Source organism: Halichoerus grypus, chromosome 5 (assembly GCF_964656455.1).
Source record: "Halichoerus grypus chromosome 5, mHalGry1.hap1.1, whole genome shotgun sequence".
Classification (NCBI taxonomy): domain Eukaryota; kingdom Metazoa; phylum Chordata; class Mammalia; order Carnivora; family Phocidae; genus Halichoerus; species Halichoerus grypus.
The window spans coordinates 14898476-15186833 of NC_135716.1; the positions used below are offsets into that span (position 1 = coordinate 14898476).

Consider the following 288358-nt stretch of genomic DNA (forward strand, 5'->3'; position numbering starts at 1 on the left):
TTATCATTTATCTTAGAACAGCTGTGGTGGGTTGATGAGTATCCCCCAGATGTTTGTGTTCACCCAGAACCTCACAGTATGACCTTCTTTGAAATAGGGTCTTTACATACTGATAGCTAACACACACATGAAAAGATGCTCAACATCACTCATCATCAGTGAACTATAAATCGAAACTACAATGAGATATCACCTTGCACCCATCAGAATGGCTAAAATTAACAACACAGGAAACAACAGATGTTGGCGAGGATGCTAAGAAAGGGGAACCCTCATGCGCTGTTGGTGGGCATGCAAACTGGTACAGCCACTCTAGAAAACAGTATGAAGGTTCCTCAAAAGTTAAAAATAGAACTACCCTACAGTCCAGCAATTACACTATTAGGTATTTACCCAAAGAATTGATTCAAAGGGATACATGCACCCCAATGTTTATAGCAGCATTATCAACAATAGCCAAGTTATGGAAAGAGCCAAAATGTCCATCGACTGATGAATGGTTAAAGAAAATGTGGTATGTATATACAACACAATATTACTCATGAAATGAGTAATGAATGAAATCTTGCCATTTGTAATGATGTGGATGGAGCTTGAGTTATTATGCTAAGTGAAATAAGTCAGTCAGAGAAAGACAAATACCATGATTTCACTCATATGTGGAATTTAGGAAATGAAACAGATGAACTTAGGGGAAAAGAGAGAGAGAGACAAGCCATAAAACAGACTCTTAACTATAAAGAACAAACTGAGGGTTGCTAGAGGGGATGTAGGTGGGGGGATGGGCTAACTGGGTGATGGGTATTAAAAGGGCACTTGTGGTGAGTACTGGATATTGTTAATTAACTGGAGTGTAAATAAAAACTTGAAACTAAGGCAAGCAAACAAAAGAAATAGAGTCTTTCCAGATGTAATTAATCTCAAAATTAAATCAGCCTGAGTTTAGAGTGGATCCTCAATCTAATGAGTGGTGTTCTTATAAGAAGAGGAGCCAAGAATGGCAGGCAACCAGAAATTAGGAGAAAGGCATGGAACTTACTCTCCTTCACCAGCCCCAGAAGGAACCGGTACTTTCAATGCCTTGATTTTAGACTTCTGGTCTCCTAAACTGTGAGGGAATACATTTCTGTTGTTTTATGCTATCTGGGCTGTGGTGCTTATTACAGCAGCCTTAGGAAACTAATATACCAGCTTTCCACATTCACACAGATTTCATAAGATCATTAAATTGTAATTTTTAGAGGGCAAGGATAAGATTATGTTGGTTCATGTGTCTTTTCTATTATGGAGGAATGAATTTCAGTAGTTTTTTTGATGGTATGGCTGGAAACCCAGAAAAGCCCGAATCCTGCTGCCTTATTTATCTCTCCTTTCTCCATCCCCTCTCCAGCCTCAAAAATCTCCACTCCGACCAAAACCAATTTCTTAGAGAGCTATATATAAGGAGCCATGGTCACATAGAAAACAAAGCACTACTTTATTTAGTGGCATAGCACCATGTAATTCCTAGAGCAAAGCTCTGGTAAAAATTAGACTAAAGTGTATATATCAAGTTTGAGGCTTAGGTGGGACCTTCTGGTTCCTTCCTTAGTTTAAGTCTTGGGATGGAAAGAAGGCAAACAAATTATAGACTCTGATTGAAGGAACACTTGGAGAGGAACTAGGAATTAAGTGGAAAGAGGTAGAAGCTTCCTATCATGGAAAAGAATACAACAGTGTTTTTTTTTCCCCTCTGTTCTCCAAATTGAACCAGTGTCTTGCATGTAGTGGGGAACTCAATAAGTGTCTATTGAAATGCCAAAATCAGCTCAAATGATGCAAATAAATTATATTACTGTTATCAATTTAACGGACCTGGTGTTGAGAAATCCCAACGTGTTTTTATGTCTGTTTATTCATTTAAGTACATATAAAGAGACTATTAAATTGTAGAGTTTTTTTATGGGCCCTGGATATCCAATGTAATTATCTAATTATCCAAGATTAATGTAAAAATAGTTTATGGAGGTCAAAATCCAATGGAAATTTGTATAGAAAAATAAGCAAAGAACTATGATACTTGTGATAGATGCTATCATATGGATATGTTCAGACTTCCACAAAAGCACAGGGGAGATATATCTAACTCTGAATGTCCAGGGAAAGAAGACTGGGAAAGGTGATATCTGAGATGAGTCTTGAATGATAAATACAAAGTTTGATCAGAAGAATAAAGGACAGAATGTAGAATATTTGAAGCACAGAGGAGAGTTTGCATAAAGTCTCGTGGAGATGAAACAGGGTTGGGTAGAGAGAGGAGCCACACACAAACAGTTTAGACTTTCTGTAGCACTGGGTGTGGGTAAACAGAGGAAATAGACAAAGTTAAAATGGCAATCAGGGGTCCTGCCGTGGAGAGTCAGGAGTGGCTGAACTGCATATCTAAAACAAAGATTCATGATATCCATGGTGATGATGGCATCTTCAAGCAAAGGCTAAATGAAATCATGTTTAGCATATTCTGATGGAAGAAGATTCGCTTAAAAAGTACAGTGTTACTCAGAAAGTTAATTTATAATAAATTTTTATTACAAATAAACTATACAGAAATAATTTATCTATTTTATTAATAAAATTTATATTAAAACTGATATGTATGACTAATGTTTGAAACACATTTAACAAAATATTATCTCTCATAAAACAGTAATTCTCCAAGGTAAGAACCATTATTGTCTCCATTTTTACAGATGGGGAAACTGAGGTATGGAGAGGTTACATATCTTGCTCAAAGTGACACACCTGGTCAGGCCAGAATTCTAAGTCAAGCTGTTAAATCAGGAGTGTGTTCATTTATACCAGTGCATTACCACTTAATGAATGACGGACCACCAAGACATGCATGATATGGGTGCCCCACAGATTTGGGGTTCAATTAGGGCTGAAACCCAGGATATAAAATCAGGGGTGGTTCTACCTGAGTGAGAGAAGTCCTAAGTGAAAGTCACACATGAAATAACTTGTTTTCTTCTGCCTCTACTTGTTTTGTTTTCTGCACAGCCTAATCCAAATACCCTGCTCTTGTCATATTCCTTGTCACTTGCAGAAAATTTTGTGGTAGGTATAAAAACCTCATCTTAGTAGTCACTAAATGAATGGTTCCTGGCTTTTTCAACCAGTTTACATTGCTTATGAATTGCCATATCATCTTGAACTGGAGTCTGAGTTCTCATACCTTTCATAAACAAACTACTCTAAGTGTGTGACTCACACAGGAACAGAGTCTAGCCGAGTTCTGATTGGCTGAAATCACTTGTGGCATGATAGATCTAAGCATATGGATATCACATGCTCTGTAGAGCATATAACAGCTTTTATGTGCTCTATGTGAATACCTGGCAATACATCTTTTAAGAGATTCTGCAGATGCCATACCCCATGTGCAATGTCTTCCCTTATAAATGGCCCAGGCAGTCACAGAGAAATTGAGGCTGAGGTCTTGTTAAAGGCTGCTCAGCTTCAAATTTTGGCTCCACTGTGTTGCTGTTAGCTCTGACAAGTCACTAATGTTCCTAAGCCTCAGTTGCCTCCTCTGAGGATAATTGTGCCTAGGGATTTTTTGAGGATCAAATCTAATAATACGTGCAAAATACTTACTGTAGTCCCTGGCTTATCTAAGCACTTCACCAACATTGGTTACTATCATCCTCATTATTATTATAAGTGGCTGAAATCCAAATACATTTATAGTATGTTGATTATTAGTCTGCACTTAGGGCTGAAGAAAGAACATAAAGTTTTGCAACGATGGAGTGTGAAAAATTTCCAAGTAAGCCAGTGGATGTTTATTATAGCCTGGTTTGCAAATCTGGACATGCAGCATTTGGCTCTCACATGGTGGCAAATCTTGTAGGTTAGTTTACTTAACATCTATTCCCGACTATACCCTCCTCCATCATAGAAGGTGAGGGGACTAATACTTTATTTTTTTAGCCCAGTGTTGAAATTGAAATAAGAGTCTTCTGGAAAGAACTTCCCTTCCTAAATGAAAAGACAAAGCCCACTTAGTGCCCCGATCTTGGTTTCTAATGCCATTCTCTAATAAAAGAGACCAGGGCTCCTGAGAGAAATGGCTTATTTTAGGATTGGAACAGGAAGAATACAACATAAGCATGAAGAATCTTGTACCAAAAAGTAAGGAAGTGCTCAAAACAACAACAATGAGGGCATATCAAAGGGACACAGGAGTGAACTGAAGGAACTCCCAATAGTCAAAGCTAAAACAATTTGATCAAAAAGAATATGTAAGGTAATATTGGATTATAACCCAAAGCATAGAATAAATGTCAATAAATGTATATGAACATAAATAAAGGACTGGTTATATAAATGAATGGGAGAGGAGAGACAAATCTTTTGTGTAGAATCTAAATAATGCCATTGTGCCTTCAACGATAGGCTTTCATTCCATAACTATTTATGCATTATTATTCATGACTATAATGGTGTGATGCTAAAATTGGTCCCTGTCTCAGCCCAGTTCTCATGTTGAATCAGCTCATACCCACCAAAGCACAGTTGCAGACATATTTCTTTCCATACATCTTCCATTCATCAATGACCAGGGCTCACCCTCTTTTGTGCATTTAGGAGAACTCAAGGACAGTGAGGGTGGTTGTTCCATAGGGTAAATCAGTCCAGGACCAACCAAAGGGTAAGGCAGACATGGGTATCTGTCCACAGGCAGTTCTGGCTGTGCTTTGGACATTAATGACAGCATCATGAGTGTAGCCCCTCAGATGGGACAAGGACGGTGCTCACTCAAGAGAAACCGAGCCTTCCTGAAATGCTGATTCTACTCCTCCTATACAGCCCTTCCTGTTCTGGTACCCTCATCAGGGGCCACACAGTTCCCTCCCCCTTTGCACATTGTCTTTGTCCCCTTCCTCTCAACAAAGCCTGGGGAAATTGTTTTCTCATGTCGTGGATGGAAGCCTTGCTCCTCTCTTCATATTTTCCAGTGTATGCCTTGAGTTATTTCTATTGATCATGTTTTAGGACTTTGAATCTCAAAACCATCTTTCTGCTGCTAACTCCTTTATTCAAGACACTCAATGAACAGCCTAGCTTAAAGAGAACCAAATGATGACAGAGCTGCAAAAACATTCCACTTCAATCTCTCTTTCCTCCTTCCCCACCTCAAGCCCTTGAAACATCCACATATTCTCATAAACATAATACCAGTTAGAAAGTCCCCAGAGCCTTATGGCAGGCACAGATGAAATGGGGATACAGATGAAGGAGAGAACACTGTCAGATAAACCTTGAAGGATGGGGAGTTGGACACACAGGACTTAGGAAAGGGCCCTCCAGGCAGGAAGCAGGGAAACGTCCATTCACAGCAACTATAGCTATGTATGGTCAATGTGTCTGGGCACAGGCCAGAAATTTGGACTTTGCTGGCAATGTGAGGACCTGCTGAAGGTATCAGAGCAGAGGAGGGGTGATAGAACGATGCTTTGTAAAAATGAACTACTAAGTATCTGAAGGACAGACAGGTGGATGAAAACTGAATACGGAAACAGCAAGACTGGTCCAAAAACTGTGTTATCACATGAGAGGTGACAAAGGGTCTAAGCCAGGGCTATGGCCATGGAAATGGAGAAGAGTGTGATCAACCTGAGGCTACCTAACAGCTGGACTTTCTTACCTATTCACTGTGTGCCAGACTCAAGCTTCGAGTCTTACCTGGACTATTTTGTTTAATCCTCATTACAAGCCAATCAGAGTTACATTATTATTACCCTATGTTACAGATAAGGAGACTGAGGTTGGATGACAAGCCTTAGAACAGTCCTGGGCTCTATCTCTTCTCCTAGTATAATTATTGAGATAGATTCTCTCTGAGAGGGCCACCCACTGTCATTCATTTCCTCCTGAATATAAGTGTCACTTTCCTACCAAGAGGTAGAGTCTATTCACCTAGCCCCTTAACTCCAGGCTGTGCCAGGACTCCTTTAGTCACAGAACATTGTGGATGTAGCATCCTGCTAGGCATCACCTTTGTGCAGACTGGCAGTTGCCACCTGTGTCTCTTAGGACAGTTGTTTGTGTGGATGCCCCTTCTCAGAACGCAGTCACTATACTATGAGAAACCCATGCCACGTGAAGAGGCCTGAGGTGCTCAGGTTGACAACCCAGTGGAGGTCCCAGTCATTAGCCAGCAACAACTGCCAGTCATATGAGGGGGTCATCTTGGCCATCCAGCCCAGTCAAGCCTTCAGATGACACCACCCCAGCCAAAAACCACAGGAAAGACTACAGGTGCGAACCACCCTGCCAAGCTTGGTCAACAGGAGAATCGTGGGAGATAGTAATAATTCCTGTTGTAAGCCACTAAGTTTTAGGGTAGTATGTTCCACAGCAATAGATAACAAAAGCAATTACTGTTGTCTCTCGGAAGTGCTCTGCTCTGTACAATATACTGCATGGTTAACCTGCATTAACTGGGAAACCAGACTCAAACCCAGGTCTGTTTGTGCTTTTAAGCATCAGTTCACTATGTAAGAGAGTAAATGGTGTGTGGGTTTAAACTCCCTGAGAAAATAAGATGTTTTATTAATCTCTTCACACATCAGATTACCAGGTGCTCTGTAAGTATGGAATTTTAAAATGTCTGTTAAGTGAATCATTAAATAAATGAATGGGTTAAAGAATGGATGAGAATCAGCAGCCCTTAGTTAGTTGATAAGACAGTTGGGAGAACATCATACACTTTTTTTGCAGAAAAATAAACCAGTGAATACATTTATCAGCTCACAACATGGTCCCACTGTCTGTTCTTCAGCCTAAGCTTTGACCATTGTGGGGAGGAAGGGGTGGGGGGAAAAAAATCTAGAATAAAACCTAATATGAAGTTTTAGTAAACTCTAGGGTAGACCTTTTTTAAAAGAGTGATCTGATTTTTTCTTTTTTTTTTTTTTTAAAGATTTTATTTATTTATTTGCGAGAGAGAGAATGAGAGACAGAGAGCACGAGAGGGAAGAGGGTCAGAGGGAGAAGCAGACTCCCTGCTGAGCAGGGAGCCTGATGTGGGACTCGATCCCGGGACTCCAGGATCATGACCTGAGCCGAAGGCAGTCGCTTAACCAACTGAGCCACCCAGGTGCCCCTGATTTTTTTTCTAAAACAGAAATTATGCCTTGCTTTTATAATGGCTCAGACCTTCCTCAAGCACTTTTCTCATAAATTTTAACATTAGCATCCTTCGTGCTGGTAACTGCAGGTAATGTGTTTTTTCAACCATATTCTTCTCCTAGAGCTCATTAAAAGCTCTCACTCCTCTAATGATTTCTGGGCTTCCAGTCAGACTTATTAGTGCAAAAGGAGCAATAGATGCCTAAATGTCAGGTCTATTTACCAGCTGAAAGGGCTGTTACTGGAGAGGCATTTGTCTTCTGTGGGACGTGCTGACTGTGGCTAGTTCATTCCAGTCTTCCTGATGGGAAACGGTCCTCCTGAATCCAAAACTATTTAGCCCAACCAGGCTCCCGCATGGAGAACTGCACTCCGCGTCATACAACTTCTCAGTGTGTCTTTAACTGAAGGGGTGATTACTGATGTTGCCTCAGAAACTGCCCAGCAGGCCAGGAATGGCTCCTGGGCAGGCACTAAACCTGCATTTAGCATTTATCCCCCAACATAAATATGCGTGGTGCTGAGTGTAGCACCAAGAACCAACATAGTTCCTTGTGCGACTGAGGTCATGCAGCAGATCCCATCGCCAAAACAAAAGCCGAATGAAATATTGTAGGAAAAAGTATAGTATAAAAGTATACAAAAATCTGTGCACTCAGCACCCAGCTTAAGACATAAATAACTACATATACCTAAAATAGATTTTTTTTAAAGGGTCGAAAGAGTCTATGCATTCAAAATGTTGCCTGGCTGTTAAAAATTTCATTAAAAATCACAACACAGGGCTTAACGCAATAAACGTCCACTCCTTTCTCTTCCCCTCCTTGCAAAATATGTAAACAAGCTCTCTGGCAGTGAGACTTCCAGGTGGAAAGATGTGTTTGTGGGTAGTTTGGGATGGTGAAATTGTTACAAGTGAATAAAGCAATTACTACTGTTGTACTTTCCAAATGAAATAATGTATTCTTACGGGAGACTTATTTCCCCTTTTATAAGTAAAGATTTTGTACTGAAAATGCTTTAGAAAGCTCCCAGGGATAATTCCGCTATTCAAATACAGTCTTACAGATTCTGAGGGCGGAGAATGAATGATAATTAATTCTGCTCATTGTGGAGGTTTTTTGTAACCTCGTGTTTTAGTTTAAGCATGGGGGGAAAGTATGTTCTTGGGAATCTATAGAGAAATTAGCCAAATGTGTAAAATCAACAAAATCAGGCAAGATAAATAAAAAGAGCATAAAAGGGCATAACAATAATAAGCTACTTTTACTGACCAACTCTCTGGTGAGAGTCATTGTGCTAAGAACTTTACAGATATCAATTTGTTTAGGTTTTGTAACAACTTGGGGTGTTAGGGATTGAGACCCATTTTTTTTTCAGCCAAAGAAATCAATCACAAGAGAGGTTGAGAAATGTCTGGGATCACGGAATTGGGGATTTCCTATAGCAGGGTTCAAATCCATGTTTTTAATCGCTGTGCCAAACCACACACCACTCAGAATATATTGCCAAAGACACTCATCTAGGGAACAGCTGCCTAAGAGATTGTCCCTCCACTCCAACCTTTTCATTTTACAGGTGAGCAAACTGAGGCTAAATGGGGCAGCACTTCTGCAAGATTACAGAGCTGAGGCAAGGATTCTGATCCTTGAATCTGACTCAGTTCAGGACGGTGTCATTTCTTCTTTTTCATATGTCTGAAATGGAATGGATCTTTTTTGCTTCTGACACCTATTTCCGGATCCCATGAGGTCCCAGTGTTCTCAACCCTGGCTGCCCTGGAGAGTCATCTGGAGAAGATTTAAAGCAAAACAGAACAGAAGTAAAACCAGAGTATCACCCAAGAGATTTTTATATAATCTATAGGCACACAGCGGCTCTCTTCATTTCTCTGTCCTCCACGTTGGATCCGAAACTTCTGCATCTCAGAAAATGGCACAGCCAAGTTGTTCAGGGTAGAAACCTAGAATCTACCCTTGATTCCTCTCTTTCTCTTTCACCTACAACCAAACCATCGGCTTGTGTCAGGCGTTGGGTAAATGTTAAATGAAGCAATCAGACCATTTATCATGTGGGTCTTCGTTTGGAAGGACAAAATGTTTAGAATTATATATGTCTGTGTAGGTGTGCACACACCTTTTCCGGACTGCCTATGCATCTCCTCTCTGAGAGGACCACAGAGGAGAGGCATGCGTCCTGTCAAGACAGACCCGGTCCTCTGAGTGACACCCTGACTCCATGGCTTGGGGCGCTCTTGAGCTCTGACATTTCTTAGTTTTATTCTTCTTACCCATCACTTCTGCCATTTTCATCACTGGCATATACACAGGTAATGTGTGTGGCCCTGGGAATTCTCTCCTCTGCAAAGAGCTGACAAAGGTTCTTTAAAGCAATAATCTCCACCATGTCTTAGTCAAGCAAGCAATAAAGAGTTGCCAAGATTGATTAAGCAGAGAAGTCGAGCAGAGGCCTCTCAACAGTCATGAGGGCTGTCTGTCTGGAAGATACTGCCACAAACAGTGATCACTTCCTACCCTAGACCTGCCCTCGCAGACCCGAGGCTCTGACCACGCACATTACGGAGAGTCGGTGACAGCTAACAATGTAAAAGTCGGAAAGCCAAAGAAGGATATTTTTCTCTTTTGGTGCTCATGAGAGCACCTTGCAACAACAGCGTTTCAAAGTTTGTGCCTGAGAAATAAATTACTAGGGCCGTACTGTCAAATAGAAGCAAATGTGAGCAACATATGGAATTTTAGTATTTTATTAAATATATTAAAATATTAAGAAATAATATTTAATAATAATAAAATATATTAAAATAGAAGATATACTTTATTCATCTTAATATATAAAAAATTATCATTTTCTCAGGTAATAAATATAAAGGATTATTAAGGAAATATTTTACAATATTTCTTTATAATAAGTCCTCTTTTCCACATGTCCAAAATGGAATGGATTTTTTTTTTTGCTTCTAAAATCTGTTTGCCCAGGGGCGCCTGGGTGGCTCAGTTGGTTAAGAGTCTGCCTTTGGTTCCGGTCATGATTTCAGGGTCCTGGGATCGAGCCCCACGTTGGGCTCTCTGCCCAGCAGGGAACCTGTTTCTCCCTCTCCCTCTGCCATGCCTCCCTGCTTGTGCTCTTTCTCTCCTCTCTCTCTCTGTCAAATAAATGAATAAAATCTTTTTTTTTAATTTAAAAAATAAATAAATAAAATAAAATCTGTGTGTCCAACCATATTCCAGATTCAGTGTGTATCTTATGGTTGTAGCACATCTCAGTTTGGATGCTAAATTTTCAAGACTCTAAGTGAAATAGAATCCTACTGAAGCAATAGTTATATTTAATGGAAAAATATTTTAACTTTTAAACAAAATTAATTAAAATTAAATAAAATTTGAAATTTAGTTCCTTGGTTACACTATCCACATTTTAAGTGCTTAAAACCACAGGTGGCTTATAGCCATTATATTAGACAACACATGTCTGGAGACTAGAATATGGTTTTTACTCTTTTATGGTATTCACAGGACCTTTTAAAGTATTCAGTCCTCTTTAAATGTTACTGACTGGTTATTAGCTAATAAAAATATAACAGATCACTAAAAGAAAGAGAGAGAAAATAAAAGAGAAAAAGAAAGAAAAAGGAAACAGAGATAAAACTCAGAATAAGAAAGAAGAGCAAGTTTATTTTATATCTCATAAATTCGATTTCCTCATCTGTGAAATGATAAGTGCCATGGCACCTTCCACAATTCATCTGTGGACAAATGATTCCGGAGCAAGCGAGTTTGGAAATGCCCCATAGTACATACTAATCCATTTTACGGGAGATTCACAAGGCAAATAACCATTATCGTTTTCATTCATGGATCAGATATATAAAGAACAATCCTTGTTTCATACTATGCTTATATCTCTGGTTTACAACTATCTATTTCCCTTTCTCTTTCTCTTTCTCTTAGCAATATAATAGGCATGTATGAGCCTACTACCCAATCACAAATCCAAAGCTTTCATACTAGCTTACCTCCCTCATCTAAGATAGTCATTATCCCAAACTCTATGCTCACTATTCCCTTGTTTTCACTTGATATAGTTTATATCACATAATATGTATGATTGGAAATGTTATATATAATTTACTACATATACATATAGTCATGGTATAGTGAGTTGCCATGCTATATAAAATCTTGACACTTGACTAACACTGAGTCAGATTTTAAAGTCTATAAGCTATCTCCTCCAATCTCTGTTCAAGCCCTTATCATCTCCAAATGGATGATTTCATTATTTTTCTAAATACATTTTGCCAAACTTCTGTCTTTTCTCTCTTCTGTCTATCTTCACACTGCCCTCAATCATCTTTCTAAAACACAAACTGATCATATAATTCCCTCCTATTAATACATTTCAGAGATGCCCCAAGCACTAAAGGATAAAGTCCAAAATCCCTGTAAGGACTGTGGCAGATTGTTTAATGTCCCTAACCCCTCCTCTCTCAGTAAACACTGTACTACAATATGACTTTGCCTTCTCCTTCATCTGGCTCTGGAGTCTGTTTCTCCAACCTCTCAAATCTAGGCTAGCCTATAACTTGCTTTGCCCAATGGAATATGGTGGAAATGACATAATGTAACTTTTGGGGTTAAGCTTTAAAAGGCCTTGTGTCTTCTATTTCTCTTCTCTCAGAAAACTTCCCTGAGACAGCTAGAGAAGGCAGCTGAACTAGCCTACAGGCAGATGAGAGGCCATGTAGAGAAAACTGAAGAATCTCAGCCAAAAGCCAGAACCAATGGCCAAACATGCGAGTGAGCTCATTTTGCACCTTCCAGTCCAGCTAAATCTCTAGCTGAAACAACACATATGCAAATCTGGGCAGAATCAGCATGGGAATCTCCAAACTAATTCACAAAATGATCAGACGTATTACAAATCATGATTGTTTTAATTCACTGGATGTTGGTATGGTTTGTCATATTGCAAAGGGTAACTGTAAAACCTTTATTAAGATCTCCTGAAATCCTGAAGGTTGTGCATAGTAGATGCTCTCAGGAAGATAAAAGGTCTGACCCTCTGCATCCTCTTAGGGAGTCAGAATTAGAAGATCTGACTCAAAAATAATTATGGATGCAGCTTTTGTATAGTAGAGTGAACCTCTCATCAACTCCATAAAAAACCCACAAAATTTTTTTAATTTTATTTTATTTAAACTCAATCAGTGAACATACAGTGTATCATTAGTTTCAGAGGCAGTTCAGTTATTCATCAGTTGCAGATAACACACAGTGCTCATTATATCACGTGCCCTCCTTAATGCCCATTACCCAGTTACTCCATCCCCTCACCCACCTCCCCTCCAGCAACCCTCAGTTGGTTTCCTAGAGTTAAGAGTCTCTTGTGGTTTGCTTCCTCTCCGATTTCATCTTATTTTATTTTCCCCTCCATTCTCCAATGATCCTCTCTTTTGTTTCTTAAATTTCACATATGAGTGAAATCATATGACAATTGTCTTTCTCTGATTGACTAATTTCACTCTGCATAATACCCTCTCATTCCATTCAAATCATGCAAATGGTAAGATTTCATTTTTGATGGCTGAGTAATATTCCATTATATATATATCTTCTTTATCCATTCGTCTGTCAGTGGACATTGGTCTCTTTCCATAGTTTGGCTATTGTGGACATTGCTGATATAAACATTGGGGTGTAGGTGCCCTTCGAATCATTACGTTTGTATTCTTTGAGTAAATACCTCGTAGTGCAATTGCTGGGTTGTAGGGTAGCTCTACTTTTAACTTTTTGAGGAACCTCCATACTGTTTTCCAGAGTGACTGTACTAGTTTGCATTCCCACCAACAGTGTAAACTCACAAAATTTTTGAGAGATTCATATTAGTGAAAATGCTGGCAATTTGAATTAAAAGGGATTTTTGTCAAAATGGGCTCCCAGCTTCCTATATTCAGGAAACAGGCTACAAAGAGCTAAACATCTGCAAACATGGGCCATTTGTCTTCTTTTGTTTTAACAGCTCTCTTGAGACATAATTCACATACCATAAAATTGACTCATTTAAAATGTACAATTATTTTTATTTACAAATTTGAAACCATCATTACAATTTTAGAATATTTTTATCACCTCAATTGAATAAAAACATGTGATTTAGCTATTACCTCCCATACCCTCCCCCCTACCATCCTTTCCAGCCCTAAGCAACCACTAACCTATTTTCTGTCTTTTAAGGTTTTATTATTATGAACATTTCATATAAATGGATAATACAATATGTGGTCTTTTGTCACTGGCACTTTTTACTTAGCATAATGTGCTGAAGGTTGGTCCATGTTGTAGCATATGTCAGTACTTCATTCTTTTTTATGGCCAAATAATATTCCATTGTATGGATAGGTCATATTTTGTTTATCCAAATATACAATTGATGGGCGCTGGGTTAATTCTACCTTTTGGCTATTATGAATATTGCTGAGTAACATTTGTGTTCAAGTTTTTGTGTAAACATATGTTTTCATTTCTGTTGGCTGTATCTCTAGGAGTGGAATATCTGGATCATATGGTAAATCTACATTTAATCATTTGAAGGAACTGTCAGATTGTTTTCCAAAGTAGTGATTTTGCTTTCCCACTAGCAGTCCACAAGGGTTCTTGTTTCTCCACATCTTTGCCAACACTTGTTATTGTCTTACATTTTGATTCTAACCTAGTGGGTATGAAGTAGTATCTCATTGTGGTTTTGATTTGCATTTACTTGATGACTAATGATCAGCAGCATATCTTCATATGCTTATCAGCCATTTGTATGTCTTCCTTGGAAAAAATGTCTATTCAGATCCTTTGCCCTTTTGAGTTAGATTGTCATTTTTATTACTAAGTTGTAAGAATTCTTTATATATTCTAGATACAATTTCCTTATCAGATACACAATTTTCAAGTAGATCTAGTCTTTGGGCTGTCTTGCTACCTTCTTGATAGTATACTTTGAAGCACAAAAAAAATTTTTTATTTAAATTCAATTAACCAACATATAGTACATCATTAGTTGCAGATGTAGAGTTGAGTTATTCATCAGTTGCATATAACACCCAGTGCTCATTACATCACATGCCCTCCTTAATGCCCATCACCCAGTTACCCCATCCCCCCACCCACCTCCCCTTCCACAACCCTCAGTTTGTTTCCTAGAGTCAAGAGCCTCTCATGGTTTGTATCCCTCTCTGATCTTTTCCCATTAGTTTTCTCTCCCTTCCCCTATGATCCTCTGCACTCTTTCTTATAATCCACCTATAAGTGAAACCATATTTGATAATTTTCTTTCTCTAATTGACTTATTTCACTTAGCGTAATACCGTCCAGTTCTAACCATGTTGATGTAAATGGTAGGTGTTCATCCTTTCTGATGGCCGAGTAATATTCCATTGTATATATAAACCACATCTTCTTTATCCATCCATCTGTTGAAGGACATCTTGGCTCCTTCCACAGTTTGGTTATTGTGGACATTGCTGCTATGAACACTGAGGTGCAGGTGCCCTTTCTTTTCACTACATCTGTATCTTTGAGGTAAAAGCCAGTAGTTCAATTGCTGAGTTATAGGGTAGCTCTATTTTCAACTTTTTGAGGAACCTCCATACTGTTTTCCAGAGTGGCTATACCAGCTTGCATTCCCACCAACAGTGTAAGAGGGTTCCCCTTTCTCCACCCTCTCGCCAACATTTGTTGTTCTCTGTCTTGTTAATTTTAGCCATTCTAACTGGTGTAAAGTGGTATCTCATTGTGGATTTAATTTGTATTTCCCTAATGACATTAGGAGCATTAGCAGTCCCTAATGATATTAGGAGCATTTTTTCATATGTCTGTTGACTATTTGTATGTCTTCTTTGGAGAAATATCTGTTCATGTCTTCTGCTGATTTCTTGACTGGATTATTTGTTTTTTGGGTGTTGAGTTTGATAAGTTCTTTATAGATCTCAGATGCCAGCCCTTTATCCGATATGTCATTTGCAAATATCTTCTCCAATTATGTAGGTTGCCTTTTAGTTTTGTTGACTGTTTCCTTTGTTGTGCAGAAGCTTTTTATCTTGACAAGGTCCCAATAGTTCATTTTTGCTTTTGTTTCCTTTGCTTTTATAGACATGTCTTGCAAGAAGTTGCCGCAGCCGAGGTTGAAGAGGTTGCTGCTTATGTTCTCCTCTAGGACTTTTATGGATTCCTGTCTCACATTTAGGTCTTTCATCCATTTTGAGTTTATCTTTGTGTATGGTTTAAGATAATGGTCCAGTTTCATTCTTCTGCATGTGGCTGTCCAATTTTCTCAGCACCATTTATTGGATATTGGATATTCTTTCCTGCTTTGTCAAAGATTAGTTGACCATAGAGTTGAGGGTCCATTTCTGGGCTCTGTATTCTGTTCCATTGATCTACGTGTCTGTTTTTGTGCCAGTACCATGCTGTCTTGATCATCACAGCTTTCTAATATAGTCAGGCATTGTGATGCCCCCAGCTTTGGTTTTCTTTTTTAACATTCCCCTGGCTATCTGGAGTCTTTTCTGGTTCCATACAAATTTTAGGATTGTTTGTTCCAGCTCTGTGAAAAACCTTGATGATATTTTGATAGGGATTGCATTGAATTTGTAGATTGCTCCGGGTAGTATAGACATTTTAACAAAATTTATTCTTCCAATTCATGAGCATAGAATGTTTTTCCATTTCCTTGTGTCTTCCTCAATTTCTTTCCTAAATGTTTTGTAGTTTTTAGAGTACATATCCTTTACTTCTTTGGTTAGGTTTATTCCTAGGTATCTTATGGTTTTTGGTGCAATTGTAAATGGGATTGAGTCCTTAATTTCTTTCTTCATTCACGTTGCTAGTGTATAGAAATGCAGCTGATTTCTGTGCATTGATTTTGTATCCTCCTACATTGCTGAATTTCTGTATGAGTTCTAGCAATTTTGGGGTGGAGTCTTATGGGCTTTCCACATAAAGTATCATGTCATCTGTGAAGAGTGGGAGTTTGACTTCTTCTTTGCCAATTTGAATGCCTTTTATTTCTTTATTTTGATGAAGCTCAATTTATCTGTTTTTCCTCTTGTTGCTTATGTTTTGGGGTCATATCTAAAAACCCATTGCCACTTCTGAAATCATGAAGATTTACCTCTGTTTTCTTCTAAGAATTCCATAGTTTTAGCTCTTACACTTAGATTTTTTATCCATTTTGAGTTAATTTTTATATAGTGTGAGATAAGGATCCAATTTCATTCTTCTGCATGTGACTATATCCAGTTGTCCCAGAGTCATTTGTTGAAAACACTATTCTTTTCCCATTGAATGGTCTTGGCATCTTTGTCAAAAACTAATTGTCCACAGACACCTAGACACACAACTCTTATTGGAGTCATGAGAAGGAATGGACTGGGAGTCTTATATAAATTGTATGGAGAAGAGTGATGCCTCTTTTCAGTAAGTCCTTTCCTGGAACACAAAAGATGGGGGGGATTTATTAACCATCACTGTTTTCCAGGAATACCAAGCTCAGGTAAAGTCCAACATTGTCAATCCCTCCTTTTGCTCAATATGAAGGAATATAATAGATTTCTGAACAACTAAAGCAGAAACCTCCTGAGTGAGACAAGGCAGGATCTCTCTAGGACTTTTGTTGGTGTTGTTCCTATAAAATAAGTTGAACCATCAGTTGAGAGGTTATAGCAAAGATCAATTGTTTTAGAATCTTAAAGTCCAGACATCTTAAACAGGGATACCTGAAATGAAAAAGAGAAAATATTAATATAAAATATTGAATTAAAGCAAATAACTAGGAGTCGACCTTGTGAGTCACAGGTTTAGTGGATTCCAAGAGGCTGGTGGAAGAAAATCTTTTGATTAAGCAGTACTGATGTGGAAATAAATGAAGGCCACCCAAATGAGAATGAGCAAAGACTATTTATTCAGAACTTGCTATCATATGGGAGTCAGCCACCATCACTTACACTTGGCAGAGACTCAAGGCAGGGAGATTAGTGGGCGAGCTGTATAGTAGACTAAAAGGGAAGAAGGACTTTAGGTATGCCCTGATAGGAAGCTGTTGGCATGAAGAAGTCAGAATGAGACTAACTAGAATTAGGGCGTGTTATGTAACTAATTAGGGGAGCATTTTTGGCTTTTTATAGTTGGTCTTAAATTGGAAGTGAGAGACAAAAATTTGGGAAGCAGGCAGTTATTAACCAAGATCTGACCATTGGGGCAGTTGCTGCAGAGATGGTGATTTGGCTTACCAGGTTAATTGCTACTGAGGCTGTGGAACTCTATTTTTATAGATAGTCTGGTCATTGCCTATTTGCATATTCAGTCACCTAGTTCCTCATTTCAACCATTAACTTACTTGCAATAAGTCGACCAATTCAGGGAAAGCTAGTGATCCAGATCTTCACTGCTCAGAGATTGTTAGTTGCCTCCATCGTCAACCATATGAAAGATCTTCCTGATCTTTCATCATTGGGATTATCCGATGAAAGAGCAGCTGTGTGAGAACATTCAAGGTTCTGGATGGAATGCAACAGATCAGCATAATGGCCAGATGACAAAAACAAGAACAATTAACAATCCCTATAAAATGCTTCAAAACAAATCCCAGTTGCCCAACCCAAGCCAAGAAAACAAATACCATCAGCCATGAGGACTGACTTTAGAAAGCCAAATAGCTTTCTCCCTAAAGCAATGTATAGCCTGTCCCACCCTGACTGCTTTGTTAATCCAGTACAGTAAGAACTATTAGCAATAGCACAAGTGCCACTATGACTAGCCAAAAAGAAATTTATAGCAATGCAATTGTCCATCACACCAATGAGTTGAAACTAATCTGTGTTCCATCTAAGCAAGAGATGGTATCATTAATAAGTTCTGCAAATTAGTGCTAAGTTTCTTACACCTTTTTCTATTTGTGTCATTCCCACTAACGGGAATATTATCATGAACAATGAATCAGTAATTCCTACAGCCATGTCCTGAATAATCAAAAGTGGCTTCATTTTGAAGCTTTTGTCTGAGTTGGAATTTCTAGCCACAGTGATTTATAGAATTAGGGTTTCTGCTTATAGACAAATATTGGACTACTATTCTTAAAGGCATTAGTCTGAAACAGAGTCAGGCTTCCTGGTCGTAAACAACGTAGCACCCAGTAGGGACACATGAGATCTAGGGAAAAAATGAGTTATACATGTCACAAGGTCAAAACAAAGGCCTTATATCATTTGGGTTACATATTTGGATCCCTGTTAATTTCATCCCTCTGGCAAGCATTTGGTCCATTGCCCTGAGAAGATTGTGGGAAATAAAGTTTAAAATTATGTAGGATCTGGTTAATACATTGTAATAGTTGGTACTTTTTCACACATAGACACTGATAAAGTCACAGGTTTATTTGTTTAAGGTCATTTTTCCATGTAGGTGCAAACAGAAACATCATTCCGTATAGTCTCATTAGACCATTCCTCATGGTCCCATTTGGTGAGACTGGAATTGCCCAGAGGTTTTATAATGGAATGCAGTGATAGATGGCATATCCAGCTGTCAATAAGACTGAGGCAGTGGCTACTGTTTGAGATAGTCTAATGATGGTATTAGAATGAATATGTTCTGACCTAACAATTACATAAGGAGAGGAAAAAAAGAAAGAAAAGGCCATTATGTGTGAGTGACAACCAAGGGTCTATAGGACATAAGGATAATGATTATTAGCAGACAGATAAAACAGGAATCAGACAGGTCTTGGTCCAACACTCTGGGCGGAAACTATTCATTGTCTGAAGCCACCTGCTTATTCCAAAGGTATTCTGTGAGCTGTATCCTTCCCAAGATCGCTTGGTCTACAAGATCTCTGAGTATCCTCAATTTGAAATCCCCAATTAGAGTAACCTTCCAATTGTGTGGAATTCTTAATTGCTTCTTTAACTGTTAAACATGAAACCAAGCATTGACTCCCTGGCATTTCACTGTTTTATTTGTGTTAATAGTATCTGATAAAGTTCCTTCCACTGAGATCAATGGCAGTGGTTTTCCTCTGATGTATCTTCCAATAGAAAAAATATCCTAGTTGAACATCATGAAGATTTAGAAAAATGTTTTGGGGTGGTAATCTTAACCATTGGTGATAGAACTGGGTATCATACAAGAGTCCTCGTGAATTTTTTGCCATTTCACCATGCAGTAGGGTGGAATCTAATATTGGAGGTAAAATTCTCAAATGTGTGGATCTTGTAGTTACCAATTCATATGGGTATAACTGATGTGTCCCTAAAGGAGTGAATTGTATAGCCATAAGAGCTGCTAGTGAGAGTACTTTTGGCCAAGACAGCTCAAGGATTTCTGAAAGTTTCATTAATTAAATTTAAGGATTTCCACCAGTCTTTTCAACCTTTTCAGAAGATTGTGGGTGATAAGAACAGTATAGTTTGGGGTTTTTTTTATTTTTTTAAATTTTTTATTATGTTAATCACCATACATTCCATCATTAGTTTTTGATGTAGTGTTCCATGATTCATTGTTTGCATGTAACACCCAGTGCTCCATTCAGTACGTACCCATCACCAGGCTAACCCTAGTTTTTAAGTAAGGGTAACATCTTACAGAATTTTCTCACAAGGTTGTCAGTTAAGTGTGCATCCTGATCACTTGATATAAAAGTTGAGATGCTCCAGGTTGAAAACACAAAAATTAAGCAGTTTTTTAGTAACCATAAGGCCTGTAGCTTTTCAGCAAAGAAATGCTGCAGCTCATCCTGAATATAGATATACTAAACCATATTCAAATCCCATATAGGTTGAAGCTAGTTAAAATTCATCTGAAGGTGTTCAAAGTGCCATTGAGGGTCCTGGCTGTGTCTCCCCTTTACCATTTTTACAGGATTGAGTTGTCGACAGGTGACTCATGACCTGAAAATAACCTCAGCTGTCTTTTTAAAGTTTTCTCACCAATGTTCAGATAATGATCAATTCATTTATTCCATGATGAGTAGTTTCATGAAGAAATTTAATTAATATCCATTTGAACTTATCTGATTTAACCAGGTGGCCATCTTGAGAGTGCCAGAGATTATCTGAGTGAAAGATGCAACCAGATCCTTCCTTTTCAAAATCAGACACTATATATTGATATTTTTAATGGCCTCTTGGAAACCCTCCAGAGATATATCCTTTGACAGTTTAGGTAGGATCATAACCTTGGTTAAGGCAGCATTTTTAGCATAATGATCTGCTAGAGCATTTTCTTTAGCTTCTGTTTTATCTCTTTTTTACATGAGCTTCAATCTTTGTAACAGCCATCCCTCTAGGAATCTAAAATTTCCTTAACTTGTTGTCCATTTTTAGGAGGATACCAGAGGAGCTGAGAACCCCCTTTGTTATGATTAAAGGATCCCAGAGTCGTGTGCTACTCCAAAAGCAGATCTGCTATCTGTATATACGTCTATTTTCTGATCATTAGCCAGATGAAAAGCGCTAGGAAGTGCAATAAGTTTTGCCATCTGGGCTGATTTTACTTGAGGTGAAGGACTATATTCTAAAGAACAATCTTCTTAAGTCACTGATAGCTTATCCTGCTTGATAACCTCGTCTCAGTTGAGGAATAGTCCCTCAGCAAATAATATTAGGTCAGATTTCTCAATGGGATCTCTAATACATTGCACATCGGCAAAGTACAAAAAGATCCCTAACTGAAGTAAGACAATCATCTTGTCACCATTCTTTTAGAAGCAGGAGAGTGGCAGGTTTCAGGTTGTTTCAGGGATGAAGAGTAATATGAGAGGAGAGAGTAACAGAATCTCTTAAGAAGTTAACCAGTTGGCTGAAAAGTGCTGCATGTTCTCAGTCAATAGTAATGTCTGTGTTGCATGAGGACCCATGAGGTTAAGTAGAAACCCTAGAACTAGTTCAGCAGAAGCATCGACAAGTTTTGCCATGACACTAATTACCTGAAGTCAAGGGGTAAAAGCCTTTACAACTGGGTCAAGGGTGAGTCAATAGTAAGAAACTGGTTTTTGATGATTCCTATGAAATTGAGATGAAACCCAAAGGGCTTGTTCAAATTGTTCGTGCACAATTTGATGAAATGGCTTTTGTAGTTAGGAGTGCCTAAGGAAGGAGGTTATTATAGGGCCTTCTTTAGGTTACAGAAGACCTGTTGTATCTGCTCCCAGATCAGAATCTCTTACTGAAGACTCAGACAATTTATAAAGAAGTGTTGCAATCACAGAAAAGTTTGGTACCCATTGCCTTCAATTTCCAGTTAAGCCTAGAAATCCTCCCAGTTGTCACCTTGAAAGAGGTCCAGAATAAGTTTGGTTAGTCTTTAATCTATCAGGAGAGTGTTTCCCTTCCTTAGCTAGGTCATTTCCAAATAAAGGACTGTATTGTGGAACATTTGTAATTTATCTTTTGAAGCATCATGTTCCTTTCCTGTTAAGGCTGACAATAAGCAAATGATCCTTTTTACAAGCTTCCTTGTTCCCTGAACAAAGTAAGAGATTTATATTAATTATATTATATTATATATGATATTATATCAGAACTGAATCACAAAGGAAATTTGGATCTTATAAATCCTGATTAATGACCTGAGAAAAATAGTAGATGGTTTCAGTGCACCCCTGAGGCATGACTGCCCAGGGATGTTGTTGTCCTCCTTGGTGGAAGGCAAAAAGCTGTTGACTCTCTTGGTCTAGAGACATGCTGAAAAAGGCAAAGCAAAGATCCACTACAGTGAAGCAAGTGACTGTAGGCATAATAGATGACAGTATGCTATCTGAATTACATACTACACAGAAACAAAAGATAAGAATTTTGTTGATGGTCTTGAAGTCTTGAACAATTTATATCTTCATCCATTTGGTTTCTTTTTTGGCAGGATAAGAGTGTTACAAGGGCTACTACAGACTATGAGAAGATCTTTGAATATATGGTTTTTAAATATAGGTTTGAGCTCTTCCTTTTTGTTTGGCCTTAAAGAATATTGGGAAAGTTTGGGTGATGGGTTGGTAAGATCTATTTCAATTTTAATATGTTCTCTTCCAATTCCATTCCAATTCCGATGTTGGAATTTTTATCCCATAAAGTGTCAGGTATGGTGTCAATATCCTTATCAGAGGAATGGATTAAATATTATGTAGAAGGTAAACGTATATCCAGAGCAAAAACAACTTGATTATGAATAGAGGAGTCCTCTCAAATCCCATGAAATAGTTCCTCTCATGTGCATTTGCAAAGCCCATTTGCAAAATATATATCTACTTATTAACTACTTATTAACTCTGCAAGGATGGCATCACAGAACAAAACAAGGAATGTTTTTCAGTCAAGGATATAAGGGTTACAGTTAAGGGCTGTGGATTATTTAAAATACCTTCTCCTGTGTGCTATGTTTTCTCTGAGGAAGAGTTTGAGTAATGGTGGTAGGATCTAACATAGAAAGAGTAGTACCCATTATCTACCAGGAATTAGTGAGGTTGACCATTTATATTTGTAATTCACTTTGTTTGCTTAAAAGCAATCCAGAATATTGAATGCATTTTCCTTCCTTATTGATCTAAATTGAAGGGGTTTTTTGTTTGTTTGTTTTGTTTTTTTCTTTTGTTAAGATGAGACGATTTTTTCCAGTGCCCCTTCTTTTTACAAAATCTACAAGTGTCCTTATCAATAGGTGGCTGGTTGGGAAGTGATCTACTTAGCTATTTGATCTTTAGGGCCACAAGTTTAAGTATTGTCTCATTTTTATCCTAAAGCCATTTCAAAATGTTATGTTGGGTATTTTAGTTCAGATAACAGGTACATTTCCTATTCTAATTTCTTTCTTTGAATTAGGTGCCCAGTTTCAGGTTCAGCTCCATTGACAAAGTAAGATGAAAGGGCTGCTGTTCAATCAGCATCTTCTTTCACACCCACATGTTTTTGGAAGATATGTGTTTTAGTCTATCCTAAAAAATATCCCATAGTTTCATCTTTACTTTTATTGCATGATTAAATGATGATCCAATCAATGTTTATTAAAAATGTTTCATGTATGGTGTTCAGGAGACTTTGCCCTACTTTTGGACCTCCTTTTTGACTCTCAAGCTTATTGTGGAAAGAGGGATCCTGTAGGTCCCATTCTGGGTAGGTCCAATCAGTTTTGCCATATAGGATTCAGCATCTGAGCTTCCAACCAACATGTGTACAAGTTAATATAGGTCAAGTAACTCTGGGTCATATGCGCCAAAAAGAATTCTAAATTCTTTTATGAGTATTTACTGGTCTTGTCTAGGTTTAGAGAAATCGTTATAGCTCTTAATTCAGCTTGAATCCAAGGTTTAGATTCCATAGTTCCCTGCATACCTAACATATGGGAAGGATGCATTTTTAGAGGCAACTGGCTTTGGTGGTTTTAGAAGAGTTGGAGAAAGGTAAAGGGTCTGGATGAGGGGAAGCAGATAGAGGGTTTGACAGAGCTGTGGAAGGAAAGAGATTTGAAGGATAAGAGGGAAGAGGGAGAAGAAGATACAGGGAAGTACCTAAAGGACAAGGAAGAAGAGAGCTTACTAGGGAAATTACTTTGTTGCTTAAATTTGTCAAATTCCTCATAGCTTTGGTCAAAGAATCTTTTAATGAAGTAATACTTTATTTAAACTTTCTTTGGAGCCCTCTGCATACCAACCAAAAAATGCTGCCCATGTGAACTGAGAAATTGTATTCCTTTCTTTTCTAAGGAACCTTTCAAAAGAACAATTTTGTGGAAGTCAAATGCCCCCCTCACCCCAAATGCCCACTTAAGGTTTAAATCATACTTGGGAAAATAATGTCATTTGGAAAGATAAGTACTAGAGTAAGCACTGTCATGAGAGTAGATACATGAAGCAACAGTTTCCCCAGGAGAAAACTGAGATTTAGATGATCCCATGAGAGCTGGCAGTGCTGGGAGAAATGAAATGTTTGTGCAGCTCACATCTCAAACCCCAAACTCATGATTGGTCACCTCCAAACACAGACTCAACAATCTGTGCCTCCTGGCACACGGAATACCACAGAGAATGCTGTCTCTGAATCAAAAAGGAAAAAAAAAAAAAAAGCCCTCAGGACCAAAACTTGATATGGAAAGAGAACCTCATCCAGTTTCACTGGTGACTTACAACAAAGTTTGTCCAAATGGGCAGTTGTGGTAAGAACAGTATACTCATTGGTCTGTGAGGCTGCCATGAACAATAGGCTTTGAAGGCATGTGCCTGTGTTCTATCATATGATTCTCCTTCTTATGACAGGTAGCACTTTTAGGCAGCACTCCACAGAGCAGTCACACAAATGCAAAAAAAAGGGATGAAAAGAATGGCTTGATTCCACCAATGATGCTAAACAAATGGGTGGGCACTGATAACAAAACCTGGGTACCAAACTCAGAAGAAATGACCAAAGAACTCAACAGGAAGAGAGTGGAGTTCAGGTCTGTGCTGACTTAACCACTCATTGTGGACTTGACAAGCAGCGAGCAATAAGGCACAATGGGTTCTGGGTACCTGGTTGAAAACCGGAGGCCATGGTGATGGTCAGTGCAAACTGTGTCTTGATGGAAACTCCGACAAAGCTGTGGTAATAAATGAAGATCACTGAAATGAAAACAAACAAATGTTATTTATTCAGAGCTTGCTATAGCAAGAGTTACCACCAGCACCTGAGATGAGCAGAAACTCAAATGCAGGTAAAGTAGTGGAAAGCTCTAGAGTGGGAAAAGGGAAGGCTTCAGGTGTGCCCTAATTGGAGGCTGTTGGCTTGCAGAAGCTAGAGGACTAACTAGAAGTGGGCCATCCTATAGGCTTGGTTAGGAGTACACATTTGGCTTTCTATCGTTCATCCTAAGTTAGAAGTATGGGCAAAAATTACAGAAGCTGGCAATTATTGACCAGGTCCTGATTTGGGACTGATGTTGAACAGGTTGTACTTGTCTTCTTAGACTAATTGCTATAGAGGCTGTGGGTCAGAGCTCTATTTTTGTATGTGGTCTGGCCATTGTTTGCTTGTATATTCAGTCTCTTACCACTCATTGAGTTTTTTGAAGCTGAGATGTCAATTGCATTGGTGGTGTTGTCCATAGCATTGGTTACTACCCCAATAAGGATGGATGACCTGAGAATTTCACCAGATGTGCTTGGTAGTCCAAACAGTGGCCTATCCGGGGAAAGACCTGGACCATGAATGGTCAGCTGGGATGATGAGTCCTTCTAGTCTTATAAAAAGTTCTTAGGCTTGAGCTTGCAATAACTCTTCAGATCTTGAAGGCAAAAACCAGTTACAAGGCAACTTTAGAGTCTCAATAAAAACTTGGCAATCAATTTGTAGTTCTCAGTAACTCCAAGTCAAGAAGGAGGCAGAAGAAATGGAAAGCTTGTTTAGAGGCTAAGATTAGTTTGTAGCCAAATATTGAAGGAAACTGGAAGAACTGAAAATCTGGTAAGGGTTGACAAGCTGTGCAAGGTGAGAAAATGCAATCAAATTTAGAAGTAAACACCAAAAGGGTTTTTCCACAGGAAATGAGAAAGCCCAGACAAGACAAAGTTTGCATATCGACCAGTTACCTGCAATTTACAGAGGTGCAAAAGAGCTCAAAGACAATGAATAGGGTCAGAATCTGATGATCCAGAAGAGCATGCTTAGTTTCCCATTGAAACACAAAATGCTCTTACAGTCCCTTTTCCCCTTTTGATCAAAGACAGTCTCAAAGAAAGATTATTCTTGATCACAAAACAAGGCTGGTCTCATTAGACATGACCTGTTTGTTTACACAGATGCAGCAAGAAGGACAAGTCAACACATGAGTCTTCTATTTGCTTTGCTGGACATTTTCATAAAGAACCTCAGATTGGACTTTTCAAAGCCTCTTGAAGATAGGAAGCCAGGCCGAAACTTCACCATCATTTTTCACCTGCATTACCTAGTGATTTGGTGGGAAGTCCTCTCTTCCTGAGGTCCCCAGAATATCCTAAGATTGCTGAGCCTGCCTTGCTCACCTATAAGGCTGGGAACCCTGTAAAGCCGGTTACCAGGCCAGCTTCCCTAAGAGGGACTTTGTAAGCATTGGCCCCATAAAGTCTACCTTAATTCCTAAAAAGTGCCTGGTCACATCTGATGAAACGAGCATCCTTCTCAACTATGACATTCTAGGCAATGCCAGCCTTGATTGCATAACCAGTGTTTCCAATTCTGTCCTATTAACAAGGTGGACAGACTCCTACTGAATCTATGCAAATAACTAGGGTGCCACGAAAACAGGAATCCTCAATAAGAGTTCCCCAAATTTCACAGGGTGAGTCAGAGCAGAAAAGAACAATGTTTCATTTCTGCTTTACAAGAGCACAGTCTAATAAATTGTTATGAGGGATACATAGCTTGAGAGAAAAGAGAGAGTGGTTCCTTACATCCAGAAAACAGAGCATTAAGGCATCAGCGCTGTTCCAAGCAAAGCCCATGTCCATCTAGTTTATTCAGTGCTTTGTAATTAATTCTTGTTCCACTTGATCTGGGGTTAGTAGTCTCATGAACACATCTGCTTCTTGACTAGAAGTCTGGGACTCCTGACTCAGTCCACTGGTATGATCTCATAATTATTGAAGCAATGCCATCAGCGGTCTGTACCCAAGAGGACCACTTCACCAGGCTCTTAGACAGGGATCTGATCTGAGAATATTTGTTGAAGATGGAACACTCTGCCTTATAACCAATTCCAGGTGATTTCATGGAAGCATCAGGAGTAAAACAAAACATACAAGCTCTCTGTAGATGACAAAAGACTGGAAATGTCTATTGTTTGCTCACTGTTGATATTTTTCAAAAGAGAATGATCCGAAGAGGGTTCAGTACAAGACTAATGCAATTGACAAGCATTTCTGATTGTTTCCGTGGCATGCAAAACAAAACAAAGTCAATCCAAAAAAGTTTTTGACAAAATATGTGTAAGCACAAAGATTTATGCCTATTTTCAAAGAAGAGTAGAGATTACATCTAATTTATGAAAATAGATAAACTTCACAAAGAAAATATACCCTATAAAAATCCTGAAACGTTAGATACCATATATACCTAGGCCAAAGTTAGAATATACCAAGAATATATCAAGATTATCAAGTAAATAGATTCAATACATCTAAAGTAGTTTCTAAACATCAATAGATTAATAAAATCGATAGATAAATGATGTGAATCCCCAGTATAACACTACTGCCTGAAGTACACTAGATTTGAGTTAAAAAGTAAGGTTGCAACCAAGTTAATGTTTTTTAAAAATAACTGAAATTATGAGTGCTAATACAATACTGCTTTTGTCTTATAGGCTAAGCAACATCAAGACTCTGATAAATAGAAACACCATGAACAGCAAAAACATTGACCATTGTCTAAAACCTTCCCATACAGAACACAATTGTTTATGTTAATATTTATTATTTATTATTAATTAATTATATTTATTAATTTATTAATATTTATTTATTTTTATATTATATATTAATATTTATTTATTTATTAATATTTATTATTAATAAAACAATATTTATGTTAATAACATTTTAACCATACAAATTTAACCTAGGGAAGTCTAGGCATTTCTTCTGATCTGAGAATATTTCCCATGTAACTCATCATCAGTAACATATCAAATAACTGTCATTATTCCTAACATTTCTCTTTTTACAAAAGAGATTTTTCGGAAACCCTTTGGGAAATCTCAAAAACAATTTTAGGTGCTGACAAAGCTAATCAAACTTTGAGCTTGACACAACTTTAAGATGGCAAGGCCCTCAAACCCATGTACATTTTCTGTACCTTAACTTGTTTGCTTGTCTCAAGTGCAGACCCCGCCCCATGTGCTTAACCACAAACCAATACTTCCTGCCTTGTCTTCCCTGTTAGTACAATATTTGATGAAGGTTAAGTTTCAAGAACCCCCTCCCACACCAGCTTTCATCTCCCCTCCTCCTACTCTCCATAGCCACCTATCCCAGGCATCTCTGCATTTAAAAACTTTGCCCACCCATCCCTCCCTTGAGACATTTCTGACTTAGTCTTCAAGCATCTTCCTATTATGATACTCTTCTCCTCCTATTGCAATAATCCCCTTAAAGAAATTCTTCATACTAATGTCCAGATTGCATTTTTTTTTCTTTGACAGTGATGATGCTGTAACTCTGCCCCCAGGACGTTGCTTTCTTCACCCAGGGGTCAATGCCATCTTAGCAGATGCTGGGTCCTTTCCTGGCTGGGAAGTCAGGATCCACAGCAGTGAGTCTAACTCCTGGTACAGTGTTCCAAACGTGTTTGTTGTAGCATGGTAAAGATTTGGCTTTATTCTTCATTTTTGTCTTTTTCTTTCCTTCTATTTCTCTGCCTTCTTCTGGCTTTCCTGGGTGTGAGTAAAGCCTCTGACTCTCTCCTGGGATATGACATCTTGGGTTAAGATCCTTAGAACCAACAGGTATTCCTTTCATTATCATGGGAAACTGTCAATCTAACCATCGTTCCACACACTTTTCCCTGTGGGGGATGTGCATTCACACCGATTTCACCCAATCTCTTCGAAATGACAAAATTTCCCTAGGAAAAAAAAAACTTAAAATTTCAATGGCTTCTTTGGGGAACTTAGGATCTTTGTGAATTGGCTTATTCTGAGCAAGGATCTTGAATCCCATGACTCCAATATTGCATCCAAACAGTGGACTGCTTTTATTGTTTGGCACAAAGAAACAGAACAATATCTGTTCCACAAAAACTTCCAGAGACCACTGCTTCCTTCAACGACCAGTTCCCTTCCTCAGTGTCTTCTAAGACCTATGCCTTCCCATCACCATCCCCTAACTTCCGCCTCCTTTTTTCCATCCTCAACTTTCCCTTCAGCTCCCTAGAATCCTTTGTTCTTCCCCCTTCAACACCTCTACCTCCTCCTCTCCACTATCCACCCCTGCCAGGCCTTCCCTTTCTCACTCAGGCTCCTCAACTCCCTGTAGACACCTGAGGCTTAAGTCCCCCCACACTGTTGGGGCCCTGAGGAGCTCAGTGACACCAAGAGCAAAAGCCTGTGGCTGAAAAAGCTAATTGGAAACAGGTTGCATGTTTACTCCACTCAGATGGACTTTGGAAACACCAGATGGCCACTTGGTTTCTCCTCCGTCCCTCTCCCAAAATGTAGTCCACAGCCTCCATAGAATTACACGTCAGGGCAAAGAACATCTTAAGGGTCTCCTCCACAAATACTGAGGAAACTCCTTCAGCTCTTGCATTGAGCAAGTTACTTCAATTTGCCCCATCTGCCAAAAATACAATCTTTGTAAAAATATAAAAGTGAGGCAAGGAGTAGAGTCAGCTCTTTTCTATGAACCAGTGAGTTTTAAGTTTTTGTGTTTATGCCTGAACAAGGGTTAAGATTTTTTAATTAAAAATTAAAGCTAGAAGCTCTTTGTGTCTATCTATATGTGTATATGTATGTATGTATGTTCTATTACACATGTGTAGTATTTTCCTACCTCCAAATATTATTACCACATTAAACTCTAAAATCCCTTAAAGGAGCTCTTTTTGGATTGGCTAAGAGGTAAATAAGAGTTTATATAATTTTAATATTCCTGAAATTCCCAGAAATTAAGACAATTAAATCTCTAATATATTCAATATGGGGGAAAAAGTATTCTTATAGAAACTTACCAAAATGTTTTTTAAAATTCAAGGTCACATGATTTAGGTACACCTTTGACAAATGAGACTATTTTAATGTTGTTGGTTTAATAAATACAGTTACACCTTTTGAGTTATCAGCCTTGCAAGAATACATTTTTATTTTACTCAAGTATATTCTTCCTAAACTCAATCAGGTTAAGTTTACTTTTTGCTTGGTAACAAGTATATTCTAACAATATGCTTGAAATGTTCATGGCATATCATGTCTCAGAGTTGTTATGTTGTATCTGATATTTTTTTTCTCTGTAAAGATTATGCTTATCCATTTCCACAAATTAGATATAATATCCAGTGTTCTTTGAAAATAGCATTCATCATTCTGTTTGGCATGTTTTGTCTAAAACTTTTTGAACTGACTTTTTTAAGTGTCACATGAACAATCATGTTTTCTTATCAATTGTACTATTTTAATAGTGAACTCTGATCAGATCTTTCACCTTTGAAAATTATAAAAAATACATTAACTGTGGCTATTTTAAATTTTCTGTCATTTACAGGTGGTTTTGTGTTTTACTCTGATGCTTCCCGAAGAGACTTTGCAAAAGCTGAGTGCTTTGTCTTTAACAAAAAAAGGACTATCCTAGAAACCCATGGAAGTGGACCATGCCAGGTCCTCTTGGGTACAGACTGCTGATGGCATTGCTTCAATAATTATGAGATCATACCAGCGGACTGAGTCAGGAGTCCCAGACTTCTAGTCAAGAAGCAGATGTGTTCATGAGACTACTAACCCCAGATCAAGTGGAACAAGAATTAATTACAAAGCACTGAATGAACTGAATAAACTAGATGGACATGGGCTTTGCTTGGAACAGCGCTGATGCCTTAATGCTCTGTTTTCTGGATGTAAGGAACCACTCTCTCTTTTCTCTCAAGCTATGTATCCCTCATAACAATTTATTAGACTGTGCTCTTGTAAAGCAGAAATGAAACATTGTTCTTTTCTGCCCTGACTCACCCTGTGAAATTTGGGGAACTCTTATTGAGGATTCCTGTTTTCGTGGCACCCTAGTTATTTGCATAGATTCAGTAGGAGTCTGTCCACCTTGTTAATAGGACAGAATTGGAAACACTGGTTATGCAATCAAGGCTGGCATTGCCTAGAATGTCATAGTTGAGAAGGATGCTCGTTTCATCAGATGTGACCAGGCACTTTTTAGGAATTAAGGTAGACTTTATGGGGCCAATGCTTACAAAGTCCCTCTTAGGGAAGCTGGCCTGGTAACCGGCTTTACAGGGTTCCCAGCCTTATAGGTGAGCAAGGCAGGCTCAGCAATCTTAGGATATTCTGGGGACCTCAGGAAGAGAGGACTTCCCACCAAATCACTAGGTAATGCAGGTGAAAAATGATGGTGAAGTTTCGGCCTGGCTTCCTATCTTCAAGAGGCTTTGAAAAGTCCAATCTGAGGTTCTTTATGAAAATGTCCAGCAAAGCAAATAGAAGACTCATGTGTTGACTTGTCCTTCTTGCTGCATCTGTGTAAACAAACAGGTCATGTCTAATGAGACCAGCCTTGTTTTGTGATCAAGAATAATCTTTCTTTGAGATTGTCTTTGATCAAAAGGGGAAAAGGGACTGTAAGAGCATTTTGTGTTTCAATGGGAAACTAAGCATGCTCTTCTGGATCATCAGATTCTGACCCTATTCATTGTCTTTGAGCTCTTTTGCACCTCTGTAAATTGCAGGTAACTGGTCGATATGCAAACTTTGTCTTGTCTGATAGACACTAATTAGCTTCCTTTCCCACTATGGATAAATTAGTGTTGATATCTACTTATAAATTGGATTTGGATCTGTTACAACTCAGGGAACTGTGCTGCACAATCAAACTATTTCATCCACTGATCTCCTAGATTTCACTGGGCTGGATAGTCTTAGGGTTCAACTTCTGGCTCTTTACTTTAATATATTCCTTTATATTAACATTTATCTTTTTCATTTTAGGCATCCCATTGAAGGACACTGAAACAACTGACCTTCACCTGCACACCAAACAGATGGTAAACTAGCCTTCTACTAGAGATATCACTGAGAAAATGCTGACCCTGTGGTCTGTTTCACTCAACCATCTCCTGTTTGAGTTATTCCTTATCTCTGAATTATTCATGGAGAGTCTCTCTGAGCCTGCCTTGAACAAGGAGAGGGACTGACAAGGCTGATGAAACTTTGTGCTTCACACGAGTTTAGGCTGCTTTGCTGAAGACCACTAGGTCTCAACTCTAGGTACACTTTAGCTTGTTTACTTCATCCGAGACCCAGAATCCCAAGCCCATGTGCCTGAGCACAAACCAACTTTTCTGCCTCAACTTTTCTATTAGTACAATATTTGATGCAGTTCATTAAGTTCCAAGGCCCCTCCCATGACATCGTTCTTGTGCTTTCCACAGACACCTATCCCAGGGTCTTTGCTTACAGAAGCTTTGCTCCCACTCCCCTTGCCTGAAACTGTTTTGGCTCGGGCTTTGAGATCTCTCTGTAATAGTCTTATTCAATAATGTCTTTCCTTACTTAGGTCCAGACTTAACTTTTTTTTTTTTCCTTGACAATTTCCTTGGCAAAAGATATTTAGGATTTGATTTCTGGAAGGTAAAATATAAAAAGCAGTCAAGTTTGAACACTTGATTAAATAGGATCATGGATTACTAAGAAATAAGAGTTGGTTATCTAGTTAACCAAAATGACAATATAAATTTTAAAGTAGACATAGGAGGTATGTGACTATAAAGATCTTAAGTTCTTTTTAAGTGAAAAGACTTTGTTTTCTCAAATAACTAAAGATATGACAAAATCAACAAGTATAGGAATTATTCTAATAAAACCCTGAATAGTTATTTTCTAGGCAGATTATTCTCAACGTAGAGAAAAGTATTTTATAAGCACTTATTAAGAGAATTCCAGTAATCTAAGAAAAAATTGTCATTTTAACAGAGAGAAAACCAAATGCTAGTTTTGAAACAGCATATTTGGTACTAACACTCTTACTAAAAATCTTATAAACAAACTCGTAAACCTCAGCCAGCTTTGACTACAAGAAGTAAAATTCCTGTTCCGTGAACCATCTGCAACTTTGTCTATCCAGACAAGTTTTATCATACACTTCTCTCTCTCTCTCTCATTTCGGTATGAGTTGTTTTACTTTGGAACAAAGCTTCTCTTGTTTTCCTTAACAAAATACCTCCTGCACACTTTGCATGCAAAGTTGTTCCTCTCTGCTGCTCTCACTCCTAATAGAGCCTCATTCACATATATTGATTCTAAGTTTTCACTACAGCCACTTCTATTGCATAGAGAACTAGGAGGTGGTGTAAGAGAAGAAGTATTTCCAGGGCATGTGTCAAAATGGCGAGGCAGATCTTATTAGAGCTACTGCAGTAGGGGAGAGAGGCTTCAGTGTAGCCCTGAGTCCCATTCTACACAACACAGACAACTGGAGATCGCAGCCAAGGAGCTGAGTGAGGGGGTGAGTGGATAGAAAATTATTGAGAGGAACTTGTTTAGATACCAAAGTAAGGAGATTCTTCCTAAACTAGCTTAACAAGATTCTTACCAAAAGCAGGCCAGGGACTTAGATATCCAGGGCAGGGGATGAGGAGCTTAATCAGATATCAAGGATGATCAGATATAAAGGGGAGCAGTTGTCAATTAACTAGCTTAGGATTCTTTGCTAAAATGGAGCTCAGTAGGCCAAGGTCAAGGCTCATCTAGAAGAAGACTCGTAGGAGTCTGACTAAAGTCTGGTCAAGGAAGGAGTGCCTGTTAGTAAATAACTGTAACCTGTCTTTCACATACCAGTATTTTCTAGCCGACTAGCAGAGCTTTTAAATATACATCTCATAATTTTTTATAGCCATGAACATCCCTCATAATATAGTGTCTCAATGTGGCAAAAATGAACATGTCCATTAACAGACCCAAATATATAGCCTTTCTGTATTATATAAAAATAAGAGGCAAAAAGTATATAAAAATGAAATTGTATTTAGCAATTAATGCTTCAGTATTTTATCCTACTTAGATCTGATCTAGGTATCTAATGATTCATGAATTAACTCAATTTAGCATCAGTCCAAGGTTTTAAGTTACCAAATGATTTTGGAAACTGTCTTCAAGCTGACATTCTACAAAACAAAATTATTTTTGAAATAAAGTTTGTCCAAATAATGACTTAATTTGACTAAATACAAATTTACATTTTTTATAATCTTAAAATATAGTAACTGAAATGACAGCATATTAAATCAGCACACCTTTACAAGTTGAGGAGAAACATGCCCAAGTAAAATAAAAATGTATGTTTGTATTACACTTAATGCTGACAACTCAGAAGATAAAGCTGTTCTTACTAAACCAACAAATTAAATTAGTCTCATTTGCCAAAGTAACCTCAATTATGTAAACTTGAATTTGAGTAACTGCCTATAAGAAAGTATTTTGAGTACATTGAAAGTATTCAAAATTTAATTTTTTCAATACTTGAGAATTTTTAGGAATAGTCCCATTTAAGATCTTAGTTAGCTCTGTGAATTAGAGTAGAGTTCTATTTAAAAATTTTGTAATCTAATTTAGTAATACCATCTGGAGGCAGGAAAATATTACATACCTATAGACACATAAACATACGTCTAGATCTAGAAAAGTTATAGCTTCAATTCCAAAATTTCAGTCCATACATTAGGGGCAAACCCAGAAATACAAAACTCACTTTCATATAAAAAGAGTTCTTTCCTTCCTAATGGGTACAAATTCTTAATGGATTTGAGTTCAAAATGGAGAAAAACGGATAAACAAATAGAAAAGAGTAATGAACTCAATTTTCCATCATCTTTCATTCAATAGAGACAAAATATCTATAAGCCATTTAATTCATTTACAGAGATAGCCAAATGGTCTAACAATAAACACACACACACACACACCCCAAAATTCCACCACTGGAAATCAACTAAAGAACTCAGAAAGAATCAAAATCAAATTCTTACCATGCTTCCAACAGACAAAAGTTTGGAACATATAGGACCAGGACCAGGACTCACCTTTAGATCCCTGGGTTTCCAGCCAGAAATGGAGCACAAAAGACTCCAAAGGGCCTTATTACCTGGCTGGGGTAAATGGGAATCTGAAGACAAGGTCTGATCCTGAGTCATGGCACCAAACTGTAAGACAAAAACCAGACAAATTAAGAAACAAATATGATGGAGACTATCGCAAGCAGTATCAACCCTAGTCTAAATATCTTTGGAGCAACTCAGCTTTTATACACGTTTGCAAATGAGGTGGTTTACACTGTGGTTTTGCAAGCTGCAGACATAAATTTTAGGCTTCAAAACGGGAAATGGCTGTTTTCCCCAAATATGGCAAACTTCTGAGAGCACAGAGTTTTAATCTCTGTTAATCAACCATGAGATAAAGAACAAGAAGCTGAAGTGTCTGTTTTGCCTTGTCAGCAGATTCAGACCAAAAGAGAGAGTTTGCTGAGCTTTGTCACACGTGATCAGATCTTGTAGAAAAGAGTTTCAAGCGTAAGAAACAACAAAAGGAATGAAATTTCTAGTCACCCCTGAAGCTAGGCTAAGTCATGTCTCCTTCCTCAGCCCAGCACCCCCTTCTGCATGAAGTGCACTTACTTTCCATGCGCCCCCCCCCACACACACACACGTCCTTACATGTAGCCTCTCTTCCCCTCTTAACACTTCTACCGACATCTCTCCATTTCCGCTGATGCCAGCCCAATCACTCTATCACCTGATCCTTCAAGGCCACTTACTACCTCCTAAATGATCTCCTGCCTTCCAGTCTTTTTCTCCCACAATTCAGTTTCCATGGAGCAGTCAAAGCAAACTAAAGTGAAAATCTGATTTTTTTACTAATCTGTTAAAGAAATTTCAATCTCTCCCAGTTACCCTTCCAAAACGGTCTATACTGTGGAGCAGAGCATTCAAGCTCTTCATGTTCTGACTCACTTCCTTTCTTTTGCCAGCCCTGAGCAGACTCTACACTCCAGCTCTATTGAACACTCCTAGTTCCCAAACACCCCATGCTCTCCTCCATGTCTAGATGCTTGCTTGTGTTTTCCCTTCAGCCTCCAGTGCCCTCTATCTAGCTAAGTCCTTAAAGCACATACACATGAGGTTTAGATGACACATACTCTGGGTTTGTCCCTGACCCCACTTGTTCTCTCAGCCTTCCCAAATCTGAATGAACTGGAATTCCTCCACCCCATACTCTCTTCTTTCTTAGCACTTACCATATCATTTTGAAAATTCCTCTTTCTTTGCCTGTTTCTGCAAATGAACCAGAAACTCCCTGTAAGTTGAGACCATGTGTTCTCTATTGCTTTTTCATGGCAAGGGGAGATGGGGGTTGTGGTAGTGAGTGGGCATCAGTGCCCAGAAGGCAGTGCCTGGGACACAAAAATCATGCAGTGAACACTTGTAACATTAATAAGTGGGTGAACTTCTGTGTCTTTATAGTTATACAATATAGTGGGATGATACTACACATCTCACAATTGTGTTGTGGAGACAAAACAAGCTTACGGAAAGCAATTAGAAAAAGCTAAAGACTATATGAGGTGGAATATGAAATAGAGTGATTTATTTTTTAAAAACTGTGTCGCATTTCACAAAACCTAATGAATGTTAGCGCCCACTAACCAGCCACCTCAGGGATCTGGATATGCACTTCTTTGGCAATTGCTTATCTTCACTCAAAAAAACAGGAAGGAATTCCTCCCTAGATCCTGATTCCATAGACAGTATCTGAGCAAGTTGTGTCCTTACAAATCTGTTTCATTCCTTTTTAGTTAACCAACATGAATATCCTCCTGGCTTTCATGACTATGGGATGCATTCTCGAAAATCAAATTTACAATTACAATGATCTTGGCACCACACAGTGCCCTGTGCATAAACAAGACTTGATAAATACTTGCTGAATCAGTGACTTGCAGAAGAGCTTCCCACCACTTCGGGAATGATTGTGATTTCCCTAATTTTCTTGATTTTCTTCTGCTAAAACATTCTGTTTGCAATACCACTCATGATTATTCAGACCAGAGTCAAAAGAAAAAAAAAAATTTTATCCTGACTAACCGTATTCATAAACATGAGTTACAGTGGTTGAAACATTTTCCAGAGGAGTGTGCTCTGAACCTGCCAAGCGGCACCACAGGTAAATAGCCTTTTACAGGAACTTCATCTCGGCGGAGAACATTCATGGGAATATGAAAGTCCTGAGGTTCAAACTGTCTGTCTTCATTTGGGTTCCCCCAGAAGCAGACCCTGACCCAAAGATTTATTGCAAAGAGACTTGGAATAAGATCCCAGGAAATATTTGTAGGGGGATGGAGAATGGGGACAGGCATGAAGCTGGAGCCAAGAGAACACCTTTGTGGGAGACTGGGTTTCAGCCTCCAGGGGGCAGTGTGGTACACATCTCAGAGATGACTGAAGAACTGAGAAATCTGGGCTGTTTCAAGCACTAATTCCCATTAGATGAGAACTGCTCTGAGGATATTAATTCCCCAGCATTTATAGCCTACCTGACATCAGTCCAAGCATGTGAGCTTGCCAGAGGAAGCTCTTAGAAAACCACAAGTTCTTGTAGCATGAAGTAGTTTCCTGAACCACCAAGTCCTCAGGGTGAGGAACATGGGTAGTATCTCTAACCTACACTTAGTATAGTCAAGTTCTGAACTGCAAGATGCATTCACGGAACTTAGACTCGGTCACATTTCAGCTGAGCCAAGGCAACTGCACTTGTAATAGGCTGTCTCAGCCGATACACCGCAAAAAAGAATTATGAATTTCTTGAGCTTCATTAAATGTCTGCAGTGCGCCCATACAACAGCGGGATTTCTGAACACTTCTCCAGATTCTCATTCACTCCTTTTGTACCTAAGTGAGACTAGTTCCCTCAAGCAAATGAAACATGCTTATCCTCTCCTCTGAGGAGTCCGGGCCCCCAGCTGCCATGTTTTATGAGGCCATAGCACAGGAGTACTAAGAGATGCCCCAGTGGGTTTCCTGAGTGCCAAATGTATCCCTGCCTGCTCCCATTATGCAGCAGCAACCCTTGCTTATGCCCCAGGAACTCACCTCTTTCACACCTCTCCTGACGCTATACTCCCACTGAGTTTCAGCCCAAGATCTCACCTCTTCCATGAAGCCTTCCAGATGCTTGCAGACCACAGAGCTTTCTTCTTCCCCTAACTCACAGAACTTCCTGCTTATGCCTCTCCTCAGGGCTGCATCACATTCTACACTGTGATTCCTCATTACGGGATTTTTATTGACTTTGGACAGTGTCATTGGGTTGACGTCTGAGTGTATGTCTTGTCTTTCCAGTGGGAACCTGACCAGTGGTTACTGGTACTTCCAGTGCCCCGTATAGACTGTATGCCACCCCAGGGCTTAGTGAACACAGGTTGGATCTGCGGCTGAACAGCTTAAAGAATGGCACCTCTGCACCCTAGAACTGGAGCATGATCTTCTCATCAGAAGCCTTGCTTCCCACGGTTCCCTAATTCCCTTGGCATTCAATGACACTCTCTATCACTTAGTTCACAATTATCTTTCAAACAAGAACAACAACACAAAAAAGATAGCTTTGATAAATTTAACTTTTTCACATTTTGAAACTGGCCCAAACTCTTAAAAGCATATATTTTTAGATAATTTATTACAAATGACTCGCAGATGAAGCCATAAATTTCCCCCACCCAGAGAAATGTTCTCTTTTTTTGGCACTGTTTCGACCTTGAAGTTGACAAACCTAGTTTGTTTGGGGATAGTGAGTATTTGTGAAGATGGCATAGAAGACATTTTCAATAATCACATAAAGTCAGTTTAACTTACAGTGAACACGTTTTTGGTGCCAAGAATTGCCCCAGGTATTTTATACAGACTGGTTGTCCAGAAATCTTTTTTTTTTTTCTCTTCTGCTTTCTGAAGCTCATATGTTGCAGTGTTTTGAAGTACGGCTTAGCCTCTTGTGGAAGCTTAAAGAGAAAGGGGAAAACCCCAGTCACTTCATTTTGCAATTAATTACTTCTTCTGGGAAGGCTTTGCCTTGTAATTGTAGTATTTCTCTCTCTATATGTATTATTTCTGATTGTTTCTGTCTTGTATACTCCACCCAGAAACAAAAAAATGTATACAAAAATAGAACTAATCTTGACTATGTGACTCCAAGTACGTAATCTGCTCTCCACAAGCAGTACTGGAATGAAATAAAATATTTATATGACTATTAATAAAAGGCAAGATATATAGAATGCTTGCTGTGAGCCAGGCATTCTGTAAAGCACTTTATACACGCTATCTCATTCAATACTCATAACAAGTTCCAGAAATAGGTACTGTTATTAGCTCTGTTTTACAGATACACCAACTCAGGCCCAGGTATTAAATCTCATATATGCATTAATATTACTTTCTCATTGATCTTTCTTAGGAGCAACATTGAAAGAAAAAACGCCTTCCTCTAATTTTCAAGTTTTATTGCCTTAAATGTGAAGAGTAACAAAGTTTGACCACTCCAAAATATGCCAGTTTGGCACATGGATTATTTCAGAATGAAGGCAATTAAGAACAAGCAGACACAAAAATGCTCTCTGCTCTCCTCCTATTTGCCTAAAAGCAAGACATAAATTTACCAAAGTGTCTCCTTCCCCCTCTCTACCAGAAAGGACAAAAGCTAATCACCAGAGACAATTTTAGTCCCTTATCCAGCCTGGAGGCACAGGAGAAATCTACATACCAAACTGAGGTAAGGGAGACTTGTTTCCCTCATAGTTGCTTTCACACAATTTGTTGCCGGTGGGGACCCAAAGTCCTTTTCCTTTATCTTGTCACTTCCCCAAAAATGTCTTTCCTTGCAAAGACCAGGCTGTAAATAAAACTTGGAGTCACTCATCCCCGAGTTTCTCCAATGCGTACATAAGATAAACATGTTAATAAACTTGTTTGTTTTTCTCTCGTTGATCTGCCTTTTGTTACAGAGCCCTGATGTGGGGCCGTGAGCTAGCTAAGGATCAAGAAAGAATTTTTGAGCAGTTTTCAGTGCAAAATGGTGCTTTTATTACAGCAGGGGGATGGAACCCATGGGCAGAAAGATCTGCACTGCGCTTGTGAGGAGTAACTGATTATATACTTTTTTAGTTAGTGGGGGTCAGGGATAGCGTTAAGTCTCTAAGGAATTTGGAAGCAAGGTTTCCAGGACCTTGAGGGGCTAGCTACTGTTAAGGTTATTTACTACTGTCTAGTAAAACATTAGTCATGAGACCCTTCTGATGTATATTAGCGGGCCATATGCTTGAAGGATGACTGCTAACATATATGGGACTGGAGGGATATTTACAGTTACCAGAACAAAGTAACGCTAACCAGAGCAAAGCTGGTAAAACATTAAAGGAAGTGCTTGGGGTAGCTGTAGGAGAATCCTGCCTGGGGACTATGAGCCACAGAAAAGTCTGGCCTTTGTTCCATTTTCTCCCATCAAGCCCTAGCTGAAAATCTAGAAGGGTAGAAAGAAAAATATTTTCTTCCTCCCCTAAAAATGCAAGGTCATAACCTTACACAGTTCCAGGAGGAATGTAAGTAATGTAAAAGATACAACAATATGAACAACTATAGATTTTGCCTCTTAGACTATGAGAAGTCCAGGGTTTAGATAAAAATCAACACAAATCTAAAATAAACAAAACATTCACCATGAGCATTAGGTCCCAGATATGCTAATTTTGGCCTAGCCGGACACAGAAGACATATAATACATCGGACTGAAAAAGATTGTTAACACCTTAAAAAGATAAGAGTAATAAATAGTTCAAGAATAAAACTAAGTGAGATATCATCTTAAAAAATAAGCACTCTTGGGGTGCCTGATTGGCTCAGTCGATTAAGCGTCTGCCTTTGGCTCAGGTCATGATCCCGGGGTCCTGGGATAGAGTCCCGCATCAGGCTCCCTGCTCAGTGGGGAGCCTGCTTCTCCCTCTGCCTCTTCCTCTTCCCTCTACCCATGCTTTCTCTTTCTCTCTCTTTCTCTCTCAAATAAATAAAATCTTTTTTAAAAAAAAAGCACTCTTAATTTTTTTTAAAGGAAGTGGTAAAGTATCTGAAGAAAACTAGTCAATTAGGCATTTCCTTGTGAAATCTTAAGGTATAACCAAAGAATATCCAATGACAATCAAAACAACCCCCGAAGATTTCTATCAAAAAACAAAGGATTCCAAACCTAAAATAGAAACAGATTCACTTTTTAAGGTAACTTTTATCATTTACTTAAAAAACTGCATTAGGAAATATGAAAAGGACATTCACAAGTCACCAAGTGACTACTTACCCACAAATTCTTAACACATTGTGGTTCACTGTTATGGGCATTATTACCAAAATCATATACACATACCTTCTACCCAGTTGTTTTGGGATCCGCTAGAAAGAGATGCTCTTGTGGCCACAAGCTAAACAAATTCAGAATGGAATGGAGTGGATACAAAGTAAAATGGAATAGAATAGAGTAGAGAAGAACAGAACATAAATCAAGCATACAGCTTGAAACTACAGGAGCAATAATATACAAGGTAAAAGATAGGTGATAGATAGATGATAGATAGATACATAGATACATAGATAGATACATAGATACATAGATAATAGATAGATACATAGATAGATACATAGATGATAGATAATAGAGAAAGAAAGAAGAAAGAAGAGGGAAGGAAGGAAGGAAAGGAAGGAAGGAAAGAAAGAAAAGAAAGAAAGAAAGAAAGAAAGAAAGAAAGAAAGAAAGAAAGAAAAGGAAAGAAAGAAAAGGAAAGAAAAGAAAGAAGGAAAGAAAGAGAGAAATGTGGAGAGATTTCAATAAATGTGTGTTTAAAAAGGTTAATCACAGTACTCTCTCAGGATGTTTAACTTTGGAAAGTGGTACTCCAAGGCTGTCCACACCCCAGAGCAAGTCAGCAAACCGTTTACCACCCATCTGTGACAAGCCGAGTACTGAAATTGAGATTAAGTCTGGCAGAGACATTTCATGCCTGTTGAATCTAATTATGCCTTTTAATTTTTCCAGTAATTCATTTTTATGATATTTTATAAAAGAATCAGGCTGTGATGGATTAGAAACTTAAAAAACAAAATTATCCCTTTTCCACAGGTAGTCTGAGAAGCAGGGAATAAAGCTACATTTGGTCAAGGGGACGCTATGGATTTCTTCCCTCTCCGTGGTTGTACAAACCCCCACTTTCACCTTTCCGCGAATTGTGAGTTGTCATTGTTCCCTCGCACCGTAGGAGAAATGAGAGGAGGTGGGTAAGCTGAGGGAAAGGGGAATGTGGCCGTCCTGTTGAGCAGCTATAAGCTAGAACTGTAATAAGCAAGGTGCACCCTCAGAATTCCGGGGGGCAGCACGAGGCCTGTAGTTCGTCCATTTACACCAACGGTGCTGATATTATTTTTCTTACCTCTCCACACAGTTCTTCAAAACGTCCTGGACTTCATTCAATCACTCACAGACACCACAAAATAACCTCTCCCTTTAACTTCGAGGCTAATGGGCAGTGAATATACAGGGACTCTTTCTGGCTTTGGGGAGTTAAAGTGGTTTCTATGATTTGCATTCTTATTTGGTGGCATTCATTCTAGGGAGGTGGTTTGCTGTCTCTGTAGGGCAGAGCTGACTCTCAGCCATGTATGGGTGTACTGGAGGTGCTCAGGAGTGTGAAGAGCTAAGGTCTTCCTGCAAAAACAGAGCCGTAAGTCTCAAGCTTATACCACCCTCCCCCCCAATATATCCTGCTTTGCTCCAAACCACAAAAAGTACAAAATGTACTTTCTCAGATGTATTGACTTTTATGTCAGATTTTCTGAGAAGGCACAAGGGTTAACTCTCCAAGTCACGTCTCAGAGAATTGATAACAGTTCACTGGCCTTAGAGAGCATGTGCCCCCCCTCCCCGCCCCCACAACACATAGCTCGGTCCACTTGTCTCAGGACCCATAGGACCTCGAACACATCAAGTCTCTGCTAATTGCCGAATGTCAGCTCCGTTTCACTTCTAGACTGACCCTCCTTCTAGTAGCAAAGAAAGCCTTTTCTTTTCTCACCTCTCTATCCTTCACTCCCGGGCAGTGTGTTCTGCAAAATTCCTTTATGTACACACTGTGAGCTGGAATGTTGAGTTCAATGCTGTGGAGGACACTGATGTTGAAAAGGACCTGGGGATAGAAGGGATGCTAGTGTGTCCTCCAAGTGGGAGGTAGAACAGTTGGAAGAGATTAAATGATCACTGGTTGAGCCCCACCTTCCAGTGATCCATAGCCCCTGGGTCTATGCGGATGGTTGGAAGGCCCCCAAGGGCACTTGCAGCCACTTTAGTTAAAATCAACAAGGTCTACTGACAGAGGTTTAGGCCAGAAGGCTGCCTCAGAGAGTGGAGAAGTGGTTTCTCAGAGAGTAGAGAAGTAGTATGCTAATTCAAAAACAGGGAAAAAAAAAAAAATAGGAGGGAAAATAGAGTTCTAAAAACTCGTGTTAGGGGCGCCTGGGTGGCTCAGTCGTTAAGCGTGTCTGCCTTCGGCTCAGGTCATGATCCCAGGGTTCTGGGATCGAGCCCCGCATCGGGCTCCCTGCTCGGCGGGAAGCCTGCTTCTCCCTCTCCCACTCCCCCTGCTTGTGTTCCCTCTCTCGCTGTGTCTCTCTCTGTCAAATAAATAAATAAAATCTTTTAAAAAAAAAAATAAATAAATAAAAACTCGTGTTAATATTTTAAAACGGAAGGAAAATGAGATGAGCTAGAGTTATCTTCCAAATGAGTTTAAAAGAAGAAGGAAGAGTTTAAAAGCATCAATTGCACATAATATGAATATGTGAAAAGAAAACTCTGGGAACAGGAACAGTAAACTTGTAGGATAAAAGAGAAAATCCAAAATGTGTCTGATAAATACCTTTTACTGTAAACATCCTTGTGGTTTCTGTTAAAAAGAGCCTCTTCTAAATTTTAAAATAAAACACAACTAATTGCAGCCTCTGTAGAGGAGGAAAAATCCGTCCTCTGTCCCTCAAGCTCTTCCAGCTGGACTAAAAATTAAATTGACATGAGACAGATTAACGGGAGGAAAAAAAAAAAAAACCAGTTTTATTATGTGCCCATGGAGATCCATTATTGAAACTGAGACCTAAAGAAATGATCAAGGCAGGCAGTTTTTATACTTTTTAGACAAATAGGCAATAAATCTATAAGGAATTGACAGGACAAAGAAAACTTAACTTTGGGAGCTTTAATTAGTGAGGAATTGTAAACAGAATTTGGGCTGGGGTAGTAAATTAATAAAAAGTAACAAAAGTTATGGGCGCCTGGGTGGCTCAGTTGGTTAAGCGACTGCCTTCGGCTCAGGTCATGATCCTGGAATCCCTGGATCGAGTCCCGCATCGGGCTCCCTGCTCAGCAGGGAGTCTGCTTCTCCCTCTGATCCTCCCCCCTCTCATGTGCTCTCTCTCATTCTCTCTCTGTCAAATAAATAAATAAAATCTTTAAAAAAAAAAAAAAAGTAACAAAAGTTTATTCAGCCCTCTCTGCTCTAAATTTCCCATCTCTGGTGATAAGGATGTCTCTTTACCTCCTGGTCCAGAGAGGACACCTTTTTCATGGGAGATTTATTTCCTGCTTTCAGGGGGACAAAGTGTAGGGCAGAGTGTCCTTCCTACACCAGCTGACTCTTAAGTAAGTTTAATGCAAAATAACCAATATAGCAAAGTGGCACATTTTGGGGTGGCCTGCCCTTGGCTCATAAACCTACAAAGATATGTTTAATAGTAACAAAATGAAGACATGCATTCAAAGTATAGTTAATAGCGCCAAAAGAGTAATTAACCAGCAAAAATGTAGTAAGTCATGTTACTACTACCACTAACATAAAAACTTACCCTCAAATATGTATTAAATAAGTAAATATTTAAAAGTCATAAAAAGGGGAAAGGAAGACAACAACACAAAATCATGAGTAATAAAAAAATTAAAAGTAAAAAAAAAAGAAACCATGAATAAAACAATGAAAAGATCAAATTTATATGATAAGATGATAGCAATATTAATAGTGCTTTGGAAAAAAATCATAGAGTTTATATATTTGAATTTAGCCATTGTATAAAAAACTGAAAAATGTAACAATAAAATTTGGAATAAGAAATGAGAATTCTAGTAATTCACTTGTACCTGTATAAGATCTATTATTTTACTGTATCTACAGTGATTTAATTCTGTGTCTGACTCCCCTACTGGATTGAGACCTTCATGGGGATGGGTGGTAGGTTATGGTCAGATTCTGGTTTCCCACATAATAAATGCTTGGTAAATGTTTTTAAATGAATAAAAATGGGAAGAAAAAGATTTTTAAGGCATAGGACAAAATCAAGAGATTTAAAACAACATAAAAGGTTTACAGCAACTTAAAAATAAAAGCACCTAAGTCTGACATAATTACTGGACAATGTTTCCACACATCTGAAAAACAGAGAGAAAAGGGATATAAGAATGAATGATTATTTTGGAGGAGATCAATGCGCCGGGCACCATGCTCAGACTTTACATTTTAAAAAGAGGAGTGAGAATCAAAACAGAAGTTTTGAAGTATCAGTGTTTGTGGGTGAGATAATTGCATAACTAGAACCCAACAGAAAAATAAATCCAAAGACAAACTAAGCTCTTTTTGCTGTAGCATAGAAGGAAACCCCAAGCATTGCAATTAAACTCTTAAGCACTAGTGATAGCTAGAATGTGAAAGAAAGGGAGCCCATTGCTGGCAGCAAAAACTGAATACATAGGAAGGAACACTTTAAGAAATAGATGTTCATCCGACATACACACACACACACACACACACCCTTCACACATATACCACACACACACACACACACACACCACCCTAAATGCATAAGAAACACACATCTATGAAGAGGGAAATTCTCCACAAGGTTGAAAAGACTTTTTAAAATACCTGTATTATTCTAAGTAGCAGTCCATTTCAGTGAAATTAGGTCTGAGTCCTATCATCCCCCAGCTACACCCCATCCTAACTTTCACCACCAGATCAATGACCCTAAAACAGAAATTTATGATGCATCCACTGGTCCAAAACTTCCTCATCCACCAGACCCCAACCCTGCCATAGCACAGAAAAAGGTCAGAACCCAAAATCATGAACACTGACCCCAATTTTTCTTGAGGTATTTCCACTTACTTTTTTCAATTCATAATTATTTTTTTAAAGATTTTATTTATTTATTTTAGAGAGAGAGCATGAACACATGAGCAGGGGCAGAGGCAGAAGGAGAGGGAGAGAATCTCAAGCAGACTCCGTCCTAAGTGCAGAGCCGGGCACGGGGTTCAATCCCACGACCCCAAGACCATGACCTGAGCCGAAGTCAAGAGTCAGAAGCTTAACTGAGCCACCCGGGCACCCTTTCTGATGTTTTTTAAGTTGTAGAACATTCAGAATGAAATTTACTCTTTTAACACATTTTTAGGTGTACAATACATTATTGTTAATGGTAGGCACAAGGCTGTACGGCACATGTTTAGAACTTAACTCATCTAGTGTAATGGAAACTCGATGCCCGTTAAATAGCAACTCCCTATTTCCTTTCCCCAGCCGCTGGTGGCCACCATTCTTCTACAAGTTTGACTATTTTAGGTTCTTTCTGAAAATGGAATCACACAGTATTTGTCCTTCTGTGACTGGCTTACTTCACTTAGAATAATGTCTTCCAGGTTCATCCATGGTGTCACCCTTAGTTTTTTATTCATTTTCTGACTTCTCCACAGTTGCCTATTAGCTGACCTCCAATGCCCATGCCACGTGCTTGCGTCTGAATTTTTCTATTCACGTGCCTTCATGAAGCTTTTCCAGATTTTTCCAACTTAGGCAACCTATCCCTTCATCATACAATATACGCCACCATTTACTGAAAACTTACAGTTCATTAGGACATTTTCTATGGGCTTTACTTGTGCTGCAATGTCCCAGTCTGTGTGTTTCTGTCTAGATTTCCAATTATGTTAAACATGTATCCTATCCAACATTTATATCCTTCATAGTATTTAGCAGAGTGTCTTACACATAGTAATTATGCAGTAAATATTGTTTAATCAATTAGATGGTTGTAAACTCCTTAAGGGAACATTTAGCTTACCTTAATATCCCCAAGTCTAAGACATACTTGACATACCATAAATGCTCAGTAACCATTGTGCTGTGTACAGGGAGAAGCAGAAAGTGAGATCATTTGCTGAGACCGCATTGCTGAACACAGAGGTCAATTCTCAGTTCTGCCCTTACTTGACATAGCAGCAGCATTGACCCAGCTGCCGGCTCCTTCCTACTGGAAACACCTCCTTCGCCAGACTTGAGGACATCCACTTCCTTGGTTTTCCTCCTATGTCACAGCCAGCTCCTTCTCAGCCTGATTATCTGTCCCTTTGTCTTGTCCCAGCCTCTTGACCTTGCAATGCCTCAGGGCTCAGTCTCTGGTCCCTTCCCTTCCTTTCCCTACACTCACTCCTTAGGTGATCTCATTAGTTCATGGCTTCAAAGCACCCATGTGCTGAGAACTCCTATATGTACAACTCCAGCCCTGACACCTTCACTAACTCCATACCTATAATGTCCTACGGCCTACTTGATATTTCCACGGGGACGTCCAGCCCGAGGTCCAGATGGAATATATGCCGAGCTGAGCTCTCAGTCTTCCTCCCTGTGCCCACTCCTCCAATAGCGTTCCTCATCTAAGAACAGGCACGTCGTTCTTCCAGTATTGCAGGCATTCTTGACACCTTCATTCTCTCACATCCCAGTCCATCAGGAAACACTTTTGTGCTCTACCTCCAAAATACACACAGATGCCAACAACTTCTCACCTCCCATCCCTCCTCCAATGATCTGAGCTGCCATCACTGTTTGCCTGGAATGTTACAACAGTGGTTGCGGTTGATTCCGCACACAGCAGCCGGGGAGATCCTTTCAGAATGTTACTCAGATCTTGTCACTGTGCTTTCACAACCGTGCACCAGCCCTCCACTTCTCTCGGAGCAAAACTCAGAAGTTTTTATGAGGCAATATCCAACTGGACTTCCCATGTACCTTTCTGACTTCATCTCCCTGTGGCCCACTCCCCTCTCTCTACAATGTCCTCCTTGCTATTCATCTCAGTCATCTATTGTCCCATAACAAACTACCCCCAAATTAAGTGGCTTAAGACCATTTGCTATCTCTTGGTTGCTCTGTAAGTTGATTGACTTCAGCTGGGCATTCTTGCTTAAGGTTTCCTGTGTGGTTGCAGATGACAGTCAGCCAGATCTGAAGTGATCTACTGGCTCAAAAAGCTGGGCACCCAAGATGACTCATTCTCATGACCCCCAGTTGATGCTCGGGTCTTAGCTGGGACTGCAAACCAGAGCACCTCCCTATTGCCTCTCTGTGTACCTCGGCCTTCTGACAGCGTGGCACCAGGGAAGTCCGTGTTCTGGGAGACACTGTCCCAAGACCAAGTGTGCCAGGAACCAGGAAGTAGATGTTTCCCGCCAGTTAAGAAAGGGCCACACCTAGAAACTGGCATGATGACGCTTCTGTTATATTCTGTTGGTGTCAGCAGTCACAGAACCTGGCAGGATTTAAGGACACCAAGAAATAAACTCTCCCTGTTCATGGGAATGTGGCAAGATTGCATTGCAAAAAAGCTTATGGGATTCGAGAAATGATGGAGGCAATCTTTGGAAAATATAATCCGTTGTGCTATTTTTCAAACACAACAGCTATACTCCTACCTCAGTGCCTTGTGCTACCCTTCCCTCCCCCAGAAATGGTCTTCTCTCAATATCAGCTATTGGTTCGCTCATTGCTCTGAAGTCTTTGCTTCTTCACGTACTTCAACTCTGACAATATGCCAAGGAGCCTACCCTTGACCACCTTAGTTGACATTATACGTAAATGCTCTTCCCTATGATCAAGTGCACACAATTGCCCGTGGCATACCCATTGAACTTTGCTTGACCAAACAAACTTGAGTTGGCCTCCTCTCCTCTACACAGGCCCCTAAACATTGGCTTGTCCTAAACATTGGCTTGCCTAAACATTTAGGCAAACATTAAACCACTACAGTGCAGAACATCTGCCCCTAAACAGCTCATTCTGAGAATCTGCTAACCATAAAAAAGAAAAAAATTTCACTGTGAAAATGCCCCAAAGACGCCACTTGCCCACCCCAACCAACCACTTGCCCTACTCCCCTACAGATTTCTTGCTAGTTCTGCCCACCCCACCCTATAAAAGAAAAACCTTTTATTTTTGTTTAATTTTGAGATACTTGCAGAGTTCTGGGGTCAGAACAGTCTGCCTGTTGGAATAGTCTTTTTAAATAAAGTCTCTCTTTATCTAAGTCCATATTTACTTTGATTTGACACTCAGCACTCCCAAGACTTTATACCCTGAACCGTTTTTTCATATCACTTATTCCCTTCAAACATACTATATATTTATCTATTTATTGCGTTTAGTGCCTTTCTTCCTCTATTAGAATATAAGCTGTATGACAGTGGGATGTTTTTCTATTTTGGCTACTAAATTTCCATCGCCCAGCACCAACCCGTTGCAGGTGCTCAAAAAGTATTTGTCAGTTTTGTGGATAAACTCTCACCTGTGATGTGATGAAAGCATATACATCTAATGCATAAAGGTACAGAATAAAGAAATATTTGCTACTGATCTTCTAGAATCTTGTTCTCCACACCCAGCTAATTGAATCTCTGATATGTTCCTTGAACCAGCTTCTCATTTCAACCATGTGGTTCCTGTAAAACGCTTATTAGTGCTGTCATATTTTTCTTAAGTCTCCCTGACTTCTTTCTCTGTTCTGGAACTTAGCTCAGAAACTGGAGCCTGGTTATATATGCGAGTCGTTTTCTCTGATGCCATTAGCCACTGGATTTTCCATCATTTTTTTGTGGCATACCCGTGCTAACTTATGTTAGCATGTTCCGTTACACGTTCTCCAATACTGGTCTGGATGGTCTTTCCTCTTGTCCAGCTGATCTGTCCACCCAAGCTCGCCCGGGCTTACTGGGCAGGTACACGGCTGTTTCTGACACCTCCTAGTCCACATCCTGCCTGAGTGATTTAAGTCCCTCATAGACATTTCCTGAGGCAAAAGAAAATGAAACATCTTTTCTTCGTGATCATGCATGAGGTAATATTTATGAAGTGAACTTTTGTCAAAAATCTCAGGGTACAATGATTTTATGTTCCAAGTGATTCCTCCACTCCTAGGTTCTAGACAGAAAGAGGAGGAAAAAAATGATCATATGATCATAATGAGTTTCAGTTCGTGATCACATAATTCATCTTGTTATTACACACCACTGCTCCTTTAAATAAAGTACCAGAGCCCGATTAAAATGGATAACAATGCCTCGGAACTTCATCCAAGCATTGCTAAGGAGTTGGTTCGTCTTATCTAATATATAAAATGTTTCATTAGGCTAAAATAGTAATTCTCAACTGTGGGCAATTTTGTCTCCCGGAGGATATTTACTAATGTCTTTGAAACAGTTTTGCTTGTTGCTACTGAGTTGCGGTGGGGGCAGGGCATCTAGGAGGGCAAAGCCTAAGGTGCTGCTAAACTTCCCACAGTGCACAGGACTTCCCTCCACAACAGAGAATTATCTGGCCCAATATGCCAGTAGTGCCAAGGTTAAGAAACTGAGCTAAGGCGTGCCTGGGTGTCTCAGTTGGTTAAGCGCCCGCCTCTTGATTTCAGCTCAGGTCATGATCTCAGGGTCCTGAGATTAAGCCCCACATCAGGCTCTGCCCTGGGCATGGAGCCTGTTTAAGATTCTCTTTCTCAGGGCTCCTGGGTGGCTCAGTCAGTTAAGCATCTGCCTGTAAGTTTCAGCTCTGGGGAGGCTGGCTTAGGCCTGAAGATAAGCAAGAGGCCTGATTAAACAGGATTTTGTCAAAGGAGCTTAAGTTTCACTTCTCCGTCCACACTTTCAAACAAGGATAAAGAGTGTTCCCAAAAAGATATGGATGCTGGAGCATTAAGTCCTAACTCCAGGGTTCAGCTTCCATCTAGAGAACACAGCCATCCAGAAATGCACCCATTTCTTCCCCTACTCATGATTTCATAATTACATTTTAGCCCTTTTGCCTGGTCTGTTTACCCCCTTGAAAACCATATGGGTTGGCTCACCTTGATTGATGAAAAAAAATCAATGGCTACAGTGTCATTTTCCAAAAGAAAGAGGGATGTACTATATATGAGAGCGTAAAAGGATACAATTAGAACGTGATACCTCCAGTTAAAGAGAAGGAAAACTTTTCTTTAATATGGCTGCAAGTCTTCCTCTGTGTTCGATGTTTCTTCTTTAACTGTTCCTGTGGGCATAGCTAGAGGGAAGATGCTCTGGTCTGGTCTCAAACCAGTAACATGCAGAGCTGTATCTGCAACTATTTTCTTCCAAGGGGCCACGTACGATCCAATGACAGTTTTGGGTGTGTTTGGAGATGCTCTTCCTAGTCCGTTGCTCCTCATTCACTTAGAGTCTGGGCAGAGAAGTCCATATTGGCCAATACCTTTGCTCAGAATCAGAATGGGGAGCCAGTCCCATTACTGCTTGCATCACAAGTGAGGAGGCAATAACAGAAATGGAGCGTTGAGGTACTAGAAAGCAGATGAGGTTCCTTACAGAGAAAAAGAGAGCAGAGAGCAGGGGTGGTGAGTTACGTGTTAAATAAGGAGACAGAGTATCGAACTGAACAGCACACCCTATTGCATTTCAAAGAACAAAGTGCTTTCCAAACCTTTGCGTATAAACACAATCATGGGGTTTAAGCACTGAAAATTTTTTTAGGCTACAGTAGGTGTATGCTCGCAGTGTTCCTGGAAAAGATTTGTCAGCCCATTCCAGGCCTCAAATTGTCCACATTGCCTACTCCAATCATCTGTTTTTCACAAAATTGCCTGTATGTTCTGCGTTTCAAAAATTTGGAATTGTCATTTAATTTTGCATGTAGCTGCACCTGGGTTTTCCACGTATGCCTTGAGCAACTTGAGGGCAGGGAGTTTGCTTCTCTTGTGTTCTCCAGAGTATAAAGCATCATTCTTTTCCCCCAAATCGTGGCATTTGTGATTTTAAACTATAACTGCTTAATGAAGCTACACAAATGAGTGGAAGATAGACTAATATCTCATCTACCCAGAATTCACTGCTCTACTGGTCTCATCTTTTTGAAGCATAAGAACCGTAAGAAACAGAAAAGCTGTTTCAAATATCCAAAATGGATGTTATTAAGTTCATTTGTACCATCCTAAATGAGCATAACATAACTAAAGGGAAAATCCCAAGATTGTTACAACTGGGAATTATTTTTAACAATGTGACACAGGAATAGGTATAGGATAAATAACGTTTGACCCAGTGAAACAGATTTGTTTTTCAGATAGAATGAAATTGGATTATTTTTTTTTTCTTTTCATCAGAAGCCAGCCAGCCTCTAGAACCCTCCCTTGCCGTACAGAGGAGACACTATTCCCAGATAACAAGGAGTTTTAGCACTGCGATTTTGCCGAATGTAATCTGGAGGGGAAAAGGAAACCCAAAACCTTATTTTTCAGCATTTTCATGGATATGTGCTGTAGGCAGTAGGAATAAGAATGGCTAAGAAATGCAATAAATGAAGATTCTGTTCATAATGGGTATATTGCAGGGAATTACAGACAAAACCTTTAAAAATTCTCTGGAGCTAGATTTTCTTTTTTTTTAATTTATTTATTTGAGAGAGCGAGAGAGAGAGAGCATGCACAAGCAGAGGGGAAGGTTAGAGGGAGTGGGAGAAGCAAGTTCCTCGCCAAGCAGGGAGCCCGATGCGGGACTCGATCCCAGGACCCTGAAATTATGACTTGAGCCGAAGGCAGACACTTAACTGACTGAGCCCCCCAGGTGCCCTGGAGCTAGATTTTCAATACAGGTATAAAGTCATGCTTTTATGAAACAGAATTATTTGGCATATCTGGCAGAGACAAGTATGAAACACAGAAGAGAGTCAGGAAAACAGGAAGAGTCGGACATGAATCAGTATGAACATCCAGGCAGGAGCAGGAGAGCAATATTACCTGCAATGTGTTACTAAAGGTCTTCTGTTGTGTTAAATTAGTCATTCTTAACTAGGTCTTTATGTTCTCTTTAAAAGGCATCAAGTAAAAAAGCCCTGTCAGGTATTGTTAGAAACAGGTTTTAGACAGCAGTCTAATTCAATTTAGTTGCTCAGAGTGACGGAAGTTCAGAAATCGAGAGAGAAAAACTGACTCAGTAATTTTCTCTTTGAAGTTCATAAACAGTAATTTTTCTCTTTGCTATTAGAAATGCAAACAGGGCCACCCCGGGTGGCTCAGTCGGTTAAGTGTCTGCCTTCAGCTCAGGTCATGATCCTGGGGTCCTGGGATCAAGATTGAGCCCCACATCGGGCTCCCTGCTCAACAGGGAGTCTGCTTCTCCCTCTCCCTCTGCCCCTCCCCTGCTCATGTTCTCTCTCTCTCTCTCAAATTAATAAATAAAATCTTTAAAAAAAAGAAATACAAACAAAAATTAAGTTAAAACTGCTGATAAAAATAAATACATTTTGTTAAATTTTAAAAACATGCATTTTAAAACCTAACTTTCCAAAAACCACTTTCTTCTGTTTACTGTTAGTAACCTAAATAGGAGTAAATTAAAAAGGAGTACCTTGGGTGTGGCCATGACAGAGCGTGGGTTCTAGACTGCTCCCTGTTCCCCCCTACTGTAAACAACTGTAAAAGTGGACAAAATAAGTGAAACATTTTTGAAGGGGAAATCGAGAGGAAGGGGGTGGAGTCGGTGCAGAACTGGGTGCTAGCCAAAAGCAGGCACCTGTGGTGAGCTCAATGTTTCCTCAACTTTCTGCCTTGTGGACCCTCAAGGTTCCCATATGTCACCAGGAAAAGAGCTCAAGGAGAGAATGGCACTCTTGCTAAGCTGAGGAGGCAGAGATCAGAGTCGAGGGCTCCTGAAACCACTGGAATTTGCAGGACGGTGTACTAAAGGGAAGGGCACTGTGCAGACAGGAGTTTCCAGAATGCCGCATGGGGAAATGGATTCCTGGCCCAGGGCTAGATTGTACATATGTAGGGAACATTTCTTCTAGAGCAGAAAGGAAACACCACTGTTCTTCTAGACTGTGTCTCTGAGTACAAAGGAAAAAAAAATGGCAATTCAATAACTAAAAAATAAAACAAAAATATACAAACATTTGGAGATTAAACAACACACTCCTAAATGCTACATGGGTCAAAAAAGAAGTCACAAAGGACATTGATATATTTCATATGATCATAATGAAAAGGCACCATGTCAATAATTTTAGGAAGCATCTAAAGCTGTGCTAGAGAAAAACTTACAACTTTACTTATGTGCAGACCAAGAAAAAAAAAAGAGCTAAAAATGAGTGACTTGTGTTTCCACTATAAAAGGTGGAACAGCAGCAAAATAAATCCAAAATAAATAGAAGGAAGGAACTGGTAAATATGAAATCTAAATCAATAAAGTAGCAGATACACACACACACACACACACACACAGGAAGTAAGAAAGCCAAAAGTTGGATCTTTAAAAAGAGCACCACATATTGACCTGGGTGAATGTTATGTGCCACACGTTATGCTATATGTTAATCAAGTTGAAAATAGAGCTACCCTACGATCCAGCAATTACACTACTGGGTATTTACCCCAAAGATACAAATGTAGGGATCCGAAGGGGCAGGTGCACCCCAATGTTTATAGCAGCAATGTCCACAATAGCCAAACTATGGAAAGAGCCAAGATGTCCATCAACAGATGAATGGATAAAGAAGATGTGGTATATCACTGATATGAGGAATTCTTAATCTCAGGAAACAAACTGAGGGTTGCTGGAGTGGTGGGGGTGGGAGGGATGGGGTGGCTGGGTGATAGACATTGGGGAGGGTATGTGCTATGTGAGAGCTGTGAATTGTGTAAGACTGATGAATCACAGACCTGTACCTCTGAAACAAATAATACATTATATGTTAAAAAAAAAAAAAAAAAAGAAAGAAAAAGATAGCATGAAGGGAAGAATGAAGGGGAGGAAATCGGAGGGGGAGATGAACCATGAGAGACGATGGACTCTGAGAAACAAACTGAGGGTTCTAGAGGGGAGGGGGGTGGGAGGATGGGTTAGCCTGGTGATGGGTATTAAGGAGGGCACGTTCTGCATGGAGCACTGGGTGTTATACGCAAACAATGAATCATGGAACACTACATCAAAAACTAATGATGTAATGTATGGTGATTAACATAACATAATAATTAAAAAAAAGAAGATCTGGTATATATATACAATGGAATATTATGCAGCCATCAAAAAAAAGAAATCTTGCCATTTGCAATGACATGGATGGAACTAGAGGGTATTATGCTGAGCAAAATAAGTCAATCAAAGAAAGACAAGTATCATATGACCTCACTGTTATGAGGAATTTGAGAAACAAGACAGAGGATCATAGGGGAAGGGAGGGAAAAATGAAACAAGACGAAACCAGAGAGGGAGACAAACCATAAGAGATCCTTAATCTCAGGAAACAAACTGAGGGTTGCTGGAGTGGAGGGGGGTGGGAGGGATGGGGTGGCTGGGTGATGGACATTGGGGAGGGTATGTGCTATGGTGAGTGCTGTGAATTGTATAAGACTGATGAATCACAGACCTGTACCCCTGAAACAAATAATACATTATATGTTAATCAAAAAATAAATAAATAACAAAACAACAAAAAATAAATAAATAATAAAATAAAATAAAATAAAAAATAAAACAAATTAATTATTTATTAATAAATAAATAATAAATAATAAAACAACATCATGCTCCTGCTCCCCAGTTCAGCATATACGAGGTTTTGCAGATGGCCTTCACAGACGGTTCAGATTTAAAACATCTACAAGCTCATCTAGTCCAGCAGTGTCTGAAACATAGCAGGATCTCAGTAAATATTTAGTGAATAGATGATTGAAGTGTTTCCTTTAACAGATGAGGAGGAGGAGAGGCAGGAAGGAACTCCCACAAGGCCACCAAAGCCATAAGTGTTGGAACCTGGGTGCAAGTCACATCTCTGGACTGTGGTTTTTGTCCTCCCCACAGCCAATGTTTTTGGCCTTAGCTAGATCAGACTTTAAAGTTTCAACCCTCTATAATTTTAGTGAACCTTAATAACTAATTATGTTTTTAAATTGCCCTGGCAGACCGTCTTACAAAGGCATTTCATGAACATTCTTTTTCTTTCCACATCAGCTTGCTAGCCAAGAGTCCGATAAGAGGTGAGAAAGGGGAGCGGTGATGCACACAAAAGCAAACACTGGAACTTAGGCAGCCCCACTTAGCTCAGTGGAACTGAACTGCATCCACCCACGCTGGCAAAAGCCATCTTTCTCAAGCTTGCTCACCTCCCAACACTGTTCCGTCCAGTTGATTAAATCCACTGAACCAAATTTTCTTGGGGCAGAACTGAGGTTTAGGTGGGACTACAGGTCCATTTTCTACCAGTGGAAAAATTTCAAAGAAAATCATATTGAGGGCCCCTGGGTGGCTCAGTCGGTTAAGCGTCTGCCTTCAGCTTGGGGCATGATCCCAGGGTCCTGGGATTGAGTCCCGCATCAGGCTCCACGATCAGCAGGGAGCCTGCTTCTCCCTCTCCCTCTGCCCCTCCCCAATGCTCATGCTCTCTCTCTCTATCGCTCTCACTCTCTCTCTCTCAAATAAATAAACAAAATCTTTTTTAAAAATCACATTGAGGGCACCTGGGTGGCTCAGTCGTTAAGCATCTGCCTTCGGCTCAGGTCATGATCCCAGGGTCCTGGGATCGAGCCCCGCATCGGGCTCCCTGCTCCGTGGGAAACCTGCTTCTCCCTCTCCCACTCCCCCTGCTTGTGTTCCCTCTCTTGCTGTGTCTCTCTCTGTCAAATAAAGTATTTTAAAAAAATCACATTGAAATTGAAATTGAATTTGACATTGAAATTTTAGTTTTGAAATTGAAATCAAAATTGGAAGGAAATTTTCTTTTTCAATTGAAATCACAGAGAAAAAAAAATTGTCATCATCAGCTAGGCTCAGGAAATGATCAGATTTTAGCAACTCAAGTCAGAAGGGAGGCAGAAGCAGGAAGGAAGTGGCTAGAAGGGCTAGCACCCAAGAAGGCATAACATGATCTACCTCTTAAACAAATAAAACAATAGCTAGCACTTAGATAGCATGTACCCTGTGTCAGGAGCTATTCTAAAAATGTCACAAAACAAGTATTAAAATACCCAGTCCTCACAACAACCCTACAACATAAGTACTATTATTAACCCATTTTACAGATGGCAAAACTGACTCAAAGGTGGGTTAAGTAACTCACTTAAATTCATGTAGCTAATAAGTGGTGGAGTCAGGCTTTAGATCCAGGCAGTCTGGTTCCAAAGTCTGTGCCCCCTGCCCCAACATTACACAAAGAATCGCTTTTACTGTGGACACCAGCTCCTGGTTGGATAAGCCCTCAAATTCTCCTCCAAAGGTTGAAACCCCACAACATATAACAGGTGCGCATTGCAGTGCAAGCCTTGCAAACAGTTGAGTGCATGGTAGGTCCCAATGACACCCAGTCCTTCCTTCTCCCATTCATTCCTTATTAGTCATTTGACCCATTAAGGAATATACAGGTAGGAACTGAATTCGTGTTCTGAAAGAATGGAAGACAGTGTTTTGAGAGTGAACCACAAATATTTATTTAACACCTACCATACACTAATTTCACAGATTGGAGACTGACTGGGATTTAAAGAGTATTCACATGGTAGGTGGTCTGTGGTCAGAAGGTCTGCACCAGCCATGTTAGACTGCCCCTGCTCTTCTGGAGCTTCCAGTGTAGAAGGAAAGACAAATATTAATCCGTGAATCCATCAGAGAATGGATAGCCGCAGAGCGAGTGAAGTGCTCTGAAGGAAAGGAAGACAGGGCTGTATTAGTGATGCACAAGGGACGCTGAGCTGGCCCCAGGGCAGCAGGATCACCTGCCTCGAGAAAAAGGTGCTTGGCTGAGAGCTGAAGGATGAAAAGATGACACAAGAGCCACAGAGCGAAGCAGCATCACTCGCAAAGGCCAGAGGGAGTGGACCCTGAAGCTGCCGGTGTGAAAGCCCGAGGGAGCAGGGTCTGGGGGAGGTGAGGCGGCAACAGGAAACAGAGGCAAGCCAAGCAGCATCGGAGAGTATCGTGATCTTTGTGCAAAGGACATCAACAAAGCAGTGGCATGAAATGAGGAGCACCCAATACACCTGATGAGTTGACTAAACAAATAATGAAACTCCGCTCCTTTGTCCTCTTCCTCCCAACCTGCAACCTCACTGGTGTTCACACCAGCCCACACAATTCGGCCAGCAGGGGTCCTCACCAGGCCACCAGATCATTGAACCTGGGGGTCAGCAGCTGAGTTAGACAGCATCTAGTGCCATCACCTGCGGGGCAAGCACTACCTTGACCCCTCTGCGACCCTCTCTAATCTCTGCAAAACGAGATATCTGGAACCCGCATAGGCTTAATAGCTGGGCAACCTCCAGCAAGTTAAATCATCTCTATGAGTGCCATTTCTTCAAATTCACAGAAGGCGACTGTGGTGTCCAATGATTCTGAAGATAACGTAGATAGAAATGTTTCCAGCACCATACTCAGCCTTTGGTATATGTCTAAAAGTGACCATTTAATGTGAATTCAGCCATTCGTTTGGAGCTACAGCTTTCTCCCATTTGATCCTCACAGCATGGGATGGCTAAGCCATTCTGCAGATGATGGAGCAACCAACGCCCAGACTAGTGAAGTAGCCCACCAGCTGCCAGCAAGCAGTGGAACTGGAACTCAAGCCCACTTCATTCTGCCTTGAGCCGAGTGACCAGCCGAACTCTGCTCTCACATTTCGTTGGAAGAGGCGCCAAGAAGCATGTGTGCCTGTTGGAGACTCACAGACCCTGGCAAGGCCTGGACAGGTAAGAGCAAATATTTCGTAAAAAGGAATGGCAAGCTGAAGGCCTGCCTTTCCCAGCAGGCACGGGCAGTAAGGGGCAAGGATGCATGCCTGAGCTAGTCCTCACATTAGCTGCTGGGCCCCCATGAGCTCATGCAGCCCTGAAACTGGCATCTGTAAGCGTACAGGTTGCTGATTACGCCAGTCAACCCCGCAGGGGCTTACTCTGGCAGAGACGGCCCCTTGAACATTCACAGCTTCTCAGGCTATAGGACATTTCAAGGCTGGAGTAAACATGCTCGTTTCCCTAAAGCTTCTCCATCTTTCCCTTCCTCTTGCAGTCTCCACCTCGGATTGGGGATGGTGGAACAGACTGAAGTTTTGGAGATGATTTTCTGCCTGTTTGTATTCCCTGGGCCACCATGGTGGCAGAATCCTTTTGCAGTATGGGAGCCCAGGACCAACACAAGCTGTCACCACCAACCTCTGAGCTCTGTTTACCTGCGTGTCCCTAGCGAGTACATCATAGATGTGCAATAAATAATTCCCAAAATAATAGGGAATTAATGAATGCAACTCAAAAAAAAATATGTTAGGTTTGATTACATGGAGTTCTATTTATAAGCAGTAAGACCTGACTCATAATCTTCTCAATGTGAAGCATGCTGTAATGGCCTTCTCTTCCTCTAAAATCCTGAGTGATGTAAGCACGTTGAAGAAACAGCCAAATTTCTGCTTGCTCTGAAACGTTTCTCGCTCTTGCTCTCTCTCTCTCTCACACACACACATAAACACAGAGTATCCTTCAATCTTTTCATAAGTTTCAGCAAGCAACTGAGTGTTGAATAGTTTAGCAAGCTATGCGTGACTTTTCGCTTGCTGTCAAAGTAGGCAGACACATGGTCCTAGGGAGTGTGCATGGGCTTTGGTGGCATATGATGGACCCTACACTCTCTTAGTATGTCACTGGGGCAGTTACTTAACTCAGAAACTCTACCTGCAGCAGTAAAGTGAAATGATAATAAGCATTGAGTGGCAGGGGAAAAGCATCATGATGCAGTCATAAGGGGAAAGACATGCTGAGTTCACACCCACTTCACTGCGGTGGATGCCGTAGTGTTCCACCCAGAGTCCTCCCTCCCAGGACTGAGAAACCCATTCCTTTTTTTTTTTTTTTTTTTAAAGATTTCATTTATTTATTTGACAGAAAGACACAGCAAGAGAGGGAACACAAGCAGGGGGAGTGGGAGAGGGAGAAGTAGGCTTCCCGCGGAGCAAGGAGCCCGATGCGGGGCTCGATCCCAGGACCCTGGGATCATGACCTGAGCCGAAGGCAGATGTTTAATGACTGAGCCACCCAGGTGCCCCGAGAAACCCATTCCTGCAGCTACTGGGTGAGTGGGGTGCTCACAGCTGAGTTCCTCCCCAGGAACTGCCCTGCCCTGGCCTTGCCCAAAGGGACAGCCCTCTCCTGGGGATGACCTACAAGGGTTCAAAAGCATAGCCCTCTTTCTCAATTCAGGGCAGCTCTGAGGCCTCCCCATTTCCCAGCCCCCACCAACAGCTCCAGAAATGCCCGGAGGAGCAGCTTCTGGTTTGCGGCAGCCGCCCTAACCCAGTCCTGCTTCTCTCCCTCTCTGGCAGGTGCCTTTACAGAGAAGCCTCCCCTGCCCATTAAGTTTCCACAGGAAAATCTCCATTTCAGAGCCCATTTCGTGGATAGTTCCTATGAATGTTACTGCTTATGGCAGACAGTTCTACAAAGGCCAAAGAGTCACATAGATAATTACACATGGTGGGGTTGGAATTCTTAGAAGAATCTTGAGATCTCAAGTCCAGACCTCCTCTTGGCCTCTGTCCTTCTGTCCCTACACATGAAATGGGGTGAAAAAAAAAAACAATACAACATACCCCTATGTTTCAGTTCATTAGTAGTCACCATATTCTGATCTTAGCGGTAATTTCTGTCAAGAGTTGGATACTTCATCATAATCAGGATTTCGTCCAGTTTTCCCACCACAGGGACAGACAGTCTAGGCCCCAGTCAGGTACACTAAACTTTCTAAGGAGTCTTCTTGAGATTCTCCTTTATTTTTTTAAAATCTTATTGAATACTAAATACAAGCTTGAGTGATCAGAATTTGGGGGAGGTAATTATACAAATGAATAATGGTCTCTGCCATCCATTCACTTATTTATACATTTTTTATCCACCCATCCCCCATCCCCCATCCATCCATCCAACCACTATGTACTGTATGCATTCTCTATGCCAGGAAACATTCTAAGCTTTCCATACATGCTCTCCACTCATCTTCCAACAATAATACGAAGCTTAGGAGGTGCTAGAACTTGTTCAAGATGACCCACATAGGAAGAAGCAGAGGGAGAAATATAATCCAGGTGCCCCCAAAGCCCATGCTTTCCTAACAGTTGTATCATATTGCCTTCCACCCCAGAACATAGCTAAAATAAAACAGATTATGAAAAATGATAGAAAGTTCTATTAGATACAAGAAAGAAGTTACATACAAATAGGTGAGCCATGAGAGCCTTCCTGGAGAAGGCACAAGTTGGCCTTTGGAGTGACCAAGGCTCACTTCCAGAATGAAAGCTCAGCAATTTTGCTTGAGAGAGAGAGCATGGAAGGGGCCCAGACTTCAGAGTCCTTCAGAGTCCTGTCTTCATCTGTTAATAGCTGTGTGACCCTGGAAACCTTTCTTAACCTCCCTGAGCCTTCATTTTGTCAACATGAGAGACCTCACTGACTTCTTGTAAAGCTTGAAGAAAGCATGAAACGCATCTAGCCCAATACCTGAAACCACAGTGGACATTAACAAATGATGCTTGATCTGAGCCAACTCAGATCTCTAGCTTATAGTAAGAAATGGAGAAAAGCTCATTAGTCAGTTTCTCTAGTTTATGCCTTAAAGAAGACTAAGCCAAAGGAGGACTTTGCTCTTGTCCTCGTATCTCATATCACACTCCTGGTCATGAAGACCATACATTCGCACATGCACACTGGTGAACACACACATGTGCATACACACGTGTGCACACACACATACACATGTGTGCATACACACGTGCACAGACACTCACACATGAGCCACAGGCCCAGGGGGAAGAGGTACTTACAGTGTTCTGGCACCGTAATAAACCTTCGCATGAAGTACAATGTGTATTGTTCTTAATTAAAATCTCTAAAGAACTCTTGTTGTTGGCAATATTGCCACCCAAAGCCATATTTACATTGTTAATTATTCAAGTTACAGTGAATAAGAAACAATGCCCAGGCTTCCCATAAAATTTCCAAAAATTAAACTAGGGAAATGGGCAATAAATGTCATTTGAAATGGTACTGATGCCAGTTAATCGCAAGACAACTGTAAAATAATGGGGCATGAGGTGCTTCAACAATGCCTAATTAGTAACTATATGGACATTTTCTTGGAAAAAATGGCAATTACACGGTGCAAACACTTAGCAGTCATCATCAAAGGCCCTTTACCAATATTAGCTAATTAATCTTCCCCACAATGCCCGGCAGGAGGCAGCACACGTCCTCACCCTCACGGAGGGAGGGCGAAAAAGGACAAGAGATGCAAATGGCTAATCCTCTTCCTGCTTTGCTTCTCTAAAGTACAATTCAACACACTCCACCTAAAAACACCCAAGAGGGATCCCCAGGCAAGGGGAGAAGGATTTCTTTCTCAAGGAGTGCCCTGCCCAGGTGCTGTGCATGGTTAGTGCAGTGAATTCTTGGCTTCCTCCTATTGGCCGGCATGCCTCCAGGCCTGGCTGTCCCTGGGAGCCCGCACACTCAGCAGCTGTCCCCGGCACATGCATGCTCTTCAGCATATCAGTCTTTGCCCCTTTTCTCAACAAGAGGGCTTTTGATCTCAAACATCCTATAACCCAAGGAAGGGGAGTGGGAGCTCTGTCTCTTTCTGTTAAAGTCACGCTGACTTTCTTAGAACGTGGTTTGCTGCTTTGGGGTTCAATCCAACTATAAGGTTTGGCATTATTTCTGGAGTATGGTTGATTTTGATTAGGTGAAAATATGAAAAAGGAATGAATGATATCTTGTATGCAGTAATAAATCCACATTAAAAATTTGTGAGCAACCTGGGCCGCCTGGGTGGCTCAGTCGGTTAAGCATCTGACTCTTGATTTCAGCTCAGGTCATGATCTCAGGGTCTTGAGATCCAGCCCCGTGTCGGGCTCTGTGTTCAGTGGGGAGTCAGCTTGAGATTCTCTCTCTCCCTCTCCCTCTGCCCCTCCTCCCACCACAAACGCTCTCTCGCTCTTGCTCTCTCTCAAGTAAATAAATCTTTTAAAAAATTTTATGAACAACAATGAGAAAATGAAAAAGAAAGGGGAGAATGGAAAGTAACAGAAAGAGGGAGAAGGGAAAGGAAAAGAAGGAAGATAAGATGACAAGGAAAGGGAAGGAAATTCGGTGCTTTAACTCTTTATAGCAGCACTATGAGGTGAGTATAGTTACCATTCCCATTTTATAGATGATGAAACTGAGGTTACATGGCCTGCAAGGTCCTATAGCCAGGAAATTGGTGAACCAGTCCCTAAACCCATCTCCATTTGATCCTAAATTCTTAGCTTTTTTTCCCACAATACTGGCTTTATGATGAGTTTCTTTGCCGCCTCCCATCCTTCCTCTAAACGCTTAGTTAAGCAATGGCCAGTGGGCAAGCAGAAAGCATTCTGGAATGTTACTATCCGAACAAAGTATTTGCAGAGCTGAGATCCAGTTCCAGGTCAAATCCAAGTACAATTTTCTTAGAGCAACGCATACGTTTTACAGAAGAAGATTCATTATTCACCTCTTCAGTTTCACAAAAGAGGGAAGAAGACCACATAACATCGGAAGGATGAGCTTTAGGATCCGATGAACCTGAAAACCCTGGATCCTGTGCCTTGTCTATAAAATGAGCACAGTAATAGTACCTACATTATGAAGCTGCAATGAGGATTATGAAGTGAGCAAATACTTCGTGTCTGGCATGTAGGAAGGCACTCAGTAACTGCTAGCTAGGTTTTGCACATATCCTGCCCTATTAATGATTGCTACTGGTCACTCCCTCACGCCCTGTAGAGTGCACTGATGAACTCTGCTGGCTTTGGAGTCACACAATCTAAATTTTGATCCTGCATCATCTAATTGCTCTCTGTGTAGCTGTGGGGGAGCTGTTTAGTCTCTGCGTGCCTCAGTTTCCTCATTAGTAAAAAGAGTGTGATAGTAATATCTGCTTGATCTTTTTCCTAGGGTTGTTTGTAGGGTTCGAATGAGACAATGTATGTAAGGCATTAAGCCCGGCATCTGGGCAAGAATAAGAGATTGATAAATGTTAGCCACTGCTTTTCATTCCAAGTAGGCGTATCTAGTCCGTGTATAATTCTAGATACAAAAAAGTTAATTTGAGACTCACTCAACAAACGTTTATTGCACACCTAACCAGTAATAGGCAGTGCCCTATGGGCTGGAGATTCAGACATAAATAAGCACATGGTTCCTGCTGTTAGCTGAGAGAACGGTCTTCCCATACAGACCACGGGGCGAGGATCTTTAGATAGGTGGGCAGACTGGGGAGACTCTTCTTTTTCAGAGCATCCAAGAGTATTGAATAAATGAAGTATGTTGCAGTTCATGAAGTCTCAGGAAAATACATTTTATCCAACTTCCTTCCCAAGTAAGAGTTCATTTAATCTAAAGTGTTACTTCAAGAAGGAACCACTGATGACTCCCTTTCTACCAAGTGACAGCCAGTCTTAAAACATTGCTACAAAACAGGATGCTTCGCAAAACAGCAGTTTCCACTGTCTGATAGCTTGGAAGTTCCTCTACCGAGTAGTTACACCAGCCCCCTTGAAATGTCCACCCTTGATCCCCATTGCTCCTCTGGAGCTGGGCAGAGTCAGGGGAACCCTTCTCCTCTCCATGGGCCTTCCCACATGTCCACCCCACATCCGAGGCTTTGGTCTTTGTTTCTTTAAGTTGAAATTGCCGACGGGCTGTGATGGAAGTCCAACAGATACGAGCATCTGGTGGCTTAACTTATGCTCCAATGTCAGCCTCTGCATAAAGGAACTGCTACCAAACCTGCCTTTGGGGCCTTCAAAAAAGTGACTAAGTTAGGAATTTCCATGCCCAATTCAGGGCTCCTCAAAGGATTCCCTGTCAGCTAAGACCAAAGCAGTCTGGTCGAAATCACGGTCCTCCTCCAATGGAGAATTGCTCAGTTCACGTATAAATCCCCAGGATGGCTCACCCTTTCTGTAGAGGGGGCTTGTGGGCTGGCATTGATCAATGACTGTCCTTGGTGTCCTTTCTCTCCTACCCAGAGAGCAAAAGTATAACAATGTCCTAACCACTCAGCTTTCCCTTCAAGGCCTCCCTGAGCTTGGTTCCTACTCATCTGCCCAGTCTTACTTCCCACCACATGCCCCCTACCAGCACCCCAAGCCCCAGCCGTAACCTTGTGAAAGCCACCTCACTATCATCTTTATGTTTAGATTCGTTTGGGGATCCCTTATGGCATTCAGTTATTCACTCCAAAATTTTGTAAGCTCTTATTATAAGGCAGGGTCTGCTAAGAGGACGGCAAGTATTACTTAATCTTCCCCCAAATCATATGAGGCAGGCGTAATAGTTCACAATCTTGTTTTTACAGATGAGGAAGCTAAGTCTTGGTGCCAAGATCACGTGGGTGGCGAATGGTAGAGTCATTTCTGTCTGCCTCCAGTGCCTGTGCAATCGGTCCCCGTGCTCTGCTCTTCACTGACGCTCCTGAAGTGCTGGAGACCCAGAAGCAGAAGCTTCTGAGGATGAGTTCCTGGAAGCCAAGCTCCTCGCACGGAGCAGAAGGAGAGAAGTGTTCCTGTCAGGGGGCGATGGAGAGAGGACAGGAGGCGATGGAGAGAGGACAGGAGGCTGCAGGCAAGGCAAGCGCAAGGTGGACCAGTGCTGAACTGACGCCCCCTGGTTAGATGGCTGGCACACAGGGGAGAGATGGCTGCCGTAAGCTAGGTCTGAAGGGCTCTCTGCATGGAAGGAGTGAGCACTTTGAAATGGAAAGATAGGGCTCACTTGCATGGACATGGATGGAGCTAGAGAGTATTACGCTAAGCGAAATAAGTCAGTCAGAGAAAGGCAAATACCATATGATTTCATTCATATGTGGAATTTAAGAAATAAAACAAATGATCATAGGGGAAAAAGAGAGAGAGGCAAACCAAGAAACAGACTCTTAACTACAGAGAACAAACTGGTGGTTACCAGAGGGGAGGTGGGTGAGGGGATGGGGGAACTAGTGAATGGAGATTAAGGAGAGCACTTGTTGTGATGAGCACCCGGTGTTGCATGTAAGGGTTGAATCACTATATTGTACACCTGAAACTAATATTACACTGTTTGGTAACTAACTGGAATTTAAATAAAATCTAAAAAAAAGAAAGGTTGGGCGCCTGGGTGGCTCAGTTGGTTAAGCGACTGCCTTCGGCTCAGGTCATGATCCTGGAGTCCCGGGATCGAGTCCCGCATTGGGCTCCCTGCTCAGCAGGGAGTCTGCTTCTCCCTCTGACCCTCCTCCCTCTCATGCTCTCTGTCTCTCATTCTCTCTCTCGCAAATAAATAAAATCTTAAAAAAAAAAAAAATTAAAAAAAAGAAAGGTAGGGCTCTGTGTGGAGGCAGTGAAAGGAGACAGGCATGGGCCTGAATATTGAAGGGCTCTCTTTTTTTTTTCAAAGATTTACTTATTTATTTGAGAGAAAAAGAGAGAGAGAGTGCAAGCAGGGGGAAGGGTAGAGAGAGAATCCTCAAGCAGACTCCCCAGTGAGTGGGGAGCTGGACTTGGGGCTTGATCCCAGGACCCCGACATCATAACCTGAGCCAAAACCAAGAGTTGAATACTTAACCAACTGAGCCATCCAGGAGCCCCGAAGCACTCTTTAAAAAGAAACAAGGAGGGGCCCTTGGGTGACTCAGTTGGTTAAGCACCCGACCCTTGGTTTTGGCTTAGGTGATGATCTCAGGGTCCTGGGATCGAGCCCCACATCCGACCCCATGCTGGGTGTGGAGTCTGCTTAAGATTCTCTCTCTCCCTCTCCCCCTACTCCTCCCCTGCATGCTCTCTCTCTCTAAAAAAGAAATTAAATAAAATAAATAAAAAGGACTTCAAAGGCCTTCCTGCCAGAGGATCCCTCAGGCCCTTGAAGGAAAGGGTTTTAGAGGCACCTACAGGGACACCAAGGGTGTATTGCCAGCCCATCCTCCAGGTAGGCAGAGGTCATGGTGTCTGCCGCCCCCCATCCTTCATTCAAAGATAATAATGCCCCAGGGAAATCGTCAGGCAGGTACACTGAGACTGGTTTGTGAAGGAGTTCTAGAGCTCCCCTCTGCCCTCCCAACCTTCTCCCAGCCAAACCCCCATTCACTTCTATAGCAAGGAGCTCTTTGTGAAGACCGATATCAAGCACTATGCATGGTATTGGGGATTTTTTTTTAAATCTAAAAATGACAACAATTCCCCTGATGATGACTGCAGCCTTGTATAAAAAGCAATTTCATGAACTATTTCAATACAACACAGAAAGTGTCATCAGTGAGGCATGCCCTAAATTGGGACTGGCAGGCAGGTTTCATCTGGATCATCCGCTCTGGTTCATTAGTAGTGGCTTCCTGGAATGCCTTTAAAAGGATTCTAAAGTTGAATCCAGGCTCAGCCAAGAAAGTGTGCCATCACTAATTAGTGATGTGTGCCAGGAATGTAAGGGGAGGGGAGTGAGATGCAGGAGGTACTCTGGGAGCAGACAAGGGGCAATGAACACATCCCTGGGGGTTAGGGACAACTTTCTATGGAAAGTGATATCTGAGATGACCCTGAAGGAAGACCAGCAGACAGGCAGGTGAGGTAGATAAAGGTGTTAGGGCAGGAATATAAGGGAATATTTCTCGGACATAGAATAGCTTAAGCAGAGGCATGAGGGTGTGATAAAGAGTTTGTTCAGTAGTTGAGTCTGACTCAAGTGTAAAGGGGGAGAGGTTAGGAGCAAGTGAGCTTGACGGATAGACTGGAATCAAGTTGTGTGGGACCGTTTGCCCCCTCTGGTACACAGGTGATTTGACATTGGAAATATGCTCATTTAACAGGGACTAGTGACATGTTCTATACACCTAGCGGTGTGGGTAATGGATTACCTGTCCACTGCACACTTGTGGCTGATTTTTAGCATCTCTCCAGTGTTTCCCTCACTTGACAGAGTGAAGCTCAATGACACAGACAGTGGGGGGATAAATATAATTAGAGACATGAGAACTAAACCTTCTTGAGGTGGATACCCAGAACTGTTGAATATTTCTAAGAAAGTTCATTAAAACCAACTGCTTACCCATTTGAGGAATTCCTACTTCCCAAAGTAGTATTCCTGAACATCTGTAAAAAAAAAGGGGGGGGGAGGGTTATGAAGCAACTCCTTTTATTGCTGAGTAATTCTAGTGTTCTTCTTCCACATCAGGGTAAGTTGATATTTGCCACCTTGTCACTACCACCCCTGGTCATTGTCCTTCTCTCTGGAGCCAGATGGAATGAACACAATCTCACTTCCACAAATAGATATTTGCATATTTGAACATTTCTCATGTTTCCATTCTCATTTCTGGATCTTTGCTTCCTCAACCTAAAATTTTACAGCTCCTCAGTTGCTGTTCTTTAGGAGGATGTTCAGGTTCCTCATCATATAAATGTCTCCTCCTGGATGTACTCCAATTTTTTAGTGTTTCTCTTAGGCTACTGCACCTAAATCTGGACAATCCTAATCATTTCAGATTGCCAAGCCTTTAAGGAAAGGATAGATAATTCCACAGTCCCCAGTGAAGTTTTCAGCAGCAAAGTCTTCTATGCAGAGACCTCTGGGAATCAATCACTTAGTGGAGTCTCTGCTATTATGTGGAAATAAAACAGTGGCCCAGGAATATCTACCTATATTGATTGACCCTGAAGGGTGTTAATATCACTTTGATTCTGCACATGAGGAGGATGTTCACCCACACTTCACTCCCTTAAGAGACAACTTTCCAAATCAGCCATAAGGTTAATTCTTAAAACATGTTCATCATCAACCATCTTATGTGCCAGTCCCAATCCAGATGGCATTTGGCTTAACACTTTATTAGCTGACAGAATGGAGATCTCTAAAAATGAGACTTGTCTGGCTTCTTCTTTATATACATTTGGACTAATTTTCAGTCGCCTAATTAAACCTTTCTATGATTGACAGAAGCTTATGACAAGCAGATCTCCTGATGGAACTAAGTATTTTCAGTTTTCTCTTCAAGACAATAGACATCCAGAACATTGGAGAAAAGAGAAATTTGGTGAAAGTAAGAAATCTTATACAAGGATATGAGCATCAGGATAGCATTAGAAGAGGCCTTTGACTGGATGGAGGAAGGATTTTGGGAAATGCGTGGACAGGAATGGTCTTCTGCTCACTCTCCCGAAAATCAAACTCCCAAGACAAATACACAAATACACCCTTGGGCAATTGCACTCACTCAGGCAATCAAAACCAACCACTCCTTCCTGAGCCCCACAGCATAGCATGGAATGAGTCAGCAAACACTGACCACGGAGTCTGTAGACATGGGTGTGAGGACTGACTCGCTTCTTCCTGGCAAGGCATGTTGGTCTCCTCTCTCAACCTCAGATAATGATAGCTGGCTGCATACATCTCAAGAATTATTGAGTAAGCTTCAAGTTATATAGGTTGGTGAACAATCTTTGTGTTACTGTGAAGTGTTATAGAAAGGTAAGACATTAATAATACCAAATTCTGCCTCATCTAATTATACCACCCACTGGAATACAAAAGCGAGACAGCAGGACTTGCCGTCATCTCAGCCTCCTCTGTATCTAGCATCATCCCTGTCATGCATAAGAGCTTGAAACATGTTGGCTGAATTGATGTCCATTGAATTGAATTACTAACCTGCATGGTCTTTGGAGGCAATTGCAGAATCTCGTTTAACATCAACACCATCACCTTGCTCTGAGCCGACATGAGGAAGTGTGCAATAAACGGTGAGTGAATGAGGGAATAAATTGTGAGGACCTGGAAAGATGGTTCTCAACTCTGAATGCACTTTAGAATCGCCTGGGGTGCTTTTAAAAATCAATCTCTGGGACCCTGCCCCAGAGATTGATTTAAAAGTTCCCCAGGATATTCTAATGTACCATCAAGGTTGAGAACCAATCACTTCAAACAATAGGAAAATATAAGGAAGAGTTGTACCCCCACACTTTTTTTTTCTAACCACTCTAGATGTTAGATTCTTGAAGGAAATAAAGCATTCTGAAAGCTACGGCACTCTAAAGTGGAAGAATGATATGGCTACTGCTTTTTAGAAAACACTGTCAAGAAGTGGTTTCCATCAGGGTTGGCTGATGGACCACTTGGCAGCTATCACCTTGGCAGACACTTGACCTGCATATGGCTGAGCTGTGAAGGCAAGACCAACCAGCATGGCCATTGCTCAGGACGTCCGCTAACCCAGATGTTCTAAGAGGCTGCCACCTTAAGACCACTCTGCGGAGAAAGCTATAGTAGCTTCCTTAAAAAGGTTTATCTCAGGCTTCTCTAGGTTTTTCTCTTTCTCAAATTACATGCAAAGCCTACTGGTATATATTCTGATACTTCTGGGAAATAAAATAAGGAATTGTTGATTCTGCACCATGGGTTCTTGGTTCTCCATGGTGAAAAGAATGCTTCAAATATTAACACCAGGCACTCTATAGCAGTTATATGAGCAGGTGATTCCTTTATCACCATTGAAGAGCAAGTGACAGAGGTCAAGAGAGGACAATGTACTCAAAAATAAACCAGGCTTCATTTCTAGGGGAAAAGTATTGGTTATGTCAAACCCATTTATAAATCTTTACTCCCATGAGAAAAAAGTAGAACAGTAACTTGGCCATCATTCTCATTTTACAGGTAGAAAGAATGAGGCACACACACTGCTTTTTTAAGTGGATTAAATGTGTGAAAAGTGGAGAGAGCTGTCCCTGGGTCCATAGAGACCTGGGTTTGTGTGTCAACTCCACCACAAGGAGCTACAAAATTCTGCGAACTTGCTTGACTCCTTGGGCATCAGTTTCTTCACTGACATGTAAGAATGGTAATGCCAACCTGCTAATAATTCTTATTGCTGTTAAATAAAAGAAATATCCCCAGACGAAGGTCCTCAGACAGGAAGCACCAAGTACTAAATGAATAGAGAATAGTTTCCTTCATGTACACTATGTTGATTTTCTTAGAATGTTGGTCTAGGTGATCACATTGCTGATCAGGGGGGTACAAAAGTGGGGTACTCCACCACTGTAGATGTCAAGGATGTTTTTAAGGCTGCAAGAAGCAAGCCATTCACATAATCGGAAAAATAACATGAAAAGGATGTTTCTGATAGCTAAGAGGAGACGGGGACATTGCTGAAGGATTAACACGGTCATCACAGTGGGTTAGATTGCACATTTGGGCACAATTTTGGGAAGTAATTTACTGGAACAATAGCTTTAGAAAGCAGCCTGTACTCAGCTACCAAGAAGGCAGTGGCTTTTGATTCTGCACCTGTGTGATGAGCCAGCTGGTGTCTAGAAAGTCAGATCTTGAAGGAACGGTCTGAGCTTCAGTAATCACAGGCCACGCACTCAGAAACCACTGTTGAAGGATGTGACTTCAGAAGCTTAGAGACAAGGACTTCCCAAAACAAAATCTCTAGGCCAGACACTAGATACTAGAGGGGGAAGAAGGGAATTTCTATTAAAACTAGGAAACCTTCGTGAGGGCTACCTCTGAAATACTTTGTCCTCTACCTTATAATACAAATGCCCATATTCATCTTGTGTCTTTTTTGTCTCCCTCTAGCACTAGTCGAATGAAGGAAGCATGGTGTTTGTGCAATGAATAAACACACAAAATTTTTAAAAAACTGGTGGTGACATGGGTAGTATCTATCCTTACACAACACATGGGGACGGAGGGACTAGAGCGAGATGAGCAAAGCCTTTAAAAATGAAATCATTGCCTGCTTTAAGAATGAAGTCAAGGCTCTGGGAGCAAGATGGCGGAGGAGTAGGAGACCTGGATTTCGTCTCCTCTCAGGAATTCAGCTGGATAGGGATCAAACCATTCTGAACACCTACAAACTCAACAGGAGATCGAAGAAAAGAATAGCAACAACTCTCTGAACAGAAAAGCGACCACTTTCTGGAAGGTAGGACGTGCGGAGAAGTGAATCCGAGGCGTTATTCGGAAGGATAGACGGTGGGGGAGGGGCCTCCGTCAGCCGCTTCTGGAAAGTGATAGAGCCACGGAGCACAAAATCGGAACTTTTAGAAGTCAGCTCCGCTGAGGGACGTCACTCTGGTGGCGAAGTGGGGGGTGGAACCCTCGCGGGACAGTGTGGTCTCAGGACCCTCGGGGTCACAGAAAGACCGGGGGTGCCTGAGTGCGGCAGAGCTCCCAGGTATCGGAGCAGGGAAGCCGGCTGCAGAGACGGAGCCCAGGCGCGGGCTCTCAGCTCGGGGTTGCTATAAACCGTGATCCGCGGCACAGTCGGGCCACTGCTCCTCCAGCAGGGACCCAACAAGCGGCAGATCCGGGGAGACTCACCTTCTTCCCCCGGGAGGAGAGGCGCGGGAGCGCACCGCGGGGATCTGCTGGGTTTGGAGACTCCACCCGGGGTCGGGTGCCGGATAGAAAGGCGCGGTCACAGGCCGGGTGAGCGCGGAGTGTGGCCGGAGGCCGGGGAGACGGGGGTGACTGACTGCTTTTCTCTGGGGGCTCGCTGAGGAGCGGGGCCCCGAGTTCTCGGCTCCTCCGGGGCGGAGACTGGGAGGCCGCCATTTTCACTCTCCGCCTCCAAAGCTGTACGGAAAGCTTGCAGGGAACAAAAGCTCCGGAGAGCAAACCCGAGCAGATTACTCAGCCCGGACCGGCAAGGGCGGGGCAATTTTGCCTCCGGCAAAGACATTTGGGAACCACGGCAACAGGCCCCTCCCCCAGAAGATCAGCGAGAACAGCCAGCCAAGACCAAGTTTACCGATCAATGAGAACGGCAGAACTCCAGCGCTAGGGGAATACTGCACATAGAATTCATGGCTTTTTTACCATGATTCTTTAGTCTTTCAAAGTTAATTATTTTTTTAACTGTCTTTTTTTCTTTTTTCTTTTTTTCTTTTTTTTTTGAATTTTTCTTTTTCCCTTTTTCAACCAACATCTTATCAATCCCTTTTTTAAAAAAAAAACATTTTTATTTTTCATTTTTAAAGTCATATTCTATCCCTTCATAGCAGTTACCTGTATTTTTGGCATATATATATAAGTTGTTCTCTCTTTAAAATCTTGAGATATTTTCTTCTAACAGATCAAAATATACTCTAAATCTCTAGTGTATGGTTTTTTTCTACTCCCCTGCCTGATCACATTCTCTCCCTTTTTTCTTTTTTTCTTTTTTTTTTAATCCTCTTCTTTCTTTTTTCAAACAACTTATCAAATCCTTTTTTAAAATTTTTTATAATTTCCATCTTTACAGTCATATTCCATCCCTTCATCATATCAACCCTTATTTTTGTACATATATAAGTTTTTCTTTCTTTAAAATTTTGGGAGGGACTTTCTTTTAACAGACCAAAATACACCCAAAATCTAGTGTGTGGCACTGATCTATAAACCAGCCTGATCATATTTGATCACATTCTGTTTTTGTTTTGTTTTGTTTTGTTCTGCTTTTGTTTGTTTTTATCTTTATCTTTTTCTTTTTTCTTTTTTTCTTTCCTTTTCTTTTTTCTCTCTTTCCCTTTCTTTTCCCACTGCTTCAGGTCTTTTCTGATTTGTTTAGAGTATATTTTCTGGGGACGTTGTTACCCTGCTAGCATTTTGTTCTCTCATTAATCTATTCTCCTCTGCACAAAATGACAAGACGGAAAAAATCACCTCAACAAAAAGAACAAGAGGTAGTACCGACTGCCAGGGACCTACTCAATACGGACATTAGTACGATGTCAGATCTAGAGTTCAGAATCATCACTTTAAAGATACTAGCTGGGCTTGAAAAAAACATGGAAGTTATTAGAGAAACCCTTTCTGGAGAAGTAAAAGAACTAAAATCTAACCAAGTAGAAATCAAAAAGGCTATCAATGAGGTGCAATCAAATATGGGGGCGCTAACTGCTAGGATAAATGAGGCAGAAGAAAGAATCAGTGAGATAGAAGACCAAATGATGGAAAATAAAGAAGCTGAGGAAAAGAGAGATAAACAACTACTGGATCACGAGGGCAGAATTCGAGAGATAAACAATACCATAAGACGAAACAACATTAGAATAATTGGGATCCCAGAAGAAGAAGAAAGAGAGAGAGGGGCAGAAGGTATAATGGAGCAAATTATAGCAGAGAACTTCCCTAATTTGGGGAAGGAAACAGGCATCAAAATCCAGGAAGCAGAGAGAACCCCTCTCAAAATCAATAAAAATAGGTCAACACCCTGACATCTAATAGTAAAACTTATGAGTCTCAGAGACAAAGAGAAAATCCTGAAAGCAGCTCGGGAGAAGAGATATGTAACCTACAATGGTAGAAACATTAGATTGGCAACAGACTTATCCACAGAGACCTGGCAGGCCAGAAAGGACTGGCAGGACATATTCAGAGCACTAAATGAGAAAAATATGCAGCCAAGAATACTATATCCAGCTAGGCTGTCATTGAAAATTGAAGGAGAGATAAAAAGCTCCCAGGACAAACAAAAACTAAAGGAATTTGCAAACACGAAACCAGCCCTACAAGAAATATTGAAAGGGGTCCTCTAAGCAAAGAGAGAGCCTAAAAGCAACATAGACCAGAAAGGAACACAAACAATATACAGTAACAGTCACTTTACAGGCAATACAATGGCACTGAATTCCTATCTTTCAGTAGTTACCCTGAATGTAAATGGGCTAAATGCCCCAATCAAAAGACACAGGCTATCAGATTGGATTAAAAAACAAGACCCATCGATATGCTGTCTGCAAGAGACTCATTTTAGACCCAAAGACACCCCGAGATTGAAAGTGAGAGGGTGGAAAACCATTTACCATGCTAATGGACACCAAAAGAAAGCTGGGGTGGCAATCCTTATATCAGACAAATTAGATTTTAAACCAAAGACTGTAATAAGAGATGAGGAAGGACACTATATCCTACTTAAAGGGTCTATCCAACAAGAAGATCTAACAATTGTAAATATCTATGCCCCTAACATGGGAGCAGCCAATTATATAAGGCAATTAATAACAAAAGCAAAGAAACACATCAACAACAATACAATAATAGTGGGGGACTTTAACACCCCCCTCACTGAAATGGACAGATCGTCTAAGCAAAAGATCAACAAGGAAATAAAGACTTTAAATGACACACTGGACCAAATGGACTTCACAGACATATTCAGAACATTCCATCCCAAAGCAACGGAATACACATTCTTCTCTAGTGCCCATGGAACATTCTCCAGAATAGATCACATCCTAGGTCATAAATCAAGTCTCAACCGGTACCAGAAGATTGGGATCATCCCCTGCCTATTTTCAGACCACAATGCTTTGAAACTAGAACTCAATCACAAGAGGAAAGTCGGAAAGAACTCAAATACATGGAGGCTAAAGAGCATCCTACTGAAGAATGAATGGGTCAACCAGGAAATTAAAGAAGAATTAAAAAAATTCATGGAAACCAAAGAAAATGAAAACACAACTATTCAAAATCTTTGGGATACAGCAAAGGCAGTCCTAAGAGGAAAGTATATAGCAATACAAGCCTTTCTCAAGAAACAAGAAAGGTCTCAAATACACAACCTAACCCTACACCTAAAGGAGCTGGAGAAAGAACAGCAAATAAAGCCTAAACCCAGCAGGAGAAGAGAAATCATAAAGATCAGAGCAGAAATCAATGAAATAGAAACCAAAAGAACAGTAGAACAGATCAACGAAACTAGGAGCTGGTTCTTTGAAAGAATTAACAAGATTGATAAGCCCCTGGCCAGACTTATCAAAAAGAAAAGAGAAATGACCCAAATCAACAAAATCATGAATGAAAGAGGAGAAATCACAACCAACACCAAAGAAATACAAACAATTATAAGAACATATTATGAGCAACTCTATGCCAGCAAATTAGATAACCTGGAAGTAATGGATGCATTCCTAGAGATGTATCAACTACCAAAACTGAACCAGGAAGAAATAGAAAACCTGAACAGACCTATAACCACTAAGGAAATTGAAGCAGTCATCAAAAGTCTCCCAAAACACAAAAGCCCAGGGCCAGATGGCTTCCCAGGGGAATTCTACCAAACATTTCAAGAAGAATTAATACCTATCCTTCTGAAACTGTTCCAAAAAATAGAAATGGAAGGAAAACTTCCAAACTCATTTTATGAGGCCAGCATTACCTTGATCCCAAAACCAGACAAAGACCCCATCAAAAAGGAGAATTACAGACCAATATCCCTGATGAACATGGATGCAAAAATTCTCACCAAAATACTAGCCAATAGGATCCAACAGTACATTAAAAGGATCATTCACCACGACCAAGTCGGATTTATCCCTGGGCTGCAAGGTTGGTTCAACATCTGCAAATCAATCAACGTGATACAATACATTAACAAAAGAAAGAACAAGAATCATATGATCCTCTCAATAGATGCAGAAAAAGCATTTGACAAAGTACAGCATCCTTTCTTGATCAAAACTCTTCAGAGTATAGGGATAGAGGGAACATACCTCAATATCATAAAAGCCATCTATGAAAAACCTACAGCAAATATCATTCTCAATGGGGAAAAACTGAGAGCTTTCCCCCTAAGGTCAGGAACGCGGCAGGGATGTCCACTATCACCACTGCTATTCAACATAGTATTGGAAGTCCTAGCCACAGCAATCAGACAACAAAGAGAAATCAAAGGCATCCAAACTGGCAAAGAAGAAGTCAAATTCTCACTCTTTGCAGATGATATGATACTTTATGTGGAAAATCCCAAAGACTCCACCCCAAAACTGCTAGAACTCATACAGGAATTCAGTCAAGTGGCAGGATATAAAATCAATGCACAGAAGTCAGTGGCATTCCTATACACCAACAACAAGTCAGAAGAAAGAGAACTTAAGGAGTCGATCCCATTTACAATTGCACCCAAAACCATAAGATACCTAGGAATAAATCTAACCAAAGAGGCAAAGGATCTGTACTCAGAAAACTATAAAATACTCATGAAAGAAATTGAGGAAGACACAAAGAAATGGAAAAACGTTCCATGCTCATGGATTGGAAGAACAAATATTGTGAAGATGTCAATCCTACCTAGAGCAATCTACACATTCAATGCAATCCCCATCAAAATACCATCCACTTTCTTCAAAGAAATGGAACAAATAATCCTAAAATTTGTATGGAACCAGAAAAGACCCCGCATAGCCAGAGGAATGTTGAAAAAGAAAGGCAAAGCTGGCGGCATCTAAATTCCGGACTTCCAGCTCTACTACAAAGCTGTCATCATCAAGACAGTATGGTACTGGCACAAAAACAGACACATAGATCCATGGAACAGAATAGAGAGCCCAGAAATGGACCCTCAACTATATGGTCAACTAATCTTTGACAAAGCAGGAAAGAATGTCCCATGGAAAAAAGACAGTCTCTTCAACAAATGGTGTTGGGAAAATTGGACAGCCACATGCAGAAGAATGAAACTGGACCATTTCCTTACACCACACACAAAAATAGACTCCAAATGGTTGAAAGACCTCAATGTGAGACAGGAGTCCATCAAAATCCTAAAGGAGAACACACGCAGCAACCTCTTCGACCTCAGCCGCAGCAACTTCTTCCTAGAAACATCGCCAAAGGCAAGGGAAGCAAGGGCAAAAATGAACTATTGGGACTTCATCAAGATAAAAAGCTTTTGCAAAGCAAAGGAAACAGTCAACAAAACCAAAAGACAACTGACAGAATGGGAGAAGATATTTGCAAATGACATATCAGATAAAGGGCTAGTATCCAAAATCTATAAAGAACTCATCAAACTCAACACCAAAAGAACAAAGAATCCAATCAAGAAATGGGCAGAAGACATGAACAGACATTTCTCCAAAGAAGACATCCAAATGGCCAACAGACACATGAAAAAGTGTTCAATATCGCTTGGCATCAGGGAAATCCAAATCAAAACCTCAATGAGATACCACCTCACACCAGTCAGAATGGCTAAAATTAACAAGTCAGGAAATGACAGATGTTGGCGGGGATGCGGAGAAAGGGGAACCCTCCTACACTGTTGGTGGGAATGCAAGCTGGTGCAGCCACTCTGGAAAACAGTATGGAGGTTCCTCAAAAAGTTGAAAATAGAGCTACCATATGATCCAGCAATTGCACTACTGGGTATTTACCCCAAAGATACAAAAGTAGGGACCCGAAAGGCTACGTGTACCCCGATGTTTATAGCAGCAATGTCCACAATAGCCAAACTGTGGAAAGAGCCAAGATGTCCATCAACAGATGAATGGATAAAGAAGAGGTGGTATATATATACAATGGAATATTATGCAGCCATCAAAAGGAATAAGATCTTGCCATTTGCAACGACGTGGATGGAACTGGAGGGTATTATGCTGAGCGAAATAAGTCAAACAGAGAAAGACATGTATCATATGACCTCACTGATATGAAGAATTCTTAATCTCAGGAAACAAACTGAGGGTTGCTGGAGTGGGGGGTGGGGTGGGAGGGATGGGGTGACTGGGTGATGGACACTGGGGAGGGTATGTGTTTTGGTAAGCGCTGTGAATTGTGCAAGACTGTTGAACTCAGATCTGTACCTCTGAAACAAATAATGCAATATATGTTATGAAAGAAAAAAAGAAGAAGAAGAATGTAGCAGGAGGGGAAGAATGAAGGGGGGGAAATCGGAGGGGGAGAAGAACCATGAGAGACGATGGACTCTGAAAAACAAACTGAGGGTTCTAGAGGGGAGGGTGTTGGGAGGATGGGTTAGCCTGGTGATGGGTATTGAGGAGGGCACGTTCTGCATGGAGCACTGGGTGTTATGCACGAACAATGAATCATGGAACACTATATCTAAAACTAATGATGTAATGTATGGGGATTAACATAACAATAAAAAATTAAAAAAAAAAAAAGAATGAAGTCAAGACTTAATGACTTAGACCACTAAAGCTATTGGCATTAAGATATACATCAGTTTATTCAAAGGGGATAAGACATGACTACAGCATATCGAGAAATGTCAATGCCACTAATATAGGAAATGCTCAACTGTGACTTGCGTTCTAAACTGGAAGAGGGATACTTACCTGTAAGGTGTGGTTTGAGGGGCATGGGATGATCACAGACCTCCTTAACTTCAAAGGATTTCCTTCTCAAGATTCTACAGAGCCTAATACTCTCATTTTTTTCCCAGTTTAGGACCATTCCCAAAAAGATTCCAATAAGAAGCAAAATATGTTTCCTTGGAAAAAGCCCCATTTGGCCGGGGTTACTTTATCATGTATAGAGGGAAAAACTTGAAGTAGAGAGACATGGAAAGCAGGAAGAAAGAGAGGAAAGAAAAGGAAGAGGTAGAGAGGTAGGCTCCTAATATTTATCCACCCAACTTCTAGACTTGAACTGTCCAATATGGTCGCTTCTACTCACATGTGAATATTTAAATTTAAATGAACCAAAATTAAGTAAACTAGAAAATTCAGCTCAGCCGTCACATTATTCCTATCTCAAGTGCTTAATCACCCCACGAGGCTAATGGCTACCATATTTGTCGGGTCAGACACAGAACATTCCCATCACTGCAGAGATTTCTATCGGAGAGTACTGCCCTAGTAAGTGAGTCCTACAGAAGAACCATGTCGTATTCCTGAGGAGTGATGGGTTTAAAAAAGAACTGAACAAGCACATTCTACTAGAGAAAAAAGTATAGTATCTTGTAGCCCTTCTTAGCTTTGATACATTAAGATAAAAAAACAAGAAGCAGATATTTTGTTGCAGACTAGCTTCCACAGGAAAAGGACAGGATGGGTAGCAGAAAAAAAAGATTCAGCCATGAGAAGCTAGCAGCCTCTTCCTTTGCAGTCCCAAATGAGAACAGTCCCCCTGTGGGCACTAAATGGAGACTGATTTTGAAATACCCATTTTTTCTGTAGAGCTAAAGGACTCTATGTGTTGTATACAACATGAAGTTCTCATGGCAGGGTGGGATCCTTTGTCATCTTTATAATTTCAAGGTTATAGAACACTTGCATATAATTTATAGATAGGGTGGCTGCTACCTAACCATAGGATTATATGGGAATCAAAATTATGGAGGTTCCTTTTTTTTTTAAGTAAGTAATCTGAATTTGAACCAAGGTATATATGACTCAGAAGTCCAAACTTCTGTTTTTTTAAGGTTTTATTTATTTATTTGTCAGAGAGAAAGAGAGAGAGAGCAAGAGCACAAGCAGGGGGAGCAGGTTGAGGGAAAAGCAGGCTCCCCCCTAAGCAGGGAGCCCGATGCGGGACTCGATCCCAGGACCCCGGGATCATGACCTGAGCCGAAGGCAGACGTTTAACTGCCTGAGCCACCCAGGCGTCCCAGAAGTCCAAACTTTTAAATCATACCATGCTGTCCCTATGAAAAGGGAAAAAAAAATATCATGAAAGGGTTATTTTAGCAAGAAATAAATTCAGGGAAGGCCACCACGGCAGGACCCTCTATATTGCATTGACAATGTTGGGGACCTATGGCTTCTCTGGATCTCAGTATCCTCCTCTGTAAAGTAAAAAGGTTGGACCAAAAGATCTTAAGCTCCTTTCAGTCCTACATAATTGTTTAATACCCCATATTTCTATAAAGCATTCAATGTGAAGCCTCTCAAGTGAGGATTACTTTATTATCTAGTAAAAATGGTTTTATTGGCACATATATTTTTAGTGCTAGGAATGGACATCAGTGCACATTAGCTAGCCACAAAATTGACAGATAACAAATTAATTCAGTAGCCAATTTCTCCACTGCATGTGAACCTTAAAAGTATACCTTAATTAAAAGAAATTATTTTTAAATAAAATAGGGCCGTTGTCAATGTTGGCCAGATTCAGTACCTGGAAAATGTTTGCATATATATGTCGTCTTCCTGTGCATGTGTGCTGGTGTCTGTCCCTTCCGTCCCCCCAAGCGACACATGTTTATGCTTGAAGCTGTTTTGTGAATCCCAAGAAAGCCTTTGAAGAAAATTAAAAATCTCTGCCAAAAACTATAACCATCACCAAGCTTGGTCATAAACTTTAATTGGAAAACTGATATTATGTATCTTTATTACATTTTGAAAGCATGAATAATATATGTAATCGTCCAAGGGCTGCGCTTCGAACGTTGCTTTATTATTCAAACATAAATAAAAGTGTACTGCATTATCAATTAGTGTCCAGCTTCTTTGGGAAAGTGAGAATAAAATCTGTTAAACCTCAGCTGGTGATTTACATTCTCAAACATCTTTATTCACAAGCCTAAAAAGCAGGCTGTTAACAGTCGCCAAAACAGTTGCCAAGACAACTTGTCTCTGGATTTAGTATTACTGCATCAGGAAGGACGCCTACGAGGAATTTAATTACCTAACGCCAAATCCTCTTTGGCCAAAAAGGGATGGATTTTCCTTTAACTCAAAGTCCCTAGAGAATGAGATTCAATGGAATGAGGGTAGACACAGACACACGAGACAGACATACACACACACACACACACACACACTCACAGATGCTGGGATTTAATTATAGCATAAGGCTAGTTTTCAGGTGGGGTTTACATAGAATCTGCCTCAGTAATTCATGCATGTTTATTGAATAATGGTAAATAAATATGTAGCTAGGATGCTATATATATATAATATAAATATATAAATATATATATAATATAAATATATATAATATGTGTAAATTATATATAAATATATTTCATATTATATATATTCATATATATTTATATACTTCTTTATATATCATTCATTCATTTATTCCTTAATTCGTGCACCCATTCATTCATTTACTTTCCTTCTTCCGACCCTCTTCCCAGAAAGAAATAGGCAGTTTATGGAAGTTAATTGAAAGAAAATTAGCATCAAATGTGAATCAGATATAAAATTGATAGGAATTTTAGAATTGTTAGAACTAAGCTTCATAATTGGTTCTGAGCTTCCAGGTAACCATGGCAATAATGGAAGTAGAACAAATTGTATGGTTTACATTATTGCTCACAAAGGGGAATGCTTTTACTCTCCTAAATTCTAGCACTATTTGGGGAGGGGTGTTTGAAAACCATGTATATTTCTGATTAGCATTATAAAATTCCTAATATAAGCACCATATTTTGCATGTCATGCTTCTTTCTCATTTAATCCTCACCACTCACCACTAAAGCCCAATATCTACTGAGCTAGTAGAAAGTGTTATAAGAAACTTGCTTAATAGTAAAATTAGTACATACCTGGATTATACATCCTTTTTTTCCACATGCTACTCATCTAAATTAGTGACCAATCCAAAGCTCAGGATGTGGGGTCAACAACCAAACTTTCACATGCTACAAGTGGTCCAGGCTGTGACTCTATCTCCCATCTTTTGGGCACTTTTTCCCCACAATAGGCAATAGTTGGGTAATTTTCCCCATCCCTTAGGAGCTCCAAATACACATTATGAAAGATCTGCATGCAAATGCTAGCAATTCTAGAGCTGCATAGTGTTTTGTCCTTTTAAAACATATTTGCATGTTTTCATCCTCACAATAAATAAGAGCAAGTAGGCAAATACTGCTTCTCCGTTTATATGCATTAAGAAATACAGGTTCTGTTAAATGCACAAGTTTTTGATCCCTACTTTAGTGCTCATACATCATATTTCCTTTCTTCCTGTAGATAATCTGGCAACTAAATCATAACTCATATACCTCCAGGATATTGTTTAGCTCCTCAAACTAGTCATTTGCTAAATAGGAAAGCAATGATTTAGTACAGCTTCAGGATATTCCTAGTTGTCTGCCTCAGGATATAATTTTGAGATAGCCAAGTCTATCATGTTGTGTTAGCCCTCTGACTTTGTTCTTTTCAAAGCGTTTTGGTTTTGTTTCTGCTATTCTAGATCCTTTGCATTTCCATATGAACTTTCAAATCAGCTTGCCAATTTCTACCCTCCCCCGCCCGGAATTTTGATTGAAATTGTGTTGAATCTTCAGATAAATTTGGAAATAACTGACATCTTAACAATATCGAATCTTCCAACCCATAGACAAAGTATATCTCTCCATTTACTTAGGTCTTCTTTAATTTCTCTCATCAATATTTTAAGGTTTTCAAAGGACAGGTTTTACCCATCTTTTTTTAGATTTATCCCTAAGTATTTCCTATTTGTATGCTATTATAAATGACATTTATTTTAATTTCCAGATATTTGTTGCTACTATATTTAAATACTATCGAGTTTTGTATATTTTTGTATCCTGCAACTGTGCTAAATTCATTTATTAGTTCAAATGTCTTTTTTTATATCCATCAAATTTTCTACATAGACAAAGCCACCTACAAGTAAAAACAAGTTTATTTCATCATTTCTGATCTGGATGCAATTATTTTATTTTTCTTGCCTGATTGCACTAGCCAGAACCTCCAGTACAATGTCGAATAGAAGTGATGCATTAAGGAGGGCACATGATGTGATGAGCACTGGGTGTTATATGCAACTAATCAATCATTGAACACTACAACAAAAACTAATGATGTACTATATGTTGGCTAATTGAATTTAAATTAAAAAAATAAAATAAAATAAGGGAAGCCCACTTTCAAATTAAAAAAAAAAGAAGTGATGAAAGCAGATGTCCCTCTCTTGGTTCTGATCTTCAAAGAGAAATAATTCTGCCTTTCATCACTAAATATAATATTAACTGTACGGTTTTTTCATAGATGATCTTTACCAGGTTAAGGTCTCTTTTTTTCCTAGTTTGCTGACAGTTTTTATCAGGAGTTGATGTTGCATGTTTCTTTCCCCTTATGTGGTTTTTTTACATACATATACTGATCAGAACTGAGCTGAGGAGCACCTGGGTGGCTCAGTCGTTAAGCATCTGCCTTCGGCTCAGGTCATGATCCCAGGGTCCTGGGATCGAGTCCCACATCGGGCTCCCTGCTCAGCGGGAAGCCTGCTTCTCCCTCTCCCACTCCCCCGCTTGTGTTCCTGCTCTCGCTATCTCTCTGTCAAATAAATAAATAAAATATTAAAAAAAAAAAAAAAAAGAACTGAGCTGAAGACTGGAGAGGGGAGCCTTTGCAGTTTTCCAGGGGTCTCTCTCTCTTTAGGACTCCACTCTGCAAACTCTAGCCACTTTGGCTTTCTTGGAGTCCCACATCCATTTCCCCAACACAGGGACACCACCAGACTCAGCCTCAGTCCCTCCCAACAGCAACACAACCTGGAAACTCTCTCAAGGCAGTAATCTGGGTTAACAGTAGAGCTCATCTCATTTGTTTCCTGTCTTTCAAGGATTATTGCCCTTTGTTGTGTGATATCCAATGTCCAAACAAAATTATTGTTTCATATGTTTTGTCCAGTTCTTTAGTTGTTTCTGCAGACAGTTAACACAGCCCCTGTTATTCCATCCTGGGTGGAAACAGCCATCTTTCCTGGGAAGTTTTTATGCACGCACATTCTTCGGCCTTATTCTGTACAGAAATCATGGGCTAGGTCTTGAGAATCTGTATATTTTTAAAACTCCACACTGAATTTATTGACAATCCTGGCTTGTAAAGTTCAGGTTTACCCTTCCTTTATATCTATTGAAACCTGAGTTCTATGGGTTAAGTCTCAAAGCATGACTAGGACTCTAGACCTGACTTCTCTGCCTCTTTAACCTTAGTTTCTTCTCTTCTTCCTTGAGTATACAACACTGTAATGTCTGCTACATTAGCACTAATCCTGGGAATGCTAATTTAATTTCATACATTTCAGTAAGGCTTAATATCTACATGTTCAGAAAACCAACTGTAATATAAATTGGGTTGCTGGACAGAAATTGGGTGTTTCTGGCCCTGTGGTAAATATTACATGCTTGTATCACATGAGGAAGAGACAACAATAGTTCTATTATATATATGAAATCATCTTCCTAAAGAGGGAGCCATCAAAGTTTGAATGCAGTGAACATTCACCAAGATTATGTGTGACTGGATACCTTCCCAAGATAATACCACCACAGTAACTGCATTGCCCAATGGTATTGGTTACACTTAGACATGTTTTAAAACATAGCTGGGTAGTCATGTCGTCATGATGTCTTCTCACAAAATTCTAGGGGGCTTTAATTGCTCCCACCCCAAATGCTTAATGTGCAGTGCACATAGCAGTATTTTAGCCTTCTTCAGAGTGTACTAAGAATATGTATTTGTGGGCGCCTGGGTGGCTCAGTCGTTAAGCATCTGCCTTCGGCTCAGGTAATGATCCCAGGGTCCTGGGATCGAGTCCCACATGGGGCTCCCTGCTCGGCAGGAAGCCTGCTTCTCCCTCTCCCACTCCCCCTGCTTGTGTTCCTGCTCTCGCTATCTCTCTCTCTGTCAAATAAATAAATAAAATCTTAAAAAAAAAAAAAAAGAATATGTATTTGTGCAATGACACCTGTACCTTCTCATATGAATTTTCCCGGGTAACTGATCTCATGGAAATTATTGATTTTCTCCTATTCAGTTATTCTAGAAATATTCAGAAATTTAGAATATATGACAATGTATTACGTGATGTGAACATATAATTATGAACACATTTACGATTATGTAATTTCAATATACATAAAATATTAATATAGATTTATTTCTTCTTTTCTGGTATTCTGCCTGGGAATATCTAAAAACAGATAACTGAGCTATATTAAGTTTAATTAATATTAAACAGCATTAAGTTGGAAAGTCCCCTGACTCCTGTGCCTCCACATTTCTGATCTCGTGGGTGTCTAAGCTGGTAACATAGGCTGAGTATGTGAGGAGTTCTTTCCATTCGGGATTCTTTGGTGATGAGCACACCCTGATAGTAATTCCTTAAGGCTCCCTATGCCCTCTGATATACTGCTGATTTTTAGGGAGTCAAGAAAAATCTCTTTGGCGGTGCCTAATCCCTTTACGTAAATGTTAACTTTATGAAATTTTATCCTTTTGTTCTTCAGATCATCCTTAATTATTCATAGCCTGACAAACAATGTGTAAGCAAAGGAATGAGATTTTGTTACAGCTCAACAAGTTGATTTCAAGCCCAAATGCTGTGTCAGCTGTGTGGTTTGACTGGCTGAGGATTTAAAAGGATAAGTGGGTTCTGTGTACACATGAAGCCAAAACTCAGACTGTCCCACTAACCTCAATAGGACCCTTGGTCATGGGCAAACCCAGTTGATGAGGAACTCAACTCTCTGTAACTGGGGTTCAAATATAGGATCTAGCCCAATCCATTGATCCCAGAAGAATCCTACCATAGAAAACAGTAATCATGGATGTATTTTATCTCTAAGAAGCATTAGAAATCATCTAATGTTACATTTCTCAGATTGGTTGAAGAGGGGGACAATAATCAGAATTACCTGGTGCAGTGAGGAAGAGAATGGAGGAGTGCTGAGCATATACAGTTTGTCAAAGCTCCAAAGAGATCCTGTTTAACTTCTCATAATTTACAAATCACTGATCTAAACAATGCTTTACAGCCCAGGCTATGATTCAAACCATCCAGGGAGCTTTCAAAAATCTTGCCATCCAGGTCATATCACAAGCCAAATTAAAATCTCTGGGTTGGACTGAGGTACCAATACTTTAAGGAATCACCTAGGAGAGGTTGGGAATCCATAGGCCCATTCATAGGGTGAAGCTTGCTAACACTGGACCCAGGAGAAGTACCCAGCTCATATTTGAGTAGCCACAAAGAGCCTCTCCCTTCCCTCTAGACACCACCACATTGGGATTGCCATTATTATTCGCTCTGCCACTGCACTCAGCTGAAAGTGGTCAAGCTCATCCTTGCCTGTCTCCATGAGATGAAGGGCAATTCATCTGCGTCCCTCCTATGTTCTCAATCACCCCAGGACTGATGTCCATCTTCCCATACTTCCCTCTTTGATCCCTAAGACAATAGTTACTATTCCTGTCCCCTTTGATGATTCACCATTTATTCAACATTCATTCAACAGACATTTATTGAGTACCTAGTATTAGCCAGGCACTATTCTAGAGCTTCATAGAGCTTATATTCTAGTCCCAAAGGTCTACTTTATTTCCTGCCCCAATTATTGGTAGTTCAAAGGATACTCACTCTGTCTCGCCCAATGGTCCCAAATGTAACCTCCTAAATAAAACATCATGACTTGGTGTATTTTCAAGGTCTAAACTGCTTAGTGTTATTTATTGTCACCATGTAAAATTTCAAGAGAAAAGAAGAAGTAGGTTTGACCCATCAGGAACAAAACTCCATACTGGAATTTAAGAGTTAAAGTAGGAAATAATGCTTCTGGGTAAAATGTGGAGAATGTTTCTTGAAGCAGCCGCAAACAAGCCTCTGTGGCTGGTAAAAAAGGCTGCATATAAACCAAAGGGTGACAAAACCCAAGCAGCAAGGCCATGGAACATGTCTCAGCAGGTATAATCTATGGGACAAAATTAAATGATAGAATCCATTGCTTTATTTTACTTTCCTCCATCCCATGGTAATTCCAAGAACCCCAGCTTGGCTCTCTAAGATACAAAATTAACGGAGTCTTGGATGAATGGATTCACCCAGCAATCCATTAAGTGCTGATGAAAAGGAAGCAGAGTTTTGGAAGCAGGAACCAAGTAGCCCCCACACAGAGAAGCTGCAACAGTTTTACAGCCAAGAGCCTAGAGGTTGCTGAAGCTAAGAGCTCAGAAGAAGAGAAGCAGGGTGATAAGAGGGATGGCCCAAGGGAAGTAGTGAGAGTGGAAATTGAAGGCAGATTCCAACTGTGAGTCAAGACCTAAATTGACATGAGTTCACGGGAGAACCTCCTCCCTCCTCATCCCACCAGGAGACATGCAGGGAACCAGAGAAAGAAGAGAATCAAACGAGTGACCTGGGTTCTGCAGTTAAGCAGGTCATGGTTGGAGCCTAAGCTGTCATTTTTAATTCACAGTGAGAAACCACAATCATCCTGTGATGTTTGCCTTGAAAATCTAGAAGCTTCTGCCCTGCCATTCTGAGAGTGATAAAAACTGACGGAATCATTAGCAGATGCCCCCGTATCATAGGTATCTCTATCACCCTCCTCACCAGATCACTCCACATTTTGTTCTACTTGGTGACTAGTGGGTGGGCTGTAACTGACAGAAGAATCTAAATTACCATCTTGTCAAGCACGAGTCTAAACTAGGTCTGCATGACTTCATGGGTTTAGGGCAAGGGTTAAGAAAGATCTAATTTTAGCAGATGGAAATTTGCAGAAGTGATGAAAGCCAAAAAAAAATATCTTTATTATTCAATAAGGGATCCTCCTGAGATATCCAAAACACCTCAAGTTTTTAACACCTTATAAAAATCACTTATCTTCAAGCTTGTGTACTGCCTGATCTTATTTATGGTCAGAAAAACCCAAGCTACCATGTCAACCTTGTCACCAGCTGTGTGACCTTGGTCTAATTATTCTTCTTTTTTGGATCTCAAATTTCTCAATGAAGGTAATAATAACTACCTTTCAAGGCTGATGTAAACATTAAATGAAATAACACAAGTGCGAGGGTTTAGTAGGCTACATTCTATCATAGCGTCTCAATATTTGCTTAATGATAAATGAGTGCATGAATAATTAATAAATGGGAAAACGTCTCTTTCCTTCTCTTATACATTCTCATTCCAGAGTCATCTAAGACATGAACATGAAAAATAAACTCTGTATTTATACTTTATTAAATGAGGCCTATTTATTTCATTAATCCTCATAAAAGCCCTTGAGAGACAATTTAGGCACGGGTTGTCATTTCCATCTTACAGAAAGAGATGCAAAAGGCAGTATTTTTCATTATCCAAATCCGTATAGTTAAAAGAAGGAAAGAGGGAAGGAAGGAAGGAAGGAAGGAAGGAAGGAAGGAAGGAAGGAAGGAAGGAACGAAAGAAAGAAAGAAAGAAAGAAAGAAAGAAAGAAAGAAAGAAAGAAAGAAAGAAAGAAAAAGAAAGAGAGAGAGAGAGGGAGGGAGGGAGGGAGGGAGAAAAGAAAGGAAAGACGGAGGGAGGAAAGGAAGAAAGGACTCAAGCTCACATCTTCCAACTTTAACTCCAAATTCTTTCCATTTTGAAAACCACCACTCCATATATCCTTGAAAACTGAAGCAACCCATCTGTCATCATTGGACCAGGTATTAACACAATCAAAATAGACATTTCCTTCCTGGCTAAAACTGATTGATGGCTTCATCTGTCTACAATACCATTCCTGGACAACAAAAGGAGACTTTTCATATAAGGCTGTCAGAAAAGATTCAAGCTCTGAAAAAGCAATCTTTTAATTATCTTCAGTTGTGCTAACTCCAAGATAGCTTCTAGAGGAATGAAGATTAGGACACCCAGTCATTTTAAATGTGTCATTCTCAGTGTTCTGACCTGCCAGTCAGTACCTAGAACAATTGTGGATGAAGCCATGGGTAGGTTTATGATGAAGGAGAGCTTTTAGATTAGACACCAAAGAGGTGGTAAGTCAGACATTCCAAGAACCCTTGGCTACCTAAATGGAATGATATCCTGAAATCAAGCAGAAAACTGGGTGGAGGGATGTATAAATATTTACTGAATGTCTACTACATGCTAAGCACTGAAGTGAAAACTCTAGATATAGTATCCCACTTAATCTCTTCATATGCATGAAAAGGAGATATTTTTAATCCTCACTGTACAAATAAGATCCTGTAGCTCACAGAATTTAGGTAACTTTTCTGAGTGGCTGAGCTTCAATTTAAATCCTGACTTGCCTGAACCCAAAGCCCATGTTTTATCACCTGACCAGGAATTTTTCAACTAGCAGTCCACAGATGAGAGGAGGACCGACAGAAAAGGAAAACTACAGTTATCCATGTCCCATTCAACACCAATATCCTGATTCAGTACATCTGAGAGGGAGCCCATACTTCTGTATCTTGAACAAATTTTCTGGGTTATTACAAGGGACAGCTGAGTATGAAAAGCTATACTATGCTGCCTATTCAGGAGACAAAGACATATTTCTTACAGTTGTGGTACTTGGTGTATTTAGCACTTAGCTGGTGTAATAGGCATAGATTGCTCTTTGACACCCAAGGTGCAAGAAAGATCTTATTTCTCTATATTTGCAGATCAAATTATGTCCTTTCAAACTCTCACTTACCTTCATTAATCGGTGATTTTTATGACCTTGTAACATGCTAGAAGCTTTCAGGATTACTCAAAAGTTAGGAAGGAGCCTTTTCTTCAGCCCACTCACAGTCTTGACCATTACCCAACTGGCCATATAATGTAGGTTCTTGCCATTCACACCGGCCCTACCCACAGACACTCCATGGCTGCCAGCCAGTGTCCTGAATTCCTATTCTCTTAAGACCTGACACTCCCTTTATGCTACTGAGGGTACTTCTCACTTATTTAAGGAAATTGAAAGTGCAATTATTCTCTCCAGTCTCAGGAAAGCTCCCTTAATCTCCTCATAACCCACCAAGCAGAGGAGCCCTTACTTTCAACACTAGGACAACTGTCCACTTGTCTTTCTTCACACTTTCTCCTTAATAGGGACATTATATGGTTAGCTAGGATCTATAAACTATTTTGGGTCTCAGAATTAAAGGTAGCATTTTTTGTCTTTTATGGGCATCAGATCAATGTAAAAATGCATGAGTTAGTCTTATATCCCCAAGGCTGAACAGCTACTTCTTCAAAGCAACGGGAAACAAAGCACAAGCTTGGGTCTTCCTATTCTGCTACATTAAATTCTCATTAACCCACCTTGCACACTGTTTACAGACTTGGAGGCAAAATGAGACAGCATTCAAATCAATGTGCTTGTGGTTGGCCATAACAGGTGCCTACTTTCGAGTGAGCAAAATACGGAAGACAAAGCAACTACGAAACACGGTCCCTTCCTCACAAAGCTTGTATAATCCTATTGTGAAATAGAGTATGTGTGAAATGACCCTGAACTTTCACACAGTGAGATTACTTTCTTTGTTCTATTATTCACTACCTCCTGCGCTCTTTGAATCTGGGTTTTCTACCCTGGCAAAAAAAAAAAAAAAAAAAAAAAATTAAAACACCAACATACAACAAAATAAGATGTGGCAAAGTCCTTTGAAAACTATAAAACTTTATACTAATGTACCAGAAATTCTAAAAAATAAGAAAAATGTAGAGAATTGTATCACTGTATTATTCAAAAACCTCACCTCTGGCTTCATCTTATCTTTTCCACCCTAGTTTTTTCTGTATCCCACTGTCGTTATCCACTTAGGCTTTAATTGGTTCTTACCTTATTGAATCAGTGTGGTTGAGGAAAATGCTATAAATCCTTTCTGTAATAAAATGAGATATTAAACAAACAAAAAAACATAGAGACCTTATTTACAGAAAATCTACACAGCTGTGCCAGTTCAAGTGCTGCATAGAGATGCAACCTTTAAAGGAGACAGAAGAGGTAGAGATTGAAGAGTAGATTAGGAAGGGCAGGATGGAAGGAAGGAGAAAAAATTAAAGAGGCTCTACAGGAAAGGGTAGGATTTGAACAAAATGTCACATATAATAGACAATGGGGTTGCCTGATCAGATCAGTGTTCATATTGGCAAGCTGTAAAAGACAAAACTGGAAAACACAGGTGGCTAATAGAATTCAAAAACTGTATGAGAAAAAAAGTATATGTGATGTCCAAGTGGGATTTATTCCAGGGATGCAATACTGATTCAATATGTGAAAACCAATCACTGCAATCAACTTAACTTTTGCAACCCATTAACTTCAGTTAATGCAATGTATCTGTATTCATTTATTCACTGTAACAAATGTACCATAATAATATAGGATGCTTATAATTGGGGGAATGGGTGAAGGATATGTAGAAACTCTGTGCTTCATAATTTTTCTGTAAATCTAAAACTAAAGTCAAAATTAAAAATTGAAATTATTTCTAAAATTAAAAGTCAATAAATAAGTAAATAAATGTTTTTTTTTTTCAAAAAAAGTAAATCAAGGAAATAGAAGCTATCACATGTCAAAGAAAATTACAAGTGCCCAGCCCAAGGTCATTCAAATGGCTATGACTGCGTTAGAATCAGATTTGAGATCTGCGTGATTCCTGGCCTAGTGAGGTAAAGCAAAAGAATCAAAACAGGAAGAGATAAGGAAATACAATGCTTAGAAGACCTTCTTCCAAATAAAAAGAGAGACTTCAGCCTACATACCCTTATGATTTTTAGAGAAAACAAAAGAAGCTCAGCCAAAGACAGTGTGTTAACCAATGATGATGCCAACAGGAAGAAAAGCGTCTGGAATATGTTTCTTTTCAAGTTAGGTAGATTTTCTTGGGTTGGCTTAAGGGACATTAAACATTCCACCCCCAAGCCCTAAAAGAAACAGTTATATTATAGGCAAGAAATCTCTGTTCTTTGTAATCATAGAAATATTTCAAGATTTACAAAGAGCATTGAGTTGGTCAGGAGATCATGGTTTCTGCTTCTGACATTGGGTCTAAAGCTAGCTCTCACCTGCTGGGCTCCTATCAGGGGCTGTGCACTCTGCCTATGTTAGTTCATTCAACTCTCACAAGAATGCTGTGAAGTCAAGACATCAGACATGATTTCAAGATTGAGCAAAACTGCCCTTCCAAGAGGTTAGATGACTTGCCCAAAGTCATACAAGGGAACTGGAACTCAGGTTACTTATTCAGAAAACTATGGTGCCTTTTCCACCTTGTGACCTTGGACAAATTATTATGTTTATTTTTTAAACACTCTATGGTGGTTATCACGTGCTTGTCACAATTCTATACACTTCACGAATAGGAATCTAGTTAATACTCATAAATATTTATTAGGTAGGTGTTATTAATATCCCCATTTTAGAAATAAAGAAACTGACTTAATCTTCTGAGCCTCTGACTCCTTTTCTAAAAGTGATTTCTAAGAGCCCCCGCAGCTCTAGCAGTCACTGATTCAATAATAGGCAGTATGTCTCCAAGGTCAACCTCTCCGGCCCTGTGCCTCAGACAAGGCCATTCTGAGGACTGAGCAAGATCCTTTGAAGTGGTGTCTGTAAAACTCAGGCCAAAACAATGAAACAAAACCTCATCAAATTTAATTTTCCTTCTGAAAGTTAAGGCAAACAGAGAGATGGCATCAGCTGACATTTGTGCAAGTTGCTATTTTAATACATATTCATTTGAAAGGGTGCCTGAGAATATAATAAAGAAGTGAAAAGATCCAAGAAGTTTCTGTCAAAAGGACTCAGTATTTCTTGCATCTTTTCATTTAACAAAAAGAAAAGAAAGAAGGGAGGACAAAGAAGAAGGGAAGGAAAGAAAGAAAAAAGAGAGAGAGAGTAGAAAGAAGAAAGGTGGGAGGAAGGGAGGAAGAGAAGAAGACAGGAAGGAAGAAAAGAAACAAGGGAGGGAGGAAGGAAGGAAGGGGGGGAGAGGAAGCAAAAAGAGAGAGAGTGGATAGAAGGAAGAAAGATGGTAGGAAGGGAAGGAGGAAGGAAGGGAAAGAGGGATAAAGAGAGTAAGACAGAAGGAAAGAAAGAAAATTAAGGAAAAGAATGAAATAATAATCCTTCTAGAATCTAATAAAAGACTATGAAATAAGCAACATACCAAGAAGTGTAATATAAGAGTGTCAGCTAAACCTGTTTATCTTTCTCCCATCCCTTAAGGACTATATGACCATTGACAAGTTACTTAACTGCTCTAAGTAACAGTTTCTTTACCTGAAAAAGTCAGAACGGTATCTTCTTTCTGGGATTTTTGTATGAGTAAATGAAATAACGTATCTGAAGAGTCTAGTAATGTGCCTTACACACAGCAGGTACTAACCAAAGGTTAACTCCACAGATGTCTCATCTGATGGTGAGCCCAGAGACATGACTGTCCCCACACTAATAAAGTGAGGTCTGAGAACATAATACAAATTCAAATGGAAAACCTCAGTTTGGATAACCACAACAAAAGTAGTATTTGGATGGCCATTCTCAAAACCAGATGGAATCAGGGGATCCCTAAAATCATAGAGAATCATTCCCGCACTGAGGGAAACATTGGGAACTCCAGCTGACCCATCCTAACTAGTTCAGATTCCTTAAAACAATGAGCAGAATAAAAGGAGGCCAAGACTGGTATATCTTAGATATTCTAAGCATTGTCAGCACATGAAAATAATAAGTATGTCTTAAGGGTTTCTTCAGTTTCATTGTTCAGTTCATGTAAAATGTCAACATCAAAGTCTGTAAACTGTATTCTTCTTTCCATTGTAAGGCAAGACCTGTCTCCTAAGTGCAAATGCTTGAGGCTCCTATCAGGTAGGCTTTCAATAATGAACCTATTTATTCAAGAAAATTCTTCTGTTTCCATCCTTCAGGCACCATTTCGTTTATGCTCACAAACAGACTTTGCTACTAAAGGTCTGGATTCAAATTCCAGCTTTTTAAGTTATTAACCTTGGGTACATTTTACAATCTCCTTGGGCCTCAGTTTTCTCATTTAAAATTTAAAGTTAAGAATATTGTCTTTATAGAGAATCGAACAATCTGATACAAACTGCCCATCAAAGTGTCTCTGCACACATTCATCACATGGCAGGTACTAACATATTTATTCACATTAATATTTATTGTCATCTCGGAGCTTTGTTCCTTATGAATGTCCCCAAACAACTCCATTCTGAACCTGTAGTGTTCCCATGCCTCAGACACCATATCTAAAATCCTGTCCTTCTGAGATGGTTTATAATTTCCTAATCTAGATGACTTCTGATAAGTCCTTCACCCAGAGCTTCTGAGGAAATTCTGTCGTTGTAAATTGTGCAAAAGAAAAAAGTCCCTAAATTTAAGTAGGATTAAGAGTTAGAAATAAATATATTCTCACTAACCTTGCAAAGGGAGACATGGCCATTCAACACATGGGTTAAAAATCAGGAAGAAGGTGCCAGTAGTTAAGAGGACTGATTTGCAGATTACCAAATGACTCAGGGTAATCAAGAGGAAGGATGACCACAGGGAGAACTAAGAACACCAAGACATTAAACAATGTGCAGAAACGAGTGCATAAGGTAACTCATATTGTCAAGAATAACATACACGACACGAGCATTCTGGATTTTGAAGAACTTATGATTCTGTTCATGCATTCTAATGGCATCCTTGAGATAATTAAAATGTCTCAAAAACTAGCGAGTGAGGTGTCAAAGCAGATACCTCAATAGGGATGTCAGCTTTCCGTATAACAGCCGTCAAAACAGTGACGAAGATTTAAGACTGGAATGATTTTCTCTTTCCTTGGCCAGTTGATGGGATGACAGTGACTTCTTTTTAGTAGTGTTTACTCAATAAAGTGTAGCCTTTGGAAATGATGAAGGGTCAGGAGGGAAAGGAAGCTAAGCTGCTTGGACAACCATATCCCAGTAAATTCGATCATGAACTATTGAAAACTCTTTTTTTCTTGTTTTAACTCTTTTTTCAATGCCAGAAATCACTTTCAAAAGCTACAAAAGTAATTCATGTTCTTCCCTGATAAAAATTCTTCAGAAAGGTCACATTTCTTGGCACGCATAATTTTCTGTGATCTACCTTTCAATCATCAGGTGTACAGCTTTTTGTGAGGTTTGCTGACAAAATTAATTGACCCCCTGTCTCCACCCTTTATCCGTATCTGTTCTGTGTATTTATCTGAGATATTGTTGAAAATTTTATGTCCTAGTTCAGGGTCCCCGTAGGCTCACTCTTACGTGCCAAACCATGTATGACGACGTAGCAGTTAACAGCATGGGCCTTGAAGCCAAATCACATGAATATGGATGCCAGTCTGCCAGTTACTAGCTGTGGAGCTTTTACCTAGTGAGTTAGCATTCTGTGCCTCAGACTCCTCATCAGTAAATCAGGTGTAATAACACTACCTAACTCTTAGGATTGTTATGAGCATTTAGTTGGTTAATACATGTGAAGTTGTTAGTAAAATAAGTGTTATGATTTAGGGTTTAATAAACACAGTCATCATGGAGTCCAGTCTTTGTGGTGGTTCTACGGAAAGAGCATAGGCCCTGGAGTCATGAAGACCAGAGTCTGAAGCATAGCTCCTCTGCTAATCATCTATTTGCCTCTTAAAAACACCCTTAGCACTCCTGCACCATTTCTTTTATGCACTGGAAATGAAAGTATCTACAATACAGAGTTTGGGGAGACAATAAGATCAAAATCACAATGTGCCAAAACCACAATGAAATATCACCTCATACCTATTTGGATGGCTTTTATCAAAAAACAAAACAAAACAAAACACACACAAACACAAAGATAAGGAATGTTGACCAGGAACCTTTATACAACTATTGGTGGAACTGTAAATTGGTACAGCCACTATGGGAAACAGTATGGAGTTTCCTCAAAAAATTAAAAACAGAACTACTATATGAAACCACAACCTCACTTCTGGGTATACAGCCAAAGGAATTAAAATCAGGATCTCAGACATATCTGCACACCCATGTTTACTACAGCATTATTTATAATAGCCAAGACATGGAAATAACCTAAATGTCCATCAGTAGGTATATGGCCAAAGAACTGTGGTACATACATACAATGTAATATTATTCAGCCTTAAAAGAAGAAGGAAATCCTGCCATTTGTGCCAACATAGATGAATCTTGAGGACTTTGTGCTAAGTGAAGAAAAAAAAACAGAACAAATACTAAATGATCCCACTTATATGAGACATCTAAAACAGTCAAACTCCTAGAAGCAGAGGGTAAAATGGTGGTTATCAAGGGATGGGGGAGGGAGGAGTGGGGAGATGTTGGTCAAAGGGTATGAAGTTTCAGGTATGCAGGTTGAATGAGTCCTAGAAACCAAGGTACAGCACAGTGCCTGTTGCTAAGAGTACTGTATCATATACTTTAAAATTGCTAGAAAGATATATCTTATGTTAAATGCTCTAATAATAATAGTAATAATAGTAATAATAATTCGGAAAGAAAGAGAGAGAGAGAGAAAGGAAGGAAGGAAGGAAAGAAGGAAGGAAGAAAGAAGAAAGAAAAGAAAGAAAGCAAGCAAGCAAGCAAGCAGGCAAGCAGAAGGAACTCTTGGAGGTGATGGATAGGCTAATGGCATTAGTTGTGGTGATGATTTCATGGTATATATTTATCTCCAAACTCAGTTGTATGCATTAAATATGCACAGGTTTTTGTATGCTTATTATCATGTCTCAATAAAGGGCTTTTTTAGAAAAAAAGTTCGGAAGTTATCACTTCTAGCCTTACAACAAGAAAAAGGCTAAACAAATGGAAAATCAATAACTTTTCTCATACCCATCAGAGAATTGAGGTCACAGGGCATCAGAAAGACAGCTGACTATAGAGAATCACATACTAGCCAAAGGAGATAAAACAAAATCATATAAAATACTGAATTAAAGCTAGAGAAGACAGAAACAGAGCAACACATGCAGCCATCTATTCAAATCCACAGGAAAATAAACATTATTGATGAAGTGCCAGCAGCCTGCTGGGAACTGGGCTAGGTTCCTTGTATATATTATCTCCATTCTCCCATCAGCCTCTGAAGTAGGCTATCTTCATCTCTGTTTTCCAGATCAGAAAACTAAGGCTTAGGCAGGAGAAACGTGCGTAATATCCCACAGCTAACATGTGCCAGAGCTGGGATTTGAATTCCAAAAGTGGTGTTCTTTTTACCAAACCAAACCAGTGGCTCCAAGGGCCACATTGACTCCAAAGAACAAATCTGTAAAAAAAAAAAAAAAAAACAATAATAATCTGGATTTGGATTAGTAGAAATGTGCCATCAGACTGAACACCCAACACATACAGTACAGAGCAAGACTTGTCTCCAGCTTCCGAACCCTGGCATCCATGCTTCTGCTGCTATGGCCTTGGTGGCCTGGGATGTCCTGGGGAGTGTTAACAGAAGGGCCCAAAGTCTCCTGAGCTGCTAAATTCTCATTTGTCTGCAAGAACACAGACTAGTTTAACATTCCATGTCAGTCACTGGCAATCAACATTCACAAAACTTAAACCTGGGCTTAATTATCAAGTGTTTATTATTCATTTCAGACACATGTATTGAGCACTTATTGAAATATAGGGCCCAATGCGAGTTTATGTGAAGGATAAAATGATGAATGACAATTAGGACAATATTAAATCCTTACATTTGTAAGGAGCTTTACTCTTAACAGAAGACTCTCACATATGTTATCACATGTAATCCTCACACACCAGTGAGAAGTTATTTATTATCCCAATTTTGCATATAAAGAAACATGTATGTCTATGATATTGTGATTTATAATAAGAAATATATATTTGGTCTACCTCCTCTTTTCTGGCACAGAGCACCTAAAACCCTTGGAACTTCCTAAGTGATGAGAATCATCAAGGTGTCTTTTGTTATGTTAATTAGATTACCTAGAAAGCACCAAAAAATGGCGGCTGGTTACCAGTGGATTTTTAGAGGTTTGGAACTTTCAGTCCCACTCTTAGCCTCCTGGGAGGGGAACAGGGCTGGAGGTTGAATCAGTTTACCAATGGCCAATGATTTAATCAGTTACACCTTTGTGATGAAGCCCCCATAAAACCCCAAGAGGATGGGGTTCTGAGAATGTTCAGGTAGGTGAACACTGGAGGTATAGGAAGAATGGTGTACCTGGAGAGGGCATGGAAGTTCCATGCCCCTTCCCACATACCTTGCTCTACATATCTTTTATCTGGCTGCTCCTGAGTTTATCCTTTCATAATAACCTGGCAATCTAGTGAGTAAAATGTTTCTCTGAGTTCTGTGACCTGCTCTAACATTTAATCAAACCCAAGGATGGGGTCATGAGAACCTCCAATCTGTAGCCACTCAGAAGAACAGGTGACAGGTGTCTGAACTTGTGACAGTTGTCTGAAGGGGATGGTGGCCTTGCAGGACTAACCTCTCCAACTGTGGAATCGGATGTGCTCTCCAGGTAAACAGTGTCCAAATGGAGTTAAATCATAAGTCACCCAGATGGTGTCAGAGAAGTACTTGGTGGTGTACACATCCTTGGAATTGGCTATCAGAACACAGAAGAATGTCCGAGGTCGTACAGCTAGTATTTGGCACAACTGAGATTTGAACTCACTGTTTCTCATGTCAGAAAAGTTAGCCATTTCCTGAGTTCTAAGGGTTTGTCATTCTGTGAGAGAAACAGAAAAATAACTTGAATGTGAGGCAGAAGTGTTGAAAAAAGAAAAAAAATCTTGTGGGACATAAGGAAAAGGAGAGGTGGACACTGCCATCTCTTCCCTCTCAAACTTTTTCCACTGGCTTGGCAGCCCAAGTGGGGGGACAAGACTTTCCCAGCAGAAGACACCACGTGCACTGATGCAGCTCAGGTATGCAAGAGATGCAGCCCACGGAAGCATGGAAGTACCATAAACAGATCGCAAATCAAAAGGACTCAGGCTGTAAAACTTGAAAGAAAGAGATTTTGAGTAAAAGGAAGAAGGTTTTTTTGCTCAAAACCTGACCCTGTCACAGACAAAGACCATGAGTAAATTAGCATTGGTGCATTAGTCTACTTGTGAGACAGGACTCTGAATAATTTATATTGAAGTCTTGGCAGGTGGGAGGCCGTGAACCAATACTGCCTGAACTCTGAGCACCCCTCTGGACAACCATCAGACGAACAGGGCGAGACTGTCTCCTTTCAAGGCTGATGGCTATATGTGAGGGGAAAAAAAGGAGACACAGTAAAAGAATTCCTCACTCAGCTGCTTCTCTGCAACTCTTTGCACTTTTGTGTCTGGGGGGACGGATTTCTGCATTTCCCAAAGAGACTGAGGCAAGTGTCAAGGGCCAAGGGTCCTTTGTCTTATGACACTAAGTATGCCAATTGATATCAATATTTTCTCTAATTGATTCTGATTTATCTATTTCTCATTCTGAGAGGCTATGCTGACTCAAGGACCTATCCAAGAATGTGTAAGAATTTGGTGGGTTTCCCTGGCACATTTCACACCTTACCCCGAGTTACTCACAGCCTGAGCAAGAGGATTGAGCTACTTGGGGGTGGGTGGCAGTGGAGTTCTTTTGATTAATAGTAACAAATGTCAGGAATAGGTGAGTAAGGTGAGCTTGGAAGACATGTAGGTAAGAACAATGACAGTGAGTAGTAAGGCACTCTATATCCAGCCTGGGGCATGCTGGAGAGAATAGAGAGGAAGCATCTCCAAAGCACAGGTCATTTCTGATTCACACCATTGCATTCTCAGCAATGTTTTGCTTAGGCAGTTTATATCTTTTCAAAACTGCCACTGCTTCCACGTACAAACGAGACGGTTTGTGCCATTTGGTCTTCTGGAGTCCTCAGCATATTCAGGCATAGTCATTCCACAAGTAAGAGATGCCCTCCATGTTTTCCCACTGGCTACCACTGGGCATGCTAGAGTTTCTAGGATATCCTTGGGAACTCCTTGGTGCACCAGGTTCTAGCAGCTCTAATAAGCACTATGGCTGTTTCTGTCATTGATTCCCAAGCACCGTCATGGCCAACTGTTGTTCTGAGCCTCAGATACAAAGATACAAAAGCTCCATGACGGACTATTCTTTCCATTAAAAGACAAGCCAAATACCTCTTATCTTCACAGGAGACAAACCTGAGTTCATGAACTGGGCTTGGAGACAAAGGCAGAATATAGACATCATGCTCTCTCATGTCCAAGTTTTTGTCACTCAGCCAACTTTATCTACTCGGTTCTTCCCTCCGTTTTCTTCCAGAGGCTCCCTACTGTCTAATGCAGCCCCAGCCTTGCTGTTTTCTAAGTTTGCTTTAATTCCAATGGTCAAACAGCTTACTCTAAAAATAAAACTCTCATTCTACTGTTTTTTTTAACAGATGGGATTATCAAATAAAAGTCATTTAGGGAGAACCTGAATAATACTTACAACAAGACAGAATTTACCACAGGAAAATTAGCTCTAAACACTGTTCAGGAGACTGCTTGTAGCTGAGCTGTTTTGTTACACAAGATATGGGTGACTATACATTTTTTAAAGTATTCTCTAAACATCTATGCATATAATGTATACATAGAGTTTAAAATTTTTTGAGGAAAGGTCTTAAATGCCTTCATTTTGGTAGATCTTTTGAGCAAGACCATCTAGAGTGATACCTCATTCTTATCTGTACAGGAAAAAACTTATTTAGTGATGGAGAAGGAGCGAAAAAGTATTCTCTGTCCCTGCAATTGCACACTCAGAAGAAATTTACGTTTATGAAGAAAAAGTCATGAAGCCAGCCAAGACTGTTAAACACCAAATTTCTTCCACTCTGATTCAGACACCGGAGACATTTAAGGCAATAATTTCGAAAGCCCCCCAGGTGTCCTAACATGCTGGCACTTACTCATAATGTTTGTCAAAACCATTGTCTGATAACTATTAGATCTGCCATGGCTTTTCCTGACAGCAGTATGGCCTCCTGGTGTAAGGATGGGGGAGCTTTATCAAGTGCATCTGAGGCATCAATGAGAGTGCAAAAAGTGACTTCCTGGTGACCTACCCATCTCGAGTTGACTCCACTGTCTGATATCACTGTGCTTTTGGTTGTCAAATGACACTTAACTTCCCTCTTCCACCTGCCCCTACTTGATGACCTCTACTGATAATGGTGTAATGGTGCCTCAAACTCTTTGCCAAAAGATAAGGAAAGGATTTCAAGTTCACTTTCCAAGTGAGCACATTGTAAAGGTAAAGGGAGAAGGATGAAAGAGTTTGTGTGATTTCCCTTTACCAATGATATGACGGTCTCCTTTCTTCCCCCATCTAGGTGGTACTATCCTGTGCCTTCCTCTCCCTGAGCATCCAAATTCTACCCATTAGTTGAGAATTAGCTTATAGCCTGCACCACTGGTGAAGGTTTGTCTGATCATTCTACCCCCATTAACTTCATCTATCCCTGGAAAAACTTCAGCAAGCTGGGCACAGCTGATTGCCTAACTTTAGAGTATATGCTACCTCTTTTCTGTGTCACTTTGTCTTTGTTTTTCCATCCATGTTGAATAAACTTGAGTCAGGAACTATGTGATACAGCAAAGTGGAAATAATATGGGATTTAGAGTCAAGGAGACTAGGTTTGAATCACAGCTCTACCTTTCGGCAGCAGTATTAGTTGGGAATTGATTTAAAAAAAATAAAGCAGAATAACCCGTACTAACATTGGCTTATACAAATAGATTAATTTTCTTCCCATAACATTGCCACAGAAGGCAACACAAGACTACTGTAGCTATTCACAGACATCATTAAGACCCTAGACTCCTTGCATCCTCATGCTTATGGACTCATGGTTACAAGATGCCTGCTGAACTTCCAGGAATTACCTCCAGGTCCTAAGAAAAACAGCAGGGAAAACACAATGGTGGTTTAAAACAAATAGAGTGTTCCAGTCGAGGTGGTCCATTTTTAATTAGGAAAGCAAAAGTTTTCCTGGAATCCCCACCAGCAGACTCACAGTTACATGCCATTGACCAGAACTGTGTTTAACGACCTCCATTAGCTAGAAGAGGGCTGAAAAGAAAGAAGCTCAGGAAAGTTAAATAATCTCTTTTAACCTCAGTTTCTAAATCTTAAAGATAGGAGAAACAATGCCTGCCTTGGGTTTTTCTGAGAGTGAGTGGCACATAGCAGGGGCAGGTGCTTCATAAATTAAGAATAATAAACAAATAATAAATAAATAAATAAATGTATAGTGTAATTATTGACCACCTTCAATGACCTAGTCACAAAAAAATAGATACCATTTACAGATTTTACTTTGAGCTAATAATAACTATGCAAAACCTTGTAGATAAAAAGATAATTAAAGCCTAATCTTTTCCCTCAAGGAAGCAAGAATCTAGCAGGAAAAACACTTACGTAGACATATAAGTTCAATGAAATGTACCAAGTTGCCGTGTGACTATATTTACAAAGGAAAATGGGAGCATGGAGAAGAAAGAAGCTAACAGTACCTATGGATTTAGAGAAGGCTTCATGGAGGAAGTGATGAACAACTGAAACATAAGGAAGGTGTAGGAATTATTGAGGTAAAGAAGAGAGAAGGGTACCCAAGAAGGGGAACCAGCATATACAAAGGTACACAGATATGCAAAAGCTGAGCAGTTTCATGGCAAGGCACAAAAAATGTCAGGCACAGGTTAAAGATGACTCACCTTCTCTTCATGAAAGTTACTGTGGTAGAATTTGAATATGTGCCAGGCCGTATTTCACACAGCTCACAAGCATCCCCACCTCCTAGAATTCACATCCTTGTGTAATCCCTGTCTCTTTCTGGGCTGGATCTAGTGGCTTACTTCTAACAAACAGAAGACAGCAAAAATGATGGAATGTCACTCCCATGATTAGGTTACAAAAAACTATGACTTTTCATCCTTCCATCTTGCTGGTATTCTTTCCCTTGCTGTGTGTTTTCTCTCCAGTGTTTGCTCCAATGGAGAGGTCATATGGCAAAGAACAGAGAGCAGCTTCTGGTCAACAGCCAGCGAGAAATAGAGACCTTCAACCCAACAGCCCATAAGGAGCTGAATCTTGTCAGCAATGACATGAGTGAGCTTGGAAGTGGATCTGTCCCATTTGAAGCTTGAGACAAGGGCAGGCCCAGCGGATAACTTGGTTGGAGCCTGTCAGAGCCCCTAAAGCAAAGGCCCCAGCTGAGCCATGCTGGGGTGCCTGATGACAGAAACTGAGCTAATAAACGGTGATTGTTTTCTGTGGGGAATTTTTGGGGTTTTTTGGGGGGGGTTAATTTAATTTTATTTTAATTCAATTAATTAACATATAGCATATCATTAGTTTCAGAGGTAGAGTTCAGTTATTCATCAGTTGCATATAACACCCAGTGCTCATTACATCACGTGCCCTCCTTAATGCCCATCACCCCATTACCCCATCTGCCCACCCACCTCCCCTCCAGCAACCCTCAGTTTGTTTCCTAGAGTTAAGAGTCTCTTATGGTTTGTCTCCCTCTCTGATTTCATCTTATCTTATTTTTCCCTCCCTTCCCCTATGATCCTCTGCTTTGTTTCTTAAATTCCACAATGAGTGAAATCATATGATAATTGTCTTTCTCTGATTGATTTATTTCGCTCAGCATAATTCCCTCTAGTTCTATCCACGTTGCAAATATAAGATTTCATTTTTTTGATGGCCGAGCAATATTCCATTGTATATATATATACCACATCTTCTTTATCCATTTGTCTGTTGATGGACATCTGGGCTTTTTACAATGTTTGGCTATTGTGGACATTGCTGCTATAAACATTGGGATGCAGGTGCCCCTTCAGATCACTATATTTGTATCCTTTGGGTAAATACCTAGTAGTGCAATTGCTGGGTCATGGGGTAACTCTATTTTTAACTTTTTTGTTTTAAGCCACAAGATGTTGGAGTTACTTGTTACACAGCAATAGATAACCAGTACAGTTGCAAGATTTTATTAAATACCTATATGGTACCTCACTATTGTCATACTTTCCATATAAGAAATTCTAATTGATCAAATTGATCCTATTATCTTCTGACTGTTCCTCCCACTGCCTTGGCCCTACTATTTCCCCACCTCCAAGCACTATTGCTGCATACTCACCAGAAGTACCCTCCCCGTCTCCTCTACACACCAAGTTTTAACTCCAACAAAGTCCACCTGGACTGTCACCACTTCTATCTTTCTAGATATTATTAGATTCTTCTGGACTCCTACATCTTTCGTTTGCAGCTCACTCTCTACCTCTCGAATCCTTCATGGACTTAAGGCACTTTTGTATCATAGATATTTTATCCAATGTATTATACTCTAATGTGTACAAAGTTTTTAAAAAAACATTTTGGCCAACTTTCTACTTTCTCTTGCATCTCTCTGAGGCAACAATATTGGTCTTCTAGAATTATTGGAACATACAAATAATGAGAGGATTTCTAATATGTATTCATTCAACTAATATTTACAACGTATCTATGCTACTGCTCCTGGCACCATATGTAGTAAAAGTTTTTTTAAAAAATGGCCCCTTCTCTTGAGCAACAAATAATCCAGCAGGAAAAATAAAAAAAAAAATTATTCGAATTGGCCTCACTACCAGGCTCATCGTACAGGTTTTTTGTGAGAAGCACAGGGCATACTGGTGTCATAGGCTACAGGTGTCATGGACGGGTTCCCTGAGAGGCCACAGAGGGAATTTGGTATACAGAATGCTTTTTAAGGACTACCTTTGTGATCCAGCCCGTGGAGAAGGAAGCAGGAGTGGACAGAGGGAGAAATCAAGATATAATACTGGCCGTGCAACAGCCTCAGTGAACACCATGGGAAGTTCAAGCTAGGATGGCCCTTCAAAGCAGTCCCACATTGGAATATCATGGCCAGGCCTATATACCATGCTTCAATCATTCAGTGAATGTGGACAAACCAAAAGGGATGTGAACTCAGGTGAGTCAGCTGTGTCCAGCTGAGCAGCCCTGAGGGGCAGGTGGCTGAAGGCTGTGTGCTAACAGCTCTTCCAGTAGCTGGGGAAGTATGCCCTTCCTTAAAAAGAGGATCTGGCCATTACAGAATCCATCAAACCTGGGGATGAAGAAATCGTGGGTGTAGACAATGCATTTGCAAATCTGATTGGGCAGGATGGAGAAAGGACAGTGACTACACATATACTTTAGGGAAGGAGTCTTTCTGGTAGTGCTGCTTTGTTTCATTTTTCTATTAGAAGACGGATGATGTCCGTATGGAGGGAGAAGGTGACAATATAGGAGAGGAGAAGGATATGATTAGCAGAATAAAGCAGACTTATTTATCTTTCACCATATAGAACTTTTTACACTTCAATTATAGCACTTATTCCATTATAATATACTTAGTCTTCCCCATTCTACTGTGATCTACACAAAACCAGGGACCCAAATAATTCTCAAATTGTATCCTTTGCATCTAGAACTGTATATGGTTCATAGTTAGCATGTAACTGTTAGGTCATTGAGTTGAACATTAAAAAATGAAGAAACCTAAACCATTGAATATTACTTGTTAATTAACTTAATAGCTGACAAGAAGAAATATCTAAACATTTTATGTTTTTTAAAGAACAATATCCCCTACCTACTGTGTAAATGCATCTTTCTGCTGGTGTGGAGCAGGGGAAAAGGCACAGATGTTTCTTGCTGTAATTATGTTAGATAATTAACAGACCTGGATTCTGGTGGCCCCAAGGACCTATCAGCTTGTCGACTTATTATATGAATAAGAGAATCTAAATTAATACATATGCAACTCAGGATTATATATATACATAATGAGATTTTGAGATATCTTAAACTGTCTTAAAGACTCTCTTCTTTATAATGTCTTTTTTCTCTTTTGAAGTATCAGCTGTGAAAGATGATTAACACACAGCTTATTGGACTGGAAACCAACTAAATCAATGTTGTATTCTTTAAGGCTAGAGCGCTCACAAGGAACAGTTTTTACAATATTTATTTATCTTTCATAATCTCCAATGGACAGATCTTTACAATTGATCTGTCAAGGGTCAGTGAAGAATGAGGGAAATTCTTCTTACAGTTAACCTCCATGGGACCTTTATTTCTTGTTGGTGTTTGTGTTGTCTGTTTCTCTGTGGCTGAAAGGAAAAGCAGCATTACAAGAACTATTTCATTCCTGGAGCACCGGAAGAATGTAAAAGAAGGTGGAATTAATGGAAGAGCATCCTTCCAGATTCTCGTAATTCTCCACAGATGCATCTAATCCAGTGTGGGATGTGAGAAAAGAATACTGATAAGCAAAATGGATCTCTAAAATGAGCCTGTGCGGCACTCACCGTTTGGGGAGTTCATGATTATGTAAATCTCTGACTCTATATCAAGGGGTTTGGATATGTGCTCAACAACAGCAAAATACCAAATAGACTGTTTCATTCCAAATATTAGGCCCTCAGTACTTATATCTCAAGAAGGAGAAACTGCCATAAATAACTGCACCATATTTGGGGAGGTTTTGGCTGCCAGTCCTGAATACACCTTAAAGGACCACTGAAACTTCTCCAAGATTGCTGCAAGATAGAAATAGAGAGCCAGAAAATTGAGCCATTTTTTAATCAACACATTAGAACTTAGACATGTTCTTGGCCAACTTAAAGTGGTCTCTTTGAGAAACTACAAACATTCCCACAAAGTTGCCATTACCCAGCACATTTTGGGTGTCCCTCTTCCAGAATTCTTTTCAGGTTGTTGTTCAAAACATGTGCTTTTAAATAGCTTCTGTGGCAGTAACGAGATCTGCATACTCAAAAGTGGATTTGTTTTTTGAAGTTTATTTTTCCATTTGAAACAGTCAAAAGCCACTCAGAGCTGAGCTTGAACAAAGAGCTAGATGACCAAGGTGGGTCACAATCCAGTTTGATTTTGCCTTTATGGACTGAATTACTTAGTAGTGCTCTCAGAACCTGTCCAAGAAGGTAACTACCCAAGGGGGATTGCAGAAATAGCCTGAGTAAGGGAAAACCAAAAAGAATAAATGTGCAGCCTTCCCAAGAGATGTTTGGAAGAAGAAAAAACTGCACTCATAAGTATGAGTCCAGACATGCCTGTTGAGAAGCCCTCTTGTTCATGTATTCACTAATTTAGCAGCGTGTTCAGGAAGTGTTACTGACTACCCACCAAGCCCTGGGCATAATCCTGGAAGCTGGAGACATTCAAACCAATAAGACCCCCTCTCTTCCCTGAATTATACACAGTCTAGTTGGTGAGGCAGACATTTAATGGAGTGTTATGGAAACTGAGAAATCCCTTTGATAGACACATGCATGGGCATCATAGAACCACATGAGACTGTGACCCAGAATAGGTCATAACACCCTTAGCCATAGTCTCATGTTTCTGGAGAAATTTATCTGAATAATATGTTTAATATTATAAAATAAGTTTATTAATTATAATATATAATATATAAATAATATTTTAATGCATAATATAAAATACACAGGATCACAAGGAAGGCAATTATATTGAAATGTAGTTATCAAAATATTTTAAGTGTATGTCTTCTTAGTTAACTTATTAAAATAAGATCAGTGGGCCTAATAACTACTATAGTTACCAGATAGTGAAGAATATAGTCAATATTTTGAGATATTTGCAATAACTATAATGTCTTAAAAAAATCTGTGCTTCCTTTGGTAACAAAATCTCAAATACTGCTAATACCAGTAAGATTTGTTAACAACGTTCATAATTAAAACAAGTGACCAATTTCAGTTAGAGGTTAATGAAAATAGAAATAATTTCCCCATGTTTGGACCTCCTGAGTTTCACCCATGGATCCTTTGGGGGAAGGTGAACCCTTGTTAAGAACCCCCATCTAATGGATAATCCCAAAGCTGAGTCCCAAATTAGTGGTGAGGTAGGGGATTCTGGGTAAACACATGAAGACCTCCCCAAGCACTAAGGGCTGTGTAAGCAAAGGCACACAGAAAAGAAACAACATGGCATCTTTGGGAGATATTCATGTCGTTTCATTACTAATAAATGGTATTTTGTAATATTATTTCTAGAGCTGATGACATATGATTTTGTTTCATTCTATTATTGTATGTTTGTGCAAGAGCCAATGGAATATTATCCACAAATAGTTCATTTTCTAGGAAGTGTCAGCTTTGGGACAACTGTCATCCTGTTTACTATGGTGTTTACAAGATTACTCAGACAAGTTGCACAGGAGGGGACCTGGATTCTAATCCTGGCTTCTGACTTTATTTACCCCACTGCAGGACAAAATATTAATTCCCTTATATATTTATTTCATCAATACTTCTTGAACACCTATTATGTGCCAAGCACTGTGTTAGGCTCTAAGGGTATCAGGATGACTAAGTCACAGATTCAACCTTCAGGGAGTGCACCATCTTGACACAACTTGAATGTAAATACCCACAATCACAGCTAACAATGAGATGATGCATGAAAACCACTTGGTCCAGTTCTTAGTGCCTACAAAGCATTCAAGAAATTGTAGTTGTTTTTACGTTCTATTGGGTTTTTGGAAGGAAAGCAACACACCTATCTGGAAGGCATCAGGGAAGGCTTCCCCGTAAAGGTGACTTTTTCTTTCTGAGCCTTACGTAAGATACAACAGGATTTAGACTAAACGTCTGGCGGCTTCAGTTGCCTTTCCCTGCCTCATCATTCCTCCACCCTATAGACTGATGGTATGGTTTAGGGTGGAAGGAGTGGTAGTGTCCAGTAAAGGGTGAAGTCACAGGCCTGGGTGGCCCAAACTCTGCACATTCCCAAGGGTCTTCAGGATTGGCCTTCAACTATCTCCTGCAAGATCACCTCTGAGCTCCTGGAATATCCTGCCTGATAAGAGTGTCTTTGGATACCTGAGGCTTTGGGCCACACCAGACAGTTTATGCTAACAGTGGGACTTAGGTTGAATGCCTCTTTTTGTATGCCTGGGACTTTGGGCTGCATTGTATCAATTTGACTTATAATGGGGCTGGAGTCTGGGTAACTGAAAACCTAAAAACTGTGAACTCCAAGCCTTGGATAATCTTACCTGACTGATAGTATTCCACACATGTTGTCCCACATCATTGCTGGGAGAATTGAGTGCTGTCCATCTGACTCCTTTGAGAGAAGACAACTGAAATCTTGTACCTCATCTTTCCTGGGCTCTGCCCTGTGTGCCTTTTTCCTTTGCTCATTTTAGCATGTATCCTTCCACTGTAACTCTACTAAAGGAGTTTAACAGTTTTTCTGGGTTCTGCGGGTCCTTCTAAGGAATCATCAAACCTGAGTGTGATTTTGGGGAACCCCAATACAGGTGAGTAGCTTTTTCTCTCAAAGCCTCTGCTGCTTCCTTCAGTCCCAGCTGTCCCAGCTATTCCCTGCTCCCAAGCTACTCTACACCTTACAGCCTCATCTGTAACACACATGTGAATTTAAACAGTTATTTAACTGTTTCATGACTGTGTACTTTGTTTATCAACCAGACTCTTCATTCTGCAAGGCCTTGCTTACATTTTACACGTCCATAGATTCCGCACAGCCAGGGCTGGGCACACGGTATACTCTCAATAACACGGTATACTCTTAACCCATTCTGACTGCCATAAAGTGAGTTGCCTGGCAGGAAAGAAAAAAAAAAAAGTGGAATTCTTGCAGCTAATCAACTAGACCTGTTAAGGAAGAATGAACCAGGACCTTTGCCTTGGTATGGAAGGCAAACAAACTGGGAAGTAAAGGGATCAAGGGAGATTAGTCAGGTATGAGAATGTCTGCCTAGAATGGAAACAGGGAAAACAAATAGAAAATCTGTAGTAAAGAGATTACAAAAAGATTATATTGGAAATTGCAGGATGAAAGGAGAGGTGAGAAGGACAAAGTAATATAACAAGGAGCCAGGTCCTGAGAGAGATGGTTGTGCACTGAGTGGGGGGCAAAAAAGGTCGTAGAGAGGAGACAGAGACCATGCAGGCAAGCATGATAAACGTGAACTGTCTTGGGGCCTTGGCTGGCTATGGTGCTCTTGGACATTTTAATGCTATCAATGAGATGGGCATTGATTCACCAGGGGTGGAAAGAGGAAAGAGCATGTCTGGTAGGTACACACCCTAGTGAGTTCAGGTCTGGAGAACCCTAACCAGAAGCAGCCCCAAGCACGGGCTGAGAGAGGATCTTCCTGGGCTTGCAAACATTGTTACTCCCACCAAGCTCGTGTGCGTGTGTGTTTGTGTGTGTGTACTTGCACGCACATGCTTGCACATGCACCAGCCTGACAACAGAGAAGGAAGTTGAGGGACTGAGGGGCGCAGCAGTTTTCACCCTAACCTAGCACTGATATCCTGTTTCTCTTCAGTCCAACAACAACCAACTGTGGATCAGGCAAAGTGGATTCAATTGTCAAAGCCATGGACAAATTCCTAGATCTTCCCTGGAGGGCATACCCAGACACTCCCTACACCATCACTGCCTAAGTGTGTTCCCCAGCAGGGGGTTTGCTTGGCCAGCTCATGGCACAGGCTGGAAGTACAGGGGAGTCATCTCTGAGGAGCCATGCTTAACCAATGAGGGGTTCCAGTTGGTAGACTCCAGCTTCACTGACCCTCAGTGGGACAAGTGTGAGATGAGTTCTACAGAGTTTATCAAAGAGTTTCTAGGGGAATTATATCCCTGTTGCCCATAGCAGCAACCTGCAGATTAGCATACCCTTTATTACTCTTCCTCTCTTCCCTGTTTCATTCTTCATGACTAACAGCGCTTTCTAGGATCACTTCCCCAATAAACTACTTGAATTCTAATCCTTGTTTTGGGGACTGCTTCTAGGTGAGACACAAGCTAAGACACCATATCAGGTATGAATGAGAATAGAAAGAAGACAATGTTTTTACATGCTTACTGTAGCTAAGGACTTCATAGGTATTATCCCCATTTAATCCTCAAAACAACTTGTCAGGGTAGGTATTGTTATTATCTTTATTTCATAAACGAGGAAACTAAGGTTAAGAGAAATTAAATAGCTTGGCTCAGGGCACTAGCTGGAAGTTCACAGAGCTGGAAGCAAAATGCAGGCCTAATTCCAAATCACAACCCTTCCCATTGCATCACACAACATTTCCGATCAGCAGTGACACTGCAAGACCTGTGGTTTTTCAGGGTGGTATTCAGAGGGGATTAGAGGGAAGGACATTGAAGGCTAGGGATTATTTCAGAGATTTCTGCAATCAGCCAGCTCAGAGACATGAGAACCTGACATGGGTCATGGAAGTGTTCAGGGAGAGATGAATGCAAGACTGGAGAGACAGGAGTGTCAGAGTCTGGTAATATACAGATGTGGAAAGGAAGAGAAAGAAACCAATAGGATGTCCCTAAAAGAGAAAGTTGGTGCACTATTCCCAAGTGGGGCACTATCTCCCTCCCACAACCCTAAGGAATCTCTGTGCACTACGGGGAAGAGGTTTTGCATTTGAACGTGGGGAACAGTGTTATCAAATGACTTGACTCTTTTCTACAGGACCTCTGAACTGCACTGTTGGAGTCTCTGCCTAAATTACATCCTCAATAAATCCCCCCCCTCAAAAAAGAGAGAGAGACAGAGACAGAGACAGAGGTCATTCCAGATTCAGATTACTTTCTTCTAGTATGGAAACTCTCCAGGGCTGGAGCTCCATCTGGACGCTGATTCCAAGAGCCCATCCATCTCCATCATGGACTGAGCAGAGACCTGGAATGTGCTAAACCTATTGCAAAATGACTCTGATAATATGACTCTGTCACTAGTTTTCCCATCAACCCTCATAAATCTTAAATTCTCAGTCTTGAGAATAGCCCAGCCTGTGACATCAGTGGATAGAACAAACAGAGATGGACTCAGGCTCATGTTAATATACAAATAAGATCCAAAAGAGCCAGTAGACATGAGGTATTGTCCTGGCTCCGCCATGAAGGAGCTATGCAGCCTCAAGCAGGCCCTTAACCACTTTTGGCTTCCACTTCACTTTTGAAATGTATTTGGATTAAATCATCTTATCTCAAAAGTCTGCCAAATACCAACCCCTATGGCGCTCCAGGGACTGGGCAAATAAAGGAGTCTCTCAGAGAGTGATTAATTGAAACAATAACAACAGGTTTAAAAGCAAAAACTGTGCTATTTATCGTGCAACCAAGGGACAACTGTATATCAGACACTGGAGAAGAAATTCATCTCTGCCACAGTGTCCCATATTTCACCTGAAAATTACAATTAAAGCTCTCCTGGTAAGACAGAGCCTACGCAGAAGGCAGCACACAGCAGCCTCGACACAGCACCGGCCCAGGAGACCTGCCTTGCTGGCCCCCGGAGGCGGGGAGTCAGGCACTACGGGGCATGGAGCTGTGAGAAATAAGGACTGGAGAAGACTTAGTGATGGGTAACAGTCACATCCATCTTCTGCTGAAATGGTTCAGACCCTAATGTGGATCTGTGAAGGCTTTCATTCTTTTGGAATTTTACCTGGCATTCAGTGTATAGCCCTCTACAAAATTCCAATGTGTCAATACTCCAAAAGCCTCTGAGTCAAGACTTGCTGGGATATTGGCAGCTTAAACCAGAACACAGGAGGGAGTGGGAATGTAGAGGAATCCCACAAAGGAACTGGCCAGTTGCTGTGCCATCTTGGTGGGGGCAGGGTGTCAGCTGGTCAACATATGTGTATAAATTACCTGAACATAGCTGCAAATCAAGTAGTTGTTGGAATATATGCTTCACAAAGAGCTGTCCAATGAGTGGAATCAGGTTACACACATCCACAGGGAATATTCGAGGTCAGGTGATGACTATTATGCCACATAGTACGTCTATATCAGAACAGGAGCCAGGTCAACAGTGGAGAAATAAGGACTCTGAGGAGGAGCCCTGAACAAACTTATGTAGGCAAGATGTCAAGAATTCTGCCAAGTATAGAAGATAAGGGTTCCAATCCCAATGTTGTAATTGGAGTGAAAGCCAAGACCCTAGGCTTAGCAAGGAGTGTAAATGGAGCAACACTTAGGTAAAGGATGACTCACAGCAGCAAAATGATTGTTGCTGATCTTCCTGATTATCCCACCAAGCTCAATGGTTTCAGTTACATGGACCTGAAAAAGAATAAAAGTTGAAAAATCTGGTAATCACCCAACCACCACTTTACTTCAAGTAGTGAAATCTCAGGCAGAGTGTCATGGCATTAATTCTCAAACCTGTAGTGTCCCTACCTCTATAAAGTGTGCGATACATCAGTGTGAGATGCCCTAAGAGATCTAGTCTTTCAGTAAAGTGGAAGCCCATTGAACTTCAGTATGTTCCCATATAAGACTGGAGAGTTCCATTAGCCCTTCATTATTATGTTATTCGTCTACCATATTATGTTAACATATTATAACATATTATGTTATTCTTGTCTACCATAAATTTTGCTAGGTACTTATCATGACCTTGAAGATGGAAAAAGCTTATATAAATAGTATCTGTCATATATTGCATGCAACTTATATGCTAGACTCTGTACTGAGTGTTTTTCCCTCTTCTTCAAGCCTCACAACAAAACTGTAAAATAACCCTCAGAGGGTGGTGGGGGGATGGGGTAGCCAGGTGATGGGTATTAAGGAGGGCACATGTTGTGATGAGCACTGGGTGTTATACACAACTAATGAATCATTGAACACTACATCAAATATTAATGATGTAGTATATGTTGGCTAACTGAACATAATAAAAAAAGAAAAAGAAAAAAACTGTAAAATAAAAAATCATTATTTCCATTCTACATATAAGAAAGCTGATATCTGGATTGTGTAAGTAATTTGCTTGATATCACAAAGATGATAAGCAACGGAGGGATAAGTAAACTCCTCCCTCCTTCACTTGACCACATGGTACTTTTTACCTCCCTACTTTGCCACCTTATAAAAATTATCATTCTGAAAATGGCTCAAATGCATGAAAAGTTCATCAAATATCTACACCTGTAATGCTTCTCAAAAAAAGAAATAAAATCTATGCATCAGACATTTGGGGATAACTGATTACTTTAGTATATCAACAGCCCATTGTGAATGAAGGAAGAAAGTTCTTGAGGAGGAATGCAAGGAGAATTTCTCAATCAAAATTCTAACCTGGGACTCTCATTGAAGAAAACCAATGTGAGTTCACTGAAATGGACATTAAGGAATATAAAACAGGGTTGGTATGGGATTTAAGTGGACAAGAAACAGTGCATTCTGAATTTATACTTAACTTCCAAGGACAAATTGTCAATCAGAGTCCAATTCCAAAAACACGTGAAAGAAAGCTGAAATGCCATCTCAAAAAATCTGCAGAAATGGACATGTCCTTTTGAGAACAATCATCACAGCACAAATACCAGAGCATATAAGAGCCTAGAAATGTAAATCTGAATGTCACAAGGACATTTATATTTTTCAAAAGTTATCTCTAAAAAACTGCCCCCAAAATGACAGTATGATACTTAGAAAAGTGAAGGTCAGACCTCCTCTCTCCATCCTGGATATTTGCAAGACCCAAGAGGTTAAAAGTAGAGCAGACCAGAAGAACTTCAAATAGGGGACTAGAGTGCTCTCCTGATCTACTTGTTCTAAATACCACACAGCTCAGGGTGTTCAGGGCCAAAAAAGGTACTCAGGAACTTACTCAAAGAGAGGCTTTGGGCCAAAAAGCTTCCTGGAGCAGTGTTCTCCAAAGACCACCATGTGGGAACCTTTGATATATAGAAACAAGGACAAGATTAGAAGACATGTGATTTAGGTCTGACCATGGCATCTACACTTCCATATCCATGTGATATTGGACTAATTAGTCATCTTCTCTGTGCTTGGGTTCCCTACTCTTAAAATGATCTGATAATGCCAAGGGCTGCCAAACACAAAATCTCCCTGAGAGCCAAATGAAATGAAGGATGTAAAGGTATGCTCTTAGATAATATGGTTCATATGTAAAGTGGTGTTAGCATCTCCCTTAATATTGAATTCTTTTCCAATTATTCTATTTTTAATTTTTAACTCATTTTAGTTAGAATTATAAAGATAACCATAAAAAAAAGTATGCATATAGTTGCTACAGGTTAAAAGCAGATCCTTCTGGAGAGGAGCCTGGGAGTGAGGGGGGATAGGCTGGGGATTTATGTATTTCATTATTGCTCTTCAGGACCTTTGATTCTTTGATAATTGCACATTTAACTCCAAGTAAACAATTTGCAGATAGTTAAGTATCAATTCACACCATCTCAATTTCTTTTTCCCAAAGCACTTATGTCACTATTTTTGTTTAGCTGTTGACTAACTTTAAAATTTAAACACTGTCTTTGATTCCTTTCTTTTATTCACCAAATATTGACATTATCTCTTAAGCAAATTTTAAGATGAATTGACTAGCAAACTTACCCTTCCCTTCACTTCATCTCCTTGCCCCCCACCCCACTTCCACTCATAAATTTTATAGTTTGGGTTTACATTGTCAAGGTTGATAATATTTACATTTTGTATCAACACTGTTCTAAGCATTAGCTACTGCAGGAATGACGTCCTTAAGACTTGACTCTTTTAGTGTGTTTGGGATTCCTAAGTATCTGTTAATGTCAGTAAGTATACAATTAAAAAATGAAAAAAAGTTGGGTGGGGGGAATATATTTGCCCTCCATGGAGTGTAAAATTTCTTGACCAAAAACCCTTGATCAACAGATGTAACATTTAGAGGAAAATTAAATGCTGAAAACATTTTTCCCCAAGAAGTTTAGGAGAAGGATGTGTGGGGTAGTGTCCATGAACAATAAAACTCTTCAGTTTTTTTCTAGTCCGGGTTGCCTGCAATGAACACAAGGAATGGTGTGGAAGAGTATTGAATCAGTCAGAAAGTATTTATGTGCTCACCCACACATTGCTGTGTGCACAGTAATGACAGATAAGTTGTATACATCAGTTAAACATCATGGAGGTTGGCTCTTTCCAATCACCACCCACTTAATCTTTTTGTAGAATTGGCACATCTGAAAACAGTCTCCCTGGACCCAGTGTCAAAACCAGCCGGGGTTCACTCATCAGCCATTGCTCAGGTTTTTCTAGAAACAGCACCAGTAGAGAGCCTTTTCATCAGCATTTACAAATTTGTGAAGGATTAAGGTGTTCATCAGATACGATCTTAGCAAATTTACACATGTAATTCTCACTGCTTCATGATCAACAGTAGCTTTGTCACCACAGATTTTCAAATATTTTACACCCTGACACTTTTTAAGTCTCTGCAGCCAACTTCTTGAATATTCACACTTACCTTCAGTGTTTATTTCTTCATGGGCTAGCCTGGCTGCTTTCATGATTAATAAACTGATCATTGGCATATAGTTACTTTGTTTTCAAATCTGATAAATCTAAAATCAAAATCTTCATTTTTTTGACTAATGCAATGTTACACTCACCTTCCTTTAGTTCTTGTTTGTTGTTGTTACCATAAAACATCAACAAATTGTCTTTATATTTCACTAAGTTATATATGGTTGTCGTTCCCATATTATATTCTTTGATAAGACACCTCACAGACACACTGTCCCATGTAACCTTTCTCCTTGCACTCTTTGATCTTAAGCTTCACTACTGAGTAAATCTTTAACCTAAGCATTGTGCTTGTTCCTTTATTTCTCAAATCCTCCTTCAAGAAAAATTTACCTTTTAGTGCAAAGAATGTAGTTAACTGACAGCCTTCAGCTATAGTATGTTCAGGATTTGTTTCAGCTTTTGAGCCAATTCCATGTTCTTCCTAGCCAGCCCCCAGCCAGTGACTAAGTACAGGGAACAACAGGGTCTGACCATCCCTCATTAATGAGCAGTCTTTGCTCCAGAGTGCCTGTTGATCTGAGACTTTGACTGGTCTGAGGTTCTTCCTGCCCAGTCCTGCTTCCATCCCCTCTTCATTTCTTAGAAGTCAGACCTGCATGGCAATCTGAAGACTTTCCCAGCCCATTCCTGTTTCCATTCCTTTTCATCTCCCATAGGCATTATGCTCCAATAAAGCTCTTGTATTCCTCACTCCATCTCACTGTCTGCTTCCAGGAAAACCCAACAGACACACTGGCAATCTTCTCTTCAAGATGAGCTGGTAGGTAGCTGGCTATCATATTAGTGGACTCAGACCATCCTGGATTACATGGATGGACTCTAAATCCAATGATGATTGGTTTTATAAGAGACAGAAGAGAAAACACAGATGCAGAGAAGACCACGTGAAGATAGAGGCAGACATTGGAGTGATGTAGCCACAAGCCGAGGAACACCAGAAGAGTAAGAAAACATAACCACTCAGTGATCAAATATTAAGTATCTACAATCTAACATATAGATAATCAAGAGAAAGCAGGATGATACCCAGGTCCAAATCTTACAAACTCACAAACACGCATGTGTATGTACATGCGTGTGTGCACACACACACCACTTACACATACTAGTAGCTCATTCTGAGCACCTCTGTGTGTCAGGTACTTTGTTAGTCCTCTTATACATTTTACTTATACAGAAATTTTAAATAGATCCCAGAATGTGAGGATTTTTCTAAGTTTTGACGTTTATTTATGTGAAGATATGTATGATGATGTATGAAGTAAAGAATGTGAAATGAGATCAATATGATGGGAGGACTTTGTGCTGTGAAATGAGGATAATAATGCTCTTTTCTTAAAGACAACAGACTAGTTTCAGGTGTACAATATAGCGATTCAACAGTTCTATACATTACTCAGTACTCATCACAATAAATGTACTGTTAATCCCCTTCACTATTTTGCCCATTCCCCCACCCACCTCCCCTCTGGTAACCACAAGTTTGTTCTCTGTATTTAAGAGTCTGAGGTTTTTGTTTGTTTGTTTGTCTCTTTTTTTCTTTATCTGTTTGTTTTGTTTCTTAAAGTCCACATACGAGTGAAATCATATGGTATATTTCTTTCTCAGACTATTTCCCTTAGCATTACATCCTCTAGATCCATCCATGTCACCTGTTAATATTTTATAAACTTTTTCTTTTTTGTGTGTGTGTGTGTACAAACTATATTTATTTATTGTCATCTTATTTATTACTTACATGAATTTTTTTCATTGTTTGATTGATAGATATTTTCTTTTTTTTCCTTTTTTTTTTAAATTTTATTATGTTATGTTAGTCACCATACAATACATCATTGGTTTTTGATGTGGTGATCCACGATCCATTGTTTTCGTATAACACCCAGTGCTCCATGCAGTATGTGCCCTCCTTAATACCCATCACCGGACTAACCAATCCCCCCTCCCCCCTCTCCTCTAAAACCCTGTTTGTTTCTCAGAGTCCATAGTCTCTCATGGTTCATCTCTCCCTCCAATTCCCCCCTCCCATTTTTCCCTTCCTTCTCCTAATGTCCTCCATGTTATTCCTTATGTTCCACAAATAAGTGAAACCATATGATAATTGACTTTCTCTGCTTGACTTATTTCACTTAGCATAATCTCCTCCAGTCCCATCCATGTTGATGTAAAAGTTGGGTATTCATCTTTTCTGATGGCTGAGTAATATTCCATTGTGTATATGGACCACATCTTCTTTATTTGGATATAAGCTTTTTCTTAACTTTGGAAGGATTGTTTGGGAAGGGAGCAATGGCATGTGATAAAGAAACATCTATCTGGGAAAAAAAAAAAAACAGACTAGACATTTGGGGCTTAGGAGAGGACACAGAGAATAATAGCAAAATATAGGCTCTCCATTGACCATCTACAAATAATGACCTAGAAAAACAAGGTCCATGGAAGCTATACTTTATTGGCAAAAATCCAATCAAATAAAGAATGATAATATCTCTTAATGAACTGCTGTGTGTCTGTGTCATTTCAAAATATTTTTAATAATATATATTTTTCCATGTAATAGATTAAGTTGACTTAGTGGATAGCCCTGCTTTGCCTTTTGTTATGGGACTGACCCTTATTTCTAGTTATATCCTTCTTCAGGCCTCTCATATGTCTCTTTCAAAGATCTCTCAAACATATGTTTTTATCTCTGCCCCCTCTAAGAACCCTACTTAAAACTGTAAATGGATGAAAACAACCAAGCAAAACAAATTATGGACATGTAAGGGAAAGAGAACATGGAATAAAACAACAACATTTGGAAGCTAAAAGGAGAAGGATGAGTAATAATATTTACAGCAGACTTGAAAAAGCTATATCCTTGACCAATAGCAGAGTAAAACCAAGAAGCTATCTTTTCCTTCCTTAGAACCTTCAGAGGGTTTAGGGATTAGTTATAGCAAGTACCTTTGAAAGTGAGTCCAAAAAGGGAAGATTAGTTCAAAGTCTATTTATAAAGTAGCTAAGTACTCAGACTCCCACCTTCACTTCTTATAGTTGGGTAAATGTTCCATTTCTACCCAACAGAACACAAAAGTCCTATTCTTTGGAAAGAATAAATCAGGGGGTTATCTTTATATACCAGACCTAGATATAAGGCTTGGATTTCATACTAAAAATAGGGATAACTTTCTCTGCTAGAGATAGATATCTGTAATGAGGAGACTATAGAATAATTGGAAGTAATTTTGCAGCAAATACACCAGAACACAAACAGCCAGATGAATATTTTTGCCTATGATGTATACACCTTGAGAAGCTACACACTTCTTACAACAAGCTCTAAATTTTTTGGAAAACTTGGAGGAAATTAACTATAAGCCATGTTTTTTGTTTTTCTTTATCCACCTTGATGGTAGACTTTATTATAAGAAACAACAATGGTTCTTCAACAAATAAAGTTAGCAATTGTAGTAGATAGTGATACTTTGGCTTATAAATATACAAATACAATGTAATTATTCTTCTTGTTTGGCTCATAAACAACTCAAAAGGCTTTCAAGTGAAATGTCCTAAAAATGTTCTGAGTTATGTATGAATATATATGCTGAGATTCTGACTCAAGATGATTGATTGAACCCACTGACTTGACAGCTCTCAACAGAATGACCATAAAGGAATAAAACAAGAGAATCCATAAGAACAACAACAACAAAATTAAGAATGGACTCATCACGGGACAAAAAAATGGGAACAGATTCATCACAGGGTAAGAGGTTTCAAAAACGTTCTGGAAGATGGAAACCAGATGGCATAGCGGTGGATGACAGGAAACTGAAGGAGCTACAGCCTGGAATGTGTATGGAAATTGCTCCCCTGAAATCTGGGAACAATATCCTGACAGAACATTACAGAAGTCCTAGACTTGGCAGCCAATGGTAGAATCAAAGGTAGTCCTGTGAACTGGGGCTAGAAAGAGGGGACTACATAAATATCCATTTGTGAAACAATTAACTGCACCCCTCATGATCTGTACTCAGAAGAACAAGCAGCCATACTTTTTACTCTTAGGCAAAACAGTAAGGTAAAATAGAGAGATCTTCAAGACTGGGAATGACAAGGACTTCTGGGAATTTTATGGGTGGGGCCACCTCTGGAGACGAATGGTACATCTGAAGAAGCAACATCATGGACACTAGGATCCCCAGCCTCAGAAAAGTGTCTGGTGTCCATGGAAACAGAGCTGAGTACTTCAAGGGACAATGTGGCTTGGAAAATGGGCATTAGAATGGTAATCTGTGTGGTCCAAAGAGTGGGGCAGGCTCCCCAGAAGTTTTCTCCCTTCTTAAGATCCCTAGGACCTCTATACAACCCTGGGGTTAAGGAAGGAAAGCTCCAATAATGACTGTGATTGAATTCACCACCACCCAACACAAGCAGAGGCTTGAATTTAGATTTAACAATTTCAAGAAAAATAAGTATTGACCAAGTATTTTTAAGGCTAAAACCAAAAATAACTATACAGAAATATACCCTAGTTAGTAGGTTTGTTTTTAATAAAAATATGAGCTAACCTGAATATGATTAAAAAGTAAAAGTAAGTATTGACTATGTAGTCTATGAATAAATACAAAAAGAACTGTACACAAATATTGTACTCTAGGTAGTAGTTTCATTTTTCACAAGGGTATGGTTGGTAATTTTGAAACTACTTATGTGTATTCTGGGATTGAGCAAATAAGTTAATATATCATAGATAATGGAAGCCAGGTTTACTGCTGGAGAAAGAAGTTACAAATAGGGAAAGGGGAGAGACTAGCATGACTCCTGTGGTGTTGGACTGAATTGGATATATCACTACAAACTCATGGTTTTTAAATAAGACACACAAATAGATGTAGATATAAGTCTGTCCACTGAGAGGATTAGAACAATGATACCCTATACCAGTGAGAGACTCTTGATTTCCAAATGTCATTCTCCAAGCCTTAGAGAAATGGTTGATTCAAGGGTCCAGAGCAGGCAAAGTACAAGATGAGGCTGGAATAGCTTGTGGGGTGAAAAAGTAAGAAAGTGTTCAAAAAAATGACAGTGACAATTAAAAAATGCACAGAAGCCAAATTGATGGAGCTCCATATGGACAAATCTGGGACATTTGGGGGATCAAATACACAATGATAGAATGGATTATAATCCCTAGAACAAAGTAAAAATCCATGAGTACCTAGTGATATAAATAAATAATGGCATAAATAAATAAAAGAGGGGAGGAAAATGTTTTCCTTACAGTAGCATTCCAACTAATAAATGTAGAAGAAATAAAGGAAATAGAAAATCAGCATGTAGCAAATACCACAGTAACAATTATTTTCAACCAGGATCATCTATAAATACTAAAAATAAATGTGTGAAAACATGACAAGAAATAGGATAGCAATATAGTCTTATATTATTTCCCAGCAAGATACTTATTAATTATAAAAAGAAAATATTTACTATATAGTGGAGAAACGTGGCAGTCACGACCTTAACAAAGTGATCAAAGTTAACATTCTGGAAACAAATTGACATCATTTGCCTCCTGATTCAATGCAATGAGAAAGCCATATTACCATTTGTGCACAATTCTTGGCAAAAAAATGCATAAGATGAATTTAATCATGAGGAAATACCAGACAAATCACTGACAAATCACATCTGCAAAAAGAACTGGACAGTACTCTTCAAAAGTGTCAGGTCATGAAAGAAAAAGAAAAACTCAGACAGTGTCACAGATTGGAGAGACTAAGGAGACATGACAACTAAATGCATTGTGTGATCCTAAATTCAACGTTGGACTAGGAAAATAGTCATGCATATCGGTGAGATTTGTACAAGGTCTGTATATTAGTATTACCTATAATATTGTATCTGATAATCCCCTAGTTTGGGTCATTGTACTTTGTTATGTAACATGATGACATTTGTGGAATTTTAGTGAATAGTTTATGGGACTTCTTGGTACTACTTTTGTAGTGTTCTGTTATTCTGATGTTGTTTCAAACTGAAAATAAAAATTAAAAATAAATCATCAATGGAAAAATAAACTGTAGTACATCCAGACAATTTAGTGTTATTCAGTGCTAAAAAGTAAAGAGTTATCAAGCCACAAAAAGACATGGGGGAACCTAAAATGCATATTACTAAGTAGAAGAAGCCAATCTGAAAAGGCTACATACTGTATGATTCTAACTATATGACATTCTGGAATAGGTGAAACTATGGAGACACTTAAAAGATCAGCAGTTGCCACGGCTTAGAGGAGGGATAAATCAATGGAGTACAGGGGATTTTTAGGACAATGAAACTATTCTGTATGATTCTATAATAGTGTATATGTGTCATTATACATTTGTCAAAACCCATAGAATGTACAATGCTAAGAGTGATCTCTAATGTAAACTATGGACTTTAGGTGTTTATGATGTGTTGATGTAGGCTTATCAGTTATAACTAATGTACCACTCTGGTGGGGGATGTTGATAATGGGGGAGTCTAGCATGTGTGGGGGAAAGGAATATATAGGAAATCTCTGTACTTCCCACTCAATTTTGCTGTAAACCTAAAACTGCTCTAAAAATTGTCTACCAAAAAATAAAATAAAATAAATATATAAATAAAATATTTTAAAAATTAACTGTCAATGGATGTTAACACTAGTGGGAGAGAGTTGATAATGAAGAGTGTATTTACAAAATTTCAAAGTATTTACCACAAGTTATTTATTAATTACAAGGAAAATACTGAATCTCTACAGTGTAGAAACCTGGTATATACCACTATAGCCCAGCAATCAGACATCGCAAATATTGAGAAATAACATTACGCAGCTTCTGATAGATGCACCAAAGACAGCAGCACCTCTCTGCTATTCTGGCCAGATACACATAACCTGAATCCAATCATAAAGAAACAACAGACATCCCCAAATTGATGGACAGTCTACAAAATTACTAGTCTGAACTCTTTTTATTTTCTTATTTTATTTTATTTAAATTCAATTAATTAACATATAGTGTATTATTATTACTTTCAAAGGTAGAGTTCAGTGATTTATTAAAAGTATCAATTCACTCCCAAGATGTAATCCAAGCTGCCGCTATTTCTGTCCTGAATGATGGCACTAACCTGTATGGTGGTTTTGTGCTGTTCCAAACTATCTAATGTGGTTCTCCACATTCCTTCTCTGCTTTGTTCTGGGTTCAGTCAGACCATGAGGGAAAAAAGCAAAATTTGGAAGGCAGAAGGAACTCAGCAGCCATTATGCCCTAACAGTTGGTGTAGGGAGATAGATGCTAGTGCAGCTTGGGTATCTTGCTATTCATCTGCTGGCTCATCTGGTTGATGCAGAGCAGCAGCCAGACCTGCAGATCCTCCACCTTCTTCCAGATCCTTCCCTTCATCATCTCCAGGTCCTGGGTGAGGGGTGTGTGCAGCTGCCTAAGGAAGGGCTCCAGCTTCCTTTGCAGGTCACCCAATGTCATGAGAGGTAGTGAAAAAAGGATACAGGTTCAAGTCTGTCCTCAGTTGCCAAGCTCTTCATCTGGGTTGCCAACCCTCCTGACCTGTATAGTGACTGTAGACCAAAACTGGATGGAGGCAACAAGCCACCCTTAGACATTTATACCAGCTCCCACAATTCTGTAAGATCTAATCCGTGTCTGATTGGACTATAACTGATTTACACCCAGAATAGGTCTCCCCCTTTTCCTGACCCTCTCCAATACACCATAGCAGAATGAATTTTATAAAATATAAAGCTGATCATGCCAACACTTCCCTTTCTAAAGCTTTCCAAGACTGCCCATTCTTCCTGGGATAAAAATAATTGCTCCTAACACCGTCTGCAAGTCGCCAGATCTGGTCGCTATGCATCTCCCCCATGTCACCTCTTCTTAGGCTCCCTCTTGTTCTCTTCTCAAGCCACATTCACCACCTTTGGTCCATAGTTCTCACCAAGCTTCCTTAAAGCATGAGGTCTTTACATATGCTATTCCCTGAACCCAGAACTCCCTTTGCTCCTCTCTTCATGTAATCAGTCTCTTCTCATCTCTCAGATCTCAGCTTATGCTGAGCAAATGCACCATCCTGAGTATTCATAGCATCAAACCAGTCTTCATGTTAGTTGCCATATAGTACAAAAAATCAACTTTACTTCTATTCATGTGATCTCTTGAACAATATCTATCCCCTCTACCAGACTGTATGTTGCATGAAGGCAGAGCCTGTGTGTGGTTTGGTTCATCATTATATCCCTAGAGCCTAACACAGATTCTGGAACATAGACAAATAACAAAGAATTGTTGAATGGATGGATACATGAATGAATGATATTGCTTCTGTGTCTTTATACTAAATATTCTTTTTTTGCTTTAGCAACTTTGAGTGGAATTCTGTGACCCTTAATCAAAATAGTCTTGAATGCAATAACCACCTCACCAAAAACCTACAGCATGTAGTTTTCATCTACAAAATAAAAGCAATAATTGTCACCTTGCCAATCTTGCTGAGCTATTGTTAGAGTCGAACTAATTGATCAAAATGAAAAAGACTTTATAAAGTTTGGTCATCCCTGTTCAGGCCTACTCTGCTCTGTCCCACCTGGATCTTCTAGATCCTGGCTGCACCTGCTGAGAAGCTGGTCCTCATTGGAGGATCTGCAACTGCATGTGTGGATGCCCAATCATTGTTATACAGCCCAAGATAATGGTATAAATTGGCACTGGTGGCTTACAGGGAATTTTATCCAGATCCCAGAGGAGAGATTCAAGTAATGCCTTGCTAAATGGCAGAGTGTACAACCATAGAAGGCAAAGTGCTTAAATTTCAGAGTGACATAGAAATGTAAGAAGCTGTTTGAGCCCCTATTGGACATGCAGAATATCATTTCCACCCATTAAGCATGTCACCAGTGAGAAATGGGGAGATTCAAGATGATAAAGCTCACCAAATATGTAGCAGCCTGATGACCTCTGGTAACATTTGCTGACAACATCCAGTGGCTCATGGCAGTGAAATGTAGCTTCTCTGAGAGCACAGTGTGTATGTGTACCAGAGGGTTCCTTTAAAGCAAGCTTCCAACTCCAACAGTGGCTCTGCTTCTAAAGTCACAGCTATATAAGATAGAATGGGCACCAAAGCTCTCTCTTCAGTTACTATGACCCCCAAGTATCCACAAGGTTAGCCCAGATAAATCCTAGAAAGGCCAGGCACAAGAAGTGGCCTTTAAATACACACACACACACACACACACACACACACACACACACACGGGGAGGGGGGTAGGTGGGGAGGGAGAGAGAGAGAGATTGAGAAGCAGACAGGTATCAAGGCACCTGACCACTTAACACATTTCAATGCCTTCCTATTGTTCTCATGAAAAGGGCCAAATCCTTAAGGAGTCCTTAAGGTCCCTGCTTACCTCTCTAGCCCCTTCATATTCCATGCCTGTGCCACCATACAGTACTTACTTCATCTTACACATGCCCATATTTACTTTCTCTTTCTCTCTCTTGTCTCTCTTTTTCTGTCTCTCCCCCTCTCTCCAGCCATATGGACTTCCTTTTGTTCCTCATTCTCTCCATGCTCTTTCTGTCCAGACATATGGCCTTTGCACATGATGCTCCCTTTCCTTGGAAATGCTCTTCCCTCTTTGTCCATTGGGTATTGCTTACCTTTCAGACCTCAGCTGAAGCATCTTTTTCAAAGAAGTCTTCTTTGACCTATCAACAAGGTTAATACCATGCCTATAAGGTCTCCCATTTGAATGTTCCTCTCCTGATTTTCAATTCATTTATGTGCCTATATGATTGATGTTTGACTTCTACCACTGGGGTGGCGCTAAGGGACTTGCCAACTTTTGTTCACCATTATGTGCCCAGTCATTAGCACAGTACCTGCCTCTAGTAAGTTTCAATAAGTATTTGTGGAGGAAATCACTGGATTTTTAGCCATGTTCAACACAAGATTTGATTAATGCCTCTATGACTATTGATGTGCTTATATTTTCCTTCTGTAGGATCAAGGGTAATATAAAAAGCCTAATTTAGCCTCTTCACAAGACCCATGTCTCTGGCTCACAAATGTGGCCACCTCTCTTATATTCTTCTCAAGAAAACAAGAGTCCTGACATGAGAATTGCACCATGAATCCATAAGCTGATAGCCAGTAACACTGAACTCAGGCATTTCCCACTTTTATTATTTGTTGGACAATGTATATTTTTATGAGGCTATCGAAATAAGGTACAGGAAAGCTGCCAATGTGTTTCTGAAGTGACTTTTGGCAATCTATTTCCATCAGCCTCATGCGGTTCTGCACCTATTAACACATCCCTTTGAGATTCGATTTTATTCCAAACTCCATCAGCTCTAAGCACACAAATCAAATTAAACACCAAGAAATTTCATCAGAATATTCCAATTAATTTTAACCCATTTCATTCAGTCTGGCAGTTCCAAACACTGAAATTTATGTCATTCTTGCTGAGTACACATGAACTGATTTTGCTTCCACTGGATCTTTTGCTTTTCACTCCTCTGCAAAGCATCTCTAAACATGTCTACTAACACCTTTAAAACTTCTAGAAAATCTTCTCATTTCCTAATAATTTGAAGGGATCCACGTGTTGCTATGAAGATTTCAATCCCCTCCTTCCTTCAGTAGCATGACCCATTTGACATCACAGAATAAAATGGAGAAGCCAGAGTGACCACAGGGGACTTTAAGGACTACATAATTGCCCTGACCAATAAGAACAAACATTATGGTGCTCAAGCCTGGCTCAGTGTAGAAGCTGCGTTCTCATATAGAACTAAGCTGAGAGTATATTTCTTTTCAGAGTTTGAAATGATGAGAATGAGCACTCTGACATGTAAATCTTATACTGGTTACCTTTTGCTATAGTAAGCTCAAAAGATTTTATTTTTTCCAGAAAGGGATATCAAAATACATCAGGACTGAGACATTTAGTGAATGTGGTTGCTAGATTTCCTCTAGTTTTCTGACAGGAGATGTGGTGAAAATGACATTCTGCCTGTCCATGATGAGGTCCATAAGCCATAGTGGTTTTATATACTCAATCATGTTACCCTGAAACTCCTGTATGATAATTGTATATATTGTTGGCAAGTTTTGGCACCAGAACTGGCATATGTTATGGGTGGAATTCCTCATTATGCCAACCAGAATCATCTTGCTGAACTGTTCAGAGGCTGCATAGGAATCCCTGTGTATTACACATGAGAAATCTGTGTAGCAACCATCTGAATGTGGACCCATGGAATCCTTTTTCTCCTACCGACCACAAGTCCATCTAGAGCCTTAACTACTTCTGTATGATTTTGCCATTTAACACTGTGTTAGTCTACCAATGAACAATGTAAGCTTTTCAGTATGCATCTAAAAGCTTCTGTTAGCTTCATTCCCACACTATGTATGTTCTATGCTATATAGTAGCTTATTAGCTGAGTGATCTTATCCATTCACCATCTTCTCTTGAACCTCAATTTCCTCATCTATGAAATGTGAATGGTAATATCTACCTTATAGAAATAATATCTACTCTTGTGACACTAATAGAAAAACCAGAAATAAGCAATGAAATAGCTTAAGCCATCTCAAGTGGGTAAAACTTGACTAAAACATAAAAGGGCGTCATCCAGATCATCTTGAGCTTTGCCTTGTCATGAGGTTATCACAATACACTACTAGTATCAGTCTCCCCTTGAAAAAGCTGTGATCCCTGGAATTGCCATGTTAACATAATGAAGATAGGCATCAGTCATACTTGTGGTGGTGAGATTTTTAATTTTTACCCCTCCCGTGAAGTTAACAGTCATATCAGTAACACGCAGTAACATGTCTCAAGTCCATACAAATGTGTCCATTTTGGTCAAGGCTGTATAATTTTCCAAGAGTACCTTAAGAGTTTCTTCATGGTATCTAGCAAGGGATCTGGCACACATCAGGTTAGCAATTAGTGTAGAATGAATGGGAGGAAAGGAGAGATTAAGGGAAAGTCAACCTCTATAAATTAGAGGCTGAACAGTATTTATGATTCATCATTGGGAAGTGAAATACCAGCTCAATTTGCAGCAAAAAAGTAAGAAACTACCAATATGCTTCCTTCATTTGAGCAGGTCCAATTCTACAGTTTAGGGATTCAGTCACTCCAGCTGTGAGGAGGTCCCTAATCACAGAGCTGGTAGTGTCTGGAAGCTTCTATTCCAGGGACTTTAACCTGAGAATTTCATTTCACGTTTCCAATGGGCAAACTTTGTTCACACTATGTTCCCAGTTTAATTACGTTTTCTTGTCTCTTTTGTCTTTTAAAAATGTGAAAATCCTTCAAAATATATCCAACACTTTATTCTATACCCAAAATGTTACTTAATAGCATGATGATCTTAAACTCAGGATTTCCTGACTATATAGTCTTGAGCGAGTTACTAGTGAATCTGAATTTTCTCCTCTTAGAGATGAGGAATGTAATACCAAGTACATATGGTTATCATGAATATTAAATAAGTTATATTAATATAAAACATTTAGTAAAGTGCCTGATATACTTAACACTCAAAAATTATTGGTTACTTTTATTACTACTCTTGTTAGTATTTTAGCTCATCATTATATGTGTATATGTATATGTGTGGGGGAAGAAAGCATGCATATATATTCTGTTGTCTTCACAAATGAGTTACATGTTCCTGAAAAGCAAAAGCTATTTATAGCACTTTTTATGTGTCTTTCTTAGTGTCTAACTCAATGTTATGTCCACAATAAAGCTAAAAAAATACTTGCTCAAAGAAAGAACCCAAAGAAACAAGAGGGCACAATTCAGGAAGTGGGTATTTCAGTTTACATCCAATGCCTATAATTTTCCTTTTGATTCTAGATATTTCACTCAGAATTTCAGCACATCCAAATGAGACATAGGACCATGAAATTACAGAGCATTGTAGAATTATACACCCTAAGCTTACAATAAAAATGGGACTCCAACTTCCAGCCTCCATGAAAGGGAGTCCATTTATTCATGCATTCAAATGACACTTATTTGGTTTCAGCCATAATGCAGTCAGTGAACAAGATAAATACAGTCCTTAAACTAACAAAGCATGCATTTTAGTGTTGAAGAAAGAAAAATAATAAATATTAGATAGGTAGGTAGATAGATAGGCAGAATTGCTATATAGAAAAATAAATCAGTATTAAAGTATGAAGAATGACTAGAGCATGGAATGTTTTTCCATCTTTTTGTGTCTTCTTCAATTTCTTTCATGAGTGTTCTGTAGTTCCTAGAGTATAGATCCTTTACCTCTTTGGTTAGATTTATTCCGAGGTATCTTATGGTTTTTGGTGCTATTGTAAATGGAATCATTTCTCTAATTTCTGTTTCTACAGTTGCGTTGTTAGTGTATAAGAAAGCAACTGAGGGGCGCCTGGGTGGCTCAGTCGTTAAGTGTCTGCCTTCGGCTCAGGTCATGATCCCAGGGTCCTGGGATCGAGCCCCGCGTCGGGCTCCCTGATCCATGGGAAGCCTGCTTCTCCCTCTCCCACTCCCCCCTGCTTGTGTTCCCTCTCTCGCTGTGTCTCTCTCTGTCAAATAAATAAAATCTTTAAAAAAAAAAAAAAAGAAAAAGAAAGCAACTGATTTCTGTGCGTTGATTTTGTATCCTGCCACATTACCGAATTGCTGTATGAGTTCTAGTAATTTGGGGGTGGAGTCTTTTGGATTTTCCACATAAAGTATCATGTCATCTGTGAAGAGAGAGAGTTTGACTTCTTCTTTGCCAATTTAAATACCTCTTATTTCTTTTTGTTGTTTGATTGCTATTGTTAGGACTTCTAGTACTATGTTGAACAATAGTGGTGAGAGTGGGCATCCTTGTTGTGTTCCTGATCTTAAGGGAAGGGCTCTCAGCTTTCCCCACTGAGGGTGATATTTGCTGTGGGTTTTTCATAGATGGATTTTATAACTTGAGAAATGTTCCCTCTATCCCTATACTCCTATATACACCTGTATACTCCCTATACAGGAAAGGATGCTGTATTTTGTCAAGTGCTTTTTCTGCATCAATTGAGAGGACCATATGGTTCTTCTTTCTCCTCTTATTAATGTGTTCTATCACACTGATTGATTTGCGAATGTTGAACCACCCTTGCATCCCGGGGATAAATCCCACTTGGTCGTGGTGGATGATCCTTTTAATGTATTGTTGGATCCTATTAGCTAGGATGGAAAACATTCCATGCTCATGGATCGGAAGAATAAACATTGTTAAAATGTCTATGCTACCCAGAGCAATCTATACCTTCAATGTCATCCTGATCAAAAACCCAATGACATTTTTTGAAGTGCTGGAACAAACAATCCTAAAATTTGTATGGAATCAGAGAAGACCCCGAATCGCCAAGGAAATGTTGAAAAAGAAAAACAAAGCTGGGGGCATCATGTTGCCCAATTTCAAGCTATATTACAAAGCAGTGATCACCAAGACAGCATGTTACTGGCACAAAAACAGACATATAGACCAATGGAACAGAATAGAGAGCCCAGATATGGACCTTCAACTCTATGGTCAAATAATCTTTGACAAAACAGGAAAAAATATGCAATGGAAAAAAGACAGTCTCTTCAATAAATGGTGCTGGTAAAATTGGACAGCTATATACAGAAGAATGAAATGCGACCATTCTCTAACACCATTCACAAAGATAAACTCAAAATGGATGAAAGACCTCAATGTGAGACAGGAATCCATCAAAATCCTAGAGGAGAACATAGGCAGTAACCTCTTTGACATCGGCCACAGCAACTTCTTTCAAGATACATCTCCAAAGGCTAGTGAAACAAAAGTAAAAATGAACATTTGGGACTTCATCAAGATAAAAAGCTTCTGCACAGCAAAGGAAACAGTCAACAAAACAAAGAGGCAACCCACAGAATGGGAGAAGATATTTGCAAATGACACTACAGATAAAGAGCTGGTATCCAAGATCTATAAAGAACTTCTCAAACTCAACATCCAAAAAACAAATAATCAAGTCAAAAAACAGGCAGAAGACATGAACAGACACTTCTCTGAAGAAGACATACAAATGGCTAACAGACACATGAAAAAAATGTTCATCATCATTAGCCATCAGGGAAATTCAAATCAAAACTGCATTGAGATACCACCTTACACCAGTTAGAATGGCAAAAATTAACAAAACGGGAAACAACAAATGTTGGAGAGGTTGTGGAGAAAGGGGAACCCTTTTACACTGTTGGTGGGAATGCAAGTTGGTACAGCCACTTTGGAAAACAGTGTGGAGTTTCCTCAAAAAATTAAAAATAGAGTTACCCTATGACCCAGCAATTGCACTACTGGGTATTTACCCCAAAGACACAGATGTAGTGAAAAGAAGGGCCATATGCACCCCAATGTTCATAGCAGCAATGTCCTCAATAGCCAAACTGTGGAAAGAGCCGAGATGCCCTTCAACAGATAAATGGATAAAGAAGATGTAGTCCATATATACAATGGAATATTACTCAGCCATCAGAAAGGATGAATACCCAACTTTTACATCAACATGGATGGACTGGAGGAGATTATGCTAAGTGAAATAAGTCAAGCAGAGAAAGTCAATTATTGTATGGTTTCACTTATTTGTGGAACATAAGGAATAGCATGGAGGACATTAGGAGAAGGAAGGGAAAAATGAAGGGGGGGAATCAGAGGGGGAGACGAACCATGAGACTATGGACCCCAAGAAACAAACTGAGGGTTTTAGAAGGGAGGGGGCTGGGGGGATCATTAACCTGGTGATGGGTATTAAGGAGGGCACATACTGCATGGAGCACTGGATGTTATACGAAAACAATGAATCGTGGATCACTACATCAAAAACTAATGATGTATTGTATGGTGACTAACATAATAAAATTAAATTAAATTTAAAAAAAAAAAGAATGACTAGAAACTAGGGAGAGAGAAAATGCTACTCCAGTCAGGATGGTTGGAAAAAAGCATCCCTAAGGAAGTGCCACTTGAGCTGAAGCCTGATAAATATGAAAGAACAAGCCACATGAAGGTCTGAAGGAAGATGGCTAGGCAAAGCACAGGCAATAAAGTGGTCATGAACTTGGTATGTTTTAAAATAATAAAATAATAGAAGATAAGTGTGTCAGGGAAGTAATGAGTAAGAGGAGAGTATTAGGGAGTGAGTGTGGAGAAGTGGGGGGGGGGGCAGACTCCAAATGGCTGATAGACACACAAAGGTATTTTTTTAATTATGTTTTTATCAGTTTCAGAGGTAGAGTTTAGTGATTCATCAGTTGCATATAACAGCCAGTGCTCATTACATCACGTGCCCTCCTTAATGCCCATCACCCAGTTACCCCATCTCCCCACCCACCTCCCCTCCAGCAACCCTTAGTTTATTTCCTAGAGTTAAGAGTTTCTTATGGTTTGTCTCCCTCTCTGATTTCATCTTATTTTATTTTTCCCTCCCTTCCCCTATGATCCTCCGTTTTGTTCCTTAATTTCCACATATGAGTGAAATCATAATTGTCTTTCTCTGATTGACTTATTTCACTTAGCATAATACCCTCTAGTTCCATCAACATTGTTGCAAACGGTGAGATTTCCTTTATTTGATGGCTGAGTAGTAGTCCATTGTGTATATATACACCACATCGTCTTTATCCATTCATCTGTTGATGGACATCTGGGCTCTTTCCATAGTTCGGCTATTGTGGACATTGCTACTATAAACACTGGGGTGCAGGTGCCCCTTCGGATCACTATGTTTGTATCCTTTGCACACAAAAGATTTCAATTTCATTCTAAATGCAGTGGGAAAGGCTCAAGTAGGTGAGAGTTATTAGATTTGTGTTTGAAGTTTTTTTCCTCCTGACACCAACCAATTTTGACACCAACTGGGTGTTTTACAATTCAATTCAATTCTAACACTAACTATCTGGAGCCATATGAAGATGTGACAATTCAGACTGCCACTCCAGTCTCAGATGGCAGATCCCACAGTTTTAAGGGCGTGGTCCCATAAGACCACCCTCATGTCAGACACCAGTTGCCCATATCAGGTCCCAGTTACCCACACTTCAGTTTAACCTGCCTATAAAGTCAGAAGTTCCCACTCACAGGACTCAGAAAACATTTTCCTCTCCCCCTCTGATTTCTCCCCCTTTGGATTTCCCTCCCTTCCCCTATGGTCCTCCGTGCTATTGCTTATATTCCACATATGAGTGAAACCATAAGATAATTGTCTTTTTCTGCTTGACTTATTTCACTTAACCTAATCTCCTCCAGCTCCATCCGTGTCGATGCAAATGGTGGATATTCATCCTTTCTGATGGCTGAATAATATTCCATTGTATACATGGACCACATCTTTATCTACTCATCTGTTGAAGGGCATCTCAGCTCCTTCCACAGTCTGGCTATTGTGAATATTGCTGCTGTGGACATTGGAGTGCATGTGCCCCTTCTTTTCACTACATCTGTATCTTTGGGGTAAATACCTAGTAGCGCAATTGCTGGGTCATAGGGTAGCTCTATTCTTAACATCTTGAGGAACCTCCATACTGTTTTCCAGAGTGGCTGTACCAGTTTGCATTCCCACCAACAGTATAAGAGGGCTCCCCTTTCTCTACATCCTTGCCAACATTTGTTGTTTACTGTTTTATTAATTTTTGCCATTCTAATTGGTGTAAGGTGGTATCTCATTGTGGTTTTGATTTGTATTGCCCTGATGGCTAGTGAGGAACCATGAGAGACTATGGACCCTGGGAAACAATCTGAGGGTTTCAGAGGGGAGGAGGGTGGGGGGAGGGGGTAACGGGATGGGGTGATGGGTATTGAGGAAGGCATGTGTTGTGATGAGCACTGGGTGTTATACTTAACTAATGAATCATTGAAAACTACACCAAAAACTAATTATGTACTATACAGTGGCTAACTGAACATAATAAAAAAAATAAAAATGAAATCTAATTTGTCTTAAAAAAAAGAAAACATTTCCCTAATTATTTATTTACTTACTATTACCAATTTATTATAAAGGACAACTTGGGAATAGCCAGATAGAATTAATGCATAGATGAAAGTATGGGCAAGGGACAGGGAGGCTCCATGATCTCTCTGGGTACATCATCCTCCCAACACCCTGATGTGCTTACCAACCCCAAGATTTCTGAACCTCTTTGTTTAGTAGTTTTTATGGTTTCATTACATAAGCATGACATTAATCATTGGCTATCGATTTATCCCCAGAGGTTGGGGATGGGAATGAAAGTTCCAACCCTCTAATCAAACCTTGGTCTTTCTGGTGACCATCTCCTTGAAACTGTCTAGGGACCCCCAGTGACCAGTCATCTCACTAACATATAAAAGATACTCTTATCACTCAGAGATTTCAAGGGTTTTAGGAGCTGTGTGTGCCAGGAAGAGAGGACAAAGACTAAATATGTATTTATTATACCACAGTGCTTTAATAGATGTATAAAGAAAAGATTTTTGGAAGGACAAGAGTGAAAGCAATGGGGCACGAGGTAGGCAGCTGTTGGCATAATCCAGGCAAGCAATTAACCCACAGTGGTTAGAGTGGTAGCAGCAAAACTGACCAATGGGCCTCTTTGTGGATACTCCTAGTAATGATGATTACTAAGAATGCAAGAATAACAGCTCCATTAGAAGATAGAGGACAGAAAATAGAGGATACTCAGGAAGTCTAAATATTTAGAAATGTCTTCTCTAAGCACTTTGACAAGAAGTATCAAGACGGCTGGAAATATCCATGTTCCTTGGTTCAGAAATCTCACTATAAATAATTCATCTTAAAGAAATATTTTAACAAAAAAAAAAAAAGAAGGAAGAAGCGAGGGAGGGAAGAAGGGAAGGAGGGAAGAGAAAGGGATATGTGGAGTTATTTATTGTGGCATTAATTGTGAGCAAAAAAGCCCTTAAAATCTGATCATAGAAAGATGATGAAGAAAATTATGGTACTATAATTCAGTGGATTTTTATCAGCCACTAAAAATTAAAATTATGAAGAAACAATTCATCATAAAAATATTTGTGGTAGAATGTAAAGCAAACAAAGAGGACTGTGAAATATATGTCAGCTTATACCCATGTTTTTACATGGGTCTATATGTGAACAAAGCTTGGGGAAAAGTAATTAACGTGTTAAAAAGATTGAAGGTGAATTTTTTTCTTAAATCATTTTCCATGAATTTTATAGACTACTGGTTTTGGTTTTGGCTTCTGAGATTTTGTGTTCCTTGGAGAAATCAAACTGTTCCCTGGTAACTAAAACACAAACTTCCCCCCAATAAATTTAACCATAGCCCTAAATGAATCAGAGGAAATTGCTCTCTTTTGGAATCATAAGTCTTCCTGCAAGGCCCAAGGCCAAGGATGAGAAGGTACAAATGTAAATCTGGAATCAAATCTAGAAGCCTATATGTCATTTTAACGTCTTGGAACAAAGAATATACTCTTCTAACACTTTGCTCTCCCCTTCTGTAATTCCCATTTCTCTTCTTGATGGAACAAAAAACACTTCCAGGAAAGGATTAACATTCTTTTTCTCAGCCTTGTTGTGCACACACCAGGGAGTAATATATCCTTGTAATAATATCAACACACCCCCAAGAATTCAGCTCAGTAGATAACCACGTCCCATACTTTATTGGTGTTTGACTGCCTCTAAAATGGCATAACTGGAATTTAAAAGAGATGCCATTACATCCCATTGAGTATCTTGCCCCATGAAAACCTAAATGTAACATCTCCTAAAGACAACCAACTCCCCAAATGACAGAACATAGAGGATACAATGATAGAATCTTGAAATAAGAGTATGTAACACAGACTGTTTTCAAAAGAATCAGGATGCCTTGAAAATAAAATCAAGAGACTTAATAAGAATCTTACCATAGTTGTTCTCCAAGGCCCAGATGGCTTTAACAATCAGAGGCCCTTCCTCCTTTTAAGTCTGTGACATGAGCAAAGCAAGAATTTACCAAATATATGGTGCTCATAAGAATCTAGAAGTAGAAAGCAAGGTCTTTGAATTCAGGGAATTTATTATTTCATGAGCATGAGAGATTCACACCAGCAGCAAATAGAGAACAATGAGGACATGCAATGAAATGCTAACAGTAGCAGTGAAGTTACGTGGTAGAAGGGACAGAGCTCCCCTTCTGTCAAGACTTAGTCTTACCTTCCAATTCAACCAGTTACCAATTAAGTGACTTTAAATGAATCATTTTATTTTATTTGAGCTTCTGGGTTTTTTTTTTTTCCTGTAAAAATGGGAATAATAATAACAATCATCAGGCCTCATATGTGTGAGAGTCGCCTAACACAGGGGAAAAAAGTTAGGAAGGATGCCTGTGGTTTGGAATTTTATGCAGACAGTAGATCACAATTTCAAAAGTACATGACATATCTTGAGGGTCAAAATAATTGTCCTCTTAAAAACTACATATAAAATGGACACAAACTGATGAAGGAGCATCCTTAAGTCCTTTTGTCACCACTAAGAAGCGGGCAATAAATCTGTTAACTTTATTATTGTATACTTTTGTGTTTGGAGCTCCTTTGGAGGAGCTTCTGAGTTGGGAGCCACCCTGGAGGTTGGTATCTGTCTGCTTGGAACCAGTGAAGGCTGAAAGAATTCACTTGTACACACAATCTAGTCTCACAGAACCAGGGAAATTCCTGCTCTCCTGGGTTTATGATATGGCCCTTCCCCTATATGAGCCTCATGTAAAAAGTTACTCTATGAAAAACTTACCTTATTTAAAAATTGAGTATTTTCAGGGGTGCCTGGGTGGCTCAGTCAGTTAAGCATCTGCCTTTGGCTCAGGTCATGATCCCAGGGTCCTGGGATCAAGTCCCACATTGGACTACCTATTCAGCCAGGAGTCTGCCTCTCCTTCTCCATCAGTCTCTCCCCCAGCTCATGCTCCCTCTCACTCTCTCTCTCTCTCAAATAAATAAATAAAATCTTTAAAAAATATTGAGTATTTTCAGAAAAGAGTCACCTTCTTCAAAATACAATGCCTACTACATAAAAAAGAAGAAAGAATGGAAGTAACCTAAATGGCAAAGAACACTCACCAGGAATATATGACCATGAAAATTATAATGGCAGATGAAATTGTTATCAAAATTAGTACCATAAAAATTAAACAACTTCCTCTTTAAAACAATGGGTATAGAGGTTCAGTAATGCAAGATAAGTTCTAGAGAATGCTATGGGATGCGATGCTTATGGTTAACAATATTATATTGTACATTTTTAAAATCTATTAAGAGGGTGGATCTCATGTTAAATGTTCTTATCACAACAAAATAAAAATAAAAATTAAACACACACACCTACACATACCCACACACACGCACATTTCCAAAGTAAAGAAAACATTTGTTCAAAAATTCTATAGCCTTACCAAAAAAAAAAAAAAAAAAAAAAAAAGTCGTCAGCTTGTAGAACTCAGGGAAAAAATAGTAAGGAAAGTAATCCTAAATAAAGGGCACAATAGGAAGGTAGAGAGGACAATTAACACTACCAAAAACACAGTAAGGGCCAAGAGAAGAAAATTAAGAAAGGCAGGTAAGTAAAAAGATACAGATTAGAGACTTAAAGTAAAAAACATAATAAAATGGAAAACAGGTAAGAGCTGGTGGTCATGAAGGAAGTATCCAGAAAAAAAATAGGGAAAAAAGGAATAAAATTCAGAAATAAAGCGAGCTTGAATATATCAACTGAAGGGCATATGTCCCAGTAAAACTTTACAAACCATTAACACAAAAGTATACAATAATAAAGTTAACAGATTTCAAAAATAAAAAATTTTTCAGGCAAAATAAGAAGATCAAGTCATTTCTAAGGGCAAGTCATTTCTAAGATCAAGTCATTTCTTGGGGCAAGTCATTTCTAAGGCTGGCCACAGTCTTTTCTACAGCAACCTTTAACCTGTAGGAACAAGATTTATAAAGCGCTCTCTGAAGAAGAGAAAGCAAGATACAAGAATTTTATAGATAGGTAAAATAGTGTTCAAATACAAAGACAAAACAAATATTCTCAAACAAGAAAGTATTTGGGAAATAGAGTGTCCATGTGCCCTTCTTGAAGAAGCTCCTATGGGGTAAAATTCAGCCAACCAAGATATCATTAGAAAACCTCTAGCAAATGTACTGGTGGTGAGCAGTGAGTCCGTTTAGAAATAAATGTATGAATACTAAAACAACTGTAGAAATTATGACTGTTAAAAGAAACTCAATGTAATCATGACTGTGTAGAGACTATATAATTAGCAAGAGTTTAGAAGAGGTAAAAATGTTGACAGGTACTATAACCATGCTGAGTCCCTCATATTACATAGCCGAGTGTTGGGGTTAATGTAGAGCATGAAATCAGCCATAATAGCTGGATTGCTAAAATGTAATACAGAGGGCGCTGGGGGCGAGGGAAGGTTTCGGAGAAGGGCGTGGGTCTTTGGAATGCTGGGGCCCGCGTGACCACTCTGCCGTTGGAATGCTGCAGGGAGTTGCCTTTCCCGAAGCTCTCTTAGCCCAAAGAGCCACCCTGTGATCTAAGAGATGTATGCATTGTCCCTTAGGCTATGTTTAGTAGAACACGTAAATTAGCATATCTTATCTTTCCCATAAGTCCTCTCAGTTTCGGTAAGACCTACCATGTCACACATCACGGGCTTGAGACACAGTGATAAGGATTTGTTATTATCCTGAAGGACCAATAAAAGCGGGAGCAAAGAAGAGCAAAGGGTCTTCGTCTCTGTGCACTTGACCCCCTTGCCTTCTCCTCTCTTTCACAGCAAAGTTTGGAGTCATCTTTCACCCATCGGTACAGGGATTGCTGGCCATTCCGGGCAGCTGAGTTCTATAACAATAATAATTATTTTTTATTTTTGTTTTTTTATTATTTTTTTATTATGTTATGTTAGTCACCATACAGTACTTCATTAGTTTTTGTAGTGTTCCATGATTCAGTTTGCATATAACACCCAGTGCTCCTTGCAATATGTGCCCTCCTGAACACCCATCACTGGGCTAATAATAATATTTTTTAAAACCTGACCAGGGATCATTAAAAAAAAAGTTTAAAATACTCAGGAATACAGTTAATGAGAAATCTGGAAGAACTATATGAAGAAACTTTAAAATACTTCTAAAGGATATACACATACAAAAAAAAATTAAGCCAAGGAAAGGTATAATGTGTTCTCAGATATAAAGACACAATGTGTTAAATATGCTAATTATTCCCAACATAATATATACATTTAATGCAATCCAGATAAAAATTTAAATTTGATGTTATCATAAATTTCAAATAAGGCACTCCGGTTCTAAAGTCTATATGCAAAGACATATTTTTAGTATATTCTGAAAATGAAGAGTAATGAGACAGGAAGTACTCTAATCAGATACTGAAATATTTTATAAAGACTACAAAAATTTAAATAGCATTATATTGTCACATGAATTAAAAAACATTGGAATGAAATGGAGAACAGAATCAATATGTGTTAAACCTCAATCCATAAGTGAAACAGGTGGCTTTCCATTCAGTTGAGAAAATATAGATTATTCAGTTAGTGGTGTCAGCATAACTGAGTACCCGTTGGAGGGGGGGAGAACAAAATTATGCTTGATTCCAAATCCATTCTTCACAACAAAGCAAATTTCAACTAGAGAAAATATTGAAATGACATCATCAAGTCATAAATGTTCTAGAGGAAAATAATTTTTTAAACTGTAGAGGTAATTCTTAAATATAATTTCTGCAGGGTAAATAGTATGACACAAATTCCAGAGCCCAGAAAGGGAAAAAATGAATAATTTTGATTAATACTTTTAAAAATACATCATGAAGGGAACAGGAAGCTTCCAGAAAAAATATACAACTGGCTCTGAACCATATAGAAGATGTGCGGTCTCATTATAATGATATGCAAATTATAACCATAAGGAGATACCACTCCCTTAAATATCAGATTGACAAAAAGTTTTTTTAAAAGCTTAACAAAATGGTTTAACAAATGCATTTGCAGTGGGAGTACAAGTTCATGTGCTCTATGAAGAACAACTTGGAAAAACCTATTCAATATAAAAATGTACACCCAGCAATTCCACCCTTTGGAATTTATCCTTCAGGTATTCTTGCACTTAAAAAAAATGATATATATATACTACATAATTATTTGTAGTGGCAAAAGTTTCACAGCAATCTAAATTTCTATCAGTAGAGAATTTATGTAAATCATAGACAGCTAATAACAATGAAATAGTACACAATGAACAAAAGAATGAGAGATTCCTCTATGTACAAATATGGAATAAATTTCTAAGACATATTAAGTAATAAAAGCAAGGTACAATGTGTATACAGTAATACAGTATGATTCTGTGTGTGTGTGTGTGTGTGAATATGTATTTGAAAACTCATAGACTATCCCAAGAGGAATTCACAAGAAACTGGTAGTAGTGTGAATCTCTGGAGAGAGGAGATGGGTATCTGGTGGACAGAAATAGAAAAAAAGAGCTACTTTTCACTGCCCCCTTTGATTCCGCTAAATTTTGCATTATCTGATTTTAAAAAATCGATTTCTTAAACTATTGTCTCAGGCAATTAGAACCAGAGCAGGAAGAGGGAAATGAAAGGTTTCGTTTTTTATTATAAGCTTACTTCTGTATTATTTGATTTAACATACGTTATTTTTATCTTGGTTAAAAATTCATAAATTAAGCATAAAAATAATTTTAAATACTCTGTTCTATTTAAAATACTCTATCCCACTATTCAGCTGTTTGTGCCAATTTTAGGAGTAGAAAATATGTCGCTGTAGCTGTAATAGAGACAAAATGTTCAATGGATTATGGGAACACAAAAAGAGATCGATTAATTCTGCAGGTGGATGGACAGTTACCAGGACACTCAGAGACAGAATGCACAGGATGATAAATTCACCAAACACCTGTGCAAAAGCCTTGTGGGTACAGGGTACAGCATGAGCAAAAGCATGGAGGTGCCCAGAACCTGTCATGTTTGAGAGCCACAGCGATCTGGTGATGCATGGCGGTAGGAATGGCACAGAAGAAATGGCTAGAAGTTGCAAAGGAGAAAGGGTTTTGAATGCCATGCTATGAAAGGTTGACTTTATTTAGTACATCAGTGGATCCTAAACCTGACTCGTTATCAGAATTACCTAGGGTAACTTTGTAAAACTAAAAATTCCCACAGCCCTCCTCCATACCAATGAAATCTGACTCTGATAGAAAGACCTGGGAATCTGTAATTTTGTATTAAAATCCGTCTGCTTCAGCCATAGACAAAGGAGAGTCATCAGAATTCCATTTATGGTGTTTGGGTCACCACTCTGTGTGCAAGGAGAGGGAAGGGAACCGAATGTCCTATTAGGAGGTTATTAGGAACTAATCATATGTATAGCCTCCCTTCTTATACCTGTCAGGCTAAAAATTAAGATCTCTTCCCAGGCACTTAAAGTTGTAAACTCATTCTCTCCTGGACTATGCTGAAGGTGGAATAGGAATGGAACTGAGGAAAAAGTGGAAAGGAGAAATAGCTCCTGTTTGATGTAGTATATACTACATTTTCCCTGCCCCTGCCTCCAAGCATCCTCATTATGTTCCCGCGGTGAATACCTAGTCAGGAAGAACATAAAAGATACAAGAGCAATCAAGCACATTCACTAAGATTTTCCTTAGAAACAAGGCCTTTTCCCCCTCTCTTCTTAAAACAGCAATAACCACAACCCATAACCAGTCCCTGTCCTGGGCAGCAGATTTTGTGTGACCTTTTGATAAGCTGACTCAGTTGCTACCCTCAGGTTCCAGACTGAAGTTAATTACACAGATGATGCTCCCCAGAAACTGGTGCTCACGAATTCCTCCAGAGTCCTCCTGTCAGTAAAAGTTGTGCTTCATTGATTCAACACAAAAGTGATGAGCACAGAAGTATGAAAATGTGTGAGATATGGGTCCTGCCCTCAAGGATCTAACCCTTCCCTAGTGATCAAGAGATCAGCCACAATTCCCTCATCCTGCCAGGGTCCTGTCAGATCCTGGGAGTGAAAAACTACCATGATGTGGTAGCAGCCGACAGGGTGGGTAGTTGGTAGAATAATCCTGGTGAACTTTGGTCTCAAGCTGAACACAGAATATTAAATTTAAAGAGAACCTTCAAGGGGTGTCTGGGTGGCACAGTTGGCTAAGCTACCAACTCTTGGTTTCCACTCAGGTTGTGATCTCAGGGTCATGAGATAGAGCCCTGCACGGGCCTACAAGCTTAGCATGGAATCTACTTAAAATTCTCCCTCTCCCTCTGCCCTCATACACACACACTCTCTCTCAAATAAATAAATAAATAAATAAATAAATAAATAAATGTATGTTTTAAAAAAAGATAAAAGAATCTTCAGCATCATTTAGTCCAATCACCTCAATTCATAGATGAGAAAACTAAAGTGCACAGAAAAATACATTGATTTGCTTAACATTACACAAGGAGCAAAACTCAAGCTGAAATCGGACATAACCAACTTCCACTCTGAAATTCATAGGTCGGGTGATTATAGTTTCAAGTTCCAATACCATAACTAACTTTCCCAAGTAGGGCATGAGTGTTGTGGGTATTAGATTCACTTCATCTCTTAAGATAGATGAAGAAATTAGAGAACTTTAAGTTAGAGGGACAGAGGATCTATTGACCCACAGGACGGAGATCACAAGACTTTGGTTCATTCACATGCCCAACTTCTGTAACAGTTACTGAGTGTCTGTGATCAATAATAAGTAATACAGATAAGGTCCCAGCTTTCTGACTTGAATATTGTCAATCATCTCACCCCAGACACAAGATAGTAAAAGGTTAACCTGTGCTTTTTTTCATCTTTGCTGGCTCCAAACCAATAGTCTGCCCATATTCCTTTTTTCCCTTCTCAAGTTTGTGTCTCAAGGCACAAAACAGAGATGACAGATACACAGCATCTATGCTATTTCTGTCTGTCCACCATCCCTGGAAGACATCACTAATCGATCACAGCACTCTTTCCACAGTATTGCAAGGACATCTTAGAATCTTTCCCCACACAACTCTAGGCAACAACTGTCAATCCATCTAAGATGACATATGACTCTAAGGTACATGGATTTTGCTCATTTTACCTTCCTACATAATCCCAGCCTGAATTGAAACCTAAAATAGAATTGCCGGAAGGATAGAGTGAAAGAGGAAAAGCCTCAGGAATGTTCTAATAAGTAACACACACACACACACACACACACACACACACACACACACACACAATGGTTGTAAGACTGGCCAGAATCAACTCAAAATGATTCAATAAAAATTTACTGAGTGCCAGCACCATGTAGGATGAGGGGTATACTGACATGAATAGACATAGACTTCATCTTCAAAAGTTTCCACACCAGATGGGGAGAAATTTCTATAACAGATAATTTTTAAACAATATCGTAATGACTATAACTGGGTAAGCTCCATGCCTCAGGCAGGGATCATGACTATATTTTTCACTATTGCATACCCACCACCCACCACCACACGTGGCATAGTAATGGTTGTTAAATGATCGAGGCAGAGGTCACAATACTTATTTTTTCTGGAATAAATGGGCAAAAGCCTTAAGGAAAAAGCCAAAGTTTTCCTGCATCTTGAAAAAAATCAGTAAGAACCTTCCAGATGAAGAGACATGCATATAGACAGGAACGCCTATTTATAACTTTTCTCCAAAATTATGATAAAAACAAAATAAGCCACTTGTCTTCCAGTTGTTCGTAGATAACAATTACCCACTTTCCAAATGATTTAAAAGAAAAAAAATAAATAAAGAGTGCTTCATGAATATACAATAAAGAGAAAGGTATGACTAGTTTTCATCAAAGCTGTTGTAATCCACCTTTATTTGTTCTAGATGTCCTGGAAACCCCAAATTCAACAATGTTCAAAGATTCCACCGGGTACATGCTCTCAGAGTGATTTTTATCAGTTTTCTTTTGTGGAACACTAATTAAAATCAATTAGGGTGACATGTCATTGACTGGCCTGGTTTTATCAGTGCATAACAAAGAGACAAGAGAACAGACTTGAAGGGTAATAATCTGCTACTTGTTTTTACTTCCTAAATTGCAGATGTCTGTTTCTAATGGATGAACAACTGAAATTTCAAAGCACTTACTTCAAGCATAACTAAATGTCTTCCATCAAGCAGCTGTATTAGAGATTTGATTAACATTATCTCTTCAAATGTGCTTTAAAGAATTCATTCCTGTTTTTCATGGAGAATATCTTCAATCATGCCTCTCTTTGAACTTTGATAAGTCTTATAGCCCACGTGCCCCCACTTTTGTACTTGATTATATACTCTTCCGTGTGGCACATTAAAATTTTATGTGTGCTAAGTCATGCATCTACAGCAAGGTTGTGGGTCCACAGCAAAGAGATCAGATCTTCTATTTCCTTTATGTCACATATAAAAGGAAGGAAACAGGGCAAGGAGAATAAAGGAGAGAAGAAGGGAAGGAAAGAAAATAAGAAAGAAAAAAAAGAATGAAACGTGCACCTACTAGACATCCATTATCTTCAATGCATGGCGCTATGTGCTTTGTATAAAATATGGCACTTAATCCTTTCAAGAACACTATAAAATAAGCACTTCTTTCTTTTTTGGAAATAAGGAAACTCAAACACGAAATTGGTAACCAGCTGAATGGCAGAGGCAGAATGAAAACCCAGATCCATCTTTCATGTTTACTTCTCCTTCTGAAAGAAGTTGCCCTGCCAAAGCCCCTTCTCAGGTGACAGCGATGAGTAGCCATGTCATATACTATCAGACTCTGACTCACCCCCCATCCCTTGGGCACAAGTAACTGAACAGGACTTTGGTATCTGAGGCATAGCCATGTCCTGTATGAAAAGATGAAGCCATTCAGATTATTTCCATTATTGACCTAGAAAGTAACTGAGAGACAGAGTCAGTTAAGAGTGAGACACAAAACCAAAAACAATGAATTAAGAAATGACCTGTCAAGCCACAGAGTAGAATGCATTTACAATAGGTATAACCAACAAAGGACTTATATGTGTATGACATAAATAGTTCATATAGATCAGTGAAAAAAAGGCAGACAATGTGATAGGAAAATGGTGAAAAGATTTGAACCGTACCTCACAAAAGAACATATGCTATGTAGGGTGGCCATATAATGCATCATCCAAACTGGGACCACTCAATAATTATACCAGGACAACAGGAGTGAGCCAGGACTGACCCAGGCAAAACGATATATGAGGTGCCCCACCCAAGTAACATCAAACACATACAAAGATGCTTACCCTTATTGGTCATTCAGGAAATGCAAATTAGGACTACAATGAGATACTGCCACACACCCACTGGAATGACTAAAAAGAAAAAGATTGATAATACCAACTGTCAGTAAGGGTGAAGATATGGAGCATGTAGAACTCTCCTGCACTGCTGGGGGAGTATAAATTGAGATAATCACTCTGAAAAACTCTTGGGTAGTATCTACCAAAGTAAAGCTTGTATGTCTGATAACCAGTTCAACTCTCAAATATAAATACCAAAAAACAACAAAAATTTGCATAGCAGCATTATCCATAACAACCCTGAACTGGAAATAACCCAAATGGCTATCAGTAGTAGAATGGATAATATGGTATAGTATACTCATACAATAATGACTATACCATAATTAAAATGAATGAACCAGTGCCACACAAAACAACATGGATGGAAATCAAAAATACAGTACTAAATACTAAGAAACTGGACTCAAAGAGTAAAGAGTATATGATTACATTTTTATAAATGTTAAAACAGGCAAACTAATCTATGGTGTTAGAAGCCAAGCTACCAGTTATCTTTGGAGAAGGGCTGGTGACTGAGACAAAGGTGGAGAGCTTCTAGGAAGCTGGTAATGTTCCATTTCTTTATCTAGGTGGTAGTAATTCAAGTATGTTCACTTTGGAAAAAATCATTGAGCCCTACACCAAAAATGTGTGCAAATTTTTTGCCTGTATACTATACTTCAATAAATAAGTTTATGAGTAGGAAGAAAATTTTTTTTAAAAAGAGAGAGAGAGGAAAATTTCCTGAAGTAAAGTAAGACTATGATGGGCAATATGCAAGCTAGAGTTATAGGAAGTAAAAGTAAGGTAAACAGAGGAAGCCAGTCAGTAAAGAGAATAGAATGAAACAGATAGGCAGGTAGAAGCTGAGAAGCCATGGGAGAGAAACCATGGGTTCATGAAAAAGAGACAAATAGAACAGCCAATAGTTTGCACTCCCTCTAATTCTGACGATTTTCCTATTCCTGATCCCATCTATATGTATTTTTACAATAATCACCCTTTTTCTTGATGCAATATAAAAGGCTCTCCATAAAAACAAACAAGGCTAGGGGCACCTGGGTGGCACAGTCAGTTAAGCGTCTGACCCTTGGTTTAGGCTCAGGTCATGATCTCAGGGTCCTGGGATTGAGCCCCACATCAGGCTCCCCTTCTGAGCAGGGAGTCTGCTTGAGGATTCTCTCGCTCTCCCTCTGCCCCTCTCCCCCACACTCTCGTGCGTGCTCGCTCTCTCTCAAATAAATAAATAAATATTTAAAAATTTGTAAAAATTAAAAAATAATAATAAAAACAAACAAAGTTAACTAAACCAATGTTTTCTTTCTCAGACCTGCTAAAAGTACAATCTTGGGAGCTAGGGAGCTTATCTTCATCAAAAGCTATCTGTGTTATAAATGAAACCAAAATAAAGTGAGCCACATGGGTGATGAACCCTCATGCCTTTCTTGACAAGAGTTAGATGATTTCCAAAATATATTGCAAATAGAGAAACCTCATCCTGATTCAAATCCATCATCTGTCCTGGGCATATAAACCATGAGTGGTACTCAAATAACAGATCTTATGTCATTTCATGTTGACACATATTTATTGAGCTGTACTACAGCTCATATACTAAACACAGGGGTTATGGAGCTGAACATAACATGACTTCTCTTGACCTCATAGGTTTTATTCGTTTTGTTTGTACTAAATCTCCAGCACCTGGAATAGCGTCTAGCACCTAATAGGTGCTTAATTAATATTCATTGAATGATTTAGTGAATGAATAAGTAGAATAGATACACAAATAATCACCATGCCATGGAATATAGAAGCCTGAATAACAGGCTTTAGTGATACAAGGGAAGTTGTTATTTTCCAATAGAGGTGAGATAAAGATACATACAAAGAACTATTTGGTTGAGCCCTGAAGAATTTTCTCATTTATTGACAGACAGTAAAAGACATTCCAGGCAAAGAAGACACCATGGGAAAAATTATGGGCATGTATGTGTGTGTATAATGTGTTCACTCTTAAAGAGTCGGAAAATGTAGGTGGCCCACAGACCACGAAGTAAATACCCCACTGGTCTCCTGAATCAGCTGGTCAATTCTGTCTACAGAGAATAAAGAGGGATGAAGAATTATTCAGAGGATATGTGCTACTAGAAAAAATGAGTACTTGAGGACTGAGTCCTCCGGCTTACTGATCTCCCATGAGGGATTTCACATGGAGTTTCATAGAGCCCTCACATATGTCTAAGAGGTATTGCTGCATAAACCAACCTGGAGTGAGAGACAGAGGGCAAGTGGACAAGGTCCTAGGGCCTCCATCCCAGATTTAACCAAAGCAGCTGCTCTTTTTAATCTGTTTTCTGTAAGATTTTAGTGAGAACATCAGTTATTCTCTATATAACTGGATAGTTTTTCTACTTTCTAAAAAATACAGTTTTTGAGCAACTGATCTATTAAGTGCAAATTCACGGAATAACTATACAGACATTTGCTGCACTATTAATCACTGTAAATGAAAAGAAAACTCTATTGATTTTTATTTTTTTGAAATTATGATCTACGCTGAAATTCCCAATCTACAGGGCAGTAGTACCTCGTTGTGATCTTTAACACCATACAAGAGAAGACATCTGTCACAATTGTCTCGAAAATGAAGGATCTGTCATGTACTGATTTCGATTACTTCTCTTCATTCTCATATACTATATTGTGTCCTTTTATTTTGGTATGCTTTGCACTGGGACCCATGAGCCCCTTCAAACATGTCTCTTGGTTGCCATGTTGTTTTGGTGGTGGAGTGTAAGAAATAAAATATTATCTCAAGCTCTACTCTTAGATTTCCCCATTTAGTCTCAGTTCATGACTTTATTTGCATGCATTTACATTCTTCATTCATTTATAAAATCAAAGGATCTTATAAGCCAGTTTAATGGGCTAACATCCAAGATGCCCATACCATTTCCAGAGAACTGATGTATCCAAATGATTCATTTCCTCCAACCCTTCCAGTGCCATCATTCCACTTTTACCAAATGAAATTTTATAATTATAACAATTTTTAAGTTCCTGACACAATAAATATATGCGTGTGTACATAATAGAAATCGACCAAATACATATATATAATATATGTGACTATATCACCTGTATATAAAAGACAACAACAGGGCGCCTGGGTGGCTCAGTCATTAAGTGTCTGCCTTTGGCTCAGGTCATGATCCCAGGGTTCTGGGATCGAGTCCTGCATTGGGCTCCCTGCTCGGCAAGAAGCCTGCTTCTCCCTGTCTTACTCCCCCTGCTTGTGTTCCCTCTCTCGCTCTCTTTCTGTCAAATAAATAAATAAAATCTTTTAAAAAAATAAAATAAAATAAAATACAACAACAGTGAACTTTAGATCCTTCATTTATTAGCTCTAAGACCTTGGCTTCCAAGGTCTTAAGATTTTTAATTTCAATGGTAAAAGAACCTTGTGAATGTTACCGAATACTGAAGAGTAAAGGATGAAGAAGTTCATTCATTTAACAAATACTGCATCTCAGGTACCCTTGTAGGCACTAGTTCATTCAGGCAAAAAAAAAAAAAAAAATTAGAGAAAAGGCCACAGGAATCATGGAGGCTTTCCAGAGGTACTGGGGCCAATAGCAAAAGTTCATTCTGCTAATGCAATAAGAAGAGTTGACCAGCCAGTTGGCAAAGACAGGGCTATGTCGTTTTCCCACTGGTAGAAATCCATGGCCATATCTCTTCTCTTCCTAAAGTGAAAATCAAATTGATTCAGGGCACTTGCTTACAGCTGCAAAAAGCCTCAGGGAGCAAGTCAGTCCAGCCAGTTGCCTGGTTCTTCCAACTATTCAGCAACTTTTGGAACTTCTGATGATGAGTTGGATAGGCTGTCCTCAAGTCACTAAAGCATAGAACCACCTTGTGTGACCTACGGTCTTCTTCTCTTTGGTTGCCCCATGGTCTTGCCAAAATCATACCTGTTCCCAATAAAATTTCATGCACCAGCTCAAATGAGCTATTTCTGGTCTTCTCCCACTTTCACATGGCATATGTTCTCAACTCAGTCCCAGGAAAATTCTGGAAAATTTGTAACAGAAGAGGGAGAGGTGGTCAGAACCTCAGCCCAACCATACCCCCATCACATGTCCCTGTCAGGACCAGGTATTTTTCCACAAATGGAGCTCATTCCTCCTCTTCCTTCATATTGCACCCATAAAAGATCTGTTCTATTTGTAAAGCTGTTAATTGGTTCAACTGAGCCAAGGCTAGAAAAGGACCAAGCAGTATGAAATAGAGGAAGAGCATGGGCTTTGGACTTAGACATGAACTCTCGTGGCTGCCAGACTCAACTTATCTGTCTTGACTTCTAGCTTCACCACATGGTTGATTCCTAGAGCAAGTTACTTAACTTTTTCTTCTTCTATAAAGTAGAGTAACATTCTGAATTCTAATTTTGCAGGGTTACTGTGTAGATTATATTAGATATAGATATGTATAATAGATCTATTATATATATATATATATACCTATTTTATATATAAAATGTATGTAAGTATATGAAATAAATTATATATATATATGATTTAAGTATATATAATGCACTTAGCACAGTGTCTGGAAGTATTTTATTATTATTATTATTATTATTATTAGGTGTTCTAGTTATCTATTGTTATATAACAAACCACCCCAAATCTTAATGGCATAAAGCAATAGCTATTCTATTCAGCTCACAGCAGGGATAGTGCTTAAACTTGGGTTGCGTGAATGCCTAAAAATGGCCAGGGCAGCTTCACTAAGGCTCTGTGTCTGGGGTTTCCATTCTGACTATCACCTGGATTCCTTGGTTAGTCTCCCCATGGTCCTGCTGAGTCTACAATGTCCAAGATAATTTCTTTACTCATATGTCTGTCAGTTGTGCTGGAATGACTGGAATAGCTGTGGCTGGCAGGGCATCTCTCTTTCTCTCTCCACGTTGCTAACTTGGACTTCCTCGAAGCATGGTGGTTTTGGGGTAGTCAACTTCTTACCTGACAGCTGGCTTCCCCAAGAATGAGCACATTCATTCCAAAAGACACTGCAAGGCTTCTTATGAACTAGTTTCCAATGTCAAGCAGTACCCCTTCTGCCATATTCTATCGGTCAAGAGCGAGTCACAGAGTCAGCCAAGATTCAAGGGGTAAGAATTACACAGAACATGAATACCAGAAGGCATGACTCATTCAAGTACCATCTTCGTAGATAAGATATTAGAGTTTTCCCTCTGGCCTGTAATGATACACATTCTCCCCACATGCAAAATAAAATCACCGGAAGATGGCCACATCAGTATCTCTCATCCCATATGATCTTCTGCAGTGTGATCTTGACATTTTCCTATCAAAAGGGAGAGTGTATTTCTCTATCCCTTTGGTTCTGACAGAACCTGTGACAGCTTTGGCCAACAAGTTATGGTGGAAATGATGTCATCTGTAGCCCTAACTGGCTGGGAGCTTCTTCTTCTTGCCATCTTGGAAGCTAGCCCCCATACAAGAAGTGTGATGACCTTGAATCCATTATGCTGTGCAAAGTACAAGCCAAGGCCCTGGAGGATGAGACGTGATGTAGGAAGAAAAAAATGGCCAAAGAACACCAAGGCACCAGGCCTGTGAGAAAAAAGCCATCTTAGACATTGAGCCCAGTTGATCCTTCAGATGGCTCCAAACCCAGCTGCCATCTGACTGCAACCATTTGGAGACCCCAAGTAAGAACCTCCCAGAACTCTGACATAGTAATAAATTGCTGCTTTAAGCGCCTACGTTCCAGGGTGGTTTGTTAGCAGTAAGAGATAGCTGAGAATGCCAGCTATGTGACAGTGGGCAAACCACTTGATCTATCTGAGCCTCAATTTCCCCAGGTGTCAGAGTGGGGACAGAAAAGGAATATTCATTCCTTTCCTATCTTTAATCACAGCTGAGACAGAGATCTTATATTTGTTTTCCATACTCATGCAGCATGTTTAGAGGGAGGATGTGCTTCCTCTTGATTTGACAGGGATATAAGAAAGCAGAAGCATGCATTATTGATGCACAAAAACTTTTCCCACCTCTTCTTTGCTGACGTCAGCCTGAGTACCTCTTGCACTGTCACTTCTATATAAAGATGACAGACCAGCTGCCTGACCTCCAGTTTGCCTCTTCTGTCTAAATGGGTATCTCAGAAGGAAAGACATCTTGCACTCAGAAACCTTCCCTGGGATCCAGGGCCTTGCACACACCTCTAGCCTTTGCATATTTGTCTGTTTTTAAAAGGGGGCAACTTCTTCCAAAACATTGTCACTGTGAATACCAAAAGGAAAATGACAGACTGTTTTGGAAGTCCAAACACTATGCATTCCTAGGACTGTGACCATTATAGGCACTTAGGATTCAATGAATATTGAACGAATGCAGAAAAGGATGGCTCATCTCATTTTTATTGAAAACTGCATTTCAAAACCTCTATTTCTCAAAGAATGTTCACGGATACATCACATCACAGTTACCAGGGTGCTTGTTAAAAATGCAGATTCCAGAAACATTGAATCAGAATGTCTTGAAGTGGAGGCCAGGAATTTGTATTTTTCAGAAACACCCACAATGATTACTAAGAGCACTAAAATTCAAGAACCAACTCTAAATTCCCATGTTTCTTTCCAAGTTTGATTTGGGAGCTATCGACTGGCTAACACTGGGAACAAAGAGACCCAAGCAGGATTTAGAAATTCTGGTGCTTTGTATACCTTTCACAGAATTAATCATGTCTATGGGCTTCTTCTACACTTAAGGGTATAAACAGTACAGATGGTTCACTGATTTTTTAAATCTGTTTTTGCTTAATCTGTCTAAATGTAAAACAAAAATGAGAATACCTTATTATAATTTCCAAGGCTTCAGGAAAAGTGTTTATTTAAAGGCATGAGGAGGATTTAATGGCAACAAGCAATTACTTCTTTCCCAGGTAAATCATCATGAGAACTTTTTTGCCCTGACCAGATTCTCTAAGTGAAAGAACAAAGGATTTAGAGGACAACCTAAAACAAATCAATTAACTTTCCTGTGCCCCATTTTCCTCACCTGCTAGGAGAATTTCTATGAGGATTATATAGGGTCACCATATTGCACAACTCACATTATGGTCTATGTGCCGTGCACAACTTGAACATCTGTACATAGAAGTCCTATGAGTGAGTAAATCAATGTGTGTGAAGGCTTGCCACATACTGTAGGGAAAGTAAGGGATTCTTAAACGAGGTGGGAAGAAAAAAGGGATGGGAAGAAAAAAGAAAACTTTATTTGGATCTGTAAAACAGGAACCTGAGAAAGAGATTATATAGATATAAAATTATTTGACTGAAGCTATTGCCCTGGTTTAGTAAGACTGTTGATCAGCCCAAAAACATACACGTGTGCACATGCAGACATCTGCAAACATACTGTTTGTGGACGCTTTAGGTTCCCTATCCATATTTTGAATACCTCCTCTTTTCTTCTGAAAAAATCCCCCTTTTCCATTTTTGGACAGCTCTGCTACTCTTTCAATCTCTAGATATGTGATCTGGGTAGGACTCCATATTCAAATACAAGGATGGGAAGCATAACTTATGCCTTAGCCAATCAGCACTCCACCTTTTGCTAGGAAGAAGGGCAGGAGTACATGACCCAAGCTGGACCGGTCTGAGTCAGTCTCAGGACTTGCACAAGTGCTCCTGGGAAAGGATCTCACTTTCTCTGCCGTACTTGAACTGAGACAGGATGAGGCCAGGTCTGCTGCTGCCATTTGATACTAGGAAGGGTGAGGCTAGGGCTGCTCCAGGATGAGGGGAACAAATTGGAGTCTGAGTTCTGGATCCTACCTTGCCAGACTACCTTTGTAAGTCTGCCTATTCCCCTTGATGTTTCTGCTTAGGTCGGTCTGCACCGTTTCCCCATCACTTGCAACATCCCAAAATGAACACCATACACAGCAACTAGACCCACTCTTTGACTAATTCATAACAGGGTTATTTTATCTGCTGTTTGCCTGCCTGCTGGTAGTTATTGCATTGATACTTCAAGTTTAGCTATCCTGAATACATAATTTATCATCCAAACCAGGACACTTTTGAGAGTGGAAGGGGCATTATTATTATTATGACTTAGGTCAGGACAAAAGTATAAACCAAAGTAAATCATGCTCTGTGATCACCATAATTTTAACCAAATGGCCTGGCTGTTGATAATTTGAAGACACAACCAGAGTCCATATTTTTTTTAAGTGGTTTGCTTCACAGTACTCACCACTGTATTCCTGACATTTAGAACAATGTCCAGTGCAACACTGATATTCAATATTTATCTAATGAATAAAGCATTTCAAAAACATTTCAATGTGTTCATTCATGTATTTCTTCAACAAATACTTGAGTACATTTTATTATATGCCAATCATTGTTCCAGGCACTGAAGGTACAATTGTGGGCAAGACAGATAGGGTCCCTGCCCTCCTGGAGTTTCCATTCTTGGGGAGAGGGACAAGACTACACATGAGGGAGCAAACAAGTGCTATCTGGTTGGGGCACGTGCTGTGGAAGAAACGAAACAGGGTGGCATCTGGAGAAAGAGACATTTTCAAGTAGCGGGATCAGGAAATCTCTCTCCAAAAAGTTGACTTCTGAACTGAAGCTGAGGCCATCAGGCAAGAGCAAGAGGGGCTCCTACAGCAAGGATGGGTTCTCTGCCCGCTGCTCTGCACTGCCCTCCAGCTCACAGCATGACCCCCACGGTCACACATGCCTGGGACTCTGGGAGCTGCCACTGGACCAACCTTGAGGAGATGCCCAACTGGTTGAGCAGAGGAACCACAGAAAAAGGCACAGGAGTGGATGTTATAAGCACCCCAGAAGTGACAGCATCCTGGGATCAAGGGTGGGCACTGGAGGACGAAGCGAGATTTGGAATTAGGGAGTAGAGCAGTGATTCCAGGCTCTGGGATCAGGCTATGGGTTTGAATTCTGTCTCTCTGCGTATCAGTTTTGTGACCTTGAGCAGATAATCTTTTGAGATTCACTATCTCATCTGTAAGACTAGGATAATAATAATAGTATCCTAATATGTACTTAGGGCTTAGCACAGCATCTGAGAAGCCGTAAGTGTTCAGTAAATATTAGCTATTATTGTTAAATAGTGCGGAGAGACAGTAACTATTTAAATATGTTCCAGAATACAAAAAGAAATGGCCTTTCTGCTGGCCTTTCCGCTCAGGAATCTCACAGTGTGCTCACAGTAATGGGAGTTCTCAAACATACTCGGATTGAATGCTAGGTCTCTGAAGGAAGTGTTCTGCCATGAAACTAAATAAGGACTTTTTTTTTTTCAATTATCAAGGGAAAAATAAGTTTGAGATCACATTTTTTTCCAATTTCAAGTTTTCTTCCCAGATACATTTTTGTTAAACTTTAGACATCTGCTACCTAAAGTACTGGCAGATGAGAATGAGTGAACAAGCAGCAGAGAAATATTACCAGAAAAACTCAGGAACAGCCGAGCATGTTTAGACCAACATCTTGTTCTTTTAGTGGATATGTGTACTCAGGTTGTGGTTTTTAAATCAGATGCAGACTGTCAGATTGTCTGGAAGTAAAGCTGTTCCTATTGCATATCCCAGAATTAAATATACCAGTATTTCATGGTGTTCTTTCAAGAGCCATGCTTTCCACATGCTCTATCTCCTAAATAAATTCAAGAATCACTCTAGAAAAGTTCAAAGCCCTTGACAGAGTTTCTAATTCATCCTCCCACTCTCCTAGGAGCTGAAAAGTGGAATTTGCTGGAGATATAAGAGTGGCACACTCACACACACACACACACACACACACACACAGAAATTAAGAGAAGGGGACGAGGATACTGTTATCTCCTTGAAGAAGAAAATGAAACCCAGGAGATGATGATTTTCCCAAGGTCACTCAGGAAGCTGACAAAGGAACTAGAAGTAAGAATGACATCTCGGGGAGTAATAGTTCATATAGGTCTCTGCTGTGTGCATAAAAATCACTGAGCTTCCCAAGGGCAATGATAATGAACAGTGAGATTTAAGAACTCTAACTGCAACATATTTTGAGGTTTCTAGTCCCAGAGGCAAAATAACTAAAAGGATCTCAAAGCAGCAGGCAGAAAGTGTCTGGTCCTTTTAATGGATGATGCCCCAGATGGCATGGAGTTCCCCTTTGCACTCTGCATATCCATCCAGGCCACTGTCTTTGATTACAGCGGAGAATCCTCTCCATCAGTTATGCCCAGTGCCCAGTTTAAATGCTACTCATCCCATGAAGTCTGGTTGGAATCTCTCCCTACCCCAAATATCTTTCTTTAGTCATGGCTTTCACCTGTTCTCCAGTAAGATGCACATGAGAAATACCTTGATACGCTTGCATTCATTTTTTTTTTTTATTGATGCCATAACAAATTACCACAAATGTAGTGGCTTAAAACAGCACAAATTGATTATCTTAGAGTTCTGGAGGTCAGACATGGTTTTAATTGGGTTAAAATCAAGGTGTTGGCAAGACTACGTTTCTTTCTAGAGGTGGCCAGGAAGATTCCATTTCCTTGGCTTTTCTATCTTCTAGAGGCCACAGGCATTCCTCGTATGTGGATCCCTTCCTCCATCTTCAAAGCCAGTCACATAGCATCTCTCTGACCCTGCTTCCATCATTATATCTCCTCTTCTGATCACAGCCAGAAAATGGCCCCTGCTTTTAAGGACTCGTGTGATTATACTGGGCCCACCAGGATAATCCAGGATAATCTCTCAATCTCGGTGTCCTTGATTTAATCACACGTGCCGCATCCCTCTGCCATGTAAGGTAACGTATCCACTGGTTCTGGGAATTGGGATGTGAATATCGTTAAGGAGCCATTATTCAATCTACCACAGTCCACCCTTGGCCCAGAAGATTCATGTTTGTCTCACACACAAAACACATTTTCTCCATCCCAAGTCCCCCGCAAACCTCATCCGACTACAGGATCACTCAAAGTTCAAAACCTCGTATAAATCAAATTAGTTCAAAGAACCCAAATCTCAGGATCTAAGTCATCTAAATTAGGCAAGGGGGAGGCTCTGGGTATAATCCATCCTTGGGTACAATTCATCTCTATCGGTGGGCCTGTGAAACTCAAGAGATAAGTTATCTGCCCCCACAGGCAATGCCAGGAATGACATAAAGTGACAGTTACAGATATTCCTGCTCCAAAAGGTAAGAAAGTGAAAGGAAAAAAAAAAAAAAGAGTCAAGCAATTTTGAAATCCAGCCAGGAAAATTTCATTAGGTTTCAAGGCCTGGGAATGATCCTCTGAGGTTTGTGGCTCCTCCCTCTGGGCTCATGGCTCTCCCCCTCTGGGCTTGAGCCTCTGTCACCTGAGTCGTCTTACTTTTTCATAAAAGGTGGCACTTGCTTGCAACTGAATAGTTTTATCAGCTTGTTTCTTACCAGTACAATGTTGAAAGCAAACAGCCTTCTTTCATATAGTAATCTCTTTCAGTCCAAGCCGACACTACAGAATTCTCAAGAACTTTGTAGGTCTCCTGTGTATATCATGGGAATTCACATGCAAGTCTTATCTGTTCTCAGGTCCTCTGAAACCTACTCAAGTTTCAATTCCCTCCTTCCATCTCAATAGACACAGAGTGAACCTGGAGTTGGGGCTCACAGTGCCCTCAGAAATCTCTACCATTGTCCAACACTCTTGCCTTCCTTTGGGATATTCCTTTGGATAATGGCAGGGGAGAAAAAATATTCTTAAACCATCCTCCATTCATAACACGCTGTTATTTATGTTATAAAAATATATGCTCCATGAGTCCTTGGGACTCTGAGTTTTGATGCTCAAAGCCAGGGGTTCAGCCAAGAAGAAAACTGCTTCTCTCTCCAAAAGCATGGCTCCTGCAACTAAAAGCCTGAGCTTTGAGTGTTTAAAAGGCCATTCAGCTATTCATCTGACTTCATCATTCTAGTCAGTGTATGTAGAGAGTTCTACAGACTCCCACAGATGGAAGAATTATGCTGGGCAAAGAGGATCTTACATCTGCTAATCATCAGATTATACACTGAAATATGTTATACCAATTCTCTTGGTAATTCTCAAGGTGGAGATTAGTATCCCCATTTACCATTGAAGAAATAGATACACAAAGCATGAACAACTTGCTTCATCACACCACTTAATGAAGTGTCGAACTGTATGTTCAACACTCAGTCTGACTTCAAAATGGAACTGAGGCAAGCAATTCTTACAAATCTTCAAGCCAGAGAATCCTGCCAACCCTCAATTTCCACAGTTGTCAAATGATAATATGGTTCATAATCCCTCATGCACAATTCCGGAAGTGTTGATGGTATTGTTGTTTGCAAGTTTTGTGCAAAATAAGACCTGAATTGATATTTGATGCCAGTTTTGTCTGTTTCTACCAATCACATGTGCCTCTGCTGCTAATTGATATTTTTTTGTTAAATTGTTGGGGGGGAGCGAGTGTGGCCTTTAATTACTCTGAAAATGTTAAAAAAAAAAAAAATAAAGGTAAAAACAGCCCAACGAATAATAGAAGAGAAAGAAGTATTATTTTTATCAATAGCCAAGAAAAAGGAGTTGTTGCAGAGATTGTGGTGTGTCTGTGAGGTCACTTATTGAATATAAAGTGGGAACCAACACTAGAGACAACTTAGGGAAACTGAAAGACAATTTGTTGATGTTTTACAGTGATTATGACAACCAAGAACTAAAGAAAAATGAGTGAAGCGTTACCTTGAGGAATATATAAATATCTTGATTTTGGATTTATCAGATTTGAAAACAGTAAAGTGAATGCATGCCACTGACTTGCTTGCTGATCACAAAACCAGCCAGGCTAGCCCATGAAGAAGTAAACACTGAAGGTAAGTGTGAATATTCAGGAACTTGGCTGCAGAAACTTAAAAAGTGTCAGGGTGTAAAATATTTGAAAATCTGTGGTGACAAAGCTTCTGTTGATCATGAAGCAGTGAGAATTACATGTGTAAATTTGCTAAGATCATATCTGATGAACACCTTAATCCTTCACAAATTTGCAAATGCTGATGAAACAGCTCTCTACTGGTGCTGTTTCTAGAAAAACCTGAGCAATGGCTGATGAGTGAACCCCAGCTGGTTTTGACACTGGGTCCAGGGAGACTGTTTTCAGATGTGCCAATTCTACAAAAAGATTAAGTGGGTGGTAATTGGAAAGAGCCAACCTCCATGATGTTTAACTGATGTATACAACCTATCTGTCATTACTGTGAAAACAAGAACGTGTGGGTGAGCACATAAATACCTTCTGACTGATTCAATACACCTCCACACCTATGCTTGAGTTCATTGCAGGCAACCCAGACTAGAAAAGTTTTTATTGTTCATGGACACTACCCCAACATCCCTCTCCTAAACTTCTTGGGGAAAAAATGTTTTCAGCATTTATTCCTCCCTCAATGTTATATCTGTGATACAATCTTATTGGTCAAGGAATTTTATACTCCATGGAGGGCAAGCATAAATTCCCCTCCACCTTTTGTTTTCCTTTAGCTGAATGCCTGTTGCAGTGAACAAAAGTCTAGGAATCCAAGACATACTAAAAGAGTTGAGATTGTCATTTCTGCAGTAGCTAATGCTTGGAACAGTATTAATACATCAATATTGACAAATGCTTGGCACAGGTTTTGGACTATAGGGATGTTTGAAAATGAACCTGCTGATGAAGACTTTGAAGATTTCATCGATACTGAGAATAGGATCATGCCAAACATCATGGATGACACTGAAACTGCATCAGATGAGCACGTAAATAAGCTAGAAGTTAGCAGAGAAGTGCTGAACACTGGCACTATTGTGCTCTCCTGGAATGATGAGAAATTATCGAAAGCATGAGCTCAGTAGTGACAGCAATGATGATGACATTGTAAACCCCAATTAAACATTTCCATGTGTGACAGGTTTACGAGGATCCCAGGAACAAGGCTGTACCTCCACGGGAAATGGAGAATCTCCTTTTGCCCTTCCTATTCCTCCCCACTGAACCTAGATTTTGTGAAGATATGCACATACCTGATGAGGCGGAACTTTTATCTTGCGGGTAATTTGCAGAGTTCATTTAAGTCATGAATTATCTCTATTGACTCAACTTATTTCTACAACTTTACAAGAAGCACCTGCAAAATGGCATGAGGGGATAGGAGGTATAGAGTGAGTGGAAAAAGAGGATATGGAATATTCCTAACATAAGTATCTGAGGAAGAATGTAGGACAGAGCAAAAGCACAGGTTCTTGGGCTACACTTGCCTGAGTTTGAATCCTGGTTTGGCCATTTGCTAACTGTGTGATCTTGGCCATGTTGTTTCACTTTACAGTGAAATATTTCCCAGCCAAGGTCACATTGTAAATGAGGGTAATAATAGAAACGATCTCACTGGGTTATTGTGAGAGTTGATGAGTTTAAACCACTTAGGATAGTGCCTGGCACATAACAAACACTAGAGAAATGATAGCAATTATTATTATCAGCCCCTTGAGAAGGTGATATTGAGACAAGTGCTTCACATGTGGGAGAGACTTCAAAATATTAAAATAATGGATGAATACATGAGTGGCCTATATTCCACTCCAGATACGATATCCTTTTATGCAGTTATTGCCAGTGGTCAAGCTAACCTCTGTTTTTGTGTCTATACTCATCTCAGCTCACCCGAGTCAGTGGCCATGAACATGACCCCCCAAAAAGCAGTCAACATAAAGGTATTTTAAAATGATAATACCCACAATAAATTTAAGTGTATTAAAATGGCCACTCATCAAAAATTGCTGACAGAAGTATAAATTGATGAGGAAATGCTCTTCTCTAAACTTATCCCATAAAATAATCAGAAACGTAGACAAGGAATTACATCAAAGGACATTCACTTCCTCTAAGGGTTATAGGACACGGATCCTGCTGAAGCCTGAGAGCTATTATTTATTGATAACCTGCATATGCCAGACACGGTTAAGGATGCTCTATATTCATTTTACCATTGGCATATTGCAAAAACTCTACAAAGAAAATTTTATGATCTGCATTTTAAAGATAAGTAAACCAGAAAACACAGTGGTTTCTTTATTTTGCCATAGTCATACCCCTGGTAAGTCAAAGAGCATAAACTTGAATCCAGATCTATTTGATACTCTAATGTGCCATTCTGCCCTGTGGCACAGCTACACCTGCTAATTACTGTTATTATTATCCCAAGCCCATGGCTCCATGATTCAACAAGTCTAGGACTGTCGCTCTAATTTTTACAAATGTCTTCATCACCCAGCTCTCTGGAAACTAACTCTTTCAAGAACCCTCAAGCTAAGGGCAAGTGGTTGCTGGAGCTCATTTGCCTATGTGTCAGCTCCGTTCTTCCCCCTTTCCTTGCTCTGCTCTGATCTACAAACCACACTTCCTGCCCATCATGTCCACTAGCTTCTCAATAGTTTTTCCCAGTGGAAAATATTGACAGGAATTTGGGAGGCGAGAAAAGGGGAGAAATCAGATGTCCTAGTTGACTGCCTGGCATGGTCCTGTTCTCCTGCCTGGCTACCGACTGAGGCAGACTGGTAGAAGGATAGTCATGACATAGGTAGGTCTCTGGGGCTATGGTATAGATTTTCCTGAAACTGAAGAATCGATGACAAAGAAAGATCAGTGGGCAGGACATCCAGAGTCTGGGTTTGACTTCCTGAGCCCAGCCAGCTGCTGTGACTTTGGACATACCATTTCTCTCTATGTCTCAAGTTTCTGTGTCTAGAAAATGGACACATTGACACTTTCTAGTCCTGTGAGGTTTAATTTCTAGTCCTGGCTCCGTCGTCATCAGAGGCAGAACTACACCCTGCACTGCTCCCCTAAGCCTCTGGGACATGGGGTGCACCTTCTACACCCACCTACAAGGCAACAGATCATGGGTGCCCTGGCCTCCTGGTGTCTTTCTCCACCCAAAGCAGAGACATCATGCCCTGCATGCCCACTTGCTTCCTGATGCCTATCCTCAGTTTCCCTCAGGGAGCTAGTTTTTTGAAGGGAGACATGTTGCCTGGAACTTCCTCATTCTCTCCACGGTAAGGCATGGATCAGCCATCACATGTCATATAACTTCATAATTCCTTGTGAACAGTGGGAACAAGTGATTTTGCCCTGAAGATTTTTTCAGAATTCAACTAATTGGTTATGATCATTAGCAGAAATGTTGCTCACTTGAGAGCAGGCTAACTAGAATATTATAGGCAGCTATTCCCACCCAATGCCACACACATGCCAGTCCAGCAAACATCTTTATTAGCATGAGGGTTCTGTCAGCTCTACTAATGCTACCATGTAGAAGGCCTGCTTTGGTTTCATAGAATCTTCCTACAAGCCCTCTTGGGCTGGTTCCAGCATCTGCAAAAAGGCCCCAGACACAGACCTGTCCTTGAGAAGACCCCAGAAAGAACAGAGTCTCAGTCTATTTTTAAACCATGCCCTTTTTATATAAACATAAACTTCTCCTTTCCTTCCTAATCTGACATTTAAATTAAACCACAAAGATCAAGCCAATACTAAGATATTATATGTTATTTTTTTTTTTTTCGTAAAATCAAGTCAAAGAAATTATATGGTCTTTCACATGTGAGCTATCCTCATCTCCCAGGGACTATGATATACCTCCCCAGGGGTAATTCGTCACTCCTGTTCATGCTTGGTTGGGAATCATTGATCTGGAAGGAAAGGACTGTATCAGATCTTTCAGCATAAACGACGAGTTTATGACTTTCAGCTTTTTAAACGTGGATGCAGAGGAACCAGGAGGCAAGGAAGACAGCCCAGGCTTTGGTGGTGGGCACACCTGGGGCCATCTCCCAGCAGCTCCACTCTTGATGACCTGCATCACCTAAAGGAAGGTGCCCAATCCCTCCAACTCCAGTTTCCATGTTTCCTAAATGGAGAAGATAGCAACCAGCACCTGACAGGTTCATTGTGAGGACTGAATAAGATGTGTGAACTAATATATGAAACAGCCCATATACTGAGGCTTTTCTACAGAGGGGGTGTGTCGAGTGCTTTATGAGCTCATCTACCCTTCACAATGACCCTTTGAGGTAGAAACTGCCATCCCATTTTAGAGAAGGGAAAACTGAGGCTTCAAGGAATTAAGTCCTTTGCCCAGACTTCTCAAATTATCAAATGACCAAAAAGGGACTTAGTCCCAGATCTGTCAGACCCCCTGAGCGGTGTCTTGAACCATGATGTTATATGCCTCCCAACATGCATATTAGCTCCCTTCCCTTTGTGAGCAACACCAGCTACTTAAACTAAGACCCATTGCAACACTATTACTTCTAGAAGAACAGGTGTATTAGTCAGCTAGGGTTGCCATAACAAAGTACCACAGACTGGGTGACCTAAACAACAGAAGTGTATTTTCTCAAGTTCTAGAGGCGAGAAGTCTAAGATCAAGGTTCTAGCCAATTTGGTTTCTGGTGAGAGCTCTCCTCCTGGTTTGCAGACAGCCGCTCTCTTGCTCTGTCCTCAATGGCCCTTCCTTGCAGTGTGCATGGGGTGAGAGATCAAGACTGAGAGAGAGTGAGCACTCTGATGTATTTCCCTAAAAGGACACTGAATCCTATCAGATCAGGGCCCCACCATTATGACCTCATATAACCCTAATTACTTCCTTAGAGGCCCCACCTCTGAAGACAGTCACACTGGGGGTTAGAGATTCAACATATGAATGGGGGGCAGGGGGCACAAACATTCTGTCCATAAGAGTAAAGGTTTTGACTATATTCACCATTCTACCCCCGGCACTTAGAACTGTCTGGTACAGAGTTGGCACGTAGCAAATATTGGCTGAATAAATGAATGAGTTAGTAAATGAATGAACACAAAATGAACTTGAATTAATATAGGACACTGATCTAAACCTTTTTACCGGCAGGGATTCATTTTATTAATTTCTTCCCATGGGCCTCATGCTTTGATAAATTTCATCTTCCTAGCTGAGACTAGTAACAAATTGGTTTTTCCCATGTTTAATTAATCAAAGACAGATAAACTGCTAACCAGTACTTCTAATCAACATGAAATACATAAGCACTGTAAACAGGCTGAGTTGTTTAATTCTGGGCTGAAATAGATCAAATGACCTGTTGGCTTAGGTGTCCTTATTAAAAGCAAATGAGCGATTATTCCCAAGACTTTAAAATTCCAAAACTAGCTTATGAGCTGATAAGGATCCAAGGACCCCAGTTTGGGAAACACTTCCCTAGTGCAATCTGTGTCATAAAACAAATCTTACAGAAGGCTTGAGTTCCAATGCAAGAAATTAAGAAACATGTACATTTGGTCAAAATTATCTTTGAAAATCCATTAAATCCCCAGATTTGAGGTTTTTGTATATGCAGTCTTCTGCAATAATAAATGTCTATAAATTTGCCATGTATATGAAAACATACAGCACATAATCAAGTATATTTGGGCCAATCACATATATATGGCAATATATTATGATATATAATTATATGTAATTGAATATCCAGTGTACATGTATGATTGAATTGAAAAGCTAAGTGTGCATATGGCATAACTCACCATAATATTTTCATCTATACAAAATAACATACATACTAAATATTTAGATTATAAAGAATGATTAAACATCAGTGGATTTACCACCCTGTTTAAGAAATAAAACCTTTCCAAGAGTTTCTAATTCCTATGTTGTCGCCCATACCAACATTCCTCTGTCTATTATCCTCCCCTAGCTTCACACTGTCTTGCATTTTGCTTTGTTTTTCAACTTTACCAGGTGTTTGTATCACTAAGGAATACATTGTTTGGTTTTATTTGAATTTGAACTTTATATAAATGGTATCATATGGTATGTATTCTTGAGTGATTTGCATTATGTAAATATGTTTTTGCCAACATTATGCTTCTGTCTGTATGCATGTGGCTATAGTTCATTTTCACTGCTCTAGAGAAAGTAATTTTTCAACTTGAAGTGTTCCTTTCCTGAATTTAGTTATTTTTATCTAATTTAGCCATGTAATACGAATGCATTCACACAGAACTCTAACATGTAATTGCTGCAACAAACAACCCCCAAACTGAGGGGCATTAACAAAATAAGAGTTTCGTTTTCTGCTCTCATCACAGCCCAAAGCAAGTGGGTAGCTCCCCTGAGCTGCTCTCCTCCAAGAAGTAACTCAGGGATCCAGACTCCTTCCATCTTGTGACACTGAGATCGTCAACATTGGGTTTCTGGTAGCCTTGGAAGAACAGAAAACAAGAAAGCCCTCTCAGGGTACAGAGGAGGCTGAGAAATACCTCCTGTGTGCTCAGGAAAAGGAAATGGAGTTGGTGAACATCTCATGGTCTCTGTCACATTTAAAATGCTATAGAAGAGTTCACTGGGTTTAGGACTGGAAGATAGGCTGGAACAGACTTTAAAAATTACCTAACTCTCTTCATTTTATCATTCAGTGAATGTTTTTTTTAGCACCAACTACATGCCAGGCAATGACTGAATGATATCTACAGCATCTTTGATGGGGAACTGTCCATCCTCAGCTTGAACAACCCCCAGGCCAGGGAGCCCAGTGGCCCCAACGAAGCAACTGCTATATTCACACAGCCTAGGCAGCCCACTATTCATAATGCACAGGCAAGCAGTTCCCAGTGACGACAAGGACCACGGTGTGTCTGTGCCTGTGCACGGCTGAAGAGGACTCAAGATGACCCTCAGGTCAGATGTGTTGAAAGGGTCACTGATGCTGAAGTCGTCTATGAGGATGACAGTAATTCTGCATTCTGAACATAATACCTCACTGACTTTTCTCTTTTTATACTGTTCCAACAAATTGTCATATAGTGTTTTCCAAAGTTTGGATGTATTAGATGTCTCCAAATCCCAAAATAGTTGAGCCAGCTGGGTTTTGCCTTTACCCAACTGTTCCCCAGCTTTTCTCCATACACACACACACACACACACACACACACACACACACACAGATATACACACACAGATACACACACACATAGATAGACACACACAGACACATAGATACACATACACACACATGCATACTGAGACCAATTTATTATTTTAAAACGGTTTAACTTTTAAAATTTCATAATACTCCCAGTACCTAGCAACCTAGCACAAGCACACAACATCTCTAACACAGATATTTCCCAGGGGTATGAAAAAGTTCTCAACATCACTCGGCATCAGGGACTGGTTTTCAAAAGAGGCACCAGCGCAAATAAATCTCATTCCCAAAAAGTAATACTGAAACTTTTCTCTACTCAAAAATACTTTGAACTCAGTGAATCCTAACTCCCGTGCCTTATCTCTTCTGTTGGCCTTGAGTTTGGAGTTTGACTGTGAAATCGAATCACCATTTTGCTCCTGTATGTATATGTACACACCCCACAGAAAAATTGAGGATAAACAGCTTGAATTCAGATGTACTAGTTATGTTCAGGCCAAAGACTGGCAAACTTTTTCTGTAAAGGGCTAGATAGTAAATATTTTCGGCTTTGCAGGCCATATGTTCTCTGTTGCAAATATTCAACTCTGCTGATATAGCACAAAAGTGTCCAGAAATGAATGGAAATGACTGCGCTCCAAGAAAACTTTCTTCATAAAGCAAGCAGTGAGCCAGATTTAGCCCAAGGACCATAGTTTTAGGATCCCTGGTTTCAGCCATAGAGCCTGCAGCCCTTGAGAAAGCAGCAGAGCCACCCCAGCATTGGGTCAGGTGTAAATAGACATTCCCAGTATCCATCTCCTGAGGAAAAGAAAGTGACACTAGAAGGCAGGTCTGAAGCCAAGCAGGAAAGGGCTCTCCTGCCTTTGAGCTTCACTTGACTGAATCTCAACTTGGAAGACTGTGAACTTGCTGGTGGGTAAGAGGTAAGAGGAAAATGATGTCCTCCGCCATTTGCCGCATGGAGGCACTTGCAGACTTTAACAAAGAGGAAGCCTTGAACTTCCCTCTCAACTAAAAGGAGAGCAAACCCCTTTTATGCACCACTTTCTCTAGTACCCACCATTCAGCTGTGCCCTCACAAGTGCCCTGCTCCCATCTCCCACTGCAGCTGCCGACGCCGCCCTAATGGGTCAAAATTCAAATTCCCGACGAACTCTCCCACACCTGCTCCTCCTCCAGCCATCCCCATCTCAAACTGCCACCTTTATTCCTCCACTCCTCAAGCCAAAGAACCTTGGAGTCATCCCCTCACCCCCATCAACTCTGGTTTCAACTCAACCTTCTCACCATTTCCACCTCTGCTACCCCGTTCCGAGTCATCACCACCTCTGTCTGCCTCTCCAGTCCCTCAGAGATCTTGGCAAGTCTCCTGACTTTAAATACCATCTGTCTATACATGGCAGCTTCCAAATGAACACTTCCAACCCAGACCCTCCCCTGAGATTCATGTGTATTCTTTCTGCAGCCTGTTCATCTCTACGTGAGCATTATTAATAGACAACTAAAACTTAACAGGCACAAATGTGCACTTCTTGCCTCCTCTTTGACTCAGCTTTCCAGCGGTTTTCCCCATTTCAGTACATTGGAATGCCATCTTTCCAGTGGCTCAACCAAAATCTAAAATACCTCCCTCCCTCCCTTTCTCTCTCTTTCTCTCTCTCTCACTGTGTATCTGTCTGTCTCTTTCTCTCCCCCTTCTTCTTTCTCTCTTTCCCTTCCTTCCTTCGCCCATCTAACCCACACAAATCCTGTTGGCTGTACCTTTAAAGTGAATTCAAACTCCAACAACTCCCACCCCCTACACTACACCATACTCACTCATCACTTTCTCAGATGATTATAATAACCTTCTGCCTCCCTGCCTCCAACTTTGTCTCCCTGCAGTCTACTCTCAACCCAAAAAGCAGACTGTTATAACTAGTTGTTCATTATGATAGTTCAAACTAATTTTATAAGAACTGCTTGCAATAGGGGTGCCTGGGTGGCTCAGTCGGTTAAGTGGCTGCCTTTCAGCTCAGGTTGTGATCCCCCGGGTCCTGGGATAGAGACCCTGCTCAGCGGGGAGTCTGTTTCTCCCTTCCCTTCTCCCTTTGCCCCTCTCTCCCTACTTGCGCATGCTCTCTTTTTCTCAAATAAATAAAATCTTAAAAAAAAAGAAGTGCTTGCAATCAATGTTAACAAATATAACAAACATTCTAGTTCAAAAATGCTTTCACTTATTTAAACTCATTTTTTACCTCATATCTGTAAAAAAAAAAAAATAGCTAGCATTTTTTGAATGTTTACTGTGGTCTTTGCTTACAGTGTAATCTTAATTGATTATCAAAAGAAACTTGTGAAGTAGCTACTATCCACATATTTTAGACAAGTGAATTGAGGCCCAGAGAAGTAAAGTAATTTTCTCAAAGACACACAGGACTGAAACTGTAATTCAAACCCAGATCTGTCTGGCTATAAAGCCTTACTCTGCTTGACCTTGTTATAGTGTTGCTGTAAGGGAAGAATTGTGGCAAAATGAAGTCAAAAGAATAAGCTCTAGATTTGCCTTAGCCAGCACTGAATCCTAGCTGTACTACTGTGTGACTTTATCCAGTTTGTATAGCCTCTGCAAGCCTCAATTTCTTCATCTGAAAAGTGGGGCAATTAATACCTCTCTTGGTGATTGTGAGACAGAGCGAGATAAAGTAGGTAAAATGTGAACACATTTTTGTTATTATTTCTGATCTGATAGGTGAAGAAAAAGGGAACCATGAAATAAAGTGAGTCACTCAAAGCTAAACTGCTATCAGCAGAAGAATCAAGAAGAGATTAAATCTATGAAATTTCTGACATTCCACATGCCATTCAGGCAATTTTGCATGATTTAACCTAAGAAGTCTTCTGTCCCTGGTTCTATGCTCTATTTTCTGGACGATAGATGAATATTTGAGATCTGTGATGTCAGCAGCTTTTAATAACCTTGGTATGAAGGATTCTCTAGTGATCAGTGTCTGCAGGAAGAGAAAATGTGGGCACTTCTTCTGAATTTCAGCATCATCACATTTTTAGCAGCTACAGCAACACACATTCATTATGTCCCAATGTCCGCGAGCCAGAAGTCCCGGCACAGCTCAGCTGGGAGATCTGTTTAGGGTCTGTCAAGGATGCAAGTATCAGCCAGGGCTACAATCTCGCCCGAGGCCTGACTGGGAAGGATCTGTTTCCAGCTCATGTAGGCTCTTGGCACAACTCTGTTCCTTGGAGTCGTAGGACTGGGAATTGGAGTTTCTTGCTGATTGTTGGCTGGGGACCACCCTCAGCTCCTGGAGGCTTCTCAGAGCCTCTTGCCCCATGGGGTTTCCCTGCTTGGAAGCTTGCTTCTTCCAAGTCACGAAGGGAGACAAAGAGACTCCAGCCAGACAGACCCTACAGTCTAATGTAATTAATCACATTGTCACATTCAGGTAGTCATGTGTAGCTAGTCATCTCAGCCATACATTGTTGGGTAGAAGCAAGTCACAGTCCCACCCACACTCAAGGGGAAGGAAGCACCTAAGGGCAGCCCCAGGAAATAAAGATCTTGAAGACATCTTAAGAGTCTGTCTGACATAAAGGGGATGGCAACAGAACCACATGGGTGAACATACCGATGAAATGTGATTGTAGCAAATAGTAGGAGGGATTAAAAAAAAAAAAGTCAGCCCACAGCTTGTCATAGGTTACCTACTCCTATCATTGACCCTACAAACTGGCAAGCAAAGTGACAGATTCAAACCATGGGTTTGGAAATCTTAAAGTTCTACACTTAAGATTAATGTATGTTAGATACGTCATAACTCAATAAAATAATTCTGGAGGTTTTACTATTTCTTACAATTTCCCTTTAACTAGGCGTAATTTATTTCTTCCTATGAGTGGTATGCTGGTTGTGTAACCTGATTTTTAACAGTATTAGAGTTCTGATTATTTTCTTTATTATTTTAAATAACAAAAGTAATTCTAATTTAGTTCTTATTCAACCAAGACAAAACAAAAATCCCGATTTTAACATATTGTTACCCCCTGAAGAGACTGGAAAAGTCAAGCATGGTTGTTTCATTTTAATGCTTGATCTCTTAAATAAGCTGACAAAGAAATGACATATTTCGATTGAATTTATCAAATGTTTATTATTTTTTGCTACCAGTTGTTCAGGGTAATTATGGCTCTATAATTCAGTAAACATGTTCTGATGTAAACAACCATGAAAATTGCATTTTTGAATGCTCCAACTGTGCCCACAACATAATCAGAAGCAGTAATTTATTACTCAGACTAATAATTAGAAGTAATTAACTACTAGAAGCAATTAGAAATAGTAATTTATTTCTTAACATAATGTAATGAGCTGCTTTTTCAATGCACGTTTGAATATTTAACAACCAGTAATTACTTTCAGAGAAAAGAAAGAATTGTGGCTGTTTAGTTATCAATCCTAGATGCCTGCCTCATGTGTCAATCTGGCCCCATTACCACGGAGGTCTGACAAGCCACTGGGGAGAGTCCTGCTGAACATGAGATTTCTGTGACACACTTGGAAAGAAATGGTCTCAGGATTTCGTATCTACGCAATCGCTGGGTGAGTGCTCACTGAATGTCTGCTGAGTACTGTGTCATCTGCGCTAGGAACTCGGGACAGGAAAGTAAAGGCAATAGACACATTCCCTCCCCAGAGAGGTCACACTTTAGAGAAAAGAATAGACCATGTGGTACGCAGCTCGAGGGGAAAGTAGGTACAAGGTGCTGAGGGAATATAGCATAGAGAAGAGCTTTTTGTTTTGTTTTTAGTACCTCATCAGCACAGGGAATATCGTCAATGTACTGTCATAGCAATGGGTGGTGACAGATGGCAGCTACACTTGTGGTGAGCACAGCATACGTATAAAGATGGTGAGTCACTCTGTCGTACACCTGAAAATAATGTAACATTGCATGTCAACTATATTCAGATTTTAAAAATTTTAAAAATACTTCATCAGCGTTCTCTGACTGGCGTGTAAAGCAAGGTATTAACTAGAGAAAGAAGAGGGAGAAGAGTCTCTGGCTCCAGCAAAAACACAGGTGAGAAGGCCCAGAGGTGGGAATGAGGCAGGCATCTCCACAGTGCGGGGAAGACCCCTCAGACTGGAACAGACGGAGCAGGGGAAAGAGTAAGAGTCGGCCTGGTCCCCGCATGCATGGCTTCACCAGCCACGTTAAGGTGTGTAGTCTTCACCTTAGGAATGAGGATTCTAAGCTGGGGAATGACACAATAAGATTTGTCTGTTTAAAAGATCCTTCTGGCAGCTATTCAAGGTAGAATGAGGGAAGGCAAGAATGGATGCGGGGAAACCAAAGAGCTTGCTCAGGAGAAGTGCAGTGGAAAGATATGATATCTTGAACCACAATGATGGCTGTGGGATGGAGAAGTATAGCCTGAACCATGAATATTTAGGAGTATAATCGGCAGGGCTTGATGACAGACTGAATGAGAATGGTGACAGAGAGAAAAGGGAGCTGCTTGGTTTCGCTGAATGGAACCATACACTGACCTAAGGACTACAAGAGCAGCTTCGGGTTGCATTGTTGACTGACGATGCTCTGGGGGATCTGTTGAGTTTGAAGTGCCCAAATGCATCAGATATTCTGTTAGAAGACAGAATATAAGTGGGTTTGGAGCTTAGATGGCAAGCCTCAGCCAGAAGTACAGATTTTGGAGTCTCAACAGCATATAGGAGGGTCACGTACCTGACAGAGAATTGACAGTAAGGAAAATTCAAGCCAGACTGAGCCTGGAGAACCTCCATCTGCACAAGCCCCATAGCTAAGCACTCCGCATCCCTCCCCAAGGCACCCCAGTTATTTCTCTGGGTTCCCATGAACACTTAACCATTCTTCCCCCTCAGCTCCCTCAAAGACATTCTCTGCTGCTACTGCGGCTGACACCACCTAATAAGAACCAAGTGCTGCTCTTCTTCCTGGGACTTCTGTTGCTCCCAAGGCTGGACCCTTAAGGTAAACAACGGCGCTGTGCTCTCCTCAGCCTTCACCACGTTAACACATGCACACTAACCTCAATGCACAAACAGGAATAGCCTTCTCTGCAACTCTGAATTGGGCATTCTCTTCCTGTGTGACACACTGTCTGCTCTCCACATAGGGACCACGCATGGCCCTCATGCCAGGCTTAGGGGAATGGATGTCATGCTGGTCTCTTTGGTGTCCCTTTGCTCATCTGTCCTAAAACCATCCATTCACGGGGCTCATGCACAAAAATCCTGAGGTGAGGCTAAGCACAATTCATTGGATGAAACCAGTCTCTGCAACCCAGCTTTGTTTCAACCACACTACCCTTCAGAAAACAGTCAGTGGTAATACTCTAGTCTGGAACCAACACTGATGAAATCAACACGCATTTCTATAGTGATTGTAATTTATAAAATCAACACATAGTATCTTATTTAATTTTCATAACAACCCTGGGAGATAGATGTCATTATCCTCATGACAAAGATGAGGAAACCAAGACTCCTGGAAGTTAAGTGAATTACTAGAATCACATTGCTACGGTTGGTAGAACAGTAATTGAAAATATTTTTTAACTCTAAATTTTTGACATTTCTTATTACACTAAACTCAAAGCTACTCAAGCTAGAAAAATTATAACTGATAAAAGATTTCATAGATCTATGTCACCATCCCATGTGAAATCTAAACCATAAATGACAGGAGTGTCCAGGACAAATGATACTAAGAAAACTTTAATCACGTCTAGTGATGAAAAAGCTGCAGAATTCAGTGGCAGAGTCATAATTCCAGGAAGAACCTATTGGGAATATTGATGCATGGGATGATACAGGGATGATAAAACATTATGAATCCAGAGACAAAAACAAATGGAAGGCAAATGATCTAGATATCCGTTTGTTACTGTGGTAGGAAGTAGAAACATAATTGGAACCGTGTTTTCAAAGTGTGGTCCCTCTCAGGAAACAGAATCACTCTGAGTGCTCATGAAATCCTCATTCCTGGCGCTTCCCCAGATCTACTGTCTCAGGATTTCTGGAGATGGAATCCATTAATTTTCATTTTAGAAAGATGTTCAGTGGTTTTTTGCATCCTAAACTTGGAAAACTACTAAGATAGATTGCAAAACCAGATTAGCCTGGTGGCAGAAAATGAGAACAGCAGCTGGGTATAGGACAAACTAAATTTTCTCAATATAATGATTTTCACAATAAGCATAAGCCTTAGAAGAGCCCTTGGACAAGTTCTAATCAATAGAGGCAGGTGTTGTGGGAAAGAAAACTGAGTTTAGCAGTGGAAATTTGAATTTCCTACTTTCCAGATCACTTGGGAAAATCACTTAAATTCTGAGCCTTAGTTTCCTCATCTAAAAATAGTGTAATTAATTCCTGCCTTGCAAAGTTATTTTAAGCACTAAGAAAGATTCGGAGGGTGGAACGCTGAAGCACTGTAAAGCTCTATGCATGCATGTAAAGTTCTATGCCTTTGGTTTGGTGTGTGTTTTTTGTGAGTCTTCATCCATGCGACACCACTAATAGGACCTCAGCTATTTGTAAACATCAAAATCAAGTTTATGACCATAGGGCCTTGACAAGTGGAGTTCTCAATGCCCACAAGAAGCTGGTTTCCTATTTAATTTCACTGCAACACATGCCTGGCTGCAGGATACCAAGCTAACTGTTGCCAGGGAGAGGAAAAGGTCAGAGCCATGCAAACTTCCTCCATTCTTCAGTATCCCCATTATACGTTCTCCTGTTGGCTCCAAAGCTGGGCCCTACTCCATCCCCTCCCTCAAAACACACAGATTATGGGGGCGCCTGGGTGGCTCAGTTGGTTAAGCGACTGCCTTCGGCTCAGGTCATGATCCTGGAGCCCTGGGATCGAGTCCCACATCAGGCTCCCTGCTCAGCAGGGAGTCTGCTTCTCCCTCTGATCCTCTCATGCTCTATCTCATTCTCTCTCTCAAATAAATAAATAAAAATAAAGTCTTTAAAAATAAAAAAAAAACACACAGATTATGCTCTCAAAAGCAGAAGCTATCTTTATGTATTTTCTGAATGATATGCTAAGCCATAGTTCTCATAAAGTGCTTTTTAATTATCTTGTCCTACAATAGTTTATTGTTGTAATATCTCCTGGACTCCTAAACATGTAACACCACGAAGTTGATTCTACTGTAAGAACATCCCTAACTAAATTTAAAATATCATTGCTTCATCCTAGCTTGGACTGGCTTTCACATCCTTTTCATCTACCCAGCATTTATTCTCGTCCTCAAAATACCTGACGTGCATTTCATTTCCATGGTCAGCCAGCAAGCATTTACCCATAATGAATCCTGCCTCTGCAAGTAGTTGAATCATTCCACCCCAGAATTCCCTTTATCCTCTTCCACTGTCTTTCTTGGCACTAGGAATGAATTTAATTCAACTGGGAATGAGTTCTGCTAGTTTCCTAGGGAGGCAAATTAAACGACCCAGCATGTGGTTATAGGAATCTTAAGAAGCAGAGTGCTGGAAAGTAAAAGATGGATGAAAAGGGGAAGAAGAAAGAAAAGGACTTGACTATACCAAGTACCTGCTACATGAAAACCACTAGGTAAGAGCTTTATAGCCATTGCTTCATTTAATTAAAACCCTGCTCCCCTGACCCGACACTCATAGACTTTAATCTTAATCTCTCCTGGCAGTTCCCTACATTTGGCTGTACTTACAGTGGACATTTCATTTTGCTTGAAAATCCATCCTGGGAATGACACAATGAATTTTTTCTAAGAACATGAACTGAACTTCCTCATCACTCAACCCGTAACAACAATTTACGCACTATCATTAACTGGCCCCCTTTGGCAGGTATTATGCAGGAAGATCTGTTGCATAACATCTCTGTGAATACTTAAACCACTGACTTTACTATGCCACTCATGCTCAACCACAATGCTGGAAGGACCCCTACAGCTTATCTAATCTATTACCCATTCCCCCACTTCAGAGACAAGAAAATTAAGGGCAGCCTGGTAGACAGGCAGCCCCCATAACCTTTATATTTTTCTGTACATCAGCAGGTACTTAAAAGGGTAGAGATATTCCCAAAACCCACCACCAAGTAGAGGTGACTTCACCTGCTATTTCTAAGACTTCTATTTATCCTTCTACTAAAATCTATTTTAATTGTTTATATTGATTTACCTGGTTGTTTACATTGATTCTGGGGACACTCAATACCTTAGCCCTGAGCAGAACTCAGGGATTGCATCCAAACCACAGCAGCATTCCAGCAACCAATGAGCAAAACTGGCATGTCCTGCCCCATGACTGAAATCACAGTCATTGGAGCTCAGCTTCAAGGGACTGGCCCTTCCCAACATCATTCCCACTCTTTCCATTCTTTTTTTTTTTTTTTTTTTTTTTTTTTTAAGATTTTATTTATTTATTTGAGAGAGAGAGAGAATGAGAGACAGAGAGCATGAGAGGGAGGAGGGTCAGAGGGAGAAGCAGACTCCCTGCCGAGCAGGTAGCCTGATGCGGGGCTCGATCCTGGGACTCCAGGATCATGACCTGAGCCGAAGGCAGTTGCTTAACCAACTGAGCCACCCAGGCGCCCCGACTCTTTCCATTCTTCACGGCCACTGTCCAATGTCACTACACAGTACTCAGGAGTAAACAGGATGCAAAGATTGTGGGGTGATATATATTTTTACAGCAGAGAAGTAGAGGCCTAATGACACCCAGAGCCAATGACTTGGAATCAACCCCATAATTCTTGGACTAGAGAGTCTTTTCCAAAATTTTCCTCATTGAAAGAAAGAAGAGTCATTTCCTGCCCAAGTCAAGCGTCACTCTGTGTTGGGGGGGGAGGGTGGAAAGAAATCCACTGAAGCTATTTTGAAAGCACTAGGGTTTTTCTTAAGAAGGTGTAACAAGGAACCTCACAGAAAACCCAAGATTTAAACAAACACAGATGGATCTCACGGGGCTGGAGCTGGAAGTCAGAAATGTCAGCTTCTCTTTCTGTCTCTCTGAGCTCTACTTCTCTTTGGCGTCAGTTCCATTCTGTCTTCTCTAATCAGGACCCAGCCCCATACCTGAGGTTGAACTTTACATGACTGCCAGGTAAGCACCTTTACTATACTGACACCATCGTCTCTTCATGCACTTGTGCAACGATTCATTTTGGGTTATGTGTCTGTCTCTGGTCCAAGCAGCAGTGGCTGGGGGATGATTATGAGCCACATAAAGCAAACAATTATAGGGATTGAGAATGAGCAGGTCAAACAAGAAGAAGCCAGCATGGCTGACTGCCACCTTCAATGCAACATTCAACTATGTCCCATGGTTTCTCCCTTCCCTCTTGCCTCTACTTCTCCTCTTCATAAAATACCAAAGGATGAAAGAATCAAGGACAGGTCCAAAGCAGGGTTTGGGATTCCTCTAAATAAACAATAAGTTCATGACTCAGGAACAGAGAAAAGATATCTGCTTCCCCTAACACACACACACACACACACACACACACAACACACACCAAGTGCTTTGCATATACAAACACATTGGTAAACACTCAACAAATATTCCCTGAATGACATATAAATGAATAAATTAGTAAATGAATGAACGGACAAAATAAACTCTATTTGTGAAGGTGTGATTTGCATAGCAAGTAGTATTACAAAATTCTAAAAAACGTTCTGCCCACGTGTGATTAGCTCTTCTTCCATTCCATTAGTGTAACACGGACAGGCAACACAGCATAGAGGTAGAGAGCATGGACTCTGGAGACAGACTTCCTGGGTTGGGTTGGTGTGAACTTGGACAAATGACTTAACTTCTCTGTGCCTTTGGTGCTCCAGCTAGAGAATAGGGATGAAAATAGTAATATTACCCTGTAGGTTTGGTGTGAGGATTAAAAGAGTTAATGTGTGAAAAGTTCTTGGAAGAGTTTCTGGCATAGGAAGCATTATACAAGAATTATTATAATTAGACTTGAAAAGTGAGTTGTTTCCATAATGTAATTCAACATATGTGTATTGATATAGGAACATCACAGACATGTTTACACCCATATGTGTGTATATGTATACACATATAGAAAACATATCTACTGCATGTGTGATGTCTATGTATCTATCCATCTATCTAACTACCCATCTATAAGTGTACATAGATAGTTGTATCTATGTAGTGTGACCTTAGGAGATAGGATAAGGATTACTCAAGCAATCAGGTAAAGGCAACAATTGCATAAGCAACTAACCCAAGAGGTTGAATTAACAAGAAAATGCTACATAAAAGTACCCACATGGTGATGAGAAATAGGAATAAGAGTTTAAGTCTGCCTGGGAATTTTCTCATGTATGGCTCAGAAATTCCAATGGGTAGGAAAGTTTGCCCATTTGTAGAGGAAATGAGGTCCAAACTGGATCAACAAGAGCCCACCCACAGCATGAAGCAGGGATGAGAGGCAAAACAGGAGTGGCAAAGGCATTGTGTAAGTCTTGGGGGATAATCTGGAGCCAAATCCTGACCGGAGAATCATAGGACCTCGTGTGGGAGGGCAGGTTGGATTGAAGCCAGAGAAAATAATGCATTCCTCTCCAATTAGCATCCTGGGTAGAGCTAATATGGGCTGAAACAAGCCCAAAATGTGCCAGGTACTAAATTCAATGAACAGCACTTTCTGGGCAAGGACAATAAGCTGGGACTGCCCCTTCCTAACACTCTGTCTCTCACAACCTCTCACAGCCTTTTCTCACCACATTTGTTCAGCACATTCCAGCTGCATCTACTAGCTATCAAGAGGTGTATCGATGTGGGAAACCATACCTATGGAGGAGGCCTTTCTCCTTTCCTCCATACAAATACAACGACATTGTCCTATGTCTCCTCAAATTCAGCTGAGTTCTTCACTTTCTGCTTGTGGCCATAGACTCCAGAAGAAATTCTCTCTTTTAGACTATGCTCACTCTACAGGGTTCTTCATGGGGTTCTGGGAAGGAGTTTGTGTAAGTAAAAACCTACTTCCCAATTGACCCTTAGATTATTTTAAGACTGCTACATCCTCATTTGGAATTAACCTGCCATGAGCATTTACTCTGTGTCTGTCTCAATCACTAAAGCTCTGTCAGGGTCTAAAAAAATAAATCACATTGTGTTTAAGAACCACATATTTTTTAAAAATCTCTATCCCATTTAATAGAGCCAGAACAGAAATTGAGTTGGCCTGAGGGCTTGAGAAAAAGCTTTAAAAATGGTTACAAGGCCTGATTCAAAAACAAATATCATATGATGAAAACAGCGTGCCTTCTAGAAGTCAACACATCCAATTACCGCCTGTGTGGCCCAGGATGTGTGGCTTAACAAATAATCTGCCGCAAAAGGCTGAAATGAAAATTCAGTGAGACAATGCTTGTAATGTACCCTACTCAGTATGTGCTCCAGAGTTTGCCTCTTTCTTCTTGTGCCTCTTGTGACAAATGAAATACTCAGCAGAAACCAAGGACCCAGAAAAAGGAGAAATGGCCGCGGTGGGACCCAGGGCAAATGTGGTAAATTTTCATTCATCACTCACTCAAAAATCCTTACGGAGTTCCCACTTGGAATGGTTTTCAGGACCAGGAGTGGATGTTGTGAGCCATATAAAATTGAGAAACAGACATGGATTCTACATGATAAAGGACATACATATAAAACATTAAGGGATCAGATTATAATTGTGAACTAAAAGAGATACCAATAATTATTTTAGGTTTTTAGAAGGTAGGAGATGATAGGAAGTTGCTATAGATGAAGAAGAAACTGCCAGCTAAAAATAAAAACAGACAGGTGGCCTGACAAAGCATTTAAACTGTCCTTAAAAGACTAAGTTAGAGCCACCGATAGGGGATTTTATCTAGAAGGAGTGCATAAAAGCAGAGCTAAACTTCCAGGTCTTGATGAGGGCCTATTATGAGCCAAGTGTTGTTCTGATCACTTTTCAAACGTTTTCTTATTAATCCTCACCCTAATACTGCAAGGAAGATAGTATATCTCCCGTTCACAGAAGAAAAAGCCATCTCTGACAGAGTAAGTGACCTGCTCGTGGTCACACAGTGAGAGCTGAAGCTAGAATCTGAGCCTGACTTGTCTGACTCTTGAGTGGCTGCTCTGAATCACTGCGCCAATGCACAGAGGAAAGGATATGCTGGATGTCTCTGGCACACAGGGAACAGTCCAGCGTGGCTGGAGTCTAGTGTTTAAACACAAACAAGAAGAGAGATATAAGAAAAGAAGAATGGAGAATTTTTGGGAAAAAAAAAAAAAAACCCAAATGTTAGTTTAGGAGTTTTGGCCTGTTTTATATTTCAGAACTAATTCAGAAAAACAGATACCAGAGAGATAACCTGCATGTTTTCCATTAAGGAAGGCTTTAAGCACAAAGACAAAAATGAGACAGAAAGAACAAGTAAGAGGTCTATAGCAGGAGCTTTCTCTTATACCAATAAATAAATCAATCAGGATAGGATAGGTTGTGCTCCAATTACAAATAACTCCAAAATATCAGTGATTAAAAGGATACACTTGCTCATATTGCATGTCTATTGAGGGTCAATGAGAACGCTCTTCTCTGTATCACCTTACTCTAGAACCTTTGCTGAAGCAGCTGCCACCAATGCCAATCCTGGCAGAGGCAAGAGAGTTCTTGATGGTCTTGCATCTGCATTTAAAAGCTCCATCTGGAAGTAACTGGCATCACTTCAATTCCAGCTCCTGGTCTCATCTGCCCACAGGGTGTACAATCCTAGGTTATACTCAGAATTGGAAAACAAGAATCCCCAGCAAGCAGTTACTAATGGCTGTTGCCAGCAAACTTGAGGTCTGAATGTACCCAGGGTATGTTAAGATCTCATGTGCTGTCATCTGTAGGGATGACTGCCTGCTCTGAGGAAGGGGTAGCTCTCTCTGGGGAGGGTGCAACAAAATGTAACCTCACACCATCCCTTAGATTAGAATGAATGCTGAGATTGCTTTATTATCTTTAGCGTGGTAAGTATGAAAGCCATAGGGTAAAATGCTCAAATAGGAAACTAGAACTCAAAAGAGGAACTTAAAAGAAGAGGGAATCCTGGTCTCTCTCTGGGTTTACTGTTTTGCATCTGGACTTTAGGACATACTTAAGGATGCTTTCCTGAGTAGTAAGAGAGGAAAGAACTCAGCCAGGAGAAAGAAGGTGGAAAGCTCATCCAAAAGGCAGTTTATAAGAGAGTTCAGATCTATGATTGCAGGTCACAGTGTGTATCTCCATTCTGTACCCCTGTGCATTTAGTAGCATGTAGAATGTTTACATGTATCAGTCAGGGCTCTGCTAAATTGTTCTTTTGCTCAGCTAGCTAGGAGGCATTTGTGTGACTGCTTTCATCTAGGGGATTGGCTTGGGGCTGGGCTCAGCTGGAGACCCTGGGATGGTTAGGCTCTTCTCCCTTACCCTCCCCATATAATCTCAACGCCTCTCCCTTTTTATGTAACCTCTCCATGTGGCTTCTCCATGTGCTCTCTCCAGCAGGGTAAATAGATATCTTACATGGTAGCTCAGGGCTCCCAAGAAAGCAAAAGTAGGAGCCTCTAGGCCTTTGTAAGACTTAGGCCAAGAACTTGCATGCCTTCCCCATGTCTCTTGGTTAAAGAAAGTTACCAGGCTAGTCCACATCCAAGGGAACATTAGTCAAGGACATGGATACAAGAAAGTATGGGTCAATGGTGGCAATCAATGGAACAGACCCATCACCATATGCTTGAAAGGTCGGAGGGGGAGACGAACCATGAGAGACTAGGACTCCGAGAAACAAACTGAGGGTTCTAAAGGGGAGGGGGTGGGGGGAAGGGTTAGCCTGGTGATGGGTATTAAAGAGGGCATGTATTGAATGGAGCACTGGGTGTTATATGAAGACAATGAATCATGGAACACTACATCAAAAATGAATGATGTACTGTATGGTGACTAACATAACATAATAAAATTAAATTAAATTAAATTAAAAAAAAGAAAGGTAAGATTCTTTTTTTTTTTTAAGATTTTATTTATCCATTTGACAGAGAGAGACAGCGAAAGAGAGAACACAGCTGGGGGAGCTAGAGAGGGAGAAGCAGGCTCCCCGCTGAGCAGGGAACCTGATGTGGGGCTCGATCCCAGGACCTTGGGATCACGACCCGAGCTGAAGGCAGACGTTTAATGACTGAGCCACCCAGGCACCCCGAAAGGTAGATTCTTATAGTCACAGCCATTCCATTCCCTGAAAGGTAGAATGTTTTGAAAATACACAGATAGGCCTTAAGGAGGGACCCCATGACTACTCTCTAAGAAAACTTCACCCACACCTCTCACCCTCTACCACAAACACTCTACAAAAGTTAGAAGAATTAACTCATGTGCCCTCTTAGAAAGCTAAGCTAGTTTTTCCCCAGACACATCTTTGGGAGAAATGAGAAGGATAATGCCTGGTCACTCACTTTGGTAAACACTTTCAGAAACAAATTATCGAAGTCCTAGCTTCATGCATTCTATGATAGATCAGATCTGAACCAAAATGAAGGATAATAGGGAAACGGTAATGAGAATTCTGCTGTCGGGGGGAACACAGCCTTCTTATTTGCAGAGGGGCCAAATAGTTCACAGAAGCCACATCCCAAAGAGAATGACAAAACCAGGATAAAGAGGGGAGAAGCCACCACCACCTCTGGGGAAGGAATTTGAACTTGGACACAACAAAACAGGGCGGGTAATAAACAGGTGGGAGAGAGTAGTGTGGTTTATTTGATGATACTGTTTTCAAAATAAACCCAACAAAACGTTTTATTAGATTGTCCAGAAACTCTCATCTCAGAGACTCTTTATCCCTTCTCTTCAACCTGTGAGATCTTAGTGACTCTCTGCTTTCCTACCTGAAGAGTTAAGGTAATAAGTAATGTAGAGAGCTGAAAATTAATAAGGTTCTAAAGGAATTCCATAGGGTTCCAGAGGAGTCTGAAACTGAGAGAATCCTGCAGTGTTTTTAATCTTTTGCTTCAGAATCAGAGTGATTAGGTGGAGGGTCAGAAACTGGTTATTAGATGTATTAAAGTTCATCCTACTTCATGGTCACACTCATTGTAACTATTATAGCTCTAACATTTCCAGGAGTAGAAATGAATCCCCACCACCACATTTATCAAACCTTACCAGATGACATGGAGAGCCAGCCCTGTTTGCTCTAATGGCGAGCTCAAGCTTTGACAACAGGAACATGGGGATTTTGTAATAATTGCTGTGTCAGTTAGGGTCCCAACAGGGAACAGAATTCCACTCAACAGGATTTAATAAAAGGGAATTGATGACCACTGATAGAATTAAGAGGACCAACTAATGATATGGAGGCACTCAGAGACTAGCCACAGCAATACGCCATCAGAGCCCCTTTGGTTGAAGGGATAATGGAACAAAATAATGTCACTGCAGTCTGGTGAGACCTAAAAGCACGGAGAAGAAAACAGCATGCAGAAACTCTAGTGTAGAGGAATCCAGCCACTCTCCAAACTGCAACACTGAAATATGGAGGAGGCAGGAATGCAAATACCCCAAACTTTCTCTCCCCAAACATTCCAAACTCTCCAATCTCCTTGTGGTGTTTCATCAGTTAGGCCAAAACATGAGCCAGAGAACAATGGAGGCTTTAATATAGTCCAGATAAATCAGTCTCCAGCATACACAAACCGAAGCAGGAAATGGGGGGAAAAATGAATGGGGGTGGGGAGGGTGGGGAAGAATCAAACTGAAAATAACCTGCACCATCATAAAAAATAGGAGAGAATGGAGAGTAATGAGTCACAGTTGTAGTGATAGGAGTATATCCAACCCTTAAGAACATTAATATTATATTAAAACATTCACAGAGAAAAATAATCTTATTCAGTCCATATTACAGATTTATTACATATTATAGAAAACAATATGGGTGGAGCTTAAGAGTCATTATGGAACACAGCTTAAAAGACCCAAAGATTCTAATTTAAAGGTCTAGCACCACCACACTGTGAAATTTTCAGCATCAAAAATAATTATTATAATATTATGGGTTTTTAAAAAAATTTTCATTTATTTATTTGAGAGAGAGAGCATGAGCGGGGTGAGGGGCAGAGGGAGAAGCAGCCTTCCTGCCTAGCAGGGAGCCTGAAGTGGGCTTGACATGGGGCTCAATTCGGGGCTCAATCCCAGCACTCTGTAATCATGACCTGAGCCAAAGGCAGACGCTTAACTGACTGAGCCACCTAGGCATCCCATAATCTTGTGGTTAATTGAAACAAGGTATCCTTATGAAAGCATATTAGTTTGTAATGATACTTCAAATAGGAAATGAAACATAAAATATAAAAAATTAGAGGTATAAAATGAAAGAATGATGAATACAATAAGGTATTTTTTAAGAAAGTGTGGAGTATAGGTATATGTTTCTTCTATTCAGGATATGTCTATTAAAAAGTTTCAATATTCTGTCTCTGTTAGTGGAGAAAGTAAGTACAAAGAACAAAAAGTGAGACAAACAGTCCTAGAAATTTTATACAATAACCAAGTACCAAGATGCCTTAAAATCTGTTCCAAAGTTATAAAGAAAAGAAGACACTAAATGTGAATATGGATTTATAAGAAATAAGAGCTCTGGAAAGGGTAAATATGTGGATAAATATAAAAGACAATTTCCCAAATTTCTAAATCTTTAAAATATCATTGATGAATTAACACAAGGATAACAAATTAATATGGGGCTTAAAATATATATACAAGCAAAATATGTGACAACAATAGTACAAAAGATGGGAGGGTGAATTTGAAAATACAGTTATAAGTTATATGAATTACCTGTGAAGTGGTGTTATGTTACATGAAGATAGACTATGGTAAGTGAATGCTGTATATCGTAAACCCTAGAGCAATCATTACAAAATGAAACAGAGATAAAGCTAATAAGTCAACGGTGAAAATAAAATAAAATTCTAAAACACACTTAAAAGGTCAAAAAAAGACTGAAAAGGAATAGAGAAGAAATAGTACATACATCAATAAATAGCAAGGAGTGGATTTAAGCCCAGTTATATTAATAATTGCATAACATGTAAATGTCTAAACATTCCAATATAAAGAGAATAAAAGAGAAAGATTATATGTTCATTTTCATATACACATAAAATGCATCTGACAAACTTTAACACTTACTCATGATTATAAAACAAAAACATTCAACAAACTAGGAATAAAAGAAAAGTCCTCAACCTTATGAAGAATGTCTACAATAAAACCAACCACTAACACTGCATTCAGTGGTAAAAGATTGAACATCATATTTAATAGTGAAAGGCAACACACAGTCAACAAGACAAGAATTTCTAGTCTCAGCAGGTCTGTTCCACACTGTACTGGAGGTCCTAGCCATTTCAATAAGGCAAGAAAAAAAGGGCGACATATGGATTGGAAAGAAAGAAATAAAACTGTCTTCATGAACAGAAAAGATAATCATGTGCAAAATAAAAAAATCCTAAGGAATCTAGAAAATAAGCCACTAGAAAAAAAACGAGCAAGGTGACAAGATAAAATCTCAATATATAAAAAAATCAATTGATTGCCAAATACTATCAATAAACAATTAGAAATTGAAATTTTAGAAGATACCATTTACAATAGCATCAAAGAACATGAATGACTTAGAGACTTTTTTTTAATATGTTCAAGATCTGACTACTAATATGCATAGCAGCTTTATTTGTAATCACCAGATCAGTAGTTGTCCGGGTTCACGTCTGGGGTCATGATGGAGACTCACCAAGATTTTGGGTAGTGATGGAAATATTCTATGCATTGATGATGGTTTGGTCATTTGGTATATGCATTTGTGAAGATTCATTAAAATGTACACTTAAAGTGGATGCATTTTTGTACATTAATTATATCTCAATAAAGTTGAAAACATCTAAAAAGAGAATAAATTCCTTAAAAAGAAAAACATGGACATAATTTTGTGGAGGAAATACCAGGTCACAAATATGGAAGGCGTGAACCTAAAAGGCCATATTAGCATAGTTTATTTTTATTTATTAGTGACTTGTGTTTGAATAGCTGTGGGCAAGGCAGAGTTCTTGTGCCCTGAGTGAGAGTCAATTAATCTAAAACCTAGGTACTGAAAGCTTGAAGATATTCATTTTCTTTTGAGTCTGGTAAGATCATTGCTTCCCTAAATGGGTGTTAAAATATTATTATTGAAGGTCTAGAAAGATCCCAGCTAAGTAAGGAAATACCTTAGAAAATATAAAACCAAATATAGAATTAATGAAGAAATGAATTGAAACCACAATGGTGACATCTTAGAATAGGTTCAAGTGCATACATAATAATATGTTTTATAATAATTCCATTTGTGTTTTGCCTACAGTCGAATAAGCGTGCAGCATTTAAAAGAATAAATTATACTAAATTTGAAGTTGCAATTAATTATTTGAGAGCATTTCATTAATCACACTTCAAATCAATAATGATAATACTCATGAAAATTGGTCTTCAAACTTTTGATTCTTAGATATATGAATTTAATAAATTGCATTTAAATAAATCACAAATGTTAGTATTTATATCCATGTACAAAAAGCACCTCAGACATTAGAGCATTTATCAATACAGATGAGGAAACTAAAGCCCATAGAAGTTAAGTCATTTGTTTAGGGTCACAGGGCTCTGTAACTCCTGGGACCCTATTTTTCCTAACATGTTATATTATTTCTTAAGGTGAAAGAGAGAAAGATTAAATATATTCTAGATAGACACCACAAGAGATGATTGAGAAATGGGTACTAGTGGTAAATAAGCAGGAGTAACATAAGACAGTATGATATAGTAGAAAAAAACATTGGACCAGAAGTCAGGAGAGCTAGATTTTTACCAAGGTTGACCACTCACTAGCATGCGAACTAGAACAAGTCCCTTCCTCTATCTAGAGCATCATTTCCCAATAAAGTGCCTGCTATAGAATTTCCAGATACTTTCCTACCCGAATATATGAATGATGGAAGTAGTAGAGTCAATGACATTGCTGCTCCCTGGCATAAAGAGCAATAAAATTTAAAAAATTAGAAATTTTCTAATTTCTGGGGCGGAGCAAGATGGCAGAGGGCTAGGAGACCTGGATTTCGTCTGGTCTCAGGAATTCAGCTGAATAGGGATCAAACCATTCTGAACACCTACGCACTCAACAGGAGATCGAAGAAAGGAATAGCAACAACTCTGAACAGAAAAGCGACCACTTTCTGGAAGGTAGGACGTGCAGAGAAGTGAATCCGATATTTGGGAGGATAGACAGCGAGGGAGGGGCCTCCGTCGGCCGCTTCTGGCAAGTGATAGAGCCGCGGAGCACAAAATTGGAACTTTTAGAAGTCGGCTCCGCTGAGGGACGTCACTCCACTGGCTAAGCAGGGGGTGGAACCCTCGTGGGACAGTGTGGTCTCAGGACCCTTGGGGTCACAGAAAGACCGGGGATGCCTGAGTGCGGCAGAGCTCCCAGGGATCGGAGCGGGGAAGCTGGCTGCAGAGACGGAGCCGAGGCGCGGGCTCTCAGCTCGGGGTTGCCATAAACCGTGATCCGCGGCACAGTCGGGCCACTGCTCCTCCAGCAGGGACCCAACAAGCGGCAGATCCGGGGAGACTCACCTTCCTCCCCCGGGAGGAGCGGCGCAGGAGCTCACATCAGGGATCTGCTGGGTTTGGAGACTCCACCCGGGGTCGGGTGCCAGAGATAGAAACGCTCGGTCACAGGCCGGGTGAGCACGGAGTGTGGCCGGAGATCGGGGAGACGGGGGTGACTGACTGCTTTTCTCTGGGGGCTCACTGAGGAGTGGGGCCCCGAGTTCTCGGCTCCTCTGGGCGGATATTGGGAGGCTGCCGTTTCACTCTCGGCCTCCAAAGGTGTACGGAAAGCTTGCAGGGAACAAAAACTCCCAAGAGCAAACCCGAGCTGATTACTTAGCCTGGACCGGGCAAGGGCGGGGAAATTCCGCCTCCAGCAAAGACATTTGGGAACCACGGCAACAGGCCCCTCCCCCAGAAGATCAGCGAGAACAGCCAGCCAAGACCAAGTTTACCGATCAATGAGAACAGCAGAACTCCAGCGCTAGGGGAATACTGCACATAGAATCCATGGCTTTTTTACCACGATTCTGTAGTCTTTCAAAGTTAATTTTTTTTAACTGTCTTTTTTTTTTTAATTTTTCTTTTTCCATTTTTCAACCAACATCTTATCAATCCCTTTTTTAAAAAATAGTTTTTATTTTTCATTTTTAGAGTCATATTCTATCCCTTCATAGTAGTTACCCGTATTTTTGGTATATATATATATAAGTTGTTCTCCCTTTAAAATTTTGAGGTACAGTTTCTTCTAACAGATCAAAATATATCCTAAATCTCTAGTGTATGGCTTTGTTCTAGTCTCCTGCTTGATCACATTCTCTCCCTTTTTTTTTTATCCTCTTCTTTCTTTTTTCAACCAACTTCTTATCAATTCCTTTTATAAAATCTTTTATACTTTCCACCTTTACAGTCATATTCCATCCCTTCATTGTATTAACCCTTATTTTTGTACCTATATAAGTTTTTCTTTCTTTAAAATTTTGGGAGGCACTTCCTTCTAACAGACCAAAACATGCCCAAAATCTAGTGTGTGGCACTTACCTATGCACCAGCCTGATCATATTTGATCATATTCTGTTTTTTTTGTTTTGTTCTGTTTTTGTTTATTTTTATCTTTTTCTTTTCTCTTTTTTTCCCTTTCTTTCCCCCAAGTTTCAGGTCTTTTCTGATTTGTTTAGTGTATATTTTCTGGGGAGGTTGTTACCCTGTTAGCATTTTGTTCTCTCGTTCATCTATTCTCCTCTGGACAAAATGACAAGACGGAAAAAATCACCTCAACAAAAAGACCAAGAGGCAGTTCCGACTGCCAGGGACCTAATCAATACGGACATTAGTACGATGTCAGAACTAGAGTTCAGAATGATGATTTTAAAGATACTAGCTGGGCTTGAAAAAAGCATGGAAGTTATTAGAGAAACCCTTTCTGGAGAAATAAAAGAACTAAAATCTAACCAAGTCAAAATCAAAAAGGCTATTAATGAGGTGCAATAAAAAATGGAGGCTCTAACTGCTAGGATAAATGAGGCATAAGAGAGAATTAGTGATACAGAAGACCAAATGATGGAAAATAAAGAAGCTGAGAAAAAGAAAGATAAACAACTACTGGATCACGAGGGCAGAATTCGAGAGATAAGCGATACCATAAGACAGAACATTAGAATAATTGGGATTCCAGAAGAAGAAGAAAGAGAGAGAGGGGCAGAAGGTATATTGGAACAAATTATAGCAGAGAACTTCCCTAATTTGGGGAAGGAAACAAGCATCAAAATCCAGGAGGCACAGAGAACCCCTCTCAAAATTAATAAAAATAGGTCAACACCCTGACATCTAATAGTAAAACTTACAAGTCTCAGAGACAAAGAGGAAATCCTGAAAGCAGCTCGGGAGAAGAGATATGTAACCTACAATGGTAGAAACATTAGATTGGCAACAGACCTATCCACAGAGACCTGGCAGGCCAGAAAGGACTGCCATGATATATTCAGAGCACTAAACGAGAAAAATATGTAGCCAAGAATACTATATCCAGCTAGGCTGTCATTGAAAATTGAAGGAGAGATAAAAAGCTTCCAGGACAAACAAAAACTAAAGGAATCTGCAAACACAAAATCAGCCCCACAAGAAATCTGAAAGGGGTCCTCTAAGCAAAGAGAGAGCCTAAAACAGCACAGACCAGAAAGGAACACAGACAATATACAGTAATAGTCACCTTACAGGCAATACAATGGCACTAAATTCATATCTTTCAATAGTTACCCTGAATGTAAATGGGCTAAATGCCCCAATCAAAAGACACAGGCTATCAGGTTGGATATAAAAACAAGACCCATCGATATGCTGTCTGCAAGAGATTCATTTTAGACCCAAAGACACACCCAGATTGAACGTTAAGGGGTGGAAAACCATTTACCATGCTAATGGACACCAAAAGAAAGCTGGGGTGGCAATCCTTATATCAGACAAATTAGATTTTAAACCAAAGACTGTAATAAGAGATGAGGAAGGACACTATATCATACTTAAAGGGTCTATCCAACAAGAAGATCTAACAATTTTAAATATCTATGCCCCTAACATGGGAACAGCCAATTATATAAGGGAATTAATAACAAAAGCAAAGAAACACATCAACAACAATACAATAAGAGTGGGGGACATTAACACCCCTCTCACTGAAATGGACAGATCATCTAAGCAAAAGATCAACAAGGAAATAAAGACTTTAAATGACACACTGGACCAAATGGACTTCACAGATAGATTCAGAACATTCCATCCCAAAGCAACAGAATACACGTTCTTCTCTAGTGCCCATGGAACATTTTCCAGAACAGATCATATCCTAGGTCACAAATCAGGTCTCAACTGGTACCAAAAGATTGGGATCATTCCCTGCATATTTTCAGACCACAATGCTTTGAAACAAGAACTCAATCACAAGAGGAAAGTTGGAAAGAACTCAAATACATGGAGGCTAAAAATCATCCTACTAAAGAATGAATGGGTCAACCAGAAAATTAAAGAAGAATTTAAAAAATTCATGGAAACAAATGAAAATGAAAACACAAATGTTCAAAATCTTTGGGATACAGCAAAGGCAGTCCTAAGAGGAATGTATATAGCAATACAAGCCTTTCTCAAGAAACAAGAAAGGTCTCAAATACACAACCTAACCCTACACCTAAAGGAGCTGGAGAAAGAACAGCAAATAAAGCCTAAACCCAACAGGAGAAGAGAAATAATAAAGGTCAGAGCAGAAATTAATGAAATAGAAACCAAAAGAATAGTAGAACAGATCAGTGAAACTAGGAGCTGGTTCTTTGAAAGAATTAACAAGATTGATAAACCCCTGGCCAGACTTACCAAAAAGAAAAGAGAAATGACAGAAATCAACAAAATCATGAATGAAAGAGGAGAGATCACAACCAACACCAAAGAAATACAAACAATTATAAGAACATATTATGAGCAACTCTATGCCAGCAAATTAGATGATCTGGAAGAAATGGATGCATTCCTAGAGATGTATCAACTACCAAAACTGAACCAGGAAGAAATAGAAAACCTGAACAGACCTATAACCACTAAGGAAATTGAAGCAGTCATCAAAAATTTCCCAACAAACAAAAGCCCAGGGCCAGATGGCTTCCCAGGGGAATTCTACCAAACATTTCAAGAAGAATTAATACCTATTCTTCTGAAACTGTTCCAAAAAATAGGAATGGAAGGAAAACTTCCAAACTCATTTTATGAGGCCACCATTACCTTGATCCCAAAACCAGACAAAGACCCCACCAAAAAGGAGAATTACAGACCAATATCCTGGATGAACATGGATGCAAAAATTCTCACCAAAATACTAGCCAATAGGATCCAACACTACATTAAAAGGATTATTCACCACGACCAAGTGGGATTTATCCCTGGGCTGCAAGGTTGGTTCAACATCCGCAAATCAATCAATGTGATACAATACATTAATAAAAGAAAGAACAAGAACCATATGGTCCTCTCAATAGATGCAGAAAAAGCATTTGACAAAGTACAGCATCCTTTCTTGATCAAAACTCTTCAGAGTATAGGGGTAGAGGGTACATACCTCAATATCATAAAAGCCATCTATGAAATACCCACAGCGAATATCATTCTCAATGGGGAAAAACTGAGAGCTTTCCCCTTAAGGTCAGGAACATGGCAGGGATGTCCACTATCACCACTGCTATTCAACATAGTATTAGAAGTCCTAGCCACAGCAATCAGACAACAAAAAGAAATCAAAGGCATCCAAATTGGCAAAGAAGAAGTCAAATTCTCACTCTTTGCAGATGATATAATACTTTATGTGGAAAACCCAAAGGACTCCACCCCAAAACTGCTAGAACTCATACAGGAATTCAGTCAAGTGGCAGGATATAAAATCAATGCACACAAATCAGTGGCATTCCTATACACCAACAACAAGACAGAAGAAAGAGAAATTAAGGAGTCGATCCCAATTACAATTGCACCCAAAACCATAAGATACCTAGGAATAAATCTAACCAAAGAGGCAAAGAATCTGTACTCAGAAAACTATAGAATACTCATGAAAGAAATTGAGGAAGACACAAAGAAATGGAAAAACATTCCATGCTCATGGATTGGAAGAACAAATATTGTGAAGATGTCAATCCTACCTAGAGCAATCTACACATTCAATGCTCCCCATCAAAATACCATCCACTTTTTTCAAAGAAATGGAACAAATAATCCTAAAATTTGTATGGAACCAGAAAAGACCCCGCATAGCCAGAGGAATGTTGAAAAAGAAAAGCAAAGCTGGCGGCATCACAATTCCGGACTTCCAGCTCTATTACAAAGCTGTCATCATCAAGACAGTATGGTACTGGCACAAAAACAGACACATCAATCAATGGAACAGAATAGAGAGCCCAGAAATGGACCCTCAACTCTATGGTCAACTAATCTTCAACAAAGCAGGAAAGAATGTCCAATGGAAAAAAGAGTCTCTTCAACAAATGGTGTTGGGAAAATTGGACAGCCACATGCAGAAGAATGAAACTGGACCATTTCCTTACACCACACACAAAAACAGACTCAAAATGGTTGAGAGACCTCAATGCGAGACAGGAGTCCATCAGAATCCTAAAGGAGATCACAGGCAGCAACCTCTTCAACCTCAGCCGCAGCACTTTCTTCCTAGAAACATCGCCAAAGGCAAGGGAAGCAAGGGCAAAAATGAACTATTGGGACCTCATCAAGATAAGAAGCTTTTGCACAGCAAAAGAAACAGTCAACAAAACCAAAAGGCAACCGACAGAATGGGAGGATATTTGCAAATGACATATCAGATAAAGGGCTAGTATCCAAAATCTATAAAGAACTTCTTAAACTCAACACCCAAAGAACAAATGATCCAATCAAGAAATGGGCAGAAGACATGAACAGACATTTTTCCAAAGAAGACATCCATATAGCCAACAGACATGTGAAAAAGTGCTCAACATCACTTGGCATCAGGGAAATCCAAATCAAAACCTCAATGAGATATCACCTCACACCAGTCAGAATGGCTAAAATTAACAAGTCAGGAAACGACAGATGTTGGCAGGGATGTGGAGAAAGGGGAACCCTCCTACACTGTTGGTGGGAATGCAAGCTGGTGCAGCCACTCTGGAAAACAGTATGGAGGTTCCTCAAAAAGTTGAAAATAGAGCTACCCTACGACCCAGCAATTGCACTACTGGGTATTTACCCCAAAGATACAAATGTAGGGATCCAAAGGGGTACGTGCACCCCGATGTTTATAGCAGCAATGTCTACAATAGCCAAACTGTGGAAAGAGCCAAGATGTCCATCGACAGATGAATGGATAAAGAAGATGTGGTATATATATACAATGGAATACTATGCAGCCATCAAAAGGAATGAAATCTTGCCATTTGCAATGACGTGGATAGAACTGGAGAGTGTTATGCTGAGCGAAATAGGTCAATCAGAGAAAGACATGTATCATATGACCTCACTGATATGAGGAATTCTTAATCTCAGGAAACAAACTGAGGGTTCCTGGAGTGGTGGGGGGTGGGAGAGATGGGGTGGCTGGGTGATGGACATTGGAGAGGGTATGTGCTATGGTGAGTGCTGTGAATTGTGCAAGACTGTTGAATCACAGATCTGTACCTCTGAAACAAATAATACATTATATGTTAAAAAAAAAAAAAAAAAGAAGAAGATAGCAGGAGGGGAAGAATGAAGGGGGGGAAATCAGAGGGGGAGATGAACCATGAGAGATGATGGACTCTGAAAAACAAACTAAGGGTTCTAGAGGGGAGGGGGTGGGAGGATGGGTTAGCCTGGTGATGGGTATTAAAGAGGGCACGTGCTGCATGGAGCACTGGGTGTTATACGCAAATAATGAAACATGGAACACTACATCAAAAACTAATGATGTAATGTATGGTGATTAACATAATAATAATTAAAAAAAAAAAAAAGAAATTTTCTAATTTCCAAACAGAAAAATAGCGGTAGGTAAGATCAAAAGAAAAACCAATACAAATAAACTCAGTCAAATAGTTCAATGTAAATGTAGAATTCAGAGTAAAGTTCAATGATAAATTTCTCTCTAAGCTTTCCGGAAGCCAAAGGAAAAAGGGAAACAATCAGCTCCGAGAAACAGCATAGCACAGTTTTTAAGAGAGCTGACTTTGGAGTAAGACTCTGTGTTCATATCCCAAATCTACCACTTTCTGTGTGACCTCAGGTAGGCTTTAGGTTTTCTTATCTGGAAAATACAATGATAACAGTACATAATTCATAAGATTGTTACAAGTATTTAACATAGTTAATAGTTGCTTGGCATAGTTAATTCACATACAACACAGTGCCTGACATCTGGAAATGGGTCAGTGTTAGATCTTTCAAATTTTACTTTTTACATAAAATACAAGCATAACATTAGTTTTGGGGATGGTAACTCCAGCTGATTCCTTTTTTAGCAACACACTAAGAAAATTTTATAACTGTTTGAAACCTTTGTTTATGTTCATTAATGACTTATTTTTGCCTAGAAGCACACAGCAATGAGTGGTAAAGTGTTTTTAAAAACTGAAAATCCCAGTACAAAGACCCAGTACAGTGTCCAGATTATAGTAAAAATTCCATAAATGTTTGTTATATAACAAGGTATGGGACTGAGTACCAGTAAGAGCAATAAAATTAATAAAAGTTAATACATTCTTTTAACATCTCCCACAGGGTTTTCTCAGACGCCTTAGCATTTTTTTCTTCCCTTTTGAAATCTTTAAAAATAATATCTCTGGGGCACCTGGGTGGCTCAGATGGTTAAGTGTCTGCCTTCGGCTCAGGTCATGATCCCAGGGTCCTGGGATCGAGTCCCGCATCGGGCTCCCTGCTAGGCGGGGAGCCTGCTTCTCCCTCTGCCTCTGCCTCTCTCTCTCTCTCTCTCTGACTCTCATGAATAAATAAATAAAAACATTTAAAAAAAAATAATATCTCTGATCCAGAAGAGAGATAATGAGGACATGAACCAAGCGCCCCTCCGCCCCCAAACCTTACTGAAATGGCAGGTCTTTGGCATCTATTCATTGTCAAAGGTGGCCATTCAACAAGCATTTATGGAGTACCTACAGAGTTGCAGATTCTTCAGTAAGTTCTGGGATGGAAGGATGAGTAAAAGCCCTCAGGAAAGGAGCCTCTCAATGTCAACAACATTGAGTACCATGACCTCAAGAAGAATATGATCCAGTAGAAGAAACAAGACAGACACCAATAAATGTATCAGAACAAGGAATATGTAAATGCCATAAGAGTAGTGCAGATTGAGTACCAGAGGAATCCAGAGGTGGGGGAGATTGCATAAGCCAAAATACTTGAAACTAAATACTGAATGTGAAGAGTGTAGACGGAAAGCTCATTCCAATGTTGCCATGCCTGGGTTCTGTGTTTCCCATTTGAAGGCTATCATGAAATAGGTCAGCAAAAACAAATTCTAGAATAGCCCCTAATGAAAGTCTCAGACAATTGAAATCCTTTGGTGTTTGACACTTGTCCCAGGGGAAGTCTGCTATGTGTCAACTCTGATAGAACACAACAACCAATGTTTAAACATTCCATCTCAAGTTGTCTTTCCAGAATGCACCCAATTCATCTTGTATGAGGTGAAAGACGTGGTCGGATTTCTGAGTGATGAAATCATTAAAAAGGAATCCAGCCGCCACATGCAAGATATTGCTATATTAATATTTGATTCAAGGGAATGTGGGACAAGTTATCAATAATTCAGTCATCATTTAATATCAGAGACATGGAATGTGCCCGACTGTTGTATTAGTTTACACATTAGAGTGACTAAGATGTAGCGTGTTATTGCCACTGTCACATTTCTTATGTTACACGGTGACAGCATGGCTTATGAGGACTGAGATGATATACTTATTCTCCCACCCAGATCCATAAAACAATTGGGAGCAGCTAGACTAGCCCTACTGGGAGGAGTCGTAAAAAGAAATGTAATCTAGGATTCTGTTTTAGTTTGGATTCTTCCAGAAGAAGCAGTCTCTGAAATGGGGATTCAAATGCAAGTAGTTTATTTGGAAGGTGAAGAAAATACTACCAGGGGAGTGGATGAGACAAGGGAGAAAAGGCAGCCAATTAAGGGGGAGACCAGAGTCAATAGCCTGACTTTCAAAGGCCATCTTGTGCTGGTGTCTGCCCATCTGTGAACCTCTACCCCCACCGCTACAGCCAAAGCAAGCTCCCTGTTTCACCTGAACATCCTAAGCACATTCTCACCTCTTGGTTTTTGCTTGTGGATGTGGCAATGCTGGTGTGTGTGAGAGTTACTTAAGAAGCTCATTAAAGGGACCAGCACCACCATCACCCTCTTCTTCCCTGGGGGATGCCTCTTTATACCTTTGCCTCTTTGGCAAAGGACCCTCAGAAAATTCCCTCTCCTGGCTTCGTGAAGTATAAAAATCTAAGCAGTGTCATTTTTCTTACTTTTCTCTCATCACTCTGGTTCATAAGAGACTTTCAAGAAGTCTTTTCTCCTTACTATCAGAAAGTGGCTTTTCCCACCCCCCAATCTCTGTAATGGTAAGTTTCAAGTCAGAGCTAAAAAGTTTTGGTGCCTGGATACCCAAGATGCTAATTGTGGAAACCTATGATCTCATCTTGCCAGGTGAGCCACAAATGTTCTCAGGGAGAGTGGTCCACAAAGCATGCTTCAGATGCTAACTTGCACTCATGCACACACAAAGGCCTGGCTTCTGCCTCTACCAATGCCCTGGATGCCATGTCGGTCCTGCCTGTTATCCAAATAAGGGGTTTGATTCTCAGTCCTAAGGGCCATTAATTAGAAAGACATCTCAACAAACATAAAGAACAGGACTGTGTTGTGACTCCAGACTTTTAATGAAACGCTAATTTGAAATCCCATATCCATGTGTATGCCAATCAGTGGGGCAAAGCCAATCACCAACATTACCCTTTCATTGCTGATGGAAGTCCAGCCAGATTTTTGTTAGCTAGTACTTGGAGGAGCCATTTATTGCATGAAGAAAGTGACAATCAAATAAAGACTAAGAATCATTTTGAGTGGCAAAGTTCCAGTTCAGCCAAAACTAAACAAAAATGACCTAAACAGAAACTGGAGAAATCACTGGTATCAGGGAAATTAGATCAATATTGTGGGGAATTTTCAGGGAGCACCCAAACCTCTCTTCCTCAACTGGTTCTGAACAAATTAAAAATTAAAACAACAAGCGCAGGTAGAGGATCAAAATGTCACCTTTGCCAGCCGACCACATATGTCACCTCATCAGCAAGGTACTAGGTTCTAAGTTCTTATCCTTGTACATGCTATAGAAATCAACAACCGTGCAGAAACAGGAGAGGGGTTTAAGGGAACCTCAGCAGGGACCCCATCTAAGGATGTGTTTGGTACTCCTTTGGAAACAAATGCATTTTTAATTTAAAAGTAATAAGTTGTCTTTATATGAGCGGCATGTGATTGAAATGGTCATTTCCATTGTTGGCAAGTGTGAAAGATGGAAATATCCACCTGGTCTGTAATGAGGACGCAGAAGCAAGCTGAGGACAAAGCACAAGCTGACACCCCACAAACCCTTCCCCTCCTACTCCTGGATGGGATATGTATGACATTCCATTAATGTTAAGGTCTTGCTAGAAGGAAAAACAACCTTAACGACAAGGGCAAGGCCTCTGGTATCCTGTGAGTCTTCTTTAACATATGAAAATCCTTTTGAAACCTCCCTTTTCCTTACCTCCTCCAACTCCCAAGTATATAACCAGCCACCCCTCACAACCCCGGGGCAGCGGCTCTTTCTGTCCCCATGCTTTAATAAAACCACCATTTTGCACCAAAGATGTCTCAAGAATTCTTTCTTGGTTGTCGGCTCCAGACCTCACCCGACCAAGCCTCACCTATATTCCAAAACTACATCAGTCTGGAGGGGTAAGAAATAAGGCAGACACTACGAGGAGACCAAATCTGTTGATACAGAACAGGAGACTGGAAGTATAAGAGGTTCTAGTGAAAAGTGGCCCCTCCAGAGAGCAAATGGCTGATACAGTCTTCTGAAGGATGCAGAAAAAGGTCAAGCTGAGTGGGTAGCAGATGCAAATATATTTCAGGCTTGCTGGTCTACCATTTCAATCACATCAGCTTCAGCAGTTGACTTTGCCTAAGTAAGCAACTCCAGAAAACTTGAAAAACAAAAGCATTTTGATCCATTTATTTTAGGGACAGACCCTTTTCCAGACCACGGTAACAACCAACAGATATACAGCAAAGATGGATTTGTTACTAGACTTACCTTCACAGCGCTACAAATGTATGTGGCTAATTATATAACCACCTGCGGTGGTACAGATGGAAACATCTCAGCTCCAGCTGGAGCTCACACCAAGACTAGAAGATGCTTGGCAGCAGCAGTTACAAGCTTTGGCGGCCGAGGACTGAAATGGTTTGGCCTGTTTTCCCTTTTTGGATTCCAAACTACAGCTCCAGTGGACAGAGATTGCCTGTGCTTTAAAATCTTTCTGCTAGGGGCTGGGCTGGCTGGTATGACTGGCCTTTTGCAGCCCTGGAGGCCTGGTTCGCCTCCTTATGATTCAGTACTACTTTAACTCTCACCAAAGAAAGGGAATTTACTTTATCCATTTATTACTTCTTTTAGTCCATTTTATTGAGCTGAAAAATATAAAAAGAGTATTACAAATAGGGGTGCCATGTATTAGTCATGATAATAATGGCTAATAGGCTTGTACCCTTTTGAGAGAGGAGGAGAAGAAATCGCAGGCACACCTAGGGAGGAAGAACCTAGAATTAAGTCCAGACAGAGTCTATTCGGGGATTTTCCACCACATCCCAGCGCACTCTGCCCCTCAGAAGCTTGCTCTCCACACCTAGGGAATTTCGTATTTCACAGATGTTTGAGAATGTCTCCTAGATTATTTTATGAAGCCAGGACTGCTAGCAGCAAGAATGCAGGGAAAATAAGTTTCATTTGATGTAAAACTTCTGAAAATCTGAATGCCATACGTGCTGGCTTTTTCCTGCTTCTAAGGAGGGTCTTCTCAGTGCTTTAAGAACACATCTACAAAGCAAAACAGCCTAATAACCTACCCAAGGCCTGGCTGTGAAAGACAATGGAGGTGTTAATTTTGTGTGAACCTATGGTCTGCGTGCTTCTTTTGAGATATTGAAAACCAGCTTGTGGTTTATTGCTTCTCTTTGAAATGGTTATTCCAACACATCACACACAGCTTTGTGAAAACCATGAGGCAGTTTTGAAAATGTGATGAGGTAAGGCATCTTCTCCTCGGGCCCTAGTGATGTGAAGGTAGAGAATAATCTGCACTGAACTCCATTTGTAAATTGGTCCTTGGAGAAACTGATGGTTCATCATTCAGAGTACACTGAGGGCTTGCCAATTATATTCACTTCAGGTTTATCTATTATTCTTTATTACATTCCTCAGGTAAAGTGAGACATTATTCCTAATAACATTATTCTAGGATTTTAAGTCCCACTGACGAAATAAGAAGTGTAATGTCCAGAAAAGCCACTTGATTTACCTAAGGTTGCAAAGCAGGTACCTAATTAATTAAACAAAGAAGCCATCATAGACTGGGGTGGCAGCTCTAATAATGTGGAGGCCTTTATAAGCAAACCAAAATCTAAGCCTGTAAATGCCTCAAAGTTAATGAAATCAAAATGCTCAGGGCAACCAATCGCAAACAGCCAACTAGGCTTTAAGCTATGGCCAATCAGATAATTTTCCTTCTTTACTTCCACACTTTATAGAAGTCTTTCCCCTAGACAGAGTGCAGAAGAGTGCTCCTGACCATTTCTGGGGTGGCACTGCCCTATTTAAATTGATTTTTGCTCAAACTTCTTCTCCTACTCCCCCCTCCCAGTTTTATCGAGTATAGGTGACAATCAGCACTGTATGGTGTACAGCATAATGATGTGATTTACATATATTGCGATACGATTGCCATAATAAATTTAGTTAACATCCTCATCTCCATCATAGAGGCACAGAAAAAAAAGAAAAAGTTTTTTTCCTCATGATAAGAACCCTTAGGATTTACTCTTTTACCTTTCAAATTGTGAAAATTTGTAATGGGAAGCCTCACTAGAATGGAGTCAGGAGTTTTGGGAGCTCTCATGTCCTACCACTCAAAGTCAACTGGGAGACTCGACAGGAAGAGGCAGATTTGACTTTATACGGACTTGACCTTGCACATGGATACTGCTTGATGGGGGAAACAAAGCCAGAAGAAAATTTATTAAATTTCCTTACTACTTACAGCCCATTGACAAGTCCTTGAAATGGGCAGAGTGACCTTCCTCTATGGACTCAACTGCCTCGATGTTAATACTCTGCTAAGGGCAAAAGGCGATTTTAGCCCAACCCCCAGAATCCTGTAAATCTACTTTAACACATAAAAATTCCTTTGGAAATTTCCTTTATCTCTAACCCCCTCCAAGATACATGTTCGCAATCATTCCCCAAGCATGTGACCCACTGATATACATCTGAAGGGTCTCATGACTAAGGTTGTTTTTTTTTTTAATTTTTATTTATTTGACAGAGAAAGAGATCACAAGTAGGCAGAGCGGCAGGGAGAGGGACAGGGAGAAGCAGGCTCCCCACTGAGCAGAGAGCCTGATGCGGGACTCGATCATGACCTGAGCCGAAGGCAGGTCTGAGCCACTCAGGGGCCCCATGACTAAGGTTTTATTAGACAGTAATAAATGACCTTTTCCCAATAATAGCTAGCCCCCTTAAGGTCCTGGAAACCTTGCTTCCAAAATTCCTTAAAGACTTAGCTATTCCTAACCCCTTCCCAACTTAAATGTATATAATGGGCCACCCTCATGACCCAGGTACAGCTCTTTCTGCCCAAGGGTCCTGTTCCCGTGCTTTAATAAAACTACCTTTTTGCACCAAAGACATTTCAAGAATTCCTTCTTGGCTGTCAGCTTTGAACTCTAATATCCATCCTACATCACTGCTCTACTATTCCAACAGGAAAAAGAGATGCTTTCCTTATTCCCTGGGCAACAGCTCAGCCAATGAAAAGCCACCACACTTTGAACTCCCAGGTTATTCCAGTGGACTTTTAGTTGACAATGGCCATCCCAACTTCCTCCTTTTTGCTTAAAAAAGAGCACCTCTCCTATATTCCCCAGACTTGCCCATGGTTTTGCCGAAGCCTGTTTGTCCCAGATTGCAATTCTCTTTGATTCCCAAATAAAACAATCCTTTGCTAGTAAAATAACTAGAGGTTTCTATTTTTAAGGTTAACAGAATATACCATGCAGCAGTGTTAACTATAGTCATTATGTTGTACATTGCATCCCTAGTTCTTATTTATCTTACAACTGGAAGTTTGTTCTGAAATAAACTCCTAAAATTTTATATGCCTAGTTTATCTTTAAACACAAGTTAGAAGCAAAATTGAAATTTCAGGTCTCCAAATCATTATTCTGTTTAAATCAGGCTGACAGATGTATATTAGCTGCTACCGCGGGTCTAGAAGTAAGTGGACATTAAGGAATATATTAAAGAAAAATATGCTAAGCAAAATAAGTCAATCAGAGAAAGATAATTATTATATGATCTCACTCATATGTGGAATTTAAGAAACAACACAGAGGAACATAGGGGAAGAGAGGGAAAAATAAAACAAGATGAAATCAGGGAGACAAACCGTAAGAGACGCTTAAGCATAGGAAACAGGGTTGCTGGAGGGGAGGTGGTGGGGTAGGGTAACTGGGTGATGGACATGAAGGAGGGCACAAGGTGTAATGAACACTGGGTGTTATATAAGACTGATGAATCACTGAACTCTACCTCTGAAATTAATAATGCATTACAGTTAATTAATTGGGTTTAAATTTTAAAAAATTTTTAAAAAGAAAATAAAAAGAAAATCGCCCCTCTCCGGGACAGAAATTCTAATCTGGGGGAAGACAAAACTTTAACACAAACAACTAGAAAACAGTATAAGACAGGAGGATTATCAAAGGCAAAGCACTTCGGATGTCAGAAGATGAGCATTCCTAATATCTGTGGATTCTGCCTCTGATGGACCAAAATCAAGGTGTCAGCAGGACCATCGTTCTCCCAGAAGCTCTAGAGGAGAATCCATTTCTTGCTTCTTCCGGCTTCTGGTGGCTGTAGTCACTCTTTGGCTGTGGACACAGCATTCCAATCTTCAAGGCTGGCAAATTCAAATACCTCTTTGCTCTGTCTTCACACTGGCTTCTTTGTATGTATGTCAGATCTCCCTCTGCCCCTCTCTTTTTTTTTTTTATTTTTTTATTGTTATGTTAATCCCCATACATTACATCATCAGTTTTAGTGTAGTGTTCCATGATTCATTGTTTGTGCATAACACCCAGTGCTCCATGCAGAACGTGCCCTCTTTAACACCCATCACCAGGCTAACCCATTCTCCCACCCCCCTCCCCTCTAGAATGCTCAGTTTGTTTTTCAGAGTCCATCGTCTCTCATGGTTCGTCTACCCCTCCGATTTCTCCCCCTTCATTCTTCCTCTCCTGCTATCTTCTTTTTTTTCTTAACATATATTACATTATTCGTTTCAGAGGTACAGATCTGAGATTCAACAGTCTCGCACAATTCACAGCGCTCACTAGAGCACACACCCTCCCCAGTGTCCATCACCCAGTCACCCCATGCCTCCCACCCCACCCCCCACTCCAGCAACCCTCAGTTTGTTTCCTGAGATTAAGAATTCCTCATATCAGTGAGATCATATGATACATGTCTTTCTCTGTTTGACTTACTTCGCTCAGCATAATACCCTCCAGTTCCATCCACATCGTTGCAAATGGCAAGATCTCATTCCTTTTGATGGCTGCATAATATTCCATTGTATATATATACCACATCTTCTTTATCCATTCATCTGTCAGTGGACATCTCCCTCTGCCCCTCTCTTAATCCAATGCCTTAGACTACTCGGCCACGTGACCCTGTTCCTCTGCCTCCCTCTGAAAAGAATAGTTGTGATTGCATTTAGGGCTCACCTGGATAAATCAGAATAATCTCCACATTCCAAGATCCTCAACTTCATCGCATCTGCAAAGACCCCCTTTTTGCCCTATATGGTAACATTGAGGCATTCCAGGGATTAGGATGTAGACATCATCTGGAGTGCTGGGTTTGGCCAGCGAACCCTGAGACGGTGAATGAAAGGATTACTCCCAACGCCTTAGGAGGAGAAAGGAGAGGCCTGGGAACCAGACGCTCTAGTGGGGGAAAGCCTTCAGCCAAGCTCTGTCTCCACTTTTATTGTGAGTTTAATTAACACACCACATGCAAGACAAGGAGTTCGTGAATTACGTGACCACTACACGTGCCTGCATTTAAGCATTTACTTCCTAGATGATGTCTTTGAGTCGCAGTAAGAATCCTGGCCATTCAACTAAGAAACTTCAGAGGAGGCCCAGCGTTCCAGGCACTCCTCCTTTGTTTTTCACTTAGTCTCATCCAGGGAGGCATATACAAGTCAGGTTTTATCTACACAGGCACTGTGAATCCCCACACTGGAGGACCATTTTTTAGCCTACCACACTACCCAATTCCAAAACTTCCTACAAAGCTACAATAATCAAGACAGGGTGACATCAACATAAGGATAGACTTAGAGACTATGAAACAGAATAGAGTCCAGAAATTAACTCTACATTCAAGGTCAATTAATTTTTAACAAAGTTCCAAGGCGATTCAATGTTGAATCATTGTCTTTTCAACAAATGGTGCTTGAGACAATTGGAATAAAAGAATTAAAAAACAAAAACCTAAGACCTTCCTCTCATGCTTAAGCAAAAATTAACTTTAAAAAAGTGGATAATAGACTTAAATATAAATGCTAAAATTATAAGACTTCCTGGGCCCGAGTTCTTCCTGGGAACATTTTGCCAGGAAGTCAATACTTTTCTCACCTAAACTAAATGGGCTTTCCCCAAGGACACAGTGCAGAAACAAACTGCAGAGAAGCAAAACCACAGAAGGCAGGCGGAGAGTCGTTACTGCAGATCCTAGAGCCTGCAGAGCTTACTCGACAGAACTCTAAGGAGGGTAAAAGAATTCACATTTATTTTATCTGACCTATGCTTTCTCTACAATATCCCACTTATCTTCCCAATAACCCTCTGAGGCAGTTAACATAACTGACATTTTACAGATGAGGATACCGAGGCCTGAATGTGATTTGTGCAAGGTCATGAAGACAGTAAAGAGACCCAGAACGCAAATCCAAGTGCGCTTGACTCAACTACTGCCTGCCTTTCAGAATTCTGTGTGAATTTAAAGTGCTCACGCCCATAAAACAGGGAGCAGGGTGCCTGATGCACCATAAATGCTCCCCATAAGTATTAAATTACACTCGCCTCGTTAGCTCACCACTCCAGCACAGAACCGTTAGTTAAGGAGGAGGGGAGGCCACCCAGCAGCTCTGCTTCACTGGCCCCTCTGTGCAAAATTCAGGCTGTAAATGCTGCTGCCCATGGATCGCAGGACAGAGAAGCTCCCCCAAGGAAAAGGGCTTATGCCTATTTAGGAGGATTTGCAACCAGGACCACCAAGCCCTTTCAACAGACCACTCGGCCCCCCGCCGACATGGCAGAGGGGCCCCATGAGGTTGTTAGAACCGACACAAGAAGAGGACAGACGGGAAAAGCAGATCAAAACACACAGGACACAAGGAACTTAATAAGTCACTGACCTAGACAACAGTGACCAGTCCCTGGCATCATTAAGTTACAATAGTAGCCTAACTCTTTAGCAGATCTGTAGATATTTACCCAGTCATTGCTGTTAAAGGCAAAACAGGGGCTAATTAAAACAGCAATAGAAAAGGCGGGCATGACCTGCTGATGACAACACAGGAATGAACTGAGAGCCCCGGCGTGCCCTCTACCAGGTGGAAAGGAACCATGGAAGGCTTAGATGACTTCAGAGGAGGCCCAGCGTTAGCTCACTCATTAGCACTAAGGAGCATTTTGTGATAATAGTAACAACGAATGTTTACTGAATACTTGACTTGCTAGATGCCTTGCCTGGGTTATTTATTATTCACAATGTAATGAGATCCTCTCTTCACAGAGGAGGAAACTGAAACAGAAAGTGCAAACAGGTGGTGAGTTTAAAACTGGAGCTGATCTATTCAGCCTTCAAAATGAAGCCATGCACTCTAGCTCTATGAATGTCCCCTATCCCCCCAAAGTGGTCTAATAAGACATCTTTCCGCTCCTCTCCCACAAAAATCTGGCAGGAATCGTGGTTTATAAATAATCGAATTGTCTTTCTTACTTTTCTGGCACTTCCTTAGGGAATCTGCTTTTAGAATATTCCAATATCACTCTTGCAAAGTGCATTAGTCACTATGGAAACAGTTAATTCATTGATAAGAGTAGAGATCTTTTATTAATAAGGATACAACAGCATATGTGACCCATAATGAGTAGCTCTGCATAGAAAGCCGTCCCAGAAAAAAAAAAAAAATGTATAGCATTATGGGACTGAGGCCTTAACACAACCTGCCGCAGGAAGTAAATATAGGACAGCCACTCCTGGCGAGTCCATTTGACAAATCCCCTGAGGATTATTAAGAACCGGTCTCCCCAGACCCCATTTCCCAGACCTGCTACTTGCACAACAGCAGTGAACTGCCTGCCGAGCACAAAGTGGTCTCTGTCCCCCCCCACCCCATCATCCCGGAGGACTTTCAAGCGACTTGTGAGGTGGCCAAACAATGAGCTCCCCCGCCAACTGAAGCACTCCCTCCCCAGACCCCGTGGCCTTCCGCACAAAAGCTGCAAATTGCTTTCTGACCTTTGAAGCCATCCCAGGAAGTCCCAGGCAGCCCTAAGGAAGAGCTTCCTAGCTGTGCCTTTAGCGCTGGGCACCCTCTGATCGAAAGTGTGGGCAAAGGGCAAGAAAACCAGCCCCTGATGGGCAGCGGCTTTGGCGAAGCGCGGACGCCTGGAGCTAATCAGGGCAGGCTGGGGACATGGGGACAACGAGGGGCCTGTGTCTAAAAGCCAGCCTCGGATGCCTGCTGTGTGGATTTGGCCCTGCAGACACAAGTCAAAGCGAGGAGGCTCTGGGTCCCTCCTCCTCCTCCTCCTTTTTCTCTCCTCCCTTCCTCCTCCTTTTTCTCTCCTCCCTATTCTCTTCATCCTTCCCTGGGCAGTGTTGGCTCGGCTTTCAGGTTTCCACGCTCAGAAGGCAGCAAAGCCAGGCACAAAGGGCCTTTGACATCTAGACCGCTCCTCCCCTTCCCGGCCTGCCGCCCCCATGTTTTCAGACATTCCACATTTGAATTCTGGCTCCAACACCTGCTAGCAGGGTGACTTTGGACTTGTCCCTGACTCCACAAGCCTCAGCTCCCAGGTCAGACTGCCCTGGTTTGCGTAATAGCTGGTAACCTTGCAAAAGTTACTTCTCTCCACATATAGTCTTCGATGCCAACTGAGGATAATAATAACACTGTCTCACAAGCAGGAGCTACTCACAGGAGGGGCCCCCTGCGAGTCTGGAACCATAGTGGGAGGGTCTGGGTGGGAGGAGCTGGGGCCAGGAAGGAGACCCAGCCACTGCGGGTGACAGTGCTTGGCCTAACCAGTAGCCAGCAAGCCGGAGAGTCTGGGAAGTACAGCTTGCTGGGTGCATCCTCTGCAGTATGGAGCAGAGCAGGAAAGGGTGGGAGCTCTGAGTGCAAACAGGCACAGGACAGCATGTTGCCCCATAGGGTTGTCTGTAAGGCTGAATAAGAAGCCAGGCAAAGCCCCTACCCAGCACAAGGCCCGGCACCTTATGGGTGAGCAATAAGTATTATTTGATGGCCTACACTGAACAAGAGGGAGAGGAAAGAGGTTTCACCCCTTTTTATCCTGCCATAGCGCTTGAGCTGGGACATCTCATCTCATCTTTTGTCCTCGGACTGGAATTTACACCATCAGCTCCCCTGGTTCTTTTTTTTTTAAGATTTATTTATTTATGTATGTATGTATTTATTTATTTATTTGAGAGAGAGAGAGAGCATAAGAGGAGGGAGGGTCAGGGGGAGAAGCAGAATCCCCATTGAACAGGGAGCCCGATGCGGGACTCGATCCCGGGACTCCAGGATCATGGCCTGAGCCAAAGGCAGTGGCTTAACCAACTGAGCCACCCAGGTGCCCCTCCCCTGGTTCTTAGGCCTTCAGACTCGGACTGAGCTACACCACTGGATTTCTGGGGCTCCAGCCTGAAGGCTGTGGGACTTCTCAGCCTCCATAATTGCATGAGCCAATTCTTTTTTTTTTTAAGATTTTATTTATTTATTTGACAGAGACACAACAAGAGAGGGAACACAAGGAGGGGGAGTGGGAGAGGGAGAAGCAGGCTTCTGCGGAGCAGGGAGCCCAATGCAGGACTCTATCCCAGGATCCTGGGATCACGACCTGAGCCAAAGGCAGATGCTTCACAACTGAGCCACCCAGGCGCCCTGAGCCAATTCTTTATAATAAATCCCCTCTTATATATATGTCCCATTGTTTCTGTTTCTCTGGGAAATCCTGACTAATACAAGAGTCATAGTCATAGTAGCTGCTGTGGTGACAGGACCGTGCAGACAGCTAACCCCCATGGTCATGTGGGTCCCTACCTAGACTGAACAACTTTGTCAGCCCCTGGAACTCTGCCCTCCTGAGTCTGACTGCAGAACCCCCCGCCCCAGTTCCAGCTGCAACTCAACAGCATGCATACCTTGACTATCTCTCTCTGCCTTTTTTTCTCTTGTTCCCAAAGCCCGGACTTCGTTGAAAAGTGTCACAGAAATATGTCAGCCAGGTTCATGCCAGAATGCTGCCCACAATTGCTGTTATCCTCTTGTGTCCCTAGAACACTCTCTTCACTATGGCCCCTCTCAAGAGATCATCCCCACTTCCTTCTACTAAATCAAGATAAAAAACAAAACAAAACAAAAAAACTCATCTTCCCTCCCAAAACTGAACTGTAAGGTGGAGGACAGTGGTTAAGGGTATAGACTGGAACTGAGTATGAAACCTGGCTCCACACTTTCTATGTGCAGGTCACCTAATCTTGCTGAGCCTCTGTCCCCCCATCTGTGAAATGGGTGGTTCTGACAATTAAAAGAGAGACACCATAGAAAGCAATTAGCACAGTAACTAATACATTAAGTGACCAGCTAAAGTTAATTATTTCCTATCATTGTATCTCTGTCCTTTACCGACCTTGTATTTTTTTTTTAAAGATTTATTTATTTATTTATTTGAGAGAGAGAATGAGATAGAGAGAGAGAGCATGAGGGGGGAGGGTCAGAGGGAGAAGCAGACTCCCTGCTGACAGGACAGCAGGGAGCCCGATGCGGGACTCGATCCTGGGACTCCAGGATCATGACCTGAGCCGAAGGCAGTCGCTTAACCAACTGAGCCACCCAGGCGCCCCCCGACCTTGTATTTTTTATGTGTGTCTCTCTTAGGAGAAAATCTGTCTCTTCATCTTTATAAGTATAAACTCACCCCCTATTCTCCAGTAACGTTTGTGGATTACTTTCCATCAATTATCTTGGGTTTTTTTCTGTATTAATTTTTTCTCTTTTCCTCCTCTACTCAAATGACTTCTTTCCATATTTGTAGATAATTGATATGAGAAAAATACAGACAGGAAACAAAAATTCTCTTTCTTACTAATAAAAGAAATATGCATTAAAGTAAGTTTGAATATCCATTTTAGATCTAGCAAAATAATAAAAATGAATGCTTTCATTTATTCTTTTTTCTCCAAATGGCCAAACACCATCAGGAAAGTAGAGGAAAATAAGTTTGGTGGCAGCACTATAAAGTGACACAATCTTTGCAGAAAACAATTTGGCAAGTAGTGACAAGAGTCATAAAAATGTTTATACTCTTTGACCTACAAATATCAATTTGGAGAATTTATCCCAAGAAATTAATTTTAAAGGAAAAAAATGAGTTCTGCAAAGATGTTTATAGCTGCCCTAAATATTATCCCTAGAAACTAGAAATAGTTATTCTTGAGAGACTCACTAACCTGCTCAAATACTGCATATGCTGGGAGAGGATGTGGTTGGTCCTGAGACGTGGCAACTATGATGGAAGAAAGAAGAAAATTCTGTGCACCCATTGTTAGCATAACTGCCTCCAAGAACTCCAGGCAGGTCTGAAATGGACCCACAGGGCTATGTGAGGAAAGGGAAGTTGGAATCAACAGCCATAAAAGTAACAAACAATAATAAATTTGTCTTCTAAAGCCATAAAATGGACACAGGCAGTAGAATTTTGAAATAATTTGGGCTACAAATGGCTAAATGTTCTTTGCTCTCACTTCATTCAGTTGATAGAAAATTACTGCAATCCTAGCAGGTGGCAGACTGAGGAACAGTGACACAAAGACAAAACACAATGGTCCCTGCCATCACAAACTTAGAATCTAGACAGCTATGCAACAGAAAATCTATTAGCAAGAAGGAAAGCCTGGATTTCTCTGAAAATACCAAGATGATGGACCAGGAAAGGCCTTCTCGGGAGGAGGCATCCCTTGAGCTAAGAGGAGAACTTGTCCAAGCAGAAAGGGGGTAGGAAAGAAAATTTCAGGCAGAGGGGACAGTACTAGAGGGCAGATAATTTATGGAAAAGAGTGTGGTGCCTTCCAGAAACTGATGGTAGTACAAGATAGCTGGATCATGTCATCCTGGAGGGCAGGTGGAAGTAAGACCAGAAAAGTAAGCAAGAGCCAGGTCCAGAAGGGCCACCATGTTGTCAACTGTGAACTATACACAGAAGGTTCTAGAAAGTTCTGAAAGACTTGAAAAAGGAAAGTGACAGAATGACAACCTCTGCAGATGAGTTAATGATGTCTAGGTGACTGTTTAACATGAATTGTTTAATAGAGTGAATGTGTAATCAAGAAGAAAAAATCTATTCTAAAAGGAGACTCATTTCCTTCCCTCTGCCTGTTAATATTCTTAAGCCATGTATCCTTTATCTTAAAACAATAGAAATGCCTTTCTTAACCATGTTGCCTATCATAGGTACCACTGCCCAAGTCTTTAGATCTGTGGCTAATAGCCCCTAATTCTATGCTTCCATCCCACACTCTCTCCTGAATCTCCTTCAATCAGGCTTCTGCCCCTGTGATCCTACTAGACCAGTTTTCTCAAGCATTTCTATCAAAAAACCATGATTTATTATTGCTATGAAACAGGAACCATGTGAAGATCTAGGATGGAAGGGAATAAGGCAGTCCAGTCCTTAGTTATAAAATAAATAAGTCACAGAGATTGAAAGTACAGCATAAGGAACATAGTCAATAATATTGTAATAATGTATGGCGACTACACTTATAATGGTGAGCATTTGTAATGCACAGAGTTGTCTAATCACTCAATTGTACACTTGAAACTAACGTAATGTCATGTGTCAACTATACTTCAATAATAAAAATGAAAGTAAAAGACAGTCCGGTCCTCATGCCTCAGGAATATATGGTGCAGGGGATAGGACAGATAGAACCCAGAGATCAGCAGGTGCTCACTTGCCTGAAGTGAGCTAGATAAAATGAGCCTAAAGCTCTCAATTCCATTGGCTTTGTAAGCCTAAGTCCTTCCCACAAAATTTCTACAAGTGATTCCAGAGGTCTCACTCCCAAAATCATGACCTACTCTACCCCCTACTTCTGCCTAGGCTGTCTCTGTGCCTTGGTCAAGGGGGCCACCGGGATGGAAATCTCAGCTCCTTTTATGGCACTGCTTCTCCCCACAAAAAAGAAAAAAGAAAAAAAAGAAAAGTCACTCGGCACCAAGAATTTTCACACATCCTAAAATTCACTGCACAATTTATGGGGCAGGGAGAGGAGACCAAGGGCATATTTACATGGAAGTGACACCAGCATACTGAAATTGTTGCAGAGGCCATCTACCATGGGGAGTGGGGGGCAGTTGTAGAGGCTGGGGTTCACTGTTTGTTGCCTCATCTCCCTTCTGCCTCCATCCAGCCTCTTGCCCCTTTCTCAAATCATTACTCCTCTTCTCCTGGGACTCCACATTCCTTCTCCATTCAGCACTCTGTAGGGTCCCCTTGAAAATGGCATGTTCCTGGGATTTCAATCCTGCCTCTAGCACTTACTAACTCAACAGCTTGGGAAAGTCACTTACTTGTCTGAGCCAGATTCCTCTTCCATAAAACAAGGATAATCATTGGTGTAATATTTTAAAGCAATTAATGGGCTTTTCTCTTTTGCATTTCTGCATACATAATCTGTGTCATCAATCTCAATGCACCTGGGGTAGAAGTGAGAAAATTATAGTAAGACCTCAAGGAGAAAGGAAGGAATTATTCTTGCTAGAATTTAAAACCAGACAATGGTATTGAGATGTAGGTTCTGCCAAGAAAGAAATTTTCCTAAATGTCTTTATCTCCCTCCTTTAACATATTGGGAGTTTTCCTTGTGTGGTTGTTATTACACTTATATAAGGAGGTCCCAGTCCAAAAGAGAGAAGAATCGGAGACACCTGTCCTTTCTCATATCAGTGGAAGATACAAGGGAGGTAGGTGGACAGCAATACCCCATCATCTATCTCGAAGCCAAAGTTCCAGAGTGGAGATGAGGTGTTCACTAATTTGGGCGGGGGGGGGGGGGGTGCTGGTAGACCAGTTAGGAGATGGTTGAAGTAATTAGGAAGATTTCATGGAGACTTGGACTTTGGTAACTGCCAATAGGGATTTAAAGAGAGAGAGATGGGACACAAATGGCAAGGAGGTAGAATCACCAAGTCTTAATGATTGCATATCTCCCCAATTTACAAATTGTCTTTATTAACTGCTGCATTTGTTGTTTTTGAGATCATTTCCAAAATCCTCTCCTCTCCCAAATTCCATGATGTCATACTACATAGTCCTTCTGTCTCCTCTCTGACTTTTCATCCTCCCCTATGCAAAAGAGTTGACTTGCTTTTTTTATGGAATAAGTGGCTAAAGAAGTCTGTAGAGGAGGAAATGGTCTGCTTTATTTCAGGGCTATGCTAGTGTTTGCAATCTATTGTGCAACAAATTCTACAAGATTTTCTTTAATCTTGAGAAAATGTCTCATAATGCTAACCCTGGTAAAATTGCTATTACACAAGAGAATACCTTAATCCAAGGTGGGGGGAAGCTAATCTAGAATTTACAGTTGACAATTAATCAATTATTTAGTATAGTGTAGTGCTAAACATGTTGTCATTAATAATTATTACCTATATCTAACCTACTAATAAAAGTGGCTATCAACTGCTTTCTGTTTATTACTTTAGCCAGCTTAATGATGATAATGATCCCTGGCCTCTGTAGGGAAAGTAAGGGTATACAAAGCATTTCTGATACCTGGTGGCATCTCCAGAGTATATGAGGAAGGTAGTGGCGTGTTATTGTATCTGTATTGTACAAAGAAAGTAACTAAGGGCCAGAGAGAGTATATAAATTGGGATACAAAGAAAGTAAAGACACTCTCATTTAATATCCTCTTAGGAAATACATTTCTATTTCCCATTATCTGACTCCTCCCACATCCTCCAGGATTCCTGAAAGATTGCTGATAAAAGAGATCTGCTGACAAGCACCCTCAATGCCCATCGTTGAAAGTGCTCTGGGCTGAGACACTTGAACGTTTTCGGTCCTTTTGGCAAGGGGTGGGGGGAGGGGGCTTTCATTTATCTACTGGGGCTTAACCACATGGGGGGGTCTCTAATATTTCCAATCGATTCCATTCATCTTGGTGGATAAGTGTACATATTTGCTAGACCTTTTCTGATGTACGTAATGGAAAACCAACTCTAACTTCCAAAGGAAGTTAAGGCAAAGGAAATAAGGAGGTTAATCAATGTAAAGGAGAAGAGCAGGAGTGTGACAGGGTCTGAACACACTGGAACCACAGACTGGAATGTACCTAGACTCCCACACTGGTTTACCAGTTTCTATCCCTGATCCTGTCTCTATAGTGTCTCTAGCTTCTACCATTATAAACTAGGTTTTTATATTAATGGTACATATAATCATTGAATGGTCCCACATTTTCTGTCTTATGGATTTGGTCACCTGGAAGTGACAGCCCTCAAGATCTCTTTTGCCTCAATTCCAGAAGTTCCAAGGGAAGGATTCATTGGCCAAGCCTGAGTAAGCAGTCCAAACCTGGACCAGTCAACCTGGCCAGGGAACAAAGTTATGTTTTTATGACAACTCTCATTTGGTCAAAGATATGGAAAACTCCTAGAAAAGGAGGTTGGATGGAAAAATTGAGAGGCTGACCACAAAAAAAATGTACAAGTAAAACAGGCACAAATACACCCGTTTGCCTCTGCCATGTTCTTACCATACCACTCAACCCAAGCTGTAGGAATATATACTCTTTGTTATCTTTCCTACTCTAAACATACCTAAACTCATCTTTTAATTTTTCCTACACTTGTAGAGCCTCAGCTTACTCTTCCTGATGTTGACATATTAATTTTTATAGATGTCCACCTCATTTGTTGCCTTAGGATCATTTATAATTATACACTCAATGGTCATTTTGCACAACTCCCATACCCATGGTGCCATCTCCCTATTTGAAGTCATTAGTTTGAAAGGAATAGCTACATTTTCCCTAAATTTATTACAATATCCCCAGCTTGATGGTAAAAGGTGCTTTAACAACATAAATCATATCCATTCATTTATTCCAAGAACACTTAAGTATCAGGCACTGGGCTGCATTCTAGGATGGGGAGGTTGCTGCCTGAGAAGGAAGAGATCCCCAGAGATGACTCCTAACATCTGTGAGAGTCTGGCAGGAGAGGCAGATATGAGCACAAATTAAATAGGGTCCAGTATGGTAAGTGCTAAGGGTGATCTAGCCATGATGTATAGGATCCCTGAGACAGGAGGGACTGAGTCAGAGAAGTAGCTGAAAAGGGCAAAAGTCTCTGAACTGATATTAAAATGTGCATCTCCTCCTTTTCCAAGGAGGAGACTGCTGGAGTCACAAGATCATAGAATCACTAACCTTGGAAAGAAAAGTGACCTGAAAGATCGTTCAGCATCAATTTCTGCCCAGCGTACAAATTTCTCCTACCAACCTGTCTCTGCCTGGAGGCCTCCCATGATGGGGACCTCACTGGGATTACAGAATAGGTATTGGTATGGTAGAGAAATCAAAGGGTTTGGAGTCAGAGAGACCCGGATTCAAAATCCAGCCCTTACTAGCTCTGTGACTCCAGACTGCCCACATAGCCTCTCTGAACCTCAGATTTCTTGCCAGGTAAGTGTCATCACATTACCTACCATATGGAGTTGTGGGTGGTGATTTTGACGACTTACCTCCTTGAGGCAGCCCATTCTATTATGGAACAAATGGAATTGATAGGAAGCTCATTGTTGGATTAAGATGAAATCTGCTTCCTGTGTACTTCGGATGCATCAGTCCTGATTTTGTGCTTTGCATGGGAGAAAGAAAGAAGAAGCCTTTTTACTCCCCTATCTAAGAGTACTTCAGACTGGACTATGATAATAAAATACCAGTCCCCCTTTTCTATAGCTCTCCTCTCCCTGCTGTGGTCAATTCTCCTGGCTTATTGCATCCCTGATAAATCTTTATATTTTTCTAAATCCAACCATCTCAGCCCTCAGAGATTCAGACTACTGGCCCTCACAGTATCTGCTTATTTCAATAAACAGGTTTTAAATTAAATCTTAGGAAACACAATTCACTTTCAATAGAATCGCATAAAATGGAAGTGTCAAAAGTTGGAAAAGTATAACTGTTTGACAACTGAAGATTGAACCATGCGCTAGAGGAATTCAAACCAGCTCGTTGGATCACACAGTAGATGTTTCTGTTACAAGAAAAATGGTGTATAGGATCTCTCTCCAAAATCAAATTCATTGTGTTCTGATAAGATGCCAAAAGGAATCCCATTTACAGATGTAAAATATTGAAACTGCAGGCTCTGTGGCTGAATGGTTCTCTTGCTTTTGGTTCTCTTGTTCACCATCTTTAGCAATGCAAAACAAATAAAATGAGGCTTCTTTCCTAAGAGAATGACAAATTTCTTATCGATCCCCATATAACTAAACTCTTCTGACCAATGGTGGACTAACAGTCCAATTATTTTAATGTATTTGCAAATTGAAAATAAAAATAATATGCATATACATATTACATGTATATTGTCAAATTCACTTTCTGTATATATTTACCAAACACATTTTGTAAGGGTGTGAAGGAGGGGAATCAGGCAGCACAACTTAACATTATTTTAAAAATTTAAGGGGAAATGTAGCAATTTGGAAATAACTGCAGACTTCAAAAATTCCCATTTTGCTATTTATGTACCATTTTTGTATACCCTAGCAAGTAAAAGAGTGAATGAGTATCTTGTAATGAGATTTGGAGTCATGGAAGGGACCCACAATTGCCAATTACACTGTATTTTAATTCAGAGATGCTTCTTTCAAAATCATATGTTGATCTGACATTTCCCTTGGAAAATAATGGAGGGGGGAAATATTTTTCAAAGCTCTTGGGGCAGCTATTCAGAAACCAAAATGCTAAGCAGGCCTGCACACAGTGGGAGAGGTCCTTTGTGAGTGTGACCCTGCTGTTTGGTAGAATTTTCAGAGTCAGCCTACTGCAATGAAATATATTTTATAACCATAATCAAGTGTTGTTTGAAAAGATCTTTTTGGATGTGAGAAAACATTTGTAGTGTGTGATGCCATCAAAGAAAGGGGCTGATGGCATAGGGGTCATTGATGAGTTCGGTAGCATTAAATAAAGGCACAAGTCAGACATTTAATGGGAAAGAACAGATGTGAGAACCTCTGGAAGTAGAAGAGATTTAACAGGCAAGTAGAAGGAAGAACTCCTGGGTGGAGATAAACAGTCTGGAAGGGCCTTCGCCCTGGAGCTAAGGCATTGTAGCAGAGCTGGCCAGAGGCCAGCCTTTACATCAGACTGTAGAGGACAATCTGCTAGCATCTAAAGCACTACTTTTACACCTATAACATAGGATGATAGTAATACCTATCTCAATGGAAAACATTTAGAATAGGGCCCAGTACATGGGGAAAACACAATTATAATTAGCTGTTAGTGTAGGGATAATAGTAAGTACCCCTTAAAGCCAGGCAAGGGGGTCCACATGAGTTAGAATGTTCTCCTTGTGATTTTGTGACACTTCTGGTACCTGCAATGGGTCTTGGGCAAGCAATGCCATCAGGCAGGGTGCACCAAGCTGGACCTGGGCTCTGTTTCCACCTTTAGAGATCCTCTCCAACTCTCTATACTCACTCTTGCTGAATGTGTGTGGAGTTGACCAGATGCCCCATGGAGCTCCAGGAATTGTGCCTATTAAATTGCTCAGGAGGGGCACCTGGGTGGCTCAATCTGTTAAGCATCTGCCCTTGGCTCAGGTCATGATCCCAAAGTCCTGGGATCTAGCCACGCATCGGGCTCCCTGCTCAGTGGGGAGTCTGCTTCTTCCTCGCCCTCTGCCCCTCCCCCTGCTTGTGCACGCTCTCTCTCTCTTTCTCTCTCTCTCACTTGCTCTTTCTCTCTCAAGTAAATAAATAAAATCTTTAAAAACAAAAATTGCTCAAGAGCTTAATGGCTGGGCTGTGGTTCCAGGAGGGTGGCCTGGCAAGAGGATTGCTCTGAACGGCCAGTGTGATATTTCTTTTGTGGGAATCATCTAAGATTTAGCCACCAAAATGGTCCTAATGTGTTGATTTGGGGTGACTCAAATTGTTTAGAAAGAGGTCCTGTAAAAAATATCTTCTGGGGCCCCTACACACCTTAGGGGCAGCCCCAGTAATAAGACGTTATTCTTAGCACTGATACCTTTTTTCTGTTCCCATTTAGGAAGAGGACTCACACAGTCCAGAAGAAACATAGCCATGCGATCCTAGATGACCCAGGATACTACAAAGACAAATTATTTCAAGCCCTTTAATTACTTCAAACCAGCAAACCACTGTAAATTACTGGGAGATGGAGGTGAGCTCCCTCCTAGAATCCCACTTCCCATATTGGAGAGCACTCCTAAACCCTGACTAACCCCAGAAGGTTTTAGATGCCTAGATAAGAATTTTAAAACTTACTACTAGTCAAAAGAAATAAAATTAAAATGATGATTCCACATGTTGCCTACCAGGAAAAAAAATCATTTTAAATAATAATTCCAAATATTGACCAAGGTAAGGGGAAAGGCAGGGACCAATACTGCTGGTTGTAGTGTAAAATGGTTCAATCTTTGGGACGGCAATTGAGTAATATGTGTGAAGAGAATTTAAAATGCTTGTGCCCAGTTATATCACTTCTGGGAATCTAGCCTGAGGAAATTATCATAAATACAGAAAAAGCTGTCAACTTTTCTCTACATAGCAGCTGGCCTCCATCTCCTCTATTTTTCTGTCTTGTAAGAACTTCTGGAGAACCAAGTAAAACATGAATTATACTTTAGGCTATTCCTGATGACAGATATAATGGATTTATTCATATTTTCTTATTAAAGCTAGCATTTATTGATTCTTTACTAAGTGCCAAACAGCGTGTGAAGTGTTTTATATAGGCTAATTCATTTAATACTCATCACAACACAACCAAGTACATCACTTAGGATTCCTTCAACCTCAGGAAACAGAAATCCCAGCTCCACTGGCTTAAACCACAGGGAAGTTATAACAGGAAGTCCAGAGGTAGGCAACTCCACAACTGATAAATTCAGGGGTGATCACATCATCCTCTCTGCCATCCTCAGTCAGCCTGAACTTTGTGGTTACAAGATGGTCACCACAGCTCCAAGCCTCACATGTAGACATAAGTATCTCACAGAAATGGCTCTATGTCACCTTGACCAGAAATGTATTCCATGTTCCAGAGCAATCAGCACAGAGAAACCTATGGTTGTGCAGAGTACAAATTACATAACAAAGTTGGATTTGGGTTAGAAAGCACCAAAGGGCAGATGGACATTGGGTAGCAGCCAACAATCTCAGCTAGGAGTGAGATATTTATTATATCCATGTAGCAGGAAAGGAAGCTAAAGTCTGGGGAGGTTAAGCAACCTGCCTGAGGTCACTCAGTCAGTGAGTGGAAGGGCTAGGATTTGAATCCAGTTCTACCTATCTAGAGTCCATAATTAGCACTGTGATGCATTCATTTTCCACATATGTGTATACAAATATACAAAAAGGTTCTCTATTAGTCAGGGCTCTCTAGAGAAATAAAACCAATAGAATATATATACGTGAGTGTGTATGTGTGTGTATATATACACCATATATGTATGGTATTTGTGTATATCATATACACATATATACATATATAGCATATACATGTGTATCCTATACATATATGGTTTATTATAAGGAGTTGGCTCTCATGATTATGGAGCCTAAAGAGTCCCATGATCTGCTGTCTATAACCTGGAGACCCAGCAGGACCTGTGGTATAGTTCCCATCCAAGTCTGAAGGCCTGGGAACCAGGAAAGCTGATAGTGTGTGTCCCAGTCCTAATGCAAGAGAAGACTGATGTAGCAGCTCAAAAACAGGTAGAGGGAGCAAATTCTCCTTTTCCTTTTATTCAGGTCCATGTTGGGTGGATGGGGTCCATCCCATATTGGGGAGAGCAATCTGCTTCATTCAGTCTATCAATTCAAATGTTAATCTCATCTAGAAACACCCTTGTGGATACACCCAGAATAATGCTTAACCAAATATCTGGTCATGCCATAGCCCAGTCAAGCTGACACATGAAACCATCACAGTTTCTCAAGGGAGACTGTTTGTTCTCTTACTGTGCTCATTCATATGTACTTCTTTCATGCCAGCAAATAAGAAGCACCTGATCAGCCATGGTATTAAAGAGGCATGAGGTACAGGTCTGTGATTCCTGAGATTAAGAATTCCTCATATCAGTGAGATCATATGATACATGTCTTTCTCTGATTGACTTATTTCGCTCAGCATAATACCCTCCAGTTCCATCCACGTCATTGCAAATGGCAAGATTTCATTCCTTTTGATGGCTGCATAATATTCCATTGTACCTCTGAAACAACTAATACATTATATGTTAAAAAAAAAAGAAGATAGTAGGAAGGGAAAAATGAAGGGGGGAGGAATCAGATGGGGAGACGAACCATGAGAGACTATGGACCCTGAGAAACAAACTGAGGGTTCTAGAGGGGAGGGGAGTGGGGGAATGGGTTAGCCTGGTGATGGGTATTAAAGAGGGCACATACTGAATGGAGCACTGGGTGTTATATGCAAACAGTGAATCATGGAATACTACACCAAAAACTAATGATGTAATGTATGGTGATTAACATAACATAATAAAATTTTTAAAAAGGCATGAGGAAGAAAATTAAGTTACTTCCTCTTTGCTCTTGATTGGGAAATGCTACATAAACAGGGTAAGGATCCTCATTTCATTCATTTTCTCATTCATTCATTCAACCAGCATGTAATGGAAAGAATGGAGGTTTGGCCTTCACCACATGTGGGTTTCAATTCCAATTAAATCTTGGCTATACAAGTTCCTGGTAAAATAAGAAATGGAATACAAGTGATAGTGGTTATCAATAGCACCAGTAGAAATAGAAATAAAAGCAGTTGGACAAAGACAAATACTAACAAGGTAGCGTTCCCAGCCCTTTCTTCTCCTGGCAACTAAAGACACTTTTCTATTGCCCATTTAGATCCTTCTCATCCCCTGCCCTGTTCTATCTTTGCCTTCTGGGCATTTGTTTGTTTTAATACAGAATAGGGAGGATGGGGAGAAAGGAATCAAAGAAACCAAGGAAGACACAAGAGAAAGAAAGTCCAAAGCTACCTGATCAGAGGCAGACAAAGAAAAGGATTTGAGGAGGAAGGTGTTAGGGGTCAGCTGTGGGGAATGAGAGGATGAGAGGCTCTTAAGATTCTCTCTTTCACTTTCCCTCTGTGAATGAGAGGAAGGGAGGACATGGCTCTGCATTTTGAGACAGATTTTCATTCATGTTCTTCAAGGGATATAGGTAACACTTATAAGTGCTTTGTAAATACTTTTCTTTACTGAAGTATGTTTCTTTGAATGTGGCAGTGTATGTGAGAAATTATGTAGGGCCCTGGGATTTGAGTAATACTAAGAGTAATGGTAATAGTAATAGTAATCATGGTGGCTGTGGCAACCACAAGGGCAGAAACAGTAGAGGTATGGAGAATTGGGCAAGCCACTTTCACTCTTGAGACTTTAGGCTCCTCATTTGCAAAATGGGGGAGTTAGAAACATTAGAAACTACTTCTGAGCTCTAATATTCTGTGTTTCTATCCATATCTACTAAGTACCCAGTCCTGAGTTAAGTGCTAAGGGAGAGACACAGGAAATATAACAGATGATTCTAGCCCTCCAGGACTTGACAGAGAGGAGGGCCTTCTTGCTATTCCTTCACATTCATAACTTAGCCCTGCCTCAGGGCCTTTGCACTTGCTCTTTCTTCTTCCTAGAATGTTCTTGCCCCAGATAGTCACATCAGCCCCTCCCTCACCTCATTGAGGTTTTTGCCTAAAGTCTCCTTCCCAGTGAGTTCTTCCCTGATCACCTTACTTAAAATTGCAATACTTTATGAATTTGGGAGGAATACAAGCATTTAGCCCACGGCAATATTTAAGGTTTCAAAAAAAAGAAGTGGAAAAGAAAAGAATGCTTATCACCTACTATGTGATAGGAGAATCTCAAGAAAGCTGGGGTGATTAATTTCTAGTCATGAGGCTGGATTACAAGGCTTTTTTGGTAAAATTTAGTTTTACGGCTTATTTTATAATTAACAGTTCATAAAAGTAATAACACCTACCAAAATAAAAAAGGTGCAACTCCTTTCTATCTATCTGCTTAATTTATTAATCCCCATTTAATTCTCTACTACACTTGTCATCACCTAACATGTTACATAACATATTTATTTGTCCAACATCTGTTATTCCACATAAGAATTTATGCTGCATTAAGACTGGATTTTTTTTTTTTCTGTTTTCTGCACTGCTATATCCCCAGCAACTAGAACAGTGCCTGGCATGTGGTAGAGGCTTAATAAATATTTCTTGAATAGATGAATAAGAGACATGACATGACTTGGTCAAGCAACCAATCAGCCTGCATTTTTTTGAGAGAGAGAGAGAGAGAGCAGAGGGAGGGCAGAGGGAAATTGAAAGAGAGAACCTTAAGCAGGCTCCACACTCAGCATGAAGCTGACATGGGGCTTGATCTCAGGACCCCAAGATCATGACCTGAACCAAAATCAAGAGTCAGACACTTAACGAACTGAGCCATGCAGGTGCCCCATCAGCCTGCATTTAATACATGTAAGAAGTAGAAATAAAAGCACTGAAGAAATTCAGAGAAGGAAGGGAAGCACATGAGCCAGAACACTTAGGAAAGGCTCATAGGGACAGGGCAGCAGGGCTGTGCATGGAGAGGTGACTGGCATTAACAATGGGGAGATAATAGGGGGAGGCCTTTTCAGCTTTTACAGGGAGTGGCAGGGTGGGAAGAAGGAACGTGGAAAGGAGACAGAAAGACAACATTGAAAAAGCCCATGGCATCCACATGCTATGTTCTGGGATCATCAAAAAGGAGAGTCTACCTGGAATGGAAGAAAGGACCACTTTAGCAAGTAGAGGGAGGTCAGGACAGGGGAGCAGTTGGAGACAGTCCAAGGAAGGCCAGACTCCCAGACACACCATGTGCTGTGCCTAAATTTCCCATATATTCTAGAGGCTGAGTTGATGGACAGTTCGGCATGCTGGTATTGAACACACACTGGTGACAGCATTGAAGCTGACCACTGGAAAAGAGAAAGGGTTAAAATAAAGTACCTGTGATCTCCTCCAGGAGAATTACAATGCTAATGTCAGTAATAGCTACCTTATCTCATGAACATGGCACTCCACATGTGATACAGGATCTCCAACTTGTCTGATTACCTAATCCTGAATAACAAACTACCACAAAACTTAGTGGCTTAAAATAACCATTTTATGTTTTTACAGTTTTGTGTGCCAGAAATTGGGGTGGGGAGTGGGGATCAGCTGGGAGGTTCATCTCAGATTCCATGCCACCAGCTGGGGTGACTGACGCTAAGGGATTCACTTCACAATGGCTTTTCATCACATCTCTGGTACTTTGATGCTCCTTGGCCTCTCTCTGTCTCCCTTTCTCTCTCTCTCCATCATCCGGGATCCCGCCATGTGGCTTAGACTTCTACATCACAGGGACCTTGGGATAGTCAGATTTCCTACACAGCAGCTCCAAAAGCAAATGTTCCAAGAGAAAGGAAGTAGATGCTGCCATTCTCTTAAGGTCTGGGCCCAGAAACTGGCATGGCACCTTTTCTGCCATGTTTTCTTGGCGGGAGCAATCACAGAATCTCCTCAGATTCAAGGGGATGAAACATAGTCCCCATTTCTCAATAGGAGGAATGTCGAAGAATCTGTGGTCTTCTTTAACCCACCATAGCAATCTGAAAATATTATTTTTGTTTCTGAAAGACAGAAGCTGGAACTAAGAAAGATGAGAGTAACTTATTTAAAGAGAAAGGCCAATAACCTAATAGTTAAGATGATAGTAATGAGAGACTTGATGAAGCTATTCTTAAACTTACTATAAATCCATGGTGGTCAGCCTAGTCTAATATTTCCATAACACTAGACAAACAAATGTGTGACAGTGAACAGAGACTAGAATGAGGTTAATATATAAAGAAACAATATATGGCCAAAAAAATGGCAACTTAATTCCCTGGAAAAACCGTGATCTAAAAAAAACCTGACTCATACCATATTGAAATACAAATTACAGATGTATTAAGAAATGTAGGGGGAAATGTGTATCACCTTGAGGTAGCAATATAGAAAGATTAGATGGATAGATGATAGATAAATGGAGAGAGATCATTCTGTAACCTTTATTACTTTATGACAAAATATCATAAGCCAAGTCAAAAGACAAGTACTAGAATGGAAAATAAACACCTGCAACATGTGTGGCAGAGAGATGGCTAGCCACCTACCAAAAATTCACACTCAGAGATAGCAGCCCAGCCAAAACCATAGCCAGCCCCCTTGCATCAATGTTGCATCAGCAATGAATGGTGTATGGCACTTTGAGACCAGAGCTTTTAAGAAGTTGGTAGGGATTCTCCACCCTGCTTTTCCCTTTCTTTAGCTATATGCAGAGGACTCCAAAGCCATAATGGATGGGAGAGCCATAAGATGGTAAGAATCCAAGTCCCTGAAACACCAATTGGAAGAAAGCTGCCCACCTGCAAACCAGGAACACTCACACTGGACTGCTAGAAGAACAAGAAATAATCTTCCATCATAATTAAGCGACTGAGATTTGGAGGTTCATTTGTTATAGAAGCTACTATTATCCTAATTAATTCAACAAATTTAATAAGTGAAGGGTTAATACCCCTAATACATAAAGAATATCTACAAAATTGACTATTCAAAAAGACAAAAAATCAGAAAAATGAGAAAATTATAAAAACAGTCCAAATCACTAGGAGAAAATCCAAATGGATAATAAGTATGAAAATATTCTTAGAACATTTTTACTAGTATTCAGGGAAATGCACATCAAAGGAACTCATCAGACTGACAATTGAAGAGGAGATAATAACCAGAGCTGATGAAAATGCAGAGAAACAAGCACTTTTGAAAGTTGATTGCATGAATTGCTACAGTTTTGAGGGGAAGGTAATCTGCCACTAGATATTAAAATTGAAAATAGGCAAAATCTATTTATGTTTATGAATGTATGAAAAAATTGTACATACAGTTGCTACCTAATATTTGCTCAATAAAAATACTAATGCAGGAAGCAATTATAGAATAAAATTATCATGTGAGTCTTCATAGCCTTTACTTCTCCTTTGTTCACAAAGAAAAATCCTGTAATTGTCAGTGGCGCCTGGGTGGCTCAGTCGTTAAGCGTCTGCCTTCAGCTCAGGTCATGATCCCAGGGTCCCGGGATCGAGCCCCGCATCGGACTCCCTGCTCCGCGGGAGGCCTGCTTCTCCCTCTGCTGCTCCCCTTGCTTGTGTTCCCTCTCTCTCTGTCAAATAAATAAATAAAATCTTTAAAAAAAAAAAAAAAAGAAAAATCCTGTAATTGTCTATTTAGTTTTCCTAATCCTCCTCTTCTCTAGAGAACCAAGAGTCCTCTAGAAGGAAGAGACCAAGGAGAGTTGCATTTAAAAAAACTGGGGGATGTGGGGAGAGACATAAAACTGCTTAAGAATTACAAGGAAGTAATTCTTGGGGATAGTACCTGGAGAGATCCTGGAGCAGCCACTAGGTCTGAGCAAGATGGAGAGAAAAGGGAAGGGAGAGTACATGATGTTTCAGTAAATAAAATGGACCTCCCCCTCTGGTGTTCTCTGAGGAAGTCAATAAAAAATGAATATGATTTACCTCTCATAACCTTTGCTCTTACTACTTTTTTGTTACTGAGATGATCTCTCTCTCAGACTGGACCATATAAGTCCCTAGAATAATGAGGATTACAATTGATAATATACTGTATTCTCCACTGTCAACACCCGTAATGCACCATTTCAGTTCTCAGGCCAAACCATAGCTCTTTCGTTCACTTATCCAACATTTCTTGAACACCTCCTGGGTGTCAGGGAATTACTGATTCACAGTCTATGGGGGCAGAAGTACTAGAATATCCTGGTATTCTCACAGAGACATTCAAAAGTCAGTCACAGCAATCCATACGTTGATGCTGTTGTCTTCAAATAAAACTGGGAATTAAAGTCTGCGGGGATCTGGAGAAAGCGTAAGTGTGATTTAGCAGTTGATGTGGCAAAACATCGAACTTTCATTCTTTCTGACTCAAACTCCTTCTCCTGGACCCCTCCCCTTTCCATATAAAAACATCCTTGAACTGAACTTGTAGTGACAACCTATCGCGATGTCTATATTTAAGCCTTGTCATAGGCCAGAAACAATGACCACCCATCACTCAGTGGCTCAGGGACTGCACATCCTGAACATCAGCACAAACCTCACACACAGCCATTGTCCATTTGCAACCAATGACGATCAACACCAAGACACAAAATGTGCACAGAAACAAGTGCCCCCAAAATATTACATCAGGCTCCCCTGAGTTGTCAGCCTGGTTTTGTTCTCTGCAAAGAAACCCACAGATTGCCTAGTGACTCTGATGGGCATGATAAATATCAGAGAAAGCCTTTCCCAAGCTCCCAGATGTTATTAGGTAGATGAAGAGAGAAGCTAAAGTCATACAGATGCATGACTTTCAAACAGGCAGAATAAAATAGATATTGTGGTATGAGTGGGAAAGGTTAAAACAGCTCTGGAGCTAGTTCACACTTAGCCCCTACATATTTCATGATGCTGACATGTTTAGGGCCCCAATACCTGTAAGATCTTTGCTACCCTGTCCAAGATGAGCAAGGCACTTGACCTATATGGGTTTCAGTGCTGCTAACTGTAAAATGAGGATATTATTACTGTAACAGGATTTACTTTTTAAAAAAAAATATGTATGTATGAATATATATACATACCCAAAATAGGGTGTGGTATATGGTATCATTTAAATAAGTCTCCTTTCACATTCTCTTCTACAGCATTGCTAAATGTTATAATGTCTGGCATAGCAGGCATTTGCTTTCCTAAAGGAGTCCTGAAGAGAAATACAAGACTGAGTGGCCTTTGGGACAGAGTCCATGTTTTCAACAATGAGTCATTCAAACTCAAGTATAGCTCAGTGAACTGTATAAAAGCTGGAGATTAGGAAAGGTGGAATCTGGTTCTCAACCACTCACAAAAAAGAACTGTCCATCCCAAAATGTCAATAGTGCTAAGACTGAGAAGCCCTGAAATCACCACATTGTGAGGAAACCCAAGGTAACCACTTGTACAGGCCATCTAAAAAGAGAAAATACCTGAACTGTTCCAGCTGTCCCAGCCATCCAGCCCAGATGTCAGACATGAGCGAAGGCACTATCTTGGACATTCACATCCCGTAGAAGCAAAGTGATGAAGAACCAAAGAACCCAGAAGCATCTAGTTGAGCCAACCTAGATGTCTCTAGCAGTTAGAGCCGCCTCAGCCAAAGCCCCACCCCTCTGAGAGCCATCCTCACTGCGTGCTATTTTAACTCATGACCAACAATGTCATGCCGCTTCGTTTTGGAGTGGTTTTCCCACAGTCATAGATAACCAGAACAGCAGCCTGTTTAACAAATCTCAGAGAAGAGATTAACCTTTAGAAACCATGAACCTGGTTTTGGGAAGACTGGAACTAAGTAGACAGTGCAGGCTAATCCAACCTTAAGCCAGTTATGCCATCTGTAAAATGAGGATATTAATTTCTATTTCTTGAGATATTGAGAAAATGACATATGATCAAAAGTTATGTACTACTTATGATAGTAGCTAGCCTAGCAGGGCCACAGCACAAGTAAGTTTAGATTGGATTTGACCTGGTTTGTCTTCTGAACATAGAGCAAAGATGACCTTTCTCTCAGACCTTCAACACTGAGTCGTGGAAAGGGACATGAAGTGGTTGTGCGTCAGAAACCCTCTTACCCCCAACCCGCCTCATGCAAATAATGCTTGCAAACCATGTCAAGCAGAGCCCCCCCTCTAAACCTCACTTGAGTTACTTAATATCTCAGTATCTTAATATCCTCCTGTGTAAAATAAGGACAGTGATACTATATTGATCTCACAGAGTGGGTCTGTGGATTAAATGAGATAAATGTATACAAAGCCCTCAGCACAGTGCCCGGCACAAACCAAAACTCAGAATCATCTTCTGGTCTATGACCCACCTACTTCCTGGGCATCTCTGAATCCCAACAGTGGGCATAACCTAGACCCTAACGGGACCCTTGACAACAGCAATAAAATAACTTTCTCTCCCTTTGAATGATGCCAAAGGGATGGCAACCAGGAAAGAAAGTGGCTCCACTTCTCCTCCCCATTAATAAGCAAAGCATTCCGTGAAGCCCATGGACATTTTCAGAGAGTCAAAGAGGAAAATCCCATGACTTCTTCTGAGGTCAGGACATGAGGAATCCCCTGCTGTGTAAACACCCAGAATGGAAACCAGTCCCACACGGACCAGGCAGGTACATCTCTTTGAGTAACCCACACCTACTCTTTCATTTGGGGGTTTTACCATCCAGCGTTCCAACCAACAAAAACAACTGTTCTGCAAGAAACAAAGAAGTACCAGTTAGCTCCAGATTTTTTTCCAGGCCTGAGGAAAAGAATTGTCAAAAAGCCATGACAACATCTGTCAGCAAGAAATCAGGCTGTTCGTTGACACGCACGTCCTGTTCCCTCTCTCCAGCCTCTGGAGTTCATTACAACCCAGGACCATGCCCTTCTGTCCCAAAGACTGCTCATATCTTCCCTCAGGACTCAGGAACCTGGAAGCAAAAAGCTGCTACCCCACTCAAATCATCCACATGAACAACCCCAATGGTGGGATTCTCCAATTCAAGAGGCCTACTCTGGGGCACCTGGGTGGCTTAGTAAGTTGAGTGTCCGACTCTTGGTTTCGGCTCAGGTCATGATCTCAGGGTCCTGAGATCAAACCCCGTGTTGGGCTCAAGGCACAGCGTGGAGTCTGCTTGCCCCTCTCCCTCTGCCCCTCCGTCTCCCTCTCTCCCTCTCAAATAAATAAAATCTTAAAAAAAAAAAAAAAAAAAAGAGGCCTATTCAGTGTCCAGGACAGTAAATGAAGAATATGTACAGACAAATATGATTGGATTCCCTTGGGAATTGTGAAATGGTGAGGAAAATTGTAAAAGCTTTTATTTGAAAAATGGAGTCCCCTTCTGGTCTGTAGTACACAGGGTTTGAAATGAGCCTGAGAATCTGTTCTAAGGAAGACTGCTGGATTCAATGATTTATGCCATAAATCCAGAGGACTACCCCCTGCCCCACCACACACACACACACACACACACACACACACACACACACACACACCCATTAGGCATCCAATTAAAACAGTCGACTTTTTTTCCCAGGTATGATATCCATTTAGAGTCCTATTCATTCTACTCTCTCCCTGGTTTTACACAATCTCCAAGATTCACAAAAAGGCTCAGCTATGAATGAAACAAAATAATTCCCAATATTTGGGCAGCAAAGTATTTTCATATATATGATGAGTGGTGTCGGGTGAACATGACAGCTTAAGTTGCAAAACACCTCCACCCAGCACCTCTCCATCCCTTGCTGGGTATATGTTTCCGGACTGCACTTGCCACCTCTGGTACACCATACTCTCCGTATTCATGCGTTTATTTTTTGTTTTGCCTGAACAGAATGTAAGCTCCATGATGGGGATGTTTTCCCTATTTTGTTTATGGCTCTCTCCAAGGAGCCTACAACAGTGCCTGATCCATGCCAGGCACTTGTCTAAATTATGGTTCACTCAGGAGACAGAAACCACAACAGCTTTAAACAGAAAGAATTAGAATTAAACATTAAAATTATTACATACAATTACATTATTACATACGCATTACATAAAATTATTAACCCAATAACTAAAGGAGTAAAAAGAGAATTCTAAAGAAGCCACCTAGGGCTGGGTGAGCCAAGGGAAGAGGCTGAAACGTTTAATTATCAAAACTTGGGAACCTGGAGAAGGGACCCCATGAAGCTGAAATTCAGGCCTTTGAGAAGGGGGACACGGCTGAGCAGAGGCTGGTGTCCCTGAGCTCAGCGGAAAACGCCAGGGGACTGGGACCCAGATCGGAGGAGGGGCACTGCCTGGCTGATGTCTTTGAGGTGGGCGTCATGAGGCTGAATCCAAATGCAAACTGGCTGGACGTCACTGCTTCCGGGAAGATGCTTACTGGAACCGGAAGCCAACAGAAAGCCCCAGGAAGCACACGAGTTCACACAGCTAGTGAATAAACAGTGAAGCTGACTTAAATCTTAAGTCTCTTTGGTCCAAATCCTAGCTGAGGATTTTTCCAACTCAACAGGCTGAAGAAGAGGAAAGCAACCAGGACAGGAAGGTGGGAAAGGTCAAGGCAAGTGGAACAGGGCCATGGGGCCCATCATGGTGGTGGCAGGGAGAGGAGTTCAGATTTATTACAGCAGAGGCGACTGTACGTTTTTAAGCAGTGGAGTGAGGGTTGGTGTAAAAAAAAACAAAAACAAAAACTATTATTTCCCTGGTATTATTATGTACCAGGAAAATGTTTTACTCACAGTATCTCATTTAACACTCCTGAATTTACAGATAAATTAAGGGGAAAAAAATATTAACTAACAGGAAAGGGTCCTAAAGTGCTAGAGGGATTGAAATCAGGGTCTGTGACTCCACCGAACCCAAGGCTCCTTCCAGGGACCACACAGGTGTTCATTTAGGAAGAGAACAGGGCATTGTGGTAACCCTGATGGGGAGCAGATCCTGGAGTCAGCTGCAGCAAAATTAAAAATAAGCGCCCATTTCAGTGCTGCTTTCTAAAGTGACAGTTTGTCCCAGGTGAGCCTGGGTGGGGCCTGGGCGCCTCCTGAGTTTACCACAGGTGGGGTTTGGTTTATTTGGCTGAACGGAGCAGGAGGTGGGGAAGAGGGATGGAGTTGAGGCATAGACACCCAGAGGACAGAAGGGTTGAGAGAGGGATGGGAGGACAAGATGGGGTCTAAACCTCACATCCAGGGGCAGGTCCAACCCTGGGAGATGCTTGAACATGCTGAGGGCTCCAGATGGCCCCACCCCAGGGCAGCTAAGCTGGGCAGGGCAACAAGAGGCCCTGCTCTCAGGGCTGTCACACTGTCCCCAGTGCCTCATGGAGCCCTGACAGGACACCCCCAGCAGGAGAGGAAGAATGTGGCAGACACCACAGGAAAACCAGCACCTGTAAGCACCTGTGAGACATGTGGGGGTCTCCCAGGGATACCTGGGAAAGGAGGGGACTTGGACTTTGCAGTTTGCAGTGGGCATGGGCACGTGCCTGTGTGTGTGTGTGTGTGTGTGTGTGTGTGTGTAAGCTCCAAGTTTAACTGTTAATGAGACTCCAGCTATAACCATGAGCCTCTGAGGCCTGGAGACACAAGCTCCATGAGGGGGATATTTTCCCTGTTTTGTTTATGGCTCTCTCCAAGGAGCCTACAACAGCGCCTGATCCACACCAGGTACTTGTCTAAATTAAGGTTCAATCGGGAGACAGAAACCACAACAGCTTTAAAAGAATTAGAATTAAACATTAAAATTATTACATATAATTACATTATTACATATATATCACATATAATTACATAAAATTATTAACTCAATAACTAAAGGAGTAAAAAAAGAATTCTATATAGGTCACTATATTATTTCCATCAAAGGCTTTAGCAAAGGAAAGAAAGAAATGATGAACAGAAGGAAGAAAAGAAGAGGCAAGTCAAGGGAGGGGAGAGGAGGGGAGAGGGAAGGGGAGGAGGGGAGAGGGAAGGGGAGGAGGGGAGAGGAAGGAAGGGGAAGGGCAGGAGGAAATCCTCCTGCTTGTTCAACTTAGTCGTGGGCACCGAGCCCTGCCCCCCGAGCCCCGCCCCCCCAAACAACTGCCCTGAGAGAGTCAACTTTTCTAACTTTCTCTCGACCAGAGCAAAAGAAGCTGTAATGAGGTTATTTATTCCCCCCAAGAAGCACTGTGGTAATAAGTCCCTTAGCTGACTGCTCTCGGGCTAAGCTACCTCACAAATATATGAAATGCCCAAACCCAGCAATCAGTAAAGCTAATTGAAACGCCAACTTGAAGTTCACTAGATGAGGACTGCTGGGGTCACAGTCATTACCAGCGATTAAATGTTATGCGAAAAGATCCATGAAGAGACAACAGTTTTAGCAATATGCTTTAACCCCGCACCCACTGTGAGAAAAAGAAAGCCAAACGCTGGATAAGAAGGCTGGACTGGGACCAGAGCAGAGCTTGTCTCGGGGGCTGAACAGGGGCACACAGACCTCTCTCTCTCTCTCTCAAGTAAATAACTAAAATCTTTAAAAATAAATAAATAAAAGATAAAGGGCCTCCGATCGGGATGGCATACCAGACCCAGGGATCAGGTCTGGGTGCCCGTCATGGCTTCACCTCTTTTTTCTTAGCTGTAAAGCAAAGATAATAATATCCATACCTTGGAACTGCCATGAAGATCCAATTAGTAAGTAGTTTAAATGCTGAGATGAAGGCCCGGCGAATAGCTATTAGTCAACGTGTTCCGTGGGCACCACCGGATGGCTGATCCAGTCCCGAGGGGGAGAGGTTGGTGGTGGTCAACCACGCTCCCCCCGCGGGAGACGGAGCGGAGCCTTACATGGCCGCCCAGGTGCTGAGCAACCGCTGGGTGATCAAACGGGAGAATGTCCTCCGACTACACCCTGCTCCGTGTCTCTGAGCACAGGGCACTGCGGGCGGCCACCTTCCTGCCCCCCCCGTTCCTGCAGCTCCCCCGCGTGCAGCCCGCCTATCTGTAGTCCCTCCTACCCTGCCACCCTTCAGTTTTCTTCTCTGCTTCCTCTTCCTCATAGCAGCCCTGAGACAAAGGTGTCCCCCAAGTTTCTACCCTCTGCCAGCCCCCTTCCTTCTGCCACACTGCCCCATGTACCTGCACCAGGCTTGGGAGGACAGATGCATGTGAAGGCGCTTGTCTGGGTGAATTAGTAAATGGGTAGCTTATAGCTTAGGGAGCGCTCCCCATGGGCCAGGCCTTTGATTTGCATTACGCTGCTTATCCTCGCTTTACCCCAACGGAGGTATTAGCATCTCATTTTAGAGCTGAGGAAACAGGCTACTTAGCCCCAAGTCACACAGCTCATAAATTGGCAGGATTCAAACTCAGGTCTCCCTGACTCCAAAGCTCTCACTAGACAGAAGGCCCTTGCGGTCAGAAACCATGTTGAAAGCTTCTTGTATCCCCGTGGCACCTTGGCAGAACGAGCTGAGCACACAGTAGGTGCTAGGTGACTGCTGAGTGCCAGGCAGACTCTGCCCCGGGCACACGCTTGCCTGAGGAGTCCCTGTCAGCCAGGGAAGGGGTTAACAGCCCTGGCGGAGGGATCCCAGCTCCCGCAAACTGCTCTAAATAATGAGCCTCTGGTATTCTTGCTAATGACATTCTCCTCTCACTGCTTCAGGTTTTACTTGCTGTAGTAATGAATTAATTAGTGAATATGGGTGAGAAGCTCTTTGAAGTTGTAAAAAGCCCAGAGAATAAATACTAAGAAAAGGAACCAAATAGACCCCACCAGATAGCCTGTGAGTGCTGTTCAGGTCACGGAGGCTGAGCCACCAGCTCTCTGAGGACCTGTGCAGACAGAACAAAGGAAAGGAAGAAGGGACCCCCCAGGGGTGCCGCGAACACACCCACACGCCAGGACAGTCTTCGGAGGCTCCCTGTCACCTGGCGTCTGGCAAACAGTCCACCTGGTCTGCTCCTCCCCGCGGAATACCGCTGATTGCCTGGCTGACTGTGTCCGGAAGAACCTGAGGGCACCTAGAGGCTCAGCAGAAATAGCGCCACGCCACCGGTGTCCTAGAGGTTGTACGACTGTTTAACTGCTCCAGCAAGATCTCTGCATAACCAGCCACCCCAAACCCAGGGACTTACAACAACCATCATTGACTTTTATAGCTGCGGGTCAGCTGATCGATGAGGGACATGGCTGGTGTGTGAGGGACATGGCTGGTGTGCTTCAGCCCTGCAGCCTCTCATTCCCGTGATGGGCCCAGCAGCTAGTGCAGGCTTGCCCTCCTCCTGGTGATGGTGGAGATGCAAGAGGGAAACCCACTCGCTCAAGCCGCCGTGTGTCTCAGTTGCTAATACACCATTGGCCAAAACAAGACCTGAGAATCAGAGGAGCCCAGAGACAAGAAAGTGTCCCCAATGACAATGGGAGGACACTGTAAAGTTACTTAGAAAAGGGGCTGGATAGAGCAGGGGGAAGGGCATTAGGAGAGTCTACCATGGGGACTGAGGGGTAGTATGGTGGTGGCAATCCATCCAGGTATTTGACAGCCATGCCCAAAGATCCAAAGTCCTTACCCTGCTCTTTCTGTATGGCAGCAGCTAGAACTCAACAGTGCCTGCCCCCTGTAAGCAGGATGTGAGCGCCCCGGTTCATTGGTCCCAAGCAGCCTGCTGCCCTCACTTCTGCTCCCTATCTGCCCCTGACAGCACTAGAGGCTAAAACCATCATCATAAAGGGCACTTTATCCTTAACATTGCAGGTAGGTAAATACATACCTGCCATCATCTAGACCGAGGAGGCCACTTCTGAGAAAAAGTATTGCCGATCTAGCTGTCCCATGGGATGAATAGCTAAATAATAATGGCGGGCAGCGGTTGACCATCCAAGCCTGGCGAAATGCAGACATGGAAACCTCATTCCCTGTAGGGACCGCCATCAATGCTGTGTCACATCTCCCTCTCCACCCTGTAGGGACATCCCATAGTTTTCGGTCACTTTTAGATCCTAAAAAATTAGCCCAGTGCAGTGGAACACATGTGTCATGTCTAGTTTGGTATTCTCCCCCTCCCCTCCCCCCACTCGGTGCTCAGCCTATTGGCCAGATGGACTTGGTGGGGAGGAGGAGGTAGTTTCCCTACCCCATCTGTCTCCACTCCTAGCTCCTCCAGAGGAGAAGAGGGGATTATAGAGAAGAGGAGGAAACCCTTCTTCCCAGGCAGGTGCTCTTTAGGTCCTATGAGCTCTGAGTGGTTGGCATCCAGATGCTGGCTGTCTCCCAAAGCACACATGGGAGAACCTACAGGGTCTCTCCAACACACAGCTTCCTAGTGTGGCAGATGCACTCTGGAACAATCTCTTCCAGTCCCTCCATACCCACCTCATCTCTCATCCTGCAACCCACGCCACAGCCCGCATGGGCCGGGTACCAGCAACACAATTGTGCCAGACATCTCTGATGCCCCATCCGTTAGGATTGGCTTTCCCTCCCTCTACATCATCTTTCCCAGAGCCTCCACTCTCGATCGCCAGGATTACTTCCCAAAATAAATGACCTGCATGTGAGTCCTTGTTGTAGGCTCTGCTTCAGGGGAACCCAAGACAGCACAGCAGACCATGCTCAGCAACCTTCCCCTGCAGCGACACTGGTTTATGTGAAACTCCCACATCCTTGCCATGCCAAAGGGATGAGCTAGGCTTCCCACTACCACCCGACTCTTGGTCCTGCCATTCCTTTCCAACACTTTTCTCTGCAGAGTCAGCAACTGTGCCTCTACCAGTGAATTCTTCTTGGAAGGAAATTCTCATGCAGACACGAAAGACATGGACAAGAGAGCTAAGAGGTGTAGACGGGGCATTGGTGCCCATGTCAGTTACCCCAGCTTTGTAACCCAGGGAGTCATTCAACTATGCAGAGTCCGAGAGCTAGAAGGTGCCTCATTTCCACACTCCACGCTTCACATAACAAAGCCGAAGGGAAGAGGAGGGGAAATGACTTACCCAAGATGACTCATAGGTTAGGGGCAGACACAAGCAGGATCAGAGGCTTCCTGACTCCCAGGCCAGTGCCTTTCCCACATGGCCACCACTCTCAGGGGAAGAGCATCATGCTACAGTGAAACAAGCCGAAACTATGAGGTTTTATATGCAAATGTTTGGATCCTGGTTCTTCTTACTAGTGGTGTGATCTTGATGAAGTTATCCAACCTCTCCTGAGCTCAGTTGCATTACCTGAAAAATGGTTATAATAATGCCTTCCTCATAAGGTTGATGTGCTAAATAAGCATGTGATTAGTAGAAGTTTTTACAATTATTACATAACCTCTCAAGGCTCTGGGTTTCGTATCTAAGAAATGTTGATAAATTATATTCAATATTCATATTCCTGGACCTTGGGGATGTCACGGTAAGAATATATATGAAATCACTTTAAAAACAAAAAATATTACACATATAAAAGACATTATTAGTATTATTATTATTACTTCAAAACCGAAATAATTCTATCTGCCATCATTCAAATTATCACCCTGTGATTTCTGAGTAAAATCATTGTTGCTCAGGCTTTTCATAGTGGTAGGTACAGTATAGGTACCCATTTCCCTGGAGTTTCCATAGAGTAAGAAAAAGAAAAAAGACTTGCAGAATTGCCTGAGGCCCTAAGACCTGAGAATATTCTCTTGTTATTGCTTTGCCATGGTCAGAAGGTTGGTACCCCCAAAATGTTCTTAAGTGATAGACACAGATATTCCAGAATGAAAAGGGAATCATTGTCCCAGAATTGGGGAAATAGTGGGTATTTCTTAAAGAGATTTACCAAACTAAGACAATCAAAACTAAACCTAAAGACCATGTCACCAGAACCCAGAAAATCACTGACCATAAAAGGGTTCTTTCAAGAGGAATGTTAATAATTATCCTGTGTTTCCTAAAGTACAATAAATATACCAGTGATGGTGCATAAAACAATATACAGACAAGAAATTATCAAGACCTGAAGCCAAGCATCCAAACATTCATTTGTGTGTACAGACATTCATACATGTCTGCATGTCTGCAGAGGGAAATTAAATGACTCATCGGTGCTCCTGCACTAGGCAGTGGTGAGGACCTGAGCCTCCTCCAGGCCTTGTGTTTCTAGAGCTTATCCTCTTTCCATTCTGCCTTGTTTGCTGTCTTAAAGACCTTGGCTCGCTGTTTCTACTTAGTGACCCACAGCAAAACCCTGAAACCCGAAGCCCTGTGATTTGTCCTAATAGGGAGCAAGGGAGCACAGATTGGTTTGACCATAGTAGGTTCCTCCGCGAGGCTTGGGGGGAGGAGAAGGCACCCACGAGGCAGGGGATGCAGTGGATGGAGGCAGCCCCTGAAGGAGAGGGAAGCTGATGGGTCCCAGGGACAGGCACGCCTGGGAGCTGGCACCTGAGTGAGGAGCACTTCCTGATCTGACCGAAACTGTCCGTATGCCTTTGTGGGAAAGCTCCATCCTTATCAATATCCTGTCTGAGAAAAAGTGACATTGATTGCTGCTGATGGCACTAGTCTACACTACCAAGGGCTCACCCCTCTGGTTGTTGTGACAGGACACCTAGACCACCTCCTGGGGCTTGCTCCTGGGTACAAACAGTTCAGACAGGTCAGTGGTGTCCTCGGTGACACCCAAATCATCAACCCCACCAAAATTCAGGTGAGGGGAGGTACTCTTGGCCACCCCTGAAGCCTGATGCTTCCACCTGGATCTGGAGAGCCAGACCTGGAGTTCCAATAATGAGGAGCGGCTCCAGCAGGCAGGGGCTGGAAGGAACTTGGGGACATGGCGGTCTGAGGTAAGGGGAAAGAAATGGTCTGTGAGTCCTGGTCAAACCCAACACACTGTTTCTGCCAAGGCCCTCAGCCAGTCCAGTCTCAGGCGTAAACCTGCACCAGCCAGTCTGGGGGGCCCACCCTCAGTCCTCTGTTATCCCCACATCTTGAAATGGTCCAAAGGCCCCCAGCCTCCCTTCTGTGGCCCTGAACTGAGGCCGGTAAAACTGGAACGGTTCTGACCAGTACTCTGAGACTTGAAAAGAACTGAACCAGACTGCAGCCCGGGTTACAGGGCTGGGAAAGGGGCAAAGAACAGCCAGGACCTCCAAAGAGACCCCCGTAACCAAAAGTTCACACTCAGAGCATCTAAGGAAGGCCAACTTGCGTCTCCCAGAACTTGAAGCAAATGGAGCGCTCTTTGTAATAGAGTTGTCCCCCTTTCTCCACGGGGCATGTGTTCCAAGACCCCCACCCCATGCCTGAAACTGCAGGGACTACCAAATCTTATATAGACTATTTCTTCCTATACATACATACTTATGATGAAGTTTAGTTTATAAATTAGGCACAGTAAGAGATTAACAACAATAACTAATAATAAAATAGAACGATTGTAACAATCTACTGTCGTAAAAGTTATGTGAATGTGGTCGCTCTCTTTCAAAATCTTATTGTCCTGTACTCACCCTTACTGAGCCCACCTGAGATGGTAAAATGCCTACGTGATGAGATGAAGCGCGGGGAATGACGCAGGCACCACCACGCAGGGTTATCCGCTTCTGGGAGGGGGCTGACGGCGGGCACTGACGCTGGGGAGAGGGAGACCTCGGGAAGGGAAACCACGGATAAGCGGGAGTCAGTACCCGAACACGAGGGACTCAATAGCACCACCTTCTGGCAAGAAGAAAAACTACAAGCAGCAGGATTGCGAAAGCAACGTTAAGAGAAGTCCCCTAGCCGGCAGCTCCAACCAGGAGGAGCTTCAGAAGTCATATTCTAGGTCAAGTCTTTCGTTTAACAAAAAGGGAAACCGAGGCCCTGAGAGGGGAGGAGACTTCCACAGGACCAAACAGATAGCTGGTGGCAGGGCTGACGCTTGAATTTGAGACTCCAAGCTTGTCACTGAAGGACTTCCACATAAAGCTCAGGAAAGCAACCTTGTTTCTTTAGTTATAAAGAAATAAGAGAGGGGACTTCATGCCCCCACAATCACTGTGCCAAGTAGCCTGCTGATGTAGATTACTACTGTCCCCACTGTGCAAGGGAGACTTTTAGCTGGCTCAAGGGTCTCAAAACTCCCGTTCAGGAGTGTTGGGGCTACAGCTCATGGTCTCTGATCCCAACGCCACGTTGCCTCCCGGCGGACTCAGAACTGAAGGCTGGAAGATTTCTATGGCAGCCGCCTTCCTGTATCGGTTAAGAATGCATTCACTCAATTTATCAGAAAGCCTGATGTGCACCCCTGAATTAAACCAACAGGGCTTTATCTTGCTCACTTATCAAGTAATCTGGAGGTAAGTGGTTGCTGGCATTTATTCAATAACGATAATGTCAAGGCGAGCAGCAAGGCTGTTCTCTTGACTTTTTCTCCTGCTTACCACGCCAAGGTTTCGTGACGCTACTGAATACAAGGCCATAAGAAGGAGGGGAGAAGCATTGCCTACCGTACATTGCCATTTTATCAGGAAAGGCATCGTGCTTCCCAGAGCACCGGCGGAGTCAGAACCCAGTGACAGAGACCCCCCCCTTCCTGCAGGATGTATCAGGCACTATGGACTTACTCTTAGCTAGGAAGATGGGGGGCCCTGATACTGTCACAGGGGTTCACCACGTCTGCCACACCACGCCGTCCCCTGAAATCTATAAAATGCTTCAGACCTCACCTCACCTTCCACCCCATCATCCAAATGGTTATTAAATTCTGCATTTCCTATTCAGAAGCTCCTCTCAAATCAAGCCTCTTGGTTCTGTCTCCTCTATTAGGGTATCATTCAAGGTTTCATCATTCTTCATCTGATAACTTTAATGGTATCGAAAAGTCCCTTGTCCTCGGGCCCCCACCGACCTCTCTGTCCTTATTTGTCTTCACTGAAACCGCCACTTACAAGCAACACCAGCAAGCACTTATGCTGTTACTGGCTTTGTTCCTCCCACTCACCACTGCTCTGTCTCCTCGACCATCAGCTACCCAGCCCCCTCCTACCCCACCAAATCCCCACTCTTACTCCAGCAAATGTGTTCTCTTCTCATCCTTCAAGATGGCTTACATGACCATTCCTCCAGGAAGCCTTCTTTGATTCCCCGTGTTGGTTATGTGACTCTCTGTGCTCCCATAATACCTAGTCATGAATTCCACCCTCATCTAAACACCGAGGGCTCCCAAACCCCAACCCTCAGCCCTGTCCTCTCTGTGGGTCTAGACTTAATGGCATCATGACCTTCCTCTATCAATTGGGAATACATTCCCTCGGTTTATCAGAAAGCCTGATGTACACCCCTGAATTAAATGAACAGGGCTTAATCTTGCTCACATACAGAGTAATCTGGAAGTAAGTGGTTGCTGGCACTCATTCAATGGTTTGATAATGTCAGGGCCAGCAGCAAGCTGTCCTCCTGACTCTTTGAGGGGGTCCAGTAGTAATACTCTCTTCCCTGCCCAGGTCTGAATTAATTGAGAAATAACTTGTAGAAAATCAATACATAATCTTTTTACTGATAAAAACTGACACTGGAGAATATATATTACAAATCTGAGCAAGCGGGATTCCTGATCCCATGGCCCAGAATTAGACTTATCCATTCAGCTTCTCGAAACTGAAGCAGCCTCCAGGTCCGCGCACGCTCTGCCCCTGCCGACCTTTACCTCCCAGCACACTGTTCTCAAGTCTGTGTCTAGCTCTGTGTCTCCATCACACTGCTCGTCCCATGCATCTTGCTCCATGTTGTGTCCAGAGGGACCACTCTGCCTTGCCCCTGCTCTCTGCTCATTCTCTGTGCTGCAATCAGAGCGGTCTTCCTAAAAACCGTATCTAATCATGTCGTTCCGCGCACAGATGAGAATGACCGCCCCTGAATCAGCAGCCCCTCTTGGCTCTCATCTTTCTCCCGGATGCACAGTACATCCGAGAGTGCTCTCCAATCTCACTGATCAGTGGCAAGGAATACATGATAGCATGTCAGAGCAATGTTTTGCAAATAGGAAATGCTCTCGGAATGGTTTCATCCCCCAGGGACAGTCCCTGGCTTTGACGGGAAGTGGCTGTCTGACCACTTTAGCAAAGACCTGTGTTCTGGAATACACCCAGGGCAATACCTTGTCATCTGCTAAAAGGTTTCAGAGCAAGAAAACATCCCAGGTGAGAGAAATATGGGCAACTTCAAAATTGCTGGCGGCGGTGAAGCCCTGACTGCTGCTGTCTCCCTGGGCACAGTGTCTGGGGGATCTTACTCTCCTCTGTTGTTCGGGACGGGGCATGAGGAAGAGATCCCTGCAAGACAGTCTTTTGTCTCTGTTGACGGGCTGCTGGTCTCCCTGTGGGTGGAGCTCTGCAATGTCCTCTGTGAAAAAAATCGGGGTCTGGCCCCAGGGCCCCAGCTCCAACACTGACCAGCTGTATTATACGATCCTGAAAAAAAATCATCCACGTCCCTGAGCCTCAGTTTCCCTTTTCATCGCCAGATCTCTGGAAGGCATCTTTGTTCTCTTCATCTTTCAAATCTATGCAATGTTATTTCTTCCCCTTGCTCACTCAGCTCTGGCTACACCAGACTTTCTGCTCTTTCTAAGACATTCCAGGCACACACCTCAGGACTTTTATGCTGGCTTTCTTTCTCCCAGCTTGCAAGGTGGCTCTCTCCTCAGGGCCTTTCAGTCTTTGCTGATCATCCTGCTTGTAATTACACCCCCACCCCAACTCCCCAGCACTTCCTGCCTCTTCTTCCTGCTTTATTTTTCTCTATAGTAGTTCCCACCTTCTAACACACCATGCCATTTTCTCACTTAACTTTGCCTCTCTCCCACCTCCTACTCCATAATAGTGGAAACTCGAGGCGATAGGGATTTTGTCTGTTTTGTTCACTGTTCAGAACAGGGCCTGGCACATTGTAGGGGCTCAAAAATACCTGTTGAACGAGTAAATAATTTCAGTACATGTTTATTGAGTACCTACTATGTATCAGGCTCTGGGACACAGAAATGAGTAAGAGAGCTCCTCAAGATGTGTCTAGCAGGAGAGACAACTAAGGGAACATATAGCTCATCTACCAATAAAACAGGGGCAGAAATGGAAGGACGATGGGATCAGGGTAATTCAGAGGGAGAACTAGCTCATTCTCTTGGGAGGAGGGAAACGTCAGAGGATTCCCATGGGACTGATTCCTGCCCTGAGTTTGGAAGGGAAGCTAGCATTTCCTAGGGTTGGAGGAGCGGGAAGGCTGTTGCAAGGCAGAAGCTTTGTTTCAGAAAACACCAAAGGCAAGACTCTGTCATCTGCTAAAAATTTTCTTTTATGAGCAGCGGTGTCTATCTCTTAGATCACTTAATGGATGCTGTGTGGATGAATAAATAAATGACTCGAACAGAAAGAGACAATCTAAGGCATCTTCTACTTGTACTACCCTACATGTCCATGGCGCTATGGTACCAGACCAAAACCTTCTTCCAGACAAAAGAATCTCCCAACACCCTAAAAAGAAATTTTAGCATTATAGCCTTCTTTGAGGAAGAAATTGTTCCCAGAAGCCTCAGTGAAAATGCATGTTTGCAGAGCAAGGTGATGTCTTGAGCTCCCAAAGCAGATTGTTTCATTAAAGACTTGAATTGAGGGACACCTGGGTGGCTCAGTCAGTGAAGCATCTGCCTTCAGTTCAAGTCATGATCTCGGGGTCCTGGGATCAAGCCCCACACCAGGCTCCATGTTCAGTGGGGAGTCTGCTTGAGATTCTCTCTGCCCCTCCCTCTGCTCATGCATTCTCTCTCTCTCTCAAATAAATAAATAAAATCTTTAAAAAAAAAAAAACTTGAATTGACACCTGGAAATAAGCAGCCTGCTGAGAGCATGAGAGGATAAGTGAATTTTCATGGAGACAGCAATGGCAGAGAACAAGGGTGGCAAACCACAGCTTCCCACCACCTGCTTTGCGTGGCCTAAAAGCAAAAAAGCACTTGACATCCTTAGATGTTGAGAGGGGAGGCAAGGGGAGGAATCCAAAGAAGAATACAATTTCACAACAAGTGAGAATGACATACAATTCGCATTTCCATTTCCATCAGTAAGGTTTTATTGGAATAGAGCGTACTCATTTGCTAAGCTGTAGTCCGCGGCTACTCTCATATACGGTGGCGTAGCTGAGTAGTTGCAACAGTGAGAGTAGAAAGCCTCAAACATTTATCTTCTGAAGACTTAGAAATGCACGACTGTGAGGTTCTCTTTGGCAAATAATACTAGCCCAGAAGCTACCAAAGGTTAAAATTCAGGGCAGATTAAGCTACCCCCTACAGGCTCACTACCAGGTTATTTGAAAGCGTTCAGAACTCAGACCAGATAGTACTTGTGATGGTTAATTTTATGTCAACTTGGCTAGCTCATGGTATCCAGGAATCTGGTTGAACATCAGTCTAAATGAGGTGAAAGGTATTTTTTAGATAAGATTGACATTTAGGTCAGTAGAGTTGGAGTCAAGCATCTCACCCTCCTAATTGCTGGTGGGCCTCATCCAATCAGTTGAAGGTCTTAAGAGAAAACAGACTGAGATCCCTTGAGGAAGTGGGAATTCTGCCAGCAGAGTGCCTTCAAACTCAAGCTGCAACATCAACCCATCCCTGGGTCTCCAGCCTGCTGGCCTGCTCTGGATATTTTATATATGTAACCAATAAGATGTGTGTGTCTGTATGTACACACACACACACACACACACACACACACACACCCTACTAGTTCTGTTTCTCTAGACTAAAACAGCTTCCAAGAGGAAATTTTTGAGCAGGACTTGAAACACCCCTTTGTCTTCTCATAAGATCTATTGTTCCACTTTAAGTGGATGCAGAATTAGAAAATGAGGGAGAGGAGAGGATTTTTCAACAGAAAGGAAGAAAAGGAAAAGGAAGAAAGCAGCCAGTGGCCAAAAAGGCACCTGTCTCAATTCAGCTCCTCCAGGAAACCAACACTGACACGGAGTGAGCAGTGCGAGAGACTCTTGTGGAGGGAATGGTTGTGTAAGCTGAAGGTAGAGGGAGTGGGAGGAGGCAGAGAAAGGTTCCAGACCACGATGCTGGTCTGACATCGGTGAAGGGAGGGGGGGAAGAGAGGAAATTAGGTTGAAGAGCCTCACACTGCAGTGCAGCTCAGAACTTTTCACCCAGCCTAGTGGGGAGCTCTACTGCAAAGAAGGCCTGGAGAAGGGTCCAGCCCTGGGCAGATATGGCAGTCCCCATAGCTCTCCTGAGCTCAGTTCGGGCTTCTCTTCCAGCACTGCAGTGGATCCCAAGGGCCCTGATTGCATTGCTCAGGGCGGGTCTCTCCTGAAGGGAGACAGCATCTGGCCGTCTCAAGCCCTCACAAGGCTCCCCTACTTGCATGGACGGTTGGGGAGGCTAAGCAGGGAATGGACACTGAATCCATACTCTGTTGTTCCTTTTCATGGGTCCACAAGCTTGCCTGACCAAATACTAAACTATTCATGTAATTCTAGGAAAGTCACACGTAACAACATTGTTGCCCCATAATATTAACTATATCCAATACGATAATCATGGTGGACAGATGCTGTGGTCACCACGGCACCTCCTTGGAGAGCCACCTCCCTATAATTCTCGACACTGTTGTTCTGGTGGCACTGTCCCCAGGACTTCAGGAGGGCAGGTCCCCCCTGCCTGGCCAAGCAGGACATTTCAGCCTTAGGCTGCGTGGTGAGTTGAGAGAGAAGCTCATGATCATCACCAGGAAAATCAAAGCCCTGTCAGGAAAACTGTCAGGAAGCAGACGCCCCTGGGTCTCTGGGATCACTGGCTGTCACAACAAAGCCAGCGTGGCACTATCTTGGCCATCGTGTGCTGAGGGTCCCCAAGAACGAGGCAACAGAAGGGAGTGGACCTGAGAGAAGGAGAAACCTACAGCCTAGCTAAAACGACTTTTTCCAGAAAAGGAGGCAAACCCGAGTTTATCACTAACACATTTTCACTGAGAAAAGTTACTAATGTGCGTGTTTCCTCTGGAAGGAAATGGAAATCAGAAAGAAGGTTCTAGAAAGAATAGTAAACAAGGAAATTCGTCTTTTTTTTAAAAGTGGACAAATCTAAGCCAACATTTACAAGTCAATAATAAATCAATTATTCAATTAAACACTGGTGATTAATTGGGGATAAAAACAAGAATGAATGTGAATAAGGGACAAGAATAATATGTGAGGTCAAAGGAAGGACACCAGGGGTACAATAATTCAAGGTCCTTGCATTTTTCAGGAGTTTAGAGACATAATTTAACTTCAGACTTGTTTAGTTACAATGTATGTTAAAATTAAGGGAGACCAAAAGAAACCTCAAGGAAACTAAAAACACAGGAAAAGGGATGTAGGGAAGAAACATAAAAAATGTCAAATGGAAAGCAAAACATAAAGTGACAGGAGTAAATCCAAATATATCAGTAACCGTTTATAGCAGCAATGTCCACAATAGCCAAACTGTGGAAAGAGCCAAGATGTCCATCAACAGATGAATGGATAAAGAAGATGTGGTATATATATACAATGGAATATTATGCAGCCATCCAAAGGAATGAGATCTTGCCATTTGCAACGACGTGGATGGAACTGGAGGGTATTATGCTGAGCGAAATAAGTCAAACAGAGAAAGACATGTATCATATGACCTCACTGATATGAGGAATTCTTAATCTCAGGAAACAAACTGAGGGTTGCTGGAGTGGGGGGTGGGGTGGGAGGGATGGGGTGACTGGGTGATGGACACTGGGGAGGGTATGTGTTCTGGTAAGCGCTGTGAATTGTGCAAGACTGTTGAATCTCAGATCTGTACCTCTGAAACAAATAATGCAATATATGTTAAGAAAGAAAAAAAGAAGAAGAATGTAGCAGGAGGGGAAGAATGAAGGGGGGGAAATCGGAGGCGGAGAAGAACCATGAGAGACGATGGACTCTGAAAAACAAACTGAGGGTTCTAGAGGGGAGGGGGGTGGGAGGATGGGTTAGCCTGGTGATGGGTATTGAGGAGGGCACGTTCTGCATGGAGCACTGGGTGTTATGCACAAACAATGAATCATGGAACACTATATCTAAAACTAATGATGTAATGTATGGGGATTAACATAACAATAAAAAAATTAAAAAAAAAAATATATCAGTAACCAAAATAAATAATAGACTAAACCCTCCAGTAAAAGTAAAAATGGTTATCAGGTCTGGGGCAGGGCGCATATAAGATGAGTCTGGAACATATTGCTATACCAGGGGGCAAAGAAGTTATCAAAGATGACAGAAATCACATCGAAAGGATTCAGGAGGCCATACCAAGAAGCTCCCATTGTTCAAAGATGGGATGATTTGAGCATCAGTAAGAATAGTAACTGCAGCCAAGGAAAATGCAAAAAATGTATTTGCAACATCAAAACACATCAGATATAATAGCAAATATATCAGCTAAAAATTGCAATGGAGTGAAATACATCATCAAATATATCATAATGGTAACTTTTAAATGGTCATATTTAAGGAAATAAATTTAATTTGTTTATACTAATAAATAAAAGGGGGAAAAATCAAGACTTTATCCTGCCTTTCCTGTATTAACAATACCTCGGGGTGACCAAATAATTGAGTAGGGAAATTTGTTCTTATGGAGGAACCCCAGCTCATCAATGGAGAAAGGTTATAGAACTAGAATTATTTTGGGCGCCTGGGTGGCTCAGAGGGTTAAGCGTCTGCCTTCAGCTCAGGTCATGATCCCAGGGTCCTGGGATCGAGCCCCACATCGGGCTCCCTGCTCAGCCAGCGGGAAGCCTGCTTCTCCCTCTCCCTCTGCCTCTCCCCCTGCTCATGCTCTCTCTCTCACTCTCTGTATCTCTGTGTCTCAAATGAATAAATAAAATATTTTTTAAAAAAAGAACTAGAATTATTTTAAAAAGGAATACAGAATCACCATTTTGCAGCTCTACTAGAATAATGGATCTAGTAAAAGGGTTGGCAAATTTTTTCTTAGAGGCCAACTAATAAGTATTTTAGGCTTCACGGGTCGTAGAATTTTTGTCACTACTCAGTTCTGCTGGTATAGCTCAAAAGCAGATATAGACAAAGCATAAAGGAATAGATGCAGCTGCATTCCAATAAAACTTCATTTACAAAAACAGGAGCAGTCGGGATTTGGCTCACGGCGGTCACTGTAGTGCACGGACCCCTGACCTAGACCGTGATCATCAGCATTTGCTAACATCCGTAAAAAGAGAGACAATCGTACTGACCATGTGTTCAAGCACAGTGCAATTCACTGAAGAAAATTAGCAAAAGAAAATGATAATCAGAAATTATACTCGGGGGGCGCCTGCGTGGCTCAGTCGTTAAGCGTCTGCCTTCGGCTCAGGTCATGATTCCAGGTCCTGGGATCGAGACCCGCATCGGGCTCCTTGCTCCGCGGGGAGCCTGCTTCTCCCTCTCCCCCTCCCCTGCTTGTGTTCCCTCTCTCACTGTGTCTCTCTCTCTGTCAAATAAATAAATAAAATCTTTCAAAAAAAAAAAAAGAAATTATACTCGGCATCAGGGAAATCCAAATCAAAACCTCAATGAGATCCCACCTCACACCAGTCAGAATGGCTAAAATTAACAAGTCAGGAAACGACAGATGTTGGCGGAGATGTGGAGAAAGGGGAACCCTCCTACACTGTTGGTGGGAATGCAAGCTGGTGTAGCCACTCTGGAAAACAGTATGGAGGTTCCTCAAAAAGTTGAAAATAGAGCTACCCTATGACCCAGCAATTGCACTACTGGGTATTTACCCCAAAGATACAAATGTAGGGATCCGAAGGGGTACGTGCACCCCGATGTTTATAGCAGCAATGTCCACAATAGCCAAACTGTGGAAAGAGCCAAGATGTCCATCAACAGATGAATGGGTAAAGAAGATGTGGTATATAGATACAATGGAATATTATGCAGCCATCAAAAGGAATGAAATCTTGGGGGTATAGCTCAGTGGTAGAGCATTTGACTGCAAAAGGAATGAAATCTTGCCATTTACAATGACGTGGATGGAACTGGAGGGTATTATGCTGAGCGAAATAAGTCAATCAGAGAAAGACATGTATCATATGACCTCACTGATACGAGGAATTCTTAATCTCAGGAAACACTGTGAGGGTTGCTGGAATGGTGGGGGGTGGGAGGGATGGGGTGGCTGGGTGATAGACATTGGGGAGGGTATGTGCTATGGTGAGCACTGTGAATTGTGTAAGACTGTTGAATCACAGACCTGTACCCCTGAAACAAATAATACATTATATGTTAAAAAAAAAAAGAAGATAGTAGGAAGGGAGAAATGAAGGGGGGGAATGAGTGGGGGAGACGAACCATGAGAGACCATGGCCTCTGAGAAACAAACTGAGGGTTCTAGAGGGGAGGGGGGTGGGAGGATGGGTTAGCCTGGTGATGGGTATTAAAGAGGGCACGTTCTGCATGGAGCACTGGGTGTTATGCACAAACAATGAATCATGGAACACTACATCAAAAACTAATGATGTAATGTATGGTGATTAACATAACATAATAAAATTTAAAAATTTTAAAAAAAGAAATTATAAAATATACCTCTAAAATCTCAAAGATCAAAGAAGGAATCAAATGGGAATGAGAAAATATTTATAACTACACCATAACAAAATGACTATATGCCAAACTTGTGGAATTTACCAAACGTGACACTTAGAGGGACACTACAGCTTTAAATATTATATTAGAAAAGAAGAAATAGTGGACATTAGTGAGCTAAGCTTACAAATATTTAGGGAAGGGACAACAGAATAAAAACCAAAGAGGAGAAGTTAATAAATTGGAAACAAAAGTATACGATAAAAGAAAAGGCAAGTCAAAAGCTGACTATTTGAGAAAAATAATAAAACAGACACAGCAGGAAAACCAGATGACACCCACACTTCAAACAGGCCGGGTCAAAAAGAACCAAGAGATTTCACATCAAAAATGCTACAAATGACAGCTTTGGAAGGTTAGAAAGGAAGCTAGTGTTTTGTTAACGACTGATTAAAAATAATTAGGGTTTATTCTGGAGGTTTGCGGTCCTCTACCCAGATACTTGTGATTCTTTGTGTTTTATTCAGAATCCACTGTTTTGTACCTGATTTTTCCCTTGGATTCTCCTGCTCCACCGAACCTCCCCTCCCTAACCCATAACCTCCACCTCGACTGTCCTTGAGGAAAAAGGAGCCATTAGGTGGCAGCCCCTCCCCCACTCACTTCCCCGAATTCACTAACCCGCCTGGCCTGGACCCATTCTGTCCCAGCTCAAACCCTGGCAACCATGTTTAAATATGGCTCCTCACTAGTATTTCATCTATTCTTGCTCAGTGTTCCTCCCACCCGGTCTTTTCCATACCACCACCAACTTCATTAACACACAGGTGAACCTAGTGCAGCAACCTCTTACCCTGGCTCCCTGATTCCTGGTTGTTGTCTGCCCCTCCCAACTCACCATGGCAACCATGGACAATTTAATTTCACTTGAAAAGAAAGAAAGAGGGGCACCTGGGTGGTGCAGTCGGTTAAGCTTAAGAGTCTGACTCTTAATTTTGGCTTTCTTTCTGGAAAGGAAAGGGAAAGGGAAAGGGAAAGGGAAAGGGAAAGGGAAAGGGAAAGGGAAAGGGAAAGGGAAAGGGAAAGGAAGGGAAGGGAAGGGAAGGGAAGGAAAGGGAAGGGGAAAGGAAAGGAAAGGGAAGGGGAAAGGAAAGGAAAGGGAAGGGGAAAGGAAAGGAAAGGGAAGGGGAAAGGAAAGGAAAGGGAAGGGGAAAGGAAAGGAAAGGGAAGGGGAAAGGAAAGGAAAGGGAAGGGGAAAGGAAAGGAAAGGGAAGGGGAAAGGAAAGGAAAGGGAAGGGGAAAGGAAAGGAAAGGGAAGGGGAAAGGAAAGGAAAGGGAAGGGGAAAGGAAAGGGAAGGGGAAAGGAAAGGGAAGGGGAAAGGAAAGGGAAGGGGAAAGGAAAGGGAAGGGGAAAGGAAAGGGAAGGGGAAAGGAAAGGGAAGGGGAAAGGAAAGGGAAGGGGAAAGGAAAGGGAAGGGGAAAGGAAAGGAAAGGGGAAAGGAAAGGAAAGGGGAAAGGAAAGGAAAGGGGAAAGGAAAGGAAAGGGGAAAGGAAAGGAAAGGGGAAAGGAAAGGAAAGGGGAAAGGAAAGGAAAGGAAAGGAAAGGAAAGGAGAAAGAAAGGAAGGAAGGAAGGAAGGAAGAAAGAAAGAAAGAAAGAAAGAAAGAAAGAAAGAAAGAAAGAAAGAAAGGAAGGAAGAAAGAAGGGAGGGAGGGAGGGAGGGAGGGAGGGAGGAAGGAAAAACCTAACTATGGTCTCAAGCTCCAAAGCCATCCACAACTCCCTGTTGCCTCCAGATGAAGACCAAGCGTTGTTGGCCATTCAAGCCCGTGGCTCCCCACTCACATCCTGCCCTGCTCCCATCCTTGCTCAGCGGGGAGCCTGCTTCTCCCTCTGCCTGCCACTCCCCCTACTTGTGCGTTCTGTCCCTCTCTCTGACAAATAAATAAAATCTTTAAAAAAACAAAAAAAAAGGATTGAGGAGATTTTCAACCTGAATTAAAACAATGTTCTGAAATCTGCTTGTGTTTAGAAATGAGTGGGGAGGGGCGCCTGGGTGGCCCAGTCAGTTGAGCATCTGCCTTCACCTCAAGTCATGATGCCAGGGTCCTGGGATCGAGCCCCGCCCATATCTGGCTCCAAGCTCCACGGGGAGTCTGCTTCTCCCTCTTTCCCTCCCCCCACTCGTATGCTCTCTCTCAAATAAATAAATAAAATCTAAAAAAAAAAAAAGAAATGAATAGGGACCGTGGATGGACTGTGCTGGGTTTGTAGGTTGCGGCTCTGGCTGATTTCGTTTGACAGCAGCCCCATGAGATCTGACAGCAAAAACAGTGGCCTCAGTCAGTCGGTAGACTGCAGGGGTGCTGCATGATGCTGAACAGGTCCCCAAAGCTGTGGTCAGGATGCAGGGCACTCCTTCCTGGTGCCACCTGTCATTCCTCACCTGCAGATATGAATGTGAGCCATGAGTCATCGATAAGTCATTGAACGTGAGTCATCGATAGAAGGAAATCCATTACAGCAGGTCCGAAGCCCCCCTATCTGTGCAAGGAGCCAGGATGGCCCCTTCACCTCTTTGGTACCCTCTTCAAACTCTCTCTCAAACTCAACCCTTTCTTACCATCTCGCTTCCAAAACCTAAGCCCCCCTCACCTCTCCACCATACTTGTAAGCTTTCCTCACCTATCTCCCTGATTCCTTCTTGCCCTGCAGCTACACCAACTTCCCCCAACTTCAAACTTGGCAGCTTGCACGCCTGGAACATTCCATGCCCCTTCTTCAGCTAGCTAAACCTACTCATGCTTCAGATTTCTATTCAGCGAGAACCTTCCCAGAGTTCTTGCTGACCCCTCCCAATCTAAAGGAGGTCCCCGACCCTCCATTTTCTCCCTGAATAACCATTACAATTTCTAAGTATCTTTTCATCTGTGTATTTGTTTGCATATCTATCTCATTCACTGCTAGACTATAGGCTTTCTTCACCACTCTATTCTCAGGGCCTAAGAATGCTGTTTCAAATATAGCAGGTGCTCAATATTGTTTGATCAATTGGATTTTTGATTGATTGATGGGTGTCTGAAAGGGGAACATTGCCAGACAACTTTAAATTGCAAAAAAGAAAGGCTTTTCCTTCATTAGGGAAAGAGGTTTGGGAAATAATAGAAGAATCATGCTGCTTTTTACAGCTGAAAGTTACAGGCAGCCGTGTGGATCAAGCATGGAACCAGACAGACCTCTTCCTGACACACACAACCTGTGTGATCTTCAGAAAGTGACTAACCCCTTGGAACCTTGGTTCCTTTCTGACAACTGGGAAAATAATATATTTTTGAGTTATTGATAGGATCAGATGAAATAAGGAATATGAGAGTATTTTATAAAATCTTATTTTTTAAAGATTTTATTTATTTGAGAGAGAGAGAGAGAGAGAGCACAGGGGGAGGGGGAAGGCCAGAGGCAGAGGGAGAAGTAGGCTCCCCACTGAGCAGGGAACCCCAAACGGGGCTCAATCCCAGGACCCTGAGATCATGACCCGAGCTGAAGGCAGACGCTTAACTGACTGAGCCACCCAGGTGTCCCTTTATAAAATCTTAAAGCACTGGAGAATGCATGGGGTCTGAGCTAAGGCAGAAACAGGGGAAGCAGGAAGAAATGGAAGTGTACAAAGTCTGTTCGGGATGAACGTCCCACACATATACCCATACATCGGCACTGTACTGTGTCGGACAGTGATCCCCCCAAATTCACATCCACCTGGAACCTGTGAGTGTGATCTTCTTTGGAAATAAGGTCTTTGTAGATGTGATCAAAAGGTAAGATGAGGTCATGCTGCACTGGGGTGGGCCCTAATCCAATGATTGGCGTATCTATATCAAGAAGGAAATTTGGACAGAGACCCAGAGGAGCAGACCATGGGGAAACAGAGGCAGAGAGTGGAGTGAGGCGTCTGCAGGCTAAGTAATGCCAAAGACTGCTGGAAAGCCACCAGAAGCTGGGAAGAGACAAAAAATGGTCCTCTCCTAAAGCCTTCAGAGAGAGTGTGACCCGGCCCACACTCTGATTTTGGACTTCCGTCTAACAGAACTGTGAGAGAATGAATTTCTGCTGTTTTAAGCTCCCTAGTTTGTGGTGCTTTGTCACGACAGCCCTAAGACACTAATACACACACACTTGCAATTTGCCACTTTGACTGCCTACTGGTGGTACATGCATCACACCTTCGCCCTAGTGAGGGAGCCTTTGTAACCAAGGAAACAGCCCTAGTACTTAGCCTTAAAAAGCTACCAGGAAGATGTCTCAGCCAAAGGTAAAGAACAAAGACGAATTATTCCTCTTGAACTGCCTGCTCCTTGGATGATACTTGTCCATGTTAATGCCCCAATTCCCTGCCTGCACATAATGCCCACCGAGACTGTGGCAGAACAGCCAACCCAGCTGTCCCTGCTGCTCAAGGTCCAACCAACATCTGGTTTACCCTCCTCCTTACTCCGAATCACTGGGGAAACAGTTCCACCCCAGTTCAGACTGACCAGGGAATGACTTCTGTTTGCAGCCCTACATAAGTAGACTCTACTCAAATGACCCATAAGTAGAACCCAACCACAGGAGTCTGGCATGCCAAGTCAGGCCACACTGGTATTCGATGTGCAAGGGGTTCATTACAGTGAAGGAGAGAAAGGGCAGGAAAGGAGAAGCCTGGGAGGGCTCTCAGACAGGGAGGTGGGTCTGAAACCTGGAGAGGAGACAGCAAAAGAAGGAGTAGGGAGGAAAATCCTCAGACTGCATCTCAGGATGGCCAACCAGCGTGACGAGGAGCCTTAACACCAGAGCTTCTCGTTAGGGGCAGCCCGCAGTGAGCAGGTACCCCTACCCAGGCCCAGTCACTGGCTGGGAGCAGCCCAGAGAAAGCAGGACCTCAGTGCTCCTGGGATGGCAGCTGGAGGCTGTTGGTCAGCGATGCTCCCTGCGACAGTTTCTCTCAAAGGAAATCGGAGCAATGGGTCTCCATGGCCACCATATTGGGAAAGTTTGAAAAAAAAAAAAAAAAAAGCCTGTGCTCTGTGGGGCCCAGACAGATATGGAAAGAGAGGCAGATGAGGGATAAATTAGAAATAAAATCCAAGTATGTGTCCCCCATAGCTTACAGGCCACTAATATAGGTAATAGACTCAGCACCTAGAATATATTTCTATCTCTACAAAACACTTGAAAACCCTATCATTCCTGTTACCATACAAGCAAATATGAAGGGACTACCGCTCCATCAGACAGGTGAAGCCACTCACTCACAGTATACAGCAAGTCCAGACAGATCTAGAATTCAGACAATGCTCATGTAACCCCTACACTGTCACTATGTCCTTCCCAGGAGACTTGTGCAAATTCTCGAACCAAGACAGCACGAACTTGACTGCTCCTACCCATGCTTACCCATTTCCTCCCGACATGGAGGATGTGTCCTTATAGAATCCGTATAGGGTCACAATATCTATTTCCTCCTCATTTCACATAGAAAGTCAATGACATCGAGGCAAGGGGAGGGCCACGCATGGGGCTGCACAATCAAATGGAGATAAGACCCTAGAATTTCCAAGTCTATCCAGGATTATGACCATGAGAAAGCTGACGCCTGGATTTTGAGACTCTGCTTGTGCTGTGGGGTGCGTGTTTCTTGAGCATCTACTGGGGGTCAATTATTACCTTGGCCCTGGAACATGGATGAGACCAGGGCCTGGAAATCCTGCCCTCTGGCAACTAACCTCAGCTTCAAAGCCTTCCCAGGTGTGGCTTAGAAGCGCAGCTCCAGGATTCCCTTGTTTGGTTCTAAATCCACAGAAGAAAGAACACAGCTTTTCCCTGCTGTGTGTGAGCTCGTGATGTTTTTTCTTATGTCGGTGAGGTCAATTACTGTCCCGCAGTTTTACCATAAAGCTTTTCAAGACTCTCCAGTCACTGCTCTTATTAATTACTGTATCAGCTGTTTTACATACCCTAATTATCTCCCCATGGCACAGACAATGGCCTTTCTTAAGATTTTTTTTCTTAATCTTTCTGGTAAAAATAGAAAATATGAATATGTATGTATTTTTAAGCTTTTTCAGAATTTAAACACAACATGAGTGCCATCTGCTGGTTAAAATGAGAATCTCTGCATTGGTTCCTGCAGTTTCAACTGTGAAAATTCTACTACTAATAAAACTAACAGTAAAATAAAAATAATGGTGTATTTGAAAATAATCTTTTACAGTGCCATTTAGATACCTAAGGCATTCCTCTTCTAAGTGCCTTAATCCTCATAGCATAATTAATTCTAAAATATTTGTCATGAATATCATAGCTAACATTGGGTAAGAACTTATGATATATATATCATCTCATTAAATCTTCATGACAACCATCTTTGTTGGGTTCTGTTGCTCTGCACATTTTACAGATTAGGAAGGAGGAAGCGACTTGCCCAGGAAGCAGGGGGCACAGAGCCAAGGTTAGAGTCCCCATGGGCCAGGCTTCTATTCTGCCGCGATGTTGTGTGACAAGCTTAACCAAAGCAAACCAAGAAGACGTGTTTCCAGTACATAGAATGAGTCACGGTTTGCAAAGCTCACCAAGGTACGGAACTCTGTGCAGTCCCCTCAGCCACCTCCTTGGAGAAGCTGTGTCACTCTCGTCCTGAAGACATTCTTGCCGAAGGGTTGAGTCCCACCCAAATGTCACCCTCAGAGGAGAAACAGGACTGGAACCTGGGTCTGCTGACTGAATCTCAGGTGATGCCCTCCTCGTGATGCTGCGGTCCTATCCCTCACAAGTGAGAGAGAAAGAAGGGCATTTTCATCCGATGTCACCTCCCCTCCCGAGGGTCTAACAGGACCAGACCCCATCTCCGAGGACAGATTTTTTTAAATGTTGCTTTCTGAAAGTTCCCAGGGGCAAGAGATCCGACAACTGAAGTGGACCTCAGCCCTTCTCGCATATTCCCCCACACTGCCCCTTATGCCTTCTACAGCCACGCCCTCCTAGTTCCCCAGTGCCCGCTGGGATGAGGAACTGCTCAGACCCTTAGCCCATAGGCAGGCCACCCTCTTCTCTCTCTCTCTCTCCCTCTCCCTCCCTCTCTCTCTCTCTCTCTCTCTCTCTCTCTCACTGGCCCATTCAGCAGTTAGCTTTCCCTGACTCCCAAAAACAACGGGTATCCCACGGCTAATCCTTCTTCATGCCTCCCAAACCACACCTTGCTGGTGACTCACTGATGTCCAAGGAGTGACTGAGGGGGAGGAATCCCAAGACCACAGCCATTCAGAGCCATCCAGAGTTAGGGGCAGCTCTTTACAGAAAGTTACCTTGCCTCTTTAAACTTTACCTTCTTCACCTCTCACAGGAGGATAATGATCCCAAGCTCGGGAAAGCTCAGTGAGAGTTAAAGGGGCATCACGCTTGAATGTGCCTCATCCAATATTACACCTCCGTGTGTGTTCCGGAGGAAGCCCTTCCTGAACAATCCGGCTTTGAGAACAGCAAATGCCTCCGTAAACCGTGAAGCCAGTTGGAGACCACAGAGATGGAAAGACTAACTGTCATGTGCTAGAAGAATGTGCATTGTTATCATTTTTAGACAAGAAGAGTGGGTGTTCCACAACGACTCAACAATTCCACAGTTTACTGAGGGCTTCTGTGCTCCAGGCACCATGCCCAGGGAGGGGGGTATTCAGAAGGCTTAAGGCAGTCACCACTCGGCAGGAAGACTGTGCTCCTTCCACTTCTCTTAAACTGACACAACAAAGACCAATGTGTATCTGCAAAAATGGCTACCTCCTGCCCAGCAGGGGAAGCAACCTGGTGCAGCAGCAAGGATAGAGCATTAAAACACCTCTCCAGAGACGCCTGGGTGGCTCCGTCAGTTAAGCATCTGCTTTCAGCTCAGGTCATGGTCCCAGGGTCCTGGGATCGAGCCCCGCATCGGGCTCCCTGCTCAGCAGGGAGCCTGCTTCTCCCTCTGCCTGCCGCTCCCCCTGCTTGTGCTCTCTCTCTCTCTCTCTGACAAATAAATAAATAAAACCTTAAAAAAAAAACAAAAACACCTCTTGGTTCCTCTGACTCAGCCACATACATGCTGTGTGTCCTCGAACAAGCTACTTATCTCGTCTACCATTCGAGTATCTGCCCAGATAATAAATGAAAATAAAAATTACATCTAAACAGCAAAGTGCCAAGCAAATACTGTGGTAAAGACCTCGACCATTTTTCTCAGGGTCATTTTCCCTTTTTCCATAACTAGGAACATGGCTGCTCAAAATAAAGACTACACTTCCCAGACTTACTTGCAGGGAAGTGTGGTCACATGACTAAAGTTCTGCCAGTAGGAGGTGAACAAAACGTCATGTGGTCGATTCTCGTAGATTCTGGAAGAGTTCCTTAGAGACAGCTGCCCCACCCACTCTGCCCCTTCTTCCCACCTTCCCTCATGCTGTGTTTAGAATATAGATATGACTATGGAAGCTCTGTGTTGGGCCATGAAGACAGTGGCTAAACTCAAAGGAGAGTGGAGTGGAAAGTTAGAATGGCCACAGTCCCAAGGACTTTGTAGAAAGAGCTATCACAGCTGTCCTGAATTGGATTGTCTGTCGTTGCTTACGTGAGAGAAAAGTAAATGTCTATTGAAGCCACTGTCATGTTGAGTGCTCTGTCATCCACAGCTTAATCTAATTCTAACTGATAGAAATATAGTTGGCCATCATGACCTGCCAGAGTCAATGGGCGTTGTACAGTACGATAGAATGGATAAGTAAGAAAGTCAACTCCTGCCACAAATAATACTCAAGGAAATACTATCAACTTCTGTTAAGGTTATCCAGAACTGAATCTTCCACCAGGTAGATTCCAAGGACCAGTAGTCCAATGGACATGAAACCAACATGCATGGAAGGAGCCATGACAGTCATCAGCCATATCATGAATAATTCATGCAAACTATATTCCCAAAACACCTACCAGGGTCCAGGTGCTGGGACTACAGGGGGGCTAAGATGTGGTCCCTACCCTCAAGTGGCTGATGGTCTGAGAACAACTGAGAGCACACCTGCGGGGTCTGTGCTATAACAGGAATGTTTGAGGTGTTCCCGAAACATAGGAGTAGAGATATATGGCCTCTCCATTAGGAAGCTAAAGGAGAATCAGGGAAGTTTTCATTAAAGAGATTTTGAGCTTGATCTCAATGGGTAGATGAGAGTTATCCAGAAAAAGAAGAGTGGAGAAAGTATCCCAGGCAAAGCCCAAAGTGCAGAGGCAAGAAGGTGTGGGTTGAAACCCAGTGTGGGGATCCAGCAGGACCCAGCTGCTGCAAACCACAGAGCAACACCTGGGGGGAGCCGTCACCCCAGGAGAACCCCGCCAGCCTTCAAGACAGAGCGGCAAGCCCGGGTTTCACTTTCCAAGGTGACTCAGAGCATGACGTAGGATGGCTGTGGGCTCCCCAGTGGTTTTTCACGGGGGCAGCTTCTGCATTTGGAGTCCTTGCTGGTGAGTAATGAGACAGACAGGCTTTACAGATAGAAAGTGAAAAAATATCAGAGTGCTCAAAGCAGGAGGAGGGAGATGTGGGTCAAGCAAAAGAGAAATGAGCGTTATTTATTCCATTTTTAGAGACCACACGAGGGCCAGGCTCGCTGCCTCCTGGCCTGCCCCATCAGAATGGAGAATCTCAATCCCACAGCTATGTCAACCCCAGAGTCAAGTGGAATGTTCACAGTGCCTCACCAAATGTTCCTCCCTTTTCTTCTACATCAGAACTGAAGCATCCCCTTCTGTAGAGTATTTGGACCCAGCTTTGGGGTCTCTGAGAGCCGTCCCTGCCCTGCCCTGCCCCCCTAGGAGATGCGTTCTAGAAAACCAGGACACAACTCCCGTCTTCTTGGACCTGCTTACACACTCAGCCCCTGGCCTGGCTGGAACTAGGCTCAGACCCCATGTAGAAATGGTCTAGGTAATAAGGATGCTGTTTAGAAGAACAAAATGTGCCTGCCGCGCGTAAAATCCTCTGTGAGGATTCTCCCAGCAATCCTTGTGGAAGGCATGTTTATCCACGTCTCATTCACCCGCTTGGATGAGAAACTGAGGTTTGACCTAATTGTACCAAGGCTTGTTTGTACCAAGTCAGTGTCCCCCCCCCCACTGCTTTCCTGAGGAGGAGGTGTCCATTCCTGACCCCAAACACCCCAGTTTTGCATGGCATGTATGAGAAAGAGACTCACTATCAGCTGTCCAGCTGACACCACCCTGTGCTGGGGGCCACAGAGATGCAAAGAAATGGGAAGCGTGGCCCTTACCTTCAAGGGCAAGTTCATTTAAGAAACGTGTGCTGTGTATCAGGCACTCTGCTGGTTGCCTAGCACGAGTCACGACACACAGTGTTGTGGGGTTGGGGTTCCCGTCCTTATTCGGCAGACAAGGAAGCAAAGACATGGGGAAGCTAAAAGCGATTCGTCAAAGATCTAAGAACAGACAACTAAAAGACGTGGTCCCCAAACCTGGGGGACACAGATCACCACTGTGCACCATGCGGATTCCCGAGCACCCCCGCCCCCCAGACCGGCCGCGTCGGCAGCCCTGCAGGTGGCACCCAATGAGGTGCTCTGAAAACCATTTCCCTCCATGATTTTATGGCTGGGAAACTGTGAGAAGCTGTCCTATGCCAGCTAACCCCGGGTTGGAGAGTCAAGGCCTTCGAGCCTCAAAAACCCAGTGATACTAGACAACGGGCCAAGATTTGTCACCGGGAGGCTGATGGCACAGCAGCCAGATCCCTTGGGTTTGAAAGCTGGCTCTGCCGACTCCTAGCTGTGTCACCTCTGGCAAGTCCCATGCCTCACTGTGCCTCAGTTTCCTCATCTGAAATATCGGGCTCAAAATAGACAAACCTATATGGTTGTCAGAAGGATTGAATGAGCTAAATGTTCAGAGCGTTTAGAACCCCGCCTGCCACAGAGCAAGCATCCAAAATATTGTCATCGTGATGATTAATGGCCCAAAGGGACACAGGAAAGAGGAGAATATCCGACACTCTAGTTCCTGAAGGAGGAGGTCAAAGGGCAGAGCCCCAAAGGATCTGGGTGGATAAAGTGAGAAGAGATTAAATAACAAGTTTTCTTTAGTTTCGGGGCTGGTTCTTATGGGACTGTTTGTTAATCCTCGGGAATTGTCACCAAGAGCCAGTCAGCGCCATCGAGACAGGTCGTGAATCACCCTGCAGGGCTGAATCACAGTCAAAGCACAGCTTCTGGGCATCTTCATGTGGGGCTGGTGGTCACTTCTTTCAGCCCTGACTCCCTTCCCTGAGAAGTGCGCTGTGCATGCTTCGGATGGCCGCCAGGGGGAGACAAAGGGGACTTAACCGACCTAAACTTCGAAGGGGACTCTTCGGTTCCTTGGGGATGCGGGCGATTTTCCACGGATTTGCTCTCAGTCATGCCATTTCCCAGACTTAGCATGGCCTCCCTTTAGTCCCTGGACGTGTTGTCAACTTCCCAGCCGAACTCCTTGGATTCAAACTAAGCTCGGGCCAGACACTTGTGTTAGGGGTCATGTGAGATACAAAGAACTAGGAGGCATTGCCCTTACCCTTGAGAGCGAGGGCACGTAAGGAATGCCTGCTGTGTACCAGCCTAACATAAATTGCCTCACTTAATCCTTACAACAACCATGATGAGGTAAGTTTTGTATATTCATGGTTCAAGGCTCAGTTCAACAGGGATAATATTCATGGCATGATTACTAAGTGCCAGGCATTGCACTAAGCACTTTATGTGGATTAGCTCATTTAATTCTCAGAACGACCAAGTAAGTAGATACTACTGTTACACCCATTTTACAGCAAAAGAGACAGAGGCTTAATGAAATTAAATAACTTCCTCGCCCAAGAACACAGATCTACTAAGGGGGATGGATTTCAGATAGGAACTCAGGGAGTCTGATTATAGAACAAAAGCAGCACCCTGGCCACTCCACTGATCCTTCCAGAAAGCCTTTGACTTATGGCCACGCTCTGCTCTCTCTTCTCCAAATTCTGATCCTACTTATAGCCGATCCAATGAAGAGATTTGTGCTTATTTCTTCTCTCTCACACCCGGCTACATTCCACTCTTCCATCCTACCCCCACCCTATCACCTTCCAGAGAGTGAGTTCCTTGAAGGCAATCACCCTATCTCAGCTTCTTTCTATGTAGCTGCCATTTATTAAGCACTCCAAATGTCTACCATTGTCAAGGGCACTTTCGTTCTTTAAATTTGCGGTCCATTCGTCTTCACAGTAATCCTGGGAAGGAAGTCATATCACCCACATTGTATAGATGGAAGAGTAAGTCTTGAAATTACATGACTCTAGACCAATGAAGATCACCTAGCTAGCAAGTAGAATAGGCAGTACCCCAAAGCCTCCCAGACCCCACCCCTTGCTCTAAGCTACTGTCTGCCCCTCCACCTTGCATAGAGCTAGCTGCACCCAGAGTGAAAAAAAAGGCATCAGAACATGAGCGTGAAGACTTCAGCCCAAGTCCCTGGTCAATGATTGACTAGTAGAACTTGAGCAGGTCACCTCACCCCCTGGAGTTTCCGGCCAAAAGTATCATCTGTCAATTCCTGTCCTGGTTCTCAGAGTCAGGCTCTCCCCTCTCTTCAATCCTGCTCCTGCCTCTTAGGATTCCTTGTTTGAATGTCTCTAGTCTGAGACCTCCTTCAGGACAAGAACCTTGACATATTCACCATCATGTTCCTGGAGCCTAGCACTAGAGCCCCAAACATGGTGAACTCAATATATGCTCAGTAAGTAAAAGGACAAATAAACAAGTAAATTAATATATCTAGTCCCTTGGGCACTCTACACCCAGAGGTTCACTATGAGCTGGCTTGGCCACTTCCTACTAGTCTTCGCCCTCAATTCCATTATGCAAATTTGGACAAGAAACGACTTTATGAGTTTTATGAAATGCAGGGGATCTCTCTCTCTCTCCCTCTTTCCTTCCCTCCCTCCCTCCCTCCTTCCCAACAATCAACTCTGCCTTCCCTGCCTTTTGAGGAGAATTCCATGGGATTAGGACTTCCCATAGTCACCTCACACTTGGAAGCCCATAAAGAGAGATAATACTTCATCTGTCCCTTGAATCTGGACATTGGTAAAGACCTAAGAGACAGTCCGTCCATCTGGAACGAAGATGCTGGAAGGAAGATGCAGGAAGGATTTAGTCTTTTTCAAGAATGTAGTGGTGTCGAGAGCCCAGCAACGGCGTGAAGTCAGAGGAGCCGTCCACAGAACCAGCGGCAACCTCCTGGCAGTGCTGTCCAGGGCTGACCTTGGCTGTGGTTGCTGCTGTCCGGTCTCCCAGAATTCCCAGCCTGGTTCTCCAGCAGGGACCATTCACTGAGTATCAGACACTCCACATTCACTAGCCTATTTCATGCTGAATATAACCATCCGAGATTGGATCTATTGTGGTCCCCGCAAGGACAATGGGTTTTAGAGATTTGAGTAACTTGTCAAAACTGACAGCTAATAAGTGGCATCTACTCTCCTCTCTCCTGTAGCCACCAGCCTCTCACCTAACACTGGGTACACCTAGGAGCAGACACATTTCCTTGACTTAGATGCTCCCTCTTTTTGACTTTAAACTCCAGCACTAAGTGCCGGATATACCAATTAGTGCAGTTGTCCAAATACAAGCTCATTTTCTTGACTTGGCATCTTCCAGCTGGTCTGTGGGCTGCGCTGACCCTAAAGGTCTGGCCTCAGTGGACTGATAGGCTGGAAAAGGCAGAGCTGAAAAACCCCATGCTCCCAGGCCTGACTCCTGGCCCCACCACTTACCGAGTCACTTGACCTCGGTTGGCTGTAGTTTCCTTAACTGGAAAATGAACATATTTATACCACAGCAAGCTGTGCAGATTGGGTACCGACCCAGCACAGGTCCAAGCACTGTAGATGCTTCCTATACGGTAGCTCTCTCTCCCTTCACCTGTGGCTCTCCCTGACATTAGGCCGAAAGAGTGACAGCCCAGTGGGACAATCAGACATCAAGCCTTGGTGGTTAGAGTTGTTGCTGGGTAGGGATGTGGGGTGTGGGGGATACATCAGAACACGTCATGATCTGTAAGAACGCTCTAAGGACTTGGTTAGAAATAGAGATTCTGATTCAGTAAATCTGGATTTTTTAACCAGCTTACAGGGCATGCCAACAGAGGGGGTCACCAGACCCCCCCGCTGGGGGCCACTGCCCCTGGGGTCACCTGATTTCATCATCAGTGTCCATCAACTCCTCCTGCCATGTCACTATTTTTGGCTTACTTTTTTTATTCATCATTTTTATTCCCACCAACACGCTTCCATAACTCTAAATAAATCTATTTTTAACACAAATTTCACATGAGTACCTTAAACGCAAATGTATTGAAAGGAAATCTGACAGGCGGTGAACAGGAGCGTGGGCCCCAGAGTCAAAACTGCCTGATTGTGATCCCACCTCTGCTGCTTCCCGGCTGTGTAAGTTTAGACAGGCTATTTAAAGTCTCTGTGTCTCCAGACGCCGCGTGTCCAAAGCGAGTCATAAGAGTAGCGACATCCCAAGGCCATTGTCGTGATGAACCGTTTAACTTCCGGTAAAGCACCTACCACGGTGCCTGGCACATCATAAGCACTTATCACATGTAGTTATTCTTATGATGACTGATTTTTTTTTTCAACATATCCCTCGCTACAAAGAGAAAATACCCACCAACATACGGGCACAACTGGGAGACGTTCTTGAAAGTTCACCTGTGAACCATCTAACGTCATCTGAGGATCCTGGGCTGAGTACATTCTCTGCTCAGGCAAACATTACTCCGGAAGGTGCCAAGTGGCCCTACCCAGTGGGCAGACACTGAGGCATTATTTTGGAGTTGCTTCCGATGGAATTTCGAGTTTTCCAGTTAAGCTGAGAGCTTGCATAGCACTAGGAAAAATCTGCCTGGGAATCCACTGTTTGGGTTCATCGGGAAGCAGCCTGGAGACACCGTCTGCCCGGGGATTAGGAACTGATCCCTCCTCTGTGGGAAACAAAGCAGGTTGCCCAAGAGCAGCCTCATTAGCACTCCGTGCATATCTACAGATCTCGAGGTGCCTCAAGACATTCATTAATGCTCACCACACCACCCTGTCCGCCCGGAATCACAGTCCCCATGCTGCAGATGGGGAAACTGATAGAAAGGGCTATTAAGTGGCTGAGCTGTGAAGCGCCTGTTGAGCAAACAAGGAGCTGGGGCAAGAAGGAAAATAATGACTCTAGAAGACAGGTAGTGCCTCCCCACAGATCGGGTGTTGGCCCTGGACGGAGATGCATGAGGGTGCAGGAGGTTTCCCGTTGCTGTCCACAGGGTGGGAACGGGACAGTGTTTCTGGAGAGCACGACAAGGGCCGGCCTTGCTGTGGGTGTAGCATAAAGTGCTACTGGATTAATGGGCAGAGGGGTTTTCCAGGAGTCCGATTTCCCCTTCCCATCCAGTTCCCCACCGGAGAGGGAAGATAAAGTCAGCAGGGTCCGGAGAATAAGGCGGATTTGCCTGAGAGAGTTGTGACCCAGACTGACAAAGCTCGTGACCTTTAAGGAGGCCCACAGCATGGCAGGCATCACGTCCAGGGAACAAGATGAAGGGCGGGATAGCTCAGGAGCTCCGGACGAGGTTCATAACTTACTCCAGGAAGATGTATAAAGAGTCTTCAGAATGCTCGTTTCAGAAATGCGTCCAAAGCAAGTAATAAGACAGTTATAGAAAGATTTCTATAAAATTATATGAAGATATCTATAAGTGACATTGTTTGCAAAAGTGTAATTTATATTAACAAAAATTAAAAATCATCTAAATATTCAAAATCGGGAATCAATTCAAAGAGGTTATGACACATCAACACTATGCAAGCATTTAAAATACATTAAAGGATATTTAATTATATGAAGAAAAGATTGTCATATATAAATGAAACTTCAGAACACAAAATCATAAACATGATCACAAAGATATAAAAGGAAACAGAGTTCTACGCTTAAGAAAAACTTAGAAAGAAATACCACAAAAGTATGTGGATGATTGGGGTGGTAGAATTACATGTGATTTGAATTTTGTTTTTGTATATATGTATTTACTAGAATTTCAACCATAAGTCTGCATTACTGTAAGTTCAAAATGTTAAGTTTTTTCACTTTTACTATGAATATTGCTGGGGCTTTAGTTAGAGACTCGCTCTACTTGGATGGCTGTGGGGTTCTAAAACAGAGCCACAGACTTAAAGAAGTGGTTGGTACCTGTTGCCTGGATACTTCATGGGATCCAAATAGTCAAGGTGTTTTCAGGCCTCGGCGTTTATGAAAGGCATCCCAGGGCATGAGAGTGAGCCTGGATCAGGAGTCAAGAGATCCAGCTGGTTGTCCCAGATGAGCTACCTACCCACTCCACGAACTTGAGCAAAACACTTCACCTCAGATTCCTCATTTAAAATGGGAACAACAGAGCATGCCTTGACAATCCCACAGTAGCATGGGATTGTAAAAAAGCATGCTCAAGTGGGAGTTGCCATCCCAATGGAGATGTAATATATAGCATCCGAGACCTTGATCCAATGAACAACCTCAGAGCCCACCCTTGGTAAGGTCTGCCCATCCATGTATACATATTCCCTCTGTCGGTCACCCACTGGGAACAAATGTTCACAGTTGCAACCTTTGAGACACATTTAGCTCCTGGAAAACCTTCTGGATCATCATCCAAGAAATACTAACTCAAGAGTGGAATCGTTGGGAATGTATAAGCACCTTTGTCCACCAGGGTGACTTTCAGTGAGTCAGGATGTCTTAATTAGCTGAAGTATCCCATCCATCACAGACTTAACTGGATTAACATGAGAGAGTCACTGGTGGCAGGTGGTGGAGCATATTGGTTACTTTGAAGACATTACCCATATTCAACTGCTAACACACATTTGTACAGAACCAGGAGCTTCATCTTCCTACGAAAGCTCCTGTGTAACTCTCAACTGTCTAGTAAATACTCTTTGTGTCTTCACAATTATTCTGCACTATACATAGATATTGTCAAGCCCTAAAGAATACCCAGAAGGTTCCTTGTCCACTTTTATCCCCAGGAAGTCATGCTTCTGAAGCATCTCCAATAATTAATTTACTGACCACCCACCATCACTCCCACCACTGGGCATGCACATAGCTAGGCTGGAACACGGACAAGTACTTTTGATTGGTCTTTTCTACTTTATACAATTGTCTTGCTCACAAACTCCCATGTGTGAGTGGTTTACACTATCTCAACAGAAGCATCAAGCCATAAAACCATCACTGGATAAAAAGTCAAGACCTCAGTGCCATGACATTGGAAAAAAATGGCTTAACTGCTCTGACCTCAGCTTCCTCATTTATAAAAGGAGAAGGTTGGACTTCCTTAACTTGCCTTACCTTTCTTCAAATTCAAACTCTGTACATTTTCACTGTGCAGGATAAAAAAAAATCTTCAGAGCTCGGAGTAAGAGAAAGGGAGTGTCAACCCCGTGCAGGGACCGTGCCAGGTGCTTCATGTGTATGACAACAGACAATGTTCTCAACAACCCCCCTTGACAACATTCCCATTTTACAGGTAAGGAAAGCGAGGCTAAAAGCAAGAATGTCCGAAGTTACTGCTGGGAAGTGGCAGAACTGAAACAGGAACTCGAGCACGACAAGTATATCACACTGAACCCATTAAAGACTGGAGGTCAAGGGCATGATCCCAATGCCTTGTTCCATGGTGTGGTTAGTAGCCACTCCTCTGCTTGTGAGCACACCATTCAGGCTGCTCTCTTTACCTGGTGAAGGAGTTTTGTAAGGTCCCCAAGCTTGGAAATGACAATAACAGGACACCAAGAAAAAGATGCCAGTCACACATGTCACATGCCCTTTCCTCCCCTCAAATGTAGTGCTTAGTATTTCCCTCACTGTTTCCAGCCCGTGTGGTACTCGATGCCCGTGTGGTCCTGAGCCCCAGAGACGCCCGACTCTGGGCCACCCCAGGGTGGGGGATAGGGCTTGCCTGCACCAGCTTGCAGAGGAGGACAAAGAAGAATTACTGGGCATGCTCCAGCAGAGGCACAGGGTGGGGGGCGGGGCCGAAGGATGGAGGAGAGAGATGGCGTAATGATGTAGTCACTTTCCTGAAGCATAAATTGTGGGCCCATGAAAAATCCAATCACAATTTTCTTTCATCTCATTTGGAAAACAAAGGGATGCTTTTGCCTCAATCTACTGATGGAAATACACATATCAAGTAGGATTCCTGAACAGAGGGGCCTTAAGCCAGGGCTCCCTGTCTGGTGTTCATCGGCCCCTGGTTCGGGGACACAGCCCATCTTCAGGAAATGGTTCCTGGCTACAGGGCAATAGCATGATCTCTCATCTCATCTGGGGTCCCCAAGAAGGAAAAACACATCCGAACATTCCAACACATTTCTATGGGCTCCACTCATTTGAGAATTTTCCCAAGGATCTCCATTAAAAGGGGAAACACCTTTGTTCCACCCATCTCCATCATTTGAGCCAAAAAGGGAACCAATGGGACTTTTTCTTTTTCTCGGGGACTCAGTCCGTGGTCCCAAATTTCACTGAAGAATTAGGACAATTACCTGTCCTAAGTCTCTGACTTAGAGGTTTATTTTCCTGATGTTTTGTAGGCTGATGATTTTTTTGGAGGTCGTCCGGTTGTGTTATGGGTTGTTGTATTTGTGGTCTAGAATTTCTCTGTCCACCTCTGAGCTCCCTGTTTAAACCTGGGCACACACTTAGTCTCCGGCCCTGGTTGTGGAGCCCAGGGAGACGGGGACACACCCAAGCTACGGCTGGGAGGCTGTGCTTTGGTTCCTGATTCTTTACACCTTTTCTAAGAGCATGCTTTCTTCTGAATGGGGCATGCCCACCACAGTGTCAAACACTTTATGAGCATGGAACGGGGAAATGTGACCTTTAAAATTCTAAGGAAAAAAAGGCCAAGTCCCTACTTGTTTATTATTGTTGTAGTTGTGTAAGACAGAGTGTCACTGAGTGACTGTGTCTGAGGAAAGCCAGCAAAAACTTCAACCAGGATCAAGACCTCCAATGAATTCAGATCCTCTTCATGTTTACAGTGCCTCTGAGTTGGTGTAATTTCCATGTACAAAGGTGATCTAAATCCCCAAAAGTAACTTTGGGCTGGTGGTCTCGCATTACCTCATCAGTAAGTAGGAGGAGCTCCTGGCCATCTTAATAGATCAAATCCATGTCATCTGAGGTCAGTCGTGAAGATTCTTCACGAAGATTCTCCTTTTTATTTGCCAACTTTGAAGGACCTGGCTTCAAATTTATTAAAGGATGTGGAGACTTTTCAACTGAATCCCAGACCATGTGTTCTGTCCCGATTCTCTCCCCATTCCACCCACTCCCCAGCCTCCTAAATAGGTCTACAGGTGGAGAGAGTATTGGAGAATAAGAGATTCTTAGAGCTTAGAGGACACTTAATTGGTCTCTAGCCCTTGTTACTGGCCCACTCACAACTATTTTCAAATTGCTCTTCGACCTCGTCCCACCTCTCCTGTGATTCTGTAGTTCAAATCTCACGTCACATATTCACAGGTGATTCTTTTCTCCCATCTTGTCATATGAAGGTTGTTGTTCTAGACTGTTGGAGTTTGAGTTCTGACTCTATCAGTCAAGATCCTTAGTGTGTCTCCCTTCTCTGTGAAACACACAAACCTAAAAAGCAGGGGATCTCTACCTTCGCCCAAGCCACTGATTGAACTGTTGAACATCAAGTAGGGATTATGCTCTTCATGTCCTCTCCCAAGGCTCATGTTAACCTGCTAATGAGCTCTTTTAGGGTAAATGGTTATTTGGGTAACTTAGAATCCATGTAACTATTTTATCATCCAGCACCCATGACCCCAACTGGTCTGAAAAAGACCCCAACTTATCCACAGAAGATCCCGTTGAAGGCCATACTGAAATCCAGACCCTCTGCTCATGAGGACATTATGAGACAACTCGTCTAATCACCATATTCCAAAAAACAGCCCTTAGCCTTAACTTGTTACCATATCGACCAGGATGCCACAGACGCTGTTGTGTTAGCAAATAAGTAGGAAATCTCCATGGCTTATCATGTACTTTAATCTTCACACATGTGAATCCAATATGGGTCAAACAGTTTTCCTCCATCTTGTTATTTTGCCACCTGAAACGGTGGTCTCTGAGGCTGCCATAGCAGAAAGGGGGCCGTTGGAGCGATGCCTGTTCTTGCCCCCGCTCACCATTCATTAACAGGATCATGTAGCTCCAAACTGACTCCAAGGACACCTGTGTGAAGGGCTGGGGAGAAAATCACTACCTGGGAGCACAAACCACTTCTGCCATAGCTGGGTAGGTTTCTGCATGTGATCCCATGATCATATTTTCCCTCTTGTGTGCTTGGAAACCTGATCATCCACTCAGGATTTCTAGAACCCTCCACACGGAAGTCTTTGGACAGATTTCATTAGTATCAACCACTAGAGTCATAAATACCAGTACAATAACCTAGATGTTCCGAAATACTGCTTAAGAAGTCCCTTTCATGTAGCTGGAAAAAAAAATCTAATCCTCTGGCCACTGCTGGATAAGAACTCCCAGTTCTGAACAGCATGCTTGACTAAGTCTGATTAATGAATTTCTGAAGTTATTTTTGTTGATCCTCCCACCCTTGACGCCATAATTTGCCTGTGGCAGCATGTGTGTAGATTAATGAGGCTTTCAGCAGCCAGTGGAAAAGTGTTCATTAACTTAATTATCCACACCTTCCAATTGAGGGCAACTCAGGGCTGTCAGGACACAGCAGAGCATCTGTGCTGAGGAAGAGCACCCGCTCCGTGCTCCGCAACCAGGACAATCTTCCTTGCAGAGGCAAGGAGAGGAACAGGGGAAATAAGTGGATGCACAGGCGACAAAATGACAAGATTCAGTGTAATTACCCAATGGCGTGCTGAATGTGCATGCATTCATTAATCACCTGTATGGGTAAACCTGAATAAGCAGGTACCTCCTATGCTTCTAGCCTGCTTTCTCCTCGTGCACAGGACAAGCCCCCAACTCAGGGACCAATCTCTGCTAAGTCAATGGGAATGGTATGTATGGATCTTCGTCAAGAAGGTCAAATGGTGGGTGCCTGGGTGGCTCAGTTGGTTAAGCGACTGCCTTCAGCTCAGGTCATGATCCTGGAGTCCCGGGATCGAGTCCCGCATCGGGCTCCCTGCTTGGCAGGGAGTCTGCCTCTCTCTCTGACCCTCCTCTCTCTCATTCTCTCTCTCTCAAATAAATAAATAAAATCTTTAAAAAAAAAAAAAAAAGAAGGTCAAATGGTAAAGCACCAAGTCTATCTTACCCTGGACCTGGGTAATTTTATTGATCAGTGTGGTCAACTCCCACCTTGGACGTAGGACTTAGGACACAGAGCCTTCCCAGTGTGCCTGGGCACCACGCTTTGCCTCCGATGTCTCCCACTTAGCACCCCAAGGAGCTAGTCCGACTTCTGCACCCAAGCCCAAGGGGGAAGTTTCTCCTGCTTCTTCATGCTGCCTCTCTCCTGTGGAGATCTCGGCCTGTTGCCTCTCCCAGTCTCTCCATTGCTATGCTCCACCAACTAGGACCCATTTTTTGCTTATCATCCCAGACATGGAGCTTTCACCTTGGCCTCCTCCCCCCAGTGGCTTATAGAGTTCCCTGCTAGACACTGTGCAGGACAGAGATGGTCCAATGGGAGTTCCTGGCTCTTAGGAGGTAAGACTCATGCATGGAGCTGATCATTAGAGGGAAGAGAGCTTCAGCATCTTGTAAATCAGTCTTTCTCAAACTTGCTTGGTCCTAAGAGTGACCTTCTAAAGATACAACTTCCAAGATTCTACCCATGAAGATTCTAATACAGAAAATCTGAGGTGAGACCGAAACATTTTCCTAAGCACCCAGGAGATCCTTATCATGAGGCAAGTTTGCAGAACACTAGTAAATGACTATATGACAGGAGTAGTGACTATTGATTAAACGTTCGGAAGCTAATCAAGGTACTAAGAAATTTACGTATACTGGCTCATTTAATTACTGTGACAAACTTTTCCAGACAGGTACTAACTTTCCATTCTGCTAACAAGAACACCCAGATCCGGATACATTGACTAATTGCTCAAAATCACACATTTAGTAAGTGGCACAGTTAGGATTCAAAACTTCATCTCTGTGGTTCCTGACCTACATCAACGAAACTAACCTATTTCTAAAGGCTAAATGCTGGTGTAGACTAGCAGTCTCTGAGCTTTTTTTGATAGAGTGCCTTATCAACAACGAAATTTCAAGCATGGACATTCAGTGTATGTGCATATATTTTTAATTTATATATACATACTATTATTCTAATATACTATCTGTATTATAAAATATACATAAAATGGCTATTTAAAAGGTTGAACTCAAGATGAATTAAACAATTTTTAGTAATTTTTATTCTATTTTTTGCTTTCAAAAAATTATTGATATAATAAAAATGCTTTTAGTGAGACCAGTGTGATTTCAAATAGGTTTTTCTAAGTTTTTTCAACCTTGGATTAATCTGTATGATGTAGTGATTAACAGTTTGGTCCTAATTCGGTTTGTTCTGACACTTGCTTTTAGTGCCTGTTGTTGCTAGAAAAGATGCCTCTCAAAGATGCATAAATTCAAATGAAAGAAATGAGGCATTTGTTACCTTACTCAGTCATAATGCTCATTTTTCAATTCTATCTACCAATTATGCAAAGATTCTTGGTGAAATTTGGCTAGTAAATTTCCAAGCTCCCTGATAACAATCCATTTTCCCCACAATTTATTGGAATTAAAAAATAAATAAATAAAACTCGTTCAACATCAAAAACATTTGGAAACTTAAAACAGTCTAGAATATTCTGTTTCAGTCTTTCCAGGAATAGAGATCTCCGTTATATACATCATTTTTAACAATGTTAACACTGGAAATGTTTCAAATCACCAGTGCTCAAACACGGCTTCAGGGGAAAGGTGTCATTTTTTTTTTCTTTGTATTCAAGAGTAATATGCATACAGGAAAATGTACATATCACAAGTGTATAGATCAATGTATTTTATTTAACTGAGCACACCCAATTAAAGACACAGAACACGAAGCAGAACATTATCTTCAGCCACATTATCAAAAGCCCCTTTGTGCCTTTTCCAGTTATTTCCATCCTCCCAAAGGTAACAATTATCCTAGCTTTTTGGCCTGTTCATTTTTTTTTTTTTTAAACTTCATGTAAGTGGAATCATACAGGGGGCACCTTTTTGTGTGTCTGGCTCATTTTGCTCAAAATTTGATTTGTGAGATTCATCCATATCACTGAAGTTGTCATGGATCGTTTATTCTCATTGCATAGAGTATTGTCTAGTGTGAATACACAACAGTGAGTTTATCCCTTTTGCTTTTGATGGGCATTTGAATAAATTCCAGCAAATATTAGCAACAGTGTTGCTATGTGCATTTCAATGCCTGTCTTTTGGACAACATGTCTGCATTTCTGTCAGGTATATCCCTAGAGTGGAATTGCTGGGTCACTGGGTTTGCTTATGTTCTGCTTTTTAGATATTGTCAAACAGCTGCCTGACTGGTTCCATAAATTTACACTCCCACCACGTGGGAATTCTGGGTGCTCTTCATTCTCGCCTCCTCTTGGTATTGTCTGTCTTTTTTCATTTTAGCCATTTTGGTGCATGTATGATGGTATCTCATTGTGGTTTACCAGTTTCTTTGAAAGGCACTTACTGTCTCGTTATTAAGTTGTGACATTTACCCTTAGGGGACAACTTGAGTGCAGGTTTGTGTTTTTTTCCCCAATGTATCTGCTGTAGCTTATTCCTGACAGCCACTTGTCAACCTGGAAAAGATCGAATAATTTGAACCCTTGATTTTATTCACTCATTATTTCAAATAGTTGGCCAGAAGACAATAAGGGAATCCCTGTTTAAATAAAGTATTTCCAGGAGTACTCCCTATCTCATTACCAAGTATTATAAAGATTCTGCTATGTTTTAAACTTCTTGCCTCTGTATAATGATCCACATCGGTGAGATCCTACTATGTTCTGCGCTTTTGTGGCTTTAACTTCCTGGCTTAAATAGCTTGCTATGGACAATGTAGCAGATAAATTTCACATAAGGTGCAAGTTCATGAAATTTGTCTATTTTTTTTTTCACTCCAGTCAACATAAATACCCAAAACATTGCTTTTGTTAAGAAACTCATCTATTGTTGAGAATGTAATTTTTTCTGGTACATCTTTCCTTTGAGAGCTCATAAGAAAGGGCCCTTCAATGTATTTCATTATTGAAATGAACAATCTAGAAACAGCATAAGCTGAAATGTGTAGGAAATATCTGTACTTTCCATCAATTGCAAAGCAAATCTCTTACACTGAATTATTTGTTTAATGTTCCTTCAACTTTTCAGCCACAGATGCTGTGCATCTTCCGACAATATTTAATGACCAAGGAGTCCCTTTGAATGTGCCACTGGGTCATGTTCAGATATTTCTTTAGCCATTATCACAGTAGCAAGAGGAGCAAGCTTCTGACCAAGGGATTACAGCTTCTCACTTTCACTCTTAAGTAACAAATTCAAAATTATCAAATTTCACCAAAATGTGTAAAGGGCTGGATTGAGTATATCATGACTTGAACCAGTTGGAAAAAAATTCTTAATGTCTTGCTAATTGCAATGGCTTCACACCCTCTTCAGTTATGTCAAGACACAAGGAGAGACTCATCATTAACCGCAGTGGATGAAAAGACCATATTTCAAAGAGTTTTCTTAATACTTTTTTGAGTCTTTTGACCAATTCTGTGACTGATGTGATTCGCCTGCCATTATTTTTATCCAGGCATTCGCTGAAGAGCAGCGAGCACTAGGACTTGCCACGAACTAGCCTCCCAGCCATTTTCCTGCCGTTCCCTTGGGTTTGCCTCATTAATATGATCTTCAGCTTGCAGTTCCTTCAGGGAATCATTTAAAATCACTTGTCCATTCGGTGAGGATTAGTTAAATTGAAATGAGGTATCATGAGCTGTAAATCCATTTAACGGGCACACAGACACAAATCAGCTAACTGCTTATAGGAGTCATACCAGTTTCCATTTCGGGAAGCTTCTCCTCGCACTGAAGGGTTCCTTGGAATAAAGAGTGCTTCTCTGCACTTCACCATGGCAGTTTCCAATGTCAGAGCTCTAAGATCTTCCGGAAAGCATCTTGCCAACCTCTTCGTCTGCCAGGTGAGGAGCTGGAGGCCCCCAGAGGAAGAGGGGAGGCCAGGTAGACTGATGGGTTTGTAAGCAGGACCTGGTCATAGGGCACATAGGTTCAAATCTCAGCCTCTGCCACTTCCTCTCTGTGTACCCTGGAGCAAATCACTTTACCTCTCTAAGCCTGCTTCATCAACTGTATACCTAAACATGGTGAAGGTTACTGTATGTAAATTATATCTCCATAAACCTGGTTTTAAAAGGAAGAGAGGGAGGGAGGGAAGAAGGCAGGCAGGCAAGCCTCAATGCTGAGACCTGAAATTAAATAGAGATTCTCAAATGAGCCTAGAGGCTTCCAGGGAGTAACATTTTTGTCTTAATTATCTCTGTGGTCTGGCATGCTTAGCACGGTGCCAGGCACATAGAAGACACGTAAAATTATTATTGATTGTAGTGGATTGAATGGTGGCCACAAAAGATACATCCATATCCAAATCCCTAGAACCTATGACTATGATCTTATTGGGAAAAGGGTCTTTGCACATGTAAGTTAAGGATCTTGAGTTGAGAAGATCCTGGACTATCCAAGGATCCTGGACCCTAAATCCAATGACCAGTGTCCTTGTAAGAGACAAAAGAGAAGATTCAGAACACAGAGGTCATGTGAAGCTCATGTGAAGCAGAAGGTCAGAAGCAGAGATTGGAGTGAAACAACCACAAGCCAAGAACTACCAGAGCCACCAAAAGTTCAGGAAGAGGCAAGGAGAGATTCTCCCCTACGGTCTTTGGAGTGAGTATGACTTGGCCGACACTTTGATTTTGAACTTCTGGTCTCCAAAACTGTAAGAGAATGCATTTCTGTTGTTTTAAGCCACCAAATGTGTGGTAATATTTTACCTCAGAAACTAATATACTGAACTTCTTGGCTTCACATAGTCATGCAGCTTGTTATTACCTAATCCAGTGATTTCCAAACTTAAGTTCTGCATAGCCTTCCATGGCCCCCGTGATACATTAATAAGGATGGTACCTATTTTGTATTTGGAGGTACTTTTAAGATTTCTTATAACTAAAATATTCTGCAGCTTAAAAAAAAACAAATTAAAAAATTTGATCAGCCAACCCCAAATCTTGCCCAACTCTACATGTCAACGCTGAAGATCAGAGAAGTTCCATAACTTGTCCAAGTTCTCTCGGAAGCAAGAGGCAGAGCCATAATCAGCTCTACCATCTTCCTCCCGATGCAGGGTTCTGCCTGGACACCCAAAGAGCCACAATAAACCACTGTCCTTGGGAAAGAAAGAAGAAAACATTAGCAGCACTCCCATTATAGTCAAAGACAATACAATATGCCCTTGAGTATCAGCACTGTCATTCAACATTCAACTAGAGGGTCCAAACACTGTGACAGGTAGCGATAAAGGAAGAAAGTGGAAGAGAAAGGATTCAGGTAATGCACGGGGCCGTGGGGCGGGGGGTTCCCGACTGGCTACAGGAGATTTAAGGAACACACCCGTGCTACACACACCCATCAAGGGAGAACATTCTTCCTCCAGGGTTGGAGCAGTTAGCGCAATCTGTGTCACCTTGGAGTCAGACAAAAGCGAATTCCACCTGCCGCCCTATCACTTATATCTGTGCGACCTTGAGCAAAATTAACTTCTCTGAGTCTCAGCATCCTGAGTAAATGGGAATAATCCCTACCTTGCCGGGCGGTTGTAGGACTTAAATGAGATGACATAGCCTAGCGAGTCTGACCCAGACTCTGTACCTAGGCTAGTAGACTCTCGCCTCTATGATATTAACTGTAGACTTTGGGCAATTACCTCTCTGTGCCTGAGTATCCTTACTTGTAAAACGAGGATCATGCTACTTGCCTCCAAGGGTCAGTATGAAGGTTAGAATAAGCTAATAGTTATAAAGTATTTAAATAGTGCCTGGCAGGTTCGTGCTATATGAGCATTTGTTAAATTAAAAATCAATATGAAAATGTACCTAAGGAAAGGGTGACAGGGAGGTGGAGGGCTACAGAGGAAGTGGGAGGTCCAGGGTCTGTCCTGGCCCAGAGACGACATAGATAGATTCTCTGGCTCCATTCCAAACTGGTATGTTCATGGAGGGACCAAGCGCAGCACCCCTGCTGGACACAGGGGGCCAACCGTGTATAGGGGTGGCTGTTATTATCAAGCCTGGGGCGGGCAAAGTGAGGGTGTGCTCATGGCCCGAGGAAGGGTCCTCCTCCTGTTTCCCACCTTGGCTGCTCCAGAGGAAGGGGCCTCTTTGGGAGCTGGGTAGAGAGCTTTCTGTCCTGGGCTGTTGAAGGACCCAGTCCAGTGCAATGGAGAAGGCCACACCCTCTGGGAAGACCTCTCGGGCTGGTCAGAGAGTGGGAGCAGAGTTCCCAAAATTCCGCGAGGCTGCCTAGCTCCCACCCAGAGTCTGGCACCATCTGCCCAGGGGCCCTTCCAAGAGGCCAAACGCCCCCCAACCTGCCATGCCTCCTCTTTCGGGTGCTCAGATGGGAGTTCAAAGGGAAAGATTTCACCTCCAAAGGAGGGGCTGTGAGGGTTTGATGAGAGGCTCCTCTCTCCAGGCTCTCTGTTTCCCTTTCAAGGGGTGAGTCGCACTGCTGGAAAATGACAAACTCGGCTAACTAAGATAATAGGAAGGACACTCGTGACTCAGCTGACATGGAAACCCACCCAGCAGGGCTCAGAGGCCCCACACGGGCAGGAGGCTGCTTTCGGAAAAGGAGGACGGTTGTAAATAAGGGATCCACTCAAGATACTTTTTTTCTCGTCCTGGTTGCAGACAGCGTTCCCTACCCGCCCCCCCCCCCCCCCCGCAGTGTTTTTTTTCCACCAGGAGCCCTGAGTCTGGCAGGCATTGGCATTACTCACAGGGGAGGGAATCAAGGGCCAGGGGAGGAATGCGTGTGTGCAAACCTTCCTTTGACAGTCGTGGAAAACAGCAGTGCCCTCCCCATTACAGGGGCCAGCTCTGCCCAGAGGACTGATCTACGCCTCACTTTCTCTCCCAAAGCCTCCACCAAAATGAATTTGGACACTGAGGTATTTGTGTGTACAATAACAGGATGCCTGGGATTTATTTTAAAACTTCCGCTCCCCACTCTAAAATTTTGCTAGGTGATAGGTGAAAGGAGATTGGCCAAACTAGCCTTTAACCTCCTAGGACAAGCAGAGCTTGCTGGGAAAGTTTGAACACCTCCCTTCCCTACCATGTCCTCTGATAAAGGAGGGCATTGGTTCCAGGGCTCTCCCAGCCTTTCCCAGCTCTGCTTCCCGATGAGCTGATGATCTCTATGCATTCCAACCTCTCACCACCCGCTGAGCACCTCAGGCCTGTGTTTTCGTAGCAAGCTTTCGCGGAATGTAGAGGGCAGGGGTTCGAGCAAGGATTCTGGAACCCCCATGCCTGGTTTTGAATCCTGGGTGGACCACACACTAATTATGGGACTTTGGACAACTCATTTAACGTCTCTAGGCATCAATCTGCTGATCTGAAAAATGGGGATAATAATATCCACCTCATGGAGTTATTATAAGAAATCAAGGAGTTTATATTCATAAAACACTTAAAAACAGTGTGTGCCATATGGTGTTACAGAAATCACGTTAAATAAAGAAAAGGAAAGATTTCAGAAGCTGCCTGCTTTTCTATGTCGGACTGGCCAACTTTGTCTCCAAAGTGCCAGATAGTAAATGTTTTTGGCTTCACTGTCATATGGCTTTGTCACATCCAGACTGAGGGAACTTGAAGCTGATACCCTCCTCCCTATCTCTCTGCCCTTATAGCAGCTGTCACCAAGGCTCCATGTCCCAGATGGTGGTACCGCAAAATGAAAGAGAACTCGCAATTTGCAGGGCACGTTAGCAGAGCGAGAGGTAAACTATTAAGCCACGGCAACCTGCGTGGCTTCTTTAGGGACTCAGCACGGCCTGGCCTCGCCTGACACACGGTAAGCAGCCCCGGGGGGCCGTGAGAAGGCCCCGGCTGCTCTCTCCCGAGTCCACTCCGAGTTATGCAAACTGCCCTAGTTCTGTTTCCTTCCGCTGTCATACACCATTTCAAATCCCTCTACCGAGCCGGCTGCCATCCTCGAACACCTTCCAGTCTACGCACCGCCTTCTCTAAACCCACACCCAGGACTGACCGTGATTCCCAGATGGAACGGACTTCCAGCAGCACAGGACCACCTGCGGAAGTACGCGCTCGGTCACATCAGGTGCACGTGGGGAGAGGGAGGTCCGCTCATGCTGCTGACACAGACGGCGTTTCCCGTGACTCGAAATCCTGGAGTGTACGTCACCACGCTTGTGCTGAGCCCACCTTCTTGTGCAATTTCTGTATAACTGGCTTTTCATGGGGACCAAGAAGCCCTGTTACATTTCCTCCTTAGGCTGCCATGCCCCTGGACGCGGTCACCCAGCCGAGGAGAACAGGACAACCCGGGGGGGAACCGTCGGAAAGCATGGCAAATATCTGCAGTTCTGTGTCTCTTGCAGATCACAGTCCCACATTCTTGGAGGGATTCTGAGAAATTTCAGTTCAGGGGGGAGCTGAGAAATTTCAGTTCATGGGGACTGTTCTTTCCAAGCCAAAAATCAGGATATAGATTTTTTTTAAAAAATATTATGCTGCTTCTGTGCGGGGCACCTGGGGGTTCTTTGAGGAATTAGGGGAATACTGGCAGTCCTTTGAATTAGAAGGAAAGCACTCTTGGCCCCTGGGGTTCCCAAGGCAATCTGGAGAGGGCAGTTATAACAGATCCTGTTGTCCAGGGCCTCAGAGAAGGGAGGGTGTTGGGTGCTATCCAGGTAGGGAGCAAAGAAATTGGACTTGGGGGCCAAGCAAGCCTGAATTCAAATCCTGGTTCGACCTTTAGCTACCATGTGAACCTCAGGCGTGTCCCTAAACTTCATCTGAATTCCATTGGAATGGTGGCGCCTTCTTTGAAGACTTGGTGTGAGGATTACATGGTGAAGCTCTACCAACTCCAGGCTCTTGGGAGGTGTTGGAGCTCGGAGTGCATTGCTCACCCCTTCTTCTCCTTCAGGATGCCAGGTACTTCTCCCACAAGGTACTAGGGACTTCTGCTAGGTACTAGGTACTTCTCCCGCTAGGTTCCTATTCCTACTAGATAATAGATAGAAGGAACTGTAGAGACAAAAAATATTCACTTCATTTAAATGTTTTGTAACAATCTTTAGTACGGGAGACTGCCTCAGAGCAGTAATTCACATTAGAATATGGATGTGCAATCATATCCATATTTTGGATTGGATGTGCAATCATATCCATACTTTGGATATGGGAAGCTTTTTTAAAAAATCTCAATGCCTGGGCTACCTCCAGGGATTCTGGTTCAAGTGGTCAGGGTGACTATGATCTGCAGATGGGCTTGAACACGCAGCCCCAGCACCTCCTACCTCCCACCAAAGTGACTCCATCCACACAGCACTCCCAGATCAAAATGTTCATGTTGATGGGGCTCCCCACAGGCACCCAGACTTAGAAGTTCAGGCCTTGAAGGCCAAGCACCATGGCCACCTGCCATGTGACTTCCCACCCTTTTCTTGAGAAAAATATGGATTTGACAAACTCTATCTAGGAGAACACAGTACCTCAAGCCTGGGGCTCCTCCTTTCCCAAGAGATAATTTGTGGATATTACAATAAAGAGAAGGGAATGAAAGACGAGGTGTTCTTCAAAGTCTCTATATCTTCCTGGAAATCATGAGGTTCTATTTTCCCCATGCCTGCTGCTCTGTAATAAACCCATTAGAGTTTAGAGGAAACCCGGCTCCCAGGGCCCCCAGTGTGAAAGAAGAAATAGCAATTGAATGCCATTGTTGTCAAAGTATAAAGTCTCAAGTATAAAGAGGAGTATAAAGTATAAAGAGAAAGGCAGGTCACCTTGACCCTAGGCAAACAGTGACCAAATTATGCCTTAGATCCTTGACCATGAAGGAGCCTCTTCATCTCCCCTCCTAAGGTGGAGGTGGGTGAGAGTGGGGAAGCAGGGAGGGGGTGGTCTTCACTGTCCAGAATTATTTGAAACAATCCCAGTAAAGAAATCTCCAAAGCAGAGAGCAGAGAATGCAACGCAGGTATTGCCCGATTGCACCCCAATATTATCCTGAGTAGAGAATGGAAGGGGTCTTGTTGAAAAATCTGTTCGCTGATATATGTCTCTTGGAATTCTAAACTTTTCACACCCAGCCTGGCTAGTTTTTTTAATTCATTAAGAGACTGGCACAAAAAGGAAAAACACCTCTGTTCTTTGGCCAAAAATTTTTCCCAAATACCTGCAGGGAGAGGGCAGTTTAAAGCATGAAAAAGTAAAAGTGCAAGGAACCAAGTCAGAATCAAGGTGGGTCCAGAAGAAAGCAAGCAACATGAAGACTTAGAATGTTAACCCTGCTCAATAGACAAATGTGACCCAACGAACACCAGTCCTTCCCAGTATCCCCAGTACCTTGACATTTCTGCCCTTTGCATGGAAACAAGAGTAGAGACAGAACAGTTCTGTCCCTAGCACTTCCACAGAGGACAAATATATATGTTCCTGCAATTTTCCACATCTGTATGCCAAGGCAAACAAAGGGCGAGCATCTGTGGAATATTCCAGAAATCACACCAGCCCCATAAAGCAATCTCATGATTACTCTTCTTGCAACCAACATTTACGTGCCCAGGCACACAGTAGGTATTCCAAGAACCAAAAAGAAGTAGAAAAAGGGATTGACTTCCTCCAGTGCTATAAAAATTCCTCAGACTTCATGGTGATATTCTGCCAAGAAACAAGGCTGTCCTCTCTGTCAAACGGCCCTCTGCAGGCTTCAAACCACCTGAGTCTCAGCCCCAGCCCTGCCCATGCCCCCTCTACTCCCAGCCTGGGCTGTGACTTGAGCAACCCAAGTTCTCTGCACCCCAATTCCTTGCCCACTAACATGATGGCAGTCGCTCTACCTGCCTCACGGGGTTGCTGGAAGAATCAAGTATGGATAAAAGCAGCCAGTGACCTGCAAGGCTATGCACGCAGGCAGGGTCTATATAGAATGGCATGGGAGGTGAGGAGGTGGGGATGTGCCCAAAAGACAGCGACGATAGATGAGGGGGAGGAGGAGGCTGGTGCTGATGGTGATGACCAGGATGACCACAGCCATGACAATGACCCTTATAATCTCATACTACAGATTCTGTACACAGACTGAGCAGTGACCAGGTCGGAAAGGAAAAGACTCATTGGCAGATCGCTGTTTCTCCTCCCCCTACAAGCACACCTTGGTTTAGGGCATGATCCTAGACAAGGAGACCCATACTATTGAGTTTATTTTTGCAGATCATCTGTAGCACTTTCTTTTTGTTTACATTAAGGATGAGTACTCCATGGAAGTTGTCAAAAATGCCCGGATAAGAACAGGTGGCCGTAACTACCATTGATACCCAAGGCTCCAGGCAAAAATGCTGATATCCTGCCTCTCCACCTGTGCGCTCAGCAAGCCAGCGCAGATGGGATCTCCCACGTGCACCCAGTACTTCCTCTGGACCCATGGGAAAAGTGCCGCACTCCTCCCTCCGTGATGCTCTCCCACAATGTTGCAACAATCTTTCTGAACCAGAGACCAGAGGAGGGAGGAAGGCAACTAATGTTTATTGAGTGCTAACTAGGTACTTTACTTAATCCTCACCATTATCCTATGCAATAAAAATCATTACCCCATCTTATAGATGAAACAGCTCCCGGTCTCAGAGATAAAGTGACTTATCCAAGATCACTTTGCTAATAAACAGTGGAACTAGAGCTTGGGAGAGGCTTGGCTCAAAGCACTGTAAGTGCTGTGGGAAATGCAGAGTTAAATATTCCAGGGTAAATGCACCTTTAAGGAGCTTTCGGTCCAGTGAGGGGAAAGCAGTGGCAACTAACATAAAATACCAGGTAGAATGTGAACAATGGCAACGTACAAGTCATGGACTCTAGGTGCCAAAGGAAGGAACAATTCTGAGCCCAGGACCCAGGAAGTCTTCGAAGAACAGATGGCATTTGGAAGGGACCATGAAAGATGAGTATGACCGTAGCAGGAGGAGAATGGGTTGGGGAAGGGAGGGGCATCAGGAAGAAAGACAAGGTTTGGTGAAGGCCCAGAAGTCTGAGAGCACCTGACAGGCTGCTGAGGGTTGTGACCACATCACCTCCCTGCTGCTCGTTCCTTTCTTTCCAGAGTAAGGTCTAGGCTTCTGGACAAGGCTCATCAGAACCTTCAGGTACTGGGCTTCTTGCCAAGCTATGAATCGCCCTGGTGGTGTCAGTCTCCCAAACTCCCCACACCCTCTTTCACACCTAAGTCATTCGTGATGAGACATATGTCCGCTCCCAGCGGCCACCCTTAATCATCCTTGACTGCTAGACATGGTACCCTTACCCCACGTGGAATTAGGCTCCCCTCGAAGAGGTTCTTGTAGACCCTCCATTTCCCATGTTACGATGCTTATCAAACTGCATGGCACTCACCAGTGTGTGTGTGTCTATATCTGCCATGAGGCTGTGAGCTCCATGGGAACAGGGGCCTTACTGGGTTCCCCAGAGTGTACCATAACCCAGAGGTACGGCAGGCAAGTAGCAAATAAAATGGAATGGTTAACTGGATAAATGAACCAACCAGGGAGGAAATGAGAAATGAAACAAGAAAGGAAACTGAGGGCCGGGTTTTGAGTTAGGGGTGTGGGCAGGACCCAGAGGGCCGAGCGCACATCCAGGCTCTGTAGCTGAAGTAGCCAAGAGCTGCCCTTGGGGGTTTGCAGCGTTCTCGGTGATGCCAAAGGTGACTGTGTGGACAAGGCAGGGAGGGTGAGAAATTGCCATGTGCACATAGGAACTCTTAAGAAATACGATACAAATAAGTGGAAGCATTGGTAAGGACACCCCTGGGAAACCGTCTATTATATGAGTCAGTCTCTGAGAAATCTCTGCTGATGGCCTGGCAGAACGTTTGCCAGCCGAATCTATCATTGCAAACCTCAGAGAGCTTCTGGGAGCATGTGGATGATGGGCTGTGGGAATCTTGGGTCATAAAACTTTCGCCCAGCTGCTCGAGTACCTGGCTGGGCAATTAAGGAGGATTCTTTCAAGCAGATCAAAAGGCTCTGATGAGGTGATCTCAGGAAGCTTCCTGCCCTCCCTTCAAGGAAGGCAGGAGTCAAGCCTCATTATTCTCATTTTACAGATGAGAAAAGTAGGTTCCCTGGTGACTAAGTCCCTTGCCTGAAGTCAAACAGCCAGCAAAGGGTGGAACCCAAAATAAGCATCTCGGTCACCCTACTCCCAGGACACTGTTGCTGCAGAGCCTCCCATCCTGTGGAAGACGGACTGCTTCTGGGAATTTCACACTTGAGTGCTAGAGGATGGCATGGTTCACAGGGGCCACACCAACTCAGCACACACAGAGACTTCCCGGCACACGCGGTCACTTGGCACCTGTCACATGCAACATCAGAAGTTCGACAGTCTTCTCACACTAGCATTTTCTAAAACCCGGGACCCAGATCTGACAATAACAACCCAGTTACTCCATGGCCCACTGAGACGCAAACCATTTCAGAGGACATACACGATCATGGCAGCCATCCTAGAGAACTGCTTCCCAAGTTCCTAGAGTCATACCTGGCTTCCAATCCCAGTTCTGCCCCTGCTGTTCTCAGGACCTGAGCGAGTTCCTTAACCTAAGTCTCATCCCCACACCTATGAATTGGAGATTGCAGAATGCCTCTCTAACTGGGTGGCTGCGAGGATGCAGTGAGGTCAGACATATAAAGAACATAGCCCAGAGCCCAGCATATCACTCAATAAATGTTAGCAATTACTAATAGCATTGATCATATGAATGACTTGAGTTCAAAAAGTAATTCGTTCTCTATCTGTTCATCATCTGGATATTAAGGACATAAGTCCAAATCTTAGTATTTGGCCAAAGCCATCCCTTCTGGACCGAGGAAGTTCATTTTTACTCTTAATGATCTCAACTACCTGCCATGTTTTAAATGAGAGGTGATTTAGAACTCTTAATGCAAAGGATACTTGCTACAGTGAGGATATTCTAAGACTCACGGAGGTGGGTCCAGTTTGTCATGGATTCAAAATTCTCTCTGGGGTCCTGCCTTGTACCTCCCTTGTCTTGTCATTGCTACCTAGTCATTATTGGGCCCAGCGTCCAATCAATTAAAGGCAATGCACAAAGAGACGCCCAAGGCTGGTAAGCTGACACAAGGAGGCATGTGCCTCTGTGGTCCCTGGCTCCAACAGTGTCTTTGTTTGAGTCAATTTTATAGTGTCTTGTGACCTAGAAGACTATCTCTCTAAATGAGCCCTGGTTGTTCATTGTGTTTGAGAAAGCGTGTCCTATTATTGGTTGTTATTCCCTTCGGATATTATGGTTACACTTCATACACACCAATGTCCTGCCCTTACCCCATCAGCCCACCCCACGGGCCAACTGCATTGTGGTGACAGTTCCCATACACTCCTCTGCCTTCTTACTCCAAACCCTTATTTCTCTTGATCTGAGCTCTTTCTCTGCCACAGGAGTATACTTGGCCCCCTCTCAGGACAGGCCAGGGAGATAGAGCTTCCATGAGTAACCCTCAACTAATACAGGACAAGAATTAATAAATAAATATCCCAGTTGTCTCGCCCCTCAGTGGGGCAATTCTGAGATAAGCCAATACTGCCTTTTAAAGGGTCCCCAGCACAACTGAGTCACAGGTGCCCACAGTGACAACAGACTCACTCTTGCACCTTCACTGGTTTCCTCCCTTCCCTGGCTCACTTCCTCACCCCTAACAGAGCTTCCTCAGATCACCTCCAAATTAACTGTTGTCATCCAAATCCCTGCTTGGATTCCGCATTGGAGGAACCCAAACCAAGACAAATTCTTCAATGAAAACTAGCATTTACATTAAAATAACACAAATTTTTAACTATTACTACCACATTAAGTAGACATTGGCACTGACATCTGATACGGAGCACGTCCAAGAATAAAATCCCTGATTATAACATGGTGCTCTGTCTCCACGGATTCCTCTAATACCAGCTACTAGTTAACTAAAGGTTAGGGCCTCACTCTCTAGTCATATTAGTCCCAGCCATGGATGTGATCCCATGAGCCTATGGCCAGCTAGTGCTAAGCACTCACAAGAAAATTAATTAGACTTCCCACGGCTGCTCTTTGACTCACTCAACGTCAACTTCCCACCATTCTTTTTCATCCTTCTCCTTCCAGATCACAAACTCAAAAGGAAAAAATAAATACACTCTCTAGTCCTTTTCCTGCCCAATCCTCAGAAAGTCTTCACTCAGCTGATGCAAGGTGTCTTCTCAATGACCCTTGATTAGCCACCTTCTCTTAGTTGTATATAGCACCCCCATCAGAAAGGTGCCCTTCACTCCACTCCACAGATGCTGCTCATGGGTCTCTCTTTTCCACCAAGACTTATTAAATTTGGCCTCGAGGGCTTTGTCCTTCTGAAGAATATTTGGAACCTCATGACAATTTGAAACAAAAATTATATAGTTAAATTTGCCATGTCCCGAAATGTTTTTTTTTAGATTTTCGCATGTGTCTTAGAGTGGTGCATTAGTGTTCTATTGCTGTATAACACATTACCACAAATGTAGAGGCTTAAAACAACACACACCTGTGTCCTCACAGTTTCTGTGGGCCAGAAGTTCAGGCATAGCTTAACCAGGTTCTGTGCTGAGGGTCTCACTGGGCTGCAATCCACAGGCCAGTTGGGCTGCATTCTCATCTGGAGACTCAAGTGGGAAAGAACCGACTTCCAAGCTCTTTCGGGTTGTTGGCAGAATTCATTTCCTATGGCTTTCTCACTGAGGGTCCTGGCTTCTTGCTGGCTGTCAGCTAGAGGCTATCCTCAGATCCTCGGCCACCCTGAGTTCCTTGCCATGTAGGCTTACCTACTTCATCGAGTCCGCTAGGAGAATCTCTGATATGACAGAATCTTATATGATATAACATAATCATGAGAGTGACATCCCATCGTCATCGCCATATCCTCTCACTTAGGAGCAAGTCACAGTTCCTGCTGGCAGTCACACTTAGAAACCACCTGTACTTCATATTTTTCTTTTAATTGACCCCCCCCCCCGCTTTTTTTTATGTAGTCTCTTCTTTGGCAATATATCCAGTAGTAACATTTTCTTATGACACTTCAAAATAAATAGCTAATGACTAATTGTTTTTAATCATAATTTGCTCAACATCAAAATTAATTTCACCCCACCCCTGTTGTCCATGGTACACGGCCTCTGAGATGGTCTCCAATGCTTCTCACCTCCTGCTATTCAACCCTTGTGTAATCCCCTCCTGAGTGTGCGCTGTATCCAGCTACTTGTGTCTAATTAATAAACTTTGGCAAAAATGATGGATATCACTTCCAAGAGAAGGTCACAAAAGACTGTGACTTCTATCTTGTGTGTGTTCTCTCTTGTTCTCTCACTTACTCACTATGATGAAGCCAGTACCTTGTTGGGAGATACTCTCTGGAGGGGCCCACGTGGCAAGGCACCAAGGAGGGCCTCCAGCCAGCAGCTCCCAGGGCACTGAGGCCCCCAGCACAAGAGCTGACAAGGAACTGAATCCTGCCAACAGCTCTATGAGTGAGCCAGAAGGCAGGTCCTTCCTCGTCGAGCCTTACGATGACTCCAGCCATCTGAGAGACCCAGAGCCAAAGGACTCGGTTAAACCTCTCCTGGATTGCTGACACAGAAAAACTGTGAGGTACTAACTGGTGCTCTTTTAAGCCAGTTGGGGTAACTTGTTGCACAGCAATAGATAACTAGTACACTCTCAAACAATGGTTTGTGCCCCACACTTAGAAAATAGAATCCCAAGGGAAGAGCGTTAGGCACTGTTCCGGGGGGGGAGGTGGAGCAATGGTGGAAAGTAGAGGCAACTTGTGTGCGTGGCTCAGAAGCTTCCCGATATGCCTCTTTACACCTGCCTTGGAGCTTAGATAAGAACCTGTGAGGGGAGAAGCTGAAACAGAAGAAAACAAAACAAAACAAAAAATAGGATTATTTCCTAAAAATCCCAATGAGTTACGGAGAGGCAGGGTGGCCCCGCTTGGGGCGTAGGTGAGCAGATAAGATGCAAACAGAGATGGGCATTCTCCTTGGGTCAGCATGGAACACAGTGATGCTGGAGAGAGACAGTAGCCCCCACCACAGATACCAGCCAGTGCGGCCTTGGCAAGGACCTCCAAACTTGGCTGTGAACATCAGAGCAGAAAGATACAGCCGAGAAGGAGGGTAAACAGAATACTGGAGCCAGAAGGACGGAGTTCATATGTACACAGGAACCAGCCCCTGGGATTTCCAGAAATAACTGAGTTCAGGTCCTTGGCAGGGAATCCTAGACAGTGGGCTAAGAGACACAAGGTGAGCATAAGGTAAATATAAATATTTCTTGACGGTTGACAACACAGAGGGTGTGATGGCTAAGGAGACCCTGATCCTCCCCAAATGCTGCCATCCCCAGGGATGCAAGAATACAAAATATTTTTTTCTTTCTGATGATATTGTAAGTCCCACAGTGCAGGGATCCACTTGCTTTCTAGTGTCATGTTGTATGCTCGATGCTCAGTGAAGGATACAGATGGAGAGAAAGACACAGTGGTCTTTCCTGTTTAATGATTTTAATACAAATAAGTTTATGCTTCACCCCCTGGGCTTGTCCCTTGGCTAGCGGCTGCTTTTTTTTTTTTTTTTTGCAAGGGCAGACCTGCACATTCAGTACTGCACAGCGTCAATATCAGCCAGCCACCTTCCTCCTCATCACGTTGCAGCCAGACTCCAGCTCAAATTGTTGAAAATTACAACCTCAAAGCCCTCCCAGGCTGAACCTACTCCTCCAGTTCTGGGGGGAACAATCAACCCAGAAAATGTGGAATAGAGGGGAACATTAATGCCTACATTTCCAAAATAATAAAAGAGACTGTTTTAAACCATTAAGTGTTGGGGTAATTTGTTACACAGCAATAGATAATGAATACACCCTCAACGGATGGTTTGTGTCTCACACTCAGAAAATGGCATCCTAAAGGAGCAGCATTAAGACACCATTCCAATGGGGTAGGTAGGATAATGATGAAAAGTAGGACAATTTTGGGGAGGGGGGAGTTAGATGAGACACCAAAGCCTTGGGTTTTAGTTTCAGCTGTCCCAAGACCTACCGGCTGTGTTACTCAGTGAGATCATTTCCTCTTCTGTAAAATGGAATTAATGATAAATGCCTTTCTTACATCACACTGTTATTATGAGACTAAAATTATAGAACCCGAGTAAAAGCTTTGTAATATGTGAGGTTATATACCAAGTAAGGGGTTATAATCATCAACATTATCATTATCATCTTTATTGCTGGCTGTTATAAGGTAAAACCAACAAAAGTTGGAATGTCTCAGTCCAAGTCCAACAGAGGAAAACAGCAACCACTCTACATATTTGGAACAAGAGGAAATTAATGTGGGGAATGGATTACACAGGTGACACTGGGTTGAAAACCCTCCAGGAAACAATGAGGCAACCCAGAAATTAAGAACAGCAGGAAGCCACTCCTGCCCCTTAGCTGGAGGGACAGAGGAGGAGGCAGGGTCATAGGAAACCAAGTCCTGAGGTCACCCTATAACGCTGGTGGGATCCAGAGTCAAGGAAGAAATGCAACCTCTGAAGGCAGAGGGGAGGAGAAATACACTGGTTTCTCCTTTCCTGACTCCCCCCAGTCATGGTCCACTGCCTCCCATTGGCTGGACCAAGCCAGAAACCAACAGACACAGGAGTGACAAATGGATCTGGAGCCAACAAGCCCTGGGCCAAAGAAGCCTTCTATTCAGCGAGAAATGAAATAACATGCTAGAAGTGGGAATAACATAATGAAGAGACTCAAAATCCCAAAGACTCAGATCCCAAAAGAGCATGGGAATTCATCTGGCCCAAGCCCTCATTCTACAGGCAAGACCCCAAAGAAGAAAATGAGGTGACTTGACCAAGAGCACAACCCATCTGGCATGGGGCAGCTGAGAACCCAATCATCTGAATTCATAGTTCTTTTCACAACATGAAACTTTATAATGACGAACAGCAGAGACCCTTCAACTCGACGGAAGGGATGTGTTCCAATAGATGATTGCTAGCTAAGACAGTTGTGTGGACTATAGAATTCATTTTCCCACAGAAACAAGGTTATCTTGGCTGATTATGTTCCCAGACTGGCTATCGAGTGCCTATTTAGCCCACAACATGGGAAAGAAAGGAATCTTCCTACTCCGAATTAATGAGAAATCCAGAAGCTGATCAGCATCTTTCTCCCTCCAGGGCAGAACAGAAGAGAGAGCTCTCCCTCATCTCCTCCCTCTGCCACACTAGCTGATATTTCTCCTTGTTCTGCCATTAAGGGGAGGTTTGGGGCGGGGGGGGGGGGGCTGCTGCTCCTTGCCTTCTGTCTGGTGAGGAGGTTCTCCTCCTTCACCACCCTGTCCTTTTGCCACAGTGTTTTTCCTGTGGTTGCAGGGCCAGCAACAACAGGACCAGGAGCTTCTGGAGGGCTGAAAGCACATCTTTTTCTTTTTCTTTTTTTTTTTTTTTGTCCCTTACACCTTTGTGCCCTTGGTGCTGACCCAATCCTGCACTTCTCACCTCCTACCATGTTCTCCCTAGTGGGGTCTGAATTAACATCTTCA

The 288358-nt window shown here is 41.5% G+C and overlaps 2 long non-coding RNA genes across 8 annotated transcripts; both read right to left on the reverse strand.

Moving 5' to 3' along the window:
* Positions 1-15569: 15569 nt before the first annotated feature.
* Positions 15570-68464, reverse strand: LOC118542441 (uncharacterized). 6 transcript variants are annotated; one of them, XR_013447696.1, is made up of 7 exons: positions 53712-53780; positions 51282-51669; positions 38792-38934; positions 34970-35089; positions 24733-24822; positions 17581-17740; positions 15570-16673 (listed from the first exon to the last, which is right to left on the reverse strand). It is a non-coding gene; the product is annotated as an uncharacterized LOC118542441 (long non-coding RNA). The 6 variants fall into 6 exon arrangements; XR_004920595.2 differs by having other exon boundaries at positions 15570-16960; XR_013447695.1 differs by lacking the exons at positions 51282-51669; positions 53712-53780 and adding an exon at positions 68426-68464 and having other exon boundaries at positions 15570-16960.
* Positions 68465-113939: 45475 nt separating this feature from the next.
* On the reverse strand, positions 113940-231547 carry LOC118542443 (uncharacterized). 2 transcript variants are annotated; one of them, XR_013447476.1, is made up of 3 exons: positions 231305-231547; positions 115555-115621; positions 113940-114002 (listed from the first exon to the last, which is right to left on the reverse strand). It is a non-coding gene; the product is annotated as an uncharacterized LOC118542443 (long non-coding RNA). The 2 variants fall into 2 exon arrangements; XR_013447475.1 differs by lacking the exon at positions 231305-231547 and adding an exon at positions 146700-146762.
* Positions 231548-288358: the final 56811 nt, after the last annotated feature.